The sequence below is a fragment of the Achroia grisella genome, unplaced genomic scaffold (genome assembly GCF_030625045.1).
Source record: "Achroia grisella isolate CSIRO2021 unplaced genomic scaffold, CSIRO_AGI_Agris_v1 utg853, whole genome shotgun sequence".
Taxonomy (NCBI): domain Eukaryota; kingdom Metazoa; phylum Arthropoda; class Insecta; order Lepidoptera; family Pyralidae; genus Achroia; species Achroia grisella.
Window position 1 is genome coordinate 12,300 of NW_026713043.1, and position 213,901 is coordinate 226,200.

At 33.7% G+C, this 213,901-nt stretch overlaps 9 protein-coding genes across 11 annotated transcripts; 5 read left to right on the plus strand and 4 right to left on the minus strand.

The window, feature by feature from the left end:
• The first annotated feature begins 32,488 nt into the window (after nucleotides 1-32,488).
• On the plus strand, nucleotides 32,489-35,391 carry LOC131852506 (uridine 5'-monophosphate synthase-like). Its single transcript, XM_059203175.1, has 4 exons — nucleotides 32,489-33,431; nucleotides 33,880-34,357; nucleotides 34,475-34,947; nucleotides 35,031-35,391. Exons 1-4 carry the CDS (start codon nucleotides 33,288-33,290, stop codon nucleotides 35,361-35,363), a joined length of 1,428 nt encoding a protein of 475 aa, XP_059059158.1. The 5' UTR covers nucleotides 32,489-33,287; the 3' UTR covers nucleotides 35,364-35,391.
• A 5,910-nt stretch (nucleotides 35,392-41,301) lies between these two features.
• On the plus strand, nucleotides 41,302-60,510 carry LOC131852483 (WD repeat-containing protein 81). Its single transcript, XM_059203148.1, has 19 exons — nucleotides 41,302-41,508; nucleotides 41,646-42,543; nucleotides 43,154-43,310; nucleotides 44,501-44,660; nucleotides 45,060-45,184; nucleotides 45,277-45,467; nucleotides 45,604-48,135; nucleotides 48,532-48,707; nucleotides 48,987-49,174; nucleotides 50,111-50,186; nucleotides 50,724-50,900; nucleotides 51,656-51,816; nucleotides 52,523-52,789; nucleotides 54,124-54,340; nucleotides 55,130-55,285; nucleotides 56,284-56,418; nucleotides 57,646-57,795; nucleotides 58,370-58,476; nucleotides 59,255-60,510. Exons 1-19 carry the CDS (start codon nucleotides 41,302-41,304, stop codon nucleotides 59,484-59,486), a joined length of 6,312 nt encoding a protein of 2,103 aa, XP_059059131.1. The 3' UTR covers nucleotides 59,487-60,510.
• Nucleotides 60,511-64,728: 4,218 nt separating this feature from the next.
• LOC131852505 (sodium/potassium-transporting ATPase subunit alpha-2-like) lies at nucleotides 64,729-67,820 on the plus strand. Its single transcript, XM_059203174.1, has one exon. The coding sequence runs from the start codon at nucleotides 64,729-64,731 to the stop codon at nucleotides 67,786-67,788; it is 3,060 nt and encodes a 1,019-aa protein (XP_059059157.1). The 3' UTR covers nucleotides 67,789-67,820.
• Nucleotides 67,821-72,209: 4,389 nt separating this feature from the next.
• On the plus strand, nucleotides 72,210-76,077 carry LOC131852515 (cuticle protein 21-like). The gene is made up of 4 exons (XM_059203187.1): nucleotides 72,210-72,271; nucleotides 73,430-73,627; nucleotides 74,547-74,777; nucleotides 75,351-76,077. Exons 1-4 carry the CDS (start codon nucleotides 72,260-72,262, stop codon nucleotides 75,474-75,476), a joined length of 567 nt encoding a protein of 188 aa, XP_059059170.1. The 5' UTR covers nucleotides 72,210-72,259; the 3' UTR covers nucleotides 75,477-76,077.
• Nucleotides 76,078-80,664: 4,587 nt separating this feature from the next.
• LOC131852461 (intraflagellar transport protein 56) lies at nucleotides 80,665-94,915 on the minus strand. 2 transcript variants are annotated; one of them, XM_059203124.1, is made up of 14 exons: nucleotides 94,871-94,915; nucleotides 94,661-94,792; nucleotides 93,686-93,869; nucleotides 93,249-93,304; nucleotides 92,377-92,552; nucleotides 91,181-91,240; nucleotides 89,198-89,344; nucleotides 88,976-89,099; nucleotides 88,235-88,414; nucleotides 87,480-87,677; nucleotides 86,822-86,977; nucleotides 86,100-86,206; nucleotides 84,976-85,100; nucleotides 80,665-80,859 (listed from the first exon to the last, which is right to left on the minus strand). In XM_059203124.1, the coding sequence occupies exons 1-14, from the start codon at nucleotides 94,871-94,873 to the stop codon at nucleotides 80,780-80,782; spliced, it is 1,728 nt and encodes a 575-aa protein (XP_059059107.1). In that variant the 5' UTR covers nucleotides 94,874-94,915; the 3' UTR covers nucleotides 80,665-80,779. The 2 variants fall into 2 exon arrangements, with proteins under 2 accessions (XP_059059107.1, XP_059059108.1); XM_059203125.1 differs by lacking the exon at nucleotides 91,181-91,240.
• On the minus strand, nucleotides 83,441-84,987 carry LOC131852462 (uncharacterized). The gene has a single exon (XM_059203126.1). It carries the CDS (start codon nucleotides 84,695-84,697, stop codon nucleotides 83,756-83,758), a length of 942 nt encoding a protein of 313 aa, XP_059059109.1. The 5' UTR covers nucleotides 84,698-84,987; the 3' UTR covers nucleotides 83,441-83,755.
• Nucleotides 94,916-95,032: 117 nt separating the features above from the next.
• On the plus strand, nucleotides 95,033-108,617 carry LOC131852489 (GRIP and coiled-coil domain-containing protein 2). Its single transcript, XM_059203155.1, has 19 exons — nucleotides 95,033-95,272; nucleotides 95,853-95,968; nucleotides 96,477-96,615; nucleotides 97,001-97,087; nucleotides 97,620-97,752; nucleotides 98,321-98,478; nucleotides 98,631-98,744; nucleotides 99,313-99,443; nucleotides 100,261-100,403; nucleotides 100,975-101,075; nucleotides 101,605-101,787; nucleotides 102,298-102,543; nucleotides 103,123-103,291; nucleotides 103,914-104,122; nucleotides 104,716-104,835; nucleotides 104,999-105,094; nucleotides 105,350-105,553; nucleotides 106,616-106,774; nucleotides 107,472-108,617. Exons 1-19 carry the CDS (start codon nucleotides 95,099-95,101, stop codon nucleotides 107,787-107,789), a joined length of 3,000 nt encoding a protein of 999 aa, XP_059059138.1. The 5' UTR covers nucleotides 95,033-95,098; the 3' UTR covers nucleotides 107,790-108,617.
• A 1,783-nt stretch (nucleotides 108,618-110,400) lies between these two features.
• On the minus strand, nucleotides 110,401-123,648 carry LOC131852511 (oocyte zinc finger protein XlCOF6.1-like). 2 transcript variants are annotated; one of them, XM_059203181.1, is made up of 7 exons: nucleotides 123,306-123,648; nucleotides 122,330-122,684; nucleotides 121,614-121,862; nucleotides 120,506-120,704; nucleotides 119,439-119,528; nucleotides 111,614-111,760; nucleotides 110,401-110,636 (listed from the first exon to the last, which is right to left on the minus strand). In XM_059203181.1, the coding sequence occupies exons 1-7, from the start codon at nucleotides 123,426-123,428 to the stop codon at nucleotides 110,498-110,500; spliced, it is 1,302 nt and encodes a 433-aa protein (XP_059059164.1). In that variant the 5' UTR covers nucleotides 123,429-123,648; the 3' UTR covers nucleotides 110,401-110,497. The 2 variants fall into 2 exon arrangements, with proteins under 2 accessions (XP_059059164.1, XP_059059165.1); XM_059203182.1 differs by lacking the exon at nucleotides 123,306-123,648 and adding an exon at nucleotides 123,083-123,137.
• Nucleotides 123,649-125,065: 1,417 nt separating this feature from the next.
• LOC131852459 (lethal(2) giant larvae protein homolog 1) lies at nucleotides 125,066-189,904 on the minus strand. The gene is made up of 26 exons (XM_059203122.1): nucleotides 189,842-189,904; nucleotides 189,680-189,772; nucleotides 149,426-149,603; nucleotides 148,451-148,697; nucleotides 147,656-147,843; nucleotides 146,453-146,632; nucleotides 144,387-144,475; nucleotides 143,694-143,813; nucleotides 142,817-142,979; nucleotides 142,091-142,280; nucleotides 139,902-140,019; nucleotides 139,294-139,395; nucleotides 138,761-138,865; nucleotides 137,636-137,795; nucleotides 137,054-137,190; nucleotides 136,529-136,679; nucleotides 135,854-135,954; nucleotides 135,220-135,324; nucleotides 132,977-133,117; nucleotides 132,306-132,454; nucleotides 131,144-131,237; nucleotides 130,799-130,894; nucleotides 130,321-130,446; nucleotides 129,602-129,734; nucleotides 127,408-127,451; nucleotides 125,066-126,506 (listed from the first exon to the last, which is right to left on the minus strand). The coding sequence occupies exons 1-26, from the start codon at nucleotides 189,842-189,844 to the stop codon at nucleotides 126,393-126,395; spliced, it is 3,327 nt and encodes a 1,108-aa protein (XP_059059105.1). The 5' UTR covers nucleotides 189,845-189,904; the 3' UTR covers nucleotides 125,066-126,392.
• Nucleotides 189,905-213,901: the final 23,997 nt, after the last annotated feature.

Below are 213,901 nucleotides of genomic sequence, written 5' to 3' on the forward strand. Positions count from 1 at the left end.
GTGGCTTAATTAATAAATGTAGTTATTTGGAATTGAGCTTGAATGAATTAAGACAGAATAGGATGCATATAGACATAATTTGTCTTTCAGAAACATTCGTCAGAACAGGTGACGAGTACAATATAAAAATAAAAGATTTCAATGTTGCATGTTATTTCTCTAGAGAAACTGAAAAGCGTGGTGGTGTGTGCATTTTATTACGAAACCCATTACAAGGTAAAATAATTAAATTCTGCAAAGAAATCTCCGAGGTTAAAAAAATTTTGAATGTTGTGGTATTAGCGTTCCTTTATTGGACTGCATTATTGTTTGTATATATAGGACTCCGAACTCGAACTCACTCAATTTCCTAACTAAACTCGATTTACTCATACACACATTGACAAAGAAACATAAACGTATAATAATTGCTGGTGACATAAATATTGATATTTTAAAAAATAATAATTTGACATTGACATTGAATGACATACTCCTTAGTAATAATTTTAATATTCACATAACTAAGCCGACGAGGAAAAATACTTGCATTGACAACATTTTTAGTAATATAAAGGATGGAATAGGTAATATACACCAACTTCAGTTATCTGACCACAATACAGGACAAACATTAACTTTCCCCAGTAAAAAAATTAGGCGAAATCACTATTGGTACGTGGAAAAGAGAGACTACTGTAAAGACAATTTATTAAAATTTCGTGAATGTTTATCGAATCTTTCGTGGTCTGATGTTCTATGTGACAATGATACTAACAAGTCATTTGATTGTTTTCACGATACCTTTGTTTTGTTCTATAATCTATGTTTTCCATTAATAAAAGTTAAGATTAATGCAAACACATCTTCTCCAAAGTGGTTTACTAAAGGAATACGAGTGTCTTGCAATAAAAAAAGAAGACTAAGATACATTGCATATACAAAAAAATGTGTCAAAAATAAATTAAATTTTATTCAATACGACAAATTATTAAAAAAATGTATTAATATTTCGAAAAAGCAAGAACATAATAATTATATACTTAAAGCTAAAAATAAGTGTAGAGCAACCTGGGATATCATCAAAGATAAAAATGATAGTGTAAAAACATATCAGCAAATTGACGCCATAAACTACCATGGAGAAACATTAAGGGATCCAAAAAAGATAGCTGACATATTTAATGACTTTTTTATTTCTATATCAAATGACAATCCCAAATATTATTCCAATATCGTAAATAAACAAATAATTACAAATAAAATAGATAAAACAATATTTCTAGAACCGTGCACTGACAATGAAATCCTGAAACATATTATTTCGCTAAAAAATACAAACTCTGTCGGTTTTGATAATATATCAGCCACTATTTTAAAAGGTTGTGCTGATATTATTGCTCCAATATTATCGCATATTGTAAATAATTCATTTATCCAAGGCAAATTTCCAAGCAGACTAAAAACTGCAATTATTAAGCCAATACATAAAAAGGATAGTAAATTGGAATTGGGTAATTACCGCCCTATAGCATTAAACTCTAATCTATCCAAGGTATTTGAAAAAGCAATGTATAAACGTATATCTAGCTTTCTGGATAGGTTTCAAGTTATTAAAAAGGAACAAAATGGTTTTCAAAAAAATAAGTCGACAACTTTAGCAGCCTTCACCTTAATCAGCACAATTACCGACAACATAGATAAAAAGATACCTGTTACAGTAATATTTTTGGATATAAGCAAGGCTTTTGATGTAATAAATCATGACATATTAAAATCAAAATGTGAAACATATGGTATCAGATTGGGACAGGCCTTGAAATGGATTGAAAGTTATCTATGTGACCGGTATCAGTGTGTAGAAATTAACTGTATAAACAATAAATTGCTTTCTTCAAATTTTAGGTCTCACTATTTATGCAACAGAACAGGAGTCCCTCATGGCAGTGTATTAGGACCCCTTCTTTTTCTAATAAGTATTAATGACCTACCTGAAGCAACAAAGGAACATTGTATCCTATTTGCAGATGATGTTTCTGTGATAATACCACACAATAAGACTTCAATCAATTACAATGACAGGATTAATAAAGCGCTTCTTGATATTGGAGACTGGCTTGATTGTAATCAGCTACGAATTAATATACAAAAGACTAATTATGTGCAATTTGCTAATTATAAAATGACAAATAAATTACTTACAATAAAATATCGTGACGAGCTAATCGCTAAAGAAAATGCGGTCAAATTTTTAGGTATTACTTTAGATCATAACTGTAACTGGAAAGAACATGTTAATAACACATGCTCTAAACTTAATAAATTCGTGTATGCTCTCAGACGCTTACGGAATACAGCAAGTGAGAAAGCAGCTATTACAGCATATCATGGCTATGTTGGTTCTGTTTTAAGGTATGCGATATTACTATGGGGTAACTCAACTTACATCAACAAAGCTCTAATCGTTCAAAAAAAAAATGCATTCGCGCAATTTGCGGTCTGGGTCCCATTGACTCATGTAGACAGTATTTTAAGAAATTGAAGATCTTAACAGTTTCTTCTTTATATATTTTGGAAATCGGACTGTTTGTAAAGAAACATCCTGAATTATTTAAAAAAATTGAAGAATGTAATAAAATTACTCCAAGAGATCCTACAAAATTGAGAATGCCTGCAGTAAATAGTGCGCTATTTCATCAAAATTGTAGAATAATGTGTATAAAAATTTACAACAAAATACCTCAAACTATTAGAGAAATGTCTTTTGAAATTTTTCAAAATAGATTACGCAACTGGTTAATTGAGAGATGTTTTTATACAGTAAAAGAATTTTTAAATTTTGATGGTAAAATGAGTTAAGAATTGGATAATATTAATATAATAGTAATGACATAACAGTAATAATATTGACATATAATGACTAAATAATAATATAGATATAATAATTTCTTAAAATTGTATAATATAATAATGTAATATGCTATCTGAAAGACAGAATTGTAGAAGCATAACTAATATAACATTTTGCATGTCTTCATATAAGACGGATTGTATGGAACCATATGTACTTTATAACATCTGTGCACACCACATTTCTCGCAAAATAAAATCATTTCATTTCATTTCTCGAAAAACATAAAAAGATTACAAAAGAAATGTCTATAAAGCTTCACAAATATCTAAGAGAAGTTAAAGCACCAGTAACTAAAGGTAAGTGCATATATCTGATTTCTATATAAGATTTACCATTTATTATATAAACTCCTTGATATAAGTTATTTTATTGATGACCATTTCCAACAATTTAATAATACTCATTGTTTGCAGATTCATTTGAGGACAGAATTCGAATACCTTTCGAGAAGAGAGCAGAGTTATCAAAGAATCTAGTAGCAAAACAACTCTTTAACATTATGTCTATTAAAAAAACAAACCTATGTTTATCTGTCGATTTGACATCATCTGTAAAAATTCTCGAACTTCTAGAAAAAGTAGGAGATACTTAGAGAATGCTTAGTGAAAACCCATGTTGATATTATAGAAGATTTTACTTCTGATTTCATTTCTCGACTTAAACAATTAGCGGACAGATTTAATTTTTTGATTCTGGAGGACAGGAAATTTGCGGATATTGGTAACACAGTATCATTACAATATCAAAAAGGGTTATATAAGATTTCAGAATGGGCAGATTGTGTGACATCTCATTCTTTACCTGGAGAGGGTATATTGAAGGCTCTGAGCAGTGCATGTACTGGAATAAAAACCGTGGTGTATTTCTTCTAGCTGAAATGAGCAGTAGGTATAAATAGAAACTTAGCTCTTAGATGAAACGAAAATTAAACTTAGAACCTGGTTATGTAAACAAATTATTTTTTTTGACAAAATTTGATTTCTGCAGAAACAGAGAAGAAACTGTGAACATGGCTTCAAAGAATCCAAATATAATTACTGGTTTTGTATGCCAAAATAAGGATACATTTAAAGATCCTGGGCTGTTACAATTAACTCTGGCGTACAACTCGAAAATGCTAAGGACGATCTGGGTCAAGTATACAATACACCAGAAAAAGTAATTTTAGAAAATGGTGCAGATATTGTGGTTGTTGGGCGCGGAATACTCAATGCAAAGAGCCCAGAAGCACAGTCGTTTACAGAGATACTTTATGGGAATGTTATTCAAAAATAATCTCAGGTAAATTAGAGTAAGTGTTAGTTGAGTAAAAAATTTATTATATATATATATATATATATATATATATATATATATAATTATGGTGTAGTAATTATATAACTAAAGAAGTAGTAATTGAGCGACGGAGCTGTAACCATAAAAAATATGATCACATATGTGGAGTACCTTACACAGCTCTACCAATTGCTACTTTACTCAGTGTTAAGGTAAAGTAGGTAAAGATGAAGTAGTAGAAGATGTAGTAACTTCTGGTTCTAGTGTATTAGAAACAGTCAAAGATTTAAATAAAGAAGGGTTAATAGTTGAAAATGCTGTAATTATTTTAGACAGAGAACAAGGTGGCAGAATGAATCTTGAATCCAATAATGTATATATTGATTCACTATTTACAATGACTGAGTTAATTATCATTCTGAGATTTTTGAGAATACTTATTCCAAGTAACTTTTATCAATTTATTAATCGTTAATATAAAACAATTCCGAAATAAATTAAACAACTATAAAGTGAAAACAAAATCCGTCTCCAATAAACATTATCAACTTTATAAACTGTGTAGTGAGAGTAGTTGTATAATAAAAGTGATAAACAGTGCAATTCAAAGGTCCGCGTAACGGCTTTTATCTGCTTCTATCACTACACGTTTGCTCTGTGATAGCAGTCGTTAATATCGATAAAAAACCCATTGTCCGTACTGGTCTAACACCAGTGTGGCTGCCTAAAGCGTCTAATTACATCTGAGGCCTGAGTTCGAGCCTTGGTATGCGTCACTTTTTGTATGGAATCTTCATTTAGCTGATATTAATATTTAAATATGGATCACACGAATGATAACGTAACACTTAGAAAACCTCGTAGAAGTCTCTCCAATGCGTCAACAGATGGCGATCTGTCATTTAATTCAACAGAATCCGACTATTTAGCAAAAAGTTTACCAGATCTGTCTACGATTTGCACTACTCAAATAGAGGATTTAAAATCAGAAATTATAATAATCAAAAGGCAACTCGAATGAGCCCACAATGAAATCGAAAACTTAAATTTAGAAAATCGTCAATTAAAAAAACTTAGTGAAGAACAACAAAACACTATTCTTAATCTTAAAAAGATATGTATTGGATCGCCATTGAACAGTCCTAAATCTCATATTACACCGAAAACAAGGAAACGTTTGAATGTTATAAACATAAAATTGAACTCTTCAAAAAAAAAACTATTTTCTCAATATGATAATACCCAAGAACCGACTAAAAACAATATACAACGCCCTGCATCGATGGAACGACACCAAACTGATGAAAAGCTAATCATTCCTCCAAAAGATGGCGTTAAAAAACAAATCAATAATAAAATATATATATTTGGAGCACAACAGTGTGTTAATCTGGCATCACAATTATGTTATTCAAGACAGAATACTCAATATAAAAAATACAATATAACATCAGTGACACAACCATATATATACCTTCAGAAAAAATCATCGAATGTTGTAATGATATCTGCGATTCTTCAAACAATTATCTTATACTGTCATTGGGTGAAAATGATAATGACCCCACTAAACTAAAACTATACTTAACAACTATATTAACTAAATTTAAGCACATTAACATTTTATTATTAAGTATTAATAGTAATATGTATCTTAACGAAAATAGATTGAATTATATGATAAAACACACAAGTCAATCTTTCAAAAATTGTACTTTTTTGGACTTATCAGATCACTATACAAACATGACAAGGATATGTTATAAAATAAACTTCGCTATAGACTGTAATTACTACGATCAACAATTCTTAACTCGTAAAAAAAACCATCGTCCGGTAATTGTACAAAGGAAAATACTTAAAAAAGGCACCATACCCTACTATTTTGAACAGATTAAAAATAGAAACACCTCTCAAAAACCAGTACCCCCGTCACAGACTTTAACTGCTGGATTACCAATAAGGGGAACCATTCCTTATTATTTTTCTATTTTACCAAAACAATCATCATCTACCCATGACGCGATGAAAGAACGTAATGGAAATAAAACGTTTCACTCAACTACTAGTTTTTTTCGATAACAAGAATAATTATAATACCTCTATGATAAACCTGTTACATCAAAATATATGTGGCTTAATTAATAAATGTAGTTATTTGGAATTGAGCTTGAATGAATTAAGACAGAATAGGATGCATATAGACATAATTTGTCTTTCAGAAACATTCGTCAGAACAGGTGACGAGTACAATATAAAAATAAAAGATTTCAATGTTGCATGTTATTTCTCTAGAGAAACTGAAAAGCGTGGTGGTGTGTGCATTTTATTACGAAACCCATTACAAGGTAAAATAATTAAATTCTGCAAAGAAATCTCCGAGGAAAAAAATTTTGAATGTTGTGGTATTAGTGTTCCTTTATTGGACTGCATTATTGTTTGTATATATAGGACTCGAACTCGAACTCACTCAATTTTCTAACTAAACTCGATTTACTCATACACACATTGACAAAGAAACATAAACGTATAATAATTGCTGGTGACATAAATATTGATATTTTAAAAAATAATAATTTGACATTGACATTGAATGACATACTCCTTAGTAATAATTTTAATATTCACATAACTAAGCCGACGAGGAAAAATACTTGCATTGACAACATTTTTAGTAATATAAAGGATGGAATGGGTAATTTTTTTTTTTTTTTTTTTTAACGAGGGGAAAGGTTTCAATACCGAAACGTCCGCCTTTATGAAGGGGAGCGGACGAATACTGTGGGACTGGACGAATCCGACCCACCAAACCCCCTCGGTGTTCCTCCAAAAACCACGAAAGATGCCTTCGTGCGGGTTCGCATTTGCATTCAACCGCACTCCGGCCGCGGGTCTCCAGTGAAGGAGCCGCCGAAGTTGGGCGCGGGGACCACTCCACGCCCACACTCCACGGATCACTCGCCTCCTGGGAACTTCGGATGCCCCTACATCCTCCGCTCCGAGTGTCCAAGTTGGGGCTTCGGGTGAAAATACACCTTCCGCCCCCCACGCAAAGGCCGCGATCGCCGCTGCGTTGCGCTAGAAGCGCACCGCAGCCGCGACCGCGGATAGCCTTCCCGCCGGACGGAAGCGGTCCTGAAGGCACCGCTCCGCCCGGTGCCCCGACGGGTCGGGGCGACACACGCATACTTACCTTCGGCGACGTGCTCCCTGCGCCGTCAGCAGTCTGCCCACCAAGCCGCACCAAGGCGCAGCCCGGGGATGTCCTCCGCAGATAGGACTCCCGATCTTAACATGTTAAAATCGGGAGCTGCCTACTCGTGAATACTTACCCAGATTCGCGATGCGCCTCCGGGACCGTATCCTCCGTAAGCACTACCGCGCCACACGGTTAAACCGTAGGCGCCGGTAGTGTTGCCTCCTCGAGTGTTGCCCAGCGTCCGAAGACGCCTAGCAACGATCCTCCCGCTGTCTTCTCACGCCGCGTCGACTCCGTCGTCTGCGGGCGCTCCTCGCCCGGACGACGTCCTCCTCGTCGACAGCCGCGCCGACCGCCAGAGGTTTTTTATAGAGGTTGTCTCCTCGCAGCCCCGGGCGAACCCAGGGCCCCCGTTCTCACACTGGGCGTACGACCACTGTCATCACACCCAGTGCAAGTTTACGGTATGAAGATACACTCGCAGTCTTCGCCAGAGACAACTCCGTCGTCTACGGGCACTCCTGCCCGCAACTCCGTCCTCCTCATGACTCTGACTCCGACCGCGAGAGGTTTTTTATAGAGGTTGTCTCCTCGCAGCCCCGAGCGAACCCAGGGCCCCCGCTCCCACACCGGGCGGACGACCTCCTGTCATCACACCCAGTGCAAGTTTACGGTATGAAGGTACACTCGTAGTCTTCGCCAGAGATAACTCCGTCGTCTACGGGCACTCCTGCCCGCAACTCCGTCCTCCTCATCAACTCTGACGCCGACCGCGAGCGGTTTTTTATAGAGGTTGGCTCCTCGCAGCCCCGGGCGAACCCAGGGCCCCCGCTCTCACACTAGGTGGACGACCTCCTGTCATCAACACCCAGTGCAAGTTTGCGGTGTGAGTCAGTCCGGCTATGCGCAAAGCACCACCGGACCCGACCCGAATGCTTCGCTCACGGCCTGGACGGGTCCCGGTTGGGGTCAGGACCCATTGTCCTAGCCGCTCGCGTCGCCCTCTCGCCGAAATCGGCCTAGGTGGCACGCCACCATAATTGGACGGGCGCCGTTAAACAGCGCCCACCCCCTACTCGCCGGGCTACTGGCCGACATAGTAGCAGTATCCCGAAGGAACGTCTACTATCCCGCCCGGGGCGTACCAGAACCAAACCATTGCTCGGCCACCGTTCCCCGCGGACGTATCCACGAGGATGGGGAAGCCTCCCAATGGCAGGCCCATACTAGGAGGTTGCCCGACCACACGCCCCGGGTAATATACACCAACTTCAGTTATCTGACCACAATACAGGACAAACGTTAACTTTCCCCAGTAAAAAAAATTAGGCGAAATCACTATTGGTACGTGGAAAAGAGAGACTACTGTAAAGACAATTTATTAAAATTTCGTGAATGTTTATCGAATCTTTCGTGGTCTGATGTTCTATGTGACAATGATACTAACAAGTCATTTGATGTTGTTTTCACGATACCTCTGTTTTGTTCTATAATCTATGTTTTCCATTAATAAAAGTTAAGATTAATGCAAACACATCTTCTCCAAAGTGGTTTACTAAAGGAATACGAGTGTCTTGCAATAAAAAAAGAAGACTAAGATACATTGCATATACAAAAAAATGTGTCAAAAATAAATTAAATTTTATTCAATACGACAAATTATTAAAAAAATGTATTAATATTTCGAAAAAGCAAGAACATAATAATTATATACTTAAAGCTAAAATAAGTGTAGAGCAACCTGGGATATCATCAAAGATAAAAATGATAGTGTAAAAACATATCAGCAAATTGACGCCATAAACTACCATGGAGAAACATTAAGGGATCCAAAAAAGATAGCTGACATATTTAATGACTTTTTTATTTCTATATCAAATGACAATCCCAAATATTATTCCAATATCGTAAATAAACAAATAATTACAAATAAAATAGATAAAACAATATTTCTAGAACCGTGCACTGACAATGAAATCCTGAAACATATTATTTCGCTAAAAAATACAAACTCTGTCGGTTTTGATAATATATCAGCCACTATTTTAAAAGGTTGTGCTGATATTATTGCTCCAATATTATCGCATATTGTAAATAATTCATTTATCCAAGGCAAATTTCCAAGCAGACTAAAAACTGCAATTATTAAGCCAATACATAAAAAGGATAGTAAATTGGAATTGGGTAATTACCGCCCTATAGCATTAAACTCTAATCTATCCAAGGTATTTGAAAAAGCAATGTATAAATGTATATCTAGCTTTCTGGATAGGTTTCAAGTTATTAAAAAGGAACAAAATGGTTTTCAAAAAAATAAGTCGACAACTTTAGCAGCCTTCACCTTAATCAGCACAATTACCGACAACATAGATAAAAAGATACCTGTTACAGTAATATTTTTGGATATGAGCAAGGCTTTTGATGTAATAAATCATGACATATTAAAATCAAAATGTGAAACATATGGTATCAGGGGACAGGCCTTGAAATGGATTGAAAGTTATCTATGTGACCGGTATCAGTGTGTAGAAATTAACTGTATAAACAATAAATTGCTTTCTTCAAATTTTAGGTCTCACTATTTATGCAACAGAACAGGAGTCCCTCATGGCAGTGTATTAGGACCCCTTCTTTTTCTAATAAGTATTAATGACCTACCAGAAGCAACAAAGGAACATTGTATCCTATTTGCAGATGATGTTTCTGTGATAATACCACACAATAAGACTTCAATCAATTACAATGACAGGATTAATAAAGCGCTTCTTGATATTGGAGACTGGCTTGTTTGTAATCAGCTACGAATTAATATACAAAAGACTAATTATGTGCAATTTGCTAATTATAAAATGACAAATAAATTACTTACAATAAAATATCGTGACGAGCTAATCGCTAAAGAAAATGCGGTCAAATTTTTAGGTATTACTTTAGATCATAACTGTAACTGGAAAGAACATGTTAATAACACATGCTCTAAACTTAATAAATTCGTGTATGCTCTCAGACGCTTACGGAATACAGCAAGTGAGAAAGCAGCTATTACAGCATATCATGGCTATGTTGGTTCTGTTTTAAGGTATGCGATATTACTATGGGGTAACTCAACTTACATCAACAAAGCTCTAATCGTTCAAAAAAAAAATGCATTCGCGCAATTTGCGGTCTGGGTCCCATTGACTCATGTAGACAGTATTTTAAGAAATTGAAGATCTTAACAGTTTCTTCTTTATATATTTTGGAAATCGGACTGTTTGTAAAGAAACATCCTGAATTATTTAAAAAAATTGAAGAATGTAATAAAATTACTCCAAGAGATCCTACAAAATTGAGAATGCCTGCAGTAAATAGTGCGCTATTTCATCAAAATTGTAGAATAATGTGTATAAAAATTTACAACAAAATACCTCAAACTATTAGAGAAATGTCTTTTGAAATTTTTCAAAATAGATTACGCAACTGGTTAATTGAGAGATGTTTTTATACAGTAAAAGAATTTTTAAATTTTGATGGTAAAATGAGTTAAGAATTGGATAATATTAATATAATAGTAATGACATAACAGTAATAATATTGACATATAATGACTAAATAATAATATAGATATAATAATTTCTTAAAATTGTATAATATAATAATGTAATATGCTATCTGAAAGACAGAATTGTAGAAGCATAACTAATATAACATTTTGCATGTCTTCATATAAGACGGATTGTATGGAACCATATGTACTTTATAACATCTGTGCACACCACATTTCTCGCAAAATAAAATCATTTCATTTCATTTCTCGAAAAACATAAAAAGATTACAAAAGAAATGTCTATAAAGCTTCACAAATATCTAAGAGAAGTTAAAGCACCAGTAACTAAAGGTAAGTGCATATATCTGATTTCTATATAAGATTTACCATTTATTATATAAACTCCTTGATATAAGTTATTTTATTGATGACCATTTCCAACAATTTAATAATACTCATTGTTTGCAGATTCATTTGAGGACAGAATTCGAATACCTTTCGAGAAGAGAGCAGAGTTATCAAAGAATCTAGTAGCAAAACAACTCTTTAACATTATGTCTATTAAAAAAACAAACCTATGTTTATCTGTCGATTTGACATCATCTGTAAAAATTCTCGAACTTCTAGAAAAAGTAGGAGATACTTAGAGAATGCTTAGTGAAAACCCATGTTGATATTATAGAAGATTTTACTTCTGATTTCATTTCTCGACTTAAACAATTAGCGGACAGATTTAATTTTTTGATTCTGGAGGACAGGAAATTTGCGGATATTGGTAACACAGTATCATTACAATATCAAAAAGGGTTATATAAGATTTCAGAATGGGCAGATTGTGTGACATCTCATTCTTTACCTGGAGAGGGTATATTGAAGGCTCTGAGCAGTGCATGTACTGGAATAGAAAACCGTGGTGTATTTCTTCTAGCTGAAATGAGCAGTGAGGTATAAATAGAATCTTAGCTCTTAGATGAAACGAAATTTAAACTTAGAACCTGGTTATGTAAACAAATTATTTTTTTGACAGGGAAATTTGATTTCTGCAGAATACAGAGAAGAAACTGTGAACATGGCTTCAAAGAATCCCAATATAATAACTGGTTTTGTATGCCAAAATAAGGATACATTTAAAGATCCTGGGCTGTTACAATTAACTCCTGGCGTACAACTCGAAAGTGCTAAGGACGATCTGGGTCTTGACCCAGACTCTCTCGACTCAAGCTCTTAAGCTCTTTGGCAGCAGCAACAAAATTTCGGCCGTTGTTAGAAAATATTTCCGATGGACGTCCACGACGAGCTACAAATCTTCGAAGTGTCATAATAAAAGATTCTTTAGTCAAATCAAAAACTGCTTCAAGATGAATACATTTAAAGCGTAAACACACAAACAAACATAAGTAGCATTTTACCAATTTAGCACCACGTCCCTTGCGATTAAGGACGAGGAAGGAGATGAAGGACACAGGAGTTTTAGGTAAATCTCCCATTTTAGGAACAAGCGTTTGACCACGGATACGAGTGCAAACTACACAATTTTTTGACACGCGTCTGGCTAATTTTCTGCCACAGATAGGCCAAATTGTCTGATAGTTGCCAGCAATAATTGAGGGCCTGCATGCAAATTACGCAAGTGTTCGCGTTCGAACAACAGTTTAGTGACGTAATTTGAAGAAACGAGTAATATCGGATGTCGTTTTTCGTAGTTATAATCTGAGGAGTGTAGTCGACCTCCCACTCTAATTAATTTATTATCATTATCAAAAAAAGGCGATAAAGATAAAGTTTTAGATTTCGATTTTATAGGTTTTTTATTTAACAAATTATTATATTCATGAGGAAAAGATTCCCTTTGAGACATTCTACAAATATTATTAAATGAATTATTCAACTCGTCCACTGATAAATTCCCTGAAAATTTATTTTGTTAATTTTTTATATTTATATTATGTAAAAAACGTAGAATGTAAGCTATTATTTTTTGCAGTTTATTAAAACAAGAATACCTATTAAAATCGAATGATGATTCCTCCTGGACTACTACTGTGGTTATCTTAATTTCAGGCAGTGGGTAACAATGGCATAGTAGCCATTTTTAGTTCGAAAAACGGATTTAGATGGCGTCATTGGTATCGAATGGAATTCAACATTGTTTTGTAATCGTTTAAAACCCAAAACTATGTTTTTAAAAAGGTTTAATCTATTTTTAAAAAGTCATATATAGATGTTAAAATGAAATAATGCGTTTTGAAAAGTAATTTTCATTTTTTACTCATTTTGTTGTTGCCCTGTATTTGTTTACAATTTAATCATTGCTAATTGGGGCTTATTGTTTCCAAAATACTTTCATAGATGGCGCTGTTTTCATTTGTATCACCGTATTTTAAATGTTTATTTTATATTTTCAAATAATAAGTACTTACTATATTATTATGATAACATAGAAAAAGTTTAAGTAAATATAAAACAGCTAAAGAAGAAAACCATATTATGCCAGTAATACTTATTTAGAAAGTGTTGCCATATCAAAAATAAATGCATAGATTACCGATTTTTTCGAATAATCGATAACAGGATATTACAACGCATTATTCGATGGTGCTTTTAATTAGTCTTTGCAAACAGTAAAATTTCATCATTTTGTATTATACTCTTATTTGGAACGAATTGCAATGCATAATTTTTACTCGACGACGGTAAAATAGAGAGATTTTGACAGGTATGCAAGTACTATATATTTATTTGTTCGCTCATAACTTCAAAACTTGAAGAGGGAAATATTAATTAGATTGATCTGATACAAGTGTACTCTATTATATCAACCTCCACGCGGTCACCCTGGTAATTATAGCAATTAATGACATTAGTGACATTGTTCTTCTATTAAAAAAATAAATACCTACTTATTGTAATTTAATGAATGAGAAATTATTATGGGGTCGTCCGCTGATCCTTTATATGGACCGCTGGGTACGGGCCCCGAGCTTACGCTCTTTACCCGAGCATACTGCTGGGGTATACCACCCCAGCGTCGTTCGTTTACCGGCCGGCCTACCGGCCGGCCGGAAGCCGGCTGCTTACCAGCAGCCGGCTGAGGGAGTCGTGTGAGTGGGACTCCGGCTTAACCGCCACGTCACGTAAATGACGTGATCACTCGGTGGAGAGTAAGTCGCGCGGGAGCGCGCGAGTGGCGTCCGGTGGGCGCGCGTGGAGAGGGGCGAGGTCGCGCAGGTGCGCTTCGCGCCCGCTGTCCGCGCGCGTCAACCGGACGACGAACTGCTCCACCGATGGGACCTTGAGGTCGCGGGCGATCACGTCATTACGGACGTACCGTCCGGCATTTGTGCACAGACGGAGGGCGGCGTTCTGTTGGACCTGCAGTCTCCGCCGCTGTGAGGCCGAGCACAGTGCGTACCATGCGGGGGCGGCATATGTGAGCCGCGAACGAATGTAGGTCTTATAAATGCCTACTTTCGTCCGCAGCTGCAGCCTGGATTGTAAGACCGGTCGCAGCATAGCGCGCGCGGCCTTGGCTTGGGTGACAACCCGGTCCACCTGCGGCTTCATACGCAGCGACCGGTCGATTTCTACCCCTAGGTAACGCACTGTGCGTTCCCACTGTATGGGCTGGCCTCTCAGTAAGAGGGGCGGCGGGCATTTGCACCCGGGGCGGGTAAGCAGCGCCACCGTTTTACCCACGTTAACGGTGGTACGCCACTTATCCAGCCACTCGGGGAGCAGGTCCAACAGCCGCTGCATTTTGCGAGCGGCTGCGTAGGCTCGGCGAGACGACGTAAGGAAGGCACTGTCGTCGGCGAAAAGAGCGAGGACGACATCCCTCTCTCCCCTCGGAGCTCATCCCTCAAGGTGGGGATGTCGTCTGTGTACGTCGCGTAGAGCGCTGGCGAAATGCAGCTGCCCTGCGGGACTCCGGCGGCAATTGGGCGTGTGGTAGAGTCACAGTTCTCGACCGAAACATAGAAGCTCCGGCCCGAGAGGAACGAGTCCACTACTCGCACGTATGCTGACGGCGTGTTGGTGTCGAGCAGCTTTGACACCAAACCGTCGTGCCACACACGGTCGAACGCCTTCTCTATATCGAGAAATACGCCGACCGTGTAGTGGCCGCGGTTGTGCTCGACAGCCATATGGTGGAGCACGCGCGTCAGCTGCAAAGTCGTCGAGTGTCCGCCTCTGAAACCGAACTGCTCGTCGCGAGGCGACAGAGTCGGTCTCAGGCGGCGGAGCAGGAGGCGCTCGAACGACTTTGCTACGTGCGAGAGCAGAGTGATGGGCCGGTAGCTTGCCGGCAGGCGCTTGTCCTTGCCGGGTTTCGGGAGGACTATGACTCTACCCAACTTCCAGTTGGTAGGGAAGTGGCCGGTCCGGAGTATACCGTTGTAGAGCCTAGCTAAACACGCTAGGGCTCTACGGGGCAGCTGTGCGAGCGCTGCGGTGCTGATCCCGTCCGCTCCGGGCGCTTTGCGCTTCGGCAGGCGGCTGACGAGCCGCCTTACCTCGCCGGGCGAAACGAAGCTCACTTCGTTTACGTCCGGCGACGGAGCGGTACGGAAATCGCATACGCGACGTACGACTCGCTCGTGGTGCTCGACGACAGTGCTGGGTGCGTCGGCGGCGATTGGATTGGCCGTGAATTGCCCCTCCAAGTGCTGTGCCAGGATTTCTGCCCGGTCTTGGGCTGCGTAACGACGTCTGCCCGTCTTGAATGAGAATTGAATGTGGTATAGAGTATATAAGGTCAGCTATACCTTTATGAAACCTCAATAAACAAGTGTTATATGGTATCTAAATTACTGACATTGGTAGCTAAATATGAGGATCCTCGAATTTTTACAAATACTCGAATTTTATTTTGTAGAAGGATATTTTCAACCTTACTAAATTGTACAAGGTTTTGAAACGATAATCATTCATAATACTATGATATATTACTGATCCTAGTACCTACTATTCATGATAATTAGTTTTTTAATATCTCCATTCGAGGGTAGGTTATTCATAATTTATATTATTAGATTTCATCACAAATAAAAATATCGATTTAAAATCGTAGGTTGGTCCATATTTTTTTATTATATCGAAATGACAACGAGTACTGGCAACATAAATGAAAGGTTAAAAATATAAAATATAGGAATAAAAGAATAGGATAAACGACTTTAAGTCAAATGCTTAAAACATATTTTCACTAGCATTGGAATTTTTCTCTTTTTTCATCATTTAAGTTAAGTAGGTACTTTAATTCAACTTTTGAATTGTTCCTGTTCAGAGTTCATTGAACTTCTTATTTTTTTGTCAAACTCAATAATTTAAATGTGTCTAAGAAATACTACAAATATTTAGTAAACTATCGTGTCTTTGAGGATTATCTTATACCAGGTATAACTATAAGTTGTTAAAAACTTGCATATGTAGCGTGTGTATCTTTCATATTAAAATATAATAAACATAGGTACTTGGTGACCGCTTTAATGTGGTATTATTATGTTTTTATTATTGTTATGAATGTAACTTCAAAAAACTAACACTGATTTTATGATATATTTTTGATTGATTGAGAAAATACTGAAAATTATTAATCAAAATAAAGTACTAAAGAGTAGTATTATTTTTATATTTTATTAGAACTGAATGAATATGATGTATGAATAATATGTTTATTGTGCTAATAAGGTTACAGTTTAGTTACTTTCATGTAAATTCATTCATGTAAGTTCATGAAAATGTAACATGGGTATATGATATTGTGTTCAGATTTTCCTGACATCAACAACTTAATACTGAACAAAGTTTAAACAAATAAGAGATGATATTCTAAATCTCCTAGTCATTCAGATGAAGATAAATAACATTTTTACTGTGAAGAACAGGAGTTCAAAAGAATAAGAAATATATATGTATATATATATGAACATTTTACTGTATAAAATAATAATGCAAGTAAAAATAAGAGAAAAAAGCAGAAGAAAAATCTGTAAATTATTAAACACAATGCAATTAATAATATAATTAAATAAGTAAGAAAGCAATGGACTAGTGATGAGAAGAAATTCCAAGTAATTATATTATGTGTAACCGACTGCAAATAAGTTTATGATTTAAACACATGATTATTATTATATTGCTTCATCAACAAATCCAGGAATATTTTGTGTACCAGGAATTAATTATGAAATGATTGGAATATAATATAAAAATAACAGAAGTGTTTGAAGTTTTAGTGGTATAACAGACAAGCAGTGAAAGAAATATTATTGTAAATTATTAACAATTGTTTATTCTGTGATTAATAAATTATTTAAAAGTGTTTTGTTACCTGAAATAAAAATGTTATGATCTTCAAGTGTTGTGTTCATGCAATGTTAGTTTCACCTCATTCGATTTAAAATGTCAGGAATTATTTACTACATAATGATTTTGTATTAGATGGCAATCATATATATTTTTTAATGCAATGTGTATAATAATTCCCATTTACATCAAAAAACTTTGTGTAAATCTATATTTCTCTGTCTATAGACTTTGGTCGTGGAATACTAATAAGAAACTAAATCTAGAGACTAGTATATCACAGCATCCCAGAACCTTGTATTTAAGTCATATAAGGACTTAGTACCTACCTAATACTTGCTACTTTTTTAATCAATTAATTAATTTGATCTCAATCATCATGATGAACAATGATGATAATGTTGAGAATACTGCCAATGATGAATTTTATGGTGGTCATAAATAAATACCATCGTCACTATCGTCAACAGTCATTATTGATCTCATCATCATCACCGTTACCCTCCCTCATCCATATTGTCAAAAGTTACTACCTACTATTATTAACTGAAATGGTAAATAAGCTGACGATCCATCCAACCACGACGCTATCCGACGTACATACATACACATATATTATTAAACAGCATTACGTCATCATGTCGTGCCCGCTATATCCCGCATACGTTATCATTCCGGAGAACATAGATGTTATGTCCAAATATCCTGTAATTTCGCAGCTTAATTTCAACTGAATAACAACTTACATAAATACCAAAAAACTAGCAGTAAAGGCGTAGTTTGTAGATATCGAAGGTTCTACAAATAGGTATAACATCAAAATAAGTACCTACATGTCATTAGCACCGATGTAGTATCCCTGAAAGAACCTATACATATAACAGATTGATGGTTTGCAGATATTATTTTCAGTTTTACAAATTGCCAGTATACCATAATTAACTATATGTTGAGAAATAATTATACACTGAAAATTATATGAGGTACCCATATGCAATTCATCAATTGATTATAGCTAAAATCTATCACTATCACATAACAATTTAAATAAAAAAAACCATATTAAAATCGGGCTATTCGTTAAGGAGCTATTGCTCCTTAACCGATAGCCCGATTTTAGTGCAGACGCGTTACGACATATCTTCGTCGGGAGAAAAAAAGTAGGCATGTAAAAAAGTAACTGTAACATAGTACATAGATACATAGGTACATTAGCCGTGTCTGGAGACTGTCAGCGAACAATATTATACCTACATTGAATTTTCGATTGTACCCAATCAGGAGTTCGATACAGTTATATATCTATTATGTACGTATCTTTGCAAAACAGATGTCATGTAGACCGAATTCTCTGCCATCTATTTTCATGCTTTATTACTAATCACCCACTAGTAATCCGAACTGCTTCAGATATAGCGACATCTAGCGCCTACGGCGGCGAAATAAAATAGCCCGAAGAATAGCCCGAGTTAGGAAGGAACCATTTTCTTGTACGGGATGGGGTCTGTATGTAATATTAGATTATCTGTGATTTCAGGTAAGTAATTTTGTTTTATTTTATTTAGTATAGGCCATTGACATTCTTCTTTTTTCAGATAAGTAGGACCTGACCACCACAAATCCATACTACACAAAAGCGACGCGTTCACGCCACGGGAAATCAGATCAGCAGGATTTACATCTGTAGGTACGTATCTCCAAGATTTAGGTACAGTTAATTCTAAAATTTCTCCTATTCTATTTGATACAAATGTTTTTAGTTTTGTAGGCTCAGTATTTATCCAATCTAACACAATGCTAGAATCACACCAATGAACTATACGAGAAGGAACATACCTAAGGGAGTCAACAACTTCCTTGGATAATTTTGAAGCAAGTAAGGCAGCACACAACTCTAAACGAGGTATGGTCGTAGGTTTAAGGGGAGCTACTTTCGTTTTAGCACACAATAAATTAACAGTATAGCTACCATCCTCAGTCTGAGATCTAATATAAATACAAGCACCATATGCAGATTGTGATGCATCGCTGAATGAGTGCAACTCAATATTTTTTGGAGAATCACAGAGCACCCTTCTTGGGATTCGTAAAGTAGAAAGTGAATTAAAGTTGCTTACTATTTTATGCCAAGTATTTTTAATATCTTGAGACACAGGTTCATCCCAATCAAAACCCTTAGACCATAACCTTTGCATAAGAATTTTGGGTTGAATTATACACGGAGATAATAAGCCTAAGGGGTCAAATATTTTGAAAGCATTAGATAATATAGATCTTTTAGTTACTTAATGATTTTGGTATGGAAATTTGATAGGAAAATTAAATTCATCAGTTGCAGGATCCCAACCAAGACCCAGAGTGCTCGATGCTTCACTGAAGGTAAGATTCTCATTATCCATACTATATATTTGATCTGAATTTTGAAATAATGTTTTAAGATTAGTTTTATATTTTCGTAGTGGAAAACAGGCTGATTTCAATGCTTTAGAAACTGAATTTTGTATGTATTTCAATTGACATTCATCATCGCAACCAGTTATCAGGTCGTCGACATAAAAATCATTTTGAATGATTGTTTTAATTAATTCGTCATCACACTCTTCTCCCACCTGCCAAAGACATTTGGTGCTTAAGTAACTAGCACTTGCAGTACCGTAAGTGATAGTACTCAGCTGCAGCGTTCGGATAGGCTGATGCTCGTCTTCTCTCCACAAAATAAGTTGTAGATTGCGATTTTCAGGATGAACTTCTATTTGGCGGTACATTTTAGCGATGTCACCTGTCAAAATGAATTTGTACTGACGCGATCGGATTAAAATGGAGAGAAGAGAGCTCTGAAGGTTCGGACCTACCATCAAAATGTCATTGACAGAATATCCGGAGGTTGTAGGAGCGGAGCCATCAAACACGACACGAACTTTAGTAGACTCGCTATCGTCCTTTAAGACAGCATGATGGCATAAAAAATAATGAGACGAATTTGGAATGAATACCGGTGATTCAGACAGGTGTCCTAAATCGGAGTACTCGCGAATAAATTCTATATACTGTAATTTTATAGTTTTATTTTTTCTGAATCTTTTTCGAGATTTAGTAGTTATTATTAGTTTTTTTTGCTAAATAGTATGAGTTACCAAGGCAGTCTGGGGATTCCTTTAGGGGCAATTTCACACAAAATCTGCCTGTATTTAATCGTACTGTATTGTTTATAAAATGATTTTCGCAAGCTATTTCGTTGGGACTAAGAATATTCTTTCGTGGCAATTCTTCTAGTTCCCAGATTTACTTAACATTTCGTCTATATTGCAATTTGAAATAATTGCCTTATTACATTGAATATTACTATTATTCATGATAGGTGAATGCAAAGGACCAGCAACAACCCATCCAAATTTAGAGTTGTGTAATTTTGGTAAATTCGAGCCCTATTCATGCTGCTCACAGCCAAGTATATCCCAAAAGATGTCTGCGCCTATCAACACTTCTATAGTACCAGGTAAGTAAAATTTTGGATCAGCTAGCTTAATATGTTCCGGTATTTTAATATTTTGTATGTCAATAGGAGCCTTCGGGAGACTACCAGTCTGTTCATTAAGAACGTAACATCTTAAATTAACTTGGTAAGCACTATTAATTGATTTTAATTTAGTGTTACAATATTCTACAACATTATTTGAACAGTTGTTACCTATTCCTATGACTTTAATAGCATCTAATGAATTACATTTAAGAGATAATTTTTGTTGCAGTGATTTTGTGATAAACGATGACTGACTACCGCAATACAAAAGTGCTCGAACTAACTCCGTTTCACTGTTTTCAGGATTATATACTTCTAACAAAGCTGTAGACAGAAGAACTTGGCTTGGGGTTTGTTTACAAAAAGTGACCACAGATTCATTCCTATTGGATTGAGGATGAATATTATTAGAGTTATGTAAAAGGGTATTGTGCATTTCAGTACACATTCGACAAGGACCCATTCTACATTCAGTGGTAGCGTGACCTTGTCTGAGACAATTAGGACATAATTTGTATTCAGTAACATAAGAAAATCTTTCGTGAATATTTTTTGATTTGAAAGTTGTACAATCATAAATCTTATGATTTCCATCACAGATTATGCAACGTAAAATATTAGGCTTATTTTCCGTAGTATCACAGATAACATAATATTACATACAGATACCCCATCCCATACAAGAAAATGGTTCCTTCCTAACTCGGGCTATTCTTCGGGCTATTTTATTTCGCCACCGTAGCCGCTAGATGTCGCTAGATCTGAAGCAGTTCGGATTACTAGTGGGTGCTTAGTAACAAATCATGAAAATAGATGGCAGTCAATTCAGTCTACATGACATCTGTTTTGCAAAGATATGTAGGTAACTGTATCGTGTACCTCATTAGGGACTGATTCAAGATTCAATGTAAATGTGTAGGTATAATATCGTTAGCCGACACTCTGCAGATATGGCTTATGTGCCAATGTATATACCTATTATGTTATGGTTTATTTTACATTCCATGCCTATTTTTTTGATATGTTGTAACGCGTCTGCGCTATACGTATAGCCCGATTTTGATACTTTTATACTCGTACGTATCAAAATCGGGCTATATGATTTTTTATTTCAATCGTTATGTGTAAGAGACTGGTTTTAGCTACAATTAATTTACTGGTATATACCTCATGTATTCTACGATGTACCCCTCTTTTCCCTAATGAGAATTCCGCTATATCTTATATATAAATTTTGTATCACAGTGTTAGTTGCCATATTTCTCCCACATTTTGATGAAATTTGATATGTATACTTGCCAGGTCTGAGGTAGGGTTGTTATCTATTTTTTATACCCCTAAGTCATAGGGGTGGCCTACCCCGAAAAAATATTTTTTTGTATTATGGACAATTTTTTATTTATTTATAATGTTACATTGAAAATACATACACGCCTAAATTTTCACCCGTCTTTCACCAACCCCTATTTTTAATAGCGATATTCTTACAAATATTATAAATGCTAAAGTAACTCAGTCTGTCTGTTTGTCTCGCTTTCACGCCAAAACTACTGAACTGATTTAATTGAAATTTGGTAGACAGATAATGTAGACCTTAAGGCTATATTAAAAAGTATTGAAAGGGGAAATGAAAGGCTATATGAGGATATCGTAATTTTTAAAGTCAGATCTTGTAAGATTAAGTGAACAGGGTTGGTCTAGGTTTTTCATTATTAGAAATGTGTAACGGGGTAACACGTTATTTAGTGAGAAATTGTGTATATTACAATAAAAATTAACGAGAAAATATTATAATGATGTCACTGGGACACTCATTGCCTTACTACTATATGCTCCTATTGGTTAGTAGATGAGGTAGACGAGTCTCACGGCGCCGCAGCGTAAGTACTTACTATACATACGTAGTATACATATGGGTGTTACAAATGTTTTTATTACGAGTAATATTACTCTGTTATCTAAGCAAGTAATGTGTGCTTATTTTGAACTTGATAACATTCTGAATTACTCGTATATCTTTCAATATCTTTAGCGGTATAAACCAGGTTATGTACTACTACTAGTATTGTTAGTGAGGGATAAAGTTGATGTATTAAAAATATATTCATCTAATATTTTTGGCATTATTTTTAAGTTTCTTCCAAATACAAGGGGTCTGACATGGGGTGTTATGTACCTACATTAAAAGATACTTTTTGAAATGTATGAAATGTATGTACCTACATTAAAAGATAATTTTTGAAATGTATGTACCTACATTAAAATATAATTTTTGAAATGTATGAAATGTATGAAAAAAATTTATGTACCTACATAAAAAGTTCATTTTTGAAATGTATGAAATGTATGAAAGAAATGTACGTACCTACATTAGAAGATAATTTTTGACATGTATGAAATGTATGTACCTACATAAAAAGTTCATTTTTGAAATGTATGAAATGTATGAAAGAAATGTATGTACCTACATTAAAATATAATTTTTTAAATGTATGAGATGTATGAAAGACAATGTATGTACCTACAAGTTCATTTTTGAAATGTATGAAAGAAATGTATGTATGTACCTACATTAGAAGATAATTTTTGACATGTATGAAATGTATGTACCTACATAAAAAGTTCATTTTTGAAATGTATGAAATGTATGAAAGAAATGTATGTACCTACAAGTTCATTTTTGAAATGTATGAAATGTATGAAAGAAATGTATGTACCTACATTAAAAGATAATTTTTGACATGTATGAAATGTATGAAAGAAATGTGTGTACCTACATTAAAAGATAATTTTTGAAATGTATGAGATGTATGAAAGAAATGTATGTACCTACATTAAAAGATAATTTTTGACATGTATGAAATGTATGAAAGAAATGTGTGTACCTACATTAAAAGATAATTTTTGACATGTATGAAATGTATGTACCTACATTAAAATATAATTTTTGAAATGTATGAGATGTATGAAAGAAATGTATGTACCTACAAGTTCATTTTTGAAATGTATGAAATGTATGAAAGAAATGTATGTACCTACATTAAAAGATAATTTTTGACATGTATGAAATGTATGAAAGAAATGTATGTACCTACATTAAAATATAATTTTTGAAATGTATGCACCGTATAATAACAATACACGTTAAACATCATACCACAGAGTCATACGCAAGTTAAAAACAAACTGCTATGATATATTAATGAGAAAGGAAAATCAACTTTATGGTATTCGAGTTAGGGTCGATTTCTCTCTTTTTTTTAAATACTATTTTAATCTTACCAGTTGCCAGTATTCGAAGACAGCTACGATTCGTACTCGATATTTTAAATTATTATGTAATCGATTTTTCAGTACAAATGTAAATAACCAACGACACTAATAATGTACTACTATATTCCGTTCTTTGAAACGGAACACTGCTATAATATAAAATTTACTGTTCACAACGACTCATTAAAAACATCATCGAATAATGCGCTGTAATAAAATCCTGTTATCGATTATTAAAAAAAATCGATAATACATGTATTTATTTTTAATATGACAACACTTCATACATAAGTATTATTGGAAATAGTATTACTTGCTTGTTCGGCTATTTTTAATTTACTTAAAAAAATTTATATGTTTAATTTACAATAATAATATATTAAGTGCTTATTATTGGAAAATATAAAAAAGACATTTAATTAGGCCGATACAAATGACGACAATGCCATCTATGAAAGCATTTTGAAAACATTGAGCCCCATATTAGCGCTGATTTAAGTGTAATTAAGTACTGGAATATAACAAAATGAGTAAATATATGAAAATTACTTTTCTAAACGCATTATTTCATTTTAACATGTATATATAACTTTTTAAAAATTGATTAAACATTTTTGAAAACACAGTTTTGTTTTTTAAAACGTTTGCAAAACTATGAAGAATTCCATCGATACCAATCACGCCATCTATATGCAACTTTTAGCAATAATAATGGCTACTTCCTCATTGAGTGCCACTGGTAGTATTAACATAAGTATTAATATGCTGTGCACGTTCAAAATTATTACGCTTATTGTTTTTAGAAAATTGACCTTGCAAAGAACGTAGTGCATATGGTGGTTTGCTAAAATTAGATGAAGAATATTTAGATGAATTATTGAAAGTTTGATTGTCGTTTGTACCCTTATTACGATTTAAGGATTGTAAAATATCGGCACGATCAATTAAAAATTTATTGAATTGTAATAAGTTTGGTACGTCGTCCAAACTGTTACGAAATTCTTCCCATTTTATCATGGTAGTAGCAGTGGGGATCAATGGCATAGTAGCCATTTTTAGTTCGAAAAACGGATTTAGATGGCGTCATTGGTATCGAATGGAATTCAACATTGTTTTGTAATCGTTTAAAACCCAAAACTTTGTTTTTAAAAAGGTTTAATCTATTTTTAAAAAGTCATATATAGATGTTAAAATGAAATAATGCGTTTTGAAAAGTAATTTTCATATATTTACTCATTTTGTTGTTGCCCTGTATTTGTTTACAATTTAATCATTGCTAATTGGGGCTTATTGTTTCCAAAATACTTTCATAGATGGCGCTGTTTTCATTTGTATCACCGTATTTTAAATGTTTATTTTACATTTTCAAATAATAAGTACTTACTATATTATTATGATAAATTAAACATATGAAAAGTTTAAGTAAGTATAAAACAGCTAAACAAGAAAAACATATTATTCCAGTAATACTTATTTAGAAAGTGTTGCCATATTAAAAATAAATGCATAGATTTATCGATTTTTTCGAATAAACGATAACAGTATATTACAACGCATTATTCGATGGTGCTTTTAATTAGTCTTTGCAAGCAGTAAAATTTCATCATTTTGTATTATACTCTTATTTGGAACGAATTGCAATGCATAATTTTTACTCGATGACGGTAAAATAGAGAGATTTTGACAGGTATGCAAGTACTATATATTTATCTGTTCGCTCATAACTTCGAAACTTGAAGAGGGAAATATTAATTAGATTGATCTGATATAAGTGTACTCTATTATATCAACCTCCACGCGGTCACCCTGGTAATTATAGCAATTAATGACATTAGTGACATAGTTCTTCTATTAAAAAAAATAAATACCTACTTATTGTAATTTAATGAATGAGAATTGAATGTGGTATAGAGTATATAAGGTCAGCTATACCTTTATGAAACCTCAATAAACAAGTGTTATATGGTATCTAAATTACTGACATTGATAGCTAAATATGAGGATCCTCGAATTTTTTAAAATACTCATAAGAAACTTTACAAATACTCGAATTTTGCTTTTGTAGAAGGATATTTTCAACCTTACTAAATTGTACAAGGTTTTGAAACGATAATCATTCATAATACTATGATATATTACTGATCCTAGTACCTACTATTCATGATAATTAGTTTTTTAATATCTCCATTCGAGGGTAGGTTATTCATAATTTATATTATTAGATTTCATCACAAATAAAAATATCGATTTAAAATCGTAGGTTGGTCCATATTTTTTTATTATATCGAAATGACAACGAGTACTGGCAACATAAATGAAAGGTTAAAAATATAAAATATAGGAATAAAAGAATAGGATAAACGACTTTAAGTCAAATGCTTAAAACATATTTTCACTAGCATTGGAATTTTTCTCTTTTTTCATCATTTAAGTTAAGTAGGTACTTTAATTCAACTTTTGAATTGTTCCTGTTCAGAGTTCATTGAACTTCTTATTTTTTTGTCAAACTCAATAATTTAAATGTGTCTAAGAAATACTACAAATATTTAGTAAACTATCGTGTCTTTGAGGATTATCTTATACCAGGTATAACTATAAGTTGTTAAAAACTTGCATATGTAGCGTGTGTATCTTTCATATTAAAATATAATAAACATAGGTACTTGGTGACCGCTTTAATGTGGTATTATTATGTTTTTATTATTGTTATGAATGTAACTTCAAAAAACTAACACTGATTTTATATTTTTTGATTGATTGAGAAAATACTGAAAATTATTAATCAAAATAAAGTACTAAACAGTAGTATTATTTTTATATTTTATTAGAACTGAATGAATATGATGTATGAATAATATGTTTATTGTGCTAATAAGGTTACAGTTTAGTTACTTTCATGTAAATTCATTCATGTAAGTTCATGAAAATGTAACATGGTATATGATATTGTGTTCAGATTTTCCTGACATCAACAACTTAATACTGAACAAAGTTTAAACAAATAAGAGATGATATTCTAAATCTCCTAGTCATTCAGATGAAGATAAATAACATTTTTACTGTGAAGAACAGGAGTTCAAAAGAATAAGAAATATATATATATGTATATATGAACATTTTACTGTATAAAATAATAATGCAAGTAAAAATAAGAGAAAAAAGCAGAAGAAAAATCTGTAAATTATTAATCACAATGCAATTAATAATATAATTAAATAAAGTAAGAAAGCAATGGACTAGTGATGAGAAGAAATTCCAAGTAATTATATTATGTGTAACCGACTGCAAATAAGTTTATGATTTAAACACATGATTATTATTATATTGCTTCATCAACAAATCCATGAATATTTTGTGTACCAGGAATTAATTATGAAATGATTGGAATATAATATTGATGAAATATTATGTCTTGATATTGATTTATTTGGAATATAATATAAAAATAACAGAAGTGTTTGAAGTTTTAGTGGTATAACAGACAAGCAGTGAAAGAAATATTATTGTAAATTATTAACAATTGTTTATTCTGTGATTAATAAATTATTAAAAAGTGTTTTATTACCTGAAATAAAAATGTTATGATCTTCAAGTGTTGTGTTCATGCAATGTTAGTTTCACCTCATTCGATTTAAAATGTCAGGAATTATTTACTACATAATGATTTTGTATTAGATGGTAATCATATATATTTTTTAATGCAATGTGTATAATAATTCCCATTTACATCAAAAAACTTTGTGTAAATCTATATTTCTCTGTCTATAGACTTTGGTTGTGGAATACTAATAAGAAACTAAATCTAGAGACTGTAGTATATCAGAGCATCCCAGAACCTTGTATTAAAGTCATATAAGGACTTAGTACCTACCTATTACTTGCTACTTTTTTAATCAATTAATTAATTTGATCTCAATCATCATGATGAACAATGATGATAATGTTGAGAATACTGCCAATGATGAATTTTATGGTGGTCATAAATAAATACCATCGTCACTATCGTCAACAGTCATTATTGATCTCATCATCATCACCGTTACCCTCCTTCATCCATATTGTCAAAAGTTACTACCTACTATTATTAACTGAAATGGTAAATAAGCTGACGATCCATCCAACCACGACGCTATACGACGTATATACATACACATATATTATTAAACAGCATTACGTCATCATGTCGTGCCCGCTATATCTCGCATACGTTATCATTCCGGAGAACATAGATGTTATGTCCAAATATCCTGTAATTTCGCAGCTTAATTTCAACTGAATAACAACTTACATGGATACCAAAAAACTAGCAGTAAAGGCGTAGTTTGTAGATATCGAAGGTTCTACAAATAGGTATAACATCAAAATAAGCTACATGTCATTAGCACCGATGTAGTATCCCTGAAAGAACCTACATATAACAGATTGATGGTTTGCAGATATTATTTTCAGTTTTACAAATTGCCAGTTTACCATAATTAACTACATATTGAGAAATAATTATACACTGAAAATTATATGAGGTACCCATATGCACATCAATTGATTATAGCTAAAATCTATCACTATCACATAACAATTTAAATAAAAAAACCGTATTAAAATCGGGCTATTCGTTAAGGAGCTATTGCTCCTTAACCGATAGCCCGATTTTAGTGCAGACGCGTTACGACATATCTTCGTCGGGAGAAAAAAAGCCACACATGCCTAATGTAAAAAAGTAACTGTAACATAGTACATAGATACATAGGTACATTAGCCGTGTCTGTAGACTGTCAGCGAACAATATTATACCTACATTGAATTTTCGATTGTACCCAATCAGGAGTTCGATACAGTTATATATCTATTATGTACGTATCTTTGCAAAACAGATGTCATGTAGACCGAATTCTCTGCCATCTATTTTCATGCTTTATTACTAATCACCCACTAGTAATCCGAACTGCTTCAGATATAGCGACATCTAGCGCCTACGGCGGCGAAATAAAATAGCCCGAAGAATAGCCCGAGTTAGGAAGGAACCATTTTCTTGTATGGGATGGGGTATCTGTATGTAATATTATATTATCTGTGGTAGTAGTATCTAATTTAGATGTTAGCATATAAATGATCAATATGTCCCAGTAATCAGTAGGCTGGCCAAGACTGGCGAGCGCACGTAAATTTTTAGTGACATGATCAACCAAAAAACGTAGTGATTTTTCAGATTCTTTAGGTAACTGTTGAATATTAAATAATGAATCTAAGTGATGATTAATAAGAATTCTTTTATTTATCGTACCTATCACAAAGCAGCTTCCAAGCTTCCTTGTAATTAGCTGAACACACTTCTAGATTTGATATGATACGAGCCGCGTCACCTTCTAGGTATGAAATTATATAATGAAATTTATGAATATCAGGTATACGTAGATTAGTGTGAACAAGATTTAGTAAAGTTTAGATAAAGTTATCATATTGTTTAATAAAAGTTTTAGCTAAAACAATGTTCTTAATAATATCCTGCTCAATGTCGTCACGTTCATCAATTTCCGAAGATATGTGCTCGGAATTTATGATCTCAATCTGAGTTTGCATAATGTCAAATTTAGCTGATAACGCCTCAAACTTACTAAGTCGTACTGTTAATTCCGCTATTTCTAATGTAGATATTTCAGAAAGTTTGCCAAATTTATCTAAATAGTTTTTGAATTTTGTTATTTGGCCTTTGATGGAACTACGTTTTATAAGCAATTCCTTCAATTTCGTAACTATTGGTTCAGTTGACATGATTAGTTATGAATATGTTCTATTTAGTATATTATTTTAATGCGTAATACTGTATATAATACAGTACTGAATATGTAATACAGAAATGTATTATTTGTTACGTATATTTTAAAACATATATAGACGTATCAACAAATAGGACGTTATTTAGAAGTGAATAAAATTTCTACGTATCTTATACTCCTCGTTTTTCGACGAAAACCGGCGGGTCGCAAACCGGCCGCTGCACTCACAGCTCAGCTGGTCAGCCGTCAGCCAAGACGACGTAAGCACCTCGTAACACACCGCGCAGCGTCTGGAATTGTTCGGCGTATTTTCATGAAAATAGGATAATAACTATTATATTGACACCCAAATGGTGATATTTATACACCGTAAACTATATTTATTGCAATTATATGTATTTTTACTAAAAATAAAATGAATATTTCTTAACAATTAACAAAATAAATATCTGCCTAGACTTCAGTACAAATACTACGCAATTTAAATAAAATGCTTGAAATAATTGATGAATGCACAAGTAGTAAGCTTAATTTTGTAATATAATGAGATTTGGATAGGTATATTATAGGATTGGAAAGTATTTTGGATGTTAATTTAGTTTTACAAGGGAACAATGGAACGGCACTTATCTTTTTCAAAATCCAGCAAAATCCAGCTTAATTAATGCTGCATCCGGCGTGACACCTTGGATGTATCCTTGACCTTCACTGCTTTACTGAATTCAAATGGTATTTGGTTCCCATATATCCACCATTTCTTCAATTTGTATGATTTTTCGTACTGGTGGCGTGTTCACCAATTATGTAAATATCCAATATTTTTCGTTAATCCACAGGTTTTTTGTCCTGTCACGGTCGCCAATTTTCTTGTTTTAGCACAAGATTGGAATTTCTTTAGTGAAACTCGATGTTTTACTTATTTAGACATTTAATATAATAAAATTATACAGAGCAAGAATCACTTGTGTAAAATGGCCGAGTTAGTAGTGAGTGACATTTATTATTCTTCCACCCGCAACAAAGTGTTACATTTTTGCCGTAACTTAAGCGACCCTTGTATTGTATACTTGTATACAATACACCAGAAAAAGTAATTTTAGAAAATGGTGCAGATATTGTGGTTGTTAGGCGCGGAATAGTTAATGCAAAGAGCCCAGAAGCACAGGCGGTCGTTTACAGAGATGCTTTATGGAAATGTTATTCAAAAAGAATCTCAGGTAAATTAGAGTAAGTGTTAGTTGAGTAAAAAATTATTATTACATATATATATATATATATATAATTATGGTATAGTAATTATATAACTAAAGAAGTAGTAATTGAGCGAAGGAGCTGAGCTCGACATCTATGCAATGGCGCTATATCTATAAAGTAAATTTTAGATTTGTTTTGGTTTAAATAGAGTGACTTGACAGAGGTCCTATAAACTTTAGAAACTATAAAATACAGGTTCTTATATTTGTGTACAAACAGGATAGATCGTAAAATATATACTAAGCGGAAGTTTTATTTGTGAATAACTTTCGAAACATTCCAGTCTAATATATTTATTTAAGATATAAAAACAGATAAATGTCAATAACTTAAGTGCCTACTCATATATATATTATAAAACATACCTACCCTATATACCTAAGTCAATCTAATGTGAAAAATTTTTAGACGTCTCGTCATAGGACTTATTACATAAGTGCTTAAAATTAAAATTATTCTATTCCCTATTCTTGCACTGATGACAACTAGTAAATCAAAGTATAATTAGCTTATGTGTAATATCTAGAAGTTAAGGTGGGTTGGTGGTGATATATATATTGTATTCTTACTATGTCACGCACAGAGCCGATATGCATCTATTTAGACATTCCTAGATAGACTTGTATTATGGTTGGTCAATTAAATACATCATGTATACAATAAACCTACAGAAGAAGGCAAGAGCATTTATTGGCATTTTATTTAAGTACCGATCTATATACTACTACTACTATTATACTATAGATGTGAAATAAATGGAATACAAAGAAAAATATCGTTTTATTGTCTATATTTTATCATTACATGTAATAAAATCGTCGAACTTTAACAAGGCGAAATCTGTGTTGTAATTTGTAAATTTGTGTGTTTACTTCCTCTCGTATACCTACTGATGATATATATATATTTATAAAATAAAGTATCGTTCTACAATTAGAATGAGAATTTCACATTACTGCAATGAAATAAGAACCATGGGTACAACGATAGCCTTTATAGGGGAACAAAATGAAATTTACGTACCTACGTAGGAGAAATAAGGGAAAATTAAACGATAATGTAGGAGAGAATGAGAATGATATAATTGTCTACTGTGGGTTAGGTGGGTAGGTACATTCGAATCATATATATCTATCTATAATTAATAATGATATATGATGTATATATAGTTGTTCTTGTAACAAAACATCCCGTCCCCTGGATGAATGGAACCAAAGAAGAATGTTATTTGTGCTTCTTACGACGCGACGCTAGACGCTAGTTTACATTTACCTACATGTGTTGTGTTCTACACGTGTTACAAGGCAATTATTGTTTACTATCGTAATTAACTGTTTAATTAAACAACACGCATACATACATACTACTACTAGACATACTATTTCAAATTATTAATCAATTATTATTTCTTACCAAGTAATAAGGTATTACCTATACCTATGTAAACTTTTTTTGATCTAGAGGACATACTGGCTGGTTGTAAAAAAATCGTGTATCACTTGTTTTTTTTTTTCACAAAATTTAGTATTCTGTATCAATTTTACGGAAAAGAACGGGTTAAATTTTGGACATACTCGGAATTAGTAATCATGGGTTTTCAAGTGTAATGTTATTACGTAGCTTATTTTAGACAGCTTATTTGATGAGAAAGTTTTATTAGTAATTTGTACGCTTAGAGTCATGTTTTTTTTAAGCTACATGGCACTTAAACTCAACAAACGTTATAAAAAAAAATCGTTTGTGGTCCTAGCTATTATTATACTTATTAAGCATTCATGGGTATTTTGTCAGTTATTATGTTTTTGTTACCAAGTCCTCTACACATAAAAATTAGGTTGAAATACATTCAACAAGCCATTTTTTTTAATAAGTTGTAAAGACGCTGAATTGGATATTTTTTTAAAAATCACATAATTTAGAATAACTCGAAACATATAGAGGGTCAAAATAATTGCATCTGAGCTCCTCTACCTAGTCCTGATGGGAAAACGTCGAGTCACCAGTAACCTTGTATACATGAGTAATATATTAGTTATCTGTGGTAATACCGATGGACAGAAACAAAAGATAGATGCTGACTGTTAAATAGTTCGTCCCGAAAATCATAGATGTCCTATATTTTGTTACGAGTTGTTCTTCCCCTCCCCTGAATGAATGGAACTGAATGGAACATTCTTAGCATCTTAGTACTGCGCTAACGCACATACACACGTGGTATAATATAATTGTTGTTTACTATCGTAATTTTGTTTAATCAAATAACAATGGCTTATAATACACTAGAAGAACTAGCAATAAAGTTGTTTGATATAGATGCAGTTAAATTCGGGGAGTTTAAGACGAAGAGTGGAACTATGACACCTGTTTACTTTGATTTGAGGGTTATAGTTAGTTATCCGGACGTAATGGTATGTGAAAAATTAATATTCTTACTAATAAGTTGTATCTAATACTGTCTTATATTAACTTGAATTTATTGTACGACGTCAGATTCGACATTAGTTGTGTTTCATATTATATCTATTCCCAGGTTATTGAGACTGGTACTGTGGCTGTCATGTGGTGTTTTATAGAGTATCTATTGTATTCAAAATATTTATAATAATAATGTGTAAAGGGACCGGCTATATTATCAATTTAATTAACGACAATAATAAAATTATTTTTTTATTATTCAGAATTGAAATGAAATATGATTTTAATAATTTATTTGACTTGTATAAACATACTTGTGTTATAAACAGATGTTCAATATTTTAATATTTCAGATCCAATTCTAAAAGTGAATACACTTCAGGAATATAATTTGCTATTTTTGCATTATTTAAATATTAATTATCTACTTGTTTTTTTCAGGAACTATTAACAGTCCTGCTTTACGACATTGTTAGTAACCATAAAAAATATGATCACATATGTGGAGTCCCTTACACAGCTCTACCAATTGCTACTTTACTTAGTGTTAAGGTAAAGAAACCAATGCTATTGCGAAGAAAAGAGGCAAAAGCATATGGTACTAAGAAAATGATAGAAGGTCATTATAAAGTGGGTGAAACTTGTCTTATAATTGAAGATGTAGTAACTTCTGGTTCTAGTGTATTAGAAACAGTCAAAGATTTAAATAAAGAAGGGTTAATAGTTAAAAATGCTATAATTATTTTAGACAGAGAACAAGGTGGCAGAATGAATCTTGAATCCAATAATGTATATATTGATTCACTATTTACAATGACTGAGTTAATTGACATTCTCGAAAAACATAAAAAGATTACAAAAGAAATGTCTATAAAGATTCACAAATATTTAAGAGAAGTTAAAGCACCAGTAACTAAAGGTAAGTGCATATATCTGATTTCTATATAAGATTTACCATTTATTATATCAACTCCTTGATATAAGTTATTTTGTTGATGTCCATTTCCAACAATTTAATAATACTCATTGTTTGCAGATTCATTTGAGGACAGAATTCGAATACCTTTCGAGAAGAGAGCAGAGTTATCAAAGAATCTAGTAGCAAAACAACTCTTTAACATTATGTCTATTAAAAAAACAAACCTATGTTTATCTGTCGATTTGACATCAACTGTAAAAATTCTCGAACTTCTTGAAAAAGTAGGAGAATACATATGCTTAGTGAAAACCCATGTTGATATTATAGAAGATTTTACTTCTGATTTCATTTCTCGACTTAAACAATTAGCGGACAGATTTAATTTTTTGATTCTGGAGGACAGGAAATTTGCGGATATTGGTAACACAGTATCATTACAATATCAAAAAGGGTTATATAAGATTTCAGAATGGGCAGATTGTGTGACATCTCATTCTTTACCTGGAGAGGGTATATTGAAGGCTCTGAGCAGTGCATGTACTGGAATAGAAAACCGTGGTGTATTTCTTCTAGCTGAAATGAGCAGTGAGGTATAAATAGAATCTTAGCTCTTAGATGAAACGAAATTTAAACTTAGAACCTGGTTATGTAAACAAATTATTTTTTTTGACAGGGAAATTTGATCTCTGCAGAATACAGAGAAGAAACTGTGAACATGGCTTCAAAGAATCCAAATATAATTACTGGTTTTGTATGCCAAAATAAGGATACATTTAAAGATCCTGGGCTGTTACAATTAACTCCTGGCGTACAACTCGAAAGTGCTAAGGACGATCTGGGTCAAGTATACAATACACCAGAAAAAGTAATTTTAGAAAATGGTGCAGATATTGTGGTTGTTGGGCGCGGAATAGTCAATGCAAAGAGCCCAGAAGCACAGGCGGTCGTTTACAGAGATGCTTTATGGAAATGTTATTCAAAAAGAATCTCAGGTAAATTAGAGTAAGTGTTAGTTGAGTAAAAAATTATTATTACATATATATATATAATTATGGTATAGTAATTATATAACTAAAGAAGTAGTAATTGAGCGACGGAGCTGAGCTCGGCATCTATGCAATGGCGCTATATCTATAAAGTAAATTTTAGATTTGTTTTGGTTTAAATAGAGTGACTTGACAGAGGTCCTATAAACTTTAGAAACTATAAAATACAGGTTCTTATATTTGTGTACAAACAGGATAGATCGTAAAATATATACTAAGCGGAAGTTATTATTTGTGAATAACTGTCGAAACATTCCAGTCTAATATATTTATTTAAGATATAAAAACAGATAAATGTCAATAACTTAAGTGCCTACTCATATATATATTATAAAACATACCTACCCTATATACCTAAGTCAATCTAATGTGAAAAATTTTTAGACGTCTCGTCATAGGACTTATTACATAAGTGCTTAAAATTAAAATTATTCTATTCCCTATTCTTGCACTGATGAAATTCTACTTTGATTTAGTAGTTGTCATAACAACTAGAAAATCAAAGTAGAATTAACTTATGTCTTAAGGTGGGTTGGTGTTGATATATATATTGTATTCTTACTTTGTCACCCACAGAGCCGATATGCATCTATTTAGACATTCCTAGATAGACTTGTATTATGGTTGGTCAATTAAATACATCATGAATACAATAAACCTACAGAAAAAGGCAAGAGCATTTATTGCCATTTTATTTAAGTACCGATCTATATACTACTACTACTATTATACTATAGATGTGAAATAAATGGAATACAAAGGAAAATATCGTTTTATTGTCTATAATGTATACTTTACATGTAATAAAATCGTCGAACTTTAACAAGGCGAAATCTGTGTTGTAGTTTGTTGATTTGTGTGTTTACTTTCTCTCGTGTAATGATATATATATTTATAAAATAACAAGGTTTTACGTACAGACGGCGTAGGTTTTTCTACATGCAGGTTTTGTTCTACAATGAAGAATGTTAACTAATTTTGAATATTAGCTCTTCATATTTTGTCAAAAATAAAAAATATAAGTGAAAGAATTTCTTCAATACGTCAATTAGTTTCTGATTTATAGAAGTAAACGTGCAATGCGGACTCGTGTGACGGTGTGACGTCATAGTACAACACTCGCTCAGCCCGGTCGCGCTCTCAGCACGGAGTCGTCTTACGTTTCATTAGAAATTATAAATACTTTCAAAAATAACCAAACCAAATACTAAGAAATCATGTGTTGTGTCGAAATGTACAAATACAACCACTAAAGTAATAGTTATTTTTATTATAACCACAAAAACATCCAACAAATTTAATAGTCGTTGAGTTCTCTCTTCGACAATATTTACAGCCTCTGTTGGCGAAACAATCTTCGCAAGTTATATTTAAAATTTCGTGGTCCTTTTCATTACATTCTATACTGCAACGATAACGTGTGGTACGTACGCGGTGTTCGCGCGTGATTCTACATTTGACCGTACAAACATCACTTGCTCTTTTTACTTGTATGTAACCGATAGCATCATCACCAAAGCTGTCTCTTGCAGACCTGGAATAAGTAATAAATAAAACGGCCTATTAATAAGACAAATCAAAATTAAAAAAGGTCATCTGTTCAACCCACTAAATTTGCAATAAATCAATATATATGTTTACTTAAATTTACTAAAAGAGGTACCTATATTCACATATCTACATATGTACCTATAGACATAAAACTCTAACACACAAGGAACATAATACTCTGCTAACACACATTTGTTGTCTATAATGTAAAACTTTAAAGTTTGGTACTTCTGCCTATTTGAGTTGGAATACTTGCAATACCACATCAGTTGGGTATTTTTTTTAGAACACTTTAAAACAGATAAATAATTTTCTAAATAGCAAGAAGAGTTAACTTATCTTTGCATTTTTATTCCTCGCATTTCGGCGGCAACGAAATCACTAATTGTTGATAAATAATAGGCAACCATTAGTGCATCTATTTTAGGCAGAACATCCGATTGCCTTTTTTCGACTCCTTTATCTATTGCATAATTCATTAAGAGGACTATTACAAAATGATGCCGCTCAACTTTAGGTTTAATCGCATGGATTTACGCACACACACAGTAATACACGCACACAGACGCAAATAACCGTGTAGCGCAATCGGTATGGTTTTAGTATGAACCATTTTGATCCTTGTAACATTTTAATTAATAATGTGATCTGTTTTTACTTAACTGAGTAACATAAACTATTTATTGGATTTTTTTAAATAACGTGATTTATATTAATTATCAAAGTGCTAATAATCATCATCTTTTTTTTTTTTATATTATTCCTAGAGGGTTGAAGTCAGGATGCTGGCCGATTATATAACTAAAAGCCAAAACCTTAAGTAATATGAGTAACAAATAATTGGGATAAGGACAGGAAGATGAAATTACTATAATATAAATGTACTAATTAATTCTTATTATATATTAATTAAATTTATTTATTAATAAATACAAGATAATTTATTATAAGAGTCGGATGCATTATTGCCATATTCACTTGTTCTAAATATTAAACTTAGGCAAATAATTATTTTATTTATATATAATAGTTGTGTTTTCATGCCTTTGTTTCGATTTAAAGTTCCCATCCTTATATGTATATTAGGTGTGGCCGCGACTTCGTCAACGTGGTATAATGAAATTTACCAAATAAAGGAAATATATTTAGATTATAACCCAAAAAAAGTTTCATTGTTTCACTTAAACAATGACGATACTTTTATACAACCTTTCATCTCCGCTTTCAATCCCTTACAATTTTTCGCACTGTAAAGTAGTCTATGACCTTTCTCAGGGTATACTATCTGTGTATATGTATATCTATCTATATAGACTATCTGTGTATATATATGGCAGTGAATTTACAGGGTACAGGGGAATAACACCTCAGGAATAAAACCTCACATTCTCAGGAATGGCAATGCATGGGGGGCCGTCAGCTTGTTTGCCATTCTAAGTTGTATAAAAAAAAGCTTCAACTGCTATCATTGCTGTTCCTGCATCATTGACGTCGCCGCATGATATTGGCTGATATTGCAGCTTCTCGTTCTTGGTTGGCCGATTCTTGATTCTTGGTAAATAATTACGTGTTAATATCAAAACTTTTTATAGATTATTACAAGACGCCTCATTGCTTATATGGAATGAAATCACCATGAGCTATAGAGACTTTGGACAGAACCTTAAAAGACCTTAGAAACACCTCTGCTCTCATTGGCGGGATTACTTTTATACTTTTGCTGCAGATTTCTGAAAGACTCTCTGTGTCATTAACATCGTCTCCCTTATGGACTTTAATTGAAAGTTTAAAACTACTGACAAATTTGAGAGCCCATTTTTATGGAAGCACAGATAGTGATTTCCTACACTAACTGCGCAAATTTGAGGAAGGAATTCTCAAAACCATGATCCAATCATGAAATTTAAGCCCGCCGAACATGTGCAATGGCGTCCTATTGGATATGTTGCTTACTAAAGAATTGAAAGACAATTTAATTGTAGACCATTATAACCGGTACGTTAGCTGGGCAACTAGCTCATATACCAAGAATACCGATGATTCCAAATGATCTGCCAATACCATTTTAAAGTTAAAATTTCTTCTACACATGTAATAGTAAATGTATGTTTTGATCTTAAAAAACTACGCAGATTTTGATTCGTTATTATTTAATAGACAGAATAGATAGACTCAAGAGGAAGGTTTATATATAACGTCCCAATACTGTACACGGATCTTTAAATGTGCGATAATCTATATATCCCATGTTCACGCGGGCGAAGCCACCAGCTGAAAGCTAGTCTCTAAATAAAAACATTTATAATGTTGTTGACTTATCACCCAAAGACACATACTTATTAGACTATTTGACATAACTGTACAGTAATGAAAGTACAACGAGTATAATAACACAATGGTTGCAATTTAGAAATATCTGTATTGTGTAAAATAAAATAAAGTAAATTGGATAAAATATCTCTAAACATTAAGGAATATAATTTATATATAATTTGGTAATTTATTTACAATCCACATTACATACTAGATTATCATCTAGTATCATCTAGTATCTATAACACAAGACAAATGTACGTAAAAATAATAATGGTATTTTTATAAACAATAACCCTATTTTAATTTAGAAAAAACTACAAAATAAACATAAAGTAAATTTCGTTTACATTTTTCTCCCAGATAAGCAGTTTTTTTTTTAAATACTAAAATGGTTTTTTTTATTTTTAACAATTAATTGCCATTAGTGTGACTAAATACCATGCTCTTGTGCTTTTCATAGTGCTGCAGGGTAGGTAGGTTTTATCTGTAGCATAACTGTACTTTTGTCTTGGCATGCTAAAATAAATATTATATATAAATTAAACAACAACTTTAAATTAATATTCGTAGAAATATAAGTATGTATTAGCAAAATTAATTAAATATTACTTAAATTATCAAAATTGTTTAGTCGCACTATAGTAATGTTCACTGACAAATGAATGAATGAAATGAATGAATGTCTTATCGTAGCGGTGTCGTAAAAAATGGCATAGGTCCTACCTCGACGAGCGCTAGCGCAGCACTGAGAATTTACTTTTGGCGCAACGGAATTTATACAACTTTAAATTATTATTATTGTTTATTTTTTTCTTAGAAACTTATATATTTTTTTTATATTTCTAATTTACAAGTATATTAACTTTATTATTATGTTTTTTTTATGCAAAAATTTCGTTGTATTTATGAGAAAATTAGAAATGATTATGGCAAAGTTTTGTTGAAATTTCGGGTTCAATTATGATCAATTTTTTAGATATTTAAGTTGAAAATAAAAAAAAGGACGATGCTGTCTCAATTTATAAAGTAATTATCAAGTTTTAGTAAAGATATCATATCAATTTACGTTTGTTTATTAATGAACGACGACCCCAAACTTCTGTCTCTTAGCGTTTTTGAATAAACTATTTTAGAAATTAGGAAGACTAATAAAGAGAAAATTAACATTTCAAAGATGTAGTTTTTAAGATAAGATATCTATCTATATAATTCAGGAATCAAAATGTATATCCGACTCTTAATTTCTTAGAACCAGAACCCCAAAGACCCCACTTTTACGCCAAAAAATGTGAAAGGCCTCTTATGCGCGGATGAAAACAAAACAAAATACTGCTCAAACTCGGCGACTCGCTATTAAGCGGAACGGAGCTTTGTAAAATGACGTCACATGTCACGTGACTGTTAACGGGACTCGAAATTTATCGTAAGTTTAAATGCCTATAAAATCAAAACTAATGGGTATTTTTGACTAAAACAAAAACTATTATATTTGTATACATACAAGCTTTATTATACCAAACTTTCAACCGATTTGGCATACCTATTAACATTCTTCATTAGAATGAAAATTTCACATTATTGTCATAATACTTACTGGGACTAAGAAAATATAAGTCAGCATGTAGTTTAAACAAAATAACTCTTAGTAGACTATATTAATTATTATATTTTTGGAATATTCTAAAATAGGTAGTTAATTACGATATAATCATTAGTAAGTATAAATCAGGATTAAACTTAAATTTACCCTGAAAGTTGCATCTAGTTGGTAGTACCGTAATAGCATATTATGTTATCTGTGGTAATACTAACAGCCAATGGTTGACTTATAAATAAATTTCTTTGAATCACTTATTCTGATTGTATCACTTCATAAACTTTCATTCGTATCATCGAATGTATTTTTATTATCATTCGCTTTCATTCAATCAATTTCAGCTCTCACTGTCATTTCATTATTATTATTCTTGCTGTTATGTATTTTCAAACAATTAAATAATAAAACAAAATAATTATTCTCAGTGTAAAGAAATGGAATATATTATTAAAGAATTAGGTATTAATAGCGATAACATATTTCCCACTGCCTCATCAAGGCTTTTTTCTGTAGTCGTGCACAATAATTGGTTAAAAAAATGGATGAAGAACTTAAATGTTGATAACACAGTGAACAATGTCGATTTTGCCTTACAAGCTGGAGAAAGTGTACCATATCCTTGGCGTAAAATATTTGTAAGGGTATGTAATATTTTTGTAATACTATAGGGTACATAAAAAAAAAATGTCATGTGAAAGATTTTGTTTTTTATAATATTTTGTATTTATATATTAGATTAAACTATTGGTATACTGAAATAAATGTATTAATTTTTTAGGTATTAAACAAAAAGGTGTCGAAAGTCTTACCACTGCCACGCTACAAAGCAAATGATAACAACACTGAATCGGCTCTTACATTCTCACAGTTGTTGCAGTATGCTTCTCTGAATAATCAGATTAACCTATGGAAAGAATCATATAAGAAATATTGTCAAAACAATGATAACACCAAAGAGAGTACAATTGTCAATCTTCTAGAACATGACCAACTCCTCTCGGAAGTAGTCTTAAGGCTGTATGGCTGTAATATTATTAGAATTAAGTGTGATGGAGGGAAACATATTGAGTACAAAGAAATAATACCTAACAAATATGTGTCTAAGTCATATGAAACACATGTCAATTTATTAGCTGCTATGTTTATATTGGAGACTGATAATAACTTCTATGTAATGTACCATGGTAATTATGAGAATAATCTCTTAGATTGCCTTAACTTTAGTCCGAGCCTGATCGACAAGAATTATGCCAGAGGAATGTTTATAATATATCAGTTGTTGAATGTGTCCAAGGCAATGTCTGATAGAGGATTAAGTTTAGGGACATTGACCCTACAAGATATATATTTATCTGAGAATCTTTGGCTGCAAATATTGCCTATTGTTACAAACAATGTCCATTGTTTGGATGCATCATTAATATATGAGCAGAATAAAAGTAAACAAAGTACACCATCTGTGGCCAGTTGTCAAGGCAATCAGGCAAAAAGAGGAGAGGAATGGTGTTGGAGAAATGAAGCAGTAAAGTTGGAGAAACTGTGTATGCTATGGGTTAGGGGCAGGATATCAAATTTGGACTATCTGCTGCACCTCAACATGCTAGCAGGCAGACAGGCTAATGATCTTCAAACCCACTTTCTAGTGCCTTGGGTAACTGATTTCCATTCCAGATGTGGTTAGTACTTATAGTTGATATTTTATAGTAATATAATTTGATTTTTTTTTTAAAACATTCAATATATTATGAAGTTTAAATGTATTAATAACCCAATAATAACAAACATAACAATAAGGGGATATATGAGTACAGAAGATATGGGAGTTATGTTATGATGTGGTCTGTTATAAACCATTTAAAATTGCAAATTCCTAATAAATAAATAAATGCCACATACCCATTAAAACAAGTAAAATAGCACAAAGTATTGTAAACATACCATAAATTATTATTTTTACATCCCTTTGTCTATTTGTTTTTAATAATATAAGTTGACTAGCTACTCGCCCCGGCTTCGCCTGGGCGTACATGTATTATATATATATAAACCTTCCTCTAGAATCACTCTATCTATTAAAAGAACCACTTAAAAATCTGTAGTTTTAAAGATTTAAGCATACATCGGGATGGACAGACAGCGACAGGGACTTTGTTTTGTACTATGTAATGATGATAAATTATAACTCATAATTATTTATGATATCTATTCTATCAGTCTTTGTTCCTCAACTTTAATGTTATTTTTATCTATGGCCAATTACTGATAATGACATTATATGATATACAGGGAAGAATTGGCGGGACTTAACTAAGTCAAAGTATCGACTCAATAAAGGTGATAGACAGTTGGATATGACATATGAAATGAACTGTTCAGATCAGATACCTCATCATGTGTCAGATGCACTCACCGACATCACATGTTATGTGTACTTGGCTCGCAGGTGTGTTTTATTTTAGTTAATTACCGACTACGCATTTTACACAAAATCTTTACCACAAAAAAATAATAGAAGCTGTAATGTTTGTATTTTTTTTGCAGAGTTAAATTGTAAAAAGTTGTCTACTGTAAGTTGAGCTAAACGTTAAATGCCAAACTTGTTTTCTAAACTGTTTCTGGGGGGAGGGGATTGTTAGTAATGTGGACTTATAATTCCATTACTAGTAATATACCATGTCAGGTTGATCTCCACGTTCCCCCTGGAAACCATTGTGACAAATTCACCAAGATTTGTCACGATGGTTTCCAGGGGGCTAACTTACCTGACCGCAAGATCATCTTATCATCCCCCACTAGTGCCCCGCCAGCGTAAACCGATAGCGCAGGCGGGTGCACTATTCTATTATCATCCATAAAAAACTGTTTTGGTTGTAAGATGTGATGAGGTAAAATTAGGGGTTAGTAGCTGCTCATGTATACAGCTGCTTGTTACTGGTTAGCATGAAGTGGGTAGTCGAATAGTTTGCCTTTGTAACTATTTATAAAAAATAAAATCGTTTAGTAAGTGATATATAATAGAAAATTTAGGGATAATTAATTCTGTCATACTATATTATATGGTATACATGCATGTAATTTTTTTTTCAGTAATTAGAATGAATTAGAATGTCCATAAGTGGAAACAGTTGCCTATATACCTGAATAGTGCTGTGTACATCACGTTATCATCTGATGCCTGTGATATACCTTACATTTTCCTATTGTTATTTAGTATATAAGATCATTATATCTATGTACATATTGTCAGTTTATCATCATCATTTCAGATTTCAGAGTACTAAAATAGCCTGCCTCTATAGTCTGTAATTGCACTGTCATATCGCGCCCTTCAACCGAAACACAAATGCAAACTTTTTGTACAGAATATATATGGTAAGGAATTTTTGACACTTGAGCATATAATTTTTTTTATCACGGGTAGTGATGACGTCAACTTGGGCTAACAACTTCAAATTGGAAGAATTGACAAAAAGCCTAATGGAAAGTTATAAAAGTGGTTAATTAAACCTTTTCATATTATCTATCTATTAGTGTTATTTTATAAATAATAAATGTCATGAGGACGGACATATCTTTAATCTGAAAAACAAGCGAATAATAAAACTTAATAGTATCATTGTTATTATGCTGCAGAACGCCAAAGGAGGTACTATGTAAATATGTACGCAACAACTGGGTGCCAGCCGAGTACCCAGCATCCATTCAGCGAATGCAAGAGTGGACTCCAGACGAATGCATTCCAGAATTCTACACTGATCCAACAGTATTCAAGAGTATACATGAAGATTTACCGGTAATTATTCACTCACTTAAGGTGTTACACTTGTTGCGAGGTATAATAAAAGAGCCTTGGGGGATGGGGGATTATTAATAATGTGGATTAATAACCTCATTGCTAGCAATGTACCATGTCTGGTTGACCTCCATGCGGTTTCCCCTGGAAACTATCATGTTAAATTCCTTGTGAATTTGCCACGATGGCCTAATTGACCTGACCTCATGTTCATCTTATCATCCTCTACTGGTGCCCCACCGGCGTATACCGTTGGCGCGGACGAACGGGCCATCCCATTATCATCCCTCAAAACAAAAACGGTTGACATTTTGGAGGTGCAGCTTTCCTTCCCCAAAAGCTGCACCTCCAAAATGTCAACCGATACCCATAATGAATAGTTGCAATGTTTTTTCGCAGGATTTGGGTATACCGTCATGGGCAACATGTGCTGAAGATTTTATTACGAAACATAGAGAAGCACTGGAGAGCACGCATGTATCGGAAAATCTACATCATTGGATTGATATTACGTTTGGATATAAGTGAGTCATTTCGTATATTTTTATAATTATATTACGGGCTGAATGCTCGTTTGCCAGAATCGTACTATAAAAAAAATGTGGGTGCATGGCAGGTTGTCGGGCGCGGCGTCGATCAAGGCGAAGAACGTGTGCCTGTCGCTGGTGGACGGGCACACGGCGGCGCGGCGCGGCGGCAGCCTGCAGCTGCTCGCCTGGCCGCACCCCCCGCGCGCCCCGCGCCCCCTCGCGCCGCACCCCCCGCGCCTGCACTGGACCGCGCCCCGCGACCGCGAACGGGAACCCAGTTAGTAATCCACATTCTTTAAAAAAGGAATTTATAGTAATCGGTGGCCAATTCTTTTCGATTGAAGTTAAGTAGATAAAGGCATTTAATTTAATTAGTAGTTATATTATTTTAACATATATTTGCATTTTAACAGAAAAGGCAGCCAAGGATACTCTCAGTTCGGAAGACATATCCGACGACGAAGAGGAGTCCACCTGTGTCCCGCAGCACGTATCCCGGCTCAATGTACCACAGCGGGTTCGATCGCGGCACAAGAGTAGCACGAGGGCCCGTTCTCTTTCCAAGAGTCAAGCTGTCGATGATTCTGCAACAACCAACGAGAGTAGAGCTTCCTCTCATTCTAGACACTACAGGGTCCAGCGATCTGAACTAGGAAAAGGAGTCATATATCTCCCCAAAGAGTTTAACTCGGTTTCCTCATTACAAGCATTGGAATCTCTAGATAATTTCCGCACAAAGTGTTTTTTTAGTAAAGCAGAAGACAAGGAGAAATGCAAAGAAAGTATGAAGACATTGAACCTTTTTCCAATGCAGGAGGAGGCGAGAAAAAGTGGTAATGTTGACGCAAAAAATATTTCAGACGATACAGCATTCACCAATCACATGTTTTTGGCTTCGTATGACCAGAATTATCTAAAGAGATTTACTCAAGACGCTCATTTAGAAAGTGTGCTGAAAGAAAGAAAGAACAGAACATTAAGTACTAGGTATACAACAGATGCTGCGGTGTACAAACAGTTTGTGGCTGAAACTCGCCGACAGGACATGTTAGTTATTGGATGCCTTATTGTTGAGATATTCCTTCATCAGTACATGCGTCCACTAAGAACAAACAGCAACAGTTTTGTGGAGCGATACAACAGTTGTAGAACAGTGTTAAAATACAATTTCAACTCGCTTCCCAAAAGTGTTAGTTATGTTGCATCCCTCCTTCTAAATGTTACTCCTCCAAGCTTAAGTTTCAAGAATGAGTTGAGTCCTAAAAAAGAAGAGCCTTTCAAGAAAATCGTGGTGACAGATAAGGGATTGCCGCCTCCGACACCGTCGCAATTGCTTCAACCGTTGTTAATGCAGCATTTGATCCCTTTCCCGCCAACCTTTCAGATTCTATACAAGCTGCTCAGCACATTGCATGAGTACGAGCTAACGAGTAATGAATTGAACATATTATACACATACGAGTGTGATGGTGTACAATGTGAGAAGTATCAGAACGTCGACAAAACAAAGTTGTATTTTAGCCAAAAAATTGCTGAAGGCAAAATTCAAGCATGCGCAACATATTTAGATGTGCTGTTAGAGCAAATAAACCATTACAGTCAATTCGACGTACTAGACATTTTCCTTGCTCATTACATAGAACTTCTAAGAAATAAAGAAACGTCAGTGTTAGCTGCTTGGTATCTGTTCGACACCGTAAGCAAGGCTTTAGGCCCGGCCGAGACGAAGAAAAAACTTTTAAAACATATACTTAACCTTTATGAGGAAGAAGATATGATGTCAGATAAGCTAGATGATAAGGTCGTTGGTGACGACACTGTGACAGTAAGTAATAGCACGCCGAGCAAACAAAAGTTCGTGAAACTGTACCACAACATATTTTTATTACAATTGATGGTCAGACTTGGCCTCCAGTGTTTCTTGGATAATTTTACTCAGCATCTGGTTGAGGCTGTTGGAGGATACAAAGATGACAACTCCGAGGCGAGTACTCCTGGACACTTGTGTCATAGTAGATCAATGGCCAACAAAAAACCTAGATACTCAGATGATAATGTTAAAAATGCATTGTCAACTACCGCAGACATATTTTCGCCAGACACTTCGTATGGATCTGAACACGTGGTTACACCGGGTATTGAGAAGAGTGCGATAGAAATAAACGAATCGGTAAAAGAAAAGGATGCTGATAATAGAAGTGAAAATGACTTATTTCATTTTGAGAGTGATAAAGAGAGACTACCATCTCATAGGAGTAGAAGCAAGTCCCCAGCGAACTCAATAGATTCCACTAATTCTAATAATTACCAAGAAGCTGCTGTTAAGACACCATCACCTTCGGCTGATTTTATTTCTCCTACAAGTGGGAAGAGTTTTCCATTGGCTGCTGGTCCGTCCAATTTAAAAAGCCTTAATATCGTATTAGCTAAGGATGAAAGTCCCGAATCTATAATAGAAACTCCACCCAGAGGACCAATGTCTCCGATCATAGACATTCCTTCAAATCCTATGTTCACCAGTTATATTCATTTTGGAGAAGAGGATTCTACACCTGATGAATTGGAAATACTGAAGAAATCTCACCCAAGGGGAGTAAAAAGTCTCGAATTTAGTAAACACTTAAAAAATATAACACCATGTGCATCTAGAAGCTTAAATGACGACGAATTACAAGCATTTAAGGAGTCAAATTATTGTAAAATCTCTGATATGAGTTCAGAGAGTCTTATATGGCTTGCACACAGACTGGGCCCAGTACTTACTTGCAGATATATAACAAGAAATTTGCTTAAAATGTTGACATTATGTTATATTGGAAAAGATAACCTATCTCCGTGGGAGGGTGATGACAAAGATGAATTTGACGAAATATCAGTAGTGAACAGTCGAGTGATGGGTGATAGGAATGCAATGAAGGTTATAAAGTGCCTCACTTCTATTGTAGGTAAGCATTTTTCAAACCTATTTCTTTTTTTTTTATTATATACTAGCTACTCGCCCCGGCTTCGCACATGGGTGTACATGTATTATATATATAAACCTTCCTCTAGAATCACTCTATTAAAAAAACCGCTTCAAAATCCGTTGTGTAGTTTTAAAGATTTAAGCATACATAGGGACGGACAGACAGCGGCAGCGACTTTGTTTAATACTATGTAATAATGATTAGTTCCTGGAAAATAAATTTCAGCATGTTTTTGTGTGGATTTTGGTGGGGCAGAAATGTGTTTTGGTTAGATTCAAGAATTTTTTAAAATTTGTCGAAATTTTATAACGAATCAATACATCACAAAATTGAAATTTGAATTATGATTATAAACTACTTATTTGTTACATGTAGCGATGTACGGAGAGCAGCTGATAATCTTCCAATACTTGCCTCACATGGGCGAGCTGATAGCGTCCTGCCGGCGGCGGTTGTCTGCGCCCCTAGAGGGAGGAGTGGTGGCCTGCTTGCACCTCGTCAAGTATCTCGTGCCTTATATGACAGATGTTAAAGTTATGGAGCAGTTACAGGTGAGCGAATATAAAGAATTGCGTTAATTATGTCACTATTTAACGACTTCGACAGTTTGACACAACATTTTGTAGTTCAAGAGTCCAGAGCGATCTGACATAACTTATTTTCAAATAGATAAAATATACAATCATACAGCGAGCTATACAAACACGCAGGTATACAAAGCATTTGAGACGCTACGGAGAACCTAAGGTTTTATCTACTTGAAAATAAGTTACGTCAGATCACTCGAGGATGTCACTCTATTACTTCAACATCTTACTCTAACAATTCAGGATACGTTTCCAAAAACGATAATCCAGCCGGCGCTGCGGCTGGCGGCCACGAGTCGCTGCGCGTACCCGAGCGGAGCCGTCGCGCGCGCCGCCCTCGCGCGCAAGCTGCTCGCCGCCCTGCGCGTGCTCGCGCTGCGGGTCGGGCCCGCCATGACGCGCCACCACCTGTGCGCGCCCTCGCTGCAGAGGTACGTGGTGCGGAACTTGTCGGGTGTACTGCTCGCCGCCCTGCGCGTGCTCGCGCTGCGGGGTCGCCATGACGCGCCACCACCTGTGCGCGCGCCACCACCTGTGCGCCGCGTGCTCGCGCGCTGCATGACGCGCCACCACGTGCGCGTGCGGAACTTGTCGGGTGTACTGCTCGCCGCCCTGCGCGTGCTCGCGCTGCGGGTCGGGCCCGCCATGACGCGCCACCACCTGTGCGCGCCCTCGCTGCAGAGGTACGTGGTGCGGAACTGTGCGCGCCACTCGCTGCAGAGGTACGTGGTGTCGGGTGTACTGCTCGCCGCCCTGCGCGTGCTCGCGCTGCGGGTCGGGCCCGCCATGACGCGCCACCACCTGTGCGCGCCCTCGCTGCAGAGGTACGTGGTGCGGAACTTGTCGGGTGTACTGCTCGCCGCCCTGCGCGTGCTCGCGCTGCGGGTCGGGCCCGCCATGACGCGCCACCACCTGTGCGCGCCCTCGCTGCAGAGGTACGTGGTGCGGAACTTGTCGGGTGTACTGCTCGCCGCCCTGCGCGTGCTCGCGCTGCGGGTCGGGCCCGCCATGACGCGCCACCACCTGTGCGCGCCCTCGCTGCAGAGGTACGTGGTGCGGAACTTGTCGGGTGTACTGCTCGCCGCCCTGCGCGTGCTCGCGCTGCGGGTCGGGCCCGCCATGACGCGCCACCACCTGGCCGATCCATTGATGCGGTTCACGTTACGGCACGCATCATACCTTACAGGTTTTCGTTCAACCTACCACACAATTGCTTCAATTGTAATCCCAAATGAGGTAGTCAAAGGTAGTAATTAAGTTTCACCTGTTTTAATAGATTAAATGAAATAACTTATGTAGGTATTTATCACTGTTTTGTCTATATACATCGTGATAGTAGAAAATAATTGTTCATTTCGTAATTTCAGATTTTTCTTGGCGTTCGACAAAGCAACTGGAAAGATTGATAATTGGCCGAAGCAAGAGGAGAGCAATGTAGATAAAGTATGTCATCAATATACAATTTATATTTAATAATTGGGTAACTCTACAGACGTCATTCGTAGTGATTACTCGAACTGACAAACGCGCGAGAATAAAGTCACTAAGCTTGCTGAAATAGAAATTTAACTTCGTTCCGTAAAAAACCTTCTACTAAGTGTTGCAATACAATAAAAATGAGTTATATCATATTGTATTTAAAACTAATGTCCATTTTGCACTCATTTTTATAACTACGTACGGAATTGAATAATGAACTTACTATGATTACGTCCGTGACATAGTCCGTGTATTTATTTATTTTTCTGACCCTCCTACAGTTCGTCCGGAAAACGACTGTATCTATCATTGTACACAATATAGTGTATTTAAGTATATTATACATTTAATAATAGTTAAACTAATATTTAAAAAAATCCCTGGTATGTGAGTTAATACTCATTTAGAGCCTCAAGGACACGATATGTATTTAGTGTAATAATTTTTTTCGGCGTATTCTATGACCACTTTCATCGACATATTTATTGATCTTACATCTAGATCTCTGAACAAGAGGGTCTCGATCAGAAAAAGGAAGATTTTCTGGAAATACGTCGTGACGGCACAACGGCTGAATGGACAGTACGTGCTGGACTAGTGGTGCGCGCGGATCTGCCCGACCTGGCCTGCACGCCGCCCGACGTGTCCGACCGGCCGCCGGACCCCGCCACGCTCACAGTGAGGACTCACATCCCTAATTTATTACTTTTTATTTTATATATTTACCACGAAGGATGCTACCCGTCGTTATATCGTGAACGAGTGCTGCTTATAGGGACTGGTCTGCTCTAATCACTACGTCTGATTTACTCTTATTTAGGTACTCAACCAGTTGGTTTGTTTAATATTTTGACTTTAATGAATTAGTGCTAGTTGGTAGTTTGTATTCACACATTTCAACATAAATGTAAAGTTACAACAAAATTATTTAAACAAGTTACATTTCCGAATGAGCGGTATATTAAAAGAATAATAATTATGACTATTCAAAAGTGCGTAAATTAAGTTTATTTGAATAAATTATATTATATACTATTCAGAATGGATCAAATTGCACACAATGTGCAAATCAAATTTCAGTAGATTAGGAGTCCATCGTGGACAAACAACGTGGCACGTAATTTTTATATATAAAGATTGACGGCGTCGGTGCTCTAGCGGTTTTCCACATGGCCTTTCTTCCGATGGTCGCGGATTCCTTGATCGATACAAACATTTGTATTCTTGCGTATGATTGTTTATATAGTTTTCGGTGTTCTGGATGTAGTAATTAAATTGACGTGAAGATGGCTTGTGTGATACAATAGGCGAAGAAAGTTATATATCCGCGTTTTATAGATTTCTTGTATAAACACAATCTATGTAGACTAAACTTTATTGTGATCGTTTTATGAGATATAATTGGTTGTAAGTAATATGTTATGGCATTATAGGCTCAAGAGGAGTTGCTGATGGTGTTTGACGAAGAATTAGCTTACCACGCATACACTATGTTCGCGAAATTCGTCGGCGTCGAAGCTATGGACAGATGTTTGAAGAACAGTGACACAATACGCGCCTTGTGTAGAAGTTATGAACAAAACCATTCCATAGGGTATGTTATTATAAAAATATATTGACGGCCTCGTTGGTCTAGTGGTTTAGCATACAGCCTTACTTCCGATTGTCGCGGGTTCAATTCCTCGCACGGCACAAACATTTGTATTCATGAGTATGTTTATCGTTCTGGGTGTTTTCTATGTATATAATGTCTATATATATATATATATAGTATTTACGAAAATGTGTTTGTATCAGTTATCTAGTACCCATGACACAAGCTTTAGGTAGCTTAACTTGGGTCTGGATGGCGCTGTGTGAATTGTCCTGAGATTATTATTATTATATTAATATATAAATAAAATAAGGATAAATATTTATGTAAATGTTTAAAAAAAAAGGAGATGAACTAATAAAGTCTAGGTTAACTTTTTTATACTCTTATTGAAATTTATAAGGTGCTTTGATAGAAGGATATCTGGATTCATTTACCCATATTTATTTTCTTATCTAGTGTACATCACAAGTTTTTTTATGTAACTGAAACAAGCACAATGTAATCGAAAACTTGGCATTTTATTAATTTAATATTCTTACTGTACAGGTCATTTAATAATAAATTAATTGTAAGTTATAATTATAACTTTATAACATATTTTTTATTATTATTATAAAATAATGATAAAAAATTAAATATCACGTTTCGTTACACTTTGTAATACATTTTACAAGTTTATAATTTCCTGAAATAATAATTTCAGCACCCCTATTCAAATGGACCGCACAGATAAACGCGTCCAAAACTCACTCAGTGACGAGCCAATCAGCCGCAAGAGCATAGACATCGTATCACCAAAACCGGACGTTGCGACAGATCATATTTCCAGTTCAAACAGTTTCGGCTCTAACGTTTTCCTAGTGGGGAACAGGATAGATGTCGCCAGTGATGCCTGTGAGACCGCCGAGTACCAGAGTGACGCTTTCGACGTTGTGGCATACAAAATGGATAATGGAGTTAAAACTAACAGGTGAGAATTATGTATACACATAACAGATGACAATTATATATACACTTTTCATTGCCTCCAAGTCGCATATTCTGTTTTCTATTTATTACAATTGCATTTAAAACGTACGTTGTGATACATAATTACTATTTATTCATCCGAACAATATATGTATGAGTCTACTGTGACACACACAATCTGGATGCTATGATGTATAAATGATAAGTTCGGGCTGCTTTCCAACTTAATATATTGAGTACACGATGATTGAGTGTGGACTGATGCTTGTTTGTGAGTATTTGATGTACTGAAGGGAAAATGGTATGTGTGGGCGTTATATGGACGCGGAGCGGTTTAAAATTCTGACGGCTGTACGGTGACGCACCGTACAATATAAATTGTGTAGGATAATTTACAAGGTCTAAAACATAATAGTAACTTAAACAGTAAATTTTGGTATATCAGCAAGTATAATGCAGTAGCTCAACTGGAGTCTGGTCATCATTGTAATAATCATTCATGGAATAGTAAAACTTATATAATAAAAATGTCCACAATCTAGTTTCTAACAATGTGAAATTGTAAATAGTTTTTAATTGAAAGTATTTTAAATAAAATGTCTAAAAGTTCCACCAGATGGTTAACAACAAATCATTTTTCCAAACTTATTTGACATATACATAAAACAAGTACTTAAAATGAAATAAGAAAAAAATCTTTACAAGAACTTCCGAGTATAATGTCGGTAAAATCTCTTCGTATAGCAAATAAGGTGATATGCTTCAAACGGCTGAATTTTTTTTAAATAATAACTAAGAGCCGTCTAAAATATGTCAAAAAAAAGAAAGAAAATGAATGAAATCAGTAGATATAAGAGCGTGTTGCAACCACATAGATATATTCGTTTCTATAACTTCCCTTTTTCTCGTCGGGGTTATAATGAATATGTGGCGCCCCTGCTACCTTTCGTGCATTATTTAGTCAATTTGAAGGCTAAACTTCACGCCTGAATGAATTTCAATTAAATCTAGACTACTAATTAGGCTATGCCTTCGTAAGCGACGTGTTCCATGGCTCAACCAAAATTAAAAAAATAGTGCCCATGTTTTGTCTCTGCGTGCGGTGTCATAATAGTTTTGAACATAAAACCGGCGCAACGGACGCCGCGCCCCCAGTCTGCACCTAGGTGTTCGCGATGCTGAACGTCCCATTGTATATTTTTTTTTATAAAATTTTGTGTAGCAATAAATGCAATTTATTGTAAAAGTCTTCGTTTTCCATACAAACTGTCCTACCATATCCTGCACCACATACAGTCTTAATGGCTATTTTTTAGAGTTTAATATATATGTCAGTTTTGACAGACATCTGCGTGGTGACTGGCTGATATACTGGGAGCACGAGATCGGTCGCGCAGACAAGGACACCCGGTTTAATCTGAAGCAGATCAAGCTGCAGACGTTCACGGGCCACACGCAGGCGGTCAAGTCTATATATTGTCTCGACAACGAGAACAGTTTCATGAGCGCTTCCAAGGATAAGACGGTCAGACTGTGGTCTTTGAGGAACCAGGTCAGTTAAAGATTGATGACAGATGTCCACCATTATATGTTATTAATGTTCTAAATGTGACTCTTTTGATGTCTGTTTTTGTAATTGGAATGACAGTCCACCCTAAGGTAAACAATATATATATATATATATACAAGCTGTGTTATATATATAAACAGGACCACGACGATGTATTGTTATTTGATGCCCATTAACTTGGTATAATGCGTACTATAATAAGTAAGCAAAATATTTAGTATAATAAATTGTTAATTAAATTAATAATTTAAGATCTCAGGACAATTCACACAGCTCCAGGTAGTGACTAATATAAATACATAGACAAGTTAAGCTGAGCTACAAATGTGCTGTGGGTACTACTGATATAAATAGTTAGATATATTTTTTTTGTAAATACATACGTATATAATACTATAATATAAATATACATATATAATATTTCTATATTTAACTAGCAGACCCGGCCACGTGTTGCTGTATAAAATATTAAATAATATTGCGACCATAAATTGAGACGTAAGCTATCCTATCTTCAAAGTTGGATCAAATTGCACACAATGTAATTTTTATATATATAGATATAAATAAAATAAAGTTAATATAAATATTATGTAAATATTTTAACAAGCAAAAGGAAATGAACTAATAAAGGCTAGATTAACTTTCTTTAGTAGTTTAGAAGTCCATTTCGGACAACAATGTGTGTGACAACGTGACACGTAATTTTTATATATAAAGATTAATCAATAAGTTTATACTCTAAATATACGTAATCGTGTGTGGTTGTAGGGCGACGGCAATGCATCGACAGGTTGCAACTGGGCGTACACGGGGCACAAGAAGGGCGTTCTGTCGCTGTCGTTCGTGCCGGCGCTGCGACTCGCAGTCTCCACAGACTCTGTGCTGCACATTTGGGACCCATTCATGGAGACTGTGGTCTCGCAGGTAAAACAAAACGCCTACGTCAAAATAAAAAAATATATAGAAAAATTCTTTATTCAATTAAACTTACGTTCATAATTTTTTTTTAATATACTGCTCATTTGGAAAGCTCTCATCATAAGAAAACGAGCAACAAATTTGCGTGTTGCTGCTATTTTAAATAATGTTGATGTAATTTTTAATTCTGTAAGGGAGTGGCAGGCCAGCTCTCTGCCACTTTGGATTCAAATATACCCAGCATAATGTAATATCAAGTATTGTGTTCACGATAATCTCGACAGTTGATAGTGCTTCTACAAATCATCTCTCAATGATAACCCCATATGGGATAACAGTCCTGATGATATGTTATTGGTATGTTTTTTTGTCATATTTGTCTACCTATATCAAGTAAGATAGTGAAAGTGCAGGATAAGAGGCAAGACATCATCGTCTTCCGGAATGGAAACGTATTAGTTGTATCACGGGAGTAGCATTATAACGTGATGCTGTTGAAATGGATGATAACCAAAATTTCCATTCCAATTAAATAAAATAATACATTGCCTTTACACGTACACTTTCTCACACCTGAATGGGGTTTTTTGTGCATATAAATGTAGACAAGGAAAACGAGAAAAAACGCGCTCGCCACGAGCTCGCGCATTCCCGCGTCCTAAAATATTTAATATATATTTAATTATTACAAGCACGCGCTTGTAATAATTCAATATCATTGCAAAATGGCGGATATTTGATTTGTGAAGATATATTTATAGAGTTATTATTAAAAACTTTTTTAGAGAATAATAACTGTGTTTAAAAAAAAGTAAAATGATCTATCAAAGACGAATGGGATACGAGCAATCATCAAAGACAAATTAGATAAAAACAATCACTAACGTTTGCGCCTGAAAGACTTGCGCTAAGTTTTTGCGCGTGCGAACGAATGTGTCGTTTAAAAGTGCTGGAGCAAGTATGGAGCGGTGTAAGTTGATGGCGTGTGACTTTATCACCGACAGCTGGATAACATGAAGTCGGCGGTGAGCTGCGTGCGCGCGCTGGGCGGAGCGTCGGCGGCCGTGCTCGCCGCCACCACCGACGGCGCGCTGCGGCTCGTGGACGCGCGCGTCGCACGCCGCACGCACGACCTCAAGGTAACGACATCGAGGCGGCGGTGAGCTGCGTGCGCGCGCTGCTCGGTGGTGGCGGCCGTGCTCGCCGCCACCACCGACGGCGCGCTGCGGCTCGTGGACGCGCGCGTCGCACGCCGCACGCACGACCTCAAGGTAACGACATCGAGGCGGCGGTGAGCTGCGTGCGCGCGCTGCTCGTGGACGCGCGCGTCGCACGCCGCTCGCACGACCTCAAGGTAACGACATCGAGGCGGCGACGGCGCGCTGCGGCTCGTGGACGCGCGCGGACGCGCGCGACCTCAAGGTAACGACATCGAGGCGGCGGTGACTGCGTGCGCGCGCTGCTCGGTGGTGGCGGCCGTGCTAACGACATCGAGCGCGGCGGTGGACGCGCGCGTCGCACGCCGCACGCACGACCTCAAGGTAACGACATCGAGGCGGCGGTGAGCTGCGTGCGCGCGCTGCTCGGTGGTGGCGGCCGTGCTCGCCGCCACCACCGACGGCGCGCTGCGGCTCGTGGACGCGCGCGTCGCACGCCGCACGCACGACCTCAAGGTAACGACATCGAGGCGGCGGTGAGCTGCGTGCGCGCGCTGCTCGGTGGTGGCGGCCGTGCTCGCCGCCACCACCGACGGCGCGCTGCGGCTCGTGGACGCGCGCGTCGCACGCACGACCTCAAGGTAACGACATCGAGGCGGCGGTGAGCTGCGTGCGCGCGCTGCTCGGTGGTGGCGACATCGAGGCGTGGACGCGCGCGTCGCACGCCGCACGCACGACCTCAAGGTAACGACATCGAGGCGGCGGTGAGCTGCGTGCGCGCGCTGCTCGGTGGTGGCGGCCGTGCTACATCCATGCATACCCGTGGTGCACCGAGTAGCGCGTTCAATTGTGACGTGACGTCACCGCTTGCAGTCACGAGCGGAGCACATGTATGCGAGCCACATCGACACATATATATGTGCCTTGTTTCTTCTTTTATATATGTACTATATTATTATTCGACTTCAATTTCAACTACACACCCACTAATTTACACACTTATTTAGGTTGAGACATTTTTGCTTTTTCACTACTTACCGAGTAGAGACGGGCTCCTCTTGTCCCAACTAGTTACATATTACTAATTTACTCACATTTCAATAAATAAAAGTGTTTAGATCTCATCCCGAAATCTTCTACTGAGTGAGTATGGCGTGTCATTAGATTATTTGAACATGATGGGAATAGAACTCGTTATCGGTGTTACAGCTACCGGCGAGTGCGACGACATTCGTGAGGTGCGTGTGTGTTTGCGCGAGCGCTCGCTGGGCGGCCGTAGGTCTGGCCAGCGGGCACGTGGCGGTCGTTGACCTCCGCACTGGCCTGCCACTCGCACACTGGCGCGCCCACGACTCCGAGGTAACCACTTACTCCTGTTTTTTAAATTCTGTTTATCTTTTAAAGAAAAGGCAAAGGGAACTTTTTCCAAACTGCCACGTCTGCATGTTCACTACTCATTCCTTTACCAAAGGTAGACTGACGTATACCTAAGTGGTCTAGCGGTTTAACACACCGTTTTACTTTTGATGGTCGTACGTTCGATTCCCTGCACGTTGCAAACATTTGTATTCATAATTATGATTGTTTGTATTGGTCTGGGTGTTTTCTATGTATATTATGTATGTGTTTAAAAAGAATATCTAAGTATTTATATTAGTTGTTTAGGACCCAAGCTCTGCTTAGCTTAGGACTAGATGTCGTTGTTTGAATTGTCCAAAGATATTAAATTATATTATAAGAGGATAACTGTACATATACGCCAAATAAAATATAGACAATTAATATTTCTAAACTCATTGGGTAAACTGAAAAAGTCCCGGTTCGCTAGTCATCCAATATACAGTAATTTTTACAGTTTCTTCTATTCAAAAGAGAAGACCTACCTCTCTAGTGTGGTGAATATTTTTTGTTACTTAAGTTATTTTTGACATAGGTTCTCAGACTTGCTGCTGTGGATGACTACAGACTTCTAAGTTCCGGTTTGGATCAGGTGACGTCACTGTGGCGACCCGACGACGGCGTCTTAATAGCGCATCTTAAGTGAGTGATTACTTTTTTTTATGGTGGTTTGTAGTGATTAATTCAGAATGGAATTAAAGATAGTTTTCTTGAAGAAAACACGTGGTATTCGTTGCAAGGGTTGAGAAGAGTGACTTTTAAAATTCGAATGACAATATAAAAAATATAAGGTACACAGATTATAAATAAATAATAACTATAAGTTGTCTTGTAGCACAAAACTAACGGATTTGCTATTTTTAATCTAACAGGCGTTTTGCAATTAAAAAAATATTTAAGTTTTTATATCGGTTGTCTAGTACCCATAACACAATCTCTGATTAGTTTGAACTAGATGGCGCTATGTGAATTGTCCAGGGATGTTACTATTATATATTAAGTGGGATAGTTATTTATCGATATCTATACTAATATAAAACAACAGGGCGGATAGTATAGTCCAGATTGACGATAGATATAATACCGCCTTACTTCCTACAGTCGCGGGTTCGATTCCTCGCACGGTACAAACACTTGTATTCTTGAGTATGATTGTATCAGTCTGTGTGATTTCTATGTATAATATGTATGTACTTACGAAAAAAAGTCTATGTATTTGTATTATAGTATCTATGTATTTATATTATTGTATGTAGTTGTTTAGTACCCATAACACAAGCTTTAGCCAGCTTAACTTGGGTATAGATGGAATTGTCTGTGTGAATTGTCCTGAGATTATTATTATTACTATTGTTTTGTTAATATCAGGTTGTAATTATCCTGAGATATTATTGTATAACATTAATATGTTAAACATCAGGGGCAGCACAGAGCCGGTCCACTGTCTCTCTGTATACTACGACGAACTCATATCCGGCACTACCAACAACCGAATCGGCGTCCACACTTCCCTCGACCAAGACGCCTCATTTTCCAGCACCAAATTACGTTCGGACACGTTCAAGGGTGTTTTAACGTGCATGGCAGTGTTGCCACTTAATAGGCTGTTGTTACTTGGAAGTGATAACGGCACTATTAGTCTGCTCTGCTGATTTTTATTTCTAAGTCGGTTATATTATATTATTCTCATTATTAATTGTATATGGCAAGACTAAGTTTTAATTAATTGTAAGGAACCATAAAGACAATTTGATGCTCACATTTATAAAACGAATGCTAATTTTAATTGTAGTAATATTACGCATGCCAGAGTTTGTAGACATGAATGGATGTAAGTTACCGTTTCACACAAAAGGAGCTGTTCAAGTAGTACTAGATTAAGGATAGAACATGTCCTACTGTAATAAATAATACTTTATACCTGGATCTGACAAGTTAAGAATAGGCCTACAGCCACTGCATTTGTTCTGTTATGGATTTAGAGTGCCTTCTGCACTAGCCCCCGTTTTTATACGATGAAGCTGTAAATGTCAACGGCCAATAATTTTGTTTAGGTTGTTGCGTTTTAGAAGTAAAAATTATAAAAAATACAAACTACATACGGGTACAAAGGAATCGTTTATTAAAGAAAGAAAATTGAGTATAGTGTTATAAACTAAATATTAATATGTAATTAATATTTATACTTATCGTGGGTCACAACATAAAAGTGGTTAAGAAACGATGATCTTTATTATAGTAAAAACCTCAGACATAAAATCTAATATAACCGACTGGAAATATAATTCAAAATAAAAAAATCGCATAATAAATCTATGATCTCAAATTTCTCTAACACAATTTTATTGGTGATATTTCAATAGGGTATATATTATTTACTAAAATGCCGTCATTTATTTACTGAAAATAATTAGTCTTAATTTTTTTATTAATTAATTAAAATTGTAACATCTTTCCAACTTTGTAAAATGTATATATTTCTTTTTAATGTTATTTATATATTTATAACATATGTAGTATTAAAAAGTAACCATTTAATACATAAAAACAATAATCTACAAATTATGTTCAATTATTATTTAAGTGTTTTATCACATTCTCTCAAATAAAGAAAATAGTTCGGATAATAAAGACAAAATAGTGCAATAGCTAAAATTAAAAAGATTGATTAGTCTATTAAGTCTTTGTAGAGATAGTATGTAAAGTTATGCATATAAATATATTATTTTTTGTGTATGGAAATATCGATATCAATGATACACTTCACAAAATTAATTTTAAATGCATGTACCAAATATATATTTGGTACATCCATTTAAAATTAATTTATAATGTATTAAAATAAACAGTGTTGCAATACTTGTTAAATTTTTGCAATAATAAATGAGGAGTTTTGGAAAGTTTACAAATCACAACTTGGCTAGTAACTGCTAATCTCAAATAGTTCTAAGTCCATGAAGGTGCATTAGGTTAGAACACATTTTTAAATATTAATATTGTTTATACTTAAATGTAATTGTTAATTTGTATATTCGGATGTAATGATGAGTATTTTTAACACCAATCAATGCAATGTAAGGACATAATATGTAGGTATGTTATTGTAGACTGAATCCTAAAATTTATATTCCATTAGCATTTTTGTATGAATTACTTATCCACCCCAGCTTCGCACGAATGTACATGTATTATACATATAAAGCCTCTCGAATCACTCAATGTAATGCGAAATGCATTAAAATCCGTTGTGTAGTTTGAAAGATTTAAGCGAAAAGACAGCGGAAGCGACTTCATTTTATAATATGTAAAGATTAATATATATATATATATATCTAAGTATTAATATCAGTTATCTAGTACCCGTAATACAAGCTCAGCCTAGTTTGGGACTAGACGGCGCTGTGTTAATTATTCAGAGTTATTATTATTATTACGTCCACAATAATTACCACGTCATATGAATACACCCTTCAAAATATATATGAATAATGTTACATTTATTTTTCTTGAAGTACAAAAATGTTATTACCAAAGACATTCCATATAAGAAAGCATAATAATATGTTAAACTAAGTACCTTTTATTTTAGGTTCATTAATCTCATATTTAAGACTTTTCTATTCATATTATTATCTGATTCCAATCTTGTATATTGTAATTAAATATATAATAAGAAATAAGGAATAGACACAAATAAAAAAATACTCATTGTCATTTAGGTTTAAACATGGCCGAGATGTTTTAGTAGTTAACAATAAATAAATAGAATATTAAAAGACCCTATATATCTACATCGGATCACATGCACCAAGTTTCATAAAGTGAAAGAAGTGGTCTTAATTAAAACGAACTGCATATATTTAACGTAAGTGGATATATAAACACTATATTGTATTTTATTGTAGAATATAGAACATATTATATATGTAAAGTAAACAAAATATAGATTTCTTTATTAATTTGTAGAATATCATAGTATTGGTAATCTTGATACTACATATACATATATGTTAAAGTATAAATTTGTATATAATAATCATTTCGGTATTTATAATATAAAAGAATTTCATGTATTTCTATATATAATAGCATGTAATGCAACAGATATATAGCATCGTTAATGCTCATATAAATAATGTGGTCTTGGTTTCTTGTCATATTTGTGAAAGTGCAATTGTTTATAAAAAATATATATCTACTAATAATAGTGAACATAATATTATTGTTAAGTGAAAATAAAAATAATGGTTCCTACTTATTTTCTGTTGTTATATTATATATCTGCATGTATAACATAGTATGTAATTTTAATTTATGTGAAGTTTATAAAATCTTATAAAGTTTTGTAAATTTCACTGGTTTTCGATATATAAAGCAGCTCATAAAAACGCAAATAGTGAAGTTATATTTAGGATTGCAATTTTTTTTGTAAAACCAACTGGTCGCATGGCCAGTAGGCAGCGCGCTGATTTAAAAAATAAAATAGCGGAGAAGCTACCAATATGCATCACAGTTTTATGGTTGAGTTTTTTTTTAAATCAAGTGTGTTGAAAAACGGCGTACGATTTACGTGCGTATTTAACACACTCGGCTGTATTACGCCCTCGCCTCCGGCTTGGCTGTAATACCGCCTCGTCTGTTATAACCATCATAATGCACTTAAATCGTAATATGTTCTTTACTATAGTTTAAGTTTAATATTTCTCAATATTCCAAAACTGCTCAAGTCTAATAACATTTGTATATAAAGATCATGTACAGGAATGGTGTATTGTGTATATTTGAATTATAATTAAGTTCTAAGTTTTAAAGTTTCGTGTTTAGCACATATTATTATAATATAGGTTATCTGGCCTTAACTTGAAAGATAAAATAGTAAGTAAAGTATGTATTTCAATCGATGTAGCTAGATTGCAACCACCACTAGCTGTGTTTCAAACTGATTGTCAATGATCATGAAAAATAAAAATTAATAATTCTGTAAAAACAATTTCAATATAATACAATTTAACATGACCTAGTAAGCATAGAAATACCTGTGATCAGGGTCAACTTCTTTTTATTTTTTTGTTACCTGAAAAATACTTTATTACTTTACATTTCATTGATTATACATATGAAATATATATTATATCTTAACCCTACTTTACCTACTACATTCGATGCTAGTAAGCGATATGAAAAACGATTGTAATAAAAGGGTTAAGGTTATAAATATTTTTTTATTATATTGGGAACATACTGTTACTTTCATATATTTAATAAAATTAACCTTCCTCTTGAATCACCCTGTTTAAAAACTAGAAATCGTAAAAGATCTGAGCGAAATGTCAGCAAAAGAAACTTCATTTTATACTATCTAAGATTTCGTGTACCTATTTAAGTCCAATCTTGAGGAATTAGTATAATGCATTAAATACTCATTGTAATATTTGTACCATATTGGTCTATTAAAATAACAGAAACATTATGCCTTTCTGTACATAAATTGATATTCGATAAGATCTCAATCCACTATGAATATCGGTTTAAGAGATAGTTCAGAATGTATTTGTAAAGTAAAGAATAAAATTATGAAAAAAATATATGTAAAGATAAATATATATATATAATTCATAGATTAAGTAAATTGCTAAGTTTTGCCTTGATTATGTAAAGTTGTAACATTGTAAACGCGTGCGAAATGACTTAATGAACTGTCTCGTTAAAAATATATTGTTGTTCTATTGAAAGTGATTTATATGAATTCTTCGAAATAAATAAAATGTTTCTATTTGTATAAATTCTAATAATATAGTATAAACATTTTCTCTTCAAAAACTAATAGATTTGTATAAAAATATATATTTTAGGCTGCTGATATATAGTCGGTTTGTCGTCTGGTTACATTAAGCAATGGATGTTGATGAAACGTTACGAATGAGTCCAATTATCATATTTATTTACTATGTCTCGTCTTCTTCAGAGATGGTCGGCGTAGCAACCAAATCGAACTGTATATAAACAGAACTAATAACGCATATCTAGCTTATGTTGTCTTCCCAAAACGAAAATATTTTACAATAAAAAAAGAATATTGGAAGCAGTTCACTCCTGTCGGATAAGCTCACAAAACCTTTTTATGATCAATTTTTTTTTTATGATTATTTCAGACAGACGTAAGTACATGCGATAAATTATTACGTTAAGATGAATTGATTACACGTATCTATACCACACGACCAAGGCAATTCATTGGGTCACTGCGCTAGACTTACAATGTAATGTACTACAAATTACAATGTAACAAAGGTATTTTTTGTAATAAAAGTATTTTTAGAGATTTATATGTAGTTTTATTTTCAAGCAACGATGTATTGCCATAGAGGGATTAATATGATTATAGTTGATAGTACAATAAATATGATATAATCCGAATAACTTTTAACTGAAGCATAGACAGTAATGTATACTAGTTTCAGTGAAAGGCAGGCTAGCATGGCAAACGGTCAAATATAATAAATGAAATCTGGCAGAAAAGAACGGGTCTCAAGTGGCAACCGCATACAGACAAATGCAGTCAGGGACGACTCGTCCCACGTTAACGGTCTCAAAAATGTTACAGGCCAATTGCTGGCGTAATATATATCCGTATCACCTACAGTTATCCATATAGTAGTGGATGATAGTTAGATGTGATGGTGATGATGCTAGATTTAAAATTGAAATCTTGAGATGTAGTTATAAATATATACAAAATATCGGTATAAAATGAAAAAAAAGTTATTATTCTTTTTTTATAAAGACTCTTTAGAGGTAAGAATTATACAAAGAAAGAAAAATATCAGTGACGTAGTTTAAACATCAAGAATAAATAATTTTAATTTCAAGAAGTTTTTAGTTACAATATAAAAAATGCCGCACCCCACACATCGCCGTTCAAGCACTTCTCTTGTAGGTCCGCGGCGGCCCAGCCTGTTGGCTCACGGCAGCGTCGATATCTCGGAGCTCAATCTGCTCAAAGAGGAAACCCATACCGGAGATCACTTTCTAACCCCAGCACAACTGGAAACTGTTTACCGTACCAACATCCAGTCTGGGCTTAGTGAAAACTTCGCTAGGGAACTTCTAGAAAATTATGGTCCAAATGCCCTTAAAGAACTTCGAGGCAACAGTTACTGGAAAATATTCAAACATAACCTATTCGGTTGGTTTCAGTGTGTATTGTGGGTCGGTGCGATACTCAATTTCATAGCATATTTTTGCGCTAATAAAATTGATACAGGTGCAGAGGGAGGGGGAGGCCATTCAGATAAAGAATACCTCTACTTGGGATGTGTCATTACAGCTACTATACTGGGCACTGGACTGTTTGGATTTTATCAAGAAGCTAAGAATATAGCAGTCATGAGCGGATTCGAAAAGTTAGTGCCGCCTAATGCAATCGTTATACGCGAAGGTGTCAAGCAAATAATACCCAATAGTGAAGTTGTACTAGGTGATATAGTAGAGATGACGGGAGGTGAAGTAGTGCCAGCTGATGTACGCATATTGTCTTGTAGTAACTTCAAAACGGATATGTCCTCGTTGACTGGAGAATCAGAACCCGTGCAACACAAACCGGAATGTACTCATGCAAATCCTCTAGAATCCAAAAATATGGTGTATTTTGGATGTCCCATAGTTGAGGGTGCTGCTAAAGGAGTGGTAGTTGCTATAGGGGAGATGACTCAAATAGGAAAAATAGCTGGACTTGTAACTGGTTTAGAGAAAGAAGAAACTCCTATCGCCAAAGAAATAACACATTTCATTAAGCTGATATGTGGGGTGGCCTTCGTATTTGGTATAATATTTTTCTTAATGGTATATTTTATTCAAAAAAGTTGGTTATCAGCTTTACAATATATGCTCGGTATAATTCTCGCTAATGTACCTGAAGGTTTGATTGTCACATTAACAGTTTGCATGACACTATCTGCTAAACAATTGAAAAAGAAGAATTGTTTAGCCAAAACATTACAAGCAGTTGAGACTTTAGGATCAACTTCGTGTATATGTTCTGATAAAACAGGAACACTGACAGAGAATCAAATGAACGTGTCCCACCTTTTCTGTGACTTCAAAATTTATGATAACAATGATCATAGTCACGTATCTGATCCCTCCTATTCATGCTTATGCTTAGCAGCCTCTCTGAATCTGAAAGCTGTATTTGTACAGGATAGTATGAATTTAGCTGTTGACAAACGGAAAGTATTAGGCGACGCATCAGAATCAGCTATATTAAGATATATGGAGATTAATCGATCAGCAACTCGAACTCGTGAAGAGAATCCTAAAGTTGCTGAGATACCTTTTAGTTCTGCGTACAAATATCAAATAACTATCCATCTTATGCAAGTTACACAAAGTTATTATATAATTATGAAAGGTGCACCAGAAATTATAATAGAATATTGCGTTCGAGTTCATACTGATGAGGGAGAGCAACCGCTGACACCTCAGCTTAAAAAAGAATTAAAAGCCAATTTTATTAAACTTGCGAACATGGGCGAAAGAGTAATAGGTTACTGTGATCTGAAATTGCCATTAAATGAATACCCTATTGGATACAAATTTGATACTCACCAGAAAAATTTTCCTCTAGAAGAGCTTGCCTTTGTTGGCGCGATTTCCATGATAGACCCTCCGAGACAAGATATTGAAAAGTCCATAGCGCTTTGCAGGCAAGCAGGTATTAAGGTGATAATGGTCACAGGTGATCATCCTGTTACAGCATTAGCTATATCTCGCAAGTGTGGTACAATAACACAGCCAACAGCATATGATTATGCTTTTGAACATCACATAGAGCTAGCTGATGTGCCACCTCATATCAAAAATCAATTTAAAGCGACTGTTATAACCGGAGATGAACTCCGCAAAATGAGTGTAAACGATCTTAAAGCGGCACAAACTAAATATACAGAAATCACTTTTGCGAGAACTAGTCCTCAACAGAAACTGTTCATAGTTGAAACTTATCAGTCTTTAAAACACGTGGTCGCGGTTACCGGAGATGGTGTTAATGATTCACCCGCTTTGAAGAAAGCAGATATTGGTATTGCTATGGGTATAAATGGAACGGAAGTGTCCAAGCAAGCTGCTGATATGATTCTTCTCGATGATAATTTTGCATCTATAGTCTTAGGCATTAAAGAAGGCCGTAGAATCTTTGACAACTTGAAGAAAACAATTGCTTACACTCTTACCTCAAATACGCCTGAAATGATGCCCTTTGTACTCTACGCTTGCTTGGGCATGCCTTTACCGTTAACATTAATGTTGATTCTGGTGATAAATGTTGGTACAGATTTATTACCCGCAATGAGTCTTGCCTATGAGGACCCAGAAGAAGACATTATGTCGATACCACCACGAAAATCGGCTGATCATCTAGTTAATAGAGTACTTATTTTCATGGCATACTTTCAAATTGGATTAATTCAATTTTTTGCTGGGATGTACGCTTATTTCATAGTGTACGCACAGGATGGTTTTTATCCTTCCAGCTTGATATTTATTCGTAGTGAATGGGAATCTAGGGCAAATGTCGTCAAGGATACGCTTGGACGACCGTGGTACTATGAGGACAGAAAACGAATAGAAAAGAAGGCGCAGACTGCTTATTTCGTGTCTGTGTGTTGGACTCAAATATCGGATGTTATAATTTGTAAGACGAGACGAATATCACTTCTGAAGAAGGGTATGCGGAATCATGTATTGAACGTAAGTATCGTGGTAGATTTGATAGCTGCTGTGATCGCAACTTATTTGCCTATATGCCATGAAGTATTCAATACGGAGCCATTATCATGGTATGACTTCTTCCTTGCTGTTCCATTTATGTTTCTCATGGTAATTGGCGACGAGATGAGGCGTCACTTGATTAGAAATAATATTTCTAAGTGGGTTGAGCAGGAAACTTATTATTAAATGATAGTTGTTAGATAAGTTTGTCAATTACAGTTTCGTATATAAGTTTCACGTTACGTTATCTTGTTAAAAGAATTGATTGATATTGTTTAGTTTTAATTAAAATAAATGTATCTATTTATTTTCATTATAATCCATCTTATTAATAACAAATATACAACTCGGGAATTATTAATTGAAGTGAAAATAGGGATTACTAGCTGTGCCCGCGGTTTCACCCGTGTGAAATTTATAAGTCTGTGTTGTCTATGTTAAACTATATTAAGATAAAGTTTCAACAAAATCCGTTCAGTACTTTTTGTGCGAAAGTAACAAACATCCACCCATACTTTTTTTTGGATTACTCTAATGCTGTTGACCACATTTGGCCTTTACAGCTTCACCGGACGTTAGGGGGCGAGTGCAGATGGCGCTCGAAATTCGCGGAAGGACTTATGGAGCGGCTGAAGGCCAGCTCTTGCCTTACTGATACGACTTTAGTCTGAGGGCACCACTAGGGGTTCGAACCTGGGCTCAGGCCGTCGTAGTACCCATACTCACAAACTTTCGCGTTATAAACGTGATATTAGTAAGATTATTTATTATTTCGTTATTAATAATAATTATATTCGTTAGTTTATATCATCTGCAGTACAGAAAGAATATGAGTTTTAGTGTTGAAAATTTTCTACCACCAATAAAAATTATATTCTCCGACACTTTCACTAGAGGTAAAATAGATCCACTTTATGTAAACTGGTAAGAGTGAATACCACTTTGCAACATACTTGTTTTATGTATCTATTAATTTGTCTTTTTTAATCCTTAACATGTTCTACATATCATGCATTTTTTATGCGTATTTATGTATATGTATACTAAATTTCAATAAATTCTTCCACTCGCGTAAGCAAGATAGGATAACTAAATATCTTAACATCTATGTATATAGGTATCTGACTAACTGCACCCGCGGGTTCACCAGCCGTAAATCTATAGCCTATAATCTAAGTATCTATACAAATTAATAAAATTGGAGTGTTTGTTTGTAATATTGAAATAACCGATTTTTACTACATGCATATGAATATAAATATGGTACATATACCAAAATATCATTTTTTACAATTTTGACTGTCTGTCTGTTTGTCTGATTTTGACGGGACTTTTTTGGCATGTAGCTGATGCAATAAGGAGTAACTTAGGCTACTTTTAGTTTAGAAAAACTCTTTTAATTTATAAAATTAAACGGTCGAAGTCGCGGGAACAGCTAGTAAGATATATATTATATGTGTTATTCTGATGTAACATCTTGTATCTGTTTAATTCAATTCAGAGATACAAGATCATCCATCAAAGAGAGGAATGGACTAATATATTACCTCTCATCTCATAGATTACAGATTTAGCTTACATTTTTAATACCTACGTCTCTATTACCTATACCACAGATAATATAATATTACATACCTATACCATTAAGTTGACATTTTAAAGAGTAAATTAATGTGAACGTGTTAATTATAGGAACGTATTGAATATACATAGGCATACCTGCACTCATAATAATATTTTATTACCAATAAATAATTACATTTTACATCGTAAAACTCATAAATGTGCGAAATATCTGTGCTATCTAAAGCACTAGTTGCTCGAATTATGCTCTAACACAGACGTATGGGCGCGGCCCTGCCGATATTAATTTAAAACCAGCCTGCACATACTAGGTACCTTACCGGAATAACAGCGAACGAATGTGACCTACATTGCGCCAAAATACTGCCCTGTAATAAACCTAAACTAATACCGGTGACATACGGGCAAACTTTATGAAAACTATTTTATATACTACTAGCCTAGTCTACACATGTTATCCTGGCTTAACTATGAATCTTAACTCTACGCATTGTACATTACGCGCAACTTTTAAATTTTTTTCTTTCATAAGAACCTTTTGACAAACACAACAAACAGAATTATTACAAAATTTCTACTAAACTGTTTATTTTGCAGGTAGAGGTGAGATGTAAATAAATGTGGCAATGAAATTAGGTACAGGTATGAAAAAGTAACACCTTAGTCCTTGGAATGGTAACGCTAATGTTAACCACGTTCTTATAAATATATATAAAATATATAACATCCTCTATCACATTGAGAGTCACCAATGTAGCGTACATGGTACACTTTATCAACTACTATTTTATACTATGAAAGATATATCTTTCATAGTATAAAATAAAGTCTCTACGCTTAGATCTTTTAAACTACACAATGTATTTAATTAATATTCAAAGTGATTTCAGTGGAAGGTTTATTAGTATAGAAAAGCTAAGAAATTCAATTATTTAAAATAACCTGTGCGAAGACAGATTACACAGGTAACAGGTACAGGTACCGTTATACATATTTTTTTTATTAGATATAGAATAATAAATTACATCGCAATAAGGCTTTAGGCTCGTGTGTCTGAAATCTACAGTCGGCTCGACATTCTATCGATATATGTATCTATGTACTACTATTAGATACAAAAGCGCAGTTGTCCCCGCTTGTGTGTATTGTTTCTAATACTGCTCGCCTCGCCCATTTCGATTTACACATACAAGTACAAATAATATAAAGTTAACTTTAACAGAATTGAATTGGGATAAAGTTGACATTTCTTAGATTCCGCCCCTTTAACAGCATCTATTTCTATTTTAAGGCGATAACATAGGTTTCTACACAATAATAATAAATATGGCAAATATTACGAACTAATAAACGAATTAATTAAAAATGGTTTGTGGTTGATTTATTTATGCAGGTGTATGCAATTATATCAAATCTCTCTAGAACATCATGCCCTATCTAGAACTGCAGTAAATTATATAGGTACTAGAACGTATATCTAAAGCTGCACTACCAGGCTCCTAGGCAGTGAGTGTCGGCAAGGAACCCCTTTGACTTACACCCGGATCACAAGTCCCGGGAACTGCTCAGAGTTTTCCTCTCTGCCACACGATGGACTCAACTCCCGCAAGGTGAATGTATGGTATTCTAAGAAGTTCGTTTCAGGGCAATTCACACAACGTCATCTAGTCCCAAGATTAGTAAAACTTGTCATAGCCGCTACATAACTGTAATAAATATTTAAATACACCGAAAGCACTGGGACCAACCAATACAAACATATTATATTAACCTCACACAATGTTTGCATGGAGCGCCGAATCGAACCCGCGATCATCGGAATTGAGGAGGTGTAGCATATCTGCAGAACTACAAAATACAATGAGGCCTTATCATAGTCATTGTAACTTTAAACTAATATTTGATTGTTATGAGCCGTCTTCAAGAATATTAGACATCGATGTTCCTTATTTATTCTAGTTCCTTGTAAGCACGAAGTAATTTGTTAAATTGCCATTACATACCTATATCCAAAAGCGATTTCTTCGCTTTTAGAGATAGGATTACCCGTTGTTGTTCATTTCTGATCTTTATCCTACATATCCGATGACTGTACTTCCAAATGACATTATCCTAGGTTTCTTTTTACACAAATGGAAAACAAGTTGACAGACCACTTGATGATAAGTGGTAACCGTCGTTTATATGCATGAACAGTAAAACAGCTTACAAAGCAAGTTGCTTGGTGGTCGAAATAGGCAAGACTGAGGTTTTTTAAACCACGATGTGGTAATCAAGTGGCCCATCTGATGGTAATGGGTTACCGAAGTCCATTGACTCCTGAAATCCGAAGTATCTACGTAGACGCTTGTTTACAAAGTCTACTCTGGTTTAAGATATCGTGAATGACAACATTGCGGTTACGCTGTGATACTAGATAATTTGTGTCAGAGAATATTTGAATGCAACGTGACATCGAGCGAACCTATCGTCAAAGATGGTATCAGTTTTTAATTCATCGCTGGTTTTTTTAATATAATCGTAATATCCTTTGATAATTCACATTCACAGCGCCATCTAGTCCTAAGCGAATAGAGTTTGTAACAGTTAACAGTTAGTGTTATTGGTACTAGACAACCGATACAGATACAAATTCATGAATACAAATGTTCGTGCGAGGACTCGAACCCGCTACTCTCAGAAGTAAGGTGGTGTGCTAAACAGCTGTACCACCGAAACTGTCAAACTGGATGATAGGCTACTTTTTTTCACAAAAATTTAACTAATATTGTGCAAGTAGTAATAAGTTTAGGGTAATAGCTAGTATCTTTAGAAGTTAAAGTTCATATCAACTTTATCTAACCATATTAATTCTAGACCACATTTTGTGATAAGACAAGCCAACCCACAAATGAACCTAGCCTCAAATCTATTAGTTACATATTAAATTCTATTAGTTCATAGGGACATACGAGTTGAATATATTGGTTACGAAATGTGTATCAAGTGTGAGGTGGTGAACATTTATATACCTGCGCCCGCGCAGGATTCGTCACACGTGCTTTTTACAACTCGACGTGCGCACGCGACAGTCATGATCGCTAAGGTACGTTGGTAATTGTCCATTTGAAGGGTAGAACGGTGCATAATTGTGTATAATTAAATTGGTGAAAGGTTTTTAAACTTTTGTATTAATTTGTATATCATTTTCATTTACACTTTGAATGATCTTTATAAAATATAATTAAATTGTTGAACGGTTTTAAAATTTTTGTATTCATTTAAAATACACTTTTAATGATTTTTAAAATATATAACTAATATGTTGACCGATTTTTAAATCTTTGTATTCACTTATATATCAGGTTAATTTTAATTATGCCTTTAAAATACACTTTGAATGATCTTTATAAAATATAATTAAATTGTTGAAGGGTTCTTAAACTTTTGTACTCATTTATATATCATATTCATTTTAATTATGCCTCTAAAATACGATAATAAAATTAGGTGTTACATCATTTTTAATTATCTACTATATAGTATATTACATCATCATCATTTAATATAATAATTCATTTATATTTTTCGTTGATCGACTGGCATAAGAAAGGTATAACGTGTATAATTAATTGTATGTAATTAAATTGGAAAAAGATATTGAAATCTTTAGTATTCGCTAGTGATAACTAAATTTTTAATTAGTAACTACATCCATAGGCACTCCTATGGATGGATTCTATATCATCACATGATGAAACTCATAATTAATATAATAATTTGACTGTATTTTTAATCGACTGGCTTAAGAAGGTTTTAATTTCACTTAACTGTGCGTATTTTGATGATGATTTTTTTATATAATTGTTGGAGTAAATTTTTCGGTATTGCTAAAGTCTCATTTTGCAAGTATTAGGTACTAGACAGATTTTCTTTTTGTGAAAAAATGTGTTATTATTATTATGTCTGTGGCTGTCTATATATTGATTATATACCTATTTATTGTTATCGATTTGTAATTCCTTGTGATAAGGTTTTAGACTTAGATTTGAATCAGTTCTACAAATTTCATATCTTGTATCTACGAGAGTTTGAAATAGTTTACTCCGGTCAACCCCATTCTACAATGTTCTTTTATGATAAGTTTAAATTGACAACTACGAACTATTTGTATAGGAAAAGATGTTCAACAAAAAAAACTAATTCTATCATCATGAGCCGCTCTTAAATTATAATCCTTAATAATAAATGGCGTTGTTTGCAGTTATTTATGTTATGCTGCGCGTGCGCCGCCGCGGTGGCAGCGCCCGTTATCTACGGCGGCGTCGGCATCGCAGCGCCAGCCCTTGCTGCGCCCGCGTACGCCCAAGCCATTGCCGCCCCCGCCTACGCCCCAGCAATTGCCCACACAGTAGCAGCGCCGGCCATCGCAGCCCCCTATGTTAAAGCAGTCGCAGCACCTGTAAGTGTCCTTTAAATTGACGACCTCAGTGGTCTAGCGGTTTAAGGCGGTGTGCCTTACTTTCCGATGGTCGCAAGTCGCAGTCGCATTCCTTATGTATTTATAAAAATAAATGTATCTAAGTATTAATTTCAGTAGTTTAGCACCATTACAAAAGCTTTGTTTAGCTTGGAACTAGATGGCGCTGTATGAATTGTCCAGTGTTATTAATATTACATTTTATTTTTTACCGGGTTGATGTCTTAAGAGACACTGGAATGGACAGAAATTCTAATCTAAAGCGTTCTATTTATTATAAAGTTTAATCGAAAGTTCTCTATTAGATTACCAATATAAGTTATTATTAATGCTAAAGTTATTTCGTTTTCATTCCATTGCTAGTTCGTTCACTAGACAATTCCAATCCAGTAGTATAACGTCACTCTGGAAAAGACCTATTTTTCAATAAAACAGTCTTTACAAAAAGTTATATGTATATTCATATATCGTGTATGTACACACATATCCCAGTCAGAGGTGTTATGAACTGTCTAAGTCGAACGCAACACTTGACAAGATCCTGCAAATGTATATAATATTAGGAAATGTAGGCAACATCTGTTAATATTATAAATGCATAAGTTTGTAAGTATTAATGGGTGTTTGGTAATCTTTCACGCAAAAACTACTGAACGGATTTCTATAAAACTACAATAACGTAGCTTATACATCAGAATAACACATAGGCTGTAATTTAAAAAGATATTATGTAAATTGAGCGAAATATCATGATAAATGTCAAGTAAGCGTGATGTAGACAAAGTTGAGAGGGTGTACCTAATAATATAAATTTACTACTACATAGCTGTAATAATAAATATATCATATTATTTACCTTCGTAAATTTACTATTGTAACTTTGGTCAAATGTTATGAACAGATCGTACGAGCAGAACCTGTGGACCCGAATCCCGCCTACAGCTTTTCCTACGGCGTAGCAGATCCAACGACGGGAGACCAAAAGGATGCTTCTGAGACCCTGCAGAATGGCGTTGTGCAGGGCTCGTACAGCTTAGTCGAACCTGATGGTCACCTCAGAAGGGTCACATACACAGCTGATAAGATCAATGGTTTTAATGCTGTCGTGGAGAGAACCGGAGGCGCTCATGGGGTAAGAAACAGTTACTTTTGAGTTTTTTGATTGCCTTAATTTCTAAAATGTCTTTCACATTGACATTTTGGACATTGGAGATTTTTTGATTATGCTTTAAAGAACATCTTGATCAATGATAGAATATCACAAATAATTTGATTCTGCATGGTCTTAATTTAAGACAAGCAGAACAAATTCGAACTTTGTTTTACATGTCTTAAATGATAATCTGATTGTTAAATATCATAATAGTCTTATTCAGAGCAAGGAAAATTCAAGACTCTCTGTAATTTGTAGCAGAAAGGATGTTACAATTTATATAAAAAACGACTTTGTATAAAGTCTACCTTAGTACCTAATATTGATACCATAATACTACAATTTCCTTGATTGGAAATTAAATGACAATTTATTATTTACTAGCTACCCGCCCAGACTTCGCTTCTATATTATACATATAAACCTTCCTCTTGATTCACTCTATCTATTCCTAGAAACTGCAATAAAATCTGATACTTAGTTTAATAGATATAAGCAAAAGGACAGCGGAAACATGTTCATTTATACTATGTAAATAATTTTAATCAACAGGTGGCAGCACCGGTGGCTGTTGCAGCTCCCATAGCTAAAGTGGTAGCGCCAGCGCCGGTGGCAGTCGCTGCGCCTGTCGCTAGGTATACTCTGCCCGCGGTCGGCGTCGCCCACCCATGGGGTTAACCCTAACAGAAACCCTTATCTAGCTGTATTGATGACCGAGGTCATTTTAGTGGATGAGTATAATTGTACGGCTTGTGAAAGGTGCAGTACTAGGTTACGTATCATATAGGCTATTACATTCAATTATAAATTGCCTCATATTGGAGTAATTCCCTTTATTGTATCACCTAGTACTAAGTAGAAAGATAAAGGAATGAGTTTTAGTATTATTCCCGTTAATCAGCCTATATGAGTCATTTTAGAAAAATGTAACTTTTGGAATAATATCTAAAGCTTTATTTACAATGGCCAAGTATGGAATTAATATTTGTTTTATTAAAAATAAATTAAATGTTGGTTATCGAGAATTCTTTCGTAGTGTTTAGTCTTGAATATTTGTTATGCGCAGAGATTTAGGAGATGTCTGGGGTAGACTTCGATTTGTTTCGAAGGTATAATAACCTCGTTTGTCAATACAGCTTTACTAACGAACTAGCCTGGATCGGATTGAAGAATATCAGCTGTTTATATAATAACTAGTACTGCTTTGACTGTTGCCTACGGACTTGATCTTGACGTATTTACTTATGTACCTATATGTAAATATATTTTTGTAGTTGTTAATAAATAATACAAATAAATGCAATTTTTGCAGTATATTTCTACGTTTTATTTTTTATTATATATAAAGCATATAATAGAATACAATTTAAAGAAAATTTGTATATATCACAGTATCACCGGAATAAAAATCTACTTTGAAAGACTTTGTCCAAGTTCATATAGTAGTGAGTATCTCTGTTTACCTATTTCAGCAGCCAATCAGTTTGCTTTACAAGCTGTGTTTCGGTTTAAGGGTGAGATGTATAATGAAATATAGAGTATGATTGCAGGAGCCTACATCGGCCTGGTATACCTTTTAAGATTAACCCTGTATAAATTATGTAGGTACAACCACTTTCGGCGATGAGGGACTAATTAGCAAATGCTTAAGGATGATATATAAATTAACAAACAGTTTCTCTTTCTTTAATAGTTACATTTCTATATAAACATTATATATTTTTTTTTTCATAGCCAACAGCATTTTTTATTTTTTTCCTAGAGCTCGTTGCCGTGTACTTATTCGATTTTAAGACTGGACTTTTGAACCACTTCAAATCCTTTCATGGATCAGTGATCAACCACCAGTTAAGAACTATTATTCTATAGAATGTACATAGTACAATAGCAACAATTTAAAAGTTGTAATTTCAAATGACTTTAGAAGAATTAAAATAAGAAACATTATTCAGAGTTAAGACACGTGCCTGGGATAGGTATATTCATCTTCGCCTGCTGTCAGAGGGTAGCTCTCGACCAATATTTATTATACATCACATAAAAGAAATAAAATCAAAACTTAGATCATACAACATCTAGATTAAGTATAACAATAGTCACAAAAAGAATCCGAGAATTGTTACATTATATTTTTAAATTTAATTGTATAAGAATGCGTGCTTACTAGCTATTGTAATTAGATTAAACTTCAGTTTCGTCCTACATACATAATTAATATTAACGTAATTTCATAAAAAAAAAGAGTAGAGAAGGGTTTTCGTAAAAGCAATTCTTTTTTTATTATGTGATTTGAAAATATAGAGTAATAATGTTAAAGATTGAATTAGCATAAGATGTATATACTTAAAAAATATAGAATGAATAATAAATTGTATTATTAAGTAGGTAGTACCCATACTTAGGGGATGGATGAATTAGTTCAATGGAAGAAAAAATCTTTAATAAAAAATTGTGTAATCTTGCACATTATTCTTTAGATACGTCGCAATTAGCACTTTTAACAGCCTGTACCTACCTCTGTAACTCTGAATGTGTGAACCTACGAAATTTTCAGTTTTGGACACCAATGTTTCACTATTATTGATATAAAGTTAGAATGCCAATGGTACTGCTCCCAACCGGTTTCAGAGTGTCGATACCAGTCCATCGACGCAGCATAATGTAATTGTATTTAAGATCTATATTTGAAATTAAATATAGTCTTCCAATCTCAATTTTAATACATAACTGGTTAGTGTTTAGAGAGTTTGCTCACCAACAGGGCGACTACACTAACTACTAATTCTAGCAATCATTGAGCGTTAGATAAAATAGATCAATCGGGAAGTGATCGAGCTATACAGCTTGTATGTACTCGTAATAAATTCATGTCCGTTAAAGACTCGGAATATAAGGCCGCGTGATAGCCTTCGTGGTGGTGTCTCGAAGGCTGTCACGCTGTTATAAATACATTGGACCAGAAGATGAGGAGAATGAATGAATGAAGGATAGATACACTATGGTCGAAATAGCAATTCAAAAGAGCCGAATATGCTGAGGATCTTTCCTATTTTTGAGACTTATAAAACTAAGAAAGTGTGTAGTCACTAACCGGCTTCTCAAAGACACTGTCCCAAAAGGTTTCCCAGCACGAGTAAAGTTAACTAAACTAAAAAAATTAAACTAAAAGCAACTAGTATTCCACAAGCAGGTAGGAAACTGAGGATGCGTTATTACATCTATTGTCGTGTGACAATGTTTGACAATGTTCTCATTGGACTTGAAAATACTAAATTATACGTATTTCAAGTTGATACCTTTATTTCTATAGAATAGAATAGAAAATCCTTTATTGAAATAACAATCTTATATTGGAATAAATTTAACTGAAGCACTTTAGAATAGGTATAGGTATTTTATTAAATGGTAGATTATTCAGTCGGAAAGCTGACTCATCACAAGAAGAATGAGCAAGAAAGTTACATATTGCTCTTATAAATAATCACTGTAACTTTACAGTTTCAAGTCGAAATGTCAGCGCTAGTTGGTAGTTTGTATTCACAAACTACCAACTAGCGCTGATTTATATATATGGGTCACCTTTATCTCAATGGGGTTTAATTTTTTCGCTTGGTTGACTGTAAAAGGTAAAAAGGTCACTTTTAACAAATCCCTTTAATGGTATATAATTAATTGTCACCAGTCCACGGCTGTATAAATAACCATGTGTTGGAAACGACATTCCGCTGAAGTGTACATACGGGGAAACAAACTGGTTTCATTTCTATGACCCGTGCTTTTAGATTGGGTAACACGTCCGGAGAACTCTGGGCTTATATGGCGGCGTGTAGGTCTGTATTAGTACGCCTTTAATTATAAAGGTCACACTAAAAACTGTAACCCAGATATAGATAAGCGATTAGGAATCTGATTAATGACGTAAATATATAACTACATATATTTTCAATAAAGATTTTAATTTTATTTCTGTTTTATATGTATCGTTACGACTGTTAACCCAGGTAGTAGTCAGAGTCATTGTCAACTGTGTGATAGTGCGGTAAACGCAATATTTGACATTTTCACATTTCGCTCGGTATATTTCAAATTACACATGGCAGTAGGCGAGCCTACCATTCTCTCTCGTCTCGCGTCTCGCGAATTAAATTTAGTTTTGACGTCTGTGTTTCTTCCTTCGGAAAGTCAGACAATGATATAAATAGACACATAATGTTTTATTTTTTCTTGGTTAGCATACATTATATACGCCATATATGTTTTAAAGCCAAACCAATTTTGATAATAATTTTCTAAACAAAAGGAGACGTGAGTCCTAATAGTTCAAAGGATAATATTCTTAATTAGAAAATGTGTCTATTTGTTTGTCACGTACGACTGAACGGTCTTGTTGTGAAAATAGATTGAATTCGAAGACAAACATGCTATATTTTGTCTTTAAAAAGCAGAAGAGGCCGTGAGTAACGTTTGATATGTATCTTTACATAGTATAAAATCATTTAAACTGCGTAACGGATTTTAATGCAGCATTTTTTTTAGCAATAAATAGAGCAATTCAACTAGAAGGTATGTATGTATAACACTACATGTGTTAGTGCGAAGCTGGGTCTGGTATAGAGACACACTTACATCTAAAGACAGCTATATAAATTTCATTTCAAATTTCATATAATTCAGCTTAGGATAGCGGAAAAATAAACAAAAAATTGGAACATATAGAGACAGTAGACTGAGCATAAATAAATAAAAATGCATCTATGTCCTATATCTATCACTCACTTCTTCATTAAAAAACTGAATAAATGGACGACGATACATACGGCCAACATAAAACCAATTACACTCGGTGATCATTCAATTGTGCAATACTGTACGCACATTTTATAGATAAAAATGAAATATTAAAAATTCCCACCAATCATGTGTAGTTACCTATGTTTTATTGAGCACATATTTAGCAAGTATCTGGTATAGTATTTGATCGATGCCCCGATCGTTGGTCACATATGGCGGCCGGATGGCGATCAATCACTTGACAAATTACCCACACGAATAAATTACACTTGTCACAAAGTTGTAAGCTGTTATAAGAGTAGAGTTCGTCTATGATAGTTTATTTAATAGAATATAATGATAGGGTACAAAAATGCCGAATCCCAGATGACCCTGGACAGACAGTACTAGCGAAGACCGACCAGACTTGCTGACCCCAAATAAATGGATCTAAGGCCGAGCAACAGAAGGATATAATGATATGGTACACATTATTATATTCATTTTTTTTATTAATTTTTTCCGCCTTTTTTTATAGTATGGAAAAATCTTCAGAAAACCTTCTGACGGGGGCCGGAGGGGCGATAAAGGGGTTTATGTGATTTTTAGATACAAAAAAAACACATGGTGTATCTACGAGCGCTATTACCGGAGTCGCGAGGTTGCGTTAGCATTCTACCGCGACTCCGGTGGCATTGGCTCACCTGTATATGGTGTATAGGTTAGTGTATATCACTGGAAACATTTAGTTTTAATAAAAAAATCATCATTTTTAGACTACCCTATTATGTATATAATAACAATTCTATTCTGGACAATTCACACAATAGCATCAAGTCCCAAACGAAGCAGAGCTTGTGTTTTGGGTAACTGATAGACATCGTTTAATATATTTTAATGTAATTATATACTGAAATATACAAATAAAACAATACGATCAACACATTCAATCATACCAATGATATGAAAAAAATGTTGATATTTACTTCCTTGAAATATGGTATAAATATTAAAAGAATGTTAGTATTTATTAATAAAATAATGCACATGCCATAGTTTTGGAATGTTTTATTTTGAATACAAATAAATGCATCGTGTGAGGAATTGATCCCGCAACATCCCAAATAAGACGAAGTGCTAAACTGCTAGACCATCATGAGATTTTTGTGCGTAGTTCATATTCAGATCTCATTGTACGACTTAGCTTCTCATCAAACGGGTATCCGGTTTTGCTGCGCCCACTTCACTATTGGCCTGACTATATGGTCAGCTCTTGGGTGGGCTCTGGGACCTGGGAAAAAATGTTTTTTTTTACAAAAGCTTTGTAAAAAAACCTACCTTGGTAGGCCGGAAATCTGTAGTACAGGTTTCGACGTAGTACAGACTCCAGACTTTCATAAGGATTAACTTGAAAGTTTAAACATAATTATGTATATTGTAAAGTTTGTAGTGAGTAGTAAATATAAAAAAGATTATTTAATGTGTGATTATTATTGTATATATATATATATAGTGAGACGTTAAGGCAGGGGAGGGGTACAGTTGAATTTCACCCTATCTCACGTGGAAAAGAGGATTTTTCGGAAAATACAACACTTTTTTCTCTAGATAAAATATTACATGAAAATTAGGTTAAATTATGTAAAACTAATTTCTTCAATGAAATATCGTTGAATACTACTGTATTTACACGAAACGTCATTTCACGCACGTTTTAACGCGGGAAAGCCCGAAGTCCATCATGATTGATTTTGCATTTTACTATTTATCGTGTTCAACGCATGTCATGTTACTGCCTTTTAAAATTTCAATTTTTGTTCCATTTTTCATTTCCAAACACGTTTACAATTTATTATTAATTATGTCGTTACTCTATAGATGTATAGAGATACGTTAGATGTCCGCCATTTTGCAATGATAATTGATTATTTCAAAACGGGTAAAGCACGATTGAAGGACGCGGGGAATGCGCGAGCGAGCGGCGCGCGCAGTCTCCCTCGTTCTCTTTGTCTACATTAACACGCTCATTTTTTCCTGCGTGAAAGCTGATTCGCGCCTGAAAGAACTTACGTCCAAAGACAGCTATTTATGGCGGTTATGAGAATGCAAGTAGTACAGTATCCTCTTAAGTATTTAACTGCCATAGGCAAACCAAAAGCGAAAAATCACACGTTAGATTAAGACTGTATGGTCCCAACCCCTATCCATACAAAACGTAGGTACTAACTATTATGAAAAATCTACAATTACTAATTACATTCGATGTAATTTTGTCTATAGAATAAGGCAACTAAGTCCTAAGTAAAAATTTTAATTAAACCATGATGTGACCAGTTTTGGCGTAATATATAAAAATAAGTTCGCAAATAATAATATTCAGAATAATTAACTAATTCACGTATTTTATGGACGTTCATAAAAAAATTTTGACGTAGACACCTGTCTCATCTACAATCATTTCAGCTGTTTGCTTAGTAAGATATGTTTCGGTTGAAAATTGATGGGTACAAATTGTAAAAACCAGTAAACAGCGAAATTATAGGGTAAAGGAAATATGATGGGAAGAAAAGTACTCCTTGTACTTGTAAAATAAAAAAAATAACAGGCTCAAATAATTATGTAGACATTTTATTATTACAATATTGTATAATCGTGTAATTAATTAGCATGACATTCATATTTTCGGTATTGACCAGTATTTTATTATGTACTTATTATTTTAAAACATTGGATTAATAATTGATTACATATATAGTTACTATGGATAAAGAAAGTCATTATGTATGCCAGTGAAGACTAAATGTTCTATACTGATTTGTGAAAGTACCCTACACTATTACACTTTATTTAAAACAACGAATAAAATACACGATGTGATGACACGTGATATCTATTTGGTGCTGTTCCTGTACATAAACAACGGATGCCATTTACCATCAGATGGGCCGTAAGCTACAAAATACAGTCTTTTACAATTTAATGACTATCGCGTACAGTCTGCCGGACGACAAGCTGTTAATCCAGCTTGTTCTATACTAACTATATTATCGATATGTGTATCAAGAACGAGCCTAATGTCTATAGTAATACTATGAAATATTATATTATCTGTGTTAATACCTAAATCTTTAATCGTTTCTATATTATTGACAACAGAATTACACAATGTTTAAGAGAATTGTCTTATACTTCATTTTCTGAAGAAATTAATTCGTTTACATTCGGTTACAGAGTGTTCAGAGTAAGCGCTGACGTTAATCACTAACGATATATGTTGATATGCTGCTGAAAATGTTTATGATCATTAGTATTTAATGTCATCATGTCTTATAAATATAATAAAAGCGAAAGTTTGTGAGTTACTCCTTCGCGCAGAAAGTACTAAACGGATTTCGTTGAAACTTTACAGTGGTGAAACCTCGGGCACAACTAGTTATAAATAATTTCAATATTAACAATATCACCGCACAGCCAGATTACTACTAAAATATTAAGTCATAATTGTGTAACAGGTTATTCATGTAGGTATAAATTTGTGTAATTTTTTCCTCAAACCCCGACAGTTGTGGCAATAAACAGACATATATACTTATTTGCAATTAATATTGAGAAAATAATAAATAAGATAAATGTAACAGTTAAGTATAACAATGCATAGGTATGCTGTAGGCAAATAATTAACACTCGCATCGGATCACAATGTTTACAAACATAATAAATATGATCAAAGTTTTAGTTCAATAATTGGATTACTGATATGTTAAAAAATATACAGTACAAAGTACCATTATAATTATAATATAGATTACGATTTAAAATTAGAATATCTATAAGTAACAATAAATTCAAGCATAATATTTCTTAAACGAATCTTTAACAAATTAATAATTTGATTGTGTATTATATACACATACTATCACAAGTCCCTGTTTACCCACAATTTTATAGAAAAGACATTCGATATAAACATATCGTATAATCTGTTATTAAGCATATACTAAAAATAATAATGATTTATTGTATTGAACCGTGTATTCGAAATGTAAACATTATGGATATCTGCATACCTCACGAGATTTTATACACAATGTTGCAGATATAAAACTGTATATGAATAGATTGAAAGGAATCCAAGAACATTTATAATTATTGTAATGAATCTTATATACGAAAGTGACATAAGTCTCTTATATTATATTGGCTATATCGTGCATAGTTCGCACCGCCAAGACTCGTGAATGATCTGTTTTTCGTACCAAAACAACTCCTTTCTTAACCCAAACATATTTGTAATTATGATCTTTAGCCTTTTGTCTACATTCACGGAATAATAGCTTATTATTAACAGTTAAATGCTCGTTGACGTAAATGTATTGAACGGGGCCTGTTACTGATAATAGCTCAGTATTGATACGCTTACGACGGCATGCTACAAGTACGCTATCACGTAAGAATTTTGAGGCGAATTTGACAATTATATTCATGGGTCGGGTATCATCCCGCGAAGCATGCGGGACTCGATGTATAAACACAATGTCACTTTGTTCAATTTTTTGATTAATCACAGTACCCAAGGTAGTCGCGATTAGCATAAGATTCTCGTTGCGGTTTTCTGGTACATTGGACATCTCAATGTTGCAGTCTCTCCCCTGTTGTTCCATGTAATTAATTTTTGTTTCTAATGCTTTTATAAGATCCGAAGACTGGTTCAGGGATTTATTATTCACCTCGACGGCATTTAGGCGCTGCTCAAGTGAGTCTTGACGCTGATACATTGTATTCAGTGAGTTCACTATGTCGGAAAGACGAGCAGTGAAATTACTCACTGAATCTTCGAGATTGTTATTGTTTGTCTTGACTCTCAGTAAAGATGTGTTAATATCCGATAATGTGGCAGATATTTTCGGAAGTTCATCCGACATACTCGATTTCACCGCGGCCGATAATACTTCAATGATACCTTCGTCAATTTTATTATTCCAGGCACAAAATTTTTCATTACCCTTTTTACTCGTTTCGTCGTCCGGCTGTCTTCGCGTACTCTTTATATTATTTTCGTCGGTCACCGACAACGGTGATGTAGAAATGCCAGGATTCGTGAACTTCGACGGTGTACGTTGCCGGGACATATCGCGGCGTTCACTCTATATGCACAATTGCAGCGAATACACTAAACGTATGCAACACAAAGCAAGTATATGACGCCGCGTCCGCTCCAAACAAATGCGCGGAAACGAGAAATTGGTAATTTCGGGAAAATTCCACTTTGTCGGTCCAAACAAATGCGCGGAAACGAGAAATCGGTAGTTTTAGAAAATCGCACTTTAAGTCGTCTCTGTTTAGGTGTAATTTGGTGAAAACTGTCGAAGGATGTAATGCAAGTGAAGTGGCGTGGGTATGAGCGCACCTTTGAGGAGGGCGAGTGCATCGGCGAGGTGAGCGGCGGCGCGCGGCCGGCCGGCGGCGGCCGCCTGCGCGCAGCCGCACGCCGCGCCGCGCAGCCCCTCCCACATCTCCGGGCCGCCGTCTAGCCTGCCCGACCATATTTTTTATTTTATGAATGACTAGCTGTACCTGCGGCTTCGTCCGGGTGGAATTTAACTTTATTTTTCTAAAATATAAATAGCCTAAGTTACTCCTTATTACGTCAGCTACCTGCTAATAAAAGTCCCGTCAAAATCGGTCCAGCCATTTCGGAGATTAGCCGGAACAAACAGACAGTCAAAAATTGTAATAAATGTTATTTTGGTGTATGTACCGTATTTATATTCATGTGCTTGTAGTAAAAAACGGTTATTTCAATATTACAAACAGACACTCCAATTTTATTTATATGTATAGATAATAGAAGGGAGCACCCGCCTGCGCTAACGGTATACGCTGGCTGGGCATCAATGGAAGACGACAAGATGAGCATGAGGTCAGGTCAGTCTATCGTGACAAATTCACCAATACATTACTAGAAATAAAATTATGAATACACATTACTAACAATCCCCTTTACCACCATGTACCACATCACCACACCGTAAACACATGCACACCGTACCGGGACGTTATTGGTTTTTATTCTGGGGTTTGGGCTAGAAAGAACTTGTAGCGCTGCGACCTGCATTTTCGAATAAATTTTGCTCTTTGGTACGAGGACACTTATATATTTTTGTATGGTGTTTGACTTGTCAGAATCGGTCAAAGTAATTTTTGCACACGATTAGGATTTCTTGATGAATGATAATGAAATTAGGTTGAATTTAACAAAATCTTCATACGGATCCCTAACGGTTTTCGAAAATAATCTATATTAATATAACTTTGTTATTCAGGGATAATATGGTATTAAAAGATTATGATGGTAAAATAATTTTTCAAATCGGCTCATTAGTTTCCTGTTCAATGCAAACAAATAAACAATCAAATCTTTCATTTTTATAATATATATTAGTACAAGTACATATAGAAGCGCATATTTTTAAGGTTTTAAGATATTGATTCATATATTGGTAGCAATATATAGGTGCTTTGTTACATTACCTGTCTAACATGTGAAACGCTTTAGCAGCCACCAGAAACTGTCCCATACGGTAGCTGTCATTCGCTACCAGTTGCAGCAGCGCGAAGCTGTCCGGAGTTCCAGCTGACTGTATTTATATGTAATTTAGTAAGTAATCGCGATTCTTTTGGTTTAGTGTTCTACATCCCTCTACTTAGGTTATGAGTTCAAATATTTTTGTGCGTCAATTTTATGTTTGTATTTAGGACAGAATCTCCGGTGATGGAAGCACCGATAACACTTTCAGTGCTCTAGCGGTGTAATATATTGCATTACATTCGATCCGTTTACTATACAAACATCTATATTCATGAGTATGATCTGAATTTTTGTATTTTCCTGAGGGTTTTCTATGTATATTAAACAAATAAATTAAATTGAGTGAGAAAAAAAATAGTCGAAGTAGGACGAGAAAGGATAGGTGGTACATACTAAAAATATCATACAATTGCTCTAATCATAATTGCGAAAGGATAAAAAAATGCTGATGAAAGATACAGGCGGATGGAGTGGATAACCAAGTCCTCTTATTTATGCCTTTCATCCTGTAAATTCACTGCCTAGGAGCACCTTACAACCGAAACCCCAAAACACGCAGACGACTGTTTAAAATCTACCTCTAATAATACCGATAACATTTCTCTATAAACCTTCTATATCTTACTTTAATAACGGTAATATGGAAAATGAAAGAAGTAGATACCTTGACACAGATCTCCCAGGCAAGGTGAGCGTCCTTATTCATGACGTGGCATCGGCACAAGCAAGCCAGGTAAGTGAAGCAGCCGCGGATGTTCTCGTCGTGGATGCTAAGGAGACACTCCTCTGCTTCTCGGTAGAAGCCCGTCGCTACTTTAGCCTAATGTAGAACAAATATACTCTAACACAAGTTATGCTTAGCTTGGTACCAGATGGCGCTGTGTGAGTTGTCCTGGGTTATAATTATTATTAATATTTTAAAGGCGCTCTTTTCTTCTTCTTTTAATTGGTATAGAAGAAGGTAACTCATCCACTCGGGCTTTAACCAAATGTGGACGATGATTCCAATTACAATACATATACATACATATAATACAATACATAAAAAAAAATATAAATTTCAAATCGAATCTGTCGAATGAATGAATTAATATTTGCAAATATCACAATTATAATCTTATTAATTAGGACTTCCATTTAATGTAATTATATCTTCTAATTACAGCTAAGAATAAATTGAAAACCAAGGTAGGTCTCTTAGAATTCATTATTGATAGTCAATTATCACCTTTTTTTCTTTACTTGTCACGAGCTTTTAAGGTGCTTATGAGGGGGCCAGCAATATGTAGATTATATATGTAGGTACGAAAAAAATTACAAACCTGTGCATAATTGAAGTTGAACGTATCGTCGTTAACGAAGAAACTCTTGATCGAGTTAAGATACACGAGCACCTCCTCGAACTGTGACGCGAGGAAGTATGAAGACGCCATGCATTGTCGGCCAGGGATCGTGTCGCACTCCGACGCTGAACTACCCACCAAGTGAAAACTCTGTTGGGCCAACTTCATCTGTTCTTCCTAGTGGCGAAACGAGGTAGGTGGATTATGTAGTGTATTTTTTACAGCATAGCAGTTTACGGATCACCTAATAGTAATTAATACGTAATAAGTAATTACCACGGCCCATGAGCACCCGCAACATCAGGGGAATTGAAAGTGCGTTACTCGCATTTTAAGAAGGATTAAGGATCCCTCGTTTCAATATCGTATTGGTTAGGAAATACTGCTGGAAGGTGATTACACAATGTGGTTGTGCGTGGCAAAAAGTTTCTGGAATACGCATGGTTTATTTTAGATAATTAAGATATTTGTATATTATTAAGTAGTTAGTAGTTTTTTAATTTCGATAAGATCGAGAATCTATTTTTTAGAAATCCACTAACGAGCCCAAACTCCTAATTTCCTCCAACATAACTTTTTTCCCGATACAAAAATCTTATTAAATTTGGAACGAATACACCCAATCTTGAAAAACCCCACATCCGGCTTCTCAGCTATTCTTCTTGACACAAAAATCCCCCAACTTGTTAGAAACAATTTCCAATCTTGAACCTTGACAATATGTTATCACTCACGTCTCCAGTCTCGTTGTAAAGTCGTACAGCGACAACTGCCCTCAGTATGTAGTGTAGTGGTGAGGTCGGCTGCAATGGTTCAAGTAGTGCACGCGCTTCCAGTGGTTCACGGGCACGTAACCTGTACCCCGCTAAGTTTAGACGTGCCTCCGGAACTACGTCTACCAGCTCTGGTAGCACCTGAATGACGATAGTAATCTTAGAATATTGTATTATTCGGCTGTTGGAATGTTGGGCCGATAAACAAATTCTGGATTCATCTTGAACTTGTGGGCGACGACTGCTTTGGATATTATAAAAAGTAAATAAGCCAAATCACATAACGACGACGTAATAAGATCAGAAAAACATAGTATAAATGAAAAAATATACACACTAAAACTTAAACAAGAGAAACAAAACGAAATATATATGTATTTGAGAGAGATGTATAGATGGTATCGTGAGTAGTATAATGAATTGAAAGACAAAAACATAATAAGTTTATTAAATTCCTGTAAAAATATTGATTCTATTTCTACTATTTGCATCTTATCTTATATTGCAATTTCTACTCTACAAATTATATAGCAAATAAACCAATAATTTAAGCTAAAAGTTACAAATATAGTAAGTAATGAGTACGTTTTAGTTTGAGGCGAATAAAGTTCCGAGATGATTAGTTTGTAAGTTATTGCAACCTAACTGCAACCTGCTGATTTGCTAAACTAAATTGCTGAGTGTTAGCTCAGCAATACTCACTTTTAAAGCACCTTCGCCATTCCTGAACACAACGAGATTGTGTTTGACCAAGTCCTGACCGAACGTGTGCTGTTCGGACGATATTTGTTTTAGTTCGTTTTCAGCTGCTTTACCATTATATAATCTGAAATATGTATATGTAAATTTTATTTATATAGGCGACGGTTACCATTTCCGTTCAGTTGAATCGTCAACTTGTCTGCCAATTTGCCATGTACCTACCTGAACAAGTTACACGCCTTCAAATTGCCTGCGACTGTGGAGGTAGGGTGTTGGGCGAGATACACTCCGAGGACTTCTTGCGACACGTCATAGTAATCCAACTTGTAGTAACACAGAGCTACGTACACATTCAGAGCCATGTATGTGCTAGAAATAATAATGTTGCTTAATATATCTTTCTTTTTAATGGAATTTATCGTGCCTCCCCTACGATAACGGTGTATGCTGCAAGCCTCCAGTAAAGAATAGAATAGAAAGAATAGAATAGAAAATCATTTATTCAAATAAACTTACATTGAAGCACTTTTGAATAGTCATTACATTTTTTTTTAATCTACCGCTCGTTCGGAAAGCTGTCTCATCACAAGAAGAACGAGCAGGAAACTTGCGTGTTGATCTTTTAAATAATTTTATTATTACTTTACATTTTTAAGTTTAAGTGTGTGAATACAAACCACCAATTAGCACTAATTCAATTAAATACTCAAAAAGAAAAAATATTGAATACATAACCAACTGGTTAAACAATTAATAAGAGGAAATCAGTCATAGTGATTAGAGCAGACCAGTCCCTACAAGCAGCACCCGTTCACGAGTATGACGGATGAGCCAGCCATCACTGCGCTCGACCATATTTTAGGGAGCCCAATGACCCGGCCCACCACGCCGCCACAAGTCTGGACATTTTAGTGAGCATGACTACTCAAAACACTAGACCACGTCAAAGCTACTCACAATTGCCATCTGATAGTTATAGTATTCACATTTTACATAAGAATGCATGCGGCAATTAATACAAAAACCGCTACGCTTTCATATTTCTAAAATCAATCAATTAAATCAAGAAAGCAATGAGAAAATAAAATTATAACGTTGTATGCTAATAAACTAATTATTTACTTGATATGTTGTCATCTATGAATTCGTCTATCCTGTAATAGGCTTTCTTACATAAAAATTGTTTAATATAAGATTTGAATTGCCTCTCTGTCAGATTTAATGCAGATTCTGGCAGTTTATTATAAAATCTTATGCAATTACCATAGAATGAATTACTGATTTTGTGCAGACGGCATTTAGGTAAAATAAGCTTATTTATATTGCGTAAGTTTCTACTTTTACAGTCTTTGAGTTTTTTAAAACTCTCTAAGTTCTTCCGTGTATACATAATATTTTCATAAATGTATTGTGAAGTAACTGTGAGGATATTTGAGTCTTTAAAGCACTGACTGTAATGACTCTCTTGAACCCATACCATAAATAGAACGTATGGCTCTCTTTTGTAAAACAAATATAGTATTTATATCGGCTGCTTTACCCCACAGCAGTATGCCATAAGACATTATGCTATGGAAATAACTAAAATATACAAGTTTAGCCGTCGCTAAGGAATAAAACACTGTTGTGTACAGGTTTAGTTTTCGCTTTAATGTCGACCTAACATGGCTGATTCCTGGTAATCAGGCCAAAAGTCCTTATTAAGAATAAATCTCTTTGTCCTCTATGGCTAAGTACGTAACTATCATATATCTTTATTTGAAAATGTCTAAAATATTTTCTTTCTACCATGTCAGCACAGTATAGTCCACTATTATTAAGGAAAATTATCTACAAAAATTGAAGTTTTGATAGACTCTTGCGCAACCTCACGTAATTTATAAATCATATATACCTTCTTGATCCTTGATCGTCATGGTGAAACTAATATTTGACATACCCTCATTACGCTGAATACATTTTGTGTCTAAACGTGATGACGGAAATAATTTGGTGTATCATAAACAAAGTTTATACTATAACCATGTGAAAATTTTAGATAATCGTGTTACTCTACATAAATCAGGCTATTCTACGAATATTACAAGTTACAGAATTACGAGTTTTTCTAAACATATTAATTTCTGCATTTCTACCAGAGAGTTCTGTTTCTACTAACTCATTGACATAACTATTAACATGTACGGCTATTGAATTAAATTTTACCCCGAGGTGTGACATAGTATTTTAATCCAATCCATGTCGTCTGGTCCATATCGTTTATATCTGTAATGACAGAAACATTGTAACGCTCGTGTCGTACTCGTACGTTACATTTCTTGAAGACTGCTATTACCTACCCCGCACAGTACCGGATTCAGCCGGGACTTGTTGTAAATTCTTTAAAGAAGCCCACGGTTTAATTGGACCGCCACGAGTAGATTTTCTTTCAAACCTAAACTGCAGGAATACTACCTAAATTTGTAAGTTTCTTTTATTTTTCTCTCGATTTTTTTACTTTATATTTTTCTTTTTCTTTTCTGTGGTTTGACTGTCAGACTGTTTGGTAAGTATTTAATTACCTACATTATATAGCATTATATACCCTTTTATATATGTCGTTAAGGTCAGACGAGTGAGATCACGAGGCCGGTAGCATTTGCGACTCTTGCTACTAAGTTAATCCGACATTGTCCCCGCAATTTGAACTAATTTCATTGCTATATATTTCATAATCATTATGAAATGATTTTTATACAGTTTATAAAGAATTCTTATCATCATTACATAGTATAAAAACACTGTCTGTCTGTCTCTATGTATGCTTAAATCTTTTATACTACGCAACGGATTTTGAAGCGGTTTTTTTAAATAAATAGAGTGATTCAAGAGGAAGATATATATAAATAATACATGTACACCCGTGTGAAACCGGGGCAAGTAGTTAGTTTATTTATATAATACATAATTCAAAAGTACATATGGCTATGTAATATTGTGGTATCTATGATATGGCGGATTTAGCACTTTGTGTCAGAATGTTGCTAATGGTAGATCCATGATTGAGAACGAACTCTCCCTCTAGGAGATAAATTAGTTTTAAACACTAACTAGTGGTATGCCATAGCTCCAACCGGGTGTTCATCATTTTGAGGTTTGAAAAATATTAACATAATATATAACCTATGTAACTCTGAAACAATATACCATGCAAACAGTGAAAGAATTTGTCAAATAAGTACAGTGGTTCCTACTTTACTTTGTTCATAACAAAATTTTCTCTCTCGCTCTATCTTTATAATATTAGTATTTGTAATAGTGTTAGGACCGATTTTAGTGTCATGTCAAGTGCGTTAAATGTCTTTAAGGTCTTAAGCGATAAAAAACTTTATTGTAATACTTATAAGGTTCTAGCATCTTACCGTCTATCCAGTAACAATTTCTTATAGACATCAATAGCTTCTTGGTAGTGAGCGCGCAGGTAATGAACGGAGGCCAGACTGAGCTGGTCTTCGGGGACATCACGTAGGGACGCGTGGGCGCGCATCAGGGAGTCTTCGTCGCCCAGCTTATGCGACAGGTGGAATTGCAGCCTCGTCTGATAACATGTTTTTTGTCAAAGATTGACGGCCTTCGTGGTCTAGCGGATTAGCACACCGCTTTATTTCGATGGTCGCGGGTTGGATTCTTCGCACGGTTCAAACATTTTTATTCATGAGTACGATTGTTTGTATAGGTCTGGGTGTTATTTTATATATGTATTTACAAAAAAATATATCTCTATATCAGTTGTCTAGTACCCATAACACAAGTACTCCTTTCCTTGGGACTAGATGGCGTTGTGTGAATTATCGAGGGATATTATAGAGCTTATTTCTCCTTAAAAGGCTGGTAATGCACCTGCAATTTCCCTTAATAATTGGCTTAGGCATTTACCATCAGGTGACCCGTGGTGTAAGTTTGTCCCCCATGCTATAAAAAGACATAGTTCAGGTAGGAGTTGTATTTGGTACGCCCTCTGTACTCGTCCTTATTTTCGTCTGGTGAAGTCTTAAAGGCCAGAGCTACGGCATTAGAATAATTAGATTTTTATACATAAATAAAATCTGAGATAAAACAAATTAACGGTACAAAATTGTATATGAAAAACTCTATTTATAACTCCAAATCCCAAATTAATCACTAGGTACACTGCAAAACACAGTAAAATACAAAACCTCATCCCATTTCAAGGGTTGAAAAAAATAAGGACCGTTTATCAATAACAATATATCAATAAATTTATGACACTTACCTTCAATGCACATTTGGGGGCTTTTTCTACCGCTTGCTGAGACTCCTTGTACATACCTACAAATAATTAGTATTCATGTGAAATTGAACTTTATTGTCATGTACACATAATTTAATGCGTATAATATTTTTTTGCATAATATAAAAAAAACATTATAATATTGCACTCCTTCTCTATATAAATTATAAGTGTGTAAAATTACATACCTTCGTATGCGCAATTCTCATAAAAAGGGTTAAAAAGTTTTTGCTTCACGTATATATATGTATATATATATATCTATCTATAAATTATAAACACACAACATTTTTCATTTATAATATATCAAATGGAGTATTTACTTCCTTTAAATTGGTAAAAAAAAACATTACAAGGAGTAGTCGAATAGAGTATTTCCAGCTTTACAAGTTGGTAAAAAAATGACGTATTCTGTTCACCTAAGTAAAAATAGCAGACGGCGAGGTCCATGTCAATATTGTCTGCGACTCTCGAATCCAGATTTCCGAGAGCTTTAATGTGTTCGTACGCGTCCAGCGCCTGTCTGTACTCCCCCAGGTGGAACCAGCACCAAGCCGCCCACACCTCCGCCCATACCTCTTTATTACCTTCGTGTTTCAGGAACTAAAATGTTAGAATACTTATTCTAAAATTTTCGAATTTAGTACACATACACGCATTACACATATTTCTGCGTGGAATACTATGGCAGATATTTATATACTAACTGTACCCGCGATTTCGTCGGCGTGGAATTTTGCAACATTACTTTATTTTTCTAAAATAAAAGTAGCCTAAGTTACTCCGTATTACAGCTACCTGGTAATAAAAGTCATGTCGAAATCGGTCCAGCCATTTCAGAGATTAGCCGGAACGAACATACAGACAGACAAAAATTAGAAAAAATGTTATTTTGGTGTATGTACCGTATTTATGTTCATATGCATGTAGTAAAAAACGGTTATTTGAATATTACAAACAGACACTCCAATTTCATTTTTATGTATAGATGTATAGACTACATAATACTTATATACTACACAGACAATTCACACAGCGTCATCTAGTCCCAAATTAAAAAGCGCTTGTACTATGAACAGAAAACAACTGATAGAAATACATAAATACATTTTTTTTGCGTGCAATTGAAATTCATGAATAAGTAACATACATGATGTTTGTATAGTGCGAACATCGAACATGCAACCATCGGTTGTGAGGCGGTTTGTTAGAGCTAGACCACTGAGACCGTCCTAAGTCCCATTCAGCTGATTAGTATGTTTAGGCAAGTCCATATATATTTTTTAAAGATGTGACTAACTGACAATAGACTATAAAGGTAGCATTTTATACATTGTTACTTCTTTGACGGACTGTAACTGTTAGTTGAATAAAAATAGAAAAACAGTACCAACCTCGAGCATGGTGAGGGCACCAACATAATCTCTTTTAAGGATGAAGTCTTCCAGCTCAGGGAAATTCTTTTTAGCGGAACTGCTACCTGTGCTGCCGCGACTGTCCGCCGCCGGCTTTGAACGAGACAGTATCTAATAGAAAGAAAAGAAAGAAAAATACTTAATACACGATATATTTCAACAACATAATATTTATTAACAAATACTTACCATGTTAGCTAAATAACCAGTCAAAACTATATTGCCATAAAATTTATAGACTTATGTTGACTAAATACGCGTTGTCATGGAAACAAACAAATTGGCGCGAAACTTAAAAAAGAAAACATAAATGCGTTTTCGTTACTTAGTTACAAACAAGATAGAATTTGCTATTGTGTATTGATTTATCTACCTTAATATTTTATTGTTTTAATTTACTGAGAATAAAAGATAGGAATGTCGGAGTCGGCACGGTCAGACTCTTCGAGGCAATGCATTTGTATAGATGATAGCTCGTCATCTTCGTCTCCTGTGAATACAGAATGCGTGTGTCCAAGAGATGAACACGACATAGTCTTGCATGAGGAGACGTGTTTGTTGTACAAGAATGAAATAATATGTTTTCCTCATGTGAGTATGTATTTTGTGTCTGTAAGATCTATTCGGTTTGTGAATAAATAATTACACTTTAGTTCGAGATATGTAGATAGGACATTAATAATAAACAAAACTATTGTATATTCACAATGGAAATAATTGATTTTTATTTCGTGCCAAGGAAATTATTTTTAGATAGATTATATTTCTTCATGGTCATGGTGTTTGAAAGCGACGGTTAGGTACCGTTTACCTTTAGATGGGCCTTTAATTTGTTTACCATTCTAATTACATAAATAAATTGTAGTCATGGTTTTGTCAGTTACGTCCTAATTAGTTTACATATTTATTCATTAACTCTTCAAAATGTATGAAAAATTGAATAATATTAATTCTTTATTGCACAGATAATACATTAATAATATAATTTATAGACAATGTGAGCAAAGGTGGACTTATTCCTAGAAGATAACTCTTCCAGTCAACCCAAAACAGTAGCATAGGTGGTATTAATTGACAGAGTGAGAAGGCTTGGTTTTTTTAACATATTTAGGCGGTTTTTTCGCTTACACAATCTCTTCCAGACAGTCTATATTTTTTGTAAATTATTCAGGAACCGGATTCTTGTGAATGCGAGTCACCACCATTTGAAAGTGGCATATGCGAGTGCTGCGCATGCCCCGTCGACCAGTGTCATTGCAAGAAGTCCGGCAGAGAAGCCCTGGATCAGTATGTCTATTTTTTATATACTTACTACCTAGCTTCGTACCTATTATACATATAAACCTTCCTCTTGAATCACTCAAAAATCCGTTGAGTAGTTTAAAAGATCTAACAGCGGGAAGCGACTTCATTTTATGTTATGTAAAGATCGTTTACTGATCCTCGTGACATCGTACCAGTTTTTTTTCCACACTACTCTAATGCTGTTGGTCGCAGCTGGTCTTTACAACTTCACCGAACGATAAGGGGCGCGTGCACATGGCACTTCAAACCCGCGGAAGGACTTATGGAGTGGCTGAAGGCAAACTCTCGTCTGACGGATACGACTTTAGTCTAAGGGCACCGCTAGGGTTCCGAACCTCGGCTCAGACCGTCGTAATTTCGATCCCCGTTTTATGTGCTCATACGTACACTGGTGGTGCTCATGGTAGATTTAACATATCATAAGAGTCCGTAATAGATCTACATAAATAAAGATATTTTACTTTGATTTGAAATTTTTTAATTCATCCAGATGGCGCAGCAATTGCAATATGGGCTCCATGCCCGCGGTACTCGAGTCCACGCACCCGCTCATGCACAAGTTCCAGGATACCTTGAAACGATTCCTGGAGAAGGAGAACGCTATTGCTGAAGAGGAAATTCTTAATTTGGTAGTCAATAAAATCTATACTATTGTATAGTTTCATTTATTAGAGGAGAAACGTGATAAAAGATCTAAATAATTTGCAATACTAGGGAGTTATTACAGAAAGAAAACCAAAATTAATTCATTTATCGAATATATGGCAGTTAATTGAGTGCGGATTGGCTTTGATAAATTTGCAAACTAAGAATCAAGTTAGCTAGTCCCACTAAAATAGTAAAAAATTGACAAATTTTGCCATAGCCAGCAAATGAAGAGCCAAGTTGGTCAGTCCCATTCATTTAATAAAAATAAACTTACAGATTTCGCCATAACATTAAGCAAAATTAAATGTAGTATGAATAAATTATGTCATTGTGTGTGATTAAAATGTTATTCCTCTTATGTCTTAGCGTGAGGAGCTGAAGCTGAGCAAACAAGCGTACGAGAAAGATTTGGAATCAATATATCGCAGTGACCACGACACTAATGCACAGAGGGTATGTATACAAAGCTATGAGAAGAGCTTGAAATCCTAAAGATGCTATTCAATTGTTTGTTCATATATCTGGAATGAAGACCTTGAAATGCTAAGGTGCTTGAAATTTAATTGATTTTTTTGTGTCAATGGTAAACCACCTAATGGTAAGTGACTGCAATAATCTCTATACATGAAGAGCAACATGTCATGTCATCATGTCATTTCTATGGCACCCCTTTTGGGCTTTTATTGGAGAACTAAGATGGTATGCCTCCGTAGCTAGAAATTCAATATCCTTCACATCTTACTCTCCGAACTCAAACGTAGCTTGCAAAATAAGTTGTTTGGTGGCTAAATTGGGTGGAATAGATAAAAGGTACCCACTTACGCTGATGATTTTATGCAAAGTATCTCAGTAGAATAAATTTGAAGACATAAAATAAAGCGGCTGTGTGGTGAAAAGAAAGATATTGCCACCTACCTTGAACAAGGCACCGAAGTGTTTTTATAAAGTCACCTGCGTCGTTTATTGGGCATTAATAAATTTACAGGCTCTGATAGAGGAATATGAAGCAACACTGGGCCAGAAGACTAAGGAACGCCAAGATGCGGAGCAGCGAGCGCGCGAGTCCAATGAGAGGTACAAGAGAGCCACAGAGAAGTTGGAGCAGGACGTTATTTCTGGTAATCGTCCCACTCTTTTCCATTTTTCTTTTTAATTCCGATAACAAGCAACGGCTCTGTTCTTATGCCTTGTCTTTCTGTTATAATGTGCACTATCCTTTGTCTCCTTTCTTACCTATAGTTTATCTACCCAAAAAATGATTCAAAGAGATTGCGATGCGTTAAGATTGACTTTTGAGATTCCTTTCTGTATCTGATGAAAATAAAGTGTAGGAATAAAATAAAGAACGGGATAATAATGTTTCTGTATTACGTGGCTTAATACAAATGAATATACCTAATTCTAATATCAAAATGGTTTACAACAACTATAATACATTGCACACCAATCGGTAAAAGAGATATCAAATAAACAGTTAGGGATTAAGGATTACAGGGATTTAGTAATTGGATTACCAAATACATACATATTTTATATGAACATTATCACGATGATCACAATGATCGTCGTGTTGCCATTCTTAATTAATTGTACATGATACCTCAGTTCTCATAATCTAGAAACTTAATTTTTTTTAAATATGTAAATCAAAATCATAAATACATGGTAATTTATAATCACAATTAGAAAGAGAAGCAACAGAAGAATTAGAGGCACTGACTACTCTGTGCCGCCAATTGGAGGAATGGCGCGAGGAGACGGAGTCAGATCTTACGGTCAGCCAGCGCATGTCGAATAAGATGAGGGCGGAGAAGAAGACTTTGGCTGACGAGAAACGACAATTGGTAAGTTATTTTTTATTTGGAATCACAAACAAGATAACGGTAAGTAAGATATCACGATATCATATAACGTCAATCATGCGGTGTCATTCCGTTGGTCTGATATATGTCCATATAATATAACAGTTTTAATAAATCAAATATTATAATTTCAGGACATGATTATTTTCGGTCTTAGCAATGAGGTGTGGAAACTTGAGTCGAAATTGGAACTATATCAGAAACAGCTCGAGATAAAGAATAATGAAATGGAGAAAGTTAATGATAAGGTATGAGATAACAGTTTTATTGAGACTATAGGCGATACCATGCTTTCTAGTTTTGCCTTTATACTTTATACTTTATATTTATTTTTACTTTATACTTTTGGTTGCGCGTTGAGAGTAAGCTATTTTACAGATTGATGACTATGCTTGTAATTTAGTCACAGTAAAGCCAATTCTCTTTCGCCTCCTCTATTTTTGTCACTGCTGGTCACATTTTAAATAGTTAAATTTTCGTACTCTAAATAGAACTTAGAACTTAGAAACAGTAACTTCATAACGTCACGTCACAAAATCTAAGATTACTAGATTGCTTAATATTTTTGCATGAAGTTTGTCATTCAATCCATTGTTATACAATGTCACACCATGTCGACTATCCCCCTCGTAATGACGTCACAAAATCTAAGATTACCAGATTTAACCATATTTGTATATGAAGTTTGTACTTCAAACCCTTATCATAAAAAGTCACACTTTTGTTGACTCTCCTCTTAAACGGTATTGTAATTTATAAATTGGCCTCTTAGCTCTTATCCCGTTTTATTTTTAAAGTTTACTTATGTCATATTAGGTGACTGCATATGCAGCCGAGTTGGAGGACTTGGAGTTAGACAAACGTAGGCTAGTTAGCCTCTGGAACTCCGTGTTAGTTAACATACAGCAACGGGATAAGGTATACGACTCTGTGAGAGACGATTACAGGTAAGTTCATAACAAATGCCACAAAATATACCATATAGTCTTAAATAGTTACATGTCAGAAGAAGAAGAATTAAAAAGAGCTACATGTAAGTTTGTTGCTCGTTCTTCTTGTGATGAGTCCGTTTTCCATATGAGCAGTAGAATAAAAAAAGTATTTATATGAAGTTTATTTGAATAAAGAATTTTGCATTCTATACTTTGTCTTTGGTTTACTACCGTTCTTATATCTTTAAGGGCTGCAAATAGAGCCGACATCTATGTGGAAGTGAGTGAATTATGGTCGGTCTATCATCCTCATATTAGTCATAAATAAAAAGCCTATACCTTTGAAATTAATTTATTTGCTGTCACCAAACTTTTGGATACTTGGCCTTTGTCGGCCACGAATCTTAGTATAATCGGATTAAGAATGTCAACTTTCAGGTTCAAACAAGTACTGAAAATAGATCGCTCAATGCTATTTTATATTTTGACGATAGATAGATTATATTGGAGAAGTTTACATATTTTCAAGTTGATGAAATGATCTACACTACAAAAGATCGAAAATTTTGTTTATCTTAAGATACGCTATTGTAGCTCTTTCATATTTTTAGTAGATGGTTCTGTAACTATAATGCGAGTAAATATACAATGTCTATTAACAGTGAGGATATGAATTTTCTAAATAAATTAGCACTGTATGAAACATTATCAGTTTCTTATGCGCGCGCAAGACCTCTAGCCGATGCGGGGCTCCAATGCAGTTGGCTACTGTGCCTAATAAATAATCTGGTCCGAACGATGATGTAATAAGCAAATTGTTAATTGTCTATAGAGCTTTACAAGAAAATTACCGCACGTTGATGAACAACCTGGAGGTAACGAAGAAAGTAATGATGGAGGAGATGAACAAGAGCAAAGAGATAGCGATGAACAAGGAGAAGCTCACGTACGAATTCGAACACGCCACCAAGTTGTGTGAGTCGTATTTATAACTAGCTCAGTTGTGTAACTTTTCTATTTGTATGCAATGTTTGTATAGAATAAATCACTAAACTTTATAGTGCAGGTTACCATCCAAATCTCTTGCCGTTTCTGAGAATAGCGCGCAGTCAGATGCATAGACAAACAGATCCAATGAATCTATCAATACTAATAAATTTAAATATTAGTATTAATATAAAATAGTCTATTATTCTAAATTGATATAATTAGGTAGTTAGTTATTATAATGAGCAACGTGAGCGCAATCAAGATGGTACAGATCGCTACATAATAACATACATATCTGACCGTTTTACATCATCTTTCCTTATGCGAGCAGCTAAGGAGTGGAGCTCTCTCCCAGCGTCTGTCTTTCCTTCTTCTTACAACATTGGGTCTTTCAAGTCAAGAGCAAATAGGCACTATTTGAGCTTGCGCGTAACCGATTAGACCGCACCATCACTTAACATCAAATTTATATTTAAAAAAAAATACAGTAATTATTACTATCAAAATGTATTAGTAATTATTATTACATGAATTTAATAGTTACATATTCTTTTAGTTGACAACGAGGATGTAAAGAGAGTTAATTTCGAAACACAAATCGCTGAATTGCAGGAGGCCATCGAAATGACTGAAAGAGATCAGGAAATGATAAAATCTGTGAGTTGACATTCCTAGTTAATAGACTATTACTACTAGATAGAAAATAATACAATGCAACTTGACTCGTATAAGTGACTAAATTGTTCTAAATGGATTATTTTATTTTGAATTTCATGGTAAAACATAAGTTTACATATATATAGAATTCTAATTGCTAATATATATAATTTATAATGTAGTACCATCCTCCACTCAGTTCCACTTGGAAGTGGAACTAAGTGAAGGATGGTGTCAACCCATCGTAGTTAATTCCTAGTGAATACGCCACGATTAGCCGATTTTTTCTATGGATTCATACTTATTCTATCATCATTTGCTTATGCAGGCGATGCACCATTCCATTATCATCCATATGAAAAAGCCATTCACTATTTTTTTCATTTTATCCATAACAAACATATATAAATACAGAAAAAAACTTATGGACAAATTTTAATATTTTTTTCAGGTTTTGAAAATGTACAATCTTCTCTCGATATAGACGATTATGTTAAAAATATTCTCAAAGTTATTACATACATTTCAGGAGAATCAGACCATGCGAAACATACTGAAGAGTACAGAGAAAGAGTACGATCGTAAAATGGAACACAAACTGAAGTTGGAGAATGAGATACTGGCGAACCTGCAGGAGTGTTTGCTAAACGATAAAGCGGTCGAATCGATGGCGAATGGAATTAAGAAGATGCGAGAGATGTCCAGGAAACAAGTGAGTAGATTTTTTTTCACTAATATGACCACCTGAGCAGTATAAATATATACTGTAGGCAAAAGGAACATTCCTTTTTGTAGTTGAATTTTTCTTCCGTATACCTTCTATTTTTTACAATTATAAAACTTTTGCAATTATAAAACATTGCTTCTGGAAACATTCAACTGCGAGCAATGCATTAAAAGAAGAGACTCTTTCAGAAAATAAAAAGTGTTACATATTTTATAGATTTTTACAGATCCGCAGTTAGCTCAATTTTAATTAATTAGGTTCTTGTTCAGTGATTTCTAAAAATTCTCTAAACAATATTAAATGGAGTTATATGTAGAGGATTTATTTAACTTTGAAATCACAGATAAGATAATATTACGTACTTAAACTGAACAAGATGAATGGCTGGAGAAATAGGGAGACAGAGGAGAGACTTACTCAGCCGATATTCTATAAAGTCTACGTTAGTGGACAAAGTCTATATAGATTAAAATAAATTAGAATATTTTATTTCAGGAAATAGCATTAACGAACATGGAGAACCAGCATGCTGGCGTGATGCTGGACATCGAGGTGTACCGGAATCGCCAAGCGCGTAACAACAAAGTATTAGAAGAGAACTTGAAGCAAGTGAAAGCTAGAGAGAAAGAAATCGATCACCTCGAGGAAGAGTATGACCAGAAAGCCCTCAACTTAACCAGAAAGCAGAGAGAATTGGATATTATTATGAAGAAGTATCAAGCACTGAAAGAGATATTCGATGTAAGTTTACTTACCTAGTCTCTCTTTACGCCAGAACATTTTATAAATATTCCACGATAATTGTTCAGGCCTCTAAACCAGGCCTAAACTAAGCAGAACTTGTACTATGAGAATTAAATAACTGATAGAAATACTTTAATAACATTTTAAAAATACATACCTAAAAACACCCAAACATATTCAAACAATTATACTTATAAACACAATTTTATGTAACGGGCGACCATCGGAAGTAAGGCGATGCCCTGAACCACTGAGACCTCTTATATTTTAACTAGCTGTTATCCGCGACTTATGCTTTTTTATATATGTCCGTCCTCAAGTTGTTACACGTAACATTTCATTAAAATCTTGTGGGTGGTCGTCTATTCTTCCTAAGTGAATTTAAAAATGAAGCTGTAATTTTGTAAGCTCAGTTGAAAAGAATAAGAGCCGCGTTTATTGCTAGTTCTTCTTAGCTAGAAAGTACTCCGAACTGAGACTAGATTTGACATATCATAAGAGTCTATTAACCTACATGAATAAAGATATTTTGATATGATAAAGTTTTGCTACTTTATTAATTTGGGATAATTTCAGTTAAAGTCGCCGCAAGAACGTCGTATTGAAGAGCTGGAACAACAGATAAAAGCGCTCAGGGAGCGAACGGAGAGCATGCAACACGAGTGGCTCCGGCTGCAGGGCCACGTGGTCAAGTTGACCTCGCAACACCACAAGATTGTCTGCGACATCAATCTCATAAACAAACGTCAGTTATTTAATGCAGATAACCATTATGGATTTATAATTTAAGTCAATGAAGAAATGTGGAACAACCACTTAATGTAGGATCGGGTTAACCATTAAGTAAACTAGTCAACGGCCTAAATACTCTATATGGATTAGGGATACACAAAATTTTTTAAAATGTTATATATAGTATGTAAAATTTGTAGTTTCTACAAAAGATGTATCTTCAATGTCAGTAAGTATTATTGATTTGTTTTCAACACTTGGGGCCTATGGGCCACGACGTGGTTAATCCACCTTAACGTCCCATATTTCTCTTGAACACACTAATAATAAAAGGTCGCGAGAGGTAGTTACTACTACTACTAGCAAACTAGCGAAATTTCTCTACAATGTTCTAAGCAGTGTGTTCTATACTAACGTGTATATAAAGCTGCATTGGCAAGCTCTTTCTAGATTTGGCTGGGTAGGGAAAGAAACATGAGCGTTAAGGTGAGTATTGACGTACGTGGGAAAAAGGGCCCCTTAAACCTACACTCGGGTTAGTCCCGGAAACTGTACTGAGTTTCCTTCTCTGCCACACGACGGACTCGGTACCCGCACAGTGAATTCATGGAATGCTAAGAAGTTCTCTTTTGCAGAGATTCAAATCTGTGAGCAGAAGACGATGCGTATACAAGCCGAATGCGATAAAGTGGTGCAAGAGCGTGGATGGGTTGAAAGGTCACTTCGCGAGCTGCGCGGGCGGTTGGAAGTGGTGGAACGCGCGCGTAAGAATGCTGGCGACCGCAATCGCGGCGCGCAGCGCGGTAACCAGGCGCTTACGCTTGAATACGCAGCCAATCTCAAGGTTAGTTTATTTACTTGCACAATATGCAATAGAGTATCATTAAATAAATTTTAGATGATTTAGTTTAATGATAATGACAATGCACATATTGCCATCTATCTAGTTCCAAGCTAAGAAAGAGCTTTTGTTATGGGTACTAGACTGCTGATATATTATTTTTGGAAATATATACATGATATAAAAAAAACAGACCCAGACTAATACAGACGGTCATATTCATGAATACAAATTGTACCGTGCGAGGAATTGAACCCGTAACCATCAGAACTATCCAACCCTGTACTAAACTACGACCACCGGGGCCGTCAACTTTATAACCCCTGCGCTACATGCCATCCTGATGCCTTGAAAACATAGGTATTTGAATAATTTCCATACAAATATCGACATTGAGACGCGTATTTGTAGCCTTCCAGATAGTACTAGTGAGAACGCTACTAGAAACCTACGAAAATACTAAAAATATTCTGCGCTTTTGAAAGCACCTCAGATGACATATCATAATACTTCCGACTCTATATGCGCAGCGGTCCAAATATGAGGCTGATGAGGATGAATCCCTTTTACATAAATACAGAATACTTTGATTACAGGATGCGGAATCGGAAATAATTCAACTGGAAGAAGATATAGAAACAATGGACAAAGAGAAGATTAATCTTACTCAAGACTTGGATCGTGTTCAGAGAGAGGCCCTGATTTGGCAGAGAAAGGTGAGTGAATAAAATGAAGTACATTGTTTTCGGAAATTTATTCAAAGTGAATATTGACGTACGGGCAAAGAGCCTCTTAACACCCGAGTCACTGTCTCGAGAACTGCTCGGAGTAATTAGGGTCATAATTCGATATAATTAACGATCTCCTTCTCCCTGCCAGGGTGTTTTAGCAGTGGATCTCAAAAGGAACATCCAGAATGCAAAATCTGCAGCTGGTGAAATTGGTCAAATGAAAAACGAAATACACAGGATGGAGGTTTGTTATTATTATTTTTTAATAAAACATGTGTACATACTAAATTTCTAAGGTTATGCCGTAATAATTGCCGAAGATACAAAACACACTAAAATATCCAAAGGGGTACTCGTACTTTTTGAAATTCAAATGTAAAAAAATGTTCTAAATTTACTTTTCCAAGGTTCGTCGTGACCATTTTAGACGAACTGAAGAAAAGTTGGCCGAAAACTAAGGAAAATGTTCTAAATATCTAATTTTAAAAACTTTTCCAAGGTTCGTCGTGAACATCTTCGACGAACTGGAGAAAAGTTGGCCGAAGACTTGGCCTTGTACGTGACTCGTAGAGAAACAGCTATAGAGAAGACGAGAGCGGCAGCCGCGGTGGAGAAAGCCCACGGCACGGCTGGGCCTACCTCGCAGTCTACGTACCGACACAAGTTGAGGCTGGCACGGGCCGATGTTGCCAGGGTTACCAAGGTAAGTCCAATAAATGTTAGTATTCGGGTGGTAGGGATTCTTAACAATAGGGAGTGTCCCTATTGCTAGCAATGTTTGTTATATCAGACAGATTTCTACGCGGTTCCTCCTGGAAACCATCGTGATAAATTCCTAGTGAATTTATCATGTTGCGCTGACTGACCTGACTTGATGTTCATGTTCATATTATCATCCTCCACTAATGCACCGCCAGCGTAAACCTTTCTATTATCATCCACAAAAAAAATGACAATATTGGTGGTAGGGAATTATTTGTAATGTGTAGGGGCGGACTAAGACTAAGCGGGCCCTAGGCAACATACACTAATATGACGGTACTTTAGATTAAATTTTAGTAATTTTGATCGTCATGATATGCACTTTCTATAGATATGACTTTGGCAGTTGTAAGTTTTATACTTTTTGAGAAAATTTGATTGGAGTACAAAAGTAGCGGGTGGCCCGGTTTATTTGCTGTCCAGTGTAGTAATTCTGAGATGGGTATTACCAATTAACGATTCCGTATAATTTGGATACGTGTCGGTAATAATAATGCATATTACGCGTTATTCTGTTAAATACTATAAATATAAATTATAAAAATTAAAAATCTTAGTCCGCCCTTGGTAATGTGGACTGATATATGATTCTGAATACTGAACACCATTCCTAAAGTCACGCATTTTTATCTTATTTCGATCTTCACACTATGTCCTGAGGAAATGCAAAGAATATTTCGAATATTTCGCTCCTAAGAATATTTTTCAATTCTTGTCACTCTCTGGTCTAGGTAGCGAACTTTGAATAAGGGCGAGCACAATAGATCTGTACAGGTCGCAGTGTTACGTGTCTTAGCACCTGGCAATAGCTCAAACTCCCCCAATAAAAATAGAAAAAAATCTTATTCCGATCTGTTACAGAAAAAATGTTAAACTAATCATATTAACCACTATAACAACAGTGAATATACTTGAATTTATCCTGTGTCATTTTAAGGTTGCGATTAAAAAACATCTGTGTATAATTTGATTAAAAAACATCTGTGACATTTTATGGCTTCAGGATTTAACGGAAGCCAAAGCGCTTATGGCTCAGTTGCAACAAGAGCAGGAGAGGCTGGAGCGGGAAATGTCAGACACTAGCGCCACCAACGCACAACTAGAAGAGCATGTTGCTACTTTGTTGCGCGAGTGCCGCGACACTGAGAGACACAAGCAGTGGGTTAGTATCGGTACATAAATATTTCGGTATAAAATGGCTAAAATTAGGTAATTCGTATTTATGACTTTTAGGGTACGTGTTTTGGGCGGAACTAGGTTTGTATTTAAGTATTTGCTTAATTTGCTTAGGTTTAAAAAAATAAAAACAAAAATTGCGATCAGAAAGTGTATTGTGTGTACGAACATACTATTAAGTAGTATAGTTTGCCGAGAGTGGTATTGCGGGCGTCATATGATAGCGTGACGTCTGTAGTGCTGTTCATGTATGTAGATAGGCGATGGTTATCTTCAAATGTTTGGCAATCTATTAAAAAAGTGATGTCTGTAGTGGTGTTCATGTAGATAGGCGATGGTTATCGTCAAATGCTTGGCATTCTATTAAAAAAAACTTGGCCAAAAAAAATTATCAGCTTCATACTAGTTACTATATACCTATGCAATATTATGTTATCTGTGCTATAAAAGAAATAAAAGCCCTGGACTACAGCGTAGCTAGCGGAGGTTGTGTTATGGGTACTATACCTACCGTCAATTTTAATATAAACTGTTTACTTCTATGTGTTATGGTTGTTCGCTGTTTTTTTTTATTTCGATGCCATATCCCCTTTTGTAATAGAAATAGCAACTTTAGCGTAACTTTTGTAAGTCAAAAACGAAATAAATATGCCATATCACCAATAATTCACATCATTTTCCAGCTACTAGAACGCGTGGTACGCAGTCAAAGACTAGGAAACGAGCTGGCCACTGCAGTAAGGCGCCAGTCCATCCGCGTGAAGAAACCCAAAGCCAGTGTACTAGCGGAGTATTCTCAGGCTGTAGCTCTAAACGAGCGCATCAGATATATAGTGGAGACTCTCACTAAAGAGTACCCTTACATGACTGATAAGCTGGAGACCATATCTAACACGTTGAACATACGGACTCCAAGCGATTCCCCCAGGTTGATAGAAGAAGGCGGAGCTTGTGATGATGAAGAATCGGAATATGTAGCTGAGAAGCCGCTATGTCCATAGATTGTCTTGTGGAGATAATGAAGTCAAGAGTTTTAATGTACTTTTGACTAGTGTGCTTGAGTGATGTTTGCTAATAACGTATTTAAAAAAAATACAAGATAATAATAACCTGAGACAATTCACACAGTGCTATCTAGGTCCAAGTTAAGCTGAACTTGTGTTATGGATAGTAGACAACTGATAGCAATACGTAGATATTCTTTGGTGTTTTTAACACATAGAAAACATCCAGAGCAATACAAACAATGATACTCATGTTACCTACAAATGCTTGTACCGTGCGCGGAATCGAACACGCGACTATTAAGGCGAATATAATACTAGTAAGGCGGTGTGCTGAACCGCTAGACTACCGAAGTCGTCCTATAGGTAATAACTTAATTATAATCAAAATTAATATTAATTGGTTAACTCTTGTACGCGTCTTGTCCTGTAATTTCACTACCTTATCTCACCCTTTAACCGACACATATCTTTCAATGCAAGACAGCTGATATACATGAATTGAGGTTTTTATAGTCTACCTAGTCTATAGATGAAAAACTACATCCTCCGGAAAGCTAACGGATGATCGTATCACGAGCGTCACATGATAACGTGATATCGTAATGTTTATAAAACCGACAGAGAAAACATACCGTCAGATGGTACCTCTGTTTAGTTGTCGTCCTAGTTACATAAAAAATGTTTAGCTTCAGAAAGAATTTTTGTACCGGTGTGTATGGGTCCTTATGTTATTTAACATATGTTTGTATTTTGCGAGTGTGTGTTATATGCGTTTATTGTGTTTAATATTGGTTTACAATTTAATTAATCATGCATTGTTTGAGTTTATATAGTAATTTTGAAATAGAAATAAAAGTATTTGATAACATAAAATAAATTTATTTTAAACTTAATGAAAAACGTAACATTTCTATATTTGTGTAGGTAACAACATTGCCAGACCATTGGCAATATAGCCTTAAGTTTCTCTAGTCAAAATAAATTGCTTCTTTGATAAAAGCGCGGTTCAATTACTTATTATTAATTATTTTATTTTCGCTACCATTAGCATGGTTCAAATATTCAGTGCTGAAACCTGACCACCGCTGCTGGAAGCGTTTTCATTGGTAATTGACTAGAAAAACTATGCTATACTATTTGATATTCTAATCAGAAAATTCCACTTCAGAGTAGGATATTCAAAGTTAATAAAACCCGTTAAGTTCAAAATGAAACCCTTATTGTTACGCCATAGCATTGAATTTCGTTGTCTCGTGTCTTCGTATATAAAGATAAAATATGAACGCTCTGCCCTAATGATCAGAGTGTACTTTTAGTCTGGTTTTATTTCTGAAGATGATTAGATGATTTTTGTCTTCTATTTTGTATAATTTGTTCCGATGGGAGCTCAGTTTCTTAATAAATAGAATAAATTACGAACTAAAGTGTGTCGAGAATGCTAAAAAACTATTTAAAAGTATTGTATGAGAGTATAAAATTAAGTTTTAATACATTGCTTGTATCTAAAAATTTAACACCATATTACCAAAGTTTATACCTGCCAAAATTAAAACAATAAATATATGACTGAAATTCTATAAAACGTAACACGATTACAAAATTATTTTCAACTTGGTCCTTCATAATCTTTCGCATTGATGTTTTATAATTTTTTTAAACATACCTCCATGGTTTACAATAAATATGTATATGTACATTGCCTTAGACATTCAGTTGTACGTAAACAGCATCTCCAATCAGTTACTTTAACTAGCAATTTTCTACAAGGTTCCACTGAAAATCAGCGTTTGGGCATTACAGCCCAGACACAAAGCTGAGTGGAAACCAATTTGGTCGCAGCTGTATTTTTAAAATAATTTGTTATAATTTTTGTAAAATATTGTATGATTGTTTTGTATGCGCCAAATAAATATATTTTTCTTTCTTTCTTTCAATTTTGTAATAAATATCACCGTCACATAAAATCTCTTAAGCGTTACACTTGATCATAAAAGTCACAACAAGAACACAACATTAACTCTACAGTTTTATATCAATATTCTTTCGTACTCTTCCAAAGAACAGAACCCTTTCTATATTGAAAACTAAAACATTCTTAAACCAAGCCAAGCATTTTGTAAATAGTTTTAAAGTACTGCATAAGATTATAAACACAAACTAATACAATAAATTAATGTTAAGCAATTTTCTATTCTATTTTAAATTACTTAAGTACCAAAAGTAGAAAGGAACCTTTTCTACAAATCTACGATAAACTATCTGTAAATAAACCTATAATATTAATACTGCGTTGATTGCTCTTGGAAAATAATTTAATATTAAATCATTTACTGAATATAAAAAATTTATCAGTTATCAAATGTTACATGATATGCAACTATTATTAATATATGTATAAAAATGTGTGGGAGCACCATGTCTTACCGGTAGTCGTTTTGTCATAAATAAATGAATATTCGACGATAACAAGAATTACTTGGCAAGGACCAAGCGTTACTTGGTAACGAGCAAGTAACACTTGACCACGACCAGATGTTACTTGACGATGCGTACCAAGCGTTACTTGGCGAGGACCACGTGTTACTTGTCAACCAGCAGGCTGGCTGCGACTAGACGTTACTTGGCGAGGACCAAGCGTTACTTGGCAACGAGTAGGTTTTACTTGGCCATGGCCAGGATTTACTTGGCAATAGCCAGCGTCGCTAGGTGATGAGCAGGTGCCGTTCGTGTGCGGTATGCTCGTGCCGTTTACGATGATCGGAGCGGCCAAATCTGACTCCGCAGTACTTGCACGGGAATCGCTTCTCCTTGGTATGACTCACCATGTGGGCTCGTAAGTACCTGGTAATAATAGCATTCTCGTTTATTTACTTTGTCCATTTTAACCCTGCCGGAATTTTCAAGGTATAATCTCGCTTTATTGAAATTCATACCCGTCTCATACATACAGGTTAGCTTAGAAGTCATTAATGGTAACTAATCAATACAAGTTTTGAGGTTTTTGTAATGGTATAAAATAGAAAACCCTTTATTCGAATAAATTTAATTTAAGCACTTTTCAATGGTTTAATAAGTTTTCTTAAGATTGTAACGAAAATATGACATTACTCATGTTCCAATATGTGGTTACCTCCTGCAGATCTGATGTTAAACGATGGCCTATATACTTGTTTGTCAATATTTTGGTATAAAAATGACGTGTCATGTTGTTTGTCTGCGATGGACTCCTAAACTACCGATTGTAAATTTGATTTGCAAGTTGTGTGCAATTTGATACAACTTGAAAGATAGGTCAATTTATAGTCACAATATTATTTTATTGCCTTAGCCACAGCAACGCGTGGCCGGGTCTACTAGTAGCATTATATGATTGACATTTGATAACATCCTTGAACAACTGCACTGTACGTTCCATAAAATTTATAGAATCAGAACCTTACCAACTTATATAAGGTTCTGAATCGAGTAAACAAAGTTAATTACGGTAGAGAAGGGAAAATAGTAGAATAATGTATATGGAATAATAATAATATGTATTGTCTCGGGAATGTGTTCAGCTATGACAAGAACAGGGGGCGGGGTAAAAACATATCTTATTAATATTTTAAACACGAAAGTTTGTGAGTATGGATGGATGTTTGCTACTTTTTCACGCAACAATTACTGAACGATTTTTGATGAAACTTTACAGTAATGTAGCTTATACATTATAATAACATATATAGGTTATAAATTTCACGCGGGTGAAAGCGCGGGCACAACTAGTATTATTTAATTTATGGATGACCGTTAAGGAATGTACGTAAAATGATATTTACCCTGATCTAAGGAATGTCATGTCGCAGTGTGTACAGGCGAATAATTTGACATCTGTGTGGATAAGTCGGTGATTTTTCAAGATTGAAGTTGAAGAGAAGCATTTGCCGCACTCGGGACATTCATATGGTTTCTCCTTCGTGTGACTTCTGTTAAAACGATAAATGTAAATGTGGTTAATAGATGCTGTTAGTGAAAAATGCATTAAAAATATAACAATTGTCAAATTTCGTATTTCAGCACTTCTAAATCAACAATAAGTAGCTTTTAATTTCTATATAGATATAATAAAATTTTACAAATATTCCAATACCAATTCAGGGCTTTGGTGGCATATCGCCTTATTTCCAATGATCTCGGGTTTGATCCTCGCACGATACAAACATCTGCATTCAAGAGTATGATTGTTTGTCTTTAAAATAAAATTGTAAGAAGTAACCGTTGACTTATTTACGAGTATATATATATGTACATAAACAGTATCACAAAAATCACGTAATGGTATGACGACCCCTCATGATGGGTACCTTAGGGGGAGAACTACGATGTCCCTTATGATCCCGTACCCTGTAATTACATTATCATATATTTACACACACACACACAGTTAACAGAGCAAGCTGCGGATTAAATAATGAGACACAGACGACTTTTTATAAATTAGTAGTAGATTTTGTAAGTCTAATAATCTGAAGTAGGCATGTTCTAGAGTGGAGACCGCGAATTGGCAAACGTAGTGTAGGACGCCCCGCAGCTAGGTGGAGCGACGACATATGTAGGGTTGCAGGTAATAACTGGAAGAGAAGGGCTGAAGATCGTGTCCTGTGGAGTGCCTTGGAAGAGGCCTTTGTCCAGCAGCGGACCGCAGTGGGCTGATGATAATGATGATGACGATTTCTCTCATTTTCTTATTGCAGTACTTCTGTTCAGGCCTAAAGCGCCTGATATATTTTAATAGCACCAAGAAGATGCATTATATAGTCGCATTGCATATGCACTTGTTTTTTGTATACTTGCATATTTTTTATTTTTTTTTCTTATATAGACGTTCGTCGATTATTGAGTTCACTTCCTTTGTACTTACCTAATTTGTAAACGTTGTCGAAATTAAAATACTTAAATATATAAATCTGGGTTTCATTAGAAGCTCCATTATGTTATACAAGACATAAATTGGTGGCCCATGAAGAGAAACAATATTATATGAAGAAATCACACATTATCATCTGATCGAAATCAGGTGAATCGAATGACGCCGTAATATGCAAGTACATCAAAGTTTGGTATTTGAAGAGGAAAATACATGAATATTGACAAATAATCTACATACATCAAGCAATATCATAAAAAGGGCAGTGAGGCAGCTAAAGTTTCACACCGCAGCGCAGTATTACAAAAAAGATAAGTGTATTTCCTTTGTCCTTGCTTAATCATACTAAATTAACCTAAATTACAAATACCAATCTATCCTATACCTCTATTAGTACATGCTTTCGCAAGTCATACCTGTGATTTAATTGTTTATGCATATAAATAAGATCATATAATTCTGAAAAACAAAATTGAATCTAACCTAAAATTAAGTCAATAGGTAATTCTTTAATATTAGTAACATAATAATCATAGAAAACTCATAATAAAATAAATACCGTAATATATTTTACATACCTATATATATACCTATATTCATATATTCATACCTTGTTTGAAATATTGATTTTGGTAACAAAAAATTGCATAATACATATATATTTCTTTTAACACATTACAAAATAGAATACTTATACCTTAATGCATAATTAGTTGTATAATTGTATAAAATAGGTTTTGTTTTGGAAAAATAGTACTGGTCTTATAAATTAAAGATAAGTTTATTGTTTGGTGAAAATATTGATTTAATAAATTAGCAATAGTTTGCCATTTCTTAGGTTTTTATATCTTAACCGACTTCATAAAAGGAGGTTATCTATTAGATTATACTTTTGTGTTTACAGATTTTAATCATTCCTTCTATTTTTGTAAGTTACAGTACATATTATAGTTACTATAGTCGTATTAGTTTTTCTGTATTTTGAAGTTTGTATTCTAGCTATTGTATTTAATTAAGTTAAGTACAGTGTATTTATGCGAATTGCTGAACAATTCCAGGTTGTCGGCAAATATTCATCCTACAAGTGCAGCAGCACACCACTGCTGCTTCATTGTCAGCGCACGCCAAGTCTCCCAAGGGTTTGCAGTGAGAAGCGTGAGAATATCATTATTTTTATTTTTTATTTCAAAGAAATTGATTGATTGATAGTGAAGCCAGTTTATAAAAAATGTCGAATCCCACTGATAAACCGATGTACGGTACAGCAAAACTAAGAGATTTAAACATAAAGCGTAGCTCAATAAAAGGCCAAATTACTAAATTTAAAAACTATCTAAATAATTTAAACACTAAACTACAGTTATCAAACATCGAATTAGTTGAGTTAAAACTAAAACTTAGTAAGTTCGAGGGTTTATCCGTGAGATTTGATGATTTGCAAAGTGAGATAGAGGTGTTGAATTCTGATAATATGAGTATAGAATTGGATGAGCGAGAAAACATTGAGAGCGACATTATTATTAATATTGCAGCAGCCAAAACCTTAATAGAAAAATATAATAAATTAGAAAATGACCAAAGACGAGAGTCTATGGTTCATGAATCCCATTGTTCTCTCGATCACCATGAAATTAGTTTCAAATTACCTCACTTACAAATTTCTAAGTTTGATGGCGCCTACTTTCGTTGGTTAGACTTTCGCGATACATTTGAAAATTTAATTCACAATAACGACCGTATTAAACCTATAAACAAATTTCACTATCTCGCTTCCTATTTGGAAGGAGATGCTGCACGAATAATTTCAAATCTCGAAGTATCTTCAGCTAACTATGATGAAGCATGGAGGCTGCTTTGTGAGCGCTATGATAATAAAAGATTGCTTGTTAACTTCCATCTCAGTTCATTGTTTAGCATACAAACGCTTAATCGCGAATCCGAGAAAGGTTTACGATTTTTGGTTGATCACGTTACAAAAAATCTTCGTGCTTTAACCAATTTAGGTCAACCAACTGATAAATGGGATACATTGATTATATTCATGTTGTCGTCTAAAATGGATAGCCGTACACTTACAAAGTGGGAAGAATTTCGCAACTCACTTAATAATATTCCAACTCTGGATCAGTTTTATAAATTCTTAATAGATCGTGCTGATGTCTTAGAGTCATTGAATCGCAATAAATTTAATAATGTCCCACATAATAATTCGCCTACAGGTGCCACACTCTCGCCTCATAATAACAAACAACGACGACTCTTGGATACTAAGTCATTCGCTACTACTAGTGTAAATAAATCAAACGCACATGTGTATTCCTGTGTTGTTTGTAATGAAGGTCATCGAATATACGACTGTCCCACATTTAAGGCAAAATCCATAAAGGACCGATGGGTTGAGGTTACAAAATATAAATTGTGTGCTAATTGTCTTCGCCAAGGGCACCCTGTAAATAACTGCCGGTTAGGACCTTGTCGCGAATGCAAAAAAAGACATAATAGTCTCCTTCACAATAATACTACTTCAGTTGGTTCTAATTGTGCTGACCAATCTGAAACTATTGTTAATTTTTCAAAACAAAATAATACCACTATATTATTGGGTACAGCAGTTATCGAAATATGCAATCCTAATACTGGTATGACACAAAAGGCACGTGCTTTACTGGACTGTGGTAGTGAGTCCTCATTTATTACTAAAACATTAAAGGACCAACTCTCATTAGATTCTAATCCTATAGACGCGCTAAATGTTATTGGTATCGGTAATGTCTGCAATGATAAAGTAAGGGAAACCTGTATTACACAAATAACATCTCTAAATAGTCAATTTACTGCTAAACTGTCGTGTTTGGTAATGAATAAATTAACAAGTGATCTTCCAAAGATCCCAATAGATGTACATAAATTTGACATTCCTCAAGACATCAATTTAGCAGATCCTACTTTTAATCAACCTGGTACAGTTGATATTTTGATAGGATCTGATTTGTTTTGGGAGATCTTGGGAAACGAAAAACGTTCTCTAGGTCCAAATAAAGCTATATTAATAAAGTCTAAACTTGGCTGGTTGATAGCTGGCCCTACGCATTCTATACATAATTCATACAATAAATATACTAATTGTCATCATTCAGTATCGCATGTTGAAGTAGAATCTAATATTGATAGCATGCTCAAAATATTTTGGGAAATTGAAGAACTTCCTAAGAAAACAGTGATGAGTAAGAACGACAAAATTTGTGAACAGCACTTCATAGACAATACAGTTCGCCTAAACACTGGTAGGTTTTGTATTAAACTACCTCTAACAGATTCCACAGACTGCCTTGGAGATACCTTTTATTTAGCAAGAAAACGTTTTCTTTGTCTTGAAAGAAGGTTTAAAAGGCAGCCTAAACTAAAACTGGAGTATTCCAACTTTATTAAAGAGTATGCGAAATTAGGTCATCTCTCGGAGTGTCCTATACTAAAACCAAATCCAGCTTACTTTTTATGTCATCACGCTGTATTTAAAAACAGTAGTGAATCTACCAAGCTTCGAGTAGTGTTTGATGGGTCCGCTCCCTCTTCCTCGGGGTATTCTTTAAATGACATTCTGATGGTGGGTCCTAATGTACAGGACTCCCTCTTCTCCATTTTGGTAAGAGCAAGACAATACAAATACCTCTTAACTGGTGACATTGAGAAAATGTAACCATACCAGGTTCAAGTGAAATCGGAGGATAGAAACTTGCAACTTATTCTGTGGAGAGAAGATGAGTCCCAGCCCATCAGAACATTACAATTAAATACTCTCACTTACGGTACGGCAAGTGCGAGCTATTTGAGCACAAGATGTATCAAAAAATTAGGGGAAGAGCAGGAAGAGGAATTAATTAGTAATATTATTCAAAGAGATTTTTACATTGATGACCTTGTCACTGGATCTAATGATGCAGTTGAATTACGATATATACAAAATAGAGTTTCAGAGATATTACTATCCGGTTGTTTTAATTTAAGAAAATATAGAAGTAATTTGGAAAATCTGTTTGAAAATTCAAATATAGATACGCAACAAAATTTAACTATTAGTGAGTCTTCGAACACTCTCGGGCTTGGTTGGGACCCATCGAATGATTGTTTGCATTTCCCGATAAATTTTCACCTAGAATGCGAAACAGTTACAAAACGAGTAATAATGTCAAATTCATTTAAATTATTTGATCCCTTAGGTATCTTAAGTCCATGTATAATCAAGCCTAAAATGATGTTACAAAAACTATGGTTACAAAAGATAGACTGGGATGAACCAGTCCCATATGATATTAGGGAACAGTGGGTAAACTTTATCAAAAATATGCCTTGCCTTCTAAAATTACAGATTCCACGGTGGGTTATTTGCGACTCACCTGTATGTGTGGAGCTGCATTCATTCAGCGACGCTTCTCAAAGTGCTTACGGTGCATGTGTGTATGTGAGGTCAATAGACGCAAACAATGACATTACCGTAAGGTTACTTTGTGCCAAATCCAAGGTAGCTCCAGTTAAACCCATGACAATACCTCGTTTGGAGCTTTCTGCTGCACTTCTTGCTGCCAGATTATGTAGGGATATTGAGACGTCCATAAGGTACACACCAGATCGCATAATTCATTGGTGCGATTCTAGCGTAGTATTGTCATGGATCAATAATGACGTCACGAAACTAAAATCATTCGTAGCTAATCGCATTAGTGAGATCGTCGAACTCACTCATTCTTCAGCATGGCGATATGTCCCTACTACAGCTAACCCAGCAGATTTAATATCCAGGGGCTTGGATGGTAATCAAATTATTATGTCAAATTTATGGTGGACGGGACCTTCATTTTTATTTCAGAATGAGGCTGAGTGGCCAATATTAAAATCTTGTACTGAACCCTACGAAACACTATCCGAAATTAAGACAAATATAGCAATGCTTCCGAATCCAATAATTCAAATCAACCGTTATTCTAATTTAACCAAGCTACAAAGAATTTTAGCATACGTAATGAGGTTTATATATAATTTAAAAAACAATAAAAATCAACGTTCAGGAAAATTAACTATAAATGAATTAAATGAAGCTTTTATAATACTCTGTGGCATTGCTCAACAAGAAATATATCCAATAGAATTAAATATACTATCAAATAATAAGATGTTAAGTTCTAAGTCGAAAATATTGCAGTTGTCTCCTTTTCTAGATGATCGCAAATTAATCAGGGTTGGAGGACGAATACATGCGTCTAATTGTACATATGAACAGAAGCATCCTATACTTTTACATGCATCTCACCATTTAACCAAGCTCATTTTCGAAAGAGAACACATAAGTCATATGCATGCAGGCCCACAGTTATTATTAGCCGTAGTGAGAGAAATTGTGTGGCCTGTCAATGGAAGGCACCTAGCTAGGCGTGTTGTTAACAACTGTGTACGCTGTAGGCGTCTTCGTGGCAAAACACTTTGCCCTAAAATGGGTAATTTACCTTCCCAACGTATAACTCCCGACTTCTCATTTTTATCAGTTGGCTTGGACTTCGCTGGTCCTTTTCATATACTAAATAGAAAGGGACGTGGCAGTAGATTGATTAAAGCATACTTGTGTCTGTTTGTATGCTTGCGATACAAATGTATTCATTTAGAAGCGGTAAACGATTTGTCAAAGGAGTCTTTTATTATGACGCTCAAACGATTTGTCGCGCGCCGCGGTAAACCATTAGAGATATTCTGCGACAATGGTCGTAATTTTGTAGCCGTAGCAAAAGAATTAGGAGAATTTCTAAAATCAAACATTGACAGCGTATCTGACTTTGCAAATCATGAAGGCTTTAAGTTCATATTTACTCCTACTTACGCTCCTCACTTTGGGGGTATTTGGGAGGCAGGCGTAAAGAGCGCAAAGGGGTATTTAAAAAGAGTCATAGGGAATAGTCATTTGACATTCGAGGAAATTTCTACATTATTTTCGCAAGTGGAGGCTGTACTTAATAGTCGTCCTTTATGCCCTTTGTCGTCCTCCCCTAATGATCTACTTCCATTGTCTCCTGGTCACTTCCTAATTGGCAGACCCTTGACTGCGCTGCCTTCACCATCATTACTAAATTGTAACGAAAATCAACTGAAACGCTATGCCCGCCTTGAGAAAATTCGTCAACATTTCTGGAATCGCTGGCAAAGAGAATATATATCAGAACTACAGCAAAGGACTAAATGGCGATCTAACACAGCTCAATTGAATATTGGTGATATGGTTCTCCTACAAGAAGACAACGTGCCTCCTTTAAACTGGCGTCTAGGTCGAGTAGCTCGTTTGTATCCTGGACCAGATGGCATTTCCAGAGTTGCTGACATCAATACCATAAAGGGATGTGTACGCAGACCCTTGGTCCGTATCTGTCCGTTGCCAACTATTGAAGAACTTCAACGTTGAAATTCCTTTCAACGGGCGGGAAGATGTTCAGGCCTAAAGCGCCTGATATATTTTAATAGCACCAAGAAGATGCATTATATAGTCGCATTGCATATGCACTTGTTTTTTGTATACTTGCATATTTTTTATTTTTTTTTCTTATATAGACGTTCGTCGATTATTGAGTTCACTTCCTTTGTACTTACCTAATTTGTAAACGTTGTCGAAATTAAAATACTTAAATATATAAATCTGGGTTTCATTAGAAGCTCCATTATGTTATACAAGACAACTTCTTATTGAAGTTATACACTACCTTAAATGTATTTGTAGGTGATATTTCTTAAAGAAGCTCTTCGAACAAAATTGACATAAGTGTGACTTCTCTTTCTCATGCACCTGTCTCCTGAAAGGCAAAAAAATGTTATCAGTAAAATATTTGAATATGTATTTAATGTTTGAAGATTTAAATCAATACATAACAAATTTAGAAGTTCTGAAAAACCGAAAAAATATGGATGGACTGCTTGATGATATGCAAAAAAGGAAACTAAACTCAGATATGTGTGGAAGATGACATAACTGCTCCGACTCCAAATAATAAGATAGGACAATAAGATATATGGAGATATTAAAAATATATTCATATTACAAAAACGTGCCATTCGAGCGATCTACTGTATGAAGAGTCGTGACTCATTAAGAGAGAAATTCAAAGAGGCAAATATTCTCACCGTTGCTTCTCAATTTATATATTTACATACCCTATATGTTCATAAAAATCTTGACTTATTTCCAAAAAACAGCAATATTCATAATATTAATACTAGATTTAAAGACAAACTTGCTGTCCCCAAGTATCGTTTAGAAAAAGTCAATAGGTCTTTTATGGGAATAGGTATAAAAATTTACAACAAGATACCAAAGAATATATTGGAATTACTTTTAAATAAATTCAAAACATCTGTTAAATCATATTTACTGAGCAAGGCCTATTACTCACTAAACGATTACTTGAATGACGAGCGTGCATGGCAATAGTTTTCATGTTTGGGATTTTCATTTAATGTTAGACATAGACACCTATATAAATACTTATGCATTGTAAATAAATTGGATTTAAAAAAAAAGTAATTCAATTGAGTTTGTTTGAAAAAATATAATGTAAAAACTTGACGTTCATAAGCGGCTAAAATGTCCTACATGAATAAATTATTTTTGAATTTGAAAACTTTTTAAGGCCTGGTTGAGTCCTTTTCTGTTGGAACAGTCTTTTTACAGTGAAATTGATGAATTTTTTAGGCACCAAAAATTGTATCATTTGAAATAAAATGTAAATTGTTACTGAATAAATAAATATATTAAAATATTTAATTAATTTACCTGTGTTGTAACATAGTAATTTTAGTGCGAAACGATTTCTCACACATACCACAACCGAACGGCCGGTCCTTGGTGTGTGTGACCATGTGGACGTCGAGCGCCGATTGTGATATAAACCCGCGATCACACGACACACACTTGTGTCGCAGCTCTTTCGAGTTATGCATGACCATCTGGTGCGCTCTTGCGTTCACAACATCTTAAAATAACATCTTGTCAGTATAATTTTTTCAAATAACTTATATTACGCAAATGGTATACATTGGTCACCACTTTTCGAAAAAAGAGTGAGGATAAAGTTAAGTCATGGTGTCCTTCTAGTGGGGACGACATAGTGACCTGATATGGTAAATTGCAAACAATGAAGTTGCTAGGCTTCTCCCACTCGCAAATTCTTATCAAATTAATCAGAGAATTAGTGATAGGCTCACCCTATGTCACATTAATTTAAATATTGTGTACAGCATATCACATGTTAGGTTGGGTTCATCACAGTTGACAATGGCTCTGATAAAGAGAATTGTTAGTAAGGTAGACCTATGGCCCCATAGCTAGTAATGCACCATTTCAGGTAGACTTCCACGTGTCAACTTATCTGACCTCGTGTTCATTTTATCCAATACTGGTGCCACACCAGCGTAAACAGTTAGCGAAGGCAGGTGTACTGTATTCCATTAGCATCTAGTATAAAAAATGCCTCTGATTTTATAGATGGGATTATAATAATAATTATGACAGTATAATAATAATAATAATCTCAGGTCAATTCTCACAGCGCCATCTAGTCCCAAGTTAAGCTAGCTAAAAATTGTGTTATGGGTACTAGACAACTGATACAAAAAAATTATCTATGTAGATAATTTATTTTCGTAAATTCATATATATATTATACATAGAAAATACCTAGACCGATACAAAGAATCATACTCATGAATACAAATGTTTGAGCCATGCGAGGAATCGAACCCGCGACCATCGGACGTAAAGCAGTGTGCTAGACCGCTCGACCACTGAGGACATCAGTCAGTATGTTTGTCTTTATATATATCACATTCATAAAGTTATGAGCACCTGGACAAACCTTTACAATATAAAATTGTATGCTTACATTTGTTACAAATATTACATCTTTGCTTAATACCAAGATGGTTGATCTTGTTATGTTTATATCTGGCACTATGTGATGCAAATGTTTTATCACACAATTTACATGGAATTCGTTTACGGTCCGCAGCTGGTTGGTGTTGAAGTAAATGGTGTTTTAGGTTGCGAACTGTTTTGCCACATTCCTCGCAAACTTGAAGCTTGCCCTGACCTTTTAACTTTTTATACTTCTTTTTATTTCTTTTGAATGGATCTGGAATGATAAATAACAAATATATCCAGTATATAAAATAAATAATCCAGTATTATCAAATTTTGATAAATTACATGTATTTATGTCAACAAATATTATCTATTAATAGGATTAAAGAAAGATAATGTTTACAAAGTAATAATAGTTAGTTTTTTAGGTATTTACAAATGACATGAAATTATAACTACATGATAATCATTAACACAGACTATGTATAAATGAAATTAGTAGAATGAAGTAGTGTATGTATGAACCACTATATATTGATTCCACATGCAATCAAATGATCTATTTAGTCAGAAGTACCATAATAAACTCTCTGTGTATAAAGTAAAATTTTTTTAACTTGCAAATTAATGATTATGAATAATGAATGAATATGAATAATGAAAAAAAAGTACATGGCGTGTAGGCAGAGCAATTTTAATCCTTAGTTTTAAAGATTAATATTAAATAAATATGTTTACCATTTTCCTTGGTTTCCTCTGTAATATGTTCATATTTAATTTTTTTAATAACACTCAAAAATTCATCATCTGATATATTATCATTGTCTTTTATATTATCATCAACCTTCAAGAACAAATCATCCTTCACATCACTCTTTTCATCAGGTAAATCAGGAAATTCATCACTGCTCTCCGATTCAATCTCAGTCTTGATATCATCTCTTACAAATACCTCATTTTTTATATCAGTGCCTGTGGTAGACTTCAAATAGGTGTCATTTTTCAATGCCAGTGTCTTAAATTTATAAAAGGACACAATTTTTTTATAGCATTTTGAACATAACTTTGTGGTCATTTTTGAATCTTGTATCACCTGTAAATAAAATATTGTGTTTAGTAAAAATAAGCTTTTTTTCTTTTACATCATGCAATAAATTCTCCAGACTATAAACATTTGAATTGTTGATCATGTAAAATCTCATGAGAGGTAGTTCTCCATTGAGAATCTAGTCTCAGACAGTTTATGCCAGGTTGTTGAAGTCTGGTACTTTACATCACTTAAGACCTGCCATATAATCAGGCAATATCACTTGAACGGCAAGTCCATTCGGATGTCTGTCCAGTTGGTTTTATATTTTTTAATTGTCTGTGAGATTTCCTCCTTGACAGAGTTGATCCCCAGGTTCTGATGAACATCCAAGTTACAAATAAACCAGGGGGCCATAATTAACACTTATTTATTAAATAAAGGTAGACTTTGGACATGGGTACCTCTGTTTATCAGTCGCTCAGTAGCTTGCCTTATAGGCTGTTTTGTGTGCCATTGTGGGATGAAAATAGGCAGTGAATTTACAAGATACGAAACATGACGTCTTAGTCCTGTGTAGTATCTTAGGCGCCACAAGATAATGTGATGTCCGTAATGCTGTTTATGTATATAGGCAACAGTTATCACTTTCTATAATAAAAAAAATGTGATACGTTTAATACTAACCTGAATGTCTAAACAAAACAGTATTATATGTGTATAATTTTTTGAATGTCCATTATCGTCAGTACTCAACTGAGTTATATCCTTATCAATAGCATTGCTCAGACAAATTCTACAAACTTCCATTATTATTAAAGATAATCAAGAAAATTATGAAACAGATGCCACTTAATACTGTACTTTGTCGTTTGTTTTTCATAAATTTATTCATGACAAAGTTGACAAATAAATTCTACATTTTATAAGTACCAACTACTAAGAAATATAAAAATTAAAATATTGACACTAAAACATTATAAAAAATCAATTCTCAATAAAACGACGTGAAAAATGTAATTTAAATTATAATTTCACTGTCTCAACACAAGTGTTGATTCTGAAAATGACAAAAGTTAGCTTGAAACACTGTCATTTATGACATTTGACAGTTGGAGACGTTGAATAACGAGCAAATAATCACTTCGTAGCAAAACAGTAGGTATCTAACTATAGAATAGATACCTTTACAATAAGACCGATTTTTGACTGCGTAATTAATAGATTACTGTAATAAAATTAGTCGCTATATTTTAAATCAATTATGTATTAATTTCAGGTGGTTTTATAGAACAATTTTCACTGACACTGTAATGTATACCATGTAAAAACTTCTATTTGTTTCTTGCATTGCTATTGTCGCAATGTCTATCGTATATCAACCTTATTTGGATTTTCATTTATTCTTTAAGCTACCAGTAATACTGAATCTAATTATTTGCTCTGTAATGGCATCTTATAGCAATGCCAAGCATATTTACCTAATGTTAATATGTATAATAATAGCTAAGTAGGTATATTTTAAGTTGGAGGTTCTCCGTTATATTTATTTGCTGATGAAATGACGAACGTTTATTTTTACCTTCGTTTATAATAATAGAAATATCATAATCATAGCAGCTTTTTCATGATGCTGTTTTCTAGAGGTCTCAGCGTATCCTTACAGGATTGTTATGACAATGTATCAAATAGGCATATATTTATTGACTTTTTCTTTTCTTATCTTAGAATGATACTTTTGTTAATGAAGGTAGGTATCTAATCTAAGGACAAACCTTGTTCTTGTCGTCTCCGCGCGTCTTTTATATCCGAACACTGAACTTGTAGAGATGATTGTGCTATTACGTGAATTTAATATTTCAACCCCCAGACTTGGTGGATAATATGGGATCATGATATGGGGTAGATATACGTTAGGAATCTGTTAGAATTATATAAACCAATTATTGAATAAAACAACATTATCATTAATAATAGCTTTTATTCTTGCAAGAATGTTGGATACAAATTGTAAGTTTCGTATCAAATATGTATTAAAAATGCCACAATAGATAGAGAAAATGTACAGTAGTCAAAACAGCAGACGTGGATGTCACACGAGATCCATCCAGCAGCGCTACCTACAGTATAACAACATACAGTACCCCAAATGCTTTTGTCCTTAAAATGAAACGGGCAGGCACATCCAACTTATAACTAGAAATTAAAATATAACATATATAATATAATTCAATCCCCTTTTATCACAAAATGTGATGTAGATATAAGGTGTGCTACAATTATTTAATGTCATTTTTTTTTAAATAATGGTTAGCTGCCATTTTAATTATCTGTAGAGTGATATAAGGATAATGATATAATTAAGGCTACAAAGGAGGGCGAACACCGTACACCAAAGCTGATGCCCTGGCCTTCTAAATAACCAGGCAAAGAATATATATAATCTATAATCAAAATGCATTCGTGCTAATACACACATTAGTACGAACGAGATAGTAACATTTCGTTCCTTCTCACGCTTGTGGTAACGAATATATCTATCAATAAATTACTTTACCACAGATTGGTCAATTTTGTAATACAATAAGTTTCATGTGTTCATCGACCTTTAATTGGCGACACAGCACTAGTTATGTGAAATACTAAAATATAAAATTAAAAAACTTTATTAAAACGCTAAAAAATATTGCATAAAACATTTCACATTGATTCATTAATTATATTATTATTATTATAATTTATTAAAATTAATATTTACTGAATATACAATTCAATTGAAAACTTAAGACACGCCGTACGAACGAATATAAAAATTGCAATTACGAAATGAATACGCTTGAAATGATATTTTATCAATAAAAATATACTCTAGTCTCAACTCTAGTCAATTGCTAATTGTCAAAAATGTACTATTTCTAATCTAAATGTTCTTATAATTACTTAAATACAATTATCTTCATAATTATTAAACAGAATAAAAAAAAGAAATAAATAGGCACATCACGTTCACTCCGAATGTTGGAAATAGTAACTTAACAAGCTAAATTGGTAAATTATTTCACATTGTTCACTTATTTAATTAAAAAAATACTATAAAACAATCTACAATTATATTGCAGGATTGTTATTACAACAAACGTTGTTATGGCGCTGGTGGTCCAGATTTTGTACTCGAATACGTTTCAAAAATTAAAAAGAAAAACAGTTTATTTTTTAACTTTTAAGTACTATGTTGATTATATAAAACATTACATATTATCCCAAAATGGTTTTGCTACCATTGCAACATGCACGCATATTAAGCGATTAATACAAATATTTATTAAAGAGCAATAAAAATATCTTAGAGCAAAAAATATGTTGGTACATGTGACCCTATTTTATAGCTCTGAGTATAGCGATCTTCATTTACAGCAGAAAACGTGGTCACCATGCACTCGAACATGGCAGTACTTTTAGCTGTCTAGGTGTCCACAAAATTAACAATATAAAACAGTAAAAACGAAATATATATATTATTATATTATATTTTATTCTACAAACAATATGTCACGCTCGTATTATTTATCTATGCGCCGGAATTCGATGTGGAGTATCGGTGGACAGGGATCGAATGCCGGTAACATATCGCAGTCTACATACAAACCGATCGATATTTGTGAAATTATGATAACGTTTATGCTTGTGCACAAAATAACAGGAGTATAGCTACACCGGTTGTGATGGTATTCGGTTCTAGATATGTGTTTGCAGGGCGGAGGGCGTGGTTCAGCCCTAGTGCGCGTCGGCAGCGGGCGGCACGGGCACGGAGAGCGGCGACCGTTGCCGGTCAAACATCTCGAGGATCAGCTTCGGGTCGGTCCCGGCCGGCACTGTCACGGTGCCTGTCTGTGTGTACATGCCTTATGAGTACCACTTCACGCTCTTCTCTCTGGCAACGCGTGGCGGTCGCGCGTGTTTAGGCTGTGCTATTAAATTGATATCATCTTTAATTTATTAATCCATTTACTAAACATACCACGATGTGCGGAGAATGGGCAGATGCAGCTGGTACAGTGTAAAATAAACCTTAATAATATACTAGTACAGTCCATCTAGCAGGAAAATAATAAATATGTATTTTTATAGGTGTACGATATACGAATTTGATACACTTTGGAGATTTTAAAATAATATATACCTATTGTTGTAATCATTAAGAGTAATTTATTTATAAAGTAATACAGAAATTATATTGTTCGTTCTCAGTATTTATGGCAATGTTAAAGAACTAAACAATTATACAAGTCCAATTTCAGCATGAAATTATTTTACCATTCAGAATTATGTTTTAACACCGGCACTCTGACCAATGGTAGCTGCAATTTGCTGCATTCGGACGGATTGACTAGTGAAACCATATTGAACTCTATACTTGTAATATCAAGGATTATTTTACAAAGCACTCGCAACTTCCGCTTTCTTCATACACCGTATGTTTAGGGCCTTACTTCTCTGGTACCGCGGATGAATGATGAGACCGATAGACATTTACGTACACGAGCCAACGCCACAACATTGCACAGTTTTTTCATATATTAAGTAAGTTAGTTAGCACACAGATTTAAATTAGTCATTATAAAATAGATATTATAATTCAGGTTCTGAAAAAAATTTGCTAGTGTGTTTGATAGATAGAATGAGTATAATAGAAAAGTAGAATACTTGATAGTAATAAAGAGCAGAGCATGCAATATTATGCTCTAATAATATTTAGATAAGGTATATATTAAAGCAAAGTGTGGGGTACCTCGATGCGGGTGATGACTCCTTCCTCGCGACTGTGCTCTAGGACTACAAACAAAAACATAAAGCGCCCGTCAAACATATAAACGAACAAACAATAAACATATATGTAATAATGGCATATGAAGCAAGTTTACATAACATGGTTATTCAATTGGTACCGGTTGTTTATGTGTACAAAAAAGGCAATAAAATTATATCTATCACAGATAATATAATTTATTATGTAATTTATAATCCGACGTTTTTGCTAAAGGAATATAGTCCATGCTAATAGTACTTAGAATAACAATAAACATGAAAGTATTGACGAAAAGCTTATTAAAAATTTAACTGATAGCTTTATTCAATTAGACATTTTAGCAAATAAATCGGGTTATAAAATTAACATACTTTAATATTACATGCTTCATATTAGGTTTATTTAATATGTGTATGATATTAAAAATATTTCATTGTATTGTAAATTAAATAATATAAATTATAATGGAACTTGGGAAACATTTTAAATATACAAAATAAATTGTTGATTACAAGCCATTTCAAAGCAAATCACTTTCATGCAATAAATTCATGTAATTATGTTTGTGGGCTAAAATGCTTGTTATAATAGTTTGTCTTCTGAGCACTAAATAAGGAACGATATTTTTAACAATTCTCAGTTGTACATGCCACAATTTAATAGATCCGTAAGTAAATTTTGAACAGTTGTATTCGTAATTATCAACCGTAGAATTTAGCTCACATCGCCAACTCTCAAATGGATGTCAGACGAATCTGAAAGAATAAAATTTATGGGATTACCCATAAATTTTATTCTACCCATAAATGAAAACCAAGGATCTAGAAAACATACAATGAGAGACAGAATAGAAGTGTTTTTATTTTTTATTCGGATTACGCTAATGCGGTTGGCTACAGATAGCCTTTACAGCTTCACCGGACGATAGGGAGCGATCGTAAATGACACTCCAAACCCGCGGAAGGACTTATGGAGCGGCTGAACACGTTACCAACACGTGCCGTGCTATAATTCTGGGAAGGACAGTTACAAGGACTAAAGGTGGCACGTGTAGAAAGTATGTTACTACAGTTGGAACAAGCATTCCTGATGGTCACAACCCTCAGCCTTAAGGAATTGACAAAGAAGAAGAATTTTTATACTACGATCAATCGACGGAAGCAGGGGCAGAGGTAGGGCACCTGCACGATGGACTGATTCCGTTCGAGATGTCGTCAAGCGAAATACTCAATGTCTACTGGCTGTTTGAAGATATTTCGAGTTTTTTTTTTACTTTATTATTATAAATGGGTTTGCGCTTGGTCTTACCTCATCTGATGGTAAATGATGACAAGACTTAGGATATAGCGCGATTATCCAGAAGAAATCTATTCACAGTTTTGGTTAGAAGAAGTGTTCCTGGTGGTGACTACTCTCAGAATTGAGGAATCGACCAAGAAGAAATTTACAATTGAGAATTGTTAATAACATTATTATTTACGATTAAGCCCCAGATTACTTTTATAAGATATGCTAAGAATATAAACATTCTGTATTATTTTGGTAAAACATATATTTTTCATTGTTCTCAAGCAATCTAGTTCCTATATAAAGAAAAAAAAGGAAAAAAAAATTAAACCAAAATAATTGTATGATTACGGTGTTAACACGTAATAGTTTAATTAAATTTGCTTTTCCATTATTTTTGTATATAATAATACAAACGTGATAAATAAGTGAAATTTGAATTAAAATATTGAAATATCTATTTAAATAATTTTCAGTCAGCATCAGATAAATATTAACATCAATAAAAGATCTATTAGTATTTATTCCTTTAGGACACATCCAATGATAGTATTTGGTTAACAATATATTAACTAGATGCAGTAGTTGATCATTCCTTTTTTGTACTCGGTTAAAAATCAAAATAAGAAACGTAATGCCTACTATATAGTATAGCAGTGGTTTAATGCTTACGTAACTGTGTATGACTATAAATTATATCATATATACATGTATTTACAAAGAATGTATATTATTAATTTCAAATTTAATGAGATTATAATTTCATTCTAAAGAGCACTAATTAATACTGAACCCTTTGACACTTCGAGCCGGATATTATGAATTAAAAAAAAATATAAAATATCTGTTGCTGACTAGTGCGAGGACAGGACTATTGTCGTGTACTTACTGTTCTCGGAGGTTGCATTCGTGGTGGTCGTTGTAGTGGTGGTGGTCGCATTGCCGTCGCTGCTACTACCGTCGTTGATTGTCGTTCTCGTCGTCGTTTTCACAACCATGGAACTCGTGTTTACTTGCGAGTTCTATTCATGTTAAGAATAGATTTTACTTGCTTAATACATATTACTCAAATTGTGTAATGAATTACATGTTGAGGTTCACTAGATACTACAGCATGGGGTTTTTCCAAAAAAGTTTCTTAAGGAGACGCAAGGCGTATATGACACTCATAGTGCTTCAGAGGCCAATATGCTATGGTAACCGTTTACCATTATATGGACCATATATTTGAACGCTACAATTGTGGTATAAAAAAGTCTTTTATGTGAGAAAAAAACAGTACCCAGCATTTTGGTAAAGGTGATGATGGATTGGCGAGTAGCCAATAAATGCGCAAATAAGCTAATTTTTTTCAGTATAGGATTTTTAGGATTTTCAGAATAGGGTGAAAATTATTTTGATGAAGTTTGTAGAAACTTTGATCTCTTATAGTTATATGGTCATAATGGCAACAAATAAAACATTATATAATGTTTTATTTAGCTTTATACCTTTAACCTCTATACTCCCCTGAATAAGGATATTATCCATTAAAAAAAATAATTGCAGTAACACATTTTTGGAAACAAACGTATACAGCTTTTGAATTGTTTATATATTAATTAATACCTGTAAATTGATGTTGAGCTCTGGCGGCTGTTGTTGTTCCGCATTGGTGTGGTCCCTGACGGAGTCGACCGTAATATCACCCGATGCGGCTGTGACGTCGTGAATAGTCTCTGCTGTCTCCTCCTGCTGTTGGCAAATACACATATCATTTAGATTACAGAAACAAAATCGATAAAATTTCAATTTCAGTACTTTCAAATGACAGTATTTAGTAATTCTTTATATATACCTATAACGATAGGTCCTGTTATTTTAAGGTGGTTTCCTAAAATAATTTTTATGTTTGTATTACTCAATTTAATCAGAAATCAAACTTAATTATTGATGGATATTATATCACACTATTTATGAATGAAGCTCTGTTTTTAATGGTATTTCTGTCTCCCATTTTGCGCTCAAAATAGGAACAATCGGATAAGAATGTCGCACTATTGTTATTAAAAGAATCGACAAAAATTGAGGGTGTCACCGTGTTTACCTTATGGTCCCCATTGGTGAGTGGTGCCGCCTCTATGGTCCCTCGCAGCGCGGCTGCCCAAGGCGATAATATCACTTGACATTGTGCAATTGTCACCTGGTTGGAACGTGATAAAATATTAGGCATAACAGATAGAAAGATAAATAAATAAATAATTTGCATACAGCCTAAAAACAAAAAAAAATCGTATAAATACCAAGTTTCAAATTTTTAACCCTATTAGCTAAGCCTGACCATTATGAATCAGAAATGATTGAGTACTAGATTTTGTAATAAGTCATCTGTTGAGCATATTATGATGTGATGTATGCCATTTCTATTACTTGACAGAAATATCCTACTAACCTTTGTAGCAGACAGTGTGATTCGCTGCAGTTCAGATGACGAGTGTAGGTAGAGAGCTTCGCCTCTCTTTGAGAAGCACATACTTGAAATGCCACTGGAAAAAGTAAACAAAGCCTTTATAGTTCTCACCATATCTAATATTAAATTCTCATCATTAGTTGCCTTTACACTTTTAAATTTTCTTCAATATCTGCCTTTACATGTTTAAGTTCTCATCATTAGCTGCCTTTACATGTACAATCTTTCATGTACTTAAAATGTGTATGTAAATATAGACAAAGAGAACAAGAAAGACCGAGTGCGCTGAGAGCTCGCGCACAGCGCGTGTTGTTCAATCTTGAGTGCTTTAGCTCCTTTTTATAATAATTAATTATCATTGCAAAATGGAGGATATCTCACTATAGAGCAGACATATAAATATAGAGTATGTGAGCGCTGGTTTTCCCGCGCTAAATCAGGCTCGCTCCTGATCGCACGCAAAAGAATATGTCATATAAATAACTTAACACGAAACCAGCAGAACTCAATATGGTATATATTGAGTTCTGCTGGTTTCGTGTTAAGTTATTTAGTAGATATTATTAATCGAAAGCCTAAACGTTTCGCGTTATAAAATTTGACTGAGACTACACTTACAACTACAATATATAGAAAAGAATATAAAGCGACGAATAATTCTGTGTAATAACTACAATAGTTATTACACAGAATTATTCGTATACAATTAAAATGTAGTTTTAAGCGCTTTTGCTGCAGACAAACTGCTGAGCAGTTATGCGGAAATTTATACAAAAAGAAAATATAATCATCAAGATTATTATTATATTTTTTATTATATATATATTGTTTATATTTTTGTGTAAATAAATAAAAAACAATTATTAATAAACTTAATATTATGACTATGCCCAGTTACTTACGTAAGAAAATTAAGTCAAAATGATAGAGCAGAACAATACATTATTGTATATGAAGTAATTAATACTACATATACAATATATACAGTATATTGAATACACTATATTGAACCGACACTGTTGTCGTTTCAATATAGTGTATTTATATGGCAGAAGAATAAAAATAGTCAAATAAATTTTGATCCTATTCTAAACTCTAATTAGTGTGTGTGTCTTGTCTGTGTGTTGGAGTTTAGTGAACTCACTTGATGTCCTCCTTGCGGACGGCGGCGGCATTGAGCTGCCGACGCAGCTCTGGACTGAGCACGAGGCAGTCGCCCAGGTTGGTGAGGCACAGCAGGCACCACTCGCGGTATGCGCCGCTCGTGAAGCACGCGAAGGCCGTCCGCCGGACCTGAGATATGGCAACGAATTGAATTTTTTGCCTAATGTATTAACCAAATAAAAAATTGTATAAAGGTCTAAACCAGTCTTCTTTGAAACAACAAAATTATACAGAAATATCGCAAATAAGTATAAAATATGCACATCAGTATAAAATATATAAAATACTAGCTGTGTCCGTGGTTTCACCTGCATGAAATTTTAGACATGAATTTTTTTTACAGGAATATTATTGTAAAGTTTCAACAAAATACGTTCAGTAGTCTTTGCGTGAAAGAGTAACAAACATCCATCCAAACTCACAAACTTTCGCTTTTATAATATTAATAAGACAAATACCCAGATCGATACAAACAATTAAACTCATGAATACAAATGTTTGCACCGCGCGAGGAATTGAACTTGCGACCATCAGATGTAAAGCGGCGTGTTAAACCGCTAGACCACCGAGGCCGTCAAGTATCTCTATATATTTAGTTTTTTAAATGCTATAACAGTAAATAGTATTAAATATCTAAAAAAAACTATTTACCCTAGCGCCCTCGTGCGCGGTGAGCTTGTACTTGTGGTGCGGTTTGAGTGACGGCAGCGTGAACACCTTGAACTGTTCCTCCGAGGTGATCACCACGCGGTGAGTACCGGCTTCCGGCAACGCCGCCACGCCGCGCTCCACCTGCGTCACGAGATCACGTCACCACAAATCATCACAACTCACACACGTCATTGAAGAACACAGAAACCGATAATATATATTTGAGTATTTATTGTCAACATGTGAATGTTTATTTATAATAAAATTATTCGTATTAAGACCATATAATTAATGTATATTAAATACAAAACTTAAAAAATAACATGTGAAGAGATATTAATTGACATTTGTAGAAATTATATTTATTGAGCAAAGCACTTACTAAACGATTACTTAAATTACAAACATGCATGGCAATAATTGTTCATGCACGAAATTCTAATAATAATTGTTCATATAAGTAAAAAATTTAAATACACTAGCTTTTAAAAAAATGGTTGATATTCTTCCCAATTCTTCTCAATTGAATCTGACATATATACTTAAAAATTTACGTTCATAAGCGGTTAAATTGAATAAATGATTTTTGATTTTATTTTATTCTGAAGACAATAAATTGAAGGGTATATTTGTGGTAGATTACTGCCGAAGACAATGGCTGTACGGGTTGAGTCCTTTTCCTTTCCCAAAGACGCTATAAAAAACCAAATAAAATCACACACGTCACTAGCTCGTCACATTCGTATCACATATATTTAAATACTTACTATAACTTTTAAGTTATATCCCTTTAATCATATATTTGACATTGAAACATTGATTTTAAGCATATAATACAACATAAATATACACAGAAGCGAGCATAAGCGTACAACAGCCCGCAATTATATTAATGAAATTAATGGGGAATATCAACCTTATTTTATTATTTTTAAATTTATAGAAAGAAATATAAATTAATAATATTGTTCATTAATAAGTAATGGAATATGATGAGCCCATAAAATTCATGTATACCACATTTTTAGTTTATTTTTTATTACAACTTAAGTTACGTTATTAAATTGTTAATAACAAAATGACTATGTTGTTTGATAATAAATTATTATTCTAACACTCAATAATGAGTGTGCGGATATACAGATGATGCGGTAAGAGATCTGGGTGGATATAGATGGTATAGTGGGGAAAGACTGTTAGTCTTCTCATACACAAATTATCTGAAACTATTTTTCTTACTTTTAAAGAGTATGTTCGAGATTACTATTAATTATTCTTATCGTACATACCGAAATTATGCGTATTTTAAAAATTAAATATGCTATATAACTAAAATATATTAAACAGGTATTACAACAACGATCACGCCTTACTTTAAACTGTATAACTTCTGCTTATTTTACTGCTGAAACAGCTACAGCTAGAGTGTAGTTGCATATACATATATACATCTATATAAATAATAATGCCAAACAGGGTCAGTTGTAATGTGCTTCTGTCCTGAATGCCAATTATAAATTATAACTAATCCTGTATAAGGTAACATACAGTTATACTTTAAGCCCGAATAAGCCTAGCTATAGATCGTGACGGATTCTCACCTCTGTATTCTCTTCAATTTGTTGTGCCACTTCGGGCTCAGATTGCTTTGTTAACAAGAAAATACACTTTATGACTTTGAGGTAACGCATATAATTTAGTGGCACTATGAAGAGGAATGTGTATGATGTCTCCTATTGTGTGTTATTCTGAATGAATATTACAAAATAGTTCTATGGATGCGGACGAGGGACTTTTGTCCGTGTAGGCGTGTAAGTGCGTGCATGATAAGTCGTACACGCTCTGTCCTCAGCGAACAAAAGTCCTTCATTTTTCACTTTTATTCACTATAAATACAATTGTGGATTAATTTTATTGAACATTTAATATGGTCTCGGTTGCGTTATGTAATATACTTCTAAGTTAAAATAGATCACAAAGACTTGTCTATCGCTTGTTCTCAGAGGTTACTATATATCAGACCTATATAAAATGTATATTTAGGTATACTATAATACCTATATATGCATCGTATGGATGTTACCTAAATCTGAATGCCTTTGTTTTAATTTAAATAACAGAAATACACGTGCACAATAAATTTGTAATACAATTTTGTGTATGTATAATGTAATAATCATTTAATGTTCAGTAATAATTAAATGATGGCGGGGAGTGAGGGAGATAGTAAAGCGAATAAATACCTCTAATGGGTCGGGTAGCGGTGCCGACGCTCCGTCCAAAACTGTGATGCCTATAACTGGAGCCTTGTGCTTCAACTGGATCTCTTTTGCTAATTGACAGGTGACCTATAAACAGACACAGTGTAATACTAGGAATTTATTCGCAAATACTAGAAATATTTTAAAACAGATACAGTAATACTAGCAACTGGTTTGCGATTATAATAAACAATTAAAATTTTATCTACTTCTTTATAAAAAAAACCTAATATTCATTCTATAATGTATAACGAAGTATGAATCAGTAATGTTCATTTTATTTATATGATTATTATAACAGTTTGTAGAAGTAGAATATATCGTAGTTACGTTTAATATAGTAGAATATATAGAAAAATCAATTTCTGTCTGAAACTACAGCACATAATGCTGTATAATAGCGAAATCACTGAAAATGTAATTTCAAATTTAAGCCCTTTATTTAAATGAACCTTAATTATTGAACTGTGGTGAACTATTATTACAAGCTAAGTATGTGATTAATTTAAAAGAATGTCACAAAATAGTAATATTTAAAATTGACTTTATAGGCTAAGATAAAAGTTTTTATGAGTAAGAGAGTACGACTAGTATATTGAAAGCTAGATATATTTACCGCTTCGTCTTTTCTCTTGTTATTGTTGGGTACGTGTAGTGTGAACGCGTATACTGTGCCGCAATGAGTCCCCGCCCACAGCGTCGGCGCAGACGTTTGTGCTGCAACAATCAAATTAAAAATAATTTATTTGCCCCTTATGCAATATAGTTTTTATAATTTCATTTTTAAAAATGAATACGACTTGAGTTTCTAGCCAGTTGTTATCATCTCGAAATCATTTCGAACTGACGGTAGCTTTGACATATCATAAGAGTCTGTAATAGACCTACATGAATAAAGATATTTTGTATTTGAATAACGATTTTAGGACAGTTTCGCTGACAGTTTCATTAAAATAAATTATATTTGATTTAATTATGCTATTTATTTCTTCATGAATAATTTACAATGTCTTGTAATTTAAAATTAAGATGAATATTAATACATTATCGAGTTACGATAAATAATTATAAACATTGTCAATTAAGTAGATATTTAACAATTGAAGTATGTAATGTAAATTATGTATGTTACATAAGAATTTTAAAAAGGCTAAGGTGGGGCATGGCCCAAAAAAGATTGGGTAACACCGGTGTACATAAAAGTTTCACTTCAAATAATCACTGCGCTATCAAGCACGATCACGGATTCGTGTATTAGACATGGTAAGTGTCAAATAGGTGGCGTACTGACCGTTGATGAGGAAGGTGCGTGCGAAGTACAGACAGCGCACGACGGGTGCGTTGGCGTCATCCGCCGAGCGAGCTTCTACCGCGCGCTCCACAGGCTTCACGTCCGCATCTGTCTCTGACGCTGCCTTGTCTGTGGGTTTCTTGGGAGGGGGCTGTGGAATATAAAATATGTATATATTAGAACTAGCTATATCGCACGGCGCTACCCGTCTCGAATACAGCTCATTTTTGTTCGCTGATAATGCAAATTTTCTATAGTATTTCCTGTACATTTTTTAAATAATATTCTTATATATTTTTTAAAATAAGGAAATTAAAATTCATAATTGTTTACTAATAGCTAACCTGCACACGTGTTGCTGTAATTTATAGTCCCAAATAGAAACATAGGGAACCTTAAATTAGTATAGAAAATAAAAAAAAAAATATTTAAGTAAATATTTTCACATAAATAATAGTTTAACAGTTCTACATTTATATATCAGGGATATATAGATTGATAAGATTATGACACATAATACCATACCTGTGTGGGTGAGGTGGGATTGGACGTGGTCTGACGTCTCTGTGATCTGCCTTTCCGTAGTCGTCTAAACGATTCTCGCAAGGACTTTTTGAATGATTTCCGTCTTGAAATCGGCGTATCGCCTGCACCCGAATGATCTGTGAAATTTAAATTATATTACACTTGTACTTATTAGAAGAAATGATAAACAATAAATAAGAATAATGATTAGCTGTTATAATTGGATAGATATATTTTAATATAACCAGTACTATGAAATGTAATTCAAGATCAATTCTTTTTTATTTACACATAATCGAAATATCAAACAAGCTAACGGAAACCGTCGTCTATATAAATGAACAGCACTACTGATATATTTAATAGTGTTTATATTAAGTTTTCTTGAATATCCATTATTTGTAGTAGAGCAATGTGACATCCTGGTGTTTCAGGCGTCCATAATTACGTTAAACGTTTGCCACCATCGTAGTATAAACAAAAAATGCGTATGGAGTGCACGAATCGTGTATCGTTTGCTAATTGCAATAGCCCTTATATTTGTCTGCCATCGCCTTAGTATAAAAAAAAACAAAAATATACCGTGCGGCTTGAGCGTGCACTTGTGCAGCAGCGGCGTGGCGTTGATGGCGTCGAAGATGGCGAGCCCGTGCGCCGTGCCGGCCGCCACCACGCCCCACTCCCACTGCGCCGCCAGCGCGGACACCGCCGCCGGCGGGGACACCTGCGCCACGGACGTCGCCTGCGCAAACATATCTATTCTATATACTCGTATAATAATCATTTACCTTTCTATATATCAGGACGAGCCCCTCACAAGACGAGACAGACGCGTTCCATAGTTCACATACAAAATATTCTCACGTCATCCGTCACACGCCATACACAGCTATAATTATATATATATAATTTTCTATCAATTTATGTAATCTTCGTTATTAATTTACATTCATACATTTACCATTAGTCGACGCTATATTTTATTTGTACATTTATCTACTATCAACCCAACAAACATGTCATTAGCTGCTTTATACGTACGCTCTTTCACGCACAAATACGCTACCATGCAGGTAAAAATGTGACAAAGAGAACTAGAAAGACAGCGCGCGCTAGATACTGGATTCCAGCGGTCTTCAATCTTGCGTGCTTTAGTACATTTTTTTAAATTTAATTCTCATTACAAAATAGCGTACTATAGAATAAAGATATAATTATAAATCTTATGTGTCTCTGAAAAATACAATTTGTGAAATAAAAAGTACAATTTTAAAAGGAAGTGAATTGTTCTATATCTTACGAGCTAACACGCGCGAAAGAATGAACAAAAAACCCAGCAAAAAGCAATCCCTCATGATTGCGCACGTTGGTTATAGCGCATGCTCCTGATCAAGCATGAAAGAACGTGTCGTGTAAAGGTGTGTAAAGTTATTGATAACCAATCTATATACTAAACTCCCTCCTCCCTCCTCAATCAACAATCTATCAGTCCTGATTTCGTACAGGTTCGTTCATACCCTCTCACTTCGTTGATGTCTTTTATAGCGTTATATGACATATACAACACTCATTAAAAAATATGTGTAGTATACTTTAATCATCAATTGTAAATAATCATTCTGCACAGTGGAAGCAAGTAAGTCTAAAAATTTTCATACAAACATTAACATTTCCTATACTAAAAAGAGTATATTATAAAGAACTTACATGGTATCCATGTGGAAACGTAAGTGGCCCGGGACGCAGTGTCAATTGGTCGTGACCCTTCCATACGAATCCATCGCGATCTGACACGATATTTGCTGCCATAGTCTGAAAGAGAAATTAAATATCTTAACAAACATATATTATTTTTTAAGTTTTTCTTTATGTTACTGGAATATCAAATAAGTTGACAGCCAAAATGGGAGTAAGTGGGTATCGTCGCCCATATACATAAGTAGCAAACGCCCCCAGAATCTTGAGGCGTTGCCACTCTGTAATACTAGGTTGTTTGAAAACAGTACGAGCTGAGTTTCTTGTCAGTTTTTCTCATCTCGAATTCCGTCATTCTTCGCATTCCAACTTACGGTAGATTTGACATATTATAAGAGTCTGTAATAGATATACATGAATAAAGATACTTTGATTTGTTAATTATCCGTATGCTGTAATTTCACTACCATAACTCACCCTCCAAGCAGTAATTCACAAAGTCTATCTCTGGTAACCCAATAAATACATTATCAAGTGCTAAATACCTTAACTTCCCCGGTGCTCGCGGTGTTCTTGAGTGTTGCAATAACTATGTGTCCGGCAGCTCCGCCAATAGTTAACATGCCGGAGAGGGGGCAAAGTATTACCTGTGTACAAGAATCAGTTAAGTTTTTAATCAAAATTCTGTTTAACATTTTTTATGGTTGTTTATAATTGTACTTGTTTTATGAACAAAATACATATTCACCTACTATATAGGCGCAGTTACAAACGTTCTAGGTAGGGTTCGTCTAGTATCATGCTAAATATTCCGTTTATTTATAAGTAAAATTTAATCAAAAATGTTACTCCATTTAAGGCGTAAATTCCAAGAAGTTAATGTTTCTGCAAAAGAAGAGAAAGAAAGAGAAAGAGCCTAACCAATAATAATAATAAATAACCTTGGAGAATTAACAGAGCGCCATCTAGTCCCACGGTAAGCAGAACTTGTGTTATTGGTACTACATAATTGATATAAACACTGAGATTTTTTGTAGTATGATGAATACAAATGTTTGTATACTGTGCGAGGAATCGAACCCGCGACTATTGGAACAAAAGCGGTGTGCCGCTAGACCACCAAGACCAATGAGTAGGTAGGTGATGTATTTACCCGTTTGATGGCAAGACGCGGATCATCACTGTATGGGTCGAAGGTGCCAACTCGTCGGAATGGTGGCCATTCTTCCTCGTCGTTTTGACTGTCATTGTTCTCACATAACTCTTCACCACTGCATACAGAACAACAAAATGTTTAGGTTTTATTTAGTTCACAAATTTGAATATATTTTTTATAATTATGTACAGTGACCCCGTTTAACGCAGGGGACACGTTAAACGAAACAGCGTTAAACGAGGATATTTTAAAATAATGGGGTTAGGAGAAGATGGGTAGATAATTAGTTAAGTATTAAATTTAATAAACACAAATTTGGCGAATCCTCGGGCCGAAATAAAGGAGCGCTAAACGAAATAGCGGTAAGAGGGGTTTTAGTACAGAATAAATAATCTATAAAAATGGCATTCAAAGGATAAACAACCCAAGTCTGTGTACATATAAAGAGCAAATTATAATAAAAATTACGTTAACATTAGTTTTATTAAAATATTACCTGGTGGTAGACCTTTTCAGTCCGCTTCGTAACGTAAGCAATAAGCAGAGATAAACGATTAACGCATGTTAGAGCAAGCTTAGGCTTAACACAATTTGGTATCTTGGATACTTATCCATTTATACTTATTGATTGAAATAGTTTAATCAGCAGAGGATTAATACTTTTATGTCTCGAACGTTTAGTAATTCTACTCTTATATTGTGGTGAGTACTCATACAAATATACTACATAAGATAACTGTAGTTAATAGAGTTATTGTTTAATATTTTTATGTGATTTACTACTTTTTGGTATATCAGCTAGAGCTATATTGTACTGAAGTTAGATGATATACTGAAATAATGTCCCATAGGAAATAAAAAGTTATAACATCTACTTTTTATTGTAAAAAAAATATATAAATTTGTTTGTAGATTATACAGGGAGAACATATAAAATAGATCAATACTGTTACAATATTATTGTTTTAAAAAATAAAGGAAAAAATGATTTATTTTATTAAATACATTTTTATTTATATATTTACTTATTTATGGATAAGTGTTCAAGCACCCATAGCGTGATTGTTAGCGTTAGCTTGCTAAGGACCGAATTAACATTTTTTTTAATAGCCTACACGACTATCACATTGTTTTATAAGGAATTATTATATTATCAGTTCTAAAATCTAATGAGTTATATGCCTAATGAGACTTGATTAGACCGTTATTAGTAACGTTCTGAGAGTGAGTATGTCAGAGAGCAAAAAGCTAAAAAATGCTGAGCTACTCATGATTACAGTTTCTTAAATGTCGGATGATATATACGTGTTAAACCTCAAGCTTATAATGTTCAAGCTTTGATAAACTGCTTCGCAATAAACTCGATATAAAACTTACGACAGAATTAGGTTTGATAGATTCGCAGAGAAACATACAACATTGGTGAAAGAATTTTCCTAACACAATGAAAGCCTTTGGAATGTAATTTTACGTCACATTTACAATGTAATTACATGGACGAAATGACATATATTTGAATATTTACGTTAAAAACAGAACGGTTGATGATACTTATATACTGAATTTAATTACATGGTACTAATTTTGTCATCTAAAAATTGGTTTTAGCCAGAGCTAAAGCATGTCAACAGCGACAAAAAAGAATGAATAAAATAGCCAATAATTTGAAGCCTAGAAACAAACATGGCGGACTTCAGGGGCGTGGCCAATCGGTTGCGAAGCAATGTTTGGGTTTGATATCTACGTATCTAATATTATTTGAAGTAATCAATGATGATGTAATTGTTCCGTGAATTTTAAGCTATCATTTTGATAAAATGTATAAAGTATATTACATATGAGTACCAAATTAATAATGACGTAATTTGTTCAATATAATCCTTATACCTGAATTTTAAGATAACATTTTATATTGATAAAATCTAATCGAAATATCGTAGGTCTATTACAGACTCTTATGATACGTCAAATCTACCGTCAGTTCGGAGTGCTTTCGAAAGAGCCAAGCACTCACAAGAAACTCAGCTCTTATTCTTTTCAAATGTACATGTTTACAAAATACAGATTCATTATTAAATTAAATTAGAGATAATACATTGACCACCACCATATGTTATTGTATATATTTCTGTCAAAAGAAGTAAGTAATAAAACGTATAAAGTAGCTATAAATTGTATATGCGTACCTGAAGAGGGGGGCTGTGGTGTATGAATAGAGGGGCGTCATGGCGACTCCGGTGACGTCCCAGAAGCGCACGGAGCCGTCCTCGTGTCCGGTCAGCAGCAGCTGCCGCCCGCCGGCCTCGGGACTCTCCGCGTTGCCGCCGGAGATCGGCCACGCGCTCTCCGAGTATACATTCTCAGTTTGTTGCTCCCCTGTTGTTAAATTAATCATATTGTACAGTCGGGTAAATAACATGCAGAGCATTAATATTTGGGTTGCTAGCTAAAATTTAATAGAATAGAAAAGCACTTTTGAGTAGTCATACATATTTATCGGTTTATTGATTATATTTGTCTAATTTTTTTTATCTATTAAAAATGCAACAGAACAAATCAACCAGGCTAAAGAATCTCTCGGTGGAAAATGGCAACCGTCGCCAATAAACATTGAATAGCACAGAACATCATTTCATCCCGTGAAACCCGTTGCACCTCACACGCGTTCCCATTAAAGTGAGAGGTATCATAATATCTTCAAGGCATGTCATAACATGCCTTGAAACCTAATTAATATTATAAAGGCGGAAGTTTATGAGAGTGATGGATGAATTGTTTTTATTTTTTTCACGCAAAAATACTGACTGGATTATAATGAGAATTTACAAAAATATAGATAATACGTCAGAATAAACATATAGGCTATAAATACGCGAGTGAAACCACTATAAAATAATGGTGTTCACACTAACCGGCCGCTACGATGTTGTCGTACACATTGGAGGCGACGTTGTCGACCAGCTGCGCGGTGGTGACCGCTGACGCGTGGATAGACACCAAGTACGGAGGTCGCAGTGGCCTCCACTTACTGTCGCACAGGTCTATTACTACCAACTCTTCTTCCGCTAGTACCACCTGTCAATAGTAAATGTAAATTAATACATTGTACCTATAATAATAATTATAATAACATACTACTAATATTATAATAATTTTGAAATTTTCGCGTTTGTTTAATTACATAGTATAAAGTAAAGCTGTCGCTGCCTGTCCGTCCCTATGTATGCTTAAATCTTTAAAACTACACAACCGATTTTAAAGCGTTTTTTTCTAATAGATAATATGATTCAAGTGAAAGGTTTATATGTTTAATACATGTACACCCGTGCGAAGCCGGGGCCAGTAGCTAGTGATCAATATAGTAAACGAGTTTATTAGTATAGTTAAACTCGAGTCACTTCATGACCACGGCTCGTGCATAATGCCATATAGTCCCACTCTAAGCAGAGCTTGTGTTATGGGTACTAGACAACTGATATTATTTACATCAGATGTCTAGATATTTTTATAAATACATAGAATACACTCAGACCTATACAAACAATCATAATGAATCCAAATGTTTGCACCGTGCGAAGAATCGAACCCGCGACCATCGAAAGTAAAGTGATGTGCGAAACCGTTAGACCACCGACCGAAAGAACGAACGTAAAGAACTGTGTAACTATTATAAAGGAGCAATACCAAAATCCAGCTTACAAAGTAAGCTGCTTGGCGGCTGAACTAGTTGAGACTTTTCACAGTTTACTTCTAGTTTAAGTGCCTTTAAAGTCTAAACTGATAACTCACCAGAGCAGCGGCTACTTGGTTGACGGTCTGTAGCTGTATGAGTGATGGTGTTTCAGGCCGAGCCTCTTGTAGCGGTGTGCCGTCAGGGGGCACTGGAGTTGTGGTGAAGAAATCTATTACCTGTATAAATAATGTATTTAATTGTATATTTTGTTAACAAGGATTATCAATAAATGCATAAATAATGTTTCAAATCCTATCATTGTTATAAATTAAAAAAAAAAAAACAGATGAATTGAAAATATTTTGCTTTAGGCAGACATTTCAAAACAAACGTTATCGCCTTAAATATAGAGCACAATTTAGAAAATGCTAAAAGAAAATAATATTTATGCAATATTTTTTCTAACGTGCGATACATAAGTATCCATGTAAGATAAAAAATATATTAAAAAATATATGGGTACCTTGAGGATAAAATATACGAGATTTTTTCTCATATTAGAAACATAAATATAAATAATTTTTATTCAAATAAACTTAATATAATCACTTTTAAGATCTATTTTAATTTTACCACTCATTCGGAACACAAACTCATCACAAGAAGAATGAGCAAGAAACTTGAGTATTGCTCTTTTATATGAATATTGTTTAGAATTACATTTTTAAGAATTTTGTTTGTATACAAACTGTCAAATTACGTCCTCAAAATACTGAGATCAAATAATGGTAAAATAAAAAAATACTTACACGGCTAGTAAAATCAAACGATACATGCTTCTCCCCCTGTTGCACAGTTACTGTGTATTTGTCTGCATACGAAGCTCTTGGCATGCCACCTGTAACAACACTGTAATTATAATAAAGCTAGTACATAATATACATAGAAAACACCAAGACAAAAAAGCAATAATAACATATAATGAATATAATATAATATAACGAATATAACAAATGTTTACATCTTGGGAGGAATCGAACCGAGATCATCGGAAATAAGACGGCATTCTAACCCGCTAAATCAGCGAGGTCGTTGCATCGTATTTGTCATAACAGATTCATACGGTATAGAGTAAATCCTCCAAATAAACAGTTATTCATTAACTTAAATATGACTCACATTGGTACATTTTTGTGAACGTTATTAACAATAATTGAATAATCAATTATGAATATTACTTCAGTCATTTTAATTAATGATTAAGTTTTAAAACAATTTGTTGAATGCTAACTGAATTAATTTAATACTAATGTTAAAGTATAAATAAGGTGATTAGCACAGTGTGGCGAGGCGCCGCGCCGTTGTATGGACAGACTCATATATTACAAATATACACAGGGCCGGAGTTTCAATGATTGAGCTGATTAGAGCAGGAAACTGGCTAGGAGCCCTGCACGCTCACAAAAGCATTTAATAGCTGTTGCAATTAATGTTTTACAGAGTGAAAATTTAACTAAAATACTACTTTTTAATCTTTCGCGTTTAGTACACATTATTAATATAGTTAACTGGGTTTTAACACGAATCAATTTATGGTAAATAATTTACCTTTCTCGACGTTTGGACTAGGTTGTACTACCCGTGATGACAAACTGACTGAGAGAGAGGTAAATATTTTTATTTATTATAAAATTATTAGTGTTAAAATCCGTTTAATTATATTAATAATGAATTAATTGGATTTTTATTATAATAATTAATAATGATAATTCACACAACGCCATCCAGTCCCCAGATAAGCAGAGCTTGTGTTATAAGTACTAATATAACAGCTATAAAGACTTTGGTACCTTTTTTAGGAATACATACATAATAATAGAAAACATTCATATCGATAGACACAATCATTCTCATGAATGTAAATGTTTGAACCGTGCGAGAAATCATAACTGCGACTGTCGGAAGTAGTGGTTGATGGTGGTCGGTTTAGCAACCGCTAGACCGCCAAAGCCGTCGCTAAATATTAAATGACAATAGGTAGTTTTATTAATTTTTACCACTCCTGCCTGTCAAGTAACAACAAAAATAAACAAGTATATATATCGTTTATTTTTTTGTAACTAATCACACACAACATGTTCATAAGAATAGACAATACACAAAACATAAGATTTATAAAATTGTGTTATTATGTGTGATCTGTAGCAATACAAAAAGGTCGAAGCTCAGTGTGGATCATTGTTCAGGGAACAAAACACTGATTTTCAGCTTTAACCCATTTGAGGGTACGTGAAATAATAATTAAAATAAATATAAAATAAAAAGAGCAATATTATTGGTGATTGTCGGTGCGGTGGGGGTATAATAAAAATAATGTAAATAGTTCAGAGTATAATTAGATATAATTTTAAATAAGTGGTAAGGGTTAAACGAAAAAAATAAATTATTAATAAGAAAAACATAGAAAAAAAATATTAGATACACAATTACATTTGTTAGTGAATAAAATATTATACAATACAGGTACACAAAAAACAGTGTGAGTAACGTAGTGTATGCATAGTCCATACGCAAATAACTTTGACGGACTCGGTGGTCTAGCAATTTCACACACCGCTTTACTTCCGATTGTCGCGGGTTCGATTCCTCGCACGGCACAAACATTTATATTCATGATTGTTTGTGTCGGTCTGGGTGTTTTCTATGTATAATATGTATATATATACATATTTACAAATATATATATATATATATATATATATATATCTATATATTTGTATCTGTTATCTAGTACCCATAACACAAGCTTAGCTAGCTTAACTTGGGTCTAGATGACGCTGTGTGAATTGTCCTGAAATTATTATTATTAACTTACCAGCAAATATGAGTATCTCGTCACCAGTGACACTAGTACGGTTGAGTATCTTCGAGATGGCCTTGCACGGGTAGGGTCCGTATGGAGTAATGGGTTCCTTGAGGGGACGATCGCTGGACGCCCCGCTCACCTCCCAGGATACGTACGATCCATCATTGTGTGATGACGTGAAATGATCACCTGGAAGTGTTAGAAATTTATTAGATACTGTCGTCTCGGCCGGGCATCACAAGAGTACTAGTGATATAAGAGCTTCTAATATATTTATTATTGTATATATATATTATTATTATTTCTGATAGATTATATATCTAATATATTTTTTGTAAATACTCATTGTATATCACTGAGAATAGTTCATAGATATTAAATAAAATTATTAACAAGGGTCACATTGTATTTGTAAGATGGAAGATGAAAAGTAATGAGACGAATTTTTTAATTGGTTAAATATTTTTTGAGCTTACTTATGTTTGCTATATTCATAATATTTATTCAAATTATATAAATGCTATTAGTGTCAAGAAGCAAAGAACTCGTTTAGATTATACAAATCTTATTCGAATAGCCATTTATTTAATACTAGCTGTACCCGCGCCTACATCCGCGTGGAATATAACTTTATTTTTCTAAAATAAAAGTAGGCAAATTAGTCCTTATTACATCAGCTACCTGCCAATAAAAGTCTCGTTAAAATCGGTTCAGCCATTTTAGAGATTAGCCGGAACAAACAGACAGACAAACAAAACTGGTAAAATTGTTATTTTGGTGTTATTTTGGTGCATGTACCGTATATATTCATATAGTAAAAAAACGGTAATTTCAATATTACAAACAGACACTCCAATTTCATTGTATAAAGAGAGATTAATTAAAATTTATTATCGGGTGATTCTTTTAACAAATTAATATAAATAATTACACAAATCATTACATAATTTTAAAGTCATTATGCAAGCAAGTCTTATGTATTGTATTATTAGATTAATTACTAAGAATAAACGATTTTATATATCACACTTTTAATAATAAACTGTATTAACTCAAAAAGACACAATCGGAAATTCCACTTAAACTTAAGGCTATGAAATTGTATTTCGGAAAATTTCTAACTTTGGACTTAAACCTGTCTGAAATGTACGATATATACAGTAATATGGTATGATTTGAAAAAATACTGGTAAAATAAAAGAATGAATTTACCCTCATCATTCCAGCATAGGCTCTCCAGCTGCTGGTTGGACACGCAGGTGTAGATGGGCTGTGCGGTGGTACGGTCCCATAACACGACGAGGCCCCGGTTGTATCCGATTAACAGGCGGGTTGGTACCTTCGGGTGCTCGCACATTGACTCCACGGCACCTGGGTTTACTTTGAAGTCTTCTGGACAACTGGAAGGTGAAATGGATTATTTTTAATATAAGTGGAATAGCAAATAAGGCAATGGAGACCACCTGATGGAAAGTCGCACGTCAATACGTCACGCATTACGTCAATATACATGAACAGCACCAGTGATATTTCGTCTTCATGTGACGACCGTTGTATGCGTTGCCATTCCAGAGAACTGATGTATACCTCCGTACCTTATTATTTTACTGCAATATCTCCCTTAATATTAATTAAACCGGAAAACACCTTCCAATGTGCTTAGGGCCTGAATAGATAGATAATAACAGGTCAAATGAGCCAAAACAAAGTCCAACATAGGCTTTATTTATACACTTTTATTTTAGAAATGTTATTTATTTTAATAAAATAGTTTAATTTGACGCAGACGAAGTCACGTGTAACAGCTAGTTGTAAACAAGAATATTTGTCGTAATTTAATACTAACGAACAGAATTTCATATGAATTTCATACATAAATAAGAGTGATTCCTGAGGAAAGTTTTAGATTGTTTATAAATTAATTGAAATACCTGTGCGAAGCAGGGATGATCTTTTCATATAATAAATGATGGGGATTTCTAGTGAAATAGTAAATTGTAGTCTTACTTTTGCATAACTAAATCCTGGTAGATAACGTCTTCGCTCAGGGAGAATGTGTTCAAATCTAACGTATATATATTCCCGCCTTCTGTGCCAATAAGCAAGTTCTTGCCGGACGCTTCGATGCATGTCGCCGATATTTTCTTGTTCTTCCCTTCAAACGTGTGTGTTCTTAGTTCTACAAGGGATTTTTCATTGATCTCCCATAAGTGGAGACTGTTGTCGTCACATAGTGAAATTAGACGGCCTGTGCCTGAAACAAGAAAAGAAGTAGAGTTAAGTACAATTTTATAAAAAAAAATACCCTTACGTTGACCTTTTTTCATTTTTTGTCAACTGAAGTCACAAGCCGAACTGGATGGTAGGTTTAACACTATATAAACATATGACGTGCACAAGAGGCCGAATAGACTTGTAATTTGGATTGTTGTGTTGCAACGAGGATTATCCAACATAAGGTTCGCCTTATATAAGCAACACCTGAGAGTATGAATCGTTAATACAAGTATTTTTTTGAAAGCATTTAATATCTTATCATTTCTGAAATATTTCTGCTTGGAATAAGGATTGGGAGAATCCATGGGAAAATTGTCTTTTATTACAACTGAAATAATTATTTAATTTAGGTATTTAGTTGTTTATTAGGTAGAACATATATTATTGGATAACTGTTGACTTCAGTGATACAGTGGTAGTATTTTTCTATCTCTCTTTATATATAAAATTTCTGTCGACACTCTTAAATTTTTTTACGTGGAGACGTACTTAGATTTTACTCCAGTAAACTTACTAAAGTACTACAGTACAATGATTATACCTATACACTTACTACCTAGATAGTACAGGAAATAAATTAAGTAGCGACATATCACATCACATATAACGCCACAGTAGAGAGGTGACACCCATCGCAGTAAATACTCATAGAAGAAATATCGAAATAGGTACTTTCTTCTAAATCAGTTAACTATGTTGACTTACCTGGAATGAAGAGTATTTGTATGACAGGTGAGTCTGGGTTTGTGTGTTGTCCGTAGAACTCGACGCCTGGTCGACCGTAAACTTTGAGAGCGCCCGTGGCCGTGCCAATTGCGGTCAGTCTGAGGAGTGGGTCCCATGCAAGCGCTGACGCTCTGTGTGGGAATCCGTGTTGTACTGTCTGTGAACAACAAGAAATCATATTAAACATACATTCTTAATGTATAGAGAACGGAAAAAAAGCTGATGGGTCATTTCATGGACAGTACACGACTACGTCATGTCCATAGCACTGTATTGTCTATAGGCGCCGGCTACGTCTATAGATACGTGCAGTGTAGCATCCTTTATACATTCTCATTCCTGAGGACTAAGAAGTGTCTGCAAATTCGTCTGTACCTTGTAATTTCACTGCTATATCTGTGGGTCCAAACCCAAACGGAAATTACAAAGCAAGCTGTATAGAGAAAGAAATAATAACATTAATAATCCAGGACAAATCACACAGCGCCATCTTACAAGGCCAGGTCTATTAAGAACTGGAACACACTATCTTTTTAAATATTAAAAGAGAATAGTGCCTTTTATTGAGGTCACATTTGCCACTTACTTTATTGTTGTAACAGTTCGTTAAGATATGTGGGTGTTTGTTACTCAATCATACTTAAACGGCTGGACCGATGGATAAATTTAGAAGAAAGATATATTTTGGTACTTAAAACTGAATGGTTATTGTTATTTTTTAGGCAAATTCACATGAAAAATCGAGAGTTACAATACAGTCATATGTATTTATTAAAACTATAAGAATTTATTACATAAGGCGATCTTATTACTATTAGCATACAAGTGCCAGCTCAGTAACTACCTAATTTCTAATAGTACTTTATTTCCTGAACATTTTTTCCTTAAGACCATCGGTGTTAAAATAAGTTACTTTAATAGATAGTTGAAAGACAAGTAGTATAGTAAGAAAATTGTGTTCACATTTATAATATCGATGAGATTGATAATAAACCTTATCATATTAATTTCGTTGCTCATTAGTTCATCACACTGAGTAAGTAATAGTTATCTCATATTTTTTGCAAATTAACTATTTCGTTAAAAAAAAAAAGATTAATTATTTATTGTCTTAATAAATTTATATTTAATTTAGGTATTTAAAGTACATTGTACTTTACTACCAATGGTTACCGGTCCTTTGTATTCATGAGTAGCATTGTTTGTCTATGTGTATATATTTGTATGTCTATGTGTATGTATTTACAAAAAATAATGTATTTAAGCTGCTTAGCTTAGGACTAGATTGGGCTGCATGAATTTTATATGTTTATTAATATTATTTATTAAATTTTGTCTTAATTATGTTTCAAGAGAGCAGTAGAAATAGATCGTATAGAAATCAACATTGAGATTTAACTCTACAGTTCAGTTGCTGGTCAGCTTTACAAGTGATAAGGTACGTAAAGCTTTTTGCTATCAAATAGCGACCTGACGACAAACACAAACCAGTGACGAAACAAACGTACAAAAAGCTCCTCAGCTGTGACTCAACACAACAGCTAGTTTTTGTGTTGCTGTGATTGGTCTAATTTTAATTTACGCAACTGAAATACTATGGGGAAGTGAATAATGGAGAGTTGGTTTTTACCCGACTGCGATGAAACCAGAAATAGGTTAATGATGAGAGCATAGTAACAGAAAATGTTGATATTACAAGTTTTTATCTGCGATTTCGACCAGTTCGTTTTTAGTTGGGCGAAAATTTATTTCACGGAAGTACTACATATTTATATACTGTATGTATATTGTTATATTTAATATCGATTGTTCACTACACATAGTGAATATATAATATTGTTTATTTTAAGACTAGGTGGTTCTTTGTGTGGTGTCCTTGGATATAAACATACATATTGTTGGTTTCAATTATTTTTTTTTTCAACAGTCCACTGGTAGTGACTCGCCATCTAGAGTTTTTATCTATTTAAATCCTATATTATGCATACTTGTAATGGATTTAAATATAAATAACTTAAAATAAATTCATAAGATATCATATTAAAACAGAAGCTGTTCTTCATAGATTCTTAACAATTTCAAAATACGAGTCATCAAGCTCTACTGAGCTTAATGAGTCTTACTCGGACAGACGGGGAGAAAGAAATAAGTCTAAATCCGGGGAACTTACATTGTGTAATGCTAACTCTTATTATGGCATTACGTAAAAGTATATAAATATAACTGTTATTTTAAACCTGGCCGCCTCACTAAAACAGTGGCCATTACATTCGACGTTAAAAAACTATATTGTTGTTTGTTTACATTAAAAGCACGTGTTAATTTAAATCTTAAAGCTACACGTGTTTATAGACAAACATTAAAATGTTACCTCACGCTCCATTGTACAGAGTAACGGTTCAGTGAAAGGAGTGGAAGTTACAACACTTATATTCCCCGTCCAATTCAAACGGGGATCGAAATTACGATGGCATGCGCCAATGTTCGAATCTCTAGAGGTGTCTTCAGAATAAAGTTGTATCCGTTAGGTAGGTGTTGGCCTTCAGCCGCTCCATAAGTCCTTCCGCGGTTTTGAAGTACCATCTGCACTCGCCTCCTATCGTCCGATGAAGCTGTAAAGGCCAGCTGCGGCCAACAGCATTACAGTAGTCCGAAAAAAAACCTATACCGAGGTATAAATGGTAAAAAGTCGTCTGCGGTACCTCAGTCTTACCTATTTACATACCAGCTTACTTTGTAAGTTGTGTTTCGATTGAAGAGTGAAGATAAGGCATAGAAATTACTGGATAAAGGCATTCTTGTAGTGCTATTCATGTCAATAGGCGACGGTTCCCACATACCTATGTGAAATTGTTCACCATTCCGGTTATATAATATAAAAAAATATCGACTATCATAAAGATCAAAAGTTCTGCAAGAAATATAATTACGTGTATTAGTGGCTAGAATGTCCTGCATTAATAAATACTATTGATTTTGAGTTGACATTTTTCTGGCAACAATAGAAGAATAATACTGCTAGAATCTATTAGAGTAGTTTTCCTTACTAAGTTCCTTAAAAGTGCGATAGTAGTTTCTACTCATTTGTGGGGAAGGAAAATTGATGGTCAGTGTGGTCAACGAAAATTAATATAATTATTTCTGTAGTACTTACTAACAAGTCTAACCGACAAGGAAAAGTTTACGGTAACAGCTTTCGACCTCAACTTGAACGAACTACCAGTACATATTTCATAACGGTTTTCCAAAGCGTAATTGTACGTTTCTTGAGACGTAGATACATTGATGATAGTCAATATATCATTAAGAGAAATTTAGGTCACCGTGAAAGCATCATACTATGCATACAATGAATGTAACCAAAAAGCGTTCCAAGACCACTCAGTCGTACGTAACAGGCTTGTTGGATCCACATTACGACATATCTGTTTCAAGTGTAGAGGTCATAACAGCAACGAGCTATTCTAATACGTACGCGTATTAGAATAAAAGTCACTTTTGCATTTGTTTCAGTTTGCGGTTCACCGCCCAGCACTATGAAATGATGGTCTGAATTCCATGCAGGAATTAGCGTGACCGATGTTCTATTATTTAATGATATTTAATAGTCGAAAAGAAATAAAATAGTCAGTAAAACATAATAACAGTTATTAACTAACTAGCTGTACCTGCGACTTCGTCCGCGTAAAACAGTGACCTTGACCAAATAAGGAAAATATATCTAGTAAACTAACCCAAGAAAAAGTTTCATCATTCTTATATCATCAAAAAGAAAAATTTCCATACAGAATTCTATACAATTCAATCAACAGTCTAAAAAATAAGTTTCAAACTTCTAGCTTTGAAAGTGACGATACTTCCATACAACTTTTCATCTCCCCTTTTAACCTCTTACAACCCTTTTTTCACATTAAAAAGTATATATCCTTCCTCGGAGTCTAGACTATATGCTTACCACCGATGCGTACCGATTTAAATGAAATTCATTTAAATCGGTTCAGTATTTGTCGTGAAGTTAGGTTTTGTCGTGAAAGTGAGACAGACAGACAGAGTTACTTTCGCATTTATAATATTATTAAGTAAAGTAGTAAGGATAATTGTTCCTGTCATTTATGAACAACAACAGTATTGTCTGTATTGATAGAAAGTTAACAAAGTAATAGCATCTGTGTCCATAAGAAATCTGCAAAACACTAAAATATCAAACTTCAATTAGAGAAACCTCTGCGAGCGACTGCTATTGCTATAAGTTATGATTAAAATGCGAAAACGAATTAGTTTCTGGGCGAGTGAAACTCTTTTCTTCATTTAAAAGTGCAATTTAATTTACCTCAGATAAGTCCTCAGGAATTTTGTTCAATAAAATGACTGATTTTAATATATATACCATAATAGAGAGTGAGAGAGAGAGAATATTGTTATTAAGGAAGTACAATTGAAGGGTATATTACACCTGTTACATGTAAATTATATTAAACTAATACATACAAACACGAACAAAGTTATAGGCAACGATGCCAGAATGAGCCATTAGTACTACATGAAGTTCTAAATTTGCCCACGAAGTAAGAATAACATGTGTTAGAACTGATTTTTTTGTAATACATAGTAAGAGATCTCATATTTGCTTGCTCTTGTTTGCTGTTGCAAACATCAATGAAAAATAGGGAAAACCATATATACTACTTTCCTGATCTACATAGAGTTCTACAATAATAGCATCGAATAAAATAGTATACGATGTAGTAGTAGGACACTTATATTTATATTTAATGGGGAAATCCCGCGCCCAACATAAGACTCTATGTATTTTGTTTTTGTAAGTTATCGATAGTTATTTAGGCGTCTTGTCTTCAGTATTTGATACAGGTTTACACTGATATTTGTAGAAGAATTTGTTAATAGTGTTGATCGTCAAATATCATTTAATAAGATATTGTAATTTTAAAATCAATCAGATCCCAATTTGAATATTTTTAAAACGTGATTCCATAGCTGTCTGTTTTTGACGTCCCTTTTCAGTTTAAATATCGGCTGGGTGTTGCGATAAAGCTAAATATTGTACCGGGCAGAAGGAAGTGGTGTCAAGATACATCATTCTCCATACAAGTTGTGCTAGTCGTGTAATTATTTTCGCATGGGGATATATAATTGATGGGATAACGGATGAAGTAAGTAATTTTCTTACTTTCCTAATGGATTTAGTCTAGTTGTAAAAACTGAAGAATCTGTATTATTGTAAACAGTACAACATTTATTTTAAAAGAATACGAGCTGAGTATCTTGTCAGTTCATTTCATCTCGAAATCATTCAGAACTGACGGTATATATGACATGTCATATATATAAATAAATAATCTCATGACAATTCACACAGCGCCATCTAGTCCTTTTTTTTTACTTGGAGAAAATACTTTCTACTATATTAGTACTCGGGTACTACAGTCCTAAGTTAAGCTATTTAAGCCTTGTGTTACGGGTATTTACGAGAGATACGAGTCTGTAATAGACCTACGTGAATAAAAATATTTTAAATTGAGTTGAATTAAAGCTAATTACTAAGGACATGAAAGATCTTTCTTCCCAAACTCCACCAATTTTTGTTTGACAATATTTAGTGACATAAGTAAACAAATGAGTACGTTGTTCTTGGCGATTCTTTTTAGCTTTGTCCGATGTGACTCTATGCTTTAGTCTTGTTGCTTTTATTTTTGTTACTTTCAATCTACATCTATCTATGAAGTGAATATAATTTATCCATGGTCTTGGGTACAAGTGTACCGAGCACGACGTCCAACTCGCTCAGAAGTCTAATGAACCGGTTCCATGGCACCGTTATGGGGGTCTGTCTATACCGGAATTTACAATATAAAATTATTATGATATTTTTGTTACCTGATTTAGAATGAAATTGATTTCTAGCCTAGCCTATACTATTTGTTATTGTTCGAGTCTTTTCTATGTGTAACAATTCCAGTATATCAGTTGTTTAGTACCCAAAGTACACCCAAAGTACTAGATGGTGCTGCGTGAATCGTCTTGGGTAAATAAAAAAGAATACTATAAACGTAGTGATGAAGTAATTATCTAAATGTCAATGGATGGTCATTACGAATAAATTAAATACAGATAGAATTGTTCATTCACATTCATGGCATGCTGTTATGGTATGTGATTAGTGTGGTAGTTATGTTGTAAATTAGGGCGTCACGCATTCCGCTATTCTACGCTTTGACACCACTGTAGTATTCCAAAGTATAATATGTTAGTAATGTACATTTTTTTGTAATGATAATTATAAAACAATAATAGCTAACTTTGTTATTTTATATGGAATTTATGTAAACACATTTTCAATATATACTCCATACTCATCTACTACTACTATCATCGTCTCACATACTGCATATTTTTTAATAGAAGTAAAAAATTATATTGTAGTAAATATGTAAATATAAATCTATATAAATAAATATGCTTCTTCCTTATCCCGTTTACTTGGGGTTGGCGTAATATACTTTTCTCTTACTCTTATCCTTGTTCGCAGTCATCTCGTTATTTACTTCTCACCCATATCAACTTTCACACAGTCTATCCATCTCTTTTTCGGTGTTTCTCTGCCTTTATAACAATCCACATTCAAATGAACAAACACCTTCCTTAAGATATTATCTTTATTCCTACGCAGTACATGCCTATACCACGACGGACAATCACTCTTTAACCTCTCTGACACCGGTGTCACTTTCATACATCCTCTAATATATCAATATCCACACTATAATAATATAAAAAGAGAATGCGAATTTCGTTATAAGTAAAGTTGACTCAGAAACCACCGAGTGGTATACTAATATTAAGAATGGAAGTTTCTGTCTGTCTGTGATAACCATCCCTTCCTACGGACATGGCACAAAACCTCAGATTCAATGAAACGCATTGTAACAATCACAAGACAATATTCATTATCAGCGTCGAGCTTACTGGTGAAGTCTTTTTTGATGCAACTAAAATATAAAGCTGACTGTCCATCCGTTGTAACTCTCATGAGTTGTCGTTCATTATCGTTTTTTTTTCGATCTATTCTAATGCTGCTGGCTACAACTGGCCTTTATAGTTTCATCTAACGATAGGGGGCGAGTGCAGATGACACTCCAAACTCGCAGAAGGACTGGTGCGGCAAAAGGGCAACTCCTGCCTGACGGATATGACTTTAGTATGAGGGCACCGCTACGAGTTTGAACGACGGGTCAGGCCATCAGAATTACGATAAGGTTAGGTTTAATGCCTCCGTACTCTCGTATATTACCTATGTAAATAAAGAAAGCTGCTTAGCGGCAGAAATACGTAGTACAAAACAGTCAACTTTATATAAAGTGTACCTCGATGTGTTATGATGTGTCATTGTTTCCTCATATGATATTGATAGCATCAATGAACTGTAGCTAGGGAGTCGAGGAGCGCCTACGTACCGAGTAGTGATGTCACCATAACAGTACCAGCGCTGATGCCAAATGACGTCACTTTATGAGGAGAATCTGTCGCAATTGGCAACAATAAGTCGTTGCAGTTGCTCAGTAATGATTATTTTTGAATGCAGCACATTTTGTCTGCCTCTGTTATTTGAAATGATTTTTTGCAATGCGTTTATAGGAATACAGTCTTTATACATTTAGATAATATATCCGAATTTGTTGTGGTATCATATAATCAGATAATAATGAAGAGTCTGTACATGAATGAGGGTTAGTAACGGCAATATTAATAAATCGTTAATAATCTCGATTATAAGAGTTCATTGATACATGATATGTTGAAATTTTGTGTCAAAAATTAAAATAAAAATATTCTATATAAAAGAGTTACTCTTTTAGTAGACTTTCATTGTCTATTTGGTATAAACATTTGTATTCATGAGTATGACTGTTTGAATCGATCTGGGTGTTTTCTAGTACCCCTAACACAAACTCTGCTTAGCTTGGGACTAGATGGCGTTGTGTGAATTGTCCTAGGTTACTATATCTTGGTCGAATGTCATAATGTCTATAACCACTGCACGAAAAAGGGTCTAGTGGTTCAACACCTAATAGTTGCATGTTCGATACTCACTAAATATATATTACAGGAACATATCTGTTTCTATTGGTTTGTAAAGTTTCCTAAGAAATCAATTTACAACAATGTCCACGGTTATTTATTTATTTCACCTATTTCCACTTTCTCTATAATCAAGAGTAATATACCGTTTATAGTACCTAAATAAACTTATATAATACTTATGTATACATATTATAAAAGTTGGTGCCATTGCTGAGTGCAGGTCAATGTCGTGACTAACAATATGGAACAGCAGATTTCTGACAATATGAGTACAAGTACTGACTCACAAATTTATTTTAAATACACTCATTACTTGTATTTACATTACATTACTAGTTTTGCCCTGGCAAGTATTAATGTCTGTATGTTCATTGCGTATATTATTTAAGTTTGTAATAAAACCTATATGACATATTTACAATAGTAATAAGGTTTATAATATTAATAAGATTATGAAATAAAAAAAATCTTATTAATACATACATAGTGAAAGTTTGTGAGTATGGATGGATGTTTGTTATTCTTTCACGCAAAAACTACTGAACGGATTTTGATCACATCAGAATAACATATAGGCTATAAATTTCACGCGGGTTTAACCGCGGGCATAGCTAGTAATTATATACTAAAGTATAAAACATGAATACCAAATAATATAACTTTAAATTATAATTAATATCGTATTTAAGAGATATTAGAACATGAATTTTTACAATAGAACAAACTGTAATAACATTTACACATTTGAAAAGACGAAACCAATCTGGACAATATATAAAATCTGTAGAATAAGCGCATCCGTATAATACTAACTAAACACACTACTATACATACATATACACACACCAGAAAGGAAAAGAAAAATAATGTAAATAAGTGGAGTATTAAAACAAATGTTATACAACACAAGTTCATCAACAGCTGGATTCTGATTATCATAACGCATGCGCGAAGGTGTCACAGACCAGCGGTTTCCTGCCAACTTCCGGCGCACAATGCGCCGCTATTGTTGCCATTGCGACACCGTAACAGACTTGTGTAGTTCATCAACGAATTAGTTCGATAGAGCGCTCCCGAAGACGTATTAAGCGAACTAATTCGAAGATCCGAATCTTAGTTCATTAAATATTAATAGGTTATAATCAAGGTATAATACTAATATTGTAAACTAGCTGTGCCTGCGGTTTCACCTGCGTGAAATTTTTAGCCTAGAATATATATTATTGTAAACTTTCATCAAAATCCGTTCAGTAGCTTTTGCGTTAAAGAGTAACAAATATTCATCCATACTCACAAACTTTCGCGTTTATAATATTAATATAATATTATAAACGATAAGCGTGTCTGTCTGTTTGTTACTATTCACGACTATACGGCTGTTAGTGAAAATGAATATAGATTGTATTACAAGGACGGACATGAGCTTTTTTTTATCTCTATAAAAGCAGATCGAATTGCAGGAAGTAGCTAGTATTGTACAAATTAACAAAATACTTAATCCACACATTTTATTATTTTGTCTTGTCTTAATTGAACCTGAAAAAAAAAAACAGGAACACAAATTTGCGGAAAAAATATATTAGCCAGCTAGAGTTTCTAACTCGAGTAGAGTGAATGGATTAAAAGAACAAACTAGTTTAAGAGAGCTGCGAACTAAATTGAGCGCTCCCAGTCGCAAACTATTATGCGCGAGACCACATCGCAACCTGCCCCGTCATAATGTACATAAATATTGAATAGTACGCGTTGCAGAAGATTTCAATGGTTCTACTATTTGCTTTATGTTTGCTTACGTCCTTGCTTAACATAACGGTTGATTCATAGGTTTTACTAATTGGTTTTGTTAGCGGTTTTACTTAAAATTTTGAAGCTACCAGAGGTCTATAATTCATTTTACTTCCGTCATTATTTCGGCTAACCGCAAAGCAATAGTAAACTGTGTTTCGGGTGTAGGGTGAGATATGGTAGAGAATTAGTCATTTTAGTAGTACGGAATGGTAACGCATAAGAGGGCGTCATATATTGATGTTAGTGGCGCTCTTAATTGTCATTAACGACGTTAGCCACTAATCACTTACTACCTGGTGGGACGTCAGCCTGATACCACTTCTGTTTCTTAAAAATCTTACATGATAAAAATTATGTATAATTTAATAATCTGTAACACCAATTATATATTTCAATACTATCTATAGGTATATGATTTTCAGTATTTTGTTTGTAATTGAGATTCTCCAAAAATACTGGATCCATTTTAAATATTCAGTCTACGGTCCTCGTCACTTCATTTATTTTAGAGTTTCTCCTAGTTGTTGCTGAATATCTAATTTATTTTTTTATTAATTAATTTATATTCACACGTTTCGACTTGTAAATGTAAACTTACAAGGATTATTTAAAAGAGCAACACGCAAGTTTCTAGCTCGTTCTTCTTGTGATGAGACAGCTTTACGAACGAGTGGTAGATAAAAAACAAATTGTTATGACTATTCAAAAGTGCTTAAATTAAGTTTATTTGAATAAATGATTTTCTATTCTTCTATTCTATTCTATTCTTCTATTTATAGAAAATTTTGCTACACTACTAATAAAAGAATGCTGTAGAATTTCGATCAATGGTTAATAATAATTTTCAGTTAATGGTGTTTCTTACGTAATTTCTCCTTTTATATCTATCTTTTCCAAGTCACTAAATTAACACTATTCACTGTACCCTCTTTCAATCCATACGCCTTTGTTAATTTTATAGCCAAATGCTGCTGATTTAAATTGTTTACATTTTTATATAAACTAAGAATCACATCACTTCATTGCTCGATTAAAAGCGGCTTAGTTAATCAAAGCACAATTATCTTTAGTAATCGCTGCTATCCTTATATAGGCGTCACTAGTTACTACCATGAAAGGAGTGGCGCTCGGCGCTTATGTTTGATTATTCATTCCAAATCGATTACGGTATGCATTTGATGATTATTCGAATGAAAATAAGCTTCACAACACTTTTTTAACGATTAAATGCGATTTTTTTTTTACCAGTCATTATCACTACTATTTTTTTCTTCATTTAAATACAAGATAGAGGTAACAAATGATCTAAAGGAAAATTTTCGTTCCAAATTAAATACTTTACTATTTATTTGGAGAAGGATTAATATCAAAAAAGGAGATATCTTCATTTCAATAACAAAAAATACTGATTGATTGACATATCAATGCAGTTTACAAATTCTCATAAAAACAAATAGCTTAATCAAAATGGAATATTGGAGTCGTGCGAAACCGGGGCGGGATGGTAGTAGTACAGTCCAAAAAAGGTATATATAATATATTATACATATATACATATAATTAATAACAATAAAGCGCTCCTTATTGCTGAAAGCAATTTTTTCATAGCAACCGTAGAGAAATCGATTTTCTAAGGATTCCACGAAAATATTAAGGAGTTATTAAGAAGTAAGAAGAACTTAAGACGTTCATTGTATGGAAGTTAATAATACTGTCCCTACAGTTGTAGCTTATTGTGTAATAGGGGAAGTTTTATTTGTCGTTTATAGTTACTTAATGGGTTTATTGTTACTTGTGATTCACTTGAAATACTTTTTCGGTCAACAGTCAGTATAATCATAATCATCATTTTTATTGAACTAAATAAAGACCCATCTACTATCTGAAAAATAATCTACACGGGTATGGAATGGGGATGAAAGTCGCAAATAATAGCTAGTATTATACCTATATATATAATTTATTTAGGATTATCAACAATTGTTACAATCATACAATTCATTTCATTATAAGTAATGGGTTATGATCTAAATGCACTGTTATTACTGATAGGCGAACACGGCATGCAAATGAATAAATATGTCATATTTATTAATATTTTTCTAAATATAAATAGATTGTGTAATGCATGTATAGAATTCCAGTTACGATAACCGGTCGAACAAGAATAAAACCCACTATCGAGTGACAAAATCATTATATTATTTTTAATATTGCATTTTGTATCTATAATATTGCCCAGTTATCCTTAAGAATGCCTTTAGGGAATTGTTTTATTCTAATTCAAAAGCATTCTTGGAAGTCAATTCTTTAAGTAGCATTGTAAGTTTGTAGTATGTGTATATGTGACCATCTGTAGCCTCGTAGCTCCTTAACGAATGGACAGATTCTGTTGCGATTTTTTATGATTGAAAGCGGAGAGATTAAGACGGTTCTTAGCTAAAACTTTTTAAGAGTTCTTTTTGATCCGTATCAATTATGTAGTGTGATCCGTATTTATGGTTTACCTAAGTTTTTTAACTTTTAAGAAAAACTGTCAAATAACTCAACTACTGTTATTTGTATAATATATACAAAAGTTGATCGGTTAACTATTCTAAATCTCATACACGAACATGTAATGTAATGTCCTACATATTCATATTCTATTTAACGATGTATAATATTTATTATAACAGATATTCCTCAGTGTATAGTTTTAAATATATGGAAGAGTAGTTCTTATTTAATCATCTAAAAAAATTATTATTTAATAAAATGATAGATATTGCTCAGTTTATAGCTTAAATTGATTAAAGGGTAGTTCCGAGAGTTCTATTATGGTTTCCTTTAAGTTTGTATTCATCGATACGTCACAATAGTAAGTAGGCGATTACGAGGGCACGCGTGTCTTCATGAGTGACTCATAGCGTTTAGTAGTCAGACTCCATTGATATTCACATCGGCTCACTAAATCCGGTCTATCAGTGGTAACTAGTGACGTAAATACCCGACTAAGTCTTTTGGCAATCGCTTTGTAGATATTTTCCTCTTGTGGAGGTTATGGTCGATTTGTTATTGTTATAGTGGTTTCAATATTAGTCTTCTAGTACTATTCAATACTATATATTACTATTATATATTTTTTTCTATACTACTAAGGTGGCAAACAAGCATACGGCCCATATGATGGTAAATGGTCACCGTAACCTATGGACATCTGAAACACCAGGAGTGTTACGTGCGCGTTGCCGAGAATATATTCAAAACTATAGAGAATTTTAAGATAAGATTTTTCTTTATTCTTTATGAACAAAAGAAGCGCGGAGGACCACAAATTTCATGGATAGCCGCCATCAAAAAAGATATATCGAGTAAAAATTTTGATCCAATGGCGATCCAGAGAAGAAGCCTCTGGAGACGAATGATTAGGAGAGTCGACTTTAATTAAAATGTGATAAGGGCGGGAAAGTAGTATTTATGTCTTTATTTCATTCTACCATTCCTCTTTTCTTTAGATATAATATAATCATGACACTGGGATAATTATTTGTCTACTTTGTGTAAATGATTCAAATAAAAATGGCTGGAGAATTACTATGAAATTTTCACAGATTACGTTCTTGAAAGGCTCAAACATATAGGCAAAAGAAAAGGTTGGAAAAATACATCTAAAGACCAAAATAATTAATTTGATAAAATTTTTACCCGCGACCTATAAATTTATTCATGAATTAATAAGAAAAAAGTAGATGACGTCGTTTACGTCCTTTATGTTTTGTTGTTTGATCAGCTATCTACAAATGTTAACACAAACCAAACCGCGTGAACCACTAGTAAACTGCAAATAATATATACAGGGCAAAATAAACTTAGGATGGTGCGGGTAAAGGGCGTTAATCCCAGAGGATATTGTACGACATGGCTCTATAATATAAGGATCATAACATCGTTTCATTGGGGTTAGACATCAAGTGGGTCTGATGATATTATTATGGTTACCGCCATGGTTCATGAATATGTCATGTCGTGTGGAATAACCCCAAATTAGGACATTCTACCATATCCAGCATTTCATTGAGTTATGAACGCAATGCCTAAAACTGTTACATGCCACTACTAGGCATTTCATCGAATAAATTTAAACCAATGATTTGTCTTACATGATATTCTAACTATGAGCCTATTGTAGTCAGATACAATAATACTTTATAATAATGCCTAAAATGTTACATGCCACTACTAGCATAATACCTAACACGTCGCATAAACGTCAATGCCTACGCATTTTAATTACCTAAATGTTATTTCATCCACAAATAACGTACAACAAAAAAGGATATTAAGGATCATGAGTGCAGTAGTACAGTGGTTTAAGTCCTGGAATTCGAATTTGGTCAATAATAAAATATATTTCTACATCTCGAAAAAAAAAGAAAACCTTTGGCGATAGAAGTATATTAGATTAACTGAATCCAAGAGTAATATGAACAGAAACAATGGTATAAATACTCGTATAAAAATTCTAAGTATTTGGGATAGGCTCTAAATGTCACAGGTATCGCGTGACTTAAATGTAAACACACCTAAATAGGCATTTATATAATTAAATGTTATATGTACTTAATAAATTGTTATATATACTTTAATACAGTATGCTGTATGATATACCACGATCACTATATATAAATCGTAAATTTACATATTTAACGAAAAAACAATAAACTTTATTGCGTTTATTGTTTTTTCGTTCTTCGTTATAACGTTCAACCTTTTGAACGTTATATGAAATCTGTTGGATTAACAGCTCTACAATCACTGCCTGTAACTGTCTCTCCATAATGTATTTCTGATTACTATAAAATCATTTATAAGCAATGAAACGCTATACCTATTCAGTATCCAGTAATATTTTTAGAGTAACAAACAAGTCAACTCAGTCGCGGTACTGACAGTCTCTCCATAATGCATTTCTAATTACTATAAAATAATGTCTAAGTAATAAAACGCTATATACAGTATCCAGTAATATTTTTAGTATAAGTTGTCATCTCAATCGCGGTACTAGAGGAAGTGAAACTTCACTTCGTGATTGGAGGAGGCGGCATACCGTTCTCAAACCCACATACAATCACCTCATTTCCAGAATTCCTATGCAAAGTTCAATTAACAAGTTGCAAAAGCGGAACAATTTCATTGCAATAATATCTTTATTGCAATGGAATAAGTTACTAATTATTTTGGTTTAGGATCGACAAAAGATACATAGGTACGTATAACATAATAGATGTAGAGGCTAACGGTAAACACATTTAATTAATTACGATGACATCTGTTCTGTGTTGTTACTTATGCATATATCTATATATGTAATTAGAATGGCAAACAATTTGAACAATCTGACCCACCGTATGGTAAGCGGTAACCGTTGCCTATACACATAACAGCAATAAGTACATCACGTTATCATAAGATACCCGTGATACAGCTCATGTGTTGTCATTCTTGAGGATATGATGTCAAGCCTCTTATTCTTATGACCCTACAATAGAAACACAGTAACAAAGCAAACTGCTAGGCGGTTGAAATAAATGAGACTGATGTACACACGCACATGTCTTTGTACAGTCTACCTCGTTAAAATTAAATGATGTATTTATATTTTGTTGACTTTAATTTCCACTAAATATTAATGACTGTTTCTATCTGTAAAGTTTCTTAAGCACAAAGTCATTTATTAAGGTAGAGCATTTTAACTACTAACCACTCCAATATTTCATATTATTTTTTACTATTAATTAGCATATGCAAAAAGTATAGGTTACTACTACATCTAAGGTAATAAACACACGTATTTGTTAACACTATGTCAAATATTTTACAACAAATAAAGTAATATAGATAAATAATCACGACTGACAATATATTTTATCATTCGCAATTTTAACAAAACTCTTCACTTTTGTGATAGTCCATTCCCATTTTCATACAAAATTGGTTCCTTATAATCCGTATAATTTTGTAATTTAAATAGCTATTATGATATTTAAAGAGAGATGAAAAGAGAGGGATTTATATATATTATGATTTACTTTTTGCAGTATTGCAACAATAGATATATTTCTTTCTTCTCAAGGCTGAGAGTCGCGGCCAACAGGACATAGATACGCTTCTTCCAACGAAAGCTCTCCAGGCATCACTATCTTGTGCCAAGTGGACCGACGACTGCGTGTTTAGATGAATTTATTTATGTTAATCACGTGACTAATATCAAGAAATGCATATGAAAGTGAGAGTCTATACATATATTCATATATGCACCGCGAGTAAATTATGCAATAAAGAGGAAATAGAGCAAGTCATGTATTATGAAGCGAAACGTAAGGCGCGGTTCGGTGCTTACGATATAAAGCTGTCATATGACATTACTAGATGACTTGAACATAAATCACTGCTAAAATTTGCTACCTTGTTTGTAATTTCAGTCCTTTAGAAAAATGCTACTGGCATTTTTCTAATGAAATTATTAAAAGTTCTTTTTAATGCTGTTGAAGCTATCTATATTGTATCTAAATTGTCTATCTATTATTGGGATATTATAAAAATATAAAAAAATGTTATAAACCTATTCTCAGACCTAGTGCATATACGTATAAAATTTCATCAAAATCGGTCAAGCCATTTCGGAGGAGTATAAACGAGAAACCTGTGACACGAGAATTTAATATATTAGATATAACTAGGATGATAAATAAGGTACGCACAGACAATGATCGGTTACATTTTCATTATATGTATAATATTTACAGATTATTGTAATTCTTTCTTTGTACATATTTCATTTTTTTAGTTTAATGTATGTAACATAACATGTAACATCATGTTATGATACAATAATTACTGTTGTAATATGTCGTTAAATATTAATGTTTCTTAGCTTCTTGTGAGTTTGTTTAATAAGGCAATTTTTGTATACATATATACATAGTTTGTATTGTTGGATACAAACTACATATATACCTGCTTATGTTTTATCCAAAACGACATAATAGTACTATAGACGTGAAAACTTATCACATAGACTCTATGTATTAAATAAATAAATAAAAAATATTAGTAAAGAGTTAAATATAGACTTTATTATTGTTCGACAAAGAGTTCCTTTGAAGAGCGACGTGTTACTTTTTACTGATAACATATCATTATCATTATGATATATATACACAGTAACCGATAACAGGTGCATGATCCTGTATCATATTTCCTTCTACCATGATTCATATATTTCCACACAGTATTGTCAATACTTTGATTATAATAAAATGATTAGTAATATATTTATAATAATGATGTAATCATTTAGTGCCGTATTCTAGTGGTATCTTTTAAAATATAATTTCCTATACTGTAAACCGAACACATAGTTATACTATACCCATATCCGAGGGGATTGTTAGTAATGTGGACTAATTACCCGATTGCTAGCAATGTACCATGTCAGTTTAACTTCCACGAGGTTCTTCCTTGAAACTGTGATAAATGTCTTGTGAATTGGCCACGAATAGTCTAACTGACCTGACCTCATGCTCACACTATAATAGTCTAATGGTGCCCCGCCAGCCAACCGTTAGTGCAGGTGGATGCACTAATAATTCATTAATCATTTATTGAAAAAAATATATACCCCACATCAGCTTTGCACAGGTGTAAAGTTCATGGTCATAGAACTCTAAATAGTGTATATTAACATATAAATCATCCGGAAGAAACACTTGAAATGATTATATCAACGGTATCGAAATCCGTTGCGTGCATTATAATATAGAAGCATAGGAAGACATAGAAGAAAACAACGACTTTGCGTTATTTTACTTCCAACTACACAATTCTTACTTCAACTATATAATACAATGAATCATAAACGTAATGAATAATGAATCACGTTTACAAACAGACACGCGATTTTTGTCGAATAGTATGATGCAATAATAATTACACGGTCATATATTGATTTACATACATGTAATAGTGTTAACTTAGTCGGTGGAACACTTGAATGGTCGAAGGCCCCAAAAATTAATACTCAATTCTAATCCAAATTTCTGAAATTTCGAAAGTATGTCTGTTTACGACTAAATTGATGAACAGATTTTTATAAAATATAGCGTGAAGATAGATTGTCTAATATGTATGGTTTTGTTTCATCTAAAAAATACAGAAGAAGTCGCAGGCTACACTTATAATAAAAAGGAAAGATTTTGTTTCCTTTGTATATTAATTAAAACAATACGTATGGTATTGTTTTAATAGATAAACTCAGGTTTGTCATAAAAATTAAAAACAACAAACCCATTTTAATTATATCAGTGATTGTTATTATTCAAGCAAAGAAAGTTGGTAAGGGCACAGGAAGGTCCAATATCTAATATGGATTTAGTTATGTGTGTCATGTACACAATTTAAAAAATCTTGATTATACAAAAGTAAAATATGATTATGCATTTCATTATTAACCTTGTAACTGTTAGTTGTCAAAATGACATTTACGCCCCATTTGTGAGACCAATTTCAGGACTACCCACAGATGGGGCTATAGTGTCGCAGATGACCTTAGGCGTTCAAAATAAACTTCACTATTATATAAATTAATATTATACGATTCAATTTATTGTTATGGCTAGACGATGACGAGTTTAATAAACGTATAATTTATGGTTGCGGCCTCTTTAAATATGGTCGTATATAGTTTTAAAACCATAGCAAACAGTTTCTATGTTATCTACTTATATGTACCTACCATATTGTGAATCCTATGTTATTAACTTAAAAGAATAAAGACAATATTTAAAAGACAAACAATAATATATATCAATACTATAATAATATTATAGGCCTCTCCCAAGGAACGATCTTTAGCCCGTTATTACACGCAAATCTACGAATGTCGTCGCTTCACCTAACCACGGGGCTTTCTACGCTACGGTTATCAATTCACGATCTCCACTCTAGAACACTTCTAATCCAGCGACCATCGGTTCTGCAACAGATGTATCTGTCTGTTTGTAACCTTTTTCGAAACTAATCCGCTTCCGGATCTTAATAAAATTTGAGGACACTGCCTCACGAGGACGAAGAACTTTTATCTCAAAGAAGAAGTCGAAGTTGAAACACAGTATCTGATACTTAGGTGCCATTATAGCAAATGAATTATTATGCAATGCGATTTTGCTCGAACTGAACATGATACCAACCTGCTATTGATGAGTAAAATGCGAATTGTGGCTTCAATTGAGTTAGAAATCGTGGGAAATGCAACGATTCGACAGAACAATGTCGGTCGGCCGATGAAATAGTGCTGCGTTCGAGAAAATCTAATACCCTGCCTACATTCTCAGTAGATAGAAAGTACAAGTAGTATGTATTAGTAGCTCAGTTAAGTTTAATACTCTTTTATTAACTTCCTCAAACATTTTATATATAAGATTTCAGATTTTTTGTTAAAAGTAGCAAAAAGAATGCACTATTTTTTAAATTATTGGACTAATAGAATATTGCCAATGCGTGAGATGGGCTATTTTAATTTAAAAATAATAGAGAATAAGATGTCTGTTATTTTTAAATTAAAATAGACCATATAACTATAACAACTAAATCTTTGTAATGAATATATCAACAATCAGTGTAAATAAACTTTTATTTACACTGATTGTTGATATAATGAATGAATGAATATATGTCTACTGAATGAACATTAGACATATATTCATTCATTCTATGAAAACTAAAACTTGGATAAATAAATTTCTCGCCTATTTATATACATGCGGACTATTCAAACTAAAAAAAAACTTTGAAACTACTGTGTACAATGAAGAAATTAAAAAAAAAGAACTGATATGGGGTCTCGTTGAGAGTATCAGAACAATTTTTTAACGCAAAAACTACTCAAGTAATCACATGCAGTTTTCAGTTTTCACATGCTGATATCTTGAAACAGGTTCATTTTTATTGCCACAAACTATCTTAATCACGTAAAATTTCTACAAATATATACAAATGATATAGTTCCAGATAGAAACACAGTGCAAACAGATTTTCGATGTTTGGACTGTGTTTGTATACATAAGAACAGGGTAGAAGGTCTCCACCCCACGCGATAAGATTACATCATCTGTAAATTTAGATAGTGACCGCATAAGCTTTATTAACACGGCCGTGTGATATATTCCAGAGTGGAATAACAATTCCCTCACAAAGTATATAGGGTGCTACCAAATTTACCAGGCCTTAGTATTTAAGATTTCATCACGATTATGATGAAATCTTGTATCCCTAATGTCATTAATTATTTTCATATAAAAAGAAATCATAAATATATAGACATTTTTAATATGGGAAATAATCCTATTATATTTATTTTAGTAATTTATGAAAAATTACTTATATACTAAACATATAACATGTATACAGACAGATATAAAATTCTCCAAAATATTTAAATCTACCAATAAATATATATATGATTAATTAACAATTAGAACTGTTTATAGTGTTAATATAAACTAGTTCAGTCCCGTGTTTGAATTTATTAAATAAACTTTGTATTTAATATATAGTTTATTTAATAAATAAAAGTAAAGCTTTATTCTATACCTTGTTTTAGTCAGTGATGTGTGACGTATTCAATAAGTTTGCAGTACGTCGAACTTACTTGTAAGGCTTCTAAGTCTAGGGTGATTTCTGATATCCCATTGTATTCTTATGGTTTCCCATACAGCTTACTCAGAATATATTACATTGCAATTCAATGCAGTAACAATATTAAACGATATCGATTTCAATTATTGCAGTTGTTAGAGAACAGGCATGAAAAGAAGATTAAAAAAATGGTCTGTGAGAAAGATATTGTGGCAGAATTAACATGACTGAGAAGAGAGACGAATGGAAGAGAAAAAAAATATTGCGCCAACCCTGATATAGGATAAGGAAAACTAGATGTCAGAGAACATTTTATAGAACTCAGAAATGTCTCGGAAAAACTTGACAGAGAAGATAATTAGAACTTATTTCTGTTAGCCAATTAAGCAACAGCAGCAGTGGTATCGCTTTAAATAGCAGATGTACATTTTCTGCGGTTACTGTCATTTCTAAATGCAGCGTGATTTAAATCTGTTATCGTAGTCTTGATTGCGGTGGGAACTGGCATACTGGTTTTGCTGTACGATGCGAAGTTATCATGGCATCAGTCGTCAAAAAGTTTCAAGTTTAATGACCTTTTGTGGTGTAGTGGAAGGCACGTCCCTTCGCGGAAATAAGGCGTCGCGTTCATTTCTTGGTTGGTCAATTGAGGAAACAGTCTTTTCTAACTTGGTTTAGGCTTGAATGCAGTAGGTTATTATGTTTTAAGTATGAGAAAATAATTAATTTCTCATAAATCATTATAGTGTAGTTAGATAGTAATAATAATAAGAGTAAACATTTTTTTATGATCTAAATCTAAAAAGAATTGCTGACAATAAAGTGTAGTCTTAGAATCAGAATCTTATACTATGAGGTATCGATACGACGCACTTTTTATTTATATACCTTTGCATACATTATACCATAAATAAATAACACCCATACTATTAAAAAAAAATCATACGACTACAAATATCTATATGGTGATATACAAATACATAATAACCGAGCACGTCGATATTCATTAAAATTTATTCTAATACAAAGTTGATTATAACTACATAATATACAAAAAAATACTTTTCTATAACCAAATTCATAGATACGTAATTACTCTCTCTATAAAATGGTCGAGTTGTAATCTACTCTGACAAATCGTTCCGTGGGTACGCATTAATTTTCCTCCACCGCAAAAACAGGGCGACTATCGGTTAAATACTTTTTAAAATTCTAGACAGGCTTGCTCGTATTAAAATAGCTTTGTGTTACATTTATGTAGTTATGATTATGACTGAATATAGTTCGTGTTGCGTAAACATACAGGAAAGTACTAAGTATATTGTTTGGTACCTATAATCAGTCACTCCTGATTGCTTTTTGGAAAATAAAAAAAGTGTTTATTCAATAAACTTAATAGATGCACATTTAAATTATAATTATAACCATGATTCGGAACAAGAACCTTGCGCATTGCACTTTTAAATAAACGATGTTCAGCATTTCATTATTTAGCATTTAGTTTTATTTTTATTCCTGTATAAATACTATAATAGAAATGTAATTAATACAGCTGGGAATGGCAGTGAATGTCTTTTTATAGATAAAATAAATAAAATATATGGACTATAAGACTAAACTAAGAGGTCCTAAGGTAGGGTAGGAGTTTATAACTCTTCCTACATACTATGTCACAATTTTTGATTACGTCACATGAAGGGTAAAGTGTGACGAATTTATGGATAATCCAAGGTACTTCATTAGTTACATGTCTATATATTCTTGTATTAATAATCTAATTGTGTATACCAAAATATATCAAAGTTTACATATCCTAAGAGTAACCTAAATTCTGTGAGTTTAGAATAACCCACGAAGACTAGGTAACTATTTCAGACTCTTTAAAAAAATTGGTCAGGTTATGTTTAGTAAAAAAACAATTTATATTGTACGTGCCTTTCATAAAATTGGCCCCGCTGTCTCTTGCTTATATCATTAAGCACAAAAGTACGCATCAGACTTTAATACAGTTTTCGTCAATAGATAGAATTATTCAAGAGGAAGATTCATATGTATAATATATATGCGTGTTATAGTATTGAACAAGGTGAAAAATTCAAATATTTGTATTCCATTCGTGGGACGTGGGACGAATTGCTAGAATATATTGAAGTATTATTAATTTATTACTTATTGCGTGTTTAGAGTAGTTGTAACAAATTTTTCGACATTTTGCAAACTATACATGACAATCAATCAATAAATGATTGTAATGGTATAGTACGTGACTAAACATTCAAGTATAAGACAGTAGACGTAACAATATGAACTATTTATCAAGGTAAATAGTGTAAAGTATAATATGACACGTCTGAGATACAAATGAGAGAAATATTTCTAAATGGCTCGCGGAACCGCGCGACGTTGCCTGTAAAATATCGTGTAAAAAATATCTTGCATTAATATAGAATATGATCTTTATGTGTAGTATCTGTCCAGTCGTATGACAATTGACATACAGTGGTCAAAATTGAAAAAATTTAAATTTTAAGTTTGAATATTATTTAGTTTCCGTTATCAAAAACTACAATAAAAAGTGTGTACATTTGTATATATGTGTGTCTGTTGTACTTGTAACGCATAGCAGTGTAGATTTTTTATTAATTTAATGTACTTACAATGTATTATAATGAAAAAATTGTTTTCTGTATTCCGTCTCGAAATAAATATTAATTGTTATTAATTTCATATTCCTACCTCCACGTCATTTTCGTAAAATACTTTGAAATATTAATATTATAATAAACAGAGTAAGGACTGACTGTACTCGACTAAAACTGTTCATGACAGACGTTTTTGGTACGCGACTTCACTAATATAAAGACAGTTATTTGTGTACAATTAAATGAGATAATTATAATTTTAGCACTGTCAGCCATGTCAGCAGATTTATTACTGACGTCAGAGTCCAAAGTTACATTATTGACTATTATTAAAGCAATTGCCATTGTAACGAACACTTAGTATATGGGAGTACTCTTTGTAGAGTCTGCTTGGGTACTTTTGTTTTTGCTTCTATCTGTATTTCAGACACCAATATGCAGATGATCCAATACATAGTGTAATAACCCTTAACCACCACCACCACGGTGAAATCGAGTTCAACAAACCGACTGGCGTCTAGACCTACAATCTATAGACAGGTATAACAGGTAATCTGTCGGCCTGACCTGAGTTTGGTATAGACTATAAATAGAACCCAGAAGTAGTCATAGAGATTCGCACAATCACTGTATTAATAACCTAATTTCTCAATAACTATAATAACAAGAACCCAAGATAACTAACAAATCGTCATCTTCTTTTAATTTAAGTAGAGGTTGCATTATGGGTACCCAACAACTGATAGAAACAATTAAATTCATATATAATATAGAAAACATAGTCAAAAACAAACAATCAAATAAAAATACTCATGAATACAAATGTTTGTGTGTATATTTTGAATAGTGCAAGAATCAAAGCCGCGACAATTGTACATAAAGCGCTGTTCTAAACAATTTAGAACTTCATAATTATTTCCCCACGCTTCCGTCCTGCCTGTCACATAATGTCACATCTGCTAGAGACACAGTAGTGTGACGTTACTTATTTTACTATTTCACATCTACAAATAATTACATTGCATTTTGAAATATGACGTCACGAAAACTTCTACATTTCCTTGTTACCTGATGTCGCACTTCATCGACCCCTCTCTTTTCCCTTAAAGTATGACGCAATGTATGGTTGACCTCTTTTTAATATATTATAAACATCTACGGGAGTGTCACACAAATAGTGAATACAAAAACCATGTTTAGTGTTTTTTTTAACTTATTTCCACTTACGTGCCGCCTACTCTAATTTTAGTTTTAATCTCTTTTCTAGTATCTGGAAGTATCTGGAAGAGATTGCATTAGCGATAAGACCGCCTTTTTAGCTGCTCTACTTTAACATTTCGCAATAAACATTACGAAATTTGACCATAATTAATTTAAATTATAAGCTATTAAGTTTTTATTCTCAAATACTACTTCTACTATTAGACTTTCCTCTACTTAGACTATTTTTTGTGCATAATTTTAAAATAATATTAGTGTCCTGCATTCTTTCTCTATGCAAATTATAAGTGAGCGAAATTCCATACTACTCCGTCCGCGCAATATTTGTGATAAATAAATAAAATTATAACTAGTGCAAAAGTCAAAATTTTCGTAATAATAAGTGAATTGTCTAGAGGTAGGAGGAAGTTGTGGGAGGCGTTCATTCTAATGGAGGTTAAGATGTATGCCCTCACTAACGAGAACCGCGCCATGTTTGACGCAAGTGAGCCAGTCAAATTGTCTTGGGCAATGTGAACATCACGGGATTCTATGATTGAAATGTGGGCAACATAAATGAGGGCGTAGGGATTTCAGCACTATTTGATTGTGGAGCAATGGGAAATTTCCTTACTGTATTATATAGTTTTTTTTATGACCGGAATATTGGGTATTTTGAGGTAGGACAAGATCATATTCACTTATGAATATAAAATATTTGTATTATGCGGGAATCGAACTCGCATTCTTCGTAATGAGAGACAGTGTGCTAAGCCGTTAGATCATCAATAAATGATAATGAACATGCAACTCTCGAAAGAAAATCAATTGCCGTCTTGGAAGCTCCAGTGAAATAAATCACAATTAATGTATATGGATATGATTATATTTACGATACAGATTATACAAACAAACAAAGGATTATAAGAATAATACAAAGTACGTGAAGTGATTTCACAACTATGATAATGCAAAGCACAGTAAATACAGAAATTAGGTGTGATTTAAAACTTTCAAAAGCTGGGTCAAGTGAAATTTGACATTCGGTCAATACGATTTGTCTAGATTACAAGTCTAAATGTGTTTTGTACAGAATCCAATAAAAAAGACATTACTATTGTTGGAAACTGTTTTATAAACCTTTTTTATTGCCTATATTTTTTATAAACACTATATTGTTTTCACATGTGACATAAGTAAGTCATTACAGTATTTTACGACTATACCGGTGCCGTTTTCTTTTGCTCGTCGTCTTGATCTCCATCCTTCACAACTATTTTTTACAGTTCGAAACACATTCATTAGGTGGGTTTTATAAATAATATAACGTAACATTCTTAATGTGAACATGAATATAAACAGAAACAAGATTTCCTAGCCGCAGGGCATTTCAGTCCATACCAGTACCATTTGAAGCCGCAAAGCATGCGGCCCGTCTTTTTATATTGTCAAATTAAAATTCCCTAAGCTTCGTGTATGCTTCGAAGTCTGGTCAATTTCAAAGAGCTCTGCAGTTAGCTATAAAATCAACAGAAAGTATATATACAATAGCTATCAAAATAGCATTCGAAACATCTATTTAAATTCAAAGATATATACTACAGCTGTTGAGAGACTATTTATTCATTATGCTTCAACGCCTACAATCGTTTTTGATACTATACCGGTTAACACTCGTGTTATCATTTTTGATTGTTTCTGTTGAAAGAAATCGATTAGATAAGATGTTCTTACTATCATTGAAAAAAAAAAACCTTGATAGATATGACAATACGGAGATTCCAATGCCCTTACAGCATTCAATATTGAAAAGTAAGATTTTTAAAGGTATTCGATGACGTAACATTCGTGGTGCTATTTATGTTTCTCCCTAGGCGTCATTTGCCACTGACCTAACTAAAACTAAAACTACTAACTTAAAAAAACATATTTTTGAGCACGAAATGTTTATAATGAGAATCATTTGGTGTTAGTTGATTCAATATTATTTGAACTGTAAATAATCTTCATACATTTACTCATGAGTATTTTTTTAATTTGTAAATAGAATGGCAAACACGCTGACGATTCACTTGATGTTATGCGATAACCGTCACCTATATACATATATGAACAGTACTATGGACATCACATTATCATTCCAGATGATTGTTTAAGATGCCATGCTTTTCATCCTGTAACTTCAATAATTTAAAGACTGGTTGATTAAATGGACCTAAAATTGATTATTATAATTCGCATTCAACGAAACAAAATTCATGAAATTAGCTAAACTTAGACCCCGCCCATTTGCTAAGGTAGAAAGGCGTGCCTAATAGGGATAGTTCTGTTACTAACCTGACATGGCCTTGGGGCTCGTATAGCAACACCTATGTTAATACAACGACCTCTTTTATTATGAACGATAAGGTATATCTTAATTCAACATTTTCAAGTACTAGAGTCCATGAACAAATTAAATTAATAGAAAAATTTATATTGCCAAGATTTTTTATGTAACTAGAATAAAAAACCGACCATATAGGCTTGCCTGGTGGAAAGTAATAACCATTGTTTACGCGTCCAGCACTGATATTAGGTCCAGAAATTTCATTTACTCATACCCTTTATCACTCTGGACTGATTTTCAAATAGTGAAAGATTTTCGCATATCAGTGGGTTTAGTTTAAGTACATGAGTTTAGTTTCCTTAGAACAAAATCAGCTCTTTGTTTTTATATTACATTTATTATCGATCTGTCATGATTTGTTTTATCATGTTTTTAACCATATCTATGATATTTAACAACCTAGTGTCCCAGGAAATTCATCATAAAATGATATTATGAATTTCCTTTGTATTCCTTTTGATATCAATGCAATTTTAAGCAGAACTACGCAGTTACAGATGATAAGTATGGTAGTTGTATTGTCATCATAAGAGCTAGCGCAGACGAGACATTTTACATAAGTACGATACGTACGATACGTATGTACGGTACGATACGATATTTGTAATGTTACACACATTACAAATAGTCTTCAAAATTTATAACACATTTTTTATTGACGTCATTGGGTATACTGGCATGTTGGATTCGAGTATACTCAGAAATGTGGGCATTTTACTCTGTCTTCTGACTATCCCGAATACCTTAGAATTGATGAATTGAATTCTGAAGCAAAAGAGACCCATTGAGTAATTTAATTTGTATACTTAGCCAACAAATAATTACTACTAAATATATTTATAATTATGGAGTATAACTTCATATTATTTTTTATATAATTAATTACTGTAGTAATTAATTTAAGAAAAACCAATACGTAAGAATACATATGGCGCTAGACAACCAAACGGTGAATTAATCTTCTCCACGGATAAGAATATTTTCTCCATAAATCATTAAGGCAAGAATTAAAGAGTTCTCGAAAGAGAAATCCATAAAGAGAATACAACACACACGGGTCTGTGTGAAAACATGTATTAGCATTCTGTGTATTTGCCTACCCCTAAAGGAACCCCTATGTTCGTTTGCCACCATCGTAGTATAAAAAACATAGCGTAAAAAAACATTAAAGATGGCTGCTAGTCTATAATTGTAACAATCTCAAGTCTTCAATTTAGGTATCAATAGGAACACGCACAATGCTGTGAAACCTGTTCGTCTCGTTGTTACATCATACACTTTTTATATTCAACTACATACATTCATTAAGGCTCCATGTCCCCGACCCTTCATACAAAACATGCTACTATGATAATTTTCTAAAATAACATTCGATTAAAATTTGTCCATAGGAGAACAACTAATATCAACTTTTCACACTAATCAGATTTTATTTAAACAAGTTTATTTTAGAATTACACGTAACTGAATAACTTGAATTGGACCAAAACAAAAACCTATATTTAGCTCATTTGTATGAAAAATCCAAGAGGTATAAATATTCGAGAAAAACGCGCAAGACATTGAAATTTTAATTAATTTTCAGAATAAGGATAAAAATTCCTTTATATTTACTGTAATAATAGAGTAAGCCGAGTGGAGCGTAACGTAAATATTTACTGAAAAAAAAAAATGGTTAGAAAAGTACTGCTGTGGCGCTTGGGTGAATGGCAACGCAATGTCTCTGAATAGAGATATGATTGATGAATATTGAATAATACCTACATCGTAATTTAATTGCGTGGACGCATGTCTCTTAACTAGATGAGCCCGCGACTTCGTACCCGTGTAACTTTTTTGTTTGTAAACCGATCGGAATAAAATAATCACAAATTTTTACTGAAACTTATAACAAGTACATTACAGAAAATAGTTTAAGCCGTTTCTGAGATTCACATATAAACAGATAAAAATTCAAACAATAATTGCTTAAGATTCTCAATTTCCCTCAATAATAGATATTTTCATGTATTTTCCATGCTGTATAGACCAGTGATGTTAGGGAGCTCCGTAACCGTAACCGAAACTATCGGATATCCAATATGAAAAAATATCCGTAACCGTAACATAACCCGAAATAAACATGTCGGATAATATCGGATAGGGGTGGAGCCTAATTAAGACACGTTATGTAACCATTTTATTAGCTATTTGTATTTATGTATTACTTTTGAAATTCCTTAAAAATATTATATCCGTAACCGAAATTATCCGAAACTAACGGATAATCCAAAATAATTTCATATCCCCATCCGTATCCGGTATAATAATCATTCCAATATCCTAAACGTATCCGTATCCGAAATTTCATATTCATAACATCCCTGATATAGACCAGTATACTCACGACTTAGTGCGCGTGTACTTTCGTAGATGTCATTTATAGATAATAATCAAACGACTACAATGAATAAAGCATCTATACAATGCACTAATACTATTACTCGAAATATACACAAAAAATGTACATTAGTGGTCGGCAAATGTCGAAATTGACTATAATTAATTTAAATTATAAGTTCGAACATTATTAAGGTTCTATTGTCACAGACTATACTTCTATACGTACGTGTATTAAATACATGGTAATGTGTGTAATAGTTCTGTTATTAATGAGCATTCTGCGCTCTTTTCTATATCATATATATATAACTCAAACGTGACTGACATAGTGATCTATCAACGCACAGCCCAAACCACTGGACGGATCGGGCTGAAATTTGGCATGCAGGTAGATGTTATGACGTAGGCATCCGCTAAGAAAGGTTTTTGATTAATTCCACCCCTAAGGCGATAAATTAACGCGAGCGAAGCCGCGGGCAAAAGCTAGTAAACTATAAATGTTCGAAATTTCATATTCCTCCGTCGGCGAAATTTTCGTAAAAAGGGGTACGAAGTTATTGCTTCACGTATTATGTAGATATCCTATATCTTTAGATTGTTGTTGATGTTAACCCTTATTTAATAGCATATTCTATGTAAAATTTAACCTAATTCCACCAGCCATGTTATACGAAACATGCAGAAACAGGAAAGCAGTTTTTGCATGTCAAGAATTTTACAGTTTTATTATATATAAAGATAAAGAGACAGATAAGCGGCATGATATCCGCGAGGGCCCGTTTACTATCAATTGATAAGTAATAGCATTGGAGACATCACACAGCGCCATCTAGTTCTAAACTGAGCGGAGCTTTTTTAGATACTTGTACTATGGGTGCTGAATAACTGTAAATAAATCTTAAATAATTATTACCATTAAATTTTATGTTTGTAATAAATGAAAAAAAATACAAAATTATTTTCTACGTAATATACATCAATATATAAGTAACAGACTAAGCGAGCCAAGTTCTCAAATAATAGTTTTTTATTAAGATTTCAGGGGATTACAGTTGAACATTATCACTCTTATCACACATGATAAGTAAACAAAAGATATATGACACACAAACCATTATCACTTTTGAAAACCAGTCAAATCTCGAATGTGGATAAGAATTTATATTATTGTTATTGCAATGTACAAAATCTAACAATTATTTAACTGGTATCACGTTCATTAGTCTTACAGTTTAGAGGCAAGTGGATTATGAGTTTAATCTCAGTTTATATAGCAGATCTCATACTAATCTACGTGAAGATATTACAGATTCCACGGATATTCTTGAAAAGATTTACTGCAAATTAGACCTAACGCTACTCGTAATAATGTTGTATTTTAAAGACACCTTACAAATTTTGTAACTTACTAATAGCTGTTGTGAAATATTACAGGATTACAGGATATAATGGTATATAATCTTACTTCTGGAATGGTAAGGCATGAGAGATTCGACGGTCGTAACATGGTAGGCGCTGTTCATATGTAAGCGACGGTAACCATTTACCATTTCATATATTTATATTCAAAAAACACATTTAATTTACAAAAAAAAAATAAAGCTTGTACATTGTGCTTTTGAAATGTTGTATATTCTATCACTATTCAGGAATTACTATCATCTACGTGTTTATTCATATCATATCATATATATTTAGTCGTAATTTTTTGGCAAGCCTAAAGGTAAGGATAGCATGAAATATGGAATTTATTGACTTTTCCGGACAAGCAAAGTAGAAAAAAACCTTTCATATAGTCTGCACACAATTATTTTTTTATTATGATTAGATTTCCATTTCATTATGAAAGTGACTTAGCAATTTTTTTTTATTCTGACTCAAATGTACCTCAATACTATGTAGGTATCAGAACATACAGTTCTTTCGTATTTAGCGTCTGTTATTTTGAAGTCCTAACATTATTACTCGGGAACAATGCCCCAACTTGTTCATTACGCTTGTCTGAACACAAGAACAGTACGCCTTCTAGTGCAGTAACTGATAATGAAGTTAGCATTGTGTAACAGTTGCAGTGGGAAAATGGAAATCTCGAGTTGTCGGCGAAACGTTCAATTTGTCAAATAACTATATATTAAACATTATAAATTAAATATATAGGTGTAGTGTAATTAATAAGCAAAATGAGTTTATGAATTTAATAACGGTTTAGACATAAAATATGAACATAATAATTGTGATGTTTTTATGTTTTCTTTTTACTTTTTTCTGTATTATAATATTAATTCTATTTAGCATCTATATTACGCAATAATAAAATAAGATTGGTCAATCCACACAGCGCTATCTAGTCCCAAACTAAGCAGACCTTGTATTATGAGTATTAGACTACTAACTTATATATACATATATACTTAGATACATTGTTTGAAAATACATACATAATATGCATAAAAAACACTGAGACCGATACAAACAACTCATTAATACAAATATTTGCACCGTGCGAGGAATCGAAGCAGAGACCATAGGAAGTAAAGCAGTGTGCTAAACCGCTAGATCAAAGAGGTAATAATGAAATCATTTTAAATATATATAGATACATTACAGATGATTTCCATATATATCTGTCGCTTTAACCGTCGCATCGCTTATATACATGGACAACACTATGATTTCACGACTGTATTTTGATATTACGTGTTTAATGAAAGAACTAATTTATACTGTTATCATTTATTGGGTTTAGTCTTATGTTTCAAAAGAACAGTACTGTTTTGGACTGAATCCGATATTAAACTCCAAAATAAACTTGCACTTCATGGCTTGATGGTCGATGTTATTGTCGACGGTCCTATCAGTACGGCCAATTGTTTATCATTAGATTAAAATACCGAAGCAATTATTATAGCTATAAGTTAAATGGTGTTAATCTACAATGCTATACTATCACTTAGTAACGAAATACTATTAAACGAATAAAACCTTTTTCTTGGTCCTTCGAGCCAGGACATATATAACAAACAAATAAATGTAAACCATTACGATGTACATAATACAAGTATTGTTATCAATTTACTTTATAGGATAACAGTGGTAGATAGATAAATATAGATAATAACAGAACGAGACAAGGTGTGGTTAATTGTTCTTTATAATACGAGATAGCGAAATAACATCGATATAATGAGGAATGTAATAACTTAGAAGCATTGTCCTTTTATTAAAATATTTAAACGAAATTGGATCTATAGTTAACGAAATAAAGCTGAAAATTAATGTTTTGTTCTGAACAATCTACCTCACTGCCTACGACCTTTTTGTATTGCTGCGGGATTATACATGATGACACAAAGTATAATATTAATATTATGTATAGTACATCTATGTATGATACATAGATACATATGTAAGTGTAACTGTGTGTAATATGTAAGAATCAAATAAACATCTTATCTAACTATCCTAGATTAATTAACTCTGAAAAGAAATTAATTGAGTTATTCTAGAGTAACTCAATGAATATCTAAATTTTTAGGTTTGCATATAATTGGTCTAAATAAAAAACTAAACAGTTTCAGTTACTAGAGCAATAATTTAATAAACAATCATAATGATGTGAAATGATAAAAACTCAAAATTAGTTAACTATAGGATAGAGATAGAAAACAAATACCCACAACATACGGAAGCCCTTGTGGGCTGAATTAACAAAATTAGTAAATATGAGACACGACTTAACACGAAAAAATAATCATAATCACTTTAGTATTAATAAGCTCTCGGTTCTGTAGCGCATTAGAGATGTTTGCAGCAGCGCATAGTTTTTAAGCCATAAAGCAAATAAAAAGAGCTGCATCACTGATGTTTAGAAGTCAGGGGAGCGCACACAGCCTCCTAACAACTATTCCAAATATGTCAGATTGTCAGCTCCAGAAGCACTGGATATCGTTGTACTGCTGCGGACCCAGTGCTTCTGGATGTTGACACTGATATATGAACTAAAAGCATATCTCTATATTTTATAATTTACTAACGTAGTTTATAAGTTGTTTACGAAAACAATATGAATGTAATCCGAATTAAATAAAATTAATAATACGTATGCGTATGCTACGCAAACGAAATTATTAATACTATACATATTAAGAAAAAAACAATATAATTGACGAGTTATTTGTTTTTGAAGTCGGTTGAAAAACTACTGTTGCCGTGAGTCTGTGACTAATACAGTATTCAAGTGCAGGTCGTTGAAGGCGTATAATCACAATGGTATCGATTGAATGTTATCGATATCTTATCGAATATTGATAAAGACACGACCGCTTGGTTGTCACTGTGCATTTAAAATATATAAATAGATACAAAGCGAATATCTTCACTTTTGGATATGTTAGAAGTTTCCGGTCATATCTGTCTTTAAATATAACGGTCCACCAGATAGTAGGCGACGGTTACGCCTATATACATGAACAGCACTACGGACATCGTGCTATCATGTGACACTCGAGATACCACTGGTGTGTTGCCATTCGAGATGACTAAGATATGCCTCTTATCCTGGAATTTCAGGCTAATCTGCACCCAACCCAAACACAGCTTACAGAACAAGCTGTTTTACGGCTGAAATAGATGAGACTGAGATACTCACTGACTTTTTACCTTAGAGGAACTGTCCTCTAAGGTAAAAAGTCAGTGGGTAAGTGAGGGTCCAAGTGAAAGAAAAAAAATGTTAGTTTGGTGTATTTACAGTATTTATATTCATATGGATGTAGTAAAAAACAGTTATTTCAATAGTACAAACAGACACTCCAATTTTATTTATATGTATAGATAGTTAGCTACCTATAGAAATTAAAATAGGTGGCTAACTATAGAAATAGTAACTACGCATACGTAGGTCGATTAAATTAAAATACATAGGACATTAATGCTATTTACGTCTGGAATTCTAAGGCGCGGAAAACATAAATATAAGATATTTTTAAAGAATGCGTGTCGGAATATATTAATACGATTAAAGAATATATTTACGGATGTAGTTAGTGTATAATTATATATGTCTAGATTCCATTTGAGAAGTATTTTTTTAATGTATGACAATAGAATAGTGCACTCACCTACGCAAATAAAAATGATAATAGTGAAAATAAAACATACAATAATAATAATATCAGGACATATCAGACAGCGCCATCTAGACCCAAGTTAAGCTAGCTAAAGCTTGTATTATGGGTACTAGATAACTGATACAAAGATATTTTTTTTTCATAAATACATACATATTATATATAGAAAACAGCCAGACCGATACAAACAATCATACTCATTAATACAAATGTTTGCATCGTGCGATGAATCGAACCCGCGACCATCGGAAGTAAGTGTTTAAACCGCTAGACCACCGTGGTCGTCAATGGCTAAAAGGATAATATTACCAGTCATTCTGGTGGGGCAACAGTAAACAGAGAATGATGAGAATATGGTCAAGTCAATTAACTTATTGTGATGAAATAATCAGGAATTAACCACGATCGTTTCCAAGGGGAACCGCGAGGAGCTTGATCTGACTCTCCAGTCTCTATTACTTACAATTTTTATTACTTTTATATCTTGTGTGGGGAAGTGTATAAAAAGTAGGAAAAACTAGTGAGATAACAGCAATCCCTGCAAAAGCCTTGAGCTTGAGGCAAGACATTTAACAGCAATCCTTGTACTTACAAGGATTGCTGTTAAATGTCTTGCCTACAATCATTGATGTAATGTGTACAAATAAATAAAATATATATATATATAGGGAAATATGTATACGACATACATACATACGGCTCGACATGCATACAAATAATTTTAACATTTTTTGAGTAAACAAATATTTAAGACATCTTAAAAAATCTTTTATACAAAGTATGATAGGTATTTTTATCTGTAAGAGATTGCTTTAAGTGATAAGGCCGCCTTTTGTTCAGCATGTAAAGGTCTTTTTTAAGTCTTTATATGTGCACAATAAAGAGTTATATTATTATTTAGAAAACAAATATATACTGATATTGGAAGTTGTACAAATAAAACGATGATAACCAGATACAGACTCCGGAATGAACCTAGAGGTAATATTTTTAAATGCTTTTTATTTGTAATACACATAAGAAACACCCAGACCGATAGAAACAATAATACTCATGAATACAAGTGTTTGTAACATGCGAGTTATCGAACTCGAGAACATCGGAAGTAAGGCTATATTCTAAACCGCCGTATCACCAAAGCTCTCAAAAATTTATACTTATATAACTACCAATAATAATATGTTAGGTACTACATCGTAACTACGAGTACTAAATTGTCTATTACAAGTCAAGTTTAAAGGTTCATTAACCTTAATGTAAAACCAGTTATAATATATTAGAAGTAATCAACTACATATCTACTTATTGGGCATGTCGATCCAAATAAATTGTCCTTGAAGCAATCTATTTTGTGTGCTGCCATCATAAACTCTATTGGAGCAAATGAACAATTGCTATGAATATCATATTGATAAAGTATATGTACAATGAATTGAGTAATTGTGTGAGTAACAATGAGATACTGTGGTACTTAAATACAAGGAAGAACAGCTACTCTCGCGAAACGCATGCCATATCATTTTCGACAGTCGAATGTAGCGTAACGTACAAAGAAAAAACATTGTATACCGACAAATTTAGCACGAATTGATTCTAAGTAATCTGCGCAATAAAGAATATAATATACTACCTAGCCGCCCCGACTTCGCACGTGTGTATATGTAATATAAATATAAACCTTTCTCTTGAATCACTCTATCTATTGCTGCATTAAAATCCCTTGCGCAATTTAAAAGATCTAAGCGAACAGAGAAATGCAAATAGCGTCCTAATCACCACAGGTATAGTGGATTGTCCACTTCAAAAGTAGTAGACATCAGTACAGAGTTACAGATCCAGTGAATCTGGAGGTGGGCACAGATGTATGAACTAAGCTATTTTATGTTCATATTTTACTAACATACAAGTCATTTATTAACATGATAGACGAGGAAAAATATTATGACACTTGATACGGCATGATGAATTTATGAAAATTATTCTTGAGGGAAAAATAGAAGAAAAGAGGGGGAGTTGATGTAGCTACATCAAGCAAATTAAAGACGAAACTGGAGTCGTGTCGTATCAACATTTAAAGAGCACGATGGAAGACGGTGGAAAGTGGCAAGAGCTCCACTGACAAAAATGTGACCTTAATTATGAATGAATGAATGAACACACAAACAAATACATCGTATACTATATAAGCTTGTCATTTGAAATTCAGAATGGTATTTCAACGGTTTCATTTATTGGGATCTGTACTCTATTCGTTTAAAGGTAAGTCCCAAGCGGATGTAATAAAATGTAAACAAATATGATTAACACCAATTCTAAGATACCTATGTTATTTTAAAGACTACATTATATACATTAATACATACATTTAATGTCGTTCTATTTAATAAAACAGGGTTGTTTTCATTTAATGTTTCTATGAACAAAATTTGCGGATGAGGGGAATTCTTTAGAAATGGTATCCATTTCTAGTGTAGCCTATAAGTTGACCTCCATGCAATCTCTATAGAAACAATTTTGGTTAATTCCTTGATTTTCATTCTACCATTCTCTATTATTAAAGTAGACGCGTACACTACTCCATTGTCATCCACATTTTTTTTACCCAGTTTACCATCTAGTTCCATGCTAAGCAGTGCTTGTTTTATGGGTTCTAGATAACTGATATAAATACCTTTTTTGTAATTACATATATAATATGCATAGGAAACACCCAGACCAATACAAACAATCAGTCATGAATAGAAATGTTTATACTGTGCGAGGAATCAAACCCGCAAAAGTTGGAATTGAAGCGGTATCTAAATCGCTAGAACACCGAGGCCGTCTCCAAATAATATTAGTATATATAGACATCGAGAAGTATTCAAGCGAGTCACACAAAAACTACACGTGTAGGTACCTAATAAAATATAGATACTATGTTTCAAAGCGTAACGTAACAATTCCTATAGCCCTGGCCCATTTTGTTAGTCACTGAAATCGCGCTGTAAAAATTAAATGACGCCTATAATCTCAAGGCAAATAACATAGGGCGGCAACGATAAGATTACAGCAAACAAACATTTTGTAATTGAGGCTAACAGGTACTGAATGATTTGAGTTTACTACAAATTCATATCCGATTATTTTTCCGAAATTACGCATAGTCGACGTTACCATATATATTTTCTTCATTAAATCAATATAGATTATTTAATTCATTTGCAAATAAAAAAGCCGACTACTATCGTTAACAAATAATATTACGTTGGAGAACGAGAGATTTTTACTAATTCATTGCTGGTAATGTTACAAATCAGATTGACCTCAACGCAGTCCTCTCTGGAAACCATTATGGTTAATTCTTGGTGAATCGCCACGATAGGATAACAGGAGATGAAGCCTTCTTCATCATCATCTCATCATCGTATACTGGTGCCTAGCCAACCTAAACCGTTTACACAGACAGATGCACCATTCCATATGCATCCATACAAAAAACAATGCTAGAATGTATTTCTTTATATCCATTCATATTATATATTTAATCGGGACTATTCTAGTGACAATGAATTATAATGCAGTGATTTTGATTTAAAAATATATACTTCAATAATTTTAATGAAATATTTATGGAACCAATGTAACTATATGTACTTTAAAAAAATACATACATACGTTTATAAACAAGTCCTGTGCTAATAAACATAAAATAAGCAACCGCCTAAACTTTTTCGCCTTTTTTAAGTCGTCATCCAATCACAATCTAATAGTCTAATCTTAAAAAAAATGTGACAGAGTGTAAAGACAAACATTTCAATTAAACAAAGAATCAACAATATCTATGAATAAGATATCACTTAACAAAATATTACAATCTAGGTGTGAATCTTATCACTTTTGAAGACAGTTGAAAATATTAGGGAAAATATATTATTTATTAGTCATGTATATTGAATCCTCTATGTTATATAGAGCAATATTATTTTGAAAGGAGGCCGGCATTCATAGCTACACTCGAGTATGATTAATGTGGTATTTGATTCACAACAAGTTTTATTAGTAATTGTGCTCCACTCATAGTGAATTCAATTGGAATTCAATGAATTTGTAGAACAAATAGACTTGGATGCATCTAGTTGGTTCAATTTAAAGACTAGGGTGCTTCTATTATTACATAATAATAATATAAGTTTGATGTAATCTTAGGTTGTGTTTCATAGTTAAGTTGTACACAACAGTGAAAATACATTTGTTTAAATGTACAGGTATTGTGCAACCTGAACTAGTATAGAGTTAAACTGTATTTCTAACATATATTACTATTGTGTAATTTAGGATTAATAGAATATGTTATCACTATTAATAAAGTACTAACTACCATAATGTTTTCATTAATATGTATACTCATAATATAAGAAAAAGAGGAATGATTCGACTTTCTGTATTTTAGATTATAGTGAATAAACTGTAAAAATACTTGATCGATTTAATCTTTATATAGCATGTAATCAAACAGACATTACTACTTGTATACACATAGTATACATCCCTGTAATCATTATAACAAGACAATACTATTGTATACATTCAAATAAGAAAAATCAGTTACACCATTTAATTTATTTTTTTCTCAACAACAATAAATAAAAAGGCAAAGTGATTTTTCCTAATTGTATGCATAGAATAGTATTCTCTTATAAGTAATAAATAATAACAATATCAAATTTGAAACAGTATAATACTATTCTACTGCCAGGAAATATTGTAAATATACATTAATTGATTAATAGATTAAATTTGATAACAACTCAGCAACAAAATAATTTAAAACAAGATAGTACTTAAAAATAAATCAACATTTTCTTCACTAAAGAATGAACATAATGAAGAAGTAACATTAATGAACAATTTGTTAAACGGATAATAAAAGCCTAGCAGTAATTAATATTGTGTTTACTCCAAAGAAGTATAGTATATAGTATAGCAGATAGTTGAGAACAAAAATTAAAATTGACTAAAACTTTTCTTTTTTAAACCAACAGTTTTTTAGTATCATTTAAAATATTCCTCAATATTCATATTGATTAAGACTATTGTTATAATAATGTTAGTAATTTTTGGATTATTAAATTGAAAGTTTCATTTAGTATTAATTTATCAGCACATGCAATAATAACAAAGTCTAAAATTGTAGAAAAAAATATCTTTAGTTTAGTATCTAATCAATATAGTATTGTCAAGTTTAAGTTTAAGTTTATTTTCTTTTCCAATTCATCGAGTAGATTTTCTACAAAACTGCTTACAGTTGAGGATAAAAGAAAGCAGCTTACTAATTCTTAAATAATTTTAACAATATTATACATTTATTTCTAGGATTTATTATATATAGAACATATTTTATAGCAGTATATCTTAATATATATAAATGTTCAGACTATATTTAGGGTATATGTAATGTATTTTACTATAAATAAACATAAACTTCACATAGAATTAATATTTATCTCATACTTGAATAATAAATAAAAAGGTCAATTTTATTAAAATTTAACAAAAACTATATTTGTTTAGCAAACTATAGAAGAGTTTCTTTTATAAATATGATATATTCGCTTTATATTCATTTTAATATTATAATCTGACAAGTTCATATATTTTATTTTTCAAAAATGTACTACTCAAATAAAGTTACTGTGAATTTTGCTTTGCAACTGTCGATATATTTATGTTATCACATTCCTTTTTCTAACTTTATTATACGGAAAATTTCATTATAATTTTTTCATTATAAGTTGAAATATTTCAAATAGTAAAGTTACTAACTTGTAGTAGTAAGTAGTACCTACTAACTTGTGTTATTATACAGGAAGGATGTAAGTTTTGTCATCGGCAGCAAATATTCGCAAAATACAATTTTAATTGTCAATCAAATATGGTAATTACTTACCTTACGAAAAGCAAACAGCTCATTTTGAAGTTTCTGCCTCTCAGCAGAGGGCTGCTGGCCCTTGCCTCGTATAAATTTTAGCATTCTGCCGGCCTGCAACAAAACAACCACTTAGCTCACTTCACAAACACTATAAATTAATCAAGACAACAGATATCCCACCATTATTGCATATTAATAATACGAGAGAACACTTGCACATTGACCGGCACCGAGATGCCGACTGACTTAATAAGTCTCCAAGATATTAAACAACGCAGCCTCGCAGCACTATGTTTTGTCTTGCTACAAAAAATAATAAGACGTCGTACGTACCGAAAAACACACAATTTAGAACATTCCCTTTCAATTATCGTCACACCACGAGACAACGCCTGTCTGACAGAGCCGATATAACAAATTTCTACCGAAACACAGTAGTACAACAATAAATGCTCACATTTTATGCCATCGTACATACCTGAACACGACAGTTTGAGCAGTTTTAGTGATGAAATCCAATAAAAAAAAGATTATCTGATAGACAACTCACAAAAACGGCGTCAAATACACACAAACATGAAAAAAACCACTCCGAAATCACAAATCTAGACGCGAGTCAACCCACACCAGTACAATGACGTGACGTGACTAGTAGTGAGTGTTGCAATAGTATATTAAAGTTACCCTAATATTAAAACGACGATAGGGAAAGATACGGACGTTATTATTGTAAAGATAAACGAAAGATTAGATTTTTTTTATTTATAATAAATAAAAATAATTAACTGAGTTGTAAAATTCTTTCATCTATTAAGATAGGTTGTATTATATTTTAAAAAACTTACTGATTGTAATATATATTACCACATTGTTGATAGACAAACAATTTAAAAATATCTATAGGGTTACTAATAAAATTTAGTAACTAATTAGGTATATTCTACTATGTAATAAATCTTATCTATGGTTCTCCTAATATTGTAAACAGAAAATGAGATATATAAAAGTTTGTTACTCCTTCATGAACAAAAAAAATGGATACATTTCAGTGTATTGTTGTATTAAATAATAGTTAATTGATATAGTAGTGTAACAAATTAGACGTTTATTAACTTAGTTCACGCGTATTTAACAAAGGCATTAATTCAGAATCTCGATAGAATAAATGTTTTTTTAATTATATTATCTATAGATATGTACATAATTTTACCATAATTGTACATACAGAAAAATAAAATTAAACCGAAATAGAAGTATAAAAAATTGGTTTTAGTTGTCGAAGTAAAACAAATATTTTGTAAATACACATCTATAATATTATTCCTAATTCTTACGGCTTTTAGTATTATTCTAATGTTGTTGGTCGTAGCTGAACTTTAGAGCTTCAACTGTACCTACGGTGACGGCTTCTAATTATTGGTAAAGTTTGATCCTCGTACAACACAGGCGTTTGTATATCTGATTACATTGGTCTAGGCATTTTCTAATACAATATTACCAATTAAATTTTTGTATGGATAGAGGGTTTGTTATTAGCAAATTAATTTAAATCAATGTAAGTAAACGATAAGTACAAAAATAATACAATATATATAATAGTTTAGTTTTATATCATGGTAAAGGAAATAAAAATAATAATAATATCTTCACACAGTGCAACATCTCCCACACTTGGCTAAGGCCTGTGTGAATATTACTTTCTTTTAAATTTATAAAAGAAGAGAAAGAAAATATTGAAATGAATTTTAATGTATTTTAAATTATTTACACATCTGCAAACTTTCAAGTAAATGTTACAGAATATACAATAACTACCATTAAAAAGGGGAAAAATTCTGTTACGGGCAACAAGTATTGAAATGTACGTTCTGAACATAGAATTATATATTAATATATAGATCATTGTTTTTTTTTAATTATTAAATAATATGGGATAGTTTTATACTATTTAAAAGAACATAATTATACTTATTTAATGTAGTGCACGATGTTAATTTATTTATCGAGTTATTGTAAAACGGTATTGATGTAAGTAATCAACGACTTAAATGTATTTAGTCTGTGGAACGCATTTATATGCGTTCTAATCAACAAAAATATTCAAATAACAATTTATTTTGAACGCATCTTAATTTGAAGTTTTGAATTGACATTAGCCTCAACTAAATAATGCCATTTTACTCTAAAAATGCTAAAACTACTGTTGCAGCAACTTAAATCTGAAAATAGAAAGTTAGCACTGATATTGAGATTGAATTGATAAGAGTAGAGAGTACAGAGGAGGGGGCGGGGTGATTACCCGGGGCATCTGTAATCATCAGTCATGAGAACAAAGTCAGCTTAATATAACGAATTGAAATTGAAATTAGCACTGAGTTATGTCTTTACCTTTACTGTTATTACCAATGCCAATAGCCTACCAACCTTTCTATATACCGATTGAAGCGAAGGTCGATTTCAAAACTGGCCGACATCAAAAATGACTTAGGTTAATTATTTTTTCTGTCAATAATACGTACTAACACTAACAAGTAATAGGTACTACATTTGCTATTGAAAAAATATAACTAACTTAATTTATTTTCAGTAATATAATGTTAAGTATTTTATTGTCAATTACAATATAATAAATATCCTTTTGTTTGTAAATAAATATAAATGCGCTACTCCAACTTCCTAACTGAATTATCTATAACTTTGAGCTAAAAGTTGAAGATTCAGAGTACTGGCTGGAAAGAGAAACATTAACGTCAGAAAAATGTAAAGCATTGTGGAGTTTTCAAGAAGCTTGCGAGTCGTGTTGAAATTATGCAAATAACTTTCTTTAGCCTTAAGAGCAAGAAGCGCTGGTAAGAGAATGCAAAGTTACCGCGTAAATGTTAAACTCAAAAATTGTAGGTAGGTAGGTCCATAATAATGGACTACGTTGGAAATATCTACGCTTCTATTTGTTATATTTACCTAACTGCATTCTCCAGGGGAAAGAGGTTTCATAATAATGTGGACTGACAACCCAATTGCTAATAATGTACCATGTCAGGTTGACATCCACGTGGTTCTTCCAACGTGATAAATTCCTAGTGAATGTGTCACGACGGGTCAGCTGACCTACTTCATACTAATCTAATCATCCTCCACTGGTGCCCCACCACCGTATACCGCCAGCGCAGGCGGGTACAACATTTCATCATCATATATTATAAAAAAAAAAATTCTTCGCAGTCGAAACAAATTATCGGTATTTTTATGTAATTATAATGACAAATAAGTTGCGTACCACCTGATGGTAAGTGATAACCGTCGCCTCTATACAAACAGCATCACGGACATCACGTTATCATGTCATGCCTGTGATACCATTAATGATGGTGGAGGATTGATACTAATAGAGACTAGTGGTCCATTATTTATTTTTAAATTGGTGGTAATGGAGTGGTGCTCTCGCCTACTAAACTAACGCTAACTGCTTACGTTGGCGGATGGTTGCAGATAGATGTCTATCATGCCTTGGTGCCTCCTATACTGTAATTTACTGCCTTATAGTAAATACCCCTCAACGAAAACATATCTTAGAAAGTAATCAGCTTGGTGGATGAAATTTATAAAACTAAGGTTTACACGAAGACAATTTTTTATAAAATTAACTGTCTAAAGACAATACGTATACATTGTGTCTATGTTTGTTAACAGTATGTAGTGTAAGATGAAAATAACAAAATATACATCACTCTAACTTTCTGAGTAGTCTCATTTTATTGATTCTTTTCTTGTTACCAGCAAACACAAGGAGTGTTTGCTGGTTAGTATTTATTATTAACAATTGCACCTCTAAGTTTAAAATAATGTACAATTCAACAGAATCTGTATGTAAAGTTATTTAATAAGATACTATACGTACATATTTGATCTATTCTTCATGTAATGAATTAAACTGATGAATAAAAATATGTATTACGTCGTATTCATAAGTGATTTCAATGTATTTTAAATAGATAAAGAGATTTATTTTTTAATTTTACAATGTTTAGAATTATTGTCCTGCAAAACTTCGTCGAGGCAAAATATCCACATATTATGTTGTATGTACGAATTAAAATTAGCTAACCAATGTACCTACATATGTACCTAAGTACGATACAATTTTAAATGCAAAAATTACTATTACAAGAGCGATAGTCATTTTTACGCATATTCTATACGTGTTTAATTTATTACGTAAATTACGTTATTTCGTATTATGTAATAATGTGTGTATGTGAAAATTTATTACGTAAGTTTCACGTATGTAAATACGTGAATAAACTTACGTAATAAATTTTCAAGAAAATTGCATACATAAAATTGACATAATACTGAAATGTATAGCTATATTTTTGAATTAAGAATTCATAGATTTCATAAGGTCACAGATACAAATGTGACTATTAATTACTATAGTTCTTGTACCGTGTGTATAGGATAGAATCGTCGTCGGCCCGCCGGTACTAAAGCGTGGGATGTTACAGGCTGCTGGGCGTTGCCATGGCAACCCACATCGATTGATGCCGCGACGCATCTTGCATCGTGCAACATGAACCTAATAAGGCTTTGTTGGAGCTCGCTAACAAATTGTGGAAACGTGAACACATCAATATCACAACACAGGTATATCTACTATACATATATCGTATACTAGGCTTGTGAACTTCGTTACTTTTAATGTATCTCGCGAGATTGTAGGTTGAAGGTAAATTGTGAACTACTGTACTTTATACACATACTTAAAATTATTGTAGGTGTGCTATGCACACACACATACATATTGTTAATACAGAGATTGAATTACATCGCGCGGCACAGCGCACCTACTACACGTCCCTCCCCAGTCAGATATACGATGTAGTCCCGTATCGCCGCATTACAATCGTGATAAAATATAAATGTATTTTCATTTGGTAAAGCTCATGACACCACACCAGAACACGCGATATATATGGATAGGAGAACCTTCCATTCATAGTACATAAGTGATATCACAGACCTGTGAAAGTGGTGACCCGCGAATTTAGTGGTGTGAACTTTACGATATATTATATACTACTATATATTACTTCATACTAGCATAATGAATCCACAAACGTCACAATCAGCTATACAAGCAGTGCAAGAACAAACTTCCGAGCTAGCGCAGATTAGCTTATCTTCAAGAATAGCCGAATTCTGGCAAGAACAACCCAGGCTATGGTTTGTACAGCTGGAAGCCGCACTCGCCAACCAGAAGCTCGGAGATGAGTCTAAATACCAGCTCGTCACGTCGAAATTAAACAGAGAAGTAATCGGACAGGTACGTGACATATTGTTAAATCCTCCCGACACAAAAAAATACGAAATACTTAAGCAAAGACTAATAAACATTTATGAAGAGTCTGAAAACAGACAAATTCAGAAATTACTCAATGAAGTAGAATTGGGGGACCAAAAACCGTCGCAATTATACCGTCGGATGAAAAACCTAGCTAGCGATAGATTTCCTTCAGAGACATTGAGAATATTGTGGACAGGACATCTGCCAGCTCACGTGCGTGCAGTTTTAACTGTGAGTGAAGTAACGGATATGGAGAAGCTAGCAGTCATAGCAGACAAGGTCATGGAAGCCGGACACATAGGGCAAGTAGCTGAAATATCACATACTGCCCAGACCACTACTACAGATATGCTAGTAGAACAAATAGCGAAACTGACACTACAGGTCAATAGGCTGGCGTCAAGGCCAAGTTTCCAGCCGCATAGGTCATCCAGGAGCCGCGATCGTTCAAGGTCACACTCACGGGCAAGATCTCAGCGACGCGACAAAAACAGTCCTGACTGGCTATGTTTTTATCATTTTCGTTACAAAGAAGATGCAACGAAGTGTATAAAACCATGTAACTGGAAGGATAAAACTAATCAGGAAAACTAAATACCGTGCAGGCTGCGGCGGGCGACTGTACGGCAAATTTCAGTAATAACCGCCTTTGTGTAACTGACAGACACAGTGGACTAAAATTTTTAGTGGACACAGGAGCTAATATATCAGTGTTACCAATAAGTAAACAATATTCGAAGTGCTCAAATAATGGTGAGAAATATAAGTTATATGCAGCTAACGGTTCAGTAATAAAGACATATGGTATGCATACTCTAATATTAAATCTAAATCTAAGAAGACCATATAGATGGACATTTGTAATTGCCGACGTTAAGCAGCCCATTTTAGGTGCTGATTTTCTTTCTTATCATAAGTTAGTGGTAGATTTAAGTACCAAAAGATTGATAGATAGTGTAACAAATTTAAATATTATTGGTAGTATAACTAATTGTCGTGAGCCATCGGTTAAAACTATTGACGAGAATCATGTATATAGCGACATATTACGTAATTATCCTAACATAACTAAACCCGCAAATTTTAATGAAATTAACCCTAACAGTATTGTATTTCACCACATAGAGACCTCTGGAACTCCAGTATTCGCGCGTGCCAGACCTTTGCCGCCGGATAGATACGCGAAGGTAAGAGATGAATTTAGGATTATGCAGGAAATGGGAATCTGCAGGCCATCGAAGAGCGAGTGGGCAAGTCCACTACACGTCGTGGCAAAGAAAAACGGCAGCTTGAGACCCTGTGGTGACTACAGAGGCCTTAACGCTATTACAAAGCCGGACCGTTACCCGTTGCCCCGGCTGCAGGACTTCACATATCTGCTGGCAGGTAAGAAGTGGTACAGTCATTTGGATATTTCTAGAGCCTACCACAATATACCTGTAGCTCAGGAAGATATCGAAAAAACCGCCATCATAACACCTTTTGGACTTTTCGAGTTCCCACGCATGAGTTTTGGTCTAAGAAATGCCGCGCAGACATTTCAAAGATATATGAATACAGTGGTTCTCAAAGATTTAGATTTTTTATTTTGCTATATTGATGACGTCATCATCGCAAGCGAAAACGAAACACAACATCGCAAGCATTTAAAATCAGTTTTTCAACGTTTTAACGAGTACGGAATTACTATTAATCTTTCGAAATGCGAGTTTGGTAAACAAGTAGTAGAATTTTTAGGGTACAAGGTTTCGAGTGAAGGTATCAGACCTCTTGAAGATAAGGTCAATGCCATCACCGAATTTCCTAAACCGGAAACAGTAGATCAACTTAGGAGATTTTTAGGTATGGTCAATTTTTATAGAAGTCATTTACCACACGCGGTAGAATATCAGTCCGAATTAAATAATTATTTAAGCACAGCTAAACGTAAAGATAAGACAAAAATTAACTGGACTAATAAAGCAGAACAAGCATTCGATACGTGTAAGCAAAGTTTGAAAACCGCTGCCTTGTTATCGCATCCACTACCAGACGTCCCGTTATCGCTTATGACGGACGCCTCTAGTACATGCGTAGGCGCTGTATTACAACAGAGAGTGAATAATAATTGGAAACCTTTAGGATACTTTTCAAAAAAATTAATGCCATCGCAACAAAAGTATAGCACTTACGACCGCGAGTTACTTGCTATTTATATGGCCGTAAAACATTTTAGGAATATGCATGAAGGTCGTAAATTAATTATATATACAGACCATAAACCGTTAACTTTTGCTATTGATAAATTAGGGAATAATAACGAAACACCTAGAAGAACAAGACAACTAATTTTCATTAGTGAGTTTACTAATGATATTAGGCATATAACAGGAAACGATAATATAGTCGCCGATTCATTGTCACGTATAGAAACAATAAACTGTCCAACAATTATCAACTATGCCGATCTAGCGAATTCGCAGAAAACCGACGACATGTTATTGCAGTTGTTACACGATACCAACACGAGTATAAATTACAAAACTGTTTACATACCTAACTGTGACTTACCTATTTATTGTAATGTTATTAACAACGAATGTAGACCTTATTTACCAGAAAAATTTAGGAGATTAGCTTTCGATTCTATTCATGACATTAGCCACCCAGGTATTCGTACGTCACGAAAAATGGTGACTAAGAGATATTTCTGGCCTAGTATGAATCGCGACATTAACTTGTGGGCTAAGACCTGCATACATTGTCAAAAATCGAAGATAGGTCGTCATACTATAGCAGGATTAGGTAATTTTGATACCTGTAATCGATTTGAACATATTCATGTAGACCTTATAGGTCCTTTGCCGATAACCGACGAAGGTTATAGATATTGTTTAACAATGATAGATCGATTTACTAAATGGCCGGAAGCCATACCAATTAAAGATATGACCGCTGAAACGGTCGCTAAAAACGTTTATGACCACTGGATCGCTCGTTTCGGTTGTCCAATTAAGCTTACCAGTGACCAGGGTCGTCAGTTCGAAAGTACATTATTTACAGAGCTTATGAAATTGTTAGGTATCAAAAGGCAACGTACTACTCCTTATCATCCACAGAGCAATGGGATGGTAGAGAGATGGCATAGGTCGCTAAAAACTTCTCTTACAGCACGCCTTAGTTCTAAAGGGCATAGCTGGGTTGACGAGTTATCCACAGTAATGTTAGGTTTACGTAACGTATGCAAAAGCGATAGTTCTGTAACACCAGCAAATCTTGTGTATGGATCATCACTTAGGTTGCCTGGAGATTTTTACGGGACAGACCTACGCATACACGATAAAAATGAAGGTACGTATTTAGATAAGTTAAGGAATATTATTAATAGTTGTAAGCCGAAAACGCGTGTCTTACGCGATTCTCGTACAATATTTGTACACGATGACTTACAAAAATGTAATTATGTTTTTGTTAGGAATGACGCAGTTCGCAAACCTTTGCAACCACCATACGAAGGTCCTTACCGTGTCATTCAAAGGAATAATAAAGTGTTTATATTAGATATGCCTAACAGAAATAATGTTTCGATTTCTATAGATCGTCTTAAACCAGCGTATATATTAAATGAAACCGATACAATTTCAGATAATATTACGCAAGACATAGTATCGAAAAATACTACCGCTCCTTGCAATATTAGTCACAACGTGTCACAACCAAATACCGACTCCGCGAAAAGGACACGGAGTGGTAGACTAGTTAAAAAACCAGTACGGTTCGATGATCAATGACAATACTATACTTACTATTTTTATGTTATATTGTAATTTTTTATTTTTAGTGGAATAAGCATGTTTTTATTATTTTCTTTTACCTATTCTTAATACTATATAACAATGTTAATGTGACAAATCGCTATCGCTAAGTATAACTAATAAACTCATACCTTTCTTACAACATTGTATGCTCGATAAAATTGTATTTTCGCTAAACAAGCAAATGTATTGTTATAATTCTAGAGCAAAACTATTATTCTCATACGATGTTACTCAATTATATTTTTTATATGTCATTAGCAATAATTTTCTATTACTATATTTTTACGAACAAATTTACACTTAAATTCTAATTCATTATATTTGATTGTACATGTTATTCAAACAGCAGATTTAGCAAATATTAATTATATAAAAGTTGAACAGAATATTTAATAATTCACAATACTTAGTTATATTTTCGAGTACGCAAATTGATTACGCATATTTATATTCTATGTAAAATGGGAAAGTACCATAGTAAAGAAACTAAGGAATTTGACAGCCAGGTAGAGATGTTACAATCGCAGAATCAAATCATACACGAGGACAACAATAGAACGCTTTTTATCTGCTGCATAGTAATTGGAATTTTGGGAGTCATAATTCTATATATACTGTTGAACCGCTGTCGTGGTCACTTCAAATCCTACATACAAAAAGAAATAGCAGCCGCGGATTTAAAATCAAACAGAGTACAGAATGCTGTTGTGTAATTAGAGTTCATAATGTATCCGGTCAACATTCGTAAAAAATCCTTATCGAAGACTATGTGTAATAAGAATCCAGTGTCGAATTCCGGTGTCAGCATACAATGAATATTGTTTAAATGTTTGTTAGTAAGAATAAGTTGTACCGATTTGAAATAAGATTTGTAATGTGTTTATTTCACAGATTTATTTTATTTTTTTTGAAAATTTAGTTTGTAAAATTTTGAGGGGGGAGTATTGTAGGTGTGCTATGCACACACACATACATATTGTTAATACAGAGATTGAATTACATCGCGCGGCACAGCGCACCTACTACACGTCCCTCCCCAGTCAGATATACGATGTAGTCCCGTATCGCCGCATTACAATCGTGATAAAATATAAATGTATTTTCATTTGGTAAAGCTCATGACACCACACCAGAACACGCGATATATATGGATAGGAGAACCTTCCATTCATAGTACATAAGTGATATCACAGACCTGTGAAATTATAAATTGACTGCTTCGGTGATCGAGTGGTTTAGAACACCATTTTACTCCCGACGGACGCGGGTTCGATTCCACCCATAGTATAAACATTTGTATTCATAAGTATTGGTTTGTTTTCTACTTAAATTATGTGGGTCTATTAAAAAAAAAGTAGGTACCTATTTCTACGAGTTATTTAGAACCTACTCTAACACAAGCTTAATTTTGCTTGGGACTGAATGGTTCTGTGTGAAATGTACAGGATTATTATTATTGTCGTAATTCACACAGGTCGTGTCGCGGTATACATCTAGTAAAAGTATATAATAGAATCAATAGAAGAGGCTTATTACGTACCGTCAAGATTTGATTTAATTTCCTTAGACGTTTTTTGCAAAGGTATTTCCTACGGCTTTCCACCAAACTCGACGCCTGGTTGGAATTTAATTTCGTTGGCTTGTGATCTTGAAAATGTTTTGAATAATTCCCCCATCGGAAATCTCATTTCGCTGAGCTAAAATAATTAATAAATGAAAGCTAGCGAATAAGCCTCCAATCGATACGCAGTCTTCTGACGAAAGGAAACAAAAACGATGATTCCTATGTTGAAATGATAAATAAACCTTTTCAAGGTTTTTTTAACAGTGTACTTTCTTTTTAAAGTAACTGTAATGGTAACAAGCTGAAGGTTACTTGATTCAATATAGCTGTCGACAGTTACTATTACCGAAGATGGTAGAGTAGAACAGCCCCGGATCTTAATTTTTTTTTGCGGCGGGGCAAAAACTAAACAATGCCCCCCCTTCCGGCTAACATCTTTACAAGTTAACATACAATTGGTGTAATTAATATAGCTGTTAAATATTGTGGCTTTCTTCTTCATCACCTTCTCTTCATTTTCAAATGTATATGAGCAGTAGACGTAACTCGCAACCACAGGTAAGATAATGTTATATACTCGCAACCAACCGAAGTAAAGCCAATCCAGACCACCAAATAGAAATAGAAATAATTTTTATTCAAATAAACTCATTACAAGCACTTTTGAATAGTCATAATTTGATTCCACCACTCATTCGCAACGCTGTATCTCCGTTCCGAATGAGTGGTAGAATACGAAGAAGAGCAACAGACCAGTTTCTCATTCACAAGAAGAATCAGAAACTTGTGTGTTGCTAAAGAGCAAAAATACATCTATACAAAAGTGTATGGTATTTTTGCTCTTTAGGATGTTTTTTTATATAAATAATTACAGTATAACGAGTAAGAGGCATGCAATAATCAACATAGAAACCGCTACACAGTCATTCTTAGTGCAATCAGATAATATTGTCAGCGCTATGGATTTTAAGTTTTTCTATAAAAACATTATTATCGTTAACGAACTCTTCAATATAGCCTTCTGTTTACCTCCACCGTTGGCATCACAACAGAGGCAGTAACGTAATGCGTTGAGTCATACTGATTCACTAATTTACTAGTAAACCATGAAACATTTTGTAATAACGCCAACCCATACGCGAATTAATATTATTACGCACAATTGAGGTATCTACTAGCGTATGATAGACTTTTTGAACAAAGTAATGCCTGAACTTAAGGTCACAATACAAGTCAATACACATATCTACGAAAATTCAGTGATTCAGGATAAAGTTTGTATTTCTATTAAATTTTTTTTAAAACTATGTTGCTATAAGTCTTAATAGGAGTACACACAACAGATGGACAGCGTTTTTTTATGTTACGTATTTTATTATTATTTTGACGGGTTCGAATTAGCAAATATGCCTATGTAGGTCGCAGTGCTACAGGTGCCATAATCACCTGACAATAGCCCAAACAACACAAAAAAAAAAATAAGGATGCAATTCCTTGCACGATACAAACGTTTGTAGTAAGTATTATATTTTGTATTGGTCTAGATATTTTCTATGTATAGTTTGAGTTTATATTTACAAAAAAGGCTTTTAAGTAATTTTATCAGTTGTTTCGTACCCATAACACAAGCTTTTCTTAGCTTCGGTCTACATGGCGACGTGTGAATTGTCCAGGAATATTATTATTATTATAATTCTGAAATCGTATGAAATACTTTAAATCACTTGGAAAATATTTATATTGTTAATATAGATCTATTTTATCTTATAAGCATCTATTGCAGTTTATTCATTATTTACTTGGGTTCAGCTGATTACTGCAATACTTGAAAGACGTTATAAGACCCGCAATTTCCCTGAGCAAGATTTGATGAGACTTTGATGACAGGCCCATACTAAGTGATTATTGTCTTATACAGAGAAGAATATAGTTTGGAAATATGAAATTTAACATTGTAATATATAACACATACAAAATTAAAATATCTGTAGTTTTGGGGAATCTTAAATTACGTAATAATAGTAAATTTAGGAGATGATGCCATGTCTGATTAAAATAGACTCAACGAAATGTGACTTTGAGTAGTGATGATATGCAATGATTATATTCCATTTGGAATGCAGTCGTGATCAAACGATTTCATTTCTTTCAAATTTAACATAATGTGCTGTATATGTACGCCTATTTTTTTTATTATATAACTGAAATGGCAAACAAGCTGACGGCCCATGATAATGAGCAAGAGAAAAGAGGAAACGTCCCTAATGTTCACACTAGAAATCAAGCTACTTGGCTGCTGAAGATTTTATAGACCTTTAGTATAACAAATGTGTGAGAGTAATAAGAAAGAGATTATTTAAGTACCAGGTTTCTGTCACAAAAGTAAATTTTAGACAATAGATAATATAGATTACTGCTATTTGAAAGAATGATAAACTACTAGCTAATTCTCTTTGTAGGTCCAACACTGCCCCAAAATATTAACACGCACATAATTCTGCATAATGCACCTTTTTTATGTCATTATTGATTTTTTTATATAAATTTTAAATATATTTTTTACTTTGTTCTATTATTATTGACTTTAAACATACACATCTTTTCCAACAGGTGACTATAGTTTCTCATCATAATATAAATATACTAACCAGTCGTTAAAAATAATAATAACAAAACATAACACTGTACACAATATAACTTACCACAAAATACTGAAAAGTCGCTAAACGTATTTTTAGATACAGTCTGATGACTGTCATTTTCCTCCTTTTAGGGCAAATTATTTAAAGATGAATCGGCGACGCCCTCCGTTTGAGATCGTCCATCAGTGTCCTTTCAATAAAAACCTCTGCATCTCTGTGGCCAATGAGTAAGTAATACGAAATTAGCATTCTCTTAAATAATAAGAATAGTAATATTTTTATTTTTAATTGAGTTCATCGAAGCACAATATATGGAAATATGTTCTATTATTTCTCGTATCAGTGTTGCCATACTTAACAGATTTTAATGCCATACTTAACGGTTTAACAGATTTTATAGGTAGGTCTGAGATTAGTTTGTTATCTATTTTTAGTTTAGTTTATGTTATCCGTGAAAACCTGTAAGTGGCCGTTCTGATTTAATTATGTTTATAACTATGTTTGTAAATAGCCTTGGTTTTCCGAAAATTAATAAATAAATAAATTATCTAAGTGATAAGGGTGGCCTACCCCAATTTTTTTTATATTTGGCAATTATTTTTATGATTTGGCATTAAGCACTAAATTTTCAGCCTTTTACCTTCTATCCTAAATTTAATAGCGATATTAATTTATATAGCAAAATAATGTTTGCCGAGTCTGCTAATACTCTTATAAAATTTTGTAGAAAATTTAGTGGGTGGCACTATAACTACCACTAGTATTTTATCCTTTTTGGAGCACTTCTATTAAACAACTGTATGTTTTATTTATACTGTAAAAATATAATATTATTCATGTTTAAATCTTACTCTACTCTACAAATGTAGTATTACGCATCTACATATTCCTTATAAATTTTTACTATTTGAAATTATATATATTAAAATGTCCTCTGTAACACGTAGTCTGTACCTACTTCAGTGGTTTCAGTCTCGGAAGTTGTCATCTGACAGCTAATCAATTCTTGTTCGGCGTCGCGCCGCCCTATGCGGCGTGCGCTTTTTATACGACCCCACTAACTGGCTTCTGTCGACTTTTACTATTGTGACTGTCATTTTATGATATGATGACATTTTGGGATGTTTTTCTGGTATTATACTTATGTCATCGTCCGCATGATTGAGAGAAACAAAAAGTATACTTATCTTGATTTATCCTATATGCTACATTTCGTTTAATCGTTAACATTGAATATAAACAATAAAGTTTTTTACTTTAATTTATTTATTATACTAATTTTAATATTATCTACTAAGTACTTAGTTCAGACTCTAGACTACTAAACAACCGTTATTTCTTGTAAGAGTCAATATTATTTATATTTACCCAAATTTAAATAATGTTGCACTGATGTTTGGTAAGTAAAGAGTATTCATATCATTATTCATACATGTATATAGGTAATTTGGTATTAGCTTCTATAAGATAATATTATAAAGAGAAAAGAATTGAAGTTTCAGATCGATAAACTAAAAAAATCTTATTTTAAATAATATATCGTATATGTGCATATACAGTTATATTATCAATTGTGCACACAGCGAGTGTGCACTATAATTTTTTTTTAAATATATATCAAGCCGAGTTCGCTATAACGTAATGTACTATTATTAAAAAAATATTCGACATATAGGAATAAAAATATTATTCTAATAATAATAACCTAGGCTAATTAACTCAGCGCCATCTTGTCCAATACGAAGTAAAACTTCTAATATGAATACTAAACAAGTGATACTTTTATTAATTTAACCAACAATTTTTGCTTTCCAAGTAATAATCTACATACATTTTTTTAATACTACGTAGGTGGCACACGGTCCATCTGATAAATAGTAAATGGTAAGTGGTTACCGTAGCCTATGGACTCCTGAAACACCAGGGGTGTCACGCTGTAGTCTCTTAAGAAAATCTTTATACATTTTTTTATATACATAATCTGCACAGAAATAATCTACAAAGTATCGAACTCGTGATCTAAGCGGTGTGATGCATCACTATACCACAGAGGCAGTTATGAAATATGTGGTATTATAAAATGTGTGATACCTACGATTATCTACGTGAAGAATGTTAACTGCAGTATTCAATAGCAACAATAAATAACAAAGTTCCAGACTTAGAGTGAACAGTGGAACTGAACCGAATAAATCATTTACTTTTACGACCTTTGCTTTTGGCAGGTAATGTTTTATTTTTTTGTTACCAGTTTCTATGGCTGTATTCTAACTACATTTACCGAAATAACTTTTTCTGAAGTGTATTACTGAATATGAAATTTAATTGACTCAGAGTCATCTTTAATGAATACCTATATATGTATTTTTTAAGTTTCCTGGATTTGTGCTACCAAATAAGTTGCTTTGTAAAAAGCTTGATTGAAGGGTGAGATACGACAGTGATTCTTCACACAGCGTCAAATGGTAACGTGATTCATCAGTGCTGTTTATGTACATAGGTGACGATTACCACTTACCATCTTCTTTACTATATCTTTTTATTTACATGTGTAGTAATGTGTACATATGGCGGACTTAACACCATGCGGCGTTATCTACCAGTCAACCATGAGTAGTGCAGAGAAAGATTGCTTGAATCATTGATTGCATTGTGACAACACGTTATTGTTTAAGTAACAGTACTTAAAATAGCCTGTTTTACAAGAAACTCAGTATTATGGCGAGAATGAATCGTAACTATTTTTTCAATTAAGTATGAATCAAATTAAGGGAATCAATTTTTAACGACTCTTTCATGTCAACGTAACTCCGCCATATATGGCTCCACTTGTAACAAGGAGTGAGAAGGGCCCTCGTTGTTGCCTCGTTAAATACCAAGCACTCTATGTTTTTTCTAGCTAGCGGACTGTGAGCAAAAAGGAAAATTTGAATTTATGCCAAAAGTATTATATATTTCGTGGAATTGTATTTATTTTATCGATAGGTTTATTTTGTGCATGGTTGTCTCCGTGTGGCTTTTTAGTATCTATTTCTGTAGCTAAGAAGCTTCATAAAGTGTGTTCCGGTTTGAGGAATGTATTAAGGCAGTAAAATAGAGTATATAGTAATTGCAAAGCTTATATATAATACAACAGTTTTAACAGTTTATATCTTATGTATTTTCATTATTATGACCTAATTAAATAAGTTATTCATATGACATATTCTTAATTAATGCTTTCGTATGTATATTATAGGATTTAAAAAAAAGATGCATTTAGTTTGGAAGTATGGAATATACCTACCGCTTGTTTTATATATCTACCTGTATTCATAAAACAAGTCTACAGACATGTATTTATAAATATTGTGCATATGACATGTATTTCGTGCCGCGTTGTGTGATGAATGAAACTGGAGGTTATAAAAGGATTCTGTACTCCATACAAATGCATAGTTCGACTCGAGACGCGGCGAATGCAACCTCAATATCACGCCGAGCAACTTCTAGCAATGCATGTACGAGGCATGCATCTAATTTGACTTGAGTGACCCTACTATGGTTTCACAAAACATACTCGTTAATAAATATAGTAATTTTCTTACATTTGATGGGTGAATATGTGAAGAACATTGGATGACACTGAAACCTTAGATATACTATTCAATTTTCTTTATATATAAGAAAATATATTTGTATATTATTATGATCACTATGCGTTCGTATACAATTTGTGAAATTTTGATGAAACTTTGGTTTATTATTTTGCATCGCCAGCGCATGTTTCTGGTGAAAAAAATCTTTCGATATTTATTCTTTATAATTATATATTTGGGGGCAAACAACTAACTAAAATTAGAGATATATGCAGAATTTGGAAATGGCTGTAAGCTACTGTATCCATTCAATCAATGAAATGTTATGCGAATAAAGGCAACTATGAAAAAATTTTAAACAGAAAATGCTTAAAATTTTAAATTATTATTTAATACAAGACACTATTTAAATTTAAGCGAGATGACTGAAAATTGAAGTGATATTACTGTAAATGATTACTCTCTGAGGGTCTTGCTATTAAAAACAATTACAATATGATAAATTTTCATAATTGTCCAAAAACATTGTTGAGATTTCCAAATCTAGTACAATACATGTAAAATGACACGTCGCAAAATTTCTAGATTTAATTACGCATAATTGCTGTGTTGGGGAATCAAATTAACTTTCAATTAGGTTACTGTTCCAAAATAATTTTACAACAATATGCTACACGAATAATATAATTATTGTTTTTGGATACATACATAATATCTATATATGGGTATCTGCTTCGAAAGGTTTTTAAAAACTTACTTGAATATATATATAATTTCAATAAAATACGAAAAAAGGGTTACCGAATCCTTTGTATTTAAGTGATATAGAAATAAATTCCCTTATAGTATATAGAGCACGAACCACATATAAAAATTTAAGCCATTATTTATAGTATCTGATAAATACAGTCTATATCCGAAATCAGGGGTATACATTTGTCCTCCCAACGCATACCCTTACACCATTTGTATCTTTTTAATTGAATTGTTTATTTAAAGCTATTGAAAGATCACACATTTTAACACACTCCCCTGTTGAGTGGGTTAAAATGTGTGATCTTTCAATAGTTTTAAATATAGAGGGGATTGTTAGTAATGTGGACTAATGATCCCATTGCTAGCAATGTACCATGTCAGGTCGTACCACACGGTTCTCCCTGGCTACCATCGTAATAATTTCCCGGTGAATTTGTCACGTTGGACTAACTGATTTGACTTTATGTTCATCTTATTATCCTCCACTGGGCGCCAGCGTAAACCGTTAGCGCAGGCGGGTCACCATTCCATTATCATCCACTATAAAAAAATCTACTCAACACTTCCTATGGTACGCTGTATTGGGTTGACTGTAAGATAGCTCTAATAATAAGACTTCCTTCTTTTAATACTATTTTAATGAATGTATCTAAAACTGTAATTAAGTGCAATAAAGAATGTATAAAGATGATGCATATTATTTTAAAATATAAAAAATATATATGCGTTTTTCAGGAAAACTTCTGTTGTTATTACATATATCGATAAAGTATATAGGAAATAATTATGGTACATAATCACAAGACGCGTAAAAGAATCGTAGCACTTGACGGACTCAAAGAAAAATCTTTTGAGGACTGTTTATATTTATTCTTGAAAGCAGCTACACTTTAGCGAGGCAGATAAGCGGCGCTTTGTTTGTAATAAGTAGGTTTGTAAGCGGCTCTATACTTATCTATAAAATTTTGTTTTCTCGTTTATGTACATAGAAGAACAATCTGTGTGTCCAATATATTAACCCTACAATATTCACACAACGCCATCTACTTCTAAGCTATGCAGAACTTGCGTTGTGGGTACAAAATAACTGAAAGAATATTTAAATACGTTTTTACATAGTGTACATAAAAAATATCTAGATCAAAATAAACAATCACATTTATGACTACATATACTTATGCGGTGCGAGGAGTCAAAGTACAGGAAGTTAACTACTCACTTATAGGCAGATAATAAAAATAAAATACTAGAGTTTAGCTTACTTTAATGAAATAATCACAAACCACATAAGAAACATTTCAAAATGCACTCGTTAATTTTTCATGTAACCTTCGTTAAAATCAGTCATTGATACCACATTTGTCACAATCGATCGAGATATTTTTAGCTTGCTGCAACTGGTTGTTCATTGTAATGAATAGACAAGAATTCGACTCAATCTTTTCAGTGTAATCTCGAGTATAAAAGTACTGAATTTGACGGCCTCGGTGGTCTAGCGGTTTAGCATATCGACTTACTTTCGACGGTCGCGGGTTCGATTCCTCGCACGCTACAAATTTTTATTTTTTGAGTATATTTTTTTGTATCGGTCTGGGTGTTTTATATGTATAGTATATATGTATTTACGAAAAAAATAATTTATGTATTTATATCACTTGTCTAGTACCCATAACACAAACATTAACTAGCTTAACTTGGGTCTAGATGGCGCTGTGTGAATTGTCCTGAGATTATTATTACTATTGCTGGTTTAGTACTTTTATACCCGTGATATAATGTTATCGAATGTAAATATATCTCGCAATCAAATATGATATTTAAAGTAATATTTGGAAGATATTTGAAGTAAACTCATAGTAGGGGCGAGATTGCATCTCTACACAGCCCGTAATAGGTTGTTCGGAAAATCGTCTCCATTGCGAAGCACTGAAACCTGTACTATAGTATATTAATAGGAAATCATTATTTTAACTAGCTCTGTACATGATCTGTGTACACGGATGCGAATATAAATAGATGGCGCAAGTACATATTATTATACTTATTAATTAATTAATAGTATTTTTTCTCGCAATATTAGTATCTCTTGACTCTTCCTTATTTGATCTTTCTTTTAGATGAAATTTGTCTTATTTGTTATCTAGGAATAATAAATAAATGGCAGGAAGTAATGAAAAAGGCGGTCTTATCGCTTTACAATCTCCTTATGTTCTTCGATGTATTTTTCATTATTTTTATATACATATACCACTTGGTTTTCATTTGAATTTGTTTTAAAAAGGACATAATTTTAGTTTTTTCGGTTTGTATAATCCTACGACTTCCCCATTTCAGCATAGTAATGGGCACCTTCTTTTCTCGACCCTGCGGTTTGATGTCAAAAAATAGATAACGTATGGATTTCACGATAATGTCTAGTCTTAAACTTAGCAGATCTTGTACTGGGTAACCAATAGATAGTTAAAATAAATTCATTACTACATAATATTATACATATAAACTAAATAAATTATATGTAATTTGTTTTTATCAAGATGATGTAGTTTGTACGATGATCCCCGTAAGCAACTTTTATGATCGATTTCGCATCCAATTTAATTAGTTACGATGGCCTAAGTCGAGGTTTGACCTCTTAGCTGTGCCCTCAAAATAAAATCGTATCCGTCGGGCTGGAGTTCACCTTTAGCGTCTTCCGCGAGTTTAGAATGCCATCAGCAAACGCCCCTTATCATTCGGAGAAGCGTAAAGCCCCGCTTCATTAAAATATTTGGAAAAAAAAGTAGCATATCAACTCCTTGATTGGTGCAACTTTGGAACAAATGAAATGAACATATTTTATATATTTTAATTTAATATATACAATGTAAGAGTTCAACAATTTTTATTAGAAAAACTAGGTACCTTAAACTTTTCCTTTCCAGTGTAAAACTAAATTCGAGTTTGCTAGACGGTTATTGTGTAAACTTTCATCTCCGCTACGAACGAGCCTTTGATTTCGCCGACGCCATTGTCCATTATCCTAATCCAATTTGCGTAAGCTGAACAATATCATACAGCTATCTCGCTTCTACTTATAGATTAATGGATGAAGCAGATATAATCAGGATCGTGAATATTTTGATAAACGTTCCGCGGATATTCTACTGTTAAACAAGTTGCTTTTATTTTAGAATTCGTGTTGTTATAATTGGATTGCAAACTGGATTGTTTAGTAATATTTACAGTTGTAGAATCTGTGTAAACTGTGTTTATATCTGTAATAATTGTAATACTGTACATATTGTATTATTATATTATAAGATACGAGCTGTGCCTGTGGTTTTAGCCGCGCGAAATTGTTGTAACTAGTTAATCAGAAAAGTATTTTGTATTCTAAATCTATATTTGAATTTATCGTTCTTTTATAGTACATACTTTTTATACTTCATTCTGTTTATGTCAATACTTTCCTATTATATATCTCCATATACCTAGTCTTTTTCGTTTTATCTATACACAAATAATTTAAAAGAACAACAGAAATATAAATTATGTGTAACGTCCTGTGTATTATTCTGATGTATAAGCTATATTACTGTAAAGCTTCATCAAAATCTGTGCAGTAGTTTTCGCGAAAAAGAATAACAAACACTCGTTTATAATAAGATAATTATTGTGACATTTTAACATTTCAAACTCTAGCTATTTATGTTTCTAAATGTCTGGCGCTATATATATTCGTTTACTCGTAAACTGTTACATTGAGTATAAGATGTCAAAATCGCACTGTGTCTTTTTTTAACCCTCACTTTTAGTACATTTATTAATATAGTTAATAGGGTCTTAACACGAATAATTTTGTAGTAAACGCAGTCCCGGCTTCGCACGGATGCATTACAAATCTTTATATTTCTCGGCTTGTTCTATATTATAACACGTATGTATTATACATATAAACCTTCCTCTTGAATCACTCTATCTATTGACGAAAACTGTATTAAAGTCTGATGCGTACTATAAATGATATAAGCGAAGATACAGCGGGGGCAACTTTAGGAAAGGCAAGTACAATATAAATTGTTTTTTTACTAAACATACCTGAACATTTTTTTTAAGATATAGGTACTTTATTTACCTTTTTATACCATTCAATTACAATAAAATATTTCATTGAAACATATAAGATTTTTATAAGACATTTCATAAATTAAAATAGCAGGCGACATGACGTCAGTGCCCTTTAAATCCGAATACTCTTCTAAGTAGTATGTAACTTCATCATAATATAAAGGGCAAATGTGTCACCAGTGAAGGCTGATTAATAAAACAGTATTCCATGATAAGGTGAAACGAAACAATTACTTGACTCATATGTTACTCATACCTAATATTGTAAACTAACTACCCGCCCCGGTTTCGTTCGTGCACCTATACGAATAAGAAACCGAATAACCGAACATTATTATTAGATTTTTTTATACAGAGATTTTTAACTAAGGTTTTAAGTTTCAAGGTAAGCAGAGCTTGTGTTATGAGTACTAAACAACTGATATAAATACTTAGATGCATTTTTTTTTGTAAATACATACATAATATACATAGAAAACACCCCGAGTGATAAATTAAACCATCATAATCATGGATACAAATGTTTTTCCAGCGCGTGAGGAATCGAACATCGGAATTAAAGCGGTGTGCTAAATCGTTAGACCACCGAAGCCATTTTTTCGTTTTAGAGGTCGGTTTATAATTTTAGTAAAAGGTAAAGAAATTGTTTTAGGAAAATGAGTGCAGACATTTTGTTGTGATGTGTTTTTTAATTTATTTTTATTTACTCTCTGTAAGCACAAAATTTTTAATTTAATTTTCACGAAGTAAGTGAGTAAATTTAACCTTAAATACAGGTGGGATGTTTGAGACGCAACGGGAAGAGCAGGTGCCTTAACTGTTTAATTACAGGAAAATCTTGTTAGGAGACTATTAACTTATACAGGTATTATGTATTGTGTAACAGTTTAGTACATTTGATAAGGTTGCTCAAAATACTTGTTTCCAGAGCCGTAAAATATAATATATTAAAAAAATATCTTAAATTTACTGTGAATATTTAAATTTTAGAAAATAGAAATTACTAACAGTTACTCGAGATGTTGCTTGTACTAAAAAATTCATGCGTGAATAATTTAAACAACAAAAAGTCAAATGGACATAATTTCTTGTAAGTTTGTATCGGAACAACTAAGTTGAGAATAGAATAGGCAACTACTGAAAACGACAGAATCTGCCAAAACTTTTGCTTTATATTAAATAGTATAGTTTAGTAGCGACTTCCCCTGTCTGAAACGGGTGCAATTACGCGTATTATAATATAACATTTTTTTAAAATACTTATCATATCACTCGCTTATAATATAGATTCTATAATAGGTAAAGTCAGTTATTTATTTTTTAGTTTATATGACTATTAGCTGTTACTTGCAATTTCACCTGCTTTTTGGGTAAAAAATGATACAATTCATCTTCGTGCCAAATATCATTACGATCCGTTTGACAGTTTAATCATAAAAAGGACTGACAGACAATCTTTAAAATTTATATAATTAGTATAGACTATAAACCAAATGTTGTAATGAAATGCAGACTAGTTTATGTAGAGAACCTTATATTGGTATGTATAATAGTTTAAAAATATTATTTATAGAGCGTAATATTCTTTATTATATATTAAACATAAAATAATTTCAACTTAAAAGTCAAATGTCAAAGTCAAGCTAATTAGTAAAAACATGAATAAATAAATTACTTTAAACGAAGTTAATGGCACATTATTTTTACACAACTGAAATGTCTGAGAAGCTGACGACCTAGCTGTGGTCAGTCGTCGCCTATATTATATACATATCTATACATATTTACATTACAATAATTGAGATTAAAGTATGAAGTTGCCGTTCTATAGTAATAGATACATTGAATTGACATAAACCAGACCTTGCTACAATTTTTATCGTTGTTTGGACAATTTTCTACTTAATAAAAAACTTTCTTCCCAGGTGAAAGTATAAAATGCTTTCACAACGTTTATCTAATCTAGATACCCAGAGTACTATCGTAAAGTTATACATAAACTTCCGATTAGATGGCAGCAATGTATAGATAATGAGGGTAAATATTTTGTTTAAATATATATCTTAGAAAAAAACGACTTTCAATTTTTCAGTACAAATTTCATACTTTACGTGTCTATTTGTTTGTTTGTTATATTTTCATGACTTGAACTAAACGGCTGAATGGATCTTCTTTAGATTTAGGGTGATGATAAAACTATTTTTGTGGCGTTATTCATAATTTTTATACACTAACTCCGTATTTATTAGTCATCGAACTGTTGATTGATATTGATTGTTCTCCGTAAATTTAAAGATCTGTTCATACAAACTTATTTATTGATATAAACGTATCACGAGGAACAACATAGGATATCCTTTAACTAAAAAAACATAGTCGCGGAAAACAGTATCTTACAAAATAAATTAAATTAAGTTCATACTATTATATTGTCGTTTAAAAAATAATATAA

Bases quoted from the DNA above. Each gene is read 5' to 3' on its own strand.
- LOC131852489 (XM_059203155.1), top strand. From the start codon at position 95,099: ATGTCGGAGTCGGCACGGTCAGACTCTTCGAGGCAATGCATTTGTATA. The intron at 99,444-100,260 runs GTAAGTTCATAA...AATTGTCTATAG, and splicing joins TCTGTGAGAGACGATTACAG to AGCTTTACAAGAAAATTACC. The intron at 105,554-106,615 runs GTAAGTCCAATA...TTATGGCTTCAG, and splicing joins ATGTTGCCAGGGTTACCAAG to GATTTAACGGAAGCCAAAGC.
- LOC131852506 (XM_059203175.1), top strand. From the start codon at position 33,288: ATGGCTTATAATACACTAGAAGAACTAGCAATAAAGTTGTTTGATATA. The intron at 33,432-33,879 runs GTATGTGAAAAA...TGTTTTTTTCAG, and splicing joins TTAGTTATCCGGACGTAATG to GAACTATTAACAGTCCTGCT. The intron at 34,358-34,474 runs GTAAGTGCATAT...CATTGTTTGCAG, and splicing joins TAAAGCACCAGTAACTAAAG to ATTCATTTGAGGACAGAATT.
- LOC131852515 (XM_059203187.1), top strand. The intron at 73,628-74,546 runs GTAAGTGTCCTT...TGTTATGAACAG, and splicing joins TTAAAGCAGTCGCAGCACCT to ATCGTACGAGCAGAACCTGT. The intron at 74,778-75,350 runs GTAAGAAACAGT...TTTAATCAACAG, and splicing joins GAACCGGAGGCGCTCATGGG to GTGGCAGCACCGGTGGCTGT.
- LOC131852462 (XM_059203126.1), bottom strand. From the start codon at position 84,697: ATGTCCCGGCAACGTACACCGTCGAAGTTCACGAATCCTGGCATTTCT.
- LOC131852483 (XM_059203148.1), top strand. From the start codon at position 41,302: ATGGAATATATTATTAAAGAATTAGGTATTAATAGCGATAACATATTT. The intron at 49,175-50,110 runs GTACGTGGTGCG...TCGTAATTTCAG, and splicing joins TGCGCGCCCTCGCTGCAGAG to ATTTTTCTTGGCGTTCGACA. The intron at 51,817-52,522 runs GTATGTTATTAT...TAATAATTTCAG, and splicing joins GAACAAAACCATTCCATAGG to CACCCCTATTCAAATGGACC.
- LOC131852511 (XM_059203181.1), bottom strand. From the start codon at position 123,428: ATGGAAGTTTGTAGAATTTGTCTGAGCAATGCTATTGATAAGGATATA. The intron at 122,685-123,305 runs GTTAGTATTAAA...TTTTATTTACAG, and splicing joins TGTTTTGTTTAGACATTCAG to GTGATACAAGATTCAAAAAT. The intron at 119,529-120,505 runs GTAAATTAATTA...TTTGCCTTTCAG, and splicing joins ATTACTATGTTACAACACAG to GAGACAGGTGCATGAGAAAG.
- LOC131852459 (XM_059203122.1), bottom strand. The intron at 147,844-148,450 runs GTAAGACTACAA...TTCACCTTCCAG, and splicing joins CAGGATTTAGTTATGCAAAA to TTGTCCAGAAGACTTCAAAG. The intron at 130,895-131,143 runs GTTAGTAGGATA...CGTTCCAACCAG, and splicing joins TCACACTGTCTGCTACAAAG to GTGACAATTGCACAATGTCA.
- LOC131852461 (XM_059203124.1), bottom strand. The intron at 93,305-93,685 runs GTGAACAGAATA...AATTATTTGTAG, and splicing joins CGTCTGCTATTTTTACTTAG to GTATGTACAAGGAGTCTCAG. The intron at 86,978-87,479 runs GTTTGTAATTTT...GTTCTACATTAG, and splicing joins TCAACTTCAATTATGCACAG to GCTAAAGTAGCGACGGGCTT.
- LOC131852505 (XM_059203174.1), top strand. From the start codon at position 64,729: ATGCCGCACCCCACACATCGCCGTTCAAGCACTTCTCTTGTAGGTCCG.